This window comes from Narcine bancroftii, unplaced genomic scaffold (genome assembly GCF_036971445.1).
Source record: "Narcine bancroftii isolate sNarBan1 unplaced genomic scaffold, sNarBan1.hap1 Scaffold_160, whole genome shotgun sequence".
NCBI lineage: Eukaryota > Metazoa > Chordata > Chondrichthyes > Torpediniformes > Narcinidae > Narcine > Narcine bancroftii.
Genome location: NW_027211895.1, coordinates 5,819,460 through 6,107,817, shown reverse-complemented (window position 1 = coordinate 6,107,817; position 288,358 = coordinate 5,819,460).

The following is a 288,358-nucleotide window of genomic DNA, read 5'->3' as shown; positions in this document are numbered from 1 at the left end:
GGAAATCAGAGGCGGGGAATCAGATATGGGGAAACAGAGGCGGGGAATCAGAGGTGGGGAAACAGAGGCTGGGAATCAGATATGGGGAATCAGAGGTGGGGAATCAGAGGTTGGGAATCAGAGGCAGGGAATCAGAGGCTTGGAATCAGATGCAGGGAATCAGATGCGGGGATTCAGAGGCGGGGAATCAGAGCTGGGGAATCAGAGGTGGGGAATCAGAGTTGGGGAATCAGAGGCGGGGAATCAGATATGGGGAATCAGAGATGGGGAATCAGAGGCAGGGAATCAGATGTGCGGAATCAGAGATGGGGAATCAAAGGCAGGGAATCAGAATCAGAAGCAGGGAATCAGAGGCCGGGAATCAGAGGCCGGAATCAGATGCCGGGAATAAGAGGCCGGGAATCAGAGGTGGGGAATCAGAGTCCGGGAATCAGAGATCGGGATTCAGAGGCGGGAATGAGATATGGGGAATCAGAGGCGGGGAATCAGAGGCGGGGAAACAGAGGCGGGGAATCAGATATGGGGAATCAGAGGTGGCGAATCAAAGGCGGTGAATCAGAGATGGGGAATCAGAGGCCGGGAATCGGAGGCAGGGAATCAAACACGGGGAATCAGAGGCGGGGAATCAGAGCTGGGGAATCAGAGGCTGGGAATCAAAGTTGGGGATTCAGAGGCAGGGAATCAGATATGGGGAAACAGGGGCGGGGAATCAGAGGTGGGGAAACAGAGGCAGGGAATCAGATATGGGGAATCAGAGGCGGGGAATTAGAGTTGGGGAATCAGAGGCGGGGAATCAGAGGCGGGGAAACTGAGGCGGGGAATCAAACACGGGGAATCAGAGGTGGGGAATCAGAGGTTGGGAATCAGAGGCATGGAATCAGAGGCGGGGAATCAGAGGCGGGGAATCATAGGCAGGGAATCAGATGTGCGGAATCGGAGCTGGGGAATCAGAGGCAGGGAATCAGAGGCGGGGAATCAGAGTCCGGGAATCAGATATGGGGAAACAGAGGCGGGGAATCAGAGGCGGGGAAACAGAGGCTGGGAATCAGATATGGGGAATCAGAGGTGGGGAATCAGAGGTTGGGAATCAGAGGCAGGGAATCAGAGGCTTGGAATCAGATGCAGGGAATCAGATGCAGGGAATCAGAGGCGGGGAATCAGAGTCCGGGAATCAGATATGGGGAAACAGAGGCGGGGAATCAGAGGCGGGGAAACAGAGGCTGGGAATCAGATATGGGGAATCAGAGGTGGGGAATCAGAGGTTGGGAATCAGAGGCAGGGAATCAGAGGCTTGGAATCAGATGCAGGGAATCAGATGCAGGGAATCAGAGGCGGGGAATCAGAGCTGGGGAATCAGAGGTGGGGAATCAGAGTTGGGGAATCAGAGGCGGGGACTTAGATATTGGGAAACAGAGGCGGGGAATCAGAGGCAGGGAAACAGAGGCGGGGAATCAGATATGGGGAATCAGAGATGTGGAATCAGAGGCAGGGAATCAGATGTTCGGAATCAGAGATGGGGAATCAAAGGCAGGGAATCAGAATCAGAAGCAGGGAATCAGAGGCCGGGAATCAGAGGCCGGAATCAGATGCCGGGAATAAGAGGCTGGGAATCAGAGGTGGGGAATCAGAGTCCGGGAATCAGAGATGGGGAATCAGAGGCGGGGAATGAGATATGGGGAATCAGAGGTGGGGAATCAGAGGCGGGGAAACAGAGGCGAGGAATCAGATATGGGGAATCAGAGGTGGCGAATCAAAGGCGGTGAATCAGAGATGGGGAATCAGAGGCGGGGAATCAGAGGCAGGGAATCAAACACGGGGAATCAGAGGCGGGGAATCAGAGCTGGGGAATCAGAGGAGGGGAATCAGAGTTGGGGAATCAGAGGCGGGGAATCAGAGCTTGGGAATCAGAGGTGGGGATCAGAGTCAGGGAATCAGAGGCAGGGAATCAGATGTGCGGAATCCGAGATGGGGAATCAGAGGCAGGGAATCGGATGTGCGGAATCAGAGATGGGGAATCAGAGTTGGGGAATCAGAGGCGGTGAATCTGAGATGGGGAATCAGAGGCGGGGAATCAGAGGCAGGTTATCAGACACGGGGATTCAGAGGCTGGGAGTCAGACGGGGGGAATCAAAGGCGGGTAATGAAGCTGGGGAATCAGAGGCAGGGAATCAGAGTTGGGGATTCAGAGGCGGGTAATCAGATATGGGGAAACAGAGGCGGGGAATCAGAGGCGGGCAAACAGAGGCGGGGAATTAGATATGGGGAATCAGTGGTGGGGAATCAGAGGTGGTGAATCAGAGATGGGGAATCACAGGCGGGGAATCAGAGGCAGGGAATAGAACGCGGGGAATCAGAGGCAGGGAATCAGAGCTGGGGAATAAGAGGCGGGGAATCATAGTTGGGAATCAGAGGCGGGGAATCAGATATGGGGAAACAGAGGCGGGGAATCAGGGGCGGGGAAATAGAGGCGGGGAATCAGATATGGGGAATCGGATGTGGGGAATCAGAGGCTGGGAATCAGAGCTGTGGAATCAGAGGCGGGGAATCAGAGTTGGGGCATCAGAGGTGGGGAATTAGATATGGGGAAACAGAGGCGGGGAATCAGAGGCGTGGAAACAGAGGCGGGGAATCAGATATGGGGAATCAGAGGTGGGGAATCAGAGGCAGGTAATCAGATGTGCGGAATCAGAGATCGGGAATCAGAGGCAGGGAATCAGAATCAGAAGCGGGGAATCAGAGACGGGGAATCAGAGGCGGGGAATCAGAGGCAGGGAATCAGATGTGCGGAATCGGAGATGGGGAATCAGAGGCAGGGAATCAGAGGCGGGGAATCAGAGGCGGGAAATCAGAGGCCGGGTATAAGATATGGGGAAACAGAGGCGGGGAAACAGAGGCTGGGGATCAGATATGGGGAATCAGAGGTGGGGAATCAGAGGTTGGGAATCAGAGGCAGGGAATCAGAGGCTTGGAATCAGATGCAGGGAATCAGATGCGGGGAATCAGAGGCGGGGAATCAGAGCTGGGGAATCAGATGCTGGGAATCAAAGTTGGGGAATCAGAGGCAGGGAATCAGATATGGGGAAACAGGGGCGGGGAATCAGAGGCGGGGAAACAGAGGCGGGGAATCAGATATGGGGAATCAGAGGCGGGGAATTATAGTTGGGGAATCAGAGGCGGGGAATCAGAGGCGGGGAAACAGAGGCGGGGAATCAAACACGGGGAATCAGAGGTGGGGAATCAGAGGTTGGGAATCAGAGGCAGGGAATCAGAGGCGGGGAATCAGAGGCGGGGAATCAGAGGCAGGGAATCAGATGTGCGGAATCGGAGATGGGGAATCAGAGGCAGGGAATCAGAGGCGGGAAATCAGAGGCGGGGAATCAGATATGGGGAAACAGAGGCGGGGAATCAGAGGTGGGGAATCAGAGTCCGGGAATCAGAGATGGGGAATCAGAGGCGGGGAATGAGATATGGGGAATCAGAGGTGGGGAATCAGAGGCGGGGAAACAGAGGCGAGGAATCAGATATGGGGAATCAGAGGTGGCGAATCAAAGGCGGTGAATCAGAGATGGGGAATCAGAGGCGGGGAATCAGAGGCAGGGAATCAAACACGGTGAATCAGAGGCGGGGAATCAGAGCTGGGGAATCAGAGGAGGGGAATCAGAGTTGGGGAATCAGAGGCGGGGAATCAGAGCTTGGGAATCAGAGGTGGGGATCAGAGTCAGGGAATCAGAGGCAGGGAATCAGATGTGCGGAATCCGAGATGGGGAATCAGAGGCAGGGAATCGGATGTGCGGAATCAGAGATGGGGAATCAGAGTTGGGGAATCAGAGGCGGTGAATCTGAGATGGGGAATCAGAGGCGGGGAATCAGAGGCAGGTTATCAGACACGGGGATTCAGAGGCTGGGAATCAGACGGGGGGAATCAAAGGCGGGTAATGAAGCTGGGGAATCAGAGGCAGGGAATCAGAGTTGGGGATTCAGAGGCGGGTAATCAGATATGGGGAAACAGAGGCGGGGAATCAGAGGCGGGCAAACAGAGGCGGGGAATTAGATATGGGGAATCAGTGGTGGGGAATCAGAGGTGGTGAATCAGAGATGGGGAATCACAGGCGGGGAATCAGAGGCAGGGAATAGAACGCGGGGAATCAGAGGCAGGGAATCAGAGCTGGGGAATAAGAGGCGGGGAATCATAGTTGGGAATCAGAGGCGGGGAATCAGATATGGGGAAACAGAGGCGGGGAATCAGGGGCGGGGAAATAGAGGCGGGGAATCAGATATGGGGAATCGGATGTGGGGAATCAGAGGCGGGGAATCAGAGCTGTGGAATCAGAGGCGGGGAATCAGAGTTGGGGCATCAGAGGTGGGGAATTAGATATGGGGAAACAGAGGCGGGGAATCAGAGGCGTGGAAACAGAGGCGGGGAATCAGATATGGGGAATCAGAGGTGGGGAATCAGAGGCAGGTAATCAGATGTGCGGAATCAGAGATCGGGAATCAGAGGCAGGGAATCAGAATCAGAAGCGGGGAATCAGAGGCGGGGAATCAGAGGCGGGGAATCAGAGGCAGGGAATCAGATGTGCGGAATCGGAGATGGGGAATCAGAGGCAGGGAATCAGAGGCGGGGAATCAGAGGCGGGAAATCAGAGGCCGGGAATAAGATATGGGGAAACAGAGGCGGGGAAACAGAGGCTGGGGATCAGATATGGGGAATCAGAGGTGGGGAATCAGAGGTTGGGAATCAGAGGCAGGGAATCAGAGGCTTGGAATCAGATGCAGGGAATCAGATGCGGGGAATCAGAGGCGGGGAATCAGAGCTGGGGAATCAGATGCTGGGAATCAAAGTTGGGGAATCAGAGGCAGGGAATCAGATATGGGGAAACAGGGGCGGGGAATCAGAGGCGGGGAAACAGAGGCGGGGAATCAGATATGGGGAATCAGAGGCGGGGAATTAGAGTTGGGGAATCAGAGGCGGGGAATCAGAGGCGGGGAAACAGAGGCGGGGAATCAAACACGGGGAATCAGAGGTGGGGAATCAGAGGTTGGGAATCAGAGGCAGGGAATCAGAGGCGGGGAATCAGAGGCGGGGAATCAGAGGCAGGGAATCAGATGTGCGGAATCGGAGATGGGGAATCAGAGGCAGGGAATCAGAGGTGGGAAATCAGAGGCGGGGAATCAGATATGGGGAAACAGAGGCGGGGAATCAGAGGTGGGGAAACAGAGGCTGGGAATCAGATATGGGGAATCAGAGGTGGGGAATCAGAGGTTGGGAATCAGAGGCAGGGAATCAGAGGCTTGGAATCAGATGCAGGGAATCAGATGCGGGGATTCAGAGGCGGGGAATCAGAGCTGGGGAATCAGAGGTGGGGAATCAGAGTTGGGGAATCAGAGGCGGGGAATCAGATATGGGGAATCAGAGATGGGGAATCAGAGGCAGGGAATCAGATGTGCGGAATCAGAGATGGGGAATCAAAGGCAGGGAATCAGAATCAGAAGCAGGGAATCAGAGGCCGGGAATCAGAGGCCGGAATCAGATGCCGGGAATAAGAGGCCGGGAATCAGAGGTGGGGAATCAGAGTCCGGGAATCAGAGATCGGGATTCAGAGGTGGGAATGAGATATGGGGAATCAGAGGCGGGGAATCAGAGGCGGGGAAACAGAGGCGGGGAATCAGATATGGGGAATCAGAGGTGGCGAATCAAAGGCGGTGAATCAGAGATGGGGAATCAGAGGCCGGGAATCGGAGGCAGGGAATCAAACACGGGGAATCAGAGGCGGGGAATCAGAGCTGGGGAATCAGAGGCTGGGAATCAAAGTTGGGGATTCAGAGGCAGGGAATCAGATATGGGGAAACAGGGGCGGGGAATCAGAGGCGGGGAAACAGAGGCAGGGAATCAGATATGGGGAATCAGAGGCGGGGAATTAGAGTTGGGGAATCAGAGGCGGGGAATCAGAGGCGGGGAAACTGAGGCGGGGAATCAAACACGGGGAATCAGAGGTGGGGAATCAGAGGTTGGGAATCAGAGGCATGGAATCAGAGGCGGGGAATCAGAGGCGGGGAATCATAGGCAGGGAATCAGATGTGCGGAATCGGAGCTGGGGAATCAGAGGCAGGGAATCAGAGGCGGGGAATCAGAGTCCGGGAATCAGATATGGGGAAACAGAGGCGGGGAATCAGAGGCGGGGAAACAGAGGCTGGGAATCAGATATGGGGAATCAGAGGTGGGGAATCAGAGGTTTGGAATCAGAGGCAGGGAATCAGAGGCTTGGAATCAGATGCAGGGAATCAGATGCAGGGAATCAGAGGCGGGGAATCAGAGCTGGGGAATCAGAGGTGGGGAATCAGAGTTGGGGAATCAGAGGCGGGGACTTAGATATTGGGAAACAGAGGCGGGGAATCAGAGGCAGGGAAACAGAGGCGGGGAATCAGATATGGGGAATCAGAGATGGGGAATCAGAGGCAGGGAATCAGATGTTCGGAATCAGAGATGGGGAATCAAAGGCAGGGAATCAGAATCAGAAGCAGGGAATCAGAGGCCGGGAATCAGAGGCCGGAATCAGATGCCGGGAATAAGAGGCTGGGAATCAGAGGTGGGGAATCAGAGTCCGGGAATCAGAGATGGGGAATCAGAGGCGGGGAATGAGATATGGGGAATCAGAGGTGGGGAATCAGAGGCGGGGAAACAGAGGCGAGGAATCAGATATGGGGAATCAGAGGTGGCGAATCAAAGGCGGTGAATCAGAGATGGGGAATCAGAGGCGGGGAATCAGAGGCAGGGAATCAAACACGGGGAATCAGAGGCGGGGAATCAGAGCTGGGGAATCAGAGGCGGGGAATCAGAGTTGGGGAAACAGATGCTGGGAATCAGATATGGGGAATCAGAGGTGGGGAATCAGAGGTTGGGAATCAGAGGCAGGGAATCAGAGGCTTGGAATCAGATGCAGGGAATCAGATGCAGGGAATCAGAGGCGGGGAATCAGAGCTGGGGAATCAGAGGTGGGGAATTAGAGTTGGGGAATCAGAGGCGGGGACTTAGATATTGGGAAACAGAGGCGGGGAATCAGAGGCGGGGAAACATAGGCGGGGAATCAAACACGGGGAATCAGAGGTGGGGAATCAGAGGTTGGAAATCAGAGGCAGGGAATCAGAGGCGGGGAATCAGAGGCGGGGAATCAGAGGCAGGGAATCACATGTGCGGAATCGGAGATGGGGAATCAGAGGCAGGGAATCAGAGGCGGTGAATCAGAGGCGGGGAATCAGAGGCCGGGAATCAGATATGGGGAAACAGAGGCGGGGAATCAGAGGTGGGGAAACAGAGGCTGGGAATCAGATATGGGGAATCAGAGGTGGGGAATCAGAGGTTGGGAATCAGAGGCAGGGAATCAGAGGCTTGGAATCAGATGCAGGGAATCAGATGCGGGGAATCAGAGGCGGGGAATCAGAGCTGGGGAATCATAGGCTGGGAATCAAAGTTGGGGAATCAGAGGCAGGGAATCAGATATGGGGAAACAGGGGCGGGGAATCAGAGGCGGGGAAACAGAGGCGGGGACTCAGATATGGGGAATCAGAGGCGGGGAATTAGAGTTGGGGATTCAGAGGCGGGGAATCAGAGGCGGGGAAACAGAGGCGGGGAATCAAACACGGGGAATCAGAGGTGGGGAATCAGAGGTTGGGAATCAGAGGCAGGGAATCAGAGGTGGGGAATCAGAGGCGGGGAATGAGAGGCAGGGAATCAGATGTGCGGAATCGGAGATGGGGAATCAGAGGCAGGGAATCAGAGGCGGGGAATCAGAGGCGGGGAATCAGAGGCCGGGAATCAGATATGGGGAAACAGAGGCGGGGAATCAGAGGCGGGGAAACAGAGGCTGGGAATCAGATATGGGGAATCAGAGGTGGGGAATCAGAGGCGGGGAATCAGAGCTGGGGAATCAGAGGTGGGGAATCAAAGTTGGGGAATCAGAGGCGGGGACTTAGATATGGGGAAACAGAGGCGGGGAATCAGATACGGGGAAACAGAGGCGGGGATTCAGATATGGGGAATCAGAGGTGGGGAATCAGAGGCAGGGAATTAGATGTACGGAATCAGAAATGGGGAATCAGAGGCAGGGAATCAGAATCAGAAGCAGGGAATCAGAGGCCGGGAATCAGAGGCCGGAATCAGATGCCGGGAATAAGAGGTCGGGAATCAGAGGTGGGGAATCAGAGTCCGGGAATCAGAGATGGGGAATCAGAGGCGGGGAATGAGATATGGGGAATCAGAGGCGGGGAATCAGAGGCGGGGAAACAGTGGCGAGGAATCAGATATGGGGAATCAGAGGTGGCGAATCAAAGGCGGTGAATCAGAGATGGGGAATCAGAGCTGGGGAATCAGAGGCAGGGGATCAAACACGCGGAATCAGAGGCGGGGAATCAGAGCTGGGGAATCAGAGGCGGGGAATCAGAGTTGGGGAATCAGAGGCGGGGAATCAGAGCTGGGGAATCAGAGGTGGGGAATCAGAGTCGGGGAATCAGAGGCAGGGAATTGGATGTGCGGAATCAGAGATGGGGAATCAGAGTTGGGGAATCAGAGGCGGTGAATCTGAGATGGGGAATCAGAGGCGGGGAATCAGAGGCAGGTTATCAGACACGGGGATTCAGAGGCTGGGAATCAGACGGGGGGAATCAAAGGCGGGGAATGAAGCTGGGGAATCAGAGGCAGGGAATCAGAGTTGGGGATTCAGAGGCGGGGAATCAGATATGGGGAAACAGAGGCGGGGAATCAGAGGCGGGCAAACAGAGGCGGGGAATTAGATATGGGGAATCAGTGGTGGGGAATCAGAGGTGGTGAATCAGAGATGGGGAATCACAGGCGGGGAATAAGAGGCAGGGAATAGAACGCGGGGAATCAGAGGCAGGGAATCAGAGCTGGGGAATAAGAGGCGGGGAATCATAGTTGGGAATCAGAGGCGGGGAATTAGATATGGGGAAACAGAGGTGGGGAATCAGGGGCGGGGAAACAGAGGCGGGGAATCAGATATGGGGAATCGGATGTGGGGAATCAGAGGCGGGGAATCAGAGCTGTGGAATCAGAGGCGGGGAAACAGAGGCGGGGAATCAAACACGGGGAATCAGAGGTGGGGAATCAGAGGTTGGGAATCAGAGGCAGGGAATCAGAGGCGGGGAATCAGAGGCGGGGAATCAGAGGCAGGGAATCAGATGTGCGGAATCGGAGATGAGGAATCAGAGGCAGGGAATCAGAGGCGGGAAATCAGATGCGGGGAATCAGAGGCCGGGAATCAGATATGGGGAAACAGAGGCGGGGAATCAGAGGCGGGGAAACAGAGGCTGGGAATCAGATATGGGGAATCAGAGGTGGGGAATCAGAGGTTGGGAATCAGAGGCAGGGAATCAGAGGCTTGGAATCAGATGCAGGGAATCAGATGCGGGGAATCAGAGGCGGGGAATCAGAGCTGGGGAATCAGAGGCTGGGAATCAAAGTTGGGGAATCAGAGGCAGGGAATCAGATATGGGGAAACAGGGGCGGGGAATCAGAGGCGGGGAAACAGAGGCGGGGAATCAGATATGGGGAATCAGAGGCGGGGAATTAGAGTTGGGGAATCAGAGGAGGGGAATCAGAGGCGGGGATACTGAGGCGGGGAATCAAACACGGGGAATCAGAGGTGGGTAATCAGAGGCAGGGAATCAGATGTGCGGAATCGGAGGTGGGGAATCAGAGGCAGGGAATCAGAGGCGGGGAATCAGAGGCGGGGAACCAGAGGCCGGGAATCAGATATGGGGAAACAGAGGCGGGGAATCAGAGGCGGGGAAACAGATGCTGGGAATCAGATATGGGGAATCAGAGGTGGGGAATCAGAGGCGGGGAAACAGATGCTGGGAATCAGATGTGCGGAATCGGAGATGGGGAATCAGAGGCAGGGAATCAGAGGCGGGGAATCAGAGGCGGGGAACCAGAGGCCGGGAATCAGATATGGGGAAACAGAGGCGGGGAATCAGAGGCGGGGAAACTGATGCTGGGAATCAGATATGGGGAATCAGAGGTGGGGAATCAGAGGTTGGGAATCAGAGGCAGGGAATCAGAGGCTTGGAATCAGATGCAGGGAATCAGATGCAGGGAATCAGAGGCGGGGAATCAGAGCTGGGGAATCGGAGGTGGGGAATTAGAGTTGGGGAATCAGAGGCGGGGACTTAGATATTGGGAAACAGAGGCGGGGAATCAGAGGCGGGGAAACATAGGCGGGGAATCAAACACGGGGAATCAGAGGTGGGGAATCAGAGGTTGGAAATCAGAGGCAGGGAATCAGAGGCGGGGAATCAGAGGCGGGGAATCAGAGGCAGGGGATCAGATGTGCGGAATCGGAGATGGGGAATCAGAGGCAGGGAATCAGAGGCGGGGAATCAGAGGCGGGGAATCAGAGGCCGGGAATCAGATATGGGGAAACAGAGGCGGGGAATCAGAGGCGGGTAACAGAGGCTGGGAATCAGATATGGGGAATCAGAGGTGGGGAATCAGAGGTTGGGAATCAGAGGCAGGGAATCAGAGGCTTGGAATCAGATGCAGGGAATCAGATGCGGGGAATCAGAGGCGGGGAATCAGAGCTGGGGAATCAGAGGCTGGGAATCAAAGTTGGGGAATCAGAGGCAGGGAATCAGATATGGGGAAACAGGGGCGGGGAATCAGAGGCGGGGAAACAGAGGCGGGGAATCAGATATGGGGAATCAGAGGCGGGGAATTAGAGTTGGGGAATCAGAAGCGGGGAATCAGAGGCGGGGAAACAGAGGCGGGGAATCAAACACGGGGAATCAGAGGTGGGGAATCAGAGGTTGGGAATCAGAGGCAGGGAATCAGAGGCGGGGAATCAGAGGCGGGGAATGAGAGGCAGGGAATCAGATGTGCGGAATCGGAGATGGGGAATCAGAGGCAGGGAATCAGAGGCGGGGAATCAGAGGCGGGGAATCAGAGGCCGGGAATCAGATATGGGGAAACAGAGGTGGGGAATCAGAGGCGGGGAAACAGAGGCTGGGAATCAGATATGGGGAATCAGAGGTGGGGAATCAGAGGCGGGGAATCAGAGCTGGGGAATCAGAGGTGGGGAATCAAAGTTGGGGAATCAGAGGCGGGGACTTAGATATGGGGAAACAGAGGCGGGGAATCACAGACGGGGAAACAGAGGCGGGGATTCAGATATGGGGAATCAGAGGTTGGGAATCAGAGGCAGGGAATTAGATGTGCGGAATCAGAACTGGGGAATCAGAGGCAGGGAATCAGAAGCAGAAGCAGGGAATCAGAGGCCGGGAATCAGAGGCCGGAATCAGATGCCGGGAATAAGAGGTCGGGAATCAGAGGTGGGGAATCAGAGTCCGGGAATCAGAGATGGGGAATCAGAGGCGGGGAATGAGATATGGGGAATCAGAGGCGGGGAATCAGAGGCGGGGAAACAGTGGCGAGGAATGAGATATGGGGAATCAGAGGTGGCGAATCAAAGGCGGTGAATCAGAGATGGGGAATCAGAGCTGGGGAATCAGAGGCAGGGGATCAAACACGGGGAATCAGAGGCGGGGAATCAGAGCTGGGGAATCAGAGGCGGGGAATCAGAGTTGGGGAATCAGAGGCGGGGAATCAGAGCTGGGGAATCAGAGGTGGGGAATCAGAGTCGGGGAATCAGAGGCAGGGAATCGGATGTGCGGAATCAGAGATGGGGAATCAGAGTTGGGGAATCAGAGGCGGTGAATCTGAGATGGGGAATCAGAGGCGGGGAATCAGAGACAGGTTATCAGACACGGGGATTCAGAGGCTGGGAATCAGACGGGGGGAATCAAAGGCGGGTAATGAAGCTGGGGAATCAGAGGCAGTGAATCAGAGTTGGGGATTCAGAGGCGGGTAATCAGATATGGGGAAACAGAGGCGGGGAATCAGAGGCGGGCAAACAGAGGCGGGGAATTAGATATGGGGAATCAGTGGTGGGGAATCAGAGGTGGTGAATCAGAGATGGGGAATCACAGGCGGGGAATCATAGGCAGGGAATAGAACGCGGGGAATCAGAGGCAGGGAATCAGATATGGCGAAACAGGGGCGGGGAATCAGAGGCGGGGAAACAGAGGCAGGGAATCAGATATGGGGAATCAGAGGCAGGGATTTAGAGTTGGGGAATCAGAGGGGGGAATCAGAGGCGGGGAAACAGAGGCGGGGAATCAAACACGGGGAATCAGAGGTGGGGAATCAGAGGTTGGGAATCAGATGCAGGGAATCAGAGGCGGGGAATCAGAGGCGGGGAATCAGAGGCAGGGAATCAGATGTGCGGAATCGGAGATGGGGAATCAGAGGCAGGGAATCAGAGGCGGGGAATCAGAGGCGGGGAATCAGAGGCCGGGAATAAGATATGGGGAAACAGAGGCGGGGAAACAGAGGCTGGGGATCAGATATGGGGAATCAGAGGTGGGGAATCAGAGGTTGGGAATCAGAGGCAGGGAATCAGAGGCTTGGAATCAGATGCAGGGAATCAGATGCGGGGAATCAGAGGCGGGGAATCAGAGCTGGGGAATCAGATGCTGGGAATCAAAGTTGGGGAATCAGAGGCGGGGAATCAGAGGCGGGGAATTAGAGTTGGGGAATCAGAGGCGGGGAATCAGAGGCGGGGAAACAGAGGCGGGGAATCAAACACGGGGAATCAGAGGTGGGGAATCAGAGGTTGGGAATCAGAGGCAGGGAATCAGAGGCGGGGAATCAGAGGCGGGGAATCAGAGGCAGGGAATCAGATGTGCGGAATCGGAGATGGGGAATCAGAGGCAGGGAATCAGAGGCGGGAAATCAGAGGCGGGGAATCAGAGGCCGGGAATCAGATATGGGGAAACAGAGGCGGGGAATCAGAGGCGGGGAAACAGAGGCTGGGAATCAGATATGGGGAATCAGAGGTGGGGAATCAGAGGTTGGGAATCAGAGGCAGGGAATCAGAGGCTTGGAATCAGATGCAGGGAATCAGATGCGGGGATTCAGAGGCGGGGAATCAGAGCTGGGGAATCAGAGGTGGGGAATCAGAGTTGGGGAATCAGAGGCGGGGAATCAGATATGGGGAATCAGAGATGGGGAATCAGAGGCAGGGAATCAGATGTGCGGAATCATAGATGGGGAATCAAAGGCAGGGAATAAGAATCAGAAGCAGGGAAACGGAGGCCGGGAATCAGAGGCCGGAATCAGATGCCGGGAATAAGTGGCCGGGAATCAGAGGTGGGGAATCAGAGTCCGGGAATCAGAGATGGGGTTTCAGAGGCGGGGAATGAGATATGGGGAATCAGAGGCGGGGAATCAGAGGCGGTGAAACAGAGGCAGGGAATCAGATGTGCGGAATCGGAGATGAGGAATCAGAGGCAGGGAATCAGAGGCGGGAAATCAGATGCGGGGAATCAGAGGCCGGGAATCAGATATGGGGAAACAGAGGCGGGGAATCAGAGGCGGGGAAACAGAGGCTGGGAATCAGATATGGGGAATCAGAGGTGGGGAATCAGAGGTTGGGAATCAGAGGCAGGGAATCAGAGGCTTGGAATCAGATGCAGGGAATCAGATGCGGGGAATCAGAGGCGGGGAATCAGAGCTGGGGAATCAGAGGCTGGGAATCAAAGTTGGGGAATCAGAGGCAGGGAATCAGATATGGGGAAACAGGGGCGGGGAATCAGAGGCGGGGAAACAGAGGCGGGGAATCAGATATGGGGAATCAGAGGCGGGGAATTAGAGTTGGGGAATCAGAGGAGGGGAATCAGAGGCGGGGATACTGAGGCGGGGAATCAAACACGGGGAATCAGAGGTGGGTAATCAGAGGCAGGGAATCAGATGTGCGGAATCGGAGGTGGGGAATCAGAGGCAGGGAATCAGAGGCGGGGAATCAGAGGCGGGGAACCAGAGGCCGGGAATCAGATATGGGGAAACAGAGGCGGGGAATCAGAGGCGGGGAAACAGATGCTGGGAATCAGATATGGGGAATCAGAGGTGGGGAATCAGAGGCGGGGAAACAGATGCTGGGAATCAGATGTGCGGAATCGGAGATGGGGAATCAGAGGCAGGGAATCAGAGGCGGGGAATCAGAGGCGGGGAACCAGAGGCCGGGAATCAGATATGGGGAAACAGAGGCGGGGAATCAGAGGCGGGGAAACTGATGCTGGGAATCAGATATGGGGAATCAGAGGTGGGGAATCAGAGGTTGGGAATCAGAGGCAGGGAATCAGAGGCTTGGAATCAGATGCAGGGAATCAGATGCAGGGAATCAGAGGCGGGGAATCAGAGCTGGGGAATCGGAGGTGGGGAATTAGAGTTGGGGAATCAGAGGCGGGGACTTAGATATTGGGAAACAGAGGCGGGGAATCAGAGGCGGGGAAACATAGGCGGGGAATCAAACACGGGGAATCAGAGGTGGGGAATCAGAGGTTGGAAATCAGAGGCAGGGAATCAGAGGCGGGGAATCAGAGGCGGGGAATCAGAGGCAGGGGATCAGATGTGCGGAATCGGAGATGGGGAATCAGAGGCAGGGAATCAGAGGCGGGGAATCAGAGGCGGGGAATCAGAGGCCGGGAATCAGATATGGGGAAACAGAGGCGGGGAATCAGAGGCGGGTAACAGAGGCTGGGAATCAGATATGGGGAATCAGAGGTGGGGAATCAGAGGTTGGGAATCAGAGGCAGGGAATCAGAGGCTTGGAATCAGATGCAGGGAATCAGATGCGGGGAATCAGAGGCGGGGAATCAGAGCTGGGGAATCAGAGGCTGGGAATCAAAGTTGGGGAATCAGAGGCAGGGAATCAGATATGGGGAAACAGGGGCGGGGAATCAGAGGCGGGGAAACAGAGGCGGGGAATCAGATATGGGGAATCAGAGGCGGGGAATTAGAGTTGGGGAATCAGAAGCGGGGAATCAGAGGCGGGGAAACAGAGGCGGGGAATCAAACACGGGGAATCAGAGGTGGGGAATCAGAGGTTGGGAATCAGAGGCAGGGAATCAGAGGCGGGGAATCAGAGGCGGGGAATGAGAGGCAGGGAATCAGATGTGCGGAATCGGAGATGGGGAATCAGAGGCAGGGAATCAGAGGCGGGGAATCAGAGGCGGGGAATCAGAGGCCGGGAATCAGATATGGGGAAACAGAGGTGGGGAATCAGAGGCGGGGAAACAGAGGCTGGGAATCAGATATGGGGAATCAGAAGTGGGGAATCAGAGGCGGGGAATCAGAGCTGGGGAATCAGAGGTGGGGAATCAAAGTTGGGGAATCAGAGGCGGGGACTTAGATATGGGGAAACAGAGGCGGGGAATCACAGACGGGGAAACAGAGGCGGGGATTCAGATATGGGGAATCAGAGGTTGGGAATCAGAGGCAGGGAATTAGATGTGCGGAATCAGAACTGGGGAATCAGAGGCAGGGAATCAGAAGCAGAAGCAGGGAATCAGAGGCCGGGAATCAGAGGCCGGAATCAGATGCCGGGAATAAGAGGTCGGGAATCAGAGGTGGGGAATCAGAGTCCGGGAATCAGAGATGGGGAATCAGAGGCGGGGAATGAGATATGGGGAATCAGAGGCGGGGAATCAGAGGCGGGGAAACAGTGGCGAGGAATGAGATATGGGGAATCAGAGGTGGCGAATCAAAGGCGGTGAATCAGAGATGGGGAATCAGAGCTGGGGAATCAGAGGCAGGGGATCAAACACGGGGAATCAGAGGCGGGGAATCAGAGCTGGGGAATCAGAGGCGGGGAATCAGAGTTGGGGAATCAGAGGCGGGGAATCAGAGCTGGGGAATCAGAGGTGGGGAATCAGAGTCGGGGAATCAGAGGCAGGGAATCGGATGTGCGGAATCAGAGATGGGGAATCAGAGTTGGGGAATCAGAGGCGGTGAATCTGAGATGGGGAATCAGAGGCGGGGAATCAGAGACAGGTTATCAGACACGGGGATTCAGAGGCTGGGAATCAGACGGGGGGAATCAAAGGCGGGTAATGAAGCTGGGGAATCAGAGGCAGTGAATCAGAGTTGGGGATTCAGAGGCGGGTAATCAGATATGGGGAAACAGAGGCGGGGAATCAGAGGCGGGCAAACAGAGGCGGGGAATTAGATATGGGGAATCAGTGGTGGGGAATCAGAGGTGGTGAATCAGAGATGGGGAATCACAGGCGGGGAATCATAGGCAGGGAATAGAACGCGGGGAATCAGAGGCAGGGAATCAGATATGGCGAAACAGGGGCGGGGAATCAGAGGCGGGGAAACAGAGGCAGGGAATCAGATATGGGGAATCAGAGGCAGGGAATTAGAGTTGGGGAATCAGAGGGGGGAATCAGAGGCGGGGAAACAGAGGCGGGGAATCAAACACGGGGAATCAGAGGTGGGGAATCAGAGGTTGGGAATCAGATGCAGGGAATCAGAGGCGGGGAATCAGAGGCGGGGAATCAGAGGCAGGGAATCAGATGTGCGGAATCGGAGATGGGGAATCAGAGGCAGGGAATCAGAGGCGGGGAATCAGAGGCGGGGAATCAGAGGCCGGGAATAAGATATGGGGAAACAGAGGCGGGGAAACAGAGGCTGGGGATCAGATATGGGGAATCAGAGGTGGGGAATCAGAGGTTGGGAATCAGAGGCAGGGAATCAGAGGCTTGGAATCAGATGCAGGGAATCAGATGCGGGGAATCAGAGGCGGGGAATCAGAGCTGGGGAATCAGATGCTGGGAATCAAAGTTGGGGAATCAGAGGCGGGGAATCAGAGGCGGGGAATTAGAGTTGGGGAATCAGAGGCGGGGAATCAGAGGCGGGGAAACAGAGGCGGGGAATCAAACACGGGGAATCAGAGGTGGGGAATCAGAGGTTGGGAATCAGAGGCAGGGAATCAGAGGCGGGGAATCAGAGGCGGGGAATCAGAGGCAGGGAATCAGATGTGCGGAATCGGAGATGGGGAATCAGAGGCAGGGAATCAGAGGCGGGAAATCAGAGGCGGGGAATCAGAGGCCGGGAATCAGATATGGGGAAACAGAGGCGGGGAATCAGAGGCGGGGAAACAGAGGCTGGGAATCAGATATGGGGAATCAGAGGTGGGGAATCAGAGGTTGGGAATCAGAGGCAGGGAATCAGAGGCTTGGAATCAGATGCAGGGAATCAGATGCGGGGATTCAGAGGCGGGGAATCAGAGCTGGGGAATCAGAGGTGGGGAATCAGAGTTGGGGAATCAGAGGCGGGGAATCAGATATGGGGAATCAGAGATGGGGAATCAGAGGCAGGGAATCAGATGTGCGGAATCATAGATGGGGAATCAAAGGCAGGGAATAAGAATCAGAAGCAGGGAAACGGAGGCCGGGAATCAGAGGCCGGAATCAGATGCCGGGAATAAGTGGCCGGGAATCAGAGGTGGGGAATCAGAGTCCGGGAATCAGAGATGGGGTTTCAGAGGCGGGGAATGAGATATGGGGAATCAGAGGCGGGGAATCAGAGGCGGTGAAACAGAGGCGGGGAATCAGATATGGGGAATCAGAGGTGGCGAATCAAAGGCGGTGAATCAGAGATGGGGAATCAGAGGCCGGGAATCGGAGGCAGGGAATCAAACACGGGGAATCAGAGGCGGGGAATCAGATATGGGGAAACAGGGGCGGGGAATCAGAGGCGGGGAAACAGAGGCAGGGAATCAGATATGGGGAATCAGAGGCGGTGAATTAGAGTTGGGGAATCAGAGGCGGGGAAACAGAGGCGGGGAATCAAACACGGGGAATCAGAGGTGGGGAATCAGAGGTTGGGAATCAGAGGCATGGAATCAGAGGCGGGGAATCAGAGGCGGGGAATCAGAGGCAGGGAATCAGATGTGCGGAATCGGAGCTGGGGAATCAGAGGCAGGGAATCAGAGGCGGGGAATCAGAGTCCGGGAATCAGATATGGGGAAACAGAGGCGGGGAATCAGAGGCGGGGAAACAGAGGCTGGGAATCAGATATGGGGAATCAGAGGTGGGGAATCAGAGGTTGGGAATCAGAGGCAGGGAATCAGAGGCTTGGAATCAGATGCAGGGAATCAGATGCAGGGAATCAGAGGCGGGGAATCAGAGCTGGGGAATCAGAGGTGGGGAATCAGAGTTGGGGAATCAGAGGCGGGGACTTAGATATTGGGAAACAGAGGCGGGGAATCAGAGGCAGGGAAACAGAGGCGGGGAATCAGATATGGGGAATCAGAGATGGGGAATCAGAGGCAGGGAATCAGATGTTCGGAATCAGAGATGGGGAATCAAAGGCAGGGAATCAGAATCAGAAGCAGGGAATCAGAGGCCGGGAATCAGAGGCCGGAATCAGATGCCGGGAATAAGAGGCTGGGAATCAGAGGTGGGGAATCAGAGTCCGGGAATCAGAGATGGGGAATCAGAGGCGGGGAATGAGATATGGGGAATCAGAGGTGGGGAATCAGAGGCGGGGAAACAGAGGCGAGGAATCAGATATGGGGAATCAGAGGTGGCGAATCAAAGGCGGTGAATCAGAGATGGGGAATCAGAGGCGGGGAATCAGAGGCAGGGAATCAAACACGGGGAATCAGAGGCGGGGTATCAGAGCTGGGGAATCAGAGGAGGGGAATCAGAGTTGGGGAATCAGAGGCGGGGAATCAGAGCTTGGGAATCAGAGGTGGGGATCAGAGTCAGGGAATCAGAGGCAGGGAATCAGATGTGCAGAATCCGAGATGGGGAATCAGAGGCAGGGAATCGGATGTGCGGAATCAGAGATGGGGAATCAGAGTTGGGGAATCAGAGGCGGTGAATCTGAGATGGGGAATCAGAGGCGGGGAATCAGAGGCAGGTTATCAGACACGGGGATTCAGAGGCTGGGAATCAGACGGGGTTAATCAAAGGCGGGTAATGAAGCTGGGGAATCAGAGGCAGGGAATCAGAGTTGGGGATTCAGAGGCGGGTAATCAGATATGGGGAAACAGAGGCGGGGAATCAGAGGCGGGCAAACAGAGGCGGGGAATTAGATATGGGGAATCAGTGGTGGGGAATCAGAGGTGGTGAATCAGAGATGGGGAATCACAGGCGGGGAATCTGAGGCAGGGAATAGAACGCGGGGAATCAGAGGCAGGGAATCAGAGCTGGGGAATAAGAGGCGGGGAATCATAGTTGGGAATCAGAGGCGGGGAATCAGATATGGGGAAACAGAGGCGGGGAATCAGGGGCGGGGAAACAGAGGCGGGGAATCAGATATGGGGAATCGGATGTGGGGAATCAGAGGCGGGGAATCAGAGCTGTGGAATCAGAGGCGGGGAATCAGAGTTGGGGCATCAGAGGTGGGGAATTAGATATGGGGAAACAGAGGCAGGGAATCAGAGGCGTGGAAACAGAGGCGGGGAATCAGATATGGGGAATCAGAGGTGGGGAATCAGAGGCAGGTAATCAGATGTGCGGAATCAGAGATCGGGAATCAGAGGCAGGGAATCAGAATCAGAAGCGGGGAGTCAGAGGCCGGGAATCAGAGGCCTGGAATCAGAGATGGGGAGTCAAAGGCGGGGAATGAGATATGGAGAATCAGAGGCGGGGAATCAGAGGCGGGGAAACAGAGGTGGGGAATCAGATATGGGGAATCAGAGGTGGCGAATCAAAGGCGGTGAATCAGAGATGGGGAATCAGAGGAGGGGAATCAGAGGCAGGGAATCAAACACGGGGAATCAGAGGCGGGGAATCAGAGCTGGGAAATCAGAGGCTGGGAATCAAAGTTGGGGAATCAGAGGCAGGGAATCAGAAATGGCGAAACAGGGGCGGGGAATCAGAGGCGGGGAAACAGAGGCAGGGAATCAGATATGGGGAATCAGAGGCGGGGAATTAGAGTTGGGGAATCAGAGGCGGGGAATCAGAGGCAGGGAAACAGAGGCGGGGAATCAAACACGGGGAATCAGAGGTGGGGAATCAGAGGTTGAGAATCAGATGCAGGGAATCAGAGGCGGGGAATCAGAGGCGGGGAATCAGAGGCAGGGAATCAGATGTGCGGAATCGGAGATGGGGAATCAGAGGCAGGGAATCAGAGGCGGGGAATCAGAGGCGGGAAATCAGAGGCCGGGAATAAGATATGGGGAAACAGAGGCGGGGAAACAGAGGCTGGGGATCAGATATGGGGAATCAGAGGTGGGGAATCAGAGGTTGGGAATCAGAGGCAGGGAATCAGAGGCTTGGAATCAGATGCAGGGAATCAGATGCGGGGAATCAGAGGCGGGGAATCAGAGCTGGGGAATCAGATGCTGGGAATCAAAGTTGGGGAATCAGAGGCAGGGAATCAGATATGGGGAAACAGGGGCGGGGAATCAGAGGCGGGGAAACAGAGGCGGGGAATCAGATATGGGGAATCAGAGGCGGGGAATTAGAGTTGGGGAATCAGAGGCGGGGAATGAGAGGCGGGGAAACAGAGGCGGGGAATCAAACACGGGGAATCAGAGGTGGGGAATCAGAGGTTGGGAATCAGAGGCAGGGAATCAGAGGCGGGGAATCAGAGGCTGGGAATCAGATATGGGGAATCAGAGGTGGGGAATCAGAGGTTGGGAATCAGAGGCAGGGAATCAGAGGCTTGGAATCAGATGCAGGGAATCAGATGCGGGGATTCAGAGGCGGGGAATCAGAGCTGGGGAATCAGAGGTGGGGAATCAGAGTTGGGGAATCAGAGGCGGGGAATCAGATATGGGGAATCAGAGATGGGGAATCAGAGGCAGGGAATCAGATGTGCGGAATCAGAGATGGGGAATCAAAGGCAGGGAATCAGAGATGGGGAATCAGAGGCAGGGAATCAGATGTGCGGAATCAGAGATGGGGAATCAAACGCAGGGAATCAGAGGCGGGAAATCAGATGCGGGGAATCAGAGGCCGGGAATCAGATATGGGGAAACAGAGGCGGGGAATCAGAGGCGGGGAAACAGAGGCTGGGAATCAGATATGGGGAATCAGAGGTGGGGAATCAGAGGTTGGGAATCAGAGGCAGGGAATCAGAGGCTTGGAATCAGATGCAGGGAATCAGATGCGGGGAATCAGAGGCGGGGAATCAGAGCTGGGGAATCAGAGGCTGGGAATCAAAGTTGGGGAATCAGAGGCAGGGAATCAGATATGGGGAAACAGGGGCGGGGAATCAGAGGCGGGGAAACAGAGGCGGGGAATCAGATATGGGGAATCAGAGGCGGGGAATTAGAGTTGGGGAATCAGAGGAGGGGAATCAGAGGCGGGGATACTGAGGCGGGGAATCAAACACGGGGAATCAGAGGTGGGTAATCAGAGGCAGGGAATCAGATGTGCGGAATCGGAGATGGGGAATCAGAGGCAGGGAATCAGAGGCGGGGAATCAGAGGCGGGGAACCAGAGGCCGGGAATCAGATATGGGGAAACAGAGGCGGGGAATCAGAGGCGGGGAAACAGATGCTGGGAATCAGATATGGGGAATCAGAGGTGGGGAATCAGAGGCGGGGAAACAGATGCTGGGAATCAGATGTGCGGAATCGGAGATGGGGAATCAGAGGCAGGGAATCAGAGGCGGGGAATCAGAGGCGGGGAACCAGAGGCCGGGAATCAGATATGGGGAAACAGAGGCGGGGAATCAGAGGCGGGGAAACAGATGCTGGGAATCAGATATGGGGAATCAGAGGTGGGGAATCAGAGGTTGGGAATCAGAGGCAGGGAATCAGAGGCTTGGAATCAGATGCAGGGAATCAGATGCAGGGAATCAGAGGCGGGGAATCAGAGCTGGGGAATCGGAGGTGGGGAATTAGAGTTGGGGAATCAGAGGCGGGGACTTAGATATTGGGAAACAGAGGCGGGGAATCAGAGGCGGGGAAACATAGGCGGGGAATCAAACACGGGGAATCAGAGGTGGGGAATCAGAGGTTGGAAATCAGAGGCAGGGAATCAGAGGCGGGGAATCAGAGGCGGGGAATCAGAGGCAGGGGATCAGATGTGCGGAATCGGAGATGGGGAATCAGAGGCAGGGAATCAGAGGCGGGGAATCAGAGGCGGGGAATCAGAGGCCGGGAATCAGATATGGGGAAACAGAGGCGGGGAATCAGAGGCGGGTAACAGAGGCTGGGAATCAGATATGGGGAATCAGAGGTGGGGAATCAGAGGTTGGGAATCAGAGGCAGGGAATCAGAGGCTTGGAATCAGATGCAGGGAATCAGATGCGGGGATTCAGAGGCGGGGAATCAGAGCTGGGGAATCAGAGGTGGGGAATCAGAGTTGGGGAATCAGAGGCGGGGAATCAGATATGGGGAATCAGAGATGGGGAATCAGAGGCAGGGAATCAGATGTGCGGAATCATAGATGGGGAATCAAAGGCAGGGAATAAGAATCAGAAGCAGGGAATCGGAGGCCGGGAATCAGAGGCCGGAATCAGATGCCGGGAATAAGTGGCCGGGAATCAGAGGTGGGGAATCAGAGTCCGGGAATCAGAGATGGGGTTTCAGAGGCGGGGAATGAGATATGGGGAATCAGAGGCGGGGAATCAGAGGCGGGGAAACAGAGGCGGGGAATCAGATATGGGGAATCAGAGGTGGCGAATCAAAGGCGGTGAATCAGAGATGGGGAATCAGAGGCCGGGAATCGGAGGCAGGGAATCAAACACGGGGAATCAGAGGCGGGGAATCAGAGCTGGGGAATCAGAGGCTGGGAATCAAAGTTGGGGATTCAGAGGCAGGGAATCAGATATGGGGAAACAGGGGCGGGGAATCAGAGGCGGGGAAACAGAGGCAGGGAATCAGATATGGGGAATCAGAGGCGGTGAATTAGAGTTGGGGAATCAGAGGCGGGGAAACAGAGGCGGGGAATCAAACACGGGGAATCAGAGGTGGGGAATCAGAGGTTGGGAATCAGAGGCATGGAATCAGAGGCGGGGAATCAGAGGCGGGGAATCAGAGGCAGGGAATCAGATGTGCGGAATCGGAGCTGGGGAATCAGAGGCAGGGAATCAGAGGCGGGGAATCAGAGTCCGGGAATCAGATATGGGGAAACAGAGGCGGGGAATCAGAGGCGGGGAAACAGAGGCTGGGAATCAGATATGGGGAATCAGAGGTGGGGAATCAGAGGTTGGGAATCAGAGGCAGGGAATCAGAGGCTTGGAATCAGATGCAGGGAATCAGATGCAGGGAATCAGAGGCGGGGAATCAGAGCTGGGGAATCAGAGGTGGGGAATCAGAGTTGGGGAATCAGAGGCGGGGACTTAGATATTGGGAAACAGAGGCGGGGAATCAGAGGCAGGGAAACAGAGGCGGGGAATCAGATATGGGGAATCAGAGATGGGGAATCAGAGGCAGGGAATCAGATGTTCGGAATCAGAGATGGGGAATCAAAGGCAGGGAATCAGAATCAGAAGCAGGGAATCAGAGGCCGGGAATCAGAGGCCGGAATCAGATGCCGGGAATAAGAGGCTGGGAATCAGAGGTGGGGAATCAGAGTCCGGGAATCAGAGATGGTGAATCAGAGGCGGGGAATGAGATATGGGGAATCAGAGGTGGGGAATCAGAGGCGGGGAAACAGAGGCGAGGAATCAGATATGGGGAATCAGAGGTGGCGAATCAAAGGCGGTGAATCAGAGATGGGGAATCAGAGGCGGGGAATCAGAGGCAGGGAATCAAACACGGGGAATCAGGGGCGGGGAATCAGAGCTGGGGAATCAGAGGAGGGGAATCAGAGTTGGGGAATCAGAGGCGGGGAATCAGATGTGCAGAATCCGAGATGGGGAATCAGAGGCAGGGAATCGGATGTGCGGAATCAGAGATGGGTAATCAGAGTTGGGGAATCAGAGGCGGTGAATCTGAGATGGGGAATCAGAGGCGGGGAATCAGAGGCAGGTTATCAGACACGGGGATTCAGAGGCTGGGAATCAGACGGGGTTAATCAAAGGCGGGTAATGAAGCTGGGGAATCAGAGGCAGGGAATCAGATTTGGGGATTCAGAGGCGGGTAATCAGATATGGGGAAACAGAGGCGGGGAATCAGAGGCGGGCAAACAGAGGCGGGGAATTAGATATGGGGAATCAGTGGTGGGGAATCAGAGGTGGTGAATCAGAGATGGGGAATCACAGGCGGGGAATCTGAGGCAGGGAATAGAACGCGGGGAATCAGAGGCAGGGAATCAGAGCTGGGGAATAAGAGGCGGGGAATCATAGTTGGGAATCAGAGGCGGGGAATCAGATATGGGGAAACAGAGGCGGGGAATCAGGGGCGGGGAAACAGAGGCGGGGAATCAGATATGGGGAATCGGATGTGGGGAATCAGAGGCGGGGAATCAGAGCTGTGGAATCAGAGGCGGGGAATCAGAGTTGGGGCATCAGAGGTGGGGAATTAGATATGGGGAAACAGAGGCAGGGAATCAGAGGCGTGGAAACAGAGGCGGGGAATCAGATATGGGGAATCAGAGGTGGGGAATCAGAGGCAGGTAATCAGATGTGCGGAATCAGAGATCGGGAATCAGAGGCAGGGAATCAGAATCAGAAGCGGGGAGTCAGAGGCCGGGAATCAGAGGCCTGGAATCAGATGCTGGGAATAAGAGGCCGGGAATCAGAGGTGGGGAATCAGAGTCCGGGAATCAGAGATGGGGAGTCAAAGGCGGGGAATGAGATATGGAGAATCAGAGGCGGGGAATCAGAGGCGGGGAAACAGAGGTGGGGAATCAGATATGGGGAATCAGAGGTGGCGAATCAAAGGCGGTGAATCAGAGATGGGGAATCAGAGGAGGGGAATCAGAGGCAGGGAATCAAACACGGGGAATCAGAGGCGGGGAATCAGAGCTGGGAAATCAGAGGCTGGGAATCAAAGTTGGGGAATCATAGGCAGGGAATCAGATATGGCGAAACAGGGGCGGGGAATCAGAGGCGGGGAAACAGAGGCAGGGAATCAGATATGGGGAATCAGAGGCGGGGAATTAGAGTTGGAGAATCAGAGGCGGGGAATCAGAGGCGGGGAAACAGAGGCGGGGAATCAAACACGGGGAATCAGAGGTGGGGAATCAGAGGTTGAGAATCAGATGCAGGGAATCAGAGGCGGGGAATCAGAGGCGGGGAATCAGAGGCAGGGAATCAGATGTGCGGAATCGGAGATGGGGAATCAGAGGCAGGGAATCAGAGGCGGGGAATCAGAGGCGGGAAATCAGAGGCCGGGAATAAGATATGGGGAAACAGAGGCGGGGAAACAGAGGCTGGGGATCAGATATGGGGAATCAGAGGTGGGGAATCAGAGGTTGGGAATCAGAGGCAGGGAATCAGAGGCTTGGAATCAGATGCAGGGAATCAGATGCGGGGAATCAGAGGCGGGGAATCAGAGCTGGGGAATCAGATGCTGGGAATCAAAGTTGGGGAATCAGAGGCAGGGAATCAGATATGGGGAAACAGGGGCGGGGAATCAGAGGCGGGGAAACAGAGGCGGGGAATCAGATATGGGGAATCAGAGGCGGGGAATTAGAGTTGGGGAATCAGAGGCGGGGAATCAGAGGCGGGGAAACAGAGGCGGGGAATCAAACACGGGGAATCAGAGGTGGGGAATCAGAGGTTGGGAATCAGAGGCAGGGAATCAGAGGCGGGGAATCAGAGGCGGGGAATCAGAGGCAGGGAATCAGATGTGCGGAATCGGAGATGGGGAATCAGAGGCAGGGAATCAGAGGCGGGAAATCAGAGGCGGGGAATCAGATATGGGGAAACAGAGGCGGGGAATCAGAGGCGGGGAAACAGAGGCTGGGAATCAGATATGGGGAATCAGAGGTGGGGAATCAGAGGTTGGGAATCAGAGGCAGGGAATCAGAGGCTTGGAATCAGATGCAGGGAATCAGATGCGGGGATTCAGAGGCGGGGAATCAGAGCTGGGGAATCAGAGGCAGGGAATCAGATGTGCGGAATCAGAGATGGGGAATCAAACGCAGGGAATCAGAGGCGGGAAATCAGATGCGGGGAATCAGAGGCCGGGAATCAGATATGGGGAAACAGAGGCGGGGAATCAGAGGCGGGGAAACAGAGGCTGGGAATCAGATATGGGGAATCAGAGGTGGGGAATCAGAGGTTGGGAATCAGAGGCAGGGAATCAGAGGCTTGGAATCAGATGCAGGGAATCAGATGCGGGGAATCAGAGGCGGGGAATCAGAGCTGGGGAATCAGAGGCTGGGAATCAAAGTTGGGGAATCAGAGGCAGGGAATCAGATATGGGGAAACAGGGGCGGGGAATCAGAGGCGGGGAAACAGAGGCGGGGAATCAGATATGGGGAATCAGAGGCGGGGAATTAGAGTTGGGGAATCAGAGGAGGGGAATCAGAGGCGGGGATACTGAGGCGGGGAATCAAACACGGGGAATCAGAGGTGGGTAATCAGAGGCAGGGAATCAGATGTGCGGAATCGGAGATGGGGAATCAGAGGCAGGGAATCAGAGGCGGGGAATCAGAGGCGGGGAACCAGAGGCCGGGAATCAGATATGGGGAAACAGAGGCGGGGAATCAGAGGCGGGGAAACAGATGCTGGGAATCAGATATGGGGAATCAGAGGTGGGGAATCAGAGGCGGGGAAACAGATGCTGGGAATCAGATGTGCGGAATCGGAGATGGGGAATCAGAGGCAGGGAATCAGAGGCGGGGAATCAGAGGCGGGGAACCAGAGGCCGGGAATCAGATATGGGGAAACAGAGGCGGGGAATCAGAGGCGGGGAAACAGATGCTGGGAATCAGATATGGGGAATCAGAGGTGGGGAATCAGAGGTTGGGAATCAGAGGCAGGGAATCAGAGGCTTGGAATCAGATGCAGGGAATCAGATGCAGGGAATCAGAGGCGGGGAATCAGAGCTGGGGAATCGGAGGTGGGGAATTAGAGTTGGGGAATCAGAGGCGGGGACTTAGATATTGGGAAACAGAGGCGGGGAATCAGAGGCGGGGAAACATAGGCGGGGAATCAAACACGGGGAATCAGAGGTGGGGAATCAGAGGTTGGAAATCAGAGGCAGGGAATCAGAGGCGGGGAATCAGAGGCGGGGAATCAGAGGCAGGGGATCAGATGTGCGGAATCGGAGATGGGGAATCAGAGGCAGGGAATCAGAGGCGGGGAATCAGAGGCGGGGAATCAGAGGCCGGGAATCAGATATGGGGAAACAGAGGCGGGGAATCAGAGGCGGGTAACAGAGGCTGGGAATCAGATATGGGGAATCAGAGGTGGGGAATCAGAGGTTGGGAATCAGAGGCAGGGAATCAGAGGCTTGGAATCAGATGCAGGGAATCAGATGCGGGGATTCAGAGGCGGGGAATCAGAGCTGGGGAATCAGAGGTGGGGAATCAGAGTTGGGGAATCAGAGGCGGGGAATCAGATATGGGGAATCAGAGATGGGGAATCAGAGGCAGGGAATCAGATGTGCGGAATCATAGATGGGGAATCAAAGGCAGGGAATAAGAATCAGAAGCAGGGAATCGGAGGCCGGGAATCAGAGGCCGGAATCAGATGCCGGGAATAAGTGGCCGGGAATCAGAGGTGGGGAATCAGAGTCCGGGAATCAGAGATGGGGTTTCAGAGGCGGGGAATGAGATATGGGGAATCAGAGGCGGGGAATCAGAGGCGGGGAAACAGAGGCGGGGAATCAGATATGGGGAATCAGAGGTGGCGAATCAAAGGCGGTGAATCAGAGATGGGGAATCAGAGGCCGGGAATCGGAGGCAGGGAATCAAACACGGGGAATCAGAGGCGGGGAATCAGAGCTGGGGAATCAGAGGCTGGGAATCAAAGTTGGGGATTCAGAGGCAGGGAATCAGATATGGGGAAACAGGGGCGGGGAATCAGAGGCGGGGAAACAGAGGCAGGGAATCAGATATGGGGAATCAGAGGCGGTGAATTAGAGTTGGGGAATCAGAGGCGGGGAAACAGAGGCGGGGAATCAAACACGGGGAATCAGAGGTGGGGAATCAGAGGTTGGGAATCAGAGGCATGGAATCAGAGGCGGGGAATCAGAGGCGGGGAATCAGAGGCAGGGAATCAGATGTGCGGAATCGGAGCTGGGGAATCAGAGGCAGGGAATCAGAGGCGGGGAATCAGAGTCCGGGAATCAGATATGGGGAAACAGAGGCGGGGAATCAGAGGCGGGGAAACAGAGGCTGGGAATCAGATATGGGGAATCAGAGGTGGGGAATCAGAGGTTGGGAATCAGAGGCAGGGAATCAGAGGCTTGGAATCAGATGCAGGGAATCAGATGCAGGGAATCAGAGGCGGGGAATCAGAGCTGGGGAATCAGAGGTGGGGAATCAGAGTTGGGGAATCAGAGGCGGGGACTTAGATATTGGGAAACAGAGGCGGGGAATCAGAGGCAGGGAAACAGAGGCGGGGAATCAGATATGGGGAATCAGAGATGGGGAATCAGAGGCAGGGAATCAGATGTTCGGAATCAGAGATGGGGAATCAAAGGCAGGGAATCAGAATCAGAAGCAGGGAATCAGAGGCCGGGAATCAGAGGCCGGAATCAGATGCCGGGAATAAGAGGCTGGGAATCAGAGGTGGGGAATCAGAGTCCGGGAATCAGAGATGGTGAATCAGAGGCGGGGAATGAGATATGGGGAATCAGAGGTGGGGAATCAGAGGCGGGGAAACAGAGGCGAGGAATCAGATATGGGGAATCAGAGGTGGCGAATCAAAGGCGGTGAATCAGAGATGGGGAATCAGAGGCGGGGAATCAGAGGCAGGGAATCAAACACGGGGAATCAGAGGCGGGGAATCAGAGCTGGGGAATCAGAGGAGGGGAATCAGAGTTGGGGAATCAGAGGCGGGGAATCAGATGTGCAGAATCCGAGATGGGGAATCAGAGGCAGGGAATCGGATGTGCGGAATCAGAGATGGGTAATCAGAGTTGGGGAATCAGAGGCGGTGAATCTGAGATGGGGAATCAGAGGCGGGGAATCAGAGGCAGGTTATCAGACACGGGGATTCAGAGGCTGGGAATCAGACGGGGTTAATCAAAGGCGGGTAATGAAGCTGGGGAATCAGAGGCAGGGAATCAGATTTGGGGATTCAGAGGCGGGTAATCAGATATGGGGAAACAGAGGCGGGGAATCAGAGGCGGGCAAACAGAGGCGGGGAATTAGATATGGGGAATCAGTGGTGGGGAATCAGAGGTGGTGAATCAGAGATGGGGAATCACAGGCGGGGAATCTGAGGCAGGGAATAGAACGCGGGGAATCAGAGGCAGGGAATCAGAGCTGGGGAATAAGAGGCGGGGAATCATAGTTGGGAATCAGAGGCGGGGAATCAGATATGGGGAAACAGAGGCGGGGAATCAGGGGCGGGGAAACAGAGGCGGGGAATCAGATATGGGGAATCGGATGTGGGGAATCAGAGGCGGGGAATCAGAGCTGTGGAATCAGAGGCGGGGAATCAGAGTTGGGGCATCAGAGGTGGGGAATTAGATATGGGGAAACAGAGGCAGGGAATCAGAGGCGTGGAAACAGAGGCGGGGAATCAGATATGGGGAATCAGAGGTGGGGAATCAGAGGCAGGTAATCAGATGTGCGGAATCAGAGATCGGGAATCAGAGGCAGGGAATCAGAATCAGAAGCGGGGAGTCAGAGGCCGGGAATCAGAGGCCTGGAATCAGATGCTGGGAATAAGAGGCCGGGAATCAGAGGTGGGGAATCAGAGTCCGGGAATCAGAGATGGGGAGTCAAAGGCGGGGAATGAGATATGGAGAATCAGAGGCGGGGAATCAGAGGCGGGGAAACAGAGGTGGGGAATCAGATATGGGGAATCAGAGGTGGCGAATCAAAGGCGGTGAATCAGAGATGGGGAATCAGAGGAGGGGAATCAGAGGCAGGGAATCAAACACGGGGAATCAGAGGCGGGGAATCAGAGCTGGGAAATCAGAGGCTGGGAATCAAAGTTGGGGAATCATAGGCAGGGAATCAGATATGGCGAAACAGGGGCGGGGAATCAGAGGCGGGGAAACAGAGGCAGGGAATCAGATATGGGGAATCAGAGGCGGGGAATTAGAGTTGGAGAATCAGAGGCGGGGAATCAGAGGCGGGGAAACAGAGGCGGGGAATCAAACACGGGGAATCAGAGGTGGGGAATCAGAGGTTGAGAATCAGATGCAGGGAATCAGAGGCGGGGAATCAGAGGCGGGGAATCAGAGGCAGGGAATCAGATGTGCGGAATCGGAGATGGGGAATCAGAGGCAGGGAATCAGAGGCGGGGAATCAGAGGCGGGAAATCAGAGGCCGGGAATAAGATATGGGGAAACAGAGGCGGGGAAACAGAGGCTGGGGATCAGATATGGGGAATCAGAGGTGGGGAATCAGAGGTTGGGAATCAGAGGCAGGGAATCAGAGGCTTGGAATCAGATGCAGGGAATCAGATGCGGGGAATCAGAGGCGGGGAATCAGAGCTGGGGAATCAGATGCTGGGAATCAAAGTTGGGGAATCAGAGGCAGGGAATCAGATATGGGGAAACAGGGGCGGGGAATCAGAGGCGGGGAAACAGAGGCGGGGAATCAGATATGGGGAATCAGAGGCGGGGAATTAGAGTTGGGGAATCAGAGGCGGGGAATCAGAGGCGGGGAAACAGAGGCGGGGAATCAAACACGGGGAATCAGAGGTGGGGAATCAGAGGTTGGGAATCAGAGGCAGGGAATCAGAGGCGGGGAATCAGAGGCGGGGAATCAGAGGCAGGGAATCAGATGTGCGGAATCGGAGATGGGGAATCAGAGGCAGGGAATCAGAGGCGGGAAATCAGAGGCGGGGAATCAGATATGGGGAAACAGAGGCGGGGAATCAGAGGCGGGGAAACAGAGGCTGGGAATCAGATATGGGGAATCAGAGGTGGGGAATCAGAGGTTGGGAATCAGAGGCAGGGAATCAGAGGCTTGGAATCAGATGCAGGGAATCAGATGCGGGGATTCAGAGGCGGGGAATCAGAGCTGGGGAATCAGAGGTGGGGAATCAGAGTTGGGGAATCAGAGGCGGGGAATCAGATATGGGGAATCAGAGATGGGGAATCAGAGGCAGGGAATCAGATGTGCGGAATCAGAGATGGGGAATCAAAGGCAGGGAATCAGAGGCGGGAAATCAGATGCGGGGAATCAGAGGCCGGGAATCAGATATGGGGAAACAGAGGCTGGGAATCAGAGGCGGGGAAACAGAGGCTGGGAATCAGATATGGGGAATCAGAGGTGGGGAATCAGAGGTTGGGAATCAGAGGCAGGGAATCAGAGGCTTGGAATCAGATGCAGGGAATCAGATGCGGGGAATCAGAGGCGGGGAATCAGAGCTGGGGAATCAGAGGCTGGGAATCAAAGTTGGGGAATCAGAGGCAGGGAATCAGATATGGGGAAACAGGGGCGGGGAATCAGAGGCGGGGAAACAGAGGCGGGGAATCAGATATGGGGAATCAGAGGCGGGGAATTAGAGTTGGGGAATCAGAGGAGGGGAATCAGAGGCGGGGATACTGAGGCGGGGAATCAAACACGGGGAATCAGAGGTGGGTAATCAGAGGCAGGGAATCAGATGTGCGGAATCGGAGATGGGGAATCAGAGGCAGGGAATCAGAGGCGGGGAATCAGAGGCGGGGAACCAGAGGCCGGGAATCAGATATGGGGAAACAGAGGCGGGGAATCAGAGGCGGGGAAACAGATGCTGGGAATCAGATATGGGGAATCAGAGGTGGGGAATCAGAGGCGGGGAAACAGATGCTGGGAATCAGATGTGCGGAATCGGAGATGGGGAATCAGAGGCAGGGAATCAGAGGCGGGGAATCAGAGGCGGGGAACCAGAGGCCGGGAATCAGATATGGGGAAACAGAGGCGGGGAATCAGAGGCGGGGAAGCAGATGCTGGGAATCAGATATGGGGAATCAGAGGTGGGGAATCAGAGTTTGGGAATCAGAGGCAGGGAATCAGAGGCTTGGAATCAGATGCAGGGAATCAGATGCAGGGAATCAGAGGCGGGGAATCAGAGCTGGGGAATCGGAGGTGGGGAATTAGAGTTGGGGAATCAGAGGCGGGGACTTAGATATTGGGAAACAGAGGCGGGGAATCAGAGGCGGGGAAACATAGGCGGGGAATCAAACACGGGGAATCAGAGGTGGGGAATCAGAGGTTGGAAATCAGAGGCAGGGAATCAGAGGCGGGGAATCAGAGGCGGGGAATCAGAGGCAGGGGATCAGATGTGCGGAATCGGAGATGGGGAATCAGAGGCAGGGAATCAGAGGCGGGGAATCAGAGGCGGGGAATCAGAGGCCGGGAATCAGATATGGGGAAACAGAGGCGGGGAATCAGAGGCGGGTAACAGAGGCTGGGAATCAGATATGGGGAATCAGAGGTGGGGAATCAGAGGTTGGGAATCAGAGGCAGGGAATCAGAGGCTTGGAATCAGATGCAGGGAATCAGATGCGGGGAATCAGAGGCGGGGAATCAGAGCTGGGGAATCAGAGGCTGGGAATCAAAGTTGGGGAATCAGAGGCAGGGAATCAGATATGGGGAAACAGGGGCGGGGAATCAGAGGCGGGGAAACAGAGGCGGGGAATCAGATATGGGGAATCAGAGGCGGGGAATTAGAGTTGGGGAATCAGAGGCGGGGAATCAGAGGCGGGGAAACAGAGGCGGGGAATCAAACACGGGGAATCAGAGGTGGGGAATCAGAGGTTGGGAATCAGAGGCAGGGAATCAGAGGCGGGGAATCAGAGGCGGGGAATGAGAGGCAGGGAATCAGATGTGCGGAATCGGAGATGGGGAATCAGAGGCAGGGAATCAGAGGCGGGGAATCAGAGGCGGGGAATCAGAGGCCGGGAATCAGATATGGGGAAACAGAGGTGGGGAATCAGAGGCGGGGAAACAGAGGCTGGGAATCAGATATGGGGAATCAGAGGTGGGGAATCAGAGGCGGGGAATCAGAGCTGGGGAATCAGAGGTGGGGAATCAAAGTTGGGGAATCAGAGGCGGGGACTTAGATATGGGGAAGCAGAGGCGGGGAATCACAGACGGGGAAACAGAGGCGGGGATTCAGATATGGGGAATCAGAGGTTGGGAATCAGAGGCAGGGAATTAGATGTGCGGAATCAGAACTGGGGAATCAGAGGCAGGGAATCAGAAGCAGAAGCAGGGAATCAGAGGCCGGGAATCAGAGGCCGGAATCAGATGCCGGGAATAAGAGGTCGGGAATCAGAGGTGGGGAATCAGAGTCCGGGAATCAGAGATGGGGAATCAGAGGCGGGGAATGAGATATGGGGAATCAGAGGCGGGGAATCAGAGGCGGGGAAACAGTGGCGAGGAATGAGATATGGGGAATCAGAGGTGGCGAATCAAAGGCGGTGAATCAGAGATGGGGAATCAGAGCTGGGGAATCAGAGGCAGGGGATCAAACACGGGGAATCAGAGGCGGGGAATCAGAGCTGGGGAATCAGAGGCGGGGAATCAGAGTTGGGGAATCAGAGGCGGGGAATCAGAGCTGGGGAATCAGAGGTGGGGAATCAGAGTCGGGGAATCAGAGGCAGGGAATCGGATGTGCGGAATCAGAGATGGGGAATCAGAGTTGGGGAATCAGAGGCGGTGAATCTGAGATGGGGAATCAGAGGCGGGGAATCAGAGACAGGTTATCAGACACGGGGATTCAGAGGCTGGGAATCAGACGGGGGGAATCAAAGGCGGGTAATGAAGCTGGGGAATCAGAGGCAGTGAATCAGAGTTTGGGATTCAGAGGCGGGTAATCAGATATGGGGAAACAGAGGCGGGGAATCAGAGGCGGGCAAACAGAGGCGGGGAATTAGATATGGGGAATCAGTGGTGGGGAATCAGAGGTGGTGAATCAGAGATGGGGAATCACAGGCGGGGAATCATAGGCAGGGAATAGAACGCGGGGAATCAGAGGCAGGGAATCAGATATGGCGAAACAGGGGCGGGGAATCAGAGGCGGGGAAACAGAGGCAGGGAATCAGATATGGGGAATCAGAGGCAGGGAATTAGAGTTGGGGAATCAGAGGGGGGAATCAGAGGCGGGGAAACAGAGGCGGGGAATCAAACACGGGGAATCAGAGGTGGGGAATCAGAGGTTGGGAATCAGATGCAGGGAATCAGAGGCGGGGAATCAGAGGCGGGGAATCAGAGGCAGGGAATCAGATGTGCGGAATCGGAGATGGGGAATCAGAGGCAGGGAATCAGAGGCGGGGAATCAGAGGCGGGGAATCAGAGGCCGGGAATAAGATATGGGGAAACAGAGGCGGGGAAACAGAGGCTGGGGATCAGATATGGGGAATCAGAGGTGGGGAATCAGAGGTTGGGAATCAGAGGCAGGGAATCAGAGGCTTGGAATCAGATGCAGGGAATCAGATGCGGGGAATCAGAGGCGGGGAATCAGAGCTGGGGAATCAGATGCTGGGAATCAAAGTTGGGGAATCAGAGGCGGGGAATCAGAGGCGGGGAATTAGAGTTGGGGAATCAGAGGCGGGGAATCAGAGGCGGGGAAACAGAGGCGGGGAATCAAACACGGGGAATCAGAGGTGGGGAATCAGAGGTTGGGAATCAGAGGCAGGGAATCAGAGGCGGGGAATCTGAGGCGGGGAATCAGAGGCAGGGAATCAGATGTGCGGAATCGGAGATGGGGAATCAGAGGCAGGGAATCAGAGGCGGGAAATCAGAGGCGGGGAATCAGAGGCCGGGAATCAGATATGGGGAAACAGAGGCGGGGAATCAGAGGCGGGGAAACAGAGGCTGGGAATCAGATATGGGGAATCAGAGGTGGGGAATCAGAGGTTGGGAATCAGAGGCAGGGAATCAGAGGCTTGGAATCAGATGCAGGGAATCAGATGCGGGGATTCAGAGGCGGGGAATCAGAGCTGGGGAATCAGAGGTGGGGAATCAGAGTTGGGGAATCAGAGGCGGGGAATCAGATATGGGGAATCAGAGATGGGGAATCAGAGGCAGGGAATCAGATGTGCGGAATCATAGATGGGGAATCAAAGGCAGGGAATAAGAATCAGAAGCAGGGAATCAGAGGCCGGGAATCAGAGGCCGGAATCAGATGCCGGGAATAAGTGGCCGGGAATCAGAGGTGGGGAATCAGAGTCCGGGAATCAGAGATGGGGATTCAGAGGCGGGGAATGAGATATGGGGAATCAGAGGCGGGGAATCAGAGGCGGGGAAACAGAGGCGGGGAATCAGATATGGGGAATCAGAGGTGGCGAATCAAAGGCGGTGAATCAGAGATGGGGAATCAGAGGCCGGGAATCGGAGGCAGGGAATCAAACACGGGGAATCAGAGGCGGGGAATCAGAGCTGGGGAATCAAAGGCTGGGAATCAAAGTTGGGGATTCAGAGGCAGGGAATCAGATATGGGGAAACAGGGGCGGGGAATCAGAGGCGGGGAAACAGAGGCAGGGAATCAGATATGGGGAATCAGAGGCGGTGAATTAGAGTTGGGGAATCAGAGGCGGGGAAACAGAGGCGGGGAATCAAACACGGGGAATCAGAGGTGGGGAATCAGAGGTTGGGAATCAGAGGCATGGAATCAGAGGCGGGGAATCAGAGGCGGGGAATCAGAGGCAGGGAATCAGATGTGCGGAATCGGAGCTGGGGAATCAGAGGCAGGGAATCAGAGGCGGGGAATCAGAGTCCGGGAATCAGATATGGGGAAACAGAGGCGGGGAATCAGAGGCGGGGAAACAGAGGCTGGGAATCAGATATGGGGAATCAGAGGTGGGGAATCAGAGGTTGGGAATCAGAGGCAGGGAATCAGAGGCTTGGAATCAGATGCAGGGAATCAGATGCAGGGAATCAGAGGCGGGGAATCAGAGCTGGGGAATCAGAGGTGGGGAATCAGAGTTGGGGAATCAGAGGCGGGGACTTAGATATTGGGAAACAGAGGCGGGGAATCAGAGGCAGGGAAACAGAGGCGGGGAATCAGATATGGGGAATCAGAGATGGGGAATCAGAGGCAGGGAATCAGATGTTCGGAATCAGAGATGGGGAATCAAAGGCAGGGAATCAGAATCAGAAGCAGGGAATCAGAGGCCGGGAATCAGAGGCCGGAATCAGATGCCGGGAATAAGAGGCTGGGAATCAGAGGTGGGGAATCAGAGTCCGGGAATCAGAGATGGGGAATCAGTGGCGGGGAATGAGATATGGGGAATCAGAGGTGGGGAATCAGAGGCGGGGAAACAGAGGCGAGGAATCAGATATGGGGAATCAGAGGTGGCGAATCAAAGGCGGTGAATCAGAGATGGGGAATCAGAGGCGGGGAATCAGAGGCAGGGAATCAAACACGGGGAATCAGAGGCGGGGAATCAGAGCTGGGGAATCAGAGGAGGGGAATCAGAGTTGGGGAATTAGAGGCGGGGAATCAGAGCTTGGGAATCAGAGGTGGGGATCAGAGTCAGGGAATCAGAGGCAGGGAATCAGATGTGCGGAATCCGAGATGGGGAATCAGAGGCAGGGAATCGGATGTGCGGAATCAGAGATGGGGAATCAGAGTTGGGGAATCAGAGGCGGTGAATCTGGGATGGGGAATCAGAGGCGGGGAATCAGAGGCAGGTTATCAGACACGGGGATTCAGAGGCTGGGAATCAGACGGGGTTAATCAAAGGCGGGTAATGAAGCTGGGGAATCAGAGGCAGGGAATCAGAGTTGGGGATTCAGAGGCGGGTAATCAGATATGGGGAAACAGAGGCGGGGAATCAGAGGCGGGCAAACAGAGGCGGGGAATTAGATATGGGGAATCAGTGGTGGGGAATCAGAGGTGGTGAATCAGAGATGGGGAATCACAGGCGGGGAATCTGAGGCAGGGAATAGAACGCGGGGAATCAGAGGCAGGGAATCAGAGCTGGGGAATAAGAGGCGGGGAATCATAGTTGGGAATCAGAGGCGGGGAATCAGATATGGGGAAACAGAGGCGGGGAATCAGGGGCGGGGAAACAGAGGCGGGGAATCAGATATGGGGAATCGGATGTGGGGAATCAGAGGCGGGGAATCAGAGCTGTGGAATCAGAGGCGGGGAATCAGAGTTGGGGCATCAGAGGTGGGGAATTAGATATGGGGAAACAGAGGCAGGGAATCAGAGGCGTGGAAACAGAGGCGGGGAATCAGATATGGGGAATCAGAGGTGGGGAATCAGAGGCAGGTAATCAGATGTGCGGAATTAGAGATCGGGAATCAGAGGCAGGGAATCAGAATCAGAAGCGGGGAGTCAGAGGCCGGGAATCAGAGGCCTGGAATCAGATGCTGGGAATAAGAGGCCGGGAATCAGAGGTGGGGAATCAGAGTCCGGGAATCAGAGATGGGGAGTCAAAGGCGGGGAATGAGATATGGAGAATCAGAGGCGGGGAATCAGAGGCGGGGAAACAGAGGTGGGGAATCAGATATGGGGAATCAGAGGTGGCGAATCAAAGGCGGTGAATCAGAGATGGGGAATCAGAGGAGGGGAATCAGAGGCAGGGAATCAAACACGGGGAATCAGAGGCGGGGAATCAGAGCTGGGAAATCAGAGGCTGGGAATCAAAGTTGGGGAATCAGAGGCAGGGAATCAGATATGGCGAAACAGGGGCGGGGAATCAGAGGCGGGGAAACAGAGGCGGGGAATCAGATATGGGGAATCAGAGGCGGGGAATTAGAGTTGGGGAATCAGAGGAGGGGAATCAGAGGCGGGGATACTGAGGCGGGGAATCAAACACGGGGAATCAGAGGTGGGTAATCAGAGGCAGGGAATCAGATGTGCGGAATCGGAGATTGGGAATCAGAGGCAGGGAATCAGAGGCGGGGAATCAGAGGCGGGGAACCAGAGGCCGGGAATCAGATATGGGGAAACAGAGGCGGGGAATCAGAGGCGGGGAAACAGATGCTGGGAATCAGATATGGGGAATCAGAGGTGGGGAATCAGAGGCGGGGAAACAGATGCTGGGAATCAGATGTGCGGAATCGGAGATGGGGAATCAGAGGCAGGGAATCAGAGGCGGGGAATCAGAGGCGGGGAACCAGAGGCCGGGAATCAGATATGGGGAAACAGAGGCGGGGAATCAGAGGCGGGGAAGCAGATGCTGGGAATCAGATATGGGGAATCAGAGGTGGGGAATCAGAGTTTGGGAATCAGAGGCAGGGAATCAGAGGCTTGGAATCAGATGCAGGGAATCAGATGCAGGGAATCAGAGGCGGGGAATCAGAGCTGGGGAATCGGAGGTGGGGAATTAGAGTTGGGGAATCAGAGGCGGGGACTTAGATATTGGGAAACAGAGGCGGGGAATCAGAGGCGGGGAAACATAGGCGGGGAATCAAACACGGGGAATCAGAGGTGGGGAATCAGAGGTTGGAAATCAGAGGCAGGGAATCAGAGGCGGGGAATCAGAGGCGGGGAATCAGAGGCAGGGGATCAGATGTGCGGAATCGGAGATGGGGAATCAGAGGCAGGGAATCAGAGGCGGGGAATCAGAGGCGGGGAATCAGAGGCCGGGAATCAGATATGGGGAAACAGAGGCGGGGAATCAGAGGCGGGTAACAGAGGCTGGGAATCAGATATGGGGAATCAGAGGTGGGGAATCAGAGGTTGGGAATCAGAGGCAGGGAATCAGAGGCTTGGAATCAGATGCAGGGAATCAGATGCGGGGAATCAGAGGCGGGGAATCAGAGCTGGGGAATCAGAGGCTGGGAATCAAAGTTGGGGAATCAGAGGCAGGGAATCAGATATGGGGAAACAGGGGCGGGGAATCAGAGGCGGGGAAACAGAGGCGGGGAATCAGATATGGGGAATCAGAGGCGGGGAATTAGAGTTGGGGAATCAGAGGCGGGGAATCAGAGGCGGGGAAACAGAGGCGGGGAATCAAACACGGGGAATCAGAGGTGGGGAATCAGAGGTTGGGAATCAGAGGCAGGGAATCAGAGGCGGGGAATCAGAGGCGGGGAATGAGAGGCAGGGAATCAGATGTGCGGAATCGGAGATGGGGAATCAGAGGCAGGGAATCAGAGGCGGGGAATCAGAGGCGGGGAATCAGAGGCCGGGAATCAGATATGGGGAAACAGAGGTGGGGAATCAGAGGCGGGGAAACAGAGGCTGGGAATCAGATATGGGGAATCAGAGGTGGGGAATCAAAGTTGGGGAATCAGAGGCGGGGACTTAGATATGGGGAAGCAGAGGCGGGGAATCACAGACGGGGAAACAGAGGCGGGGATTCAGATATGGGGAATCAGAGGTTGGAAATCAGAGGCAGGGAATTAGATGTGCGGAATCAGAACTGGGGAATCAGAGGCAGGGAATCAGAAGCAGAAGCAGGGAATCAGAGGCCGGGAATCAGAGGCCGGAATCAGATGCCGGGAATAAGAGGTCGGGAATCAGAGGTGGGGAATCAGAGTCCGGGAATCAGAGATGGGGAATCAGAGGCGGGGAATGAGATATGGGGAATCAGAGGCGGGGAATCAGAGGCGGGGAAACAGTGGCGAGGAATGAGATATGGGGAATCAGAGGTGGCGAATCAAAGGCGGTGAATCAGAGATGGGGAATCAGAGCTGGGGAATCAGAGGCAGGGGATCAAACACGGGGAATCAGAGGCGGGGAATCAGAGCTGGGGAATCAGAGGCGGGGAATCAGAGTTGGGGAATCAGAGGCGGGGAATCAGAGCTGGGGAATCAGAGGTGGGGAATCAGAGTCGGGGAATCAGAGGCAGGGAATCGGATGTGCGGAATCAGAGATGGGGAATCAGAGTTGGGGAATCAGAGGCGGTGAATCTGAGATGGGGAATCAGAGGCGGGGAATCAGAGACAGGTTATCAGACACGGGGATTCAGAGGCTGGGAATCAGACGGGGGGAATCAAAGGCGGGTAATGAAGCTGGGGAATCAGAGGCAGTGAATCAGAGTTGGGGATTCAGAGGCGGGTAATCAGATATGGGGAAACAGAGGCGGGGAATCAGAGGCGGGCAAACAGAGGCGGGGAATTAGATATGGGGAATCAGTGGTGGGGAATCAGAGGTGGTGAATCAGAGATGGGGAATCACAGGCGGGGAATCATAGGCAGGGAATAGAACGCGGGGAATCAGAGGCAGGGAATCAGATATGGCGAAACAGGGGCGGGGAATCAGAGGCGGGGAAACAGAGGCAGGGAATCAGATATGGGGAATCAGAGGCAGGGAATTAGAGTTGGGGAATCAGAGGGGGGAATCAGAGGCGGGGAAACAGAGGCGGGGAATCAAACACGGGGAATCAGAGGTGGGGAATCAGAGGTTGGGAATCAGATGCAGGGAATCAGAGGCGGGGAATCAGAGGCGGGGAATCAGAGGCAGGGAATCAGATGTGCGGAATCGGAGATGGGGAATCAGAGGCAGGGAATCAGAGGCGGGGAATCAGAGGCGGGGAATCAGAGGCCGGGAATAAGATATGGGGAAACAGAGGCGGGGAAACAGAGGCTGGGGATCAGATATGGGGAATCAGAGGTGGGGAATCATAGGTTGGGAATCAGAGGCAGGGAATCAGAGGCTTGGAATCAGATGCAGGGAATCAGATGCGGGGAATCAGAGGCGGGGAATCAGAGCTGGGGAATCAGATGCTGGGAATCAAAGTTGGGGAATCAGAGGCGGGGAATCAGAGGCGGGGAATTAGAGTTGGGGAATCAGAGGCGGGGAATCAGAGGCGGGGAAACAGAGGCGGGGAATCAAACACGGGGAATCAGAGGTGGGGAATCAGAGGTTGGGAATCAGAGGCAGGGAATCAGAGGCGGGGAATCAGAGGCGGGGAATCAGAGGCAGGGAATCAGATGTGCGGAATCGGAGATGGGGAATCAGAGACAGGGAATCAGAGGCGGGAAATCAGAGGCGGGGAATCAGAGGCCGGGAATCAGATATGGGGAAACAGAGGCGGGGAATCAGAGGCGGGGAAACAGAGGCTGGGAATCAGATATGGGGAATCAGAGGTGGGGAATCAGAGGTTGGGAATCAGAGGCAGGGAATCAGAGGCTTGGAATCAGATGCAGGGAATCAGATGCGGGGATTCAGAGGCGGGGAATCAGAGCTGGGGAATCAGAGGTGGGGAATCAGAGTTGGGTAATCAGAGGCGGGGAATCAGATATGGGGAATCAGAGATGGGGAATCAGAGGCAGGGAATCAGATGTGCGGAATCATAGATGGGGAATCAAAGGCAGGGAATAAGAATCAGAAGCAGGGAATCAGAGGCCGGGAATCAGAGGCCGGAATCAGATGCCGGGAATAAGTGGCCGGGAATCAGAGGTGGGGAATCAGAGTCCGGGAATCAGAGATGGGGATTCAGAGGCGGGGAATGAGATATGGGGAATCAGAGGCGGGGAATCAGAGGCGGGGAAACAGAGGCGGGGAATCAGATATGGGGAATCAGAGGTGGCGAATCAAAGGCGGTGAATCAGAGATGGGGAATCAGAGGCCGGGAATCGGAGGCAGGGAATCAAACACGGGGAATCAGAGGCGGGGAATCAGAGCTGGGGAATCAAAGGCTGGGAATCAAAGTTGGGGATTCAGAGGCAGGGAATCAGATATGGGGAAACAGGGGCGGGGAATCAGAGGCGGGGAAACAGAGGCAGGGAATCAGATATGGGGAATCAGAGGCGGTGAATTAGAGTTGGGGAATCAGAGGCGGGGAAACAGAGGCGGGGAATCAAACACGGGGAATCAGAGGTGGGGAATCAGAGGTTGGGAATCAGAGGCATGGAATCAGAGGCGGGGAATCAGAGGCGGGGAATCAGAGGCAGGGAATCAGATGTGCGGAATCGGAGCTGGGGAATCAGAGGCAGGGAATCAGAGGCGGGGAATCAGAGTCCGGGAATCAGATATGGGGAAACAGAGGCGGGGAATCAGAGGCGGGGAAACAGAGGCTGGGAATCAGATATGGGGAATCAGAGGTGGGGAATCAGAGGTTGGGAATCAGAGGCAGGGAATCAGAGGCTTGGAATCAGATGCAGGGAATCAGATGCAGGGAATCAGAGGCGGGGAATCAGAGCTGGGGAATCAGAGGTGGGGAATCAGAGTTGGGGAATCAGAGGCGGGGACTTAGATATTGGGAAACAGAGGCGGGGAATCAGAGGCAGGGAAACAGAGGCGGGGAATCAGATATGGGGAATCAGAGATGGGGAATCAGAGGCAGGGAATCAGATGTTCGGAATCAGAGATGGGGAATCAAAGGCAGGGAATCAGAATCAGAAGCAGGGAATCAGAGGCCGGGAATCAGAGGCTGGAATCAGATGCCGGGAATAAGAGGCTGGGAATCAGAGGTGGGGAATCAGAGTCCGGGAATCAGAGATGGGGAATCAGAGGCGGGGAATGAGATATGGGGAATCAGAGGTGGGGAATCAGAGGCGGGGAAACAGAGGCGAGGAATCAGATATGGGGAATCAGAGGTGGCGAATCAAAGGCGGTGAATCAGAGATGGGGAATCAGAGGCGGGGAATCAGAGGCAGGGAATCAAACACGGGGAATCAGAGGCGGGGAATCAGAGCTGGGGAATCAGAGGAGGGGAATCAGAGTTGGGGAATTAGAGGCGGGGAATCAGAGCTTGGGAATCAGAGGTGGGGATCAGAGTCAGGGAATCAGAGGCAGGGAATCAGATGTGCGGAATCCGAGATGGGGAATCAGAGGCAGGGAATCGGATGTGCGGAATCAGAGATGGGGAATCAGAGTTGGGGAATCAGAGGCGGTGAATCTGAGATGGGGAATCAGAGGCGGGGAATCAGAGGCAGGTTATCAGACACGGGGATTCAGAGGCTGGGAATCAGACGGGGTTAATCAAAGGCGGGTAATGAAGCTGGGGAATCAGAGGCAGGGAATCAGAGTTGGGGATTCAGAGGCGGGTAATCAGATATGGGGAAACAGAGGCGGGGAATCAGAGGCGGGCAAACAGAGGCGGGGAATTAGATATGGGGAATCAGTGGTGGGGAATCAGAGGTGGTGAATCAGAGATGGGGAATCACAGGCGGGGAATCTGAGGCAGGGAATAGAACGCGGGGAATCAGAGGCAGGGAATCAGAGCTGGGGAATAAGAGGCGGGGAATCATAGTTGGGAATCAGAGGCGGGGAATCAGATATGGGGAAACAGAGGCGGGGAATCAGGGGCAGGGAAACAGAGGCGGGGAATCAGATATGGGGAATCGGATGTGGGGAATCAGAGGCGGGGAATCAGAGCTGTGGAATCAGAGGCGGGGAATCAGAGTTGGGGCATCAGAGGTGGGGAATTAGATATGGGGAAACAGAGGCAGGGAATCAGAGGCGTGGAAACAGAGGCGGGGAATCAGATATGGGGAATCAGAGGTGGGGAATCAGAGGCAGGTAATCAGATGTGCGGAATCAGAGATCGGGAATCAGAGGCAGGGAATCAGAATCAGAAGCGGGGAGTCAGAGGCCGGGAATCAGAGGCCTGGAATCAGATGCTGGGAATAAGAGGCCGGGAATCAGAGGTGGGGAATCAGAGTCCGGGAATCAGAGATGGGGAGTCAAAGGCGGGGAATGAGATATGGAGAATCAGAGGCGGGGAATCAGAGGCGGGGAAACAGAGGTGGGGAATCAGATATGGGGAATCAGAGGTGGCGAATCAAAGGCGGTGAATCAGAGATGGGGAATCAGAGGAGGGGAATCAGAGGCAGGGAATCAAACACGGGGAATCAGAGGCGGGGAATCAGAGCTGGGAAATCAGAGGCTGGGAATCAAAGTTGGGGAATCAGAGGCAGGGAATCAGATATGGCGAAACAGGGGCGGGGAATCAGAGGCGGGGAAACAGAGGCAGGGAATCAGATATGGGGAATCAGAGGCGGGGAATTAGAGTTGGGGAATCAGAGGCGGGGAATCAGAGGCGGGGAAACAGAGGCGGGGAATCAAACACGGGGAATCAGAGGTGGGGAATCAGAGGTTGAGAATCAGATGCAGGGAATCAGAGGCGGGGAATCAGAGGCGGGGAATCAGAGTCAGGGAATCAGATGTGCGGAATCGGAGATGGGGAATCAGAGGCAGGGAATCAGAGGCGGGGAATCAGAGGCGGGAAATCAGAGGCCGGGAATAAGATATGGGGAAACAGAGGCGGGGAAACAGAGGCTGGGGATCAGATATGGGGAATCAGAGGTGGGGAATCAGAGGTTGGGAATCAGAGGTGGGGATCAGAGGCAGGGAATCAGAGGCTTGGAATCAGAGTTTGGGATTCAGAGGCGGGTAATCAGATATGGGGAAACAGAGGCGGGGAATCAGAGGCGGGCAAACAGAGGCGGGGAATTAGATATGGGGAATCAGTGGTGGGGAATCAGAGGTGGTGAATCAGAGATGGGGAATCACAGGCGGGGAATCATAGGCAGGGAATAGAACGCGGGGAATCAGAGGCAGGGAATCAGATATGGCGAAACAGGGGCGGGGAATCAGAGGCGGGGAAACAGAGGCAGGGAATCAGATATGGGGAATCAGAGGCAGGGAATTAGAGTTGGGGAATCAGAGGGGGGAATCAGAGGCGGGGAAACAGAGGCGGGGAATCAAACACGGGGAATCAGAGGTGGGGAATCAGAGGTTGGGAATCAGATGCAGGGAATCAGAGGCGGGGAATCAGAGGCGGGGAATCAGAGGCAGGGAATCAGATGTGCGGAATCGGAGATGGGGAATCAGAGGCAGGGAATCAGAGGCGGGGAATCAGAGGCGGGGAATCAGAGGCCGGGAATAAGATATGGGGAAACAGAGGCGGGGAAACAGAGGCTGGGGATCAGATATGGGGAATCAGAGGTGGGGAATCAGAGGTTGGGAATCAGAGGCAGGGAATCAGAGGCTTGGAATCAGATGCAGGGAATCAGATGCGGGGAATCAGAGGCGGGGAATCAGAGCTGGGGAATCAGATGCTGGGAATCAAAGTTGGGGAATCAGAGGCGGGGAATCAGAGGCGGGGAATTAGAGTTGGGGAATCAGAGGCGGGGAATCAGAGGCGGGGAAACAGAGGCGGGGAATCAAACACGGGGAATCAGAGGTGGGGAATCAGAGGTTGGGAATCAGAGGCAGGGAATCAGAGGCGGGGAATCTGAGGCGGGGAATCAGAGGCAGGGAATCAGATGTGCGGAATCGGAGATGGGGAATCAGAGGCAGGGAATCAGAGGCGGGAAATCAGAGGCGGGGAATCAGAGGCCGGGAATCAGATATGGGGAAACAGAGGCGGGGAATCAGAGGCGGGGAAACAGAGGCTGGGAATCAGATATGGGGAATCAGAGGTGGGGAATCAGAGGTTGGGAATCAGAGGCAGGGAATCAGAGGCTTGGAATCAGATGCAGGGAATCAGATGCGGGGATTCAGAGGCGGGGAATCAGAGCTGGGGAATCAGAGGTGGGGAATCAGAGTTGGGGAATCAGAGGCGGGGAATCAGATATGGGGAATCAGAGATGGGGAATCAGAGGCAGGGAATCAGATGTGCGGAATCATAGATGGGGAATCAAAGGCAGGGAATAAGAATCAGAAGCAGGGAATCAGAGGCCGGGAATCAGAGGCCGGAATCAGATGCCGGGAATAAGTGGCCGGGAATCAGAGGTGGGGAATCAGAGTCCGGGAATCAGAGATGGGGATTCAGAGGCGGGGAATGAGATATGGGGAATCAGAGGCGGGGAATCAGAGGCGGGGAAACAGAGGCGGGGAATCAGATATGGGGAATCAGAGGTGGCGAATCAAAGGCGGTGAATCAGAGATGGGGAATCAGAGGCCGGGAATCGGAGGCAGGGAATCAAACACGGGGAATCAGAGGCGGGGAATCAGAGCTGGGGAATCAAAGGCTGGGAATCAAAGTTGGGGATTCAGAGGCAGGGAATCAGATATGGGGAAACAGGGGCGGGGAATCAGAGGCGGGGAAACAGAGGCAGGGAATCAGATATGGGGAATCAGAGGCGGTGAATTAGAGTTGGGGAATCAGAGGCGGGGAAACAGAGGCGGGGAATCAAACACGGGGAATCAGAGGTGGGGAATCAGAGGTTGGGAATCAGAGGCATGGAATCAGAGGCGGGGAATCAGAGGCGGGGAATCAGAGGCAGGGAATCAGATGTGCGGAATCGGAGCTGGGGAATCAGAGGCAGGGAATCAGAGGCGGGGAATCAGAGTCCGGGAATCAGATATGGGGAAACAGAGGCGGGGAATCAGAGGCGGGGAAACAGAGGCTGGGAATCAGATATGGGGAATCAGAGGTGGGGAATCAGAGGTTGGGAATCAGAGGCAGGGAATCAGAGGCTTGGAATCAGATGCAGGGAATCAGATGCAGGGAATCAGAGGCGGGGAATCAGAGCTGGGGAATCAGAGGTGGGGAATCAGAGTTGGGGAATCAGAGGCGGGGACTTAGATATTGGGAAACAGAGGCGGGGAATCAGAGGCAGGGAAACAGAGGCGGGGAATCAGATATGGGGAATCAGAGATGGGGAATCAGAGGCAGGGAATCAGATGTTCGGAATCAGAGATGGGGAATCAAAGGCAGGGAATCAGAATCAGAAGCAGGGAATCAGAGGCCGGGAATCAGAGGCCGGAATCAGATGCCGGGAATAAGAGGCTGGGAATCAGAGGTGGGGAATCAGAGTCCGGGAATCAGAGATGGGGAATCAGTGGCGGGGAATGAGATATGGGGAATCAGAGGTGGGGAATCAGAGGCGGGGAAACAGAGGCGAGGAATCAGATATGGGGAATCAGAGGTGGCGAATCAAAGGCGGTGAATCAGAGATGGGGAATCAGAGGCGGGGAATCAGAGGCAGGGAATCAAACACGGGGAATCAGAGGCGGGGAATCAGAGCTGGGGAATCAGAGGAGGGGAATCAGAGTTGGGGAATTAGAGGCGGGGAATCAGAGCTTGGGAATCAGAGGTGGGGATCAGAGTCAGGGAATCAGAGGCAGGGAATCAGATGTGCGGAATCCGAGATGGGGAATCAGAGGCAGGGAATCGGATGTGCGGAATCAGAGATGGGGAATCAGAGTTGGGGAATCAGAGGCGGTGAATCTGAGATGGGGAATCAGAGGCGGGGAATCAGAGGCAGGTTATCAGACACGGGGATTCAGAGGCTGGGAATCAGACGGGGTTAATCAAAGGCGGGTAATGAAGCTGGGGAATCAGAGGCAGGGAATCAGAGTTGGGGATTCAGAGGCGGGTAATCAGATATGGGGAAACAGAGGCGGGGAATCAGAGGCGGGCAAACAGAGGCGGGGAATTAGATATGGGGAATCAGTGGTGGGGAATCAGAGGTGGTGAATCAGAGATGGGGAATCACAGGCGGGGAATCTGAGGCAGGGAATAGAACGCGGGGAATCAGAGGCAGGGAATCAGAGCTGGGGAATAAGAGGCGGGGAATCATAGTTGGGAATCAGAGGCGGGGAATCAGATATGGGGAAACAGAGGCGGGGAATCAGGGGCGGGGAAACAGAGGCGGGGAATCAGATATGGGGAATCGGATGTGGGGAATCAGAGGCGGGGAATCAGAGCTGTGGAATCAGAGGCGGGGAATCAGAGTTGGGGCATCAGAGGTGGGGAATTAGATATGGGGAAACAGAGGCAGGGAATCAGAGGCGTGGAAACAGAGGCGGGGAATCAGATATGGGGAATCAGAGGTGGGGAATCAGAGGCAGGTAATCAGATGTGCGGAATTAGAGATCGGGAATCAGAGGCAGGGAATCAGAATCAGAAGCGGGGAGTCAGAGGCCGGGAATCAGAGGCCTGGAATCAGATGCTGGGAATAAGAGGCCGGGAATCAGAGGTGGGGAATCAGAGTCCGGGAATCAGAGATGGGGAGTCAAAGGCGGGGAATGAGATATGGAGAATCAGAGGCGGGGAATCAGAGGCGGGGAAACAGAGGTGGGGAATCAGATATGGGGAATCAGAGGTGGCGAATCAAAGGCGGTGAATCAGAGATGGGGAATCAGAGGAGGGGAATCAGAGGCAGGGAATCAAACACGGGGAATCAGAGGCGGGGAATCAGAGCTGGGAAATCAGAGGCTGGGAATCAAAGTTGGGGAATCAGAGGCAGGGAATCAGATATGGCGAAACAGGGGCGGGGAATCAGAGGCGGGGAAACAGAGGCGGGGAATCAGATATGGGGAATCAGAGGCGGGGAATTAGAGTTGGGGAATCAGAGGAGGGGAATCAGAGGCGGGGATACTGAGGCGGGGAATCAAACACGGGGAATCAGAGGTGGGTAATCAGAGGCAGGGAATCAGATGTGCGGAATCGGAGATGGGGAATCAGAGGCAGGGAATCAGAGGCGGGGAATCAGAGGCGGGGAACCAGAGGCCGGGAATCAGATATGGGGAAACAGAGGCGGGGAATCAGAGGCGGGGAAACAGATGCTGGGAATCAGATATGGGGAATCAGAGGTGGGGAATCAGAGGCGGGGAAACAGATGCTGGGAATCAGATGTGCGGAATCGGAGATGGGGAATCAGAGGCAGGGAATCAGAGGCGGGGAATCAGAGGCGGGGAACCAGAGGCCGGGAATCAGATATGGGGAAACAGAGGCGGGGAATCAGAGGCGGGGAAGCAGATGCTGGGAATCAGATATGGGGAATCAGAGGTGGGGAATCAGAGTTTGGGAATCAGAGGCAGGGAATCAGAGGCTTGGAATCAGATGCAGGGAATCAGATGCAGGGAATCAGAGGCGGGGAATCAGAGCTGGGGAATCGGAGGTGGGGAATTAGAGTTGGGGAATCAGAGGCGGGGACTTAGATATTGGGAAACAGAGGCGGGGAATCAGAGGCGGGGAAACATAGGCGGGGAATCAAACACGGGGAATCAGAGGTGGGGAATCAGAGGTTGGAAATCAGAGGCAGGGAATCAGAGGCGGGGAATCAGAGGCGGGGAATCAGAGGCAGGGGATCAGATGTGCGGAATCGGAGATGGGGAATCAGAGGCAGGGAATCAGAGGCGGGGAATCAGAGGCGGGGAATCAGAGGCCGGGAATCAGATATGGGGAAACAGAGGCGGGGAATCAGAGGCGGGTAACAGAGGCTGGGAATCAGATATGGGGAATCAGAGGTGGGGAATCAGAGGTTGGGAATCAGAGGCAGGGAATCAGAGGCTTGGAATCAGATGCAGGGAATCAGATGCGGGGAATCAGAGGCGGGGAATCAGAGCTGGGGAATCAGAGGCTGGGAATCAAAGTTGGGGAATCAGAGGCAGGGAATCAGATATGGGGAAACAGGGGCGGGGAATCAGAGGCGGGGAAACAGAGGCGGGGAATCAGATATGGGGAATCAGAGGCGGGGAATTAGAGTTGGGGAATCAGAGGCGGGGAATCAGAGGCGGGGAAACAGAGGCGGGGAATCAAACACGGGGAATCAGAGGTGGGGAATCAGAGGTTGGGAATCAGAGGCAGGGAATCAGAGGCGGGGAATCAGAGGCGGGGAATGAGAGGCAGGGAATCAGATGTGCGGAATCGGAGATGGGGAATCAGAGGCAGGGAATCAGAGGCGGGGAATCAGAGGCGGGGAATCAGAGGCCGGGAATCAGATATGGGGAAACAGAGGTGGGGAATCAGAGGCGGGGAAACAGAGGCTGGGAATCAGATATGGGGAATCAGAGGTGGGGAATCAAAGTTGGGGAATCAGAGGCGGGGACTTAGATATGGGGAAGCAGAGGCGGGGAATCACAGACGGGGAAACAGAGGCGGGGATTCAGATATGGGGAATCAGAGGTTGGAAATCAGAGGCAGGGAATTAGATGTGCGGAATCAGAACTGGGGAATCAGAGGCAGGGAATCAGAAGCAGAAGCAGGGAATCAGAGGCCGGGAATCAGAGGCCGGAATCAGATGCCGGGAATAAGAGGTCGGGAATCAGAGGTGGGGAATCAGAGTCCGGGAATCAGAGATGGGGAATCAGAGGCGGGGAATGAGATATGGGGAATCAGAGGCGGGGAATCAGAGGCGGGGAAACAGTGGCGAGGAATGAGATATGGGGAATCAGAGGTGGCGAATCAAAGGCGGTGAATCAGAGATGGGGAATCAGAGCTGGGGAATCAGAGGCAGGGGATCAAACACGGGGAATCAGAGGCGGGGAATCAGAGCTGGGGAATCAGAGGCGGGGAATCAGAGTTGGGGAATCAGAGGCGGGGAATCAGAGCTGGGGAATCAGAGGTGGGGAATCAGAGTCGGGGAATCAGAGGCAGGGAATCGGATGTGCGGAATCAGAGATGGGGAATCAGAGTTGGGGAATCAGAGGCGGTGAATCTGAGATGGGGAATCAGAGGCGGGGAATCAGAGACAGGTTATCAGACACGGGGATTCAGAGGCTGGGAATCAGACGGGGGGAATCAAAGGCGGGTAATGAAGCTGGGGAATCAGAGGCAGTGAATCAGAGTTGGGGATTCAGAGGCGGGTAATCAGATATGGGGAAACAGAGGCGGGGAATCAGAGGCGGGCAAACAGAGGCGGGGAATTAGATATGGGGAATCAGTGGTGGGGAATCAGAGGTGGTGAATCAGAGATGGGGAATCACAGGCGGGGAATCATAGGCAGGGAATAGAACGCGGGGAATCAGAGGCAGGGAATCAGATATGGCGAAACAGGGGCGGGGAATCAGAGGCGGGGAAACAGAGGCAGGGAATCAGATATGGGGAATCAGAGGCAGGGAATTAGAGTTGGGGAATCAGAGGGGGGAATCAGAGGCGGGGAAACAGAGGCGGGGAATCAAACACGGGGAATCAGAGGTGGGGAATCAGAGGTTGGGAATCAGATGCAGGGAATCAGAGGCGGGGAATCAGAGGCGGGGAATCAGAGGCAGGGAATCAGATGTGCGGAATCGGAGATGGGGAATCAGAGGCAGGGAATCAGAGGCGGGGAATCAGAGGCGGGGAATCAGAGGCCGGGAATAAGATATGGGGAAACAGAGGCGGGGAAACAGAGGCTGGGGATCAGATATGGGGAATCAGAGGTGGGGAATCATAGGTTGGGAATCAGAGGCAGGGAATCAGAGGCTTGGAATCAGATGCAGGGAATCAGATGCGGGGAATCAGAGGCGGGGAATCAGAGCTGGGGAATCAGATGCTGGGAATCAAAGTTGGGGAATCAGAGGCGGGGAATCAGAGGCGGGGAATTAGAGTTGGGGAATCAGAGGCGGGGAATCAGAGGCGGGGAAACAGAGGCGGGGAATCAAACACGGGGAATCAGAGGTGGGGAATCAGAGGTTGGGAATCAGAGGCAGGGAATCAGAGGCGGGGAATCAGAGGCGGGGAATCAGAGGCAGGGAATCAGATGTGCGGAATCGGAGATGGGGAATCAGAGGCAGGGAATCAGAGGCGGGAAATCAGAGGCGGGGAATCAGAGGCCGGGAATCAGATATGGGGAAACAGAGGCGGGGAATCAGAGGCGGGGAAACAGAGGCTGGGAATCAGATATGGGGAATCAGAGGTGGGGAATCAGAGGTTGGGAATCAGAGGCAGGGAATCAGAGGCTTGGAATCAGATGCAGGGAATCAGATGCGGGGATTCAGAGGCGGGGAATCAGAGCTGGGGAATCAGAGGTGGGGAATCAGAGTTGGGTAATCAGAGGCGGGGAATCAGATATGGGGAATCAGAGATGGGGAATCAGAGGCAGGGAATCAGATGTGCGGAATCATAGATGGGGAATCAAAGGCAGGGAATAAGAATCAGAAGCAGGGAATCAGAGGCCGGGAATCAGAGGCCGGAATCAGATGCCGGGAATAAGTGGCCGGGAATCAGAGGTGGGGAATCAGAGTCCGGGAATCAGAGATGGGGATTCAGAGGCGGGGAATGAGATATGGGGAATCAGAGGCGGGGAATCAGAGGCGGGGAAACAGAGGCGGGGAATCAGATATGGGGAATCAGAGGTGGCGAATCAAAGGCGGTGAATCAGAGATGGGGAATCAGAGGCCGGGAATCGGAGGCAGGGAATCAAACACGGGGAATCAGAGGCGGGGAATCAGAGCTGGGGAATCAAAGGCTGGGAATCAAAGTTGGGGATTCAGAGGCAGGGAATCAGATATGGGGAAACAGGGGCGGGGAATCAGAGGCGGGGAAACAGAGGCAGGGAATCAGATATGGGGAATCAGAGGCGGTGAATTAGAGTTGGGGAATCAGAGGCGGGGAAACAGAGGCGGGGAATCAAACACGGGGAATCAGAGGTGGGGAATCAGAGGTTGGGAATCAGAGGCATGGAATCAGAGGCGGGGAATCAGAGGCGGGGAATCAGAGGCAGGGAATCAGATGTGCGGAATCGGAGCTGGGGAATCAGAGGCAGGGAATCAGAGGCGGGGAATCAGAGTCCGGGAATCAGATATGGGGAAACAGAGGCGGGGAATCAGAGGCGGGGAAACAGAGGCTGGGAATCAGATATGGGGAATCAGAGGTGGGGAATCAGAGGTTGGGAATCAGAGGCAGGGAATCAGAGGCTTGGAATCAGATGCAGGGAATCAGATGCAGGGAATCAGAGGCGGGGAATCAGAGCTGGGGAATCAGAGGTGGGGAATCAGAGTTGGGGAATCAGAGGCGGGGACTTAGATATTGGGAAACAGAGGTGGGGAATCAGAGGCAGGGAAACAGAGGCGGGGAATCAGATATGGGGAATCAGAGATGGGGAATCAGAGGCAGGGAATCAGATGTTCGGAATCAGAGATGGGGAATCAAAGGCAGGGAATCAGAATCAGAAGCAGGGAATCAGAGGCCGGGAATCAGAGGCCGGAATCAGATGCCGGGAATAAGAGGCTGGGAATCAGAGGTGGGGAATCAGAGTCCGGGAATCAGAGATGGGGAATCAGAGGCGGGGAATGAGATATGGGGAATCAGAGGTGGGGAATCAGAGGCGGGGAAACAGAGGCGAGGAATCAGATATGGGGAATCAGAGGTGGCGAATCAAAGGCGGTGAATCAGAGATGGGGAATCAGAGGCGGGGAATCAGAGGCAGGGAATCAAACACGGGGAATCAGAGGCGGGGAATCAGAGCTGGGGAATCAGAGGAGGGGAATCAGAGTTGGGGAATTAGAGGCGGGGAATCAGAGCTTGGGAATCAGAGGTGGGGATCAGAGTCAGGGAATCAGAGGCAGGGAATCAGATGTGCGGAATCCGAGATGGGGAATCAGAGGCAGGGAATCGGATGTGCGGAATCAGAGATGGGGAATCAGAGTTGGGGAATCAGAGGCGGTGAATCTGAGATGGGGAATCAGAGGCGGGGAATCAGAGGCAGGTTATCAGACACGGGGATTCAGAGGCTGGGAATCAGACGGGGTTAATCAAAGGCGGGTAATGAAGCTGGGGAATCAGAGGCAGGGAATCAGAGTTGGGGATTCAGAGGCGGGTAATCAGATATGTGGAAACAGAGGCGGGGAATCAGAGGCGCGCAAACAGAGGCGGGGAATTAGATATGGGGAATCAGTGGTGGGGAATCAGAGGTGGTGAATCAGAGATGGGGAATCACAGGCGGGGAATCTGAGGCAGGGAATAGAACGCGGGGAATCAGAGGCAGGGAATCAGAGCTGGGGAATAAGAGGCGGGGAATCATAGTTGGGAATCAGAGGCGGGGAATCAGATATGGGGAAACAGAGGCGGGGAATCAGGGGCGGGGAAACAGAGGCGGGGAATCAGATATGGGGAATCGGATGTGGGGAATCAGAGGCGGGGAATCAGAGCTGTGGAATCAGAGGCGGGGAATCAGAGTTGGGGCATCAGAGGTGGGGAATTAGATATGGGGAAACAGAGGCAGGGAATCAGAGGCGTGGAAACAGAGGCGGGGAATCAGATATGGGGAATCAGAGGTGGGGAATCAGAGGCAGGTAATCAGATGTGCGGAATCAGAGATCGGGAATCAGAGGCAGGGAATCAGAATCAGAAGCGGGGAGTCAGAGGCCGGGAATCAGAGGCCTGGAATCAGATGCTGGGAATAAGAGGCCGGGAATCAGAGGTGGGGAATCAGAGTCCGGGAATCAGAGATGGGGAGTCAAAGGCGGGGAATGAGATATGGAGAATCAGAGGCGGGGAATCAGAGGCGGGGAAACAGAGGTGGGGAATCAGATATGGGGAATCAGAGGTGGCGAATCAAAGGCGGTGAATCAGAGATGGGGAATCAGAGGAGGGGAATCAGAGGCAGGGAATCAAACACGGGGAATCAGAGGCGGGGAATCAGAGCTGGGAAATCAGAGGCTGGGAATCAAAGTTGGGGAATCAGAGGCAGGGAATCAGATATGGCGAAACAGGGGCGGGGAATCAGAGGCGGGGAAACAGAGGCAGGGAATCAGATATGGGGAATCAGAGGCGGGGAATTAGAGTTGGGGAATCAGAGGCGGGGAATCAGAGGCGGGGAAACAGAGGCGGGGAATCAAACACGGGGAATCAGAGGTGGGGAATCAGAGGTTGAGAATCAGATGCAGGGAATCAGAGGCGGGGAATCAGAGGCGGGGAATCAGAGTCAGGGAATCAGATGTGCGGAATCGGAGATGGGGAATCAGAGGCAGGGAATCAGAGGCGGGGAATCAGAGGCGGGAAATCAGAGGCCGGGAATAAGATATGGGGAAACAGAGGCGGGGAAACAGAGGCTGGGGATCAGATATGGGGAATCAGAGGTGGGGAATCAGAGGTTGGGAATCAGAGGCAGGGAATCAGAGGCTTGGAATCAGATGCAGGGAATCAGATGCGGGGAATCAGAGGCGGGGAATCAGAGCTGGGGAATCAGATACTGGGAATCAAAGTTGGGGAATCAGAGGCAGGGAATCAGATATGGGGAAACAGGGGCGGGGAATCAGAGGCGGGGAAACAGAGGCGGGGAATCAGATATGGGGAATCAGAGGCGGGGAATTAGAGTTGGAGAATCAGAGGCGGGGAATCAGAGGCGGGGAAACAGAGGCGGGGAATCAAACACGGGGAATCAGAGGTGGGGAATCAGAGGTTGGGAATCAGAGGCAGGGAATCAGAGGCGGGGAATCAGAGGCGGGGAATCAGAGGCAGGGAATCAGATGTGCGGAATCGGAGATGGGGAATCAGAGGCAGGGAATCAGAGGCGGGAAATCAGAGGCGGGGAATCAGATATGGGGAAACAGAGGCGGGGAATCAGAGGCGGGGAAACAGAGGCTGGGAATCAGATATGGGGAATCAGAGGTGGGGAATCAGAGGTTGGGAATCAGAGGCAGGGAATCAGAGGCTTGGAATCAGATGCAGGGAATCAGATGCGGGGATTCAGAGGCGGGGAATCAGAGCTGGGGAATCAGAGGTGGGGAATCAGAGTTGGGGAATCAGAGGCGGGGAATCAGATATGGGGAATCAGAGATGGGGAATCAGAGGCAGGGAATCAGATGTGCGGAATCAGAGATGGGGAATCAAAGGCAGGGAATCAGAATCAGAAGCAGGGAATCAGAGGCCGGGAATCAGAGGCCAGAATCAGATGCCGGGAATAAGAGGCCGGGAATCAGAGGTGGGGAATCAGAGTCCGGGAATCAGAGATCGGGATTCAGAGGCGGGGAATGAGATATGGGGAATCAGAGGCGGGGAATCAGAGGCGGGGAAACAGAGGCGGGGAATCAGATATGGGGAATCAGAGGTGGCGAATCAAACGCGATGAATCAGAGATGGGGAATCAGAGGCCGGGAATCGGAGGCAGGGAATCAAACACGGGGAATCAGAGGCGGGGAATCAGAGCTGGGGAATCAGAGGCTGGGAATCAAAGTTGGGGATTCAGAGGCAGGGAATCAGATATGGGGAAACAGGGGCGGGGAATCAGAGGCGGGGAAACAGAGGCAGGGAATCAGATATGGGGAATCAGAGGCGGGGAATTAGAGTTGGGGAATCAGAGGCGGGGAATCAGAGGCGGGGAAACTGAGGCGGGGAATCAAACACGGGGAATCAGAGGTGGGGAATCAGAGGTTGGGAATCAGAGGCATGGAATCAGAGGCGGGGAATCAGAGGCGGGGAATCAGAGGCAGGGAATCAGATGTGCGGAATCGGAGCTGGGGAATCAGAGGCAGGGAATCAGAGGCGGGGAATCAGAGTCCGGGAATCAGATATGGGGAAACAGAGGCGGGGAATCAGAGGCGGGGAAACAGAGGCTGGGAATCAGATATGGGGAATCAGAGGTGGGGAATCAGAGGTTGGGAATCAGAGGCAGGGAATCAGAGGCTTGGAATCAGATGCAGGGAATCAGATGCAGGGAATCAGAGGCGGGGAATCAGAGCTGGGGAATCAGAGGTGGGGAATCAGAGTTGGGGAATCAGAGGCGGGGACTTAGATATTGGGAAACAGAGGCGGGGAATCAGAGGCAGGGAAACAGAGGCGGGGAATCAGATATGGGGAATCAGAGATGGGGAATCAGAGGCAGGGAATCAGATGTTCGGAATCAGAGATGGGGAATCAAAGGCAGGGAATCAGAATCAGAAGCAGGGAATCAGAGGCCGGGAATCAGAGGCCGGAATCAGATGCCGGGAATAAGAGGCTGGGAATCAGAGGTGGGGAATCAGAGTCCGGGAATCAGAGATGGGGAATCAGAGGCGGGGAATGAGATATGGGGAATCAGAGGTGGGGAATCAGAGGCGGGGAAACAGAGGCGAGGAATCAGATATGGGGAATCAGAGGTGGTGAATCAAAGGCGGTGAATCAGAGATGGGGAATCAGAGGCGGGGAATCAGAGGCAGGGAATCAAACACGGGGAATCAGAGGCGGGGAATCAGAGCTGGGGAATCAGAGGCGGGGAATCAGAGTTGGGGAATCAGAGGCGGGGAATCAGAGCTTGGGAATCAGAGGTGGGGATCAGAGTCAGGGAATCAGAGGCAGGGAATCAGATGTGCGGAATCTGAGATGGGGAATCAGAGGTGTGGAATCAGAGGCTGTGAATCAGAGATGGGGAATCAGAGGCGGGGAATCAGAGGCAGGAAATCAGACACGGGGATTCAGAGGCTGGGAATCAGACGGGGGGAATCAAAGGCGGGGAATCAGAGCTGGGGAATCAGAGGCAGGGAATCAGAGTTGGGGATTCAGAGGCGGGGAATCAGATATGGGGAAACAGAGGCGGGGATTCAGAGGCGGGCAAACAGAGGCGGGGAATTAGATATGGGGTATCAGAGGTGGGGAATCAGAGGTGGTGAATCAGAGATGGGGAATCACAGGCGGGGAATCAGAGGCAGGGAATAGAAAGCGGGGAATCAGAGGCAGGGAATCAGAGTTGGGGCATCAGAGGTTGGGAATTAGATATGGGGAAACAGAGGCGGGGAATCAGAGGCGGGGAAACAGAGGCGGGAAATCAGATATGGGGAATCAGAGGTGGGGAATCAGAGGCAGGGAATCAGATGTGCGGAATCAGAGATGGGGAATCAGAGGCAGCGAATCAGAATCAGAAGCGGGGAATCAGAGGCCGGGAATCAGAGGCCGGGAATCAGATGCTGGGAATAAGAGGCCGGGAATCAGAGGTGGGGAATCAGAGTCCGGAAATCAGAGATGGGGATTCAGAGGCGGAAAATGAGATATGTAGAATCAGAGGCGGGGAATCAGAGGCGGGGAAACAGAGGTGGGGAATCAGATATGTGGAATCAGAGGTGGCGAATCAAAGGCGGTGAATCAGAGATGGGGAATCAGAGGCGGGGAATCAGAGGCAGGGAATCAAACACGGGAAATCAGGGGCGGGGAATCAGAGCTGGGGAATCAGAGGCGGGGAATCAGAGTTGGGGAATCAGAGGCAGGGAATCAGATATGGGGAAACAAGGGCAGGGAATCAGAGGCGGGGAAACAGAGGCGGGGAATCAGATATGGGGAATCAGAGGTGTGGAATCAGTGGTTGGGAATCAGAGGCAGGGAATCAGAGGCGGCGAAACAGAGGCGGGGAATCAGATATGGGGAATCAGAGGTGGCGAATCAAAGGCGGTGAAACAGAGATGGGGAATCAGGGCAGGGAATCAGAGGCAGGGAATCAAACACGGAGAATCAGAGCTGGGGAATCAGAGGCGGGGAATTAGAGTTGGGGAATCAGAGGAGGGGAATCAGAGGCGGGGAAACAGAGGCGGGGAATCAGATATGGGGAATCAGAGGTGGGGAATCAGAGGTTCGGAATCAGAGGCAGGGAATCAGAGGCGGGGAATCAGAGGCAGGGAATCAGATGTGCGGAATCGGAGATGGGGAATCAGAGGTAGGGAATCAGAGGTGGCGAATCAGAGGCGGGGAATAAGAGGCCGGGAATCAGATATGGGGAAACAGAGGTGGGGAATCAGAGGCGGGGAAACAGAGGCGGGGAATCAGATATGGGGAATCAGAGGTGGGGAATCAGAGGTTGGGAATCAGAGGCAGGGAATCAGAGGCTTGAAATCAGATGCAGGGAATCAGATGCGGGGAATCAGAGGCGGGGAATCAGAGCTCTGGAATCAGAGGTGGGGAATCAGAGTTGGGGAATCAGAGGCGGGGACTTAGATATTGGGAAACAGAGGCGGGGAATCAGAGGCGGGGAAACAGAGGCGGGGAATCAGATATGGGGAATCAGAGGTGGGGAATCAGAGGCAGGGAATCAGATGTGCGGAATCAGAGATGGGGAATCAGAGGCAGGGAATCAGAATCAGAAGCAGGGAATCAGAGGCCGGGAATCAGAGGCCGGAAACAGATGCCGGGAATAAGAGGCCGGGAATCAGAGGTGGGGAATCAGAGTCCGGGAATCAGAGATGGGGATTCAGAGGCGGGGAATGAGATATGGGGAATCAGAGGCGGGGAATCAGATATCGGGAATCAGAGGTGGGGAATCAGAGGTTGGAAATCAGAGGCAGGGAATCAGAGGCGGGGAATCAGAGGCGGGGAATCAGAGGCAGGGAATCAGATGTGCGGAATCGGAGATGGGGAATCAGAGGCAGGGAATCAGAGGCAGGGAATCAGAGGCTTGGAATCAGATGCAGGGAATCAGATGCGGGGAATCAGAGGCGGGGAATCAGAGCTGGGGAATCAGAGGTGGGGAATCAGAGGCGGGGAAACAGAGGGGGGTAATCAGAGGCAGGGAATCAGATGTGCGGAATCAGAGATGGGGAATCAGAGGCAGGGAATCAGAATCAGAAGCAGGGAATCAGAGGCCGGGAATCAGAGGCCGGAATCAGATGCCGGGAATAAGAGGCCGGGAATCAGAGGTGGGGAATCAGAGTCCGGGAATCAGAGATGGGGATTCAGAGGCGGGGAATGAGATATGGGGAATGAGAGGCGGGGAATCAGAGGCGGGGAAACAGAGGCGGGGAATCAGATTTGGGGAATCAGAGGTGGCGAATCAAAGGCGGTGAATCAGACATGGGGAATCAGAGGCCGGGAATCAGAGGCAGGGAATCAAACACGGGGAATCAGAGGCGGGGAATCAGAGCTGGGGAATCAGAGGCGGGGAATCAGAGTTGGGGAATCAGAGGCGGGGAATCAGACGCAGGGAATCAATATAGGAAATCAGAGGTGGGGAATCAGAGGTTGGGAATCAGAGGAAGGGAATCAGAGGCGAGGAATCAGAGCTGGGGAATCAGAGGCGGGGAATCAGAATTGGGGAATCAGAGATGGGGAATCAGAGATGGGGAATCAGAGGCGGGGAATCAGACGCGGGGAATCAGAGGTGGTGAATCAGAGATGTGGAATCAGAGGCGGGGAATCAGAGGCAGGGAATCAGACGCGGGGAATCAGAGGCGGGGAATCATAGCTTGCGAATCAGAGGCGGGGAATCAGAGTTGGGGAATCAGAGGCAAGGAATCAGATATTGGGAATCAGAGGTGGGGAATCAGATGCGGGGAAACAGAGGCGGGAAATCAGATATGGGGAACAGAGGTGGGGAATCAGAGGTTGTGAATCAGAGATGGGGAATCAGAGGCGGGGAATCAGAGGCCGGTAATCAGACGCGGGGAATCAGAGGCGGGGAATCAGACATGGGAAATTAGAGGCAGGGAATCAGAGTTGGGGATTCAGAGGCGGGGAATCAGATATGGGGAAACAGAGGCGGGGAATCAGAGGCGGGCAAATAGAGGGGGGGATCAGATATGGGGAAACAGAGGCGGGGAATCAGAGGCGGGGAAACAGAGGCGGGGAATCAGATATGGGGAATCAGAGGTTGCGAATCAAAGGCAGTGAATCAGAGATGGGGAATCAGAGGCAGGGAATCGGAGGCAGGGAATCAGAGGCAGGGAATCAGATGTGGGGAATCAGAGGCGGGGAATCAGAGCTGGGGAATCAGAGTCGGGGAATCAGAGTTTGGGAATCAGAGGCGGGGAATTAGATATGGGGAAACAGAGGCGGGGAATCAGAGGTGGGGAAACAGAGCTGGGGAATCAGAGGTGTGGAATCAGAGTTGGGGAATCAGAGGCGGGGAATCAGATATGGGGAATCAGAGGCAGGGAATCAGAGGCGCGGAAAGAGAGGCGGGGAATCAGATATGGGGAATCAGAGGTGGGGAATCAGATATGGGGAAACAGAGGCGGGGAATCAGAGGCGGGGTAACAGAGGCTGGGAATCTGATATGGGGAATCAGAGGTGGCGAATGAAAGGCGGTGAATCAGAGATGGGGAATCAGAGGCGGGGAATCAGAATCAGAAGCAGGGAATCAGAGGCCGGGAATCAGAGGCCGGAATCAGATGCCGGGAATAAGAGTCCGGGAATCAGAGATGGGGATTTAGAGGCGGGGAATGACATATGGGGAATCAGAGGCGGGGAATCAGAGGCGGGGAAACAGAGGCGGGGAATCAGATATGGGGAATCAGAGGTTGCGAATCAAAGGCGGTGAATCAGAGATGGGGAATCAGAGGCAGGGAATCGGAGGCAGGGAATCAGAGGCAGGGAATCAGATGTGGGGAATCAGAGGCGGGGAATCAGAGCTGGGGAATCAGAGTCGGGGAATCAGAGTTTGGGAATCAGAGGCGGGGAATTAGATATGGGGAAACAGAGGCGGGGAATCAGAGGTGGGGAAACAGAGCTGGGGAATCAGAGGTGTGGAATCAGAGTTGGGGAATCAGAGGCGGGGAATCAGATATGGGGAATCAGAGGCAGGGAATCAGAGGCGCGGAAAGAGAGGCGGGGAATCAGATATGGGGAATCAGAGGTGGGGAATCAGATATGGGGAAACAGAGGCGGGGAATCAGAGGCGGGGACTTAGATATTGGGAAACAGAGGCGGGGAATCAGAGGCAGGGAAACAGAGGCGGGGAATCATATATGGGGAATCAGAGATGGGGAATCAGAGGCAGGGAATTAGATGTTCGGAATCAGAGATGGGGAATCAAAGGCAGGGAATCAGAATCAGAAGCAGGGAATCAGAGGCCGGGAATCAGAGGCCGGAATCAGATGCCGGGAATAAGAGGCTGGGAATCAGAGGTGGGGAATCAGAGTCCGGGAATCAGAGATGGGGAATCAGAGGCGGGGAATGAGATATGGGGAATCCGAGGTGGGGAATCAGAGGCGGGGAAACAGAGGCGAGGAATCAGATATGGGGAATCAGAGGTGGCGAATCAAAGGCAGTGAATCAGAGATGGGGAATCAGAGGCGGGGAATCAGAGGCAGGGAATCAAACACGGGGAATCAGAGGCGGGGAATCAGAGCTGAGGAATCAGAGGCGGGGAATCAGAGTTGGGGAATCAGAGGCGGGGAATCAGAGCTTGGGAATCAGAGGTGGGGATCAGAGTCAGGGAATCAGAGGCAGGGAATCAGATGTGCGGAATCCGAGATGGGGAATCAGAGGTGGGGAATCAGAGGCTGTGAATCAGAGATGGGGTATCAGAGGCGGGGAATCAGAGGCAGGAAATCAGACACGGGGATTCAGAGGCTGGGAATCAGACGGGGGGAATCAAAGGCGGGGAATCAGAGCTGGGGAATCAGAGGCAGGGAATCAGAGTTGGGGATTCAGAGGCGGGGAATCAGATATGGGGAAACAGAGGCGGGGAATAAGAGGCGGGCAAACAGAGGCGGGGAATTAGATATGGGGTATCAGAGATGGGGAATCAGAGGTGGTGAATCAGAGATGGGGAATCACAGGCGGGGAATCAGAGGCAGGGAATAGAACGCGGGGAATCAGAGGCAGGGAATCAGAGTTGGGGCATCAGAGGTTGGGAATTAGATATGGGGAAACAGAGGCGGGGAATCAGAGGCGGGGAAACAGAGGCGGGAAATCAGATATGGGGAATCAGAGGTGGGGAATCAGAGGCAGGGAATCAGATGTACGGAATCAGAGATGGGGAATCAGAGGCAGCGAATCAGAATCAGAAGCGGGGAATCAGAGGCCGGGAATCAGAGGCCGGGAATCAGATGCTGGGAATAAGAGGCCGGGAATCAGAGGTGGGGAATCAGAGTCCGGGAATCAGAGATGGGGATTCAGAGGCGGAAAATGAGATATGTAGAATCAGAGGCGGGGAATCAGAGGCGGGGAAACAGAGGTGGGGAATCAGATATGTGGAATCAGAGGTGGCGAATCAAAGGCGGTGAATCAGAGATGGGGAATCAGAGGCGGGGAATCAGAGGCAGGGAATCAAACACGGGAAATCAGGGGTGGGGAATCAGAGCTGGGGAATCAGAGGCGGGGAATCAGAGTTGGGGAATCAGAGGCAGGGAATCAGATATGGGGAAACAAGGGCAGGGAATCAGAGGCGGGGAAACAGAGGCGGGGAATCAGATATGGGGAATCAGAGGTGTGGAATCAGAGGTTGGGAATCAGAGGCAGGGAATCAGAGGCGGCGAAACAGAGGCGGGGAATCAGATATGGGGAATCAGAGGTGGCGAATCAAAGGCGGTGAAACAGAGATGGGGAATCAGGGCAGGGAATCAGAGGCAGGGAATCAAACACGGAGAATCAGAGCTGGGGAATCAGAGGCGGGGAATTAGAGTTGGGGAATCAGAGGAGGGGAATCAGAGGCGGGGAAACAGAGGCGGGGAATCAGATATGGGGAATCAGAGGTGGGGAATCAGAGGTTCGGTATCAGAGGCAGGGAATCAGATGTGCGGAATCGGAGATGGGGAATCAGAGGTAGGGAATCAGAGGTGGGGAATCAGAGGCGGGGAATAAGAGGCCGGGAATCAGATATGGGGAATCAGAGGTGGCGAATCAAAGGCAGTGAATCAGAGATGGGGAATCAGAGGCGGGGAATCAGAGGCAGGGAATCAAACACGGGGAATCAGAGGCGGGGAATCAGAGCTGAGGAATCAGAGGCGGGGAATCAGAGTTGGGGAATCAGAGGCGGGGAATCAGAGCTTGGGAATCAGAGGTGGGGATCAGAGTCAGGGAATCAGAGGCAGGGAATCAGATGTGCGGAATCCGAGATGGGGAATCAGAGGTGGGGAATCAGAGGCTGTGAATCAGAGATGGGGTATCAGAGGCGGGGAATCAGAGGCAGGAAATCAGACACGGGGATTCAGAGGCTGGGAATCAGACGGGGGGAATCAAAGGCGGGGAATCAGAGCTGGGGAATCAGAGGCAGGGAATCAGAGTTGGGGATTCAGAGGCGGGGAATCAGATATGGGGAAACAGAGGCGGGGAATCAGAGGCGGGCAAACAGAGGCAGGGAATAGAACGCGGGGAATCAGAGGCAGGGAATCAGAGTTGGGGCATCAGAGGTTGGGAATTAGATATGGGGAAACAGAGGCGGGGAATCAGAGGCGGGGAAACAGAGGCGGGAAATCAGATATGGGGAATCAGAGGTGGGGAATCAGAGGCAGGGAATCAGATGTGCGGAATCAGAGATGGGGAATCAGAGGCAGCGAATCAGAATCAGAAGCGGGGAATCAGAGGCCGGGAATCAGAGGCCGGGAATCAGATGCTGGGAATAAGAGGCCGGGAATCAGAGGTGGGGAATCAGAGTCCGGGAATCAGAGATGGGGATTCAGAGGCGGAAAATGAGATATGTAGAATCAGAGGCGGGGAATCAAAGGCAGTGAATCAGAGATGGGGAATCAGAGGTGGGGAATCAGAGGCAGGGAATCAAACACGGGGAATCAGAGACGGGGAATCAGAGCTGAGGAATCAGAGGCGGGGAATCAGAGTTGGGGAATCAGAGGCGGGGAATCAGAGCTTGGGAATCAGAGGTGGGGATCAGAGTCAGGGAATCAGAGGCAGGGAATCAGATGTGCGGAATCCGAGATGGGGAATCAGAGGTGGGGAATCAGAGGCTGTGAATCAGAGATGGGGTATCAGAGGCGGGGAATCAGAGGCAGGAAATCAGACACGGGGATTCAGAGGCTGGGAATCAGACGGGGGGAATCAAAGGCGGGGAATCAGAGCTGGGGAATCAGAGGCAGGGAATCAGAGTTGGGGATTCAGAGGCGGGGAATCAGATATGGGGAAACAGAGGTGGGGAATCAGAGGCGGGCAAACAGAGGCAGGGAATAGAACGCGGGGAATCAGAGGCAGGGAATCAGAGTTGGGGCATCAGAGGTTGGGAATTAGATATGGGGAAACAGAGGCGGGGAATCAGAGGCGGGGAAACAGAGGCGGGAAATCAGATATGGGGAATCAGAGGTGGGGAATCAGAGGCAGGGAATCAGATGTGCGGAATCAGAGATGGGGAATCAGAGGCAGCGAATCAGAATCAGAAGCGGGGAATCAGAGGCCGGGAATCAGAGGCCGGGAATTAGATGCTGGGAATAAGAGGCCGGGAATCAGAGGTGGGGAATCAGAGTCCGGGAATCAGAGATGGGGATTCAGAGGCGGAAAATGAGATATGTAGAATCAGAGGCGGGGAATCAGAGGCGGGGAAACAGATGTGGGGAATCAGATATGTGGAATCAGAGGTGGCGAATCAAAGGCGGTGAATCAGAGATGGGGAATCAGAGGCGGGGAATCAGAGGCAGGGAATCAAACACGGGAAATCAGGGGCGGGGAATCAGAGCTGGGGAATCAGAGGCGGGGAATCAGAGTTGGGGAATCAGAGGCAGGGAATCAGATATGGGGAAACAAGGGCAGGGAATCAGAGGCGGGGAAACAGAGGCGGGGAATCAGATATGGGGAATCAGAGGTGTGGAATCAGAGGTTGGGAATCAGAGGAAGGGAATCAGAGGCGGCGAAACAGAGGCGGGGAATCAGATATGGGGAATCAGAGGTGGCGAATCAAAGGCGGTGAATCAGAGATGGGGAATCAGAGGCGGGGAATCAGAGGCAGGGAATCAAACACGGGAAATCAGGGGCGGGGAATCAGAGCTGGGGAATCAGAGGCGGGGAATCAGAGTTGGGGAATCAGAGGCAGGGAATCAGATATGGGGAAACAAGGGCAGGGAATCAGAGGCGGGGAAACAGAGGCGGGGAATCAGATATGGGGAATCAGAGGTGTGGAATCAGAGGTTGGGAATCAGAGGCAGGGAATCAGAGGCGGAGAAACAGAGGCGGGGAATCAGATATGGGGAATCAGAGGTGGCGAATCAAAGGCGGTGAAACAGAAATGGGGAATCAGGGCAGGGAATCAGAGGCAGGGAATCAAACACGGAGAATCAGAGCTGGGGAATCAGAGGCGGGGAATTAGAGTTGGGGAATCAGAGGAGGGGAATCAGAGGCGGGGAAACAGAGGCGGGGAATCAGATATGGGGAATCAGAGGTGGGGAATCAGAGGTTCGGTATCAGAGGCAGGGAATCAGATGTGCGGAATCGGAGATGGGGAATCAGAGGTAGGGAATCAGAGGTGGGGAATCAGAGGCGGGGAATAAGAGGCCGGGAATCAGATATGGGGAAACAGAGGTGGGGAATCAGAGGCGGGGAAACAGAGGCGGGGAATCAGATATGGGGAATCAGAGGTGGGGAATCAGAGGTTGGGAATCAGAGGCAGGGAATCAGAGGCTTGGAATCAGATGCAGGGAATCAGATGCGGGGAATCAGAGGCGGGGAATCAGAGCTGGGGAATCAGAGGTGGGGAATCAGAGTTGGGGAATCAGATATTGGGAAACAGAGGCGGGGAATCAGAGGCGGGGAAACAGAGGCGGGGAATCAGATATGGGGAATCAGAGGTGGGGAATCAGAGGCAGGGAATCAGATGTGCGGAATCAGAGATGGGGAATCAGAGGCAGGGAATCAGAATCAGAAGCAGGGAATCAGAGGCCGGGAATCAGAGGCCGGAAACAGATGCCGGGAATAAGAAGCCGGGAATCAGAGGTGGGGAATCAGAGTCCGGGAATCAGAGATGGGGATTCAGAGGCGGGGAATGAGATATGGGGAATCAGAGGCGGGGAATCAGATATGGGGAATCAGAGGTGGGGAATCAGAGGTTGGGAATCAGAGGCAGGGAATCAGAGGCGGGGAATCAGAGGCGGGGAATCAGAGGCAGGAAATCAGATGTGCGGAATCGGAGATGGGGAATCAGAGGCAGGGAATCAGAGGCAGGGAATCAGAGGCTTGGAATCAGATGCAGGGAATCAGATGCGGCGAATCAGAGGCGGGGAATCAGAGCTGGGGAATCAGAGGTGGGGAATCAGAGTTGGGGAATCAGAGGCGGGGACTTAGATATTGGGAAACAGAGGCGGGGAATCAGAGGCGGGGAAACAGAGGGGGGTAATCAGAGGCAGGGAATCAGATGTGCGGAATCAGAGATGGGGAATCAGAGGCAGGGAATCAGAATCAGAAGCAGGGAATCAGAGGCCGGGAATCAGAGGCCGGAATCAGATGCCGGGAATAAGAGGCCGGGAATCAGAGGTGGGGAATCAGAGTCCGGGAATCAGAGATGGGGATTCAGAGGCGGGGAATGAGATATGGGGAATCAGAGGCGGGGAATCAGAGGCGGGGAAACAGAGGCGGGGAATCAGATTTGGGGAATCAGAGGTGGCGAATCAAAGGCGGTGAATCAGACATGGGGAATTAGAGGCCGGGAATCAGAGGCAGGGAATCAAACACGGGGAATCAGAGGCGGGGAATCAGAGCTGGGGAATCAGAGGCGGGGAATCAGAGTTGGGGAATCAGAGGAGGGGAATCAGACGCAGGGAATCAATATAGGAAATCAGAGGTGGAGAATCAGAGGTTGGGAATCAGAGGAAGGGAATCAGAGGCGAGGAATCAGAGCTGGGGAATCAGAGGCGGGGAATCAGAATTGGGGAATCAGAGATGGGGAATCAGAGATGGGGAATCAGAGGCGGGGAATCAGACGCGGGGAATCAGAGGTGGTGAATCAGAGATGTGGAATCAGAGGCGGGGAATCAGAGGCAGGGAATCAGACGCGGGGAATCAGAGGCGGGGAATCATAGCTTGCGAATCAGAGGCGGGGAATCAGAGTTGGGGAATCAGAGGCGGGGAATCAGATATTGGGAATCAGAGGTGGGGAATCAGAGGTTGCGAATCAGAGATGGGGAATCAGAGGCGGGGAATCAGAGGCCGGTAATCAGACGCGGGGAATCAGAGGCGGGGAATCAGACATGGGAAATTAGAGGCAGGGAATCAGAGTTGGGGATTCAGAGGCGGGGAATCAGATATGGGGAAACAGAGGCGGGGAATCAGAGGCGGGCAAATAGAGGGGGGGATCAGATATGGGGAAACAGAGGCGGGGAATCAGAGGCGGGGAATCAGATATGGGGAATCAGAGGTTGCGAATCAAAGGCGGTGAATCAGAGATGGGGAATCAGAGGCAGGGAATCGGAGGCAGGGAATCAGAGATGGGGTATCAGAGGCGGGGAATCAGAGGCAGGAAATCAGACACGGGGATTCAGAGGCTGGGAATCAGACGGGGGGAATCAAAGGCGGGGAATCAGAGCTGGGGAATCAGAGGCAGGGAATCAGAGTTGGGGATTCAGAGGCGGGGAATCAGATATGGGGAAACAGAGGCGGGGAATCAGAGGCGGGCAAACAGAGGCAGGGAATAGAACGCGGGGAATCAGAGGCAGGGAATCAGAGTTGGGGCATCAGAGGTTGGGAATTAGATATGGGGAAACAGAGGCGGGGAATCAGAGGCGGGGAAACAGAGGCGGGAAATCAGATATGGGGAATCAGAGGTGGGGAATCAGAGGCAGGGAATCAGATGTGCGGAATCAGAGATGGGGAATCAGAGGCAGCGAATCAGAATCAGAAGCGGGGAATCAGAGGCCGGGAATCAGAGGCCGGGAATTAGATGCTGGGAATAAGAGGCCGGGAATCAGAGGTGGGGAATCAGAGTCCGGGAATCAGAGATGGGGATTCAGAGGCGGAAAATGAGATATGTAGAATCAGAGGCGGGGAATCAGAGGCGTGGAAACAGAGGTGGGGAATCAGATATGTGGAATCAGAGGTGGCGAATCAAAGGCGGTGAATCAGAGATGGGGAATCAGAGGCGGGGAATCAGAGGCAGGGAATCAAACACGGGAAATCAGGGGCGGGGAATCAGAGCTGGGGAATCAGAGGCGGGGAATCAGAGTTGGGGAATCAGAGGCAGGGAATCAGATATGGGGAAACAAGGGCAGGGAATCAGAGGCGGGGAAACAGAGGCGGGGAATCAGATATGGGGAATCAGAGGTGTGGAATCAGAGGTTGGGAATCAGAGGCAGGGAATCAGAGGCGGCGAAACAGAGGCGGGGAATCAGATATGGGGAATCAGAGGTGGCGAATCAAAGGCGGTGAATCAGAGATGGGGAATCAGAGGCGGGGAATCAGAGGCAGGGAATCAAACACGGGAAATCAGGGGCGGGGAATCAGAGCTGGGGAATCAGAGGCGGGGAATCAGAGTTGGGGAATCAGAGGCAGGGAATCAGATATGGGGAAACAAGGGCAGGGAATCAGAGGCGGGGAAACAGAGGCGGGGAATCAGATATGGGGAATCAGAGGTGTGGAATCAGAGGTTGGGAATCAGAGGCAGGGAATCAGAGGCGGCGAAACAGAGGCGGGGAATCAGATATGGGGAATCAGAGGTGGCGAATCAAAGGCGGTGAAACAGAAATGGGGAATCAGGGCAGGGAATCAGAGGCAGGGAATCAAACACGGAGAATCAGAGCTGGGGAATCAGAGGCGGGGAATTAGAGTTGGGGAATCAGAGGAGGGGAATCAGAGGCGGGGAAACAGAGGCGGGGAATCAGATATGGGGAATCAGAGGTGGGGAATCAGAGGTTCGGTATCAGAGGCAGGGAATCAGATGTGCGGAATCGGAGATGGGGAATCAGAGGTAGGGAATCAGAGGTGGGGAATCAGAGGCGGGGAATAAGAGGCCGGGAATCAGATATGGGGAAACAGAGGTGGGGAATCAGAGGCGGGGAAACAGAGGCGGGGAATCAGATATGGGGAATCAGAGGTGGGGAATCAGAGGTTGGGAATCAGAGGCAGGGAATCAGAGGCTTGGAATCAGATGCAGGGAATCAGATGCGGGGAATCAGAGGCGGGGAATCAGAGCTGGGGAATCAGAGGTGGGGAATCAGAGTTGGGGAATCAGATATTGGGAAACAGAGGCGGGGAATCAGAGGCGGGGAAACAGAGGCGGGGAATCAGATATGGGGAATCAGAGGTGGGGAATCAGTGGCAGGGAATCAGATGTGCGGAATCAGAGATGGGGAATCAGAGGCAGGGAATCAGAATCAGAAGCAGGGAATCAGAGGCCGGGAATCAGAGGCCGGAAACAGATGCCGGGAATAAGAAGCCGGGAATCAGAGGTGTGGAATCAGAGTCCGGGAATCAGAGATGGGGATTCAGAGGCGGGGAATGAGATATGGGGAATCAGAGGCGGGGAATCAGATATGGGGAATCAGAGGTGGGGAATCAGAGGTTGGGAATCAGAGGCAGGGAATCAGAGGCGGGGAATCAGAGGCGGGGAATCAGAGGCAGGGAATCAGATGTGCGGAATCGGAGATGGGGAATCAGAGGCAGGGAATCAGAGGCAGGGAATCAGAGGCTTGGAATCAGATGCAGGGAATCAGATGCGGCGAATCAGAGGCGGGGAATCAGAGCTGGGGAATCAGAGGTGGGGAATCAGAGTTGGGGAATCAGAGGCGGGGACTTAGATATTGGGAAACAGAGGCGGGGAATCAGAGGCGGGGAAACAGAGGGGGGTAATCAGAGGCAGGGAATCAGATGTGCGGAATCAGAGATGGGGAATCAGAGGCAGGGAATCAGAATCAGAAGCAGGGAATCAGAGGCCGGGAATCAGAGGCCGGAATCAGATGCCGGGAATAAGAGGCCGGGAATCAGAGGTGGGGAATCAGAGTCCGGGAATCAGAGATGGGGATTCAGAGGCGGGGAATGAGATATGGGGAATCAGAGGCGGGGAATCAGAGGCGGGGAAACAGAGGCGGGGAATCAGATTTGGGGAATCAGAGGTGGCGAATCAAAGGCGGTGAATCAGACATGGGGAATTAGAGGCCGGGAATCAGAGGCAGGGAATCAAACACGGGGAATCAGAGGCGGGGAATCAGAGCTGGGGAATCAGAGGCGGGGAATCAGAGTTGGGGAATCAGAGGAGGGGAATCAGACGCAGGGAATCAATATAGGAAATCAGAGGTGGGGAATCAGAGGTTGGGAATCAGAGGAAGGGAATCAGAGGCGAGGAATCAGAGCTGGGGAATCAGAGGCGGGGAATCAGAATTGGGGAATCAGAGATGGGGAATCAGAGATGGGGAATCAGAGGCGGGGAATCAGACGCGGGGAATCAGAGGTGGTGAATCAGAGATGTGGAATCAGAGGCGGGGAATCAGAGGCAGGGAATCAGACGCGGGGAATCAGAGGCGGGGAATCATAGCTTGCGAATCAGAGGCGGGGAATCAGAGTTGGGGAATCAGAGGCGGGGAATCAGATATTGGGAATCAGAGGTGGGGAATCAGAGGTTGCGAATCAGAGATGGGGAATCAGAGGCGGGGAATCAGAGGCCGGTAATCAGACGCGGGGAATCAGAGGCGGGGAATCAGACATGGGAAATTAGAGGCAGGGAATCAGAGTTGGGGATTCAGAGGCGGGGAATCAGATATGGGGAAACAGAGGCGGGGAATCAGAGGCGGGCAAATAGAGGGGGGGATCAGATATGGGGAAACAGAGGCGGGGAATCAGAGGCGGGGAATCAGATATGGGGAATCAGAGGTTGCGAATCAAAGGCGGTGAATCAGAGATGGGGAATCAGAGGCAGGGAATCGGAGGCAGGGAATCAGAGGCAGGGAATCAGATGTGGGGAATCAGAGGCGGGGAATCAGAGCTGGGGAATCAGAGTCGGGGAATCAGAGTTTGGGAATCAGAGGTGGGGAATTAGATATGGGGAAACAGAGGCGGGGAATCAGAGGTGGGGAAACAGAGCTGGGGAATCAGAGGTGTGGAATCAGAGTTGGGGAATCAGAGGCGGGGAATCAGATATGGGGAATCAGAGGCAGGGAATCAGAGGCGCGGAAAGAGAGGCGGGGAATCAGATATGGGGAATCAGAGGTGGGGAATCAGATATGGGGAAACAGAGGCGGGGAATCAGAGGCGGGGTAACAGAGGCTGGGAATCTGATATGGGGAATCAGAGGTGGCGAATGAAAGGCGGTGAATCAGAGATGGGGAATCAGAGGTGGGGAATCAGAGGCTGTGAATCAGAGATGGGGAATCAGAGGTGGGGAATCAGAGGAAGGAAATCAGACACGGGGATTCAGAGGCTGGGAATCAGACGGGGGGAATCAAAGGCGGGGAATCAGAGCTGGGGAATCAGAGGCAGGGAATCCGAGTTGGGGATTCAGAGGCGGGGAATCAGATATGGGGAAACAGAGGCGGGGAATCAGAGGCGGGCAAACAGAGGCGGGGAATTAGATATGGGAATCAGAGGTGGGGAATCAGAGGTGGTGAATCAGAGATGGGGATCACAGGCGGGGAATCAGAGGCAGGGAATAGAACGCGGGGAATCAGAGGCAGGGAATCAGAGTTGGGGCATCAGAGGTTGGGAATTAGATATGGGGAAACAGAGGCGGGGAATCAGAGGCAGGGAATCAGATGTGCGGAATCAGAGATGGGGAATCAGAGGTGGGGAATCAGAGGCTGTGAATCAGAGATGGGGAATCAGAGGTGGGGAATCAGAGGCAGGAAATCAGACACGGGGATTCAGAGGCTGGGAATCAGACGGGGGGAATCAAAGGCGGGGAATCAGAGCTGGGGAATCAGAGGCAGGGAATCAGAGTTGGGGATTCAGAGGCAGGGAATCAGATATGGGGAAACAGAGGCGGGGAATCAGAGGCGGGCAAACAGAGGCGGGGAATTAGATATGGGGAATCAGAGGTGGGGAATCAGAGGTGGTGAATCAGAGATGGGGAATCACAGGCGGGGAATCAGAGGCAGGGAATAGAACGCGGGGAATCAGAGGCAGGGAATCAGAGTTGGGGCATCAGAGGTTGGGAATTAGATATGGGGAAACAGAGGCGGGGAATCAGAGGCGGGGAAACAGAGGCGGGAAATCAGATATGGGGAATCAGATGTGGGGAATCAGAGGCAGGGAATCAGATGTGCGGAATCAGAGATGGGGAATCAGAGGCAGGGAATCAGAATCAGAAGCGGGGAATCAGAGGCCGGAAATCAGAGGCCGGGAATCAGATGCTGGGAATGAGAGGCCGGGAATCAGAGGTGGGGAATCAGAGTCCGGGAATCAGAGATGGGGATTCAGAGGCGGGGAATGAGATATGGAGAATCAGAGGCGGGGAATCAGAGGCGGGGAAACAGAGGTGGGGAATCAGATATGTGGAATCAGAGGTGGCGAATCAAAGGCGGTGAATCAGAGATGGGGAATCAGAGGCGGGGAATCAGAGGCAGGGAATCAAACACGGGAAATCAGAGGCGGGGAATTAGAGCTAGGGAATCAGAGGCGGGGAATCTGAGTTGGGGAATCAGAGGCAGGGAATCAGATATGGGGAAACAGGGGCAGGGAATCAGAGGCGGGGAAACAGAGGCGGGGAATCAGATATGGGGAATCAGAGGTGTGGAATCAGAGGTTGGGAATCAGAGGCAGGGAATCAGAGGCGGGGAAACAGAGGCGGGGAATCAGATATGGGGAATCAGAGGTGGCGAATCAAAGGCGGTGAAACAGAGATGGGGAATCAGGGCAGGGAATCAGAGGCAGGGAATCAAACACGGGGAATCAGAGCTGGGGAATCAGAGGCGGGAAATTAGAGTTGGGGAATCAGAGGAGGGGAATCAGAGGCGGGGAAACAGAGGCAGGGAATCAGATGTGCGGAATCGGAGATGGGGAATCAGAGGCAGGGAATCAGAGGCGGGGAATCAGAGGCGGGGAATCAGAGGCCGGGAATCAGATATTGGGAAACAGAGGTGGGGAATCAGAGGCGGGGAAACAGAGGCGGGGAATCAGATATGGGGAATCAGAGGTGGGGAATCAGAGGTTGGGAATCAGAGGCAGGGAATCAGAGGCTTGGAATCAGATGCAGGGAATCAGATGCGGGGAATCAGAGGCGGGGAATCAGAGCTGGGGAATCAGAGGTGGGGAATCAGAGTAGGGGAATCAGAGGCGGCTACTTAGATATTGGGAAACAGAGGCGGGGAATCAGAGGCGGGGAAACAGAGGGGGGTAATCAGAGGCAAGGAATCAGATGTGCGGAATCAGAGATGGGGAATCAGAGGCAGGGAATCAGAATCAGAAGCAGGGAATCAGAGGCCGGGAATCAGAGGCCGGAATCAGATGCCGGGAATAAGAGGCTGGGAATCAGAGGTGGGGAATCAGAGTCCGGGAATCAGAGATGGGGATTCAGAGGCGGGGAATGAGATATGGGGAATCAGAGGCGGGGAATCAGAGGCGGGGAAACAGAGGCGGGGAATCAGATTTGGGGAATCAGAGGTGGCGAATCAAAGGCGGTGAATCAGAGATGGGGAATCAGAGGCCGGGAATCAGAGGCAGGGAATCAAACACGGGGAATCAGAGGCGGGGAATCAGAGCTGGGGAATCAGAGGCGGGGAATCAGAGTTGGGGAATCAGAGGCGGGGAATCAGACGCAGGGAATCAATATTGGAAATCAGAGGTGGGGAATCAGAGGTTGGGAATCAGAGGAAGGGAATCAGAGGCGAGGAATCAGAGCTGGGGAATCAGAGGCGGGGAATCAGAATTGGGGAATCAGAGATGGGGAATCAGAGATGGGGAATCAGAGGCGGGGAATCAGACGCGGGGAATCAGAGGTGGTGAATCAGAGATGTGGAATCAGAGGCGGGGAATCAGAGGCAGGGAATCAGACGCGGGGAATCAGAGGCGGGGAATCATAGCTTGCGAATCAGAGGCGGGGAATCAGAGTTGGGGAATCAGAGGCGGGGAATCAGATATTGGGAATCAGAGGTGGGGAATCAGAGGCGGGGAAACAGAGGCGGGGAATCAGATATGGGGAATCAGAGGTGGGGAATCAGAGGTTGTGAATCAGAGATGGGGAATCAGAGGCGGGGAATCAGAGGACGGTAATCAGACGCGGGGAATCAGAGGCGGGGAATCAGACATGGGAAATTAGAGGCAGGGAATCAGAGTTGGGGATTCAGAGGCGGGGAATCAGATATGGGGAAACAGAGGCGGGGAATCAGAGGCGGGCAAATAGAGGGGGGGATCAGATATGGGGAAACAGAGGCGGGGAATCAGAGGCGGGGAAACAGAGGCGGGGAATCAGATATGGGGAATCAGAGGTGGGGAATCAGAGGTTGGGAATCAGAGATGCGGAATCAGAGGCGGGGAATGAGATATGGGGAATCAGAGGCGGGGAATCAGAGGCGGGGAAACAGAGGCGAGGAATCAGATATGGGGAATCAGAGGTGTGGAATCAGAAGTTGGGAATCAGAGGTTGGGAATCAGAGGCAGGGAATAAGAGGCTTGGAATCAGTTGCAGGCAATCAGATGCGGGGAATCAGAGGCGGGGAATCAGAGCTGGGGAATCAGAGGTGGGGAATAAGAGTTGGGGAATCAGAGGCGGGGACTTAGATATTGGGAAAGAGAGGCGGGGAATCAAAGGTGGGGAAACAGAGGCGGGGAATCAGATATGGGGAATCAGAGGTGGGGAATCAGAGGCAGGGAATCAGATGTGCGGAATCAGAGATGGGGAATCAGAGGCAGGGAATCAGAATCAGAAGCAGGGAATCAGAGGCCGGGAATCAGAGGCCGGAATCAGATGCCGGGAATAAGAGGCCGGGAATCAGAGGTGGGGAATCAGAGTCCGGGAATCAGACATGGGGATTTAGAGGCGGGGAATGAGATATGGGGAATCAGAGGCTGGGAATCAGAGGCGGGGAAACAGAGGCGGGGAATCAGATATGGGGAATCAGAGGTTGCGAATCAAAGGCGGTGAATCAGAGATGGGGAATCAGAGGCCGGGAATCAGAGGCAAGGAATCAAACACGGGGAATCAGATGCGGGGAATCAGAGCTGGGGAATCAGAGGCGGGGAATCAGAGTTGGGGAATCAGAGGCGGGGAATCAGACGCAGGGAATCAATATGGGAAATCAGAGGTGGGGAATCAGACGCAGGGAATCAATATGGGAAATCAGAGGTGGGGAGTCAGAGGTTGGGAATCAGAGGAAGGGAATCAGAGACGAGGAATCAGAGCTGGGGAATCAGAGGCGGGGAATCAGAATTGGGGAATCAGAGATGGGGAATCAGAGATGGGGAATCAGAGGCGGGGAATCAGACGCGTGGAATCAGAGGTGGTGAATCAGAGATGTGGTATCAGAGGCGGGGAATCAGAGGCAGGGAATTAGACGCGGGGAATCAGAGGCGGGGAATCATAGCTGGCGAATCAGAGGCGGGGAATGAGATATGGGGAATCAGAGGCGGGGAATCAGAGGCGGGGAAACAGTGGCGAGGAATCAGATATGGGGAATCAGAGGTGGCGAATCAAAGGCGGTGAATCAGAGATGGGGAATCAGAGGCGGGGAATCAGAGGCAGGGGATCAAACACGGGGAATCAGAGGCGGGGAATCAGAGCTGTGGAATCAGAGGCGGGGAATCAGAGTTGGGGAATCAGAGGCGGGGAATCAGAGCTGGGGAATCAGAGGTGGGGAATCAGAGTCGGGGAATCAGAGGCAGGGAGTCGGATGTGCGGAATCAGAGATGGGGAATCAGAGGTGGGGAATCAGAGGCGGTGAATCTGAGATGGGGAATCAGAGGCGGGGAATCAGAGGCAGGTTATCAGACACGGGGATTCAGAGGCTGGGAATCAGACGGGGGGAATCAAAGGCGGGGAATGAAGCTGGGGAATCAGAGGCAGGGAATCAGAGTTGGGGATTCAGAGGCGGGGAATCAGATATGGGGAAACAGAGGCGGGGAATCAGAGGCGGGCAAACAGAGGCGGGGAATTAGATATGGGGAATCAGTGGTGGGGAATCAGAGGTGGTTTATCAGAGATGGGGAATCACAGGCGGGGAATCAGAGGCAGGGAATAGAACGCGGGGAATCAGAGGCAGGGAATCAGAGCTGGGGAATCAGAGGCGGGGAATCATAGTTGGGAATCAGAGGCGGGGAATCAGATATGGGGAAACAGAGGCGGGGAATCAGATATGGGGAAACAGAGGCGGGGAATCAGGGGCGGGGAAACAGAGGCGGGGAATCAGATATGGGGAATCGGATGCGGGGAATCAGAGGCGGGGAATCAGAGCTGGGGAATCAGATATGGGGAATCAGAGGTGGGGAATCAGAGGCGTGGAAACAGAGGCGGGGAATCAGATATGGGGAATCAGAGGTGGGGAATCAGAGGCAGGTAATCAGATGTGCGGAATCAGAGATGGGGAATCAGAGGCAGGGAATCAGAATCAGAAGCGGGGAGTCAGAGGCCGGGAATCAGAGGCCTGGAATCAGATGCTGGGAATAAGAAGCCGGGAATCAGAGGTGGGGAATCAGAGTCCGGGAATCGGAGATGGGGATTCAGAGGCGGGGAATGAGATATGGAGAATCAGAGGCGGGGAATCAGAGGCGGGAAAACAGAGGTGGGGAATCAGATATGGGGAATCAGAGGTGGCGAATCAGAGTTGGGGAATCAGAGGCCGGGAATCAGAGGCAGGGAATCAAACACGGGGAATCAGAGGCGGGGAATCAGAGCTGGGGAATCAGAGGCGGGGAATCAGAGTTGGGGAATCAGAGGCGGGGAATCAGACGCAGGGAATCAATATGGGAAATCAGAGGTGGGGAATCAGAGGTTGGGAATCAGAGGAAGGGAATCAGAGGCGAGGAATCAGAGCTGGGGAATCAGAGGCGGGGAATCAGAATTGGGGAATCAGAGATGGGGAATCAGAGATGGGGAATCAGAGGCGGGGAATCAGACGCGGGGAATCAGAGGTGGTGAATCAGAGATGTGGAATCAGAGGCGGGGAATCAGAGGCAGGGAATCAGAGGCGGGAATCAGAGGCGGGGAAACAGAGGCGGTGAATCAGATTTGGGGAATCAGAGGTGGCGAATCAAAGGCGGTGAATCAGAGATGGGGAATCAGAGGCCGGGAATCAGAGGCAGGGAATCAAACACGGGGAATCAGAGGCGTGGAATCAGAGCTGGGGAATCAGAGGCGGGGAATCAGAGTTGGGGAATCAGAGGCGGGGAATCAGACGCAGGGAATCAATATGGGAAATCAGAGGTGGGGAATCAGAGGTTGGGAATCAGAGGAAGGGAATCAGAGGCGAGGAATCAGAGCTGGGGAATCAGAGGCGGGGAATCAGAATTGGGGAATCAGAGATGGGGAATCAGAGATGGGGAATCAGAGGCGGGGAATCAGACGCGGGGAATCAGAGGTGGTGAATCAGAGATGTGGAATCAGAGGCGGGGAATCAGAGGCAGGGAATCAGACGCGGGGAATCAGAGGCGGGGAATCATAGCTTGCGAATCAGAGGCGGGGAATCAGAGTTGGGGAATCAGAGGCGGGGAATCAGATATTGGGAATCAGAGGTGGGGAATCAGAGGCGGGGAAACAGAGGCGGGGAATCAGATATGGGGAATCAGAGGTGGGGAATCAGAGGTTGTGAATCAGAGATGGGGAATCAGAGGCGGGGAATCAGAGGCCGGAAATCAGACGCGGGGAATCAGAGGCGGGGAATCAGACATGGGAAATTAGAGGCAGGGAATCAGAGTTGGGGATTCAGAGGCGGGGAATCAGATATGGGGAAACAGAGGCGGGGAATCAGAGGCGGGCAAATAGAGGGGGGGATCAGATATGGGGAAACAGAGGCGGGGAATCAGAGGCGGGGAAACAGAGGCGGGGAATCAGATATGGGGAATCAGAGGTGGGGAATCAGAGGTTGGGAATCAGAGATGCGGAATCAGAGGCGGGGAATGAGATATGGGGAATCAGAGGCGGGGAATCAGAGGCGGGGAAACAGAGGCGAGGAATCAGATATGGGGAATCAGAGGTGTGGAATCAGAGGTTGGGAATCAGAGGTTGGGAATCAGAGGCAGGGAATAAGAGGCTTGGAATCAGTTGCAGGCAATCAGATGCGGGGAATCAGAGGCGGGGAATCAGAGCTGGGGAATCAGAGGTGTGGAATCAGAGTTGGGGAATCAGAGGCGGGGACTTAGATATTGGGAAAGAGAGGCGGGGAATCAAAGGTGGGGAAACAGAGGCGGGGAATCAGATATGGGGAATCAGAGGTGGGGAATCAGAGGCAGGGAATCAGATGTGCGGAATCAGAGATGGGGAATCAGAGGCAGGGAATCAGAATCAGAAGCAGGGAATCAGAGGCCGGGAATCAGAGGCCGGAATCAGATGCCGGGAATAAGAGGCCGGGAATCAGAGGTGGGGAATCAGAGTCCGGGAATCAGACATGGGGATTTAGAGGCGGGGAATGAGATATGGGGAATCAGAGGCGGGGAATCAGAGGCGGGGAAACAGAGGCGGGGAATCAGATATGGGGAATCAGAGGTTGCGAATCAAAGGCGGTGAATCAGAGATGGGGAATCAGAGGCCGGGAATCAGAGGCAGGGAATCAAACACGGGGAATCAGATGCGGGGAATCAGAGCTGGGTAATCAGAGGCGGAGAATCAGAGTTTGGGAATCAGAGGCGGGGAATCAGACGCAGGGAATCAATATGGGAAATCAGAGGTGGGGAATCAGACGCAGGGAATCAATATGGGAAATCAGAGGTGGGGAATCAGAGGTTGGGAATCAGAGGAAGGGAATCAGAGGCGAGGAATCAGAGCTGGGGAATCAGAGTCGGGGAATCAGAATTGGGGAATCAGAGATGGGGAATCAGAGATGGGGAATCAGAGGCGGGGAATCAGACGCGTGGAATCAGAGGTGGTGAATCAGAGATGTGGAATCAGAGGCGGGGAATCAGAGGCAGGGAATCAGACGCGGGGAATCAGAGGCGGGGAATCATAGCTGGCGAATCAGAGGCGGGGAATGAGATATGGGGAATCAGAGGCGGGGAATCAGAGGCGGGGAAACAGTGGCGAGGAATCAGATATGGGGAATCAGAGGTGTCGAATCAAAGGCGGTGAATCAGAGATGGGGAATCAGAGGCGGGGAATCAGAGGCAGGGGATCAAACACGGGGAATCAGAGGCGGGGAATCAGAGCTGTGGAATCAGAGGCGGGGAATCAGAGTTGGGGAATCAGAGGCGGGGAATCAGAGCTGGGGAATCAGAGGTGGGGAATCAGAGGCAGGGAGTCGGATGTGCGGAATCAGAGATGGGGAATCAGAGGTGGGGAATCAGAGGCGGTGAATCTGAGATGGGGAATCAGAGGCGGGGAATCAGAGGCAGGTTATCAGACACGGGGATTCAGAGGCTGGGAATCAGACGGGGGGAATCAAAGGCGGGGAATGAAGCTGGGGAATCAGAGGCAGGGAATCAGAGTTGGGGATTCAGAGGCGGGGAATCAGATATGGGGAAACAGAGGCGGGGAATCAGAGGCGGGCAAACAGAGGCGGGGAATTAGATATGGGGAATCAGTGGTGGGGAATCAGAGGTGGTTTATCAGAGATGGGGAATCACAGGCGGGGAATCAGAGGCAGGGAATAGAACGCGGGGAATCAGAGGCAGGGAATCAGAGCTGGGGAATCAGAGGCGGGGAATCATAGTTGGGAATCAGAGGCGGGGAATCAGATATGGGGAAACAGAGGCGGGGAATCAGATATGGGGAAACAGAGGCGGGGAATCAGGGGCGGGGAAACAGAGGCGGGGAATCAGATATGGGGAATCGGATGTGGGGAATCAGAGGCGGGGAATCAGAGCTGGGGAATCAGATATGGGGAATCAGAGGTGGGGAATCAGAGGCGTGGAAACAGAGGCGGGGAATCAGATATGGGGAATCAGAGGCGTGGAAACAGAGGCGGGGAATCAGATATGGGGAATCAGAGGTGGGGAATCAGAGGCAGGTAATCAGATGTGCGGAATCAGAGATGGGGAATCAGAGGCAGGGAATCAGAATCAGAAGCGGGGAGTCAGAGGCCGGGAATCAGAGGCCTGGAATCAGATGCTGGGAATAAGAGGCCGGGAATCAGAGGTGGGGAATCAGAGTCCGGGAATCGGAGATGGGGATTCAGAGGCGGGGAATGAGATATGGAGAATCAGAGGCGGGGAATCAGAGGCGGGAAAACAGAGGTGGGGAATCAGATATGGGGAATCAGAGGTGGCGAATCAAAGGTGGTGAATCAGAGATGGGGAATCAGAGGCGGGGAATCAGAGGCAGGGAATCAAACACGGGGAATCAGAGGCGGGGAATCAGAGCTGGGGAATCAGAGGCTGGGAATCAAAGTTGGGGAATCAGAGGCAGGGAATCAGATATGGGGAAACAGGGGCGGGGAATCAGAGGCGGGGAAACAGAGGCGGGGAATCAGATATGGGGAATCAGAGGCGGGGAATTAGAGTTGGGGAATCAGAGGCGGGGAATCAGAGGCGGGGAAACAGAGGCGGGGAATCAAACACGGGGAATCAGAGGTGGTGAATCAGAGGTTGGGAATCAGAGGCAGGGAATCAGAGGCGGGGAATCAGAGGCGGGGAATCAGAGGCAGGGAATCAGATGTGCGGAATCGGAGATGGGGAATCAGAGGCAGGGAATCAGAGGCGGGGAATCAGAGGCGGGGAATCAGAGGCCGGGAATCAGATATGGGGAAACGGAGGCTGGGAATCAGAGGCGGGGAAACAGAGGCTGGGAATCAGATATGGGGAATCAGAGGTGGGGAATCAGAGGTTGGGAATCAGAGGCAGGGAATCAGAGGCTTGGAATCAGATGCAGGTAATCAGATGCGGGGAATCAGAGGCGGGGAATCAGAGCTGGGGAATCAGAGGTGGGGAATCAGAGTTGGGGAATCAGAGGCGGGGAATCAGATGTGCGGAATCAGAGATGGGGAATCAAAGGCAGGGAATCAGAATCAGAAGCAGGGAATCAGAGGCCGGGAATCAGAGGCCGGAATCAGATGCCAGGAATAAGAGGCCGGAAATCAGAGGTGGGGAATCAGAGTCCGGGAATCAGAGATGGGGATTCAGAGGCGGGGAATGAGATATGGGGAATCAGAGGCGGGGAATCAGAGGCGGGGAAACAGAGGCGGGGAATCAGATATGGCGAATCAGAGGTGGCGAATCAAAGGCGGTGAATCAGAGATGGGGAATCAGAGGCCGGGAATCAGAGGCAGGGAATCAAACACGGGGAATCAGAGGAGGGGAATCAGAATTGGGGAATCAGAGATGGGGAATCAGAGATGGGGAATCATGAGGCAGGGAATCAGACGCGGGGAATCAGAGGTGGTGAATCAGAGATGTGGAATCAGAGGCGGGGAATCAGAGGCAGGGAATCAGACGCGGGTAATAAGAGGCGGGGAATCATAGCTGGCGAATCAGAGGCGGGGAATCAGAGGTGGGGAATCAGAGGCGGGGAATCAGATATTGGGAATCAGAGGTGGGGAATCAGAGGCGGGGAAACAGAGGCGGGGAATCAGATATGGGGTATCAGAGGTGGGGAATCAGAGGTTGTGAATCAGAGATGGGGAATCAGAGGCGGGGAATCAGAGGCCGGTAATCAGACGCAGGGAATCAGAGGCGGGGAATCAGAGCTGGGAAATTAGAGGCAGGGAATCAGAGTTGGGGATTCAGAGGCGGGGAATCAGATATGGGGAAACAGAGGCGGGGAATCAGAGGCGGGCAAATAGAGGCGGGGATCAGATATGGGGAAACAGAGGCGGGGAATCAGAGGCGGGGAAACAGAGGCGGGGAATCAGATATGGGGATCAGAGGTGGGGAATCAGAGGTTGGGAATCAGAGGCTGGGAATCAGAGGCTGGGAATCAGATGCATGGAATCAGATGCGGGGAATCAGAGGCGGGGACTTAGATATGGGGAAACAGGCGGTGAATCAGAGGCGGGGAAACAGAGGCGGGGAATCAGATATGGGGAATCAGAGGTGGGGAATCAGAGGCAGGGAATTAGATTTGCGGAATCAGAGATGGGGAATCAGAAGCAGGGAATCAGAGGCCGGGAATCAGAGGCCGGAATCAGATGCCGGGAATAAGAGGCCGGGAATCAGAGGTGGGGAATCAGAGTCCGGGAATCAGAGATGGGGAATTAGAGGCGGGGAATGAGATATGGGGAATCAGAGGAGGGGAATCAGAGGCGGGGAAACAGAGGCGAGGAATCAGATATGGGGAATCAGAGGTGGTGAATCAAAGGCGTTGAATCAGAGATGGGGAATCAGAGGCGGGGAATCAGAGGCAGGGAATCAAACACGGGGAATCAGAGGCGGGGAATCAGAGCTGGGGAATCAGAGGCGGGGAATCAGAGTTGGGGAATCAGAGGCGGGGAAACAGAGGCGGGGAATCAGATATGGGGAATCAGAGGTGGGGAATCAGAGTCCGGGAATCAGAGATGCGGAATCAGAGGCGGGGAATGAGATATGGGGAATCAGAGGCGGGGAGTCAGAGGCGGGGAAACAGAGGCGGGGAATCAGATATGGGGAATCAGAGGTGGGGAATCAGAGGTTGGGAATCAGAGGAAGGGAATCAGAGGCGGGGAATCAGAGGCGGGGAATCAGAGGCAGGGAATCAGATGTGCGGAATCGGAGATGGGGAATCAGAGGCAGGGAATCAGAGGCGTGGAATCAGAGGCGGGGAATCAGAGGCCGGGAATCAGATATTGGGAAACAGAGGTGGGGAATCAGAGGCGGGGAAACTGAGGCGGGGAATCAGATATGGGGAATCAGAGGTGAGGAATCAGAGGTTGGGAATCAGAGGCAGGGAATCAGAGGCTTGGAATCAGATGCAGGGAATCAGATGCGGGGAATCAGAGGCGGGGAATCAGAGCTGGGGAATCAGAGGTGGGGAATCAGAGTTGGGGAATCAGAGGCGGGGACTTAGATATTGGGAAACAGAGGCGGGGAATCAGAGTCCGGGAATCAGAGATGGGGATTCAGAGGCGGGGAATGAGATATGGGGAATCAGAGGCGGGGAATCAGAGGCGGGGAAACAGAGGCGGGGAATCAGATTTGGGGAATCAGAGGTGGCGAATCAAAGGCGGTGAATCAGAGATGGGGAATCAGAGGCCGGGAATCAGAGGCAGGGAATCAAACACGGGGAATCAGAGTCGGGGAATCAGAGCTGGGGAATCAGAGGCGGGGAATCAGAGTTGGGGAATCAGAGGCGGGGAATCAGACGCAGGGAATCAATATGGGAAATCAGAGGTGGGGAATCAGAGGTTGGGTATCAGAGGAAGGGAATCAGAGGCGAGGAATCAGAGCTGGGGAATCAGAGGCGGGGAATCAGAATTGGGGAATCAGAGATGGGGAATCAGAGATGGGGAATAAGAGGCGGGGAATCAGACGCGGGGAATCAGAGGTGGTGAATCAGAGATGTGGAATCAGAGGCGGGGAATCAGAGGCAGGGAATCAGACGCGGGGAATCAGAGGCGGGGAATCAAAGCTGGCGAATCAGAGGTGGGGAATCAGAGGTGGGGAATCAGATATGGGGAATCAGAGGTGGGGAATCAGAGGTTGGGAATCAGAGGAAGGGAATCAGAGGCGGGGAATCAGAGGCGGGGAATCAGAGGCAGGGAATCAGATGTGCGGAATCGGAGATGGGGAATCAGAGGCAGGGAATCAGAGGCGGGGAATCAGAGGCGGGGAATCAGAGGCCGGGAATCAGATATTGGGAAACAGAGGTGGGGAATCAGAGGCGGGGAAACAGAGGCGGGGAATCAGATATGGGGAATCAGAGGTGGGGAATCAGAGGTTGGGAATCAGAGGCAGGGAATCAGAGGCTTGGAATCAGATGCAGGGAATCAGATGCGGGGAATCAGAGGCGGGGAATCAGAGCTGGGGAATCAGAGGTGGGGAATCAGAGATGGGGATTCAGAGGCGGGGAATGAGATATGGGGAATCAGAGGCGGGGAATCAGAGGCGGGGAAACAGAGGCGGGGAATCAGATTTGGGGAATCAGAGGTGGCGAATCAAAGGCGGTGAATCAGAGATGGGGAATCAGAGGCCGGGAATCAGAGGCAGGGAATCAAACACGGGGAATCAGAGGCGGGGAATCAGAGCTGGGGAATCAGAGGCGGGGAATCAGAGTTGGGGAATCAGAGGCGGGGAATCAGACGCAGGGAATCAATATGGGAAATCAGAGGTGGGGAATCAGAGGTTGGGTATCAGAGGAAGGGAATCAGAGGCGAGGAATCAGAGCTGGGGAATCAGAGGCGGGGAATCAGAATTGGGGAATCAGAGATGGGGAATCAGAGATGGGGAATCAGAGGCGGGGAATCAGACGCGGGGAATCAGAGGTGGTGAATCAGAGATGTGGAATCAGAGGCGGGGAATCAGAGTCCGGGAATCAGAGATGCGGAATCAGAGGCGGGGAATGAGATATGGGGAATCAGAGGCGGGGAATCAGAGGCGGAGAAACAGAGGCGGGGAATCAGATATGGGGAATCAGAGGTGTGGAATCAGAGGTTGGGAATCAGAGGTTGGGAATCAGAGGCAAGGAATCAGAGGCTTGGAATCAGTTGCAGGGAATCAGATGCGGGGAATCAGAGGCGGGGAATCAGAGCTGGGGAATCAGAGGTGGGGAATCAGAGTTGGGGAATCGGAGGCGGGGACTTAGATATTGGGAAACAGAGGCGGGGAATCAAAGGCGGGAATCAGAGATGGGGATTCAGAGGCGGGGAATGAGATATGGGGAATCAGAGGCGGGGAATCAGAGGCGGGGAAACAGAGGCGGGGAATCAGATTTGGGGAATCAGAGGTGGCGAATCAAAGGCGGTGAATCAGAGATGGGGAATCAGAGGTTGGGAATCAGAGGCTGGGAATCAGAGGCTGGGAATCAGATGCATGGAATCATATGCGGGGAATCAGAGGCGGGGAATCAGAGCTGGGGAATAAGAGGTGGGGAATCAAAGTTGGGGAATCAGAGGCGGGGACTTAGATATGGGGAAACAGAGGCGGGGAATCAGAGACGGGGAAACAGAGGCGGGGAATCAGATATGGGGAATCAGAGGTGGGGAATCAGAGGCAGGGAATTAGATGTGCGGAATCAGAGATGGGGAATCAGAGGCAGGGAATCAGAATCAGAAGCAGGGAATCAGAGGCCGGGAATCAGAGGCCGGAATCAGATGCCTGGAATAAGAGGCCGGGAATCAGAGGTGGGGAATCAGAGTCCGGGAATCAGAGATGCGGAATCAGAGGCGGGGAATGAGATATGGGGAATAAGAGGCGGGGAATCAGAGGCGGCAAACAGAGGCGGGGAATCAGATATGGGGAATCAGAGGTGTGGAATCAGAGGTTGGGAATCAGAGGTTGGGAATCAGAGGCAGGGAATCAGAGGCTTGGAATCAGTTGCAGGGAATCAGATGCGGGGAATCAGAGGCGGGGAATCAGAGCTGGGGAATCAGAGGTGGGGAATCAGAGTTGGGGAATCGGAGGCGGGGACTTAGATATTGGGAAACAGAGGCGGGGAATCAAAGGCGGGGAAACAGAGGCGAGGAATCAGATATGGGGAATCAGAGGTGGGGAATCAGAGGCAGGGAATCAGATGTGCGGAATCAGAGATGGGGAATCAGAGGCAGGGAATCAGAATCAGAAGCAGGGAATCAGAGGCCGGGAATCAAAGGCCGGAATCAGATGCCGGGAATAAGATGCCGGGAATCAGAGGTGGGGAATCAGAATCCGGGAATCAGAGATGGGGATTTAGAGGCGGGGAATGAGATATGGGGAATCAGAGGCGGGGAATCAGAGGCGGGGAAACAGAAGCGGGGAATCAGATATGGGGAATCAGAGGTTGCGAATCAAAGGCGGTGAATCAGAGATGGGGAATCAGAGGCCGGGAATCAGAGGCAGGGAATCAAACACGGGGAATCAGATGCGGGGAATCAGAGCTGGGGAATCAGGGGCGGGGAATCAGAGTTGGGGAATCAGAGGCGGGGAATCAGACGCAGGGAATCAATATGGGAAATCAGAGGTGGGGAATCAGACGCAGGGAATCAATATGGGAAATCAGAGGTGGGGAATCAGAGGTTGGGAAACAGAGGAAGGGAATCAGAGGCGAGGAATCAGAGCTGGGGAATCAGAGGCGGGGAATCAGAATTGGGGAATCAGAGATGGGGAATCAGAGATGGGGAATCAGAGGCGGGGAATCAGACGCGTGGAATCAGAGGTGGTGAATCAGAGATGTGGAATCAGAGGCGGGGAATCAGAGGCAGGGAATCAGACGCGGGGAATCAGAGGCGGGGAATCATAGCTGGCGAATCAGAGGCGGGGAATGAGATATGGGGAATCAGAGGCGGGGAATCAGAGGCAGGGAAACAGTGGCGAGGAATCAGATATGGGGAATCAGAGGTGGCGAATCAAAGGCGATGAATCAGAGATGGGGAATCAGAGGCGGGGAATCAGAAGCAGGGGATCAAAAACGGGGAATCAGAGGCGGGGAATCAGAGCTGTGGAATCAGAGGCGGGAAATCAGAGCTGGGGAATCAGAGGTGGGGAATCAGAGTCGGGGAATCAGAGGCAGGGAATCGGATGTGCGGAATCAGAGATGGGGAATCAGAGGTGGGGAATCAGAGACGGTGAATCTGAGATGGGGAATCAGAGGCGGGGAATCAGAGGCAGGTTATCAGACACGGGGATTCAGAGGCTGGGAATCAGATGGGGGGAATCAAAGGCGGGGAATGAAGCTGGGGAATCAGAGGCAGGGAATCAGAGTTGGGGATTCAGAGGCGGGGAATCAGATATGGGGAAACAGAGGTGGGGAATCAGAGGCGGGCAAACAGAGGCGGGGAATTAGATATGGGGAATCAGTGGTGGGGAATCAGAGGTGGTTTATCAGAGATGGGGAATCACAGGCAGGGAATCAGAGGCAGGGAATAGAACGCGGGGAATCAGAGGCAGGGAATCAGAGCTGGGGAATCAGAGGCGGGGAATCATAGTTGGGAATCAGAGGTGGGGAATCAGATATGGGGAAACAGAGGCGGGGAATCAGGGGCGGGGAAACAGAGGCGGGGAATCAGATATGGGGAATCGGATGCGGGGAATCAGAGGCGGGGAATCAGAGCTGGGGAATCAGATATGGGGAATCAGAGGTGGGGAATCAGAGGCGTGGAAACAGAGGTGGGGAATCAGATATGGGGAATCAGAGGTGGGGAATCAGAGGCAGGTAATCAGATGTGCGGAATCAGAGATGGGGAATCAGAGGCAGGGAATCATAATCAGAAGCGGGGAGTCAGAGGCCGGGAATCAGAGGCCTGGAATCAGATGCTGGGAATAAGAGGCCGGGAATCAGAGGTGGGGAATCAGAGTCCGGGAATCAGAGATGGGGATTCAGAGGCGGGGAATGAGATATGGAGAATCAGAGGCGGGGAATCAGAGGCGGGAAAACAGAGGTGGGGAATCAGATATGGGGAATCAGAGGTGGCGAATCAAAGGTGGTGAATCAGAGATGGGGAATCAGAGGCGGGGAATCAGAGGCAGGGAATCAAACACGGGGAATCAGAGGCGGGGAATCAAAGTTGGGGAGTCAGAGGCAGGGAATCATATATGGGGAAACAGGGGCGGGGAATCAGAGGCGGGGAAACAGAGGCGGGGAATCAGATATGGGGAATCAGAGGCGGGGAATTAGAGTTGGGGAATCAGAGGCGGGGAATCAGAGGCGGGGAAACAGAGGCGGGGAATCAAACACGGGGAATCAGAGGTGGGGAATCAGTGGTTGGGAATCCGAGGCAGGGAATCAGAGGCGGGGAATCAGAGGCGGGGAATCAGATTCAGGGAATCAGATGTGCGGAATCGGAGATGGGGAATCAGAGGCAGGGAATCAGAGGCGGGGAATCAGAGGCGGGGAATCAGAGGCCGGGAATCAGATATGGGGAAACAGAGGTGGGGAATCAGAGGCGGGGAAAAAGAGGCTGGGAATCAGATATGGGGAATCAGAGGTGGGGAATCAGAGGTTGGGAATCAGAGGCAGGGAATCAGAGGCTTGGAATCAGATGCAGGGAATCAGATGCGGGGAATCAGAGGCGGGGAATCAGAGCTGGGGAATCAGAGGTGGGGAATCAGAGTTGGGGAATCAGAGGCGGGGACTTGGATATTGGGAAACAGAGGCGGGGAATCAGAGGCGGGGAATCAGATATGGGGAATCAGAGATGGGGAATCAGAGGCAGGGAATCAGATGTGCGGAATCAGAGATGGGGAATCAAAGGCAGGGAATAAGAATCAGAAGCAGGGAATCAGAGGCCGGGAATCAGAGGCCGGAATCAGATGCCGGGAATAAGAGGCCGGAAATCAGAGGTGGGGAATCAGAGTCCGGGAATCAGAGATGGGGATTCAGAGGCGGGGAATGAGATATGGGGAATCAGAGGCGGGGAATCAGAGGCGGGGAAACAGAGGCGGGGAATCAGAGGCAGGGAATCAAACACGGGGAATCAGAGGAGGGGAATCAGAATTGGGGAATCAGAGATGGGGAATCAGAGATGGGGAATCAGAGGCAGGGAATCAGACGCGGGGAATCAGAGGTGGTGAATCAGAGATGTGGAATCAGAGGCGGGGAATCAGAGGCAGGGAATCAGACGCGGGGAATAAGAGGCGGGGAATGATAGCTGGCGAATCAGAGGCGGGGAATCAGAGGTGGGGTATCAGAGGCGGGGAATCAGATATTGGGAATCAGAGGTGGGGAATCAGAGGCGGGGAAACAGAGGCGGGGAATCAGATATGGGGTATCAGAGGTGGGGAATCAGAGGTTGTGAATCAGAGATGGGGAATCAGAGGCGGGGAATCAGAGGCCGGTAATCAGACGCGGGGAATCAGAGGCGGGGAATCAGAGCTGGGAAATTAGAGGCAGGGAATCAGAGTTGGGGATTCAGAGGCGGGGAATCAGATATGGGGAAACAGAGGTGGGGAATCAGAGGCGGGCAAATAGAGGCGGGGATCAGATATGGGGAAACAGAGGCGGGGAATCAGAGGCGGGGAAACAGAGGCGGGGAATCAGATATGGGGATCAGAGGTGGGGAATCAGAGGTTGGGAATCAGAGTCTGGGAATCAGAGGCTGGGAATCAGATGCATGGAATCAGATGCGGGGAATCAGAGGCGGGGAATCAGAGCTGGGGAATCAGAGGTGGGGAATCAAAGTTGGGGAATCAGAGGCGGGGACTTAGATGTGGGGAAACAGAGGCGGGGAATCAGAGGCAGGGAAACAGAGGCGGGGAATCAGATATGGGGAATCAGTGTGGGGAATCAGAGTCAGGGAATTAGATTTCCGGAATCAGAGATAGGGAATCAGAAGCAGGGAATCAGAGGCCGGGAATCAGAGGCCGGAATCAGATGCTGGGAATAAGAGGCCGGGAATCAGAGGTGGGGAATCAGAGTCCGGGAATCAGAGATAGGGAATCAGAGGCGGGGAATGAGATATGGGGAATCAGAGGAGGGGAATCAGATGCGGGGAAACAGAGGCGAGGAATCAGATATGGGGAATCAGAGGTGGCGAATCAAAGGCGTTGAATCAGAGATGGGGAATCAGAGGCGGGGAATCAGAGGCAGGGAATCCAACACGGGGAATCAGAGGCGGGGAATCAGAGCTGGGGAATCAGAGGCGTGGAATCAGAGTTGGGGAATCAGAGGCGGGGAATCAGAGCTGGGGAATCAGAGGTGGGGATCAGAGTCGGGGAATCAGAGGCAGGGAATCAGATGTGCGGAATCAGAGATGGGGAATCAGAGGTGGGGAATCAGAGGCTGTGAATCAGAGATGGGGAATCAGAGGCGGGGAATCAGAGGCAGGAAATCAGACACGGGGATTCAGAGGCTGGGAATCAGACGGGGGGAATCAAAGGCGGGGAATCAGAGCTGGGGAATAAGAGGCAGGGAATCAGAGTTGGGGATTCAGAGGCGGTGAATCAGATATGGGGAAACAGAGGCGGGGAATCAGAGGCGGGCAAACAGAGGCGGGGAATTAGATATGGGGAATCAGAGGTGGGGAATCAGAGGCAGGGAATCAGATGTGCGGAATCAGAGATGGGGAATCAGAGGCAGGGAATCAGAATCAGAAGCGGGGAATCAGAGGCCGGGAATCAGAGGCCGGGAATCAGATGCTGGGAATAAGAGGCCGGGAATCAGAGGTGGGGAATCAGAGTCCGGGAATCAGAGATGGGGATTCAGAGGCGGGGAATGAGATATGGAGAATCAGAGGCGGGGAATCAGAGGCGGGGAAACAGAGGTGGGGAATCAGATATGTGGAATCAGAGGTGGCGAATCAAAGGCGGTGAATCAGAGATGGGGAATCAGAGGCGGGGAATCAGAGGCAGGGAATCAAACACCGGAAATTAAAGGCGGGGAATCAGAGCTGGGGAATCAGAGGCGGGGAATCAGAGTTGGGGAATCAGAGGCGGGGAATCAGATATGGGGAAACAGGGGCAGGGAATCAGAGGTGGGGAAACAGAGGCGGGGAATCAGATATGGGGAATCAGAGGTGTGGAATCAGAGGTTGGGAATCAGAGGCAGGGAATCAGAGGCGGGGAAACGGAGGCGGGGAATCAGATATGGGGAATCAGAGGTTGCGAATCAAAGGCGGTGAAACAGAGATGGGGAATCAGGGCAGGGAATCAGAGGCAGGGAATCAGAGGTGGGGAATCAGAGGCGGGGAATCAGATATTGGGAATCAGAGGTGGGGAATCAGAGGCGGGGAAACAGAGGCGGGGAATCAGATATGGGGTATCAGAGGTGGGGAATCAGAGGTTGTGAATCAGAGATGGGGAATCAGAGGCGGGGAATCAGAGGCCGGTAATCAGACGCGGGGAATCAGAGGCGGGGAATCAGAGCTGGGAAATTAGAGGCAGGGAATCAGAGTTGGGGATTCAGAGTCGGGGAATCAGATATGGGGAAACAGAGGCGGGGAATCAGAGGCGGGCAAATAGAGGCGGGGAATCAGATATGGGGATCAGAGGTGGGGAATCAGAGGTTGGGAATCAGAGGCTCGGAATCAGAGGCTGGGAATCAGATGCATGGAATCAGATGCGGGGAATCAGAGGCGGGTAATCAGAGCTGGGGAATCAGAGGTGGGGAATCAAAGTTGGCGAATCAGAGGCGGGGACTTAGATATGGGGAAACAGAGGCGGGGAATCAGAGGCGGGGAAACAGAGGCGGGGAATCAGATCTGGGGAATCAGAGGTGGGGAATCAGAGGCAGGGAATTAGATTTGCGGAATCAGAGATGGGGAATCAGAAGCAGGGAATCAGAGGCCGGGAATCAGAGTCCGGAATCAGATGCTGGGAAAAAGAGGCCGGGAATCAGAGGTGGGGAATCAGAGTCCGGGAATCAGAGATGGGGAATCAGAGGCGGGGAATGAGATATGGGGAATCAGAGGAGGGGAATCAGAGGCGGGGAAACAGAGGCGAGGAATCAGATATGGGGAATCAGAGGTGGCGAATCAAAGGCGTTGAATCAGAGATGGTGAATCAGAGGCGGGGAATCAGAGGCAGGGAATCAAACACGGGGAATCAGAGGCGGGGAATCAGAGCTGGGGAATCAGAGGCGGGGAATCAGAGTTGGGGAATCAGAGGCGGGGAATCAGAGCTGGGGAATCAGAGGCAGGGGATCAGATGTGCGGAATCAGAGATGGGGAATCAGAGGTGGGGAATCAGAGGCTGTGAATCAGAGATGGGGAATCAGAGGCGGGGAATCAGAGGCAGGAAATCAGACACGGGGATTCAGAGGCTGGGAATAAGATGGGGGGAATCAAAGGCGGGGAATCAGAGCTGGGGAATCAGAGGCAGGGAATCAGAGTTGGGGATTCAGAGGCGGGGAATCAGATATGGGGAAACAGAGGCGGGGAATCAGAGGCGGGCAAAGAGAGGCGGGGAATTAGATATGGGGAATCAGAGGTGGGGAATAAGAGGTGGTGAATCAGAGATGGGGAATCACAGGCGGGGAATCAGAGGCAGGGAATAGAACGCGGGGAATCAGAGGCAGGGAATCAGAGTTGGGGCATCAGAGGTTGAGAATTAGATATGGGGAAACAGAGGCGGGGAATCAGAGGCGGGGAAACAGAGGCGGGAAATCAGATATGGGGAATCAGAGGTGGGGAATCAGAGGCAGGGAATCAGATGTGCGGAATCAGAGATGGGGAATCAGAGGCAGGGAATCAGAATCAGAAGCGGGGAATCAGAGGCCGGGAATCAGAGGCCGGGAATCAGAGGCTGGGAATAAGAGGCCGGGAATCAGAGGTGGGGAATCAGAGTCCGGGAATCAGAGATGGGGATTCAGAGGCGGGGAATGAGATATGGAGAATCAGAGGCGGGGAATCAGAGGCGGGGAAACAGAGGTGGGGAATCAGATATGTGGAATCAGAGGTGGCGAATCAAAGGCGGTGAATCAGAGATGGGGAATCAGAGGCGGGGAATCAGAGGCAGGGAATCAAACACGGGAAATCAGAGGCGGGGAATCAGAGCTGGGGAATCAGAGGCGGGGAATCAGAGTTGGGGAATCAGAGGCAGGGAATCAGATATGGGGAAACAGAGGTGGCGAATCAAAGGCGGTGAAACAGAGATGGGGAATCAGGGCAGGGAATCAGAGGCAGGGAATCAAACACGGGGAATCAGAGCTGGGGAATCAGAGGCGGGGAATTAGAGTTGGGGAATCAGAGGAGGGGAATCAGAGGCGGGGAAACAGAGGCGGGGAATCAGATATGGGGAATCAGAGTTGGGGAATCAGAGGTTGGGAATCAGAGGCAGGGAATCAGAGGCGGGGAATCAGATGTGCGGAATCGGAGATGGGGAATCAGAGGCAGGGAATCAGAGGCAGGGAATCAGAGGCGGGGAATCAGAGGTGGGGAATCAGAGGTTGGGAATCAGAGTCGGGGAAACAGAGGCGGGGAATCAGATATGGGGAATCAGAGATGGGGAATCAGAGGCAGGGAATCAGATGTGCGGAATCAGAGATGGGGAATCAAAGGCAGGGAATCAGAATTAGAAGCAGGGAATCAGAGGCCGGGAATCAGAGGCCGGAATCAGATGCCGGGAATAAGAGGCCGGGAATCAGAGGTGGGGAATCAGAGTCCGGTAATCAGAGATGGGGATTCAGAGGCGGGGAATGAGATATGGGGAATCAGAGGCGGGGAATCAGAGGTGGGGAAACAGAGGCGGGGAATCAGATATGGGGAATCAGAGGTGGCGAATCAAAGGCGGTGAATAAGAGATGGGGAATCGGAGGCCGGGAATCAGAGGCAGGGAATCAAACACGGGGAATCAGAGGCGGGGAATCAGAATTGGGGAATCAGAGATGGTGAATCAGAGATGTGGAATCAGAGGCGGGGAATCAGAAGCAGGGAATCAGACGCGGGGAATCAGAGGCGGGGAATCATAGCTGGCGAATCAGAGGCGGGGAATCAGAGGTGGGGAATCAGAGGCGGGGAATCAGATATTGGGAATCAGAGGTTGTGAATCAGAGATGGGGAATCAGAGGCGGGGAATCAGAGGCCGGTAATCAGACGCGGGGAATCAGAGGCGGGTAATCAGACATGGAAAATTAGAGGCAGGGAATCAGAGTTGGGGATTCAGAGGCGGGGAATCAGATATGGGGAAACAGAGGCGGGGAATCAGAGGTGGGCAAATAGAGGCGGGGTTCAGATATGGGGAAACAGAGGCGGGGAATAACAGGCGGGGAAACAGAGGCGGGGAATCAGATATGGGGAATCAGAGGTGGGGAATCAGAGGTTGGGAATCAGAGGCTGGGAATCAGAGGCTGGGAATCAGATGCATGGAATCATATGCGGGGAATCAGAGGCGGGGAATCAGAGCTGGGGAATCAGAGGTGGGGAATCAAAGTTGGGGAATCCGAGGCGGGGACTTAGATATGGGGAAACAGAGGCGGGGAATCAGAGGCGGGGAAACAGAGGCGGGGAATCAGATATGGGGAATCAGAGGTGGGGAATCAGAGGCAGGGAATTAGATGTGCGGAATCAGAGATGGGGAATCAGAGGCAGGGAATCAGAATCAGAAGCAGGGAATCAGAGGCCGGGAATCAGAGGCCGGAATCAGATGCCGGGAATAAGAGGCCGGGAATCAGAGGTGGGGAATCAGAGTCCGGGAATCTGAGATGCGGAATCAGAGGCGGGGAATGAGATATGGGGAATCAGAGGCGGGGAGTCAGAGGCGGGGAAACAGAGGCGGGGAATCAGATATGGGGAATCAGAGGTGGGGAATCAGAGGTTGGGAATCAGAGGAAGGGAATCAGAGGCGGGGAATCAGAGGCGGGGAATCAGAGGCAGGGAATCAGATGTGCGGAATCGGAGATGGGGAATCAGAGGCAGGGAATCAGAGGCGTGGAATCAGAGGCGGGGAATCAGAGGCCGGGAATCAGATATTGGGAAACAGAGGTGGGGAATCAGAGGCGGGGAAACTGAGGCGGGGAATCAGATATGGGGAATCAGAGGTGAGGAATCAGAGGTTGGGAATCAGAGGCAGGGAATCAGAGGCTTGGAATCAGATGCAGGGAATCAGATGCGGGGAATCAGAGGCGGGGAATCAGAGCTGGGGAATCAGAGGTGGGGAATCAGAGTTGGGGAATCAGAGGCGGGGACTTAGATATTGGGAAACAGAGGCGGGGAATCAGAGTCCGGGAATCAGAGATGGGGATTCAGAGGCGGGGAATGAGATATGGGGAATCAGAGGCGGGGAATCAGAGGCGGGGAAACAGAGGCGGGGAATCAGATTTGGGGAATCAGAGGTGGCGAATCAAAGGCGGTGAATCAGAGATGGGGAATCAGAGGCCGGGAATCAGAGGCAGGGAATCAAACACGGGGAATCAGAGTCGGGGAATCAGAGCTGGGGAATCAGAGGCGGGGAATCAGAGTTGGGGAATCAGAGGCGGGGAATCAGACGCAGGGAATCAATATGGGAAATCAGAGGTGGGGAATCAGAGGTTGGGTATCAGAGGAAGGGAATCAGAGGCGAGGAATCAGAGCTGGGGAATCAGAGGCGGGGAATCAGAATTGGGGAATCAGAGATGGGGAATCAGAGATGGGGAATAAGAGGCGGGGAATCAGACGCGGGGAATCAGAGGTGGTGAATCAGAGATGTGGAATCAGAGGCGGGGAATCAGAGGCAGGGAATCAGACGCGGGGAATCAGAGGCGGGGAATCAAAGCTGGCGAATCAGAGGTGGGGAATCAGAGGTGGGGAATCAGATATGGGGAATCAGAGGTGGGGAATCAGAGGTTGGGAATCAGAGGAATGGAATCAGAGGCGGGGAATCAGAGGCGGGGAATCAGAGGCAGGGAATCAGATGTGCGGAATCGGAGATGGGGAATCAGAGGCAGGGAATCAGAGGCGGGGAATCAGAGGCGGGGAATCAGAGGCCGGGAATCAGATATTGGGAAACAGAGGTGGGGAATCAGAGGCGGGGAAACAGAGGCGGGGAATCAGATATGGGGAATCAGAGGTGGGGAATCAGAGGTTGGGAATCAGAGGCAGGGAATCAGAGGCTTGGAATCAGATGCAGGGAATCAGATGCGGGGAATCAGAGGCGGGGAATCAGAGCTGGGGAATCAGAGGTGGGGAATCAGAGATGGGGATTCAGAGGCGGGGAATGAGATATGGGGAATCAGAGGCGGGGAATCAGAGGCGGGGAAACAGAGGCGGGGAATCAGATTTGGGGAATCAGAGGTGGCGAATCAAAGGCGGTGAATCAGAGATGGGGAATCAGAGGCCGGGAATCAGAGGCAGGGAATCAAACACGGGGAATCAGAGGCGGGGAATCAGAGCTGGGGAATCAGAGGCGGGGAATCAGAGTTGGGGAATCAGAGGCGGGGAATCAGACGCAGGGAATCAATATGGGAAATCAGAGGTGGGGAATCAGAGGTTGGGTATCAGAGGAAGGGAATCAGAGGCGAGGAATCAGAGCTGGGGAATCAGAGGCGGGGAATCAGAATTGGGGAATCAGAGATGGGGAATCAGAGATGGGGAATCAGAGGCGGGGAATCAGACGCGGGGAATCAGAGGTGGTGAATCAGAGATGTGGAATCAGAGGCGGGGAATCAGAGTCCGGGAATCAGAGATGCGGAATCAGAGGCGGGGAATGAGATATGGGGAATCAGAGGCGGGGAATCAGAGGCGGAGAAACAGAGGCGGGGAATCAGATATGGGGAATCAGAGGTGTGGAATCAGAGGTTGGGAATCAGAGGTTGGGAATCAGAGGCAAGGAATCAGAGGCTTGGAATCAGTTGCAGGGAATCAGATGCGGGGAATCAGAGGCGGGGAATCAGAGCTGGGGAATCAGAGGTGGGGAATCAGAGTTGGGGAATCGGAGGCGGGGACTTAGATATTGGGAAACAGAGGCGGGGAATCAAAGGCGGGAATCAGAGATGGGGATTCAGAGGCGGGGAATGAGATATGGGGAATCAGAGGCGGGGAATCAGAGGCGGGGAAACAGAGGCGGGGAATCAGATTTGGGGAATCAGAGGTGGCGAATCAAAGGCGGTGAATCAGAGATGGGGAATCAGAGGTTGGGAATCAGAGGCTGGGAATCAGAGGCTGGGAATCAGATGCATGGAATCATATGCGGGGAATCAGAGGCGGGGAATCAGAGCTGGGGAATAAGAGGTGGGGAATCAAAGTTGGGGAATCAGAGGCGGGGACTTAGATATGGGGAAACAGAGGCGGGGAATCAGAGACGGGGAAACAGAGGCGGGGAATCAGATATGGGGAATCAGAGGTGGGGAATCAGAGGCAGGGAATTAGATGTGCGGAATCAGAGATGGGGAATCAGAGGCAGGGAATCAGAATCAGAAGCAGGGAATCAGAGGCCGGGAATCAGAGGCCGGAATCAGATGCCTGGAATAAGAGGCCGGGAATCAGAGGTGGGGAATCAGAGTCCGGGAATCAGAGATGCGGAATCAGAGGCGGGGAATGAGATATGGGGAATAAGAGGCGGGGAATCAGAGGCGGCAAACAGAGGCGGGGAATCAGATATGGGGAATCAGAGGTGTGGAATCAGAGGTTGGGAATCAGAGGTTGGGAATCAGAGGCAGGGAATCAGAGGCTTGGAATCAGTTGCAGGGAATCAGATGCGGGGAATCAGAGGCGGGGAATCAGAGCTGGGGAATCAGAGGTGGGGAATCAGAGTTGGGGAATCGGAGGCGGGGACTTAGATATTGGGAAACAGAGGCGGGGAATCAAAGCAGGGAAACAGAGGCGAGGAATCAGATATGGGGAATCAGAGGTGGGGAATCAGAGGCAGGGAATCAGATGTGCGGAATCAGAGATGGGGAATCAGAGGCAGGGAATCAGAATCAGAAGCAGGGAATCAGAGGCCGGGAATCAAAGGCCGGAATCAGATGCCGGGAATAAGATGCCGGGAATCAGAGGTGGGGAATCAGAATCCGGGAATCAGAGATGGGGATTTAGAGGCGGGGAATGAGATATGGGGAATCAGAGGCGGGGAATCAGAGGCGGGGAAACAGAAGCGGGGAATCAGATATGGGGAATCAGAGGTTGCGAATCAAAGGCGGTGAATCAGAGATGGGGAATCAGAGGCCGGGAATCAGAGGCAGGGAATCAAACACGGGGAATCAGATGCGGGGAATCAGAGCTGGGGAATCAGGGGCGGGGAATCAGAGTTGGGGAATCAGAGGCGGGGAATCAGACGCAGGGAATCAATATGGGAAATCAGAGGTGGGGAATCAGACGCAGGGAATCAATATGGGAAATCAGAGGTGGGGAATCAGAGGTTGGGAAACAGAGGAAGGGAATCAGAGGCGAGGAATCAGAGCTGGGGAATCAGAGGCGGGGAATCAGAATTGGGGAATCAGAGATGGGGAATCAGAGATGGGGAATCAGAGGCGGGGAATCAGACGCGTGGAATCAGAGGTGGTGAATCAGAGATGTGGAATCAGAGGCGGGGAATCAGAGGCAGGGAATCAGACGCGGGGAATCAGAGGCGGGGAATCATAGCTGGCGAATCAGAGGCGGGGAATGAGATATGGGGAATCAGAGGCGGGGAATCAGAGGCAGGGAAACAGTGGCGAGGAATCAGATATGGGGAATCAGAGGTGGCGAATCAAAGGCGATGAATCAGAGATGGGGAATCAGAGGCGGGGAATCAGAAGCAGGGGATCAAAAACGGGGAATCAGAGGCGGGGAATCAGAGCTGTGGAATCAGAGGCGGGAAATCAGAGCTGGGGAATCAGAGGTGGGGAATCAGAGTCGGGGAATCAGAGGCAGGGAATCGGATGTGCGGAATCAGAGATGGGGAATCAGAGGTGGGGAATCAGAGACGGTGAATCTGAGATGGGGAATCAGAGGCGGGGAATCAGAGGCAGGTTATCAGACACGGGGATTCAGAGGCTGGGAATCAGATGGGGGGAATCAAAGGCGGGGAATGAAGCTGGGGAATCAGAGGCAGGGAATCAGAGTTGGGGATTCAGAGGCGGGGAATCAGATATGGGGAAACAGAGGTGGGGAATCAGAGGCGGGCAAACAGAGGCGGGGAATTAGATATGGGGAATCAGTGGTGGGGAATCAGAGGTGGTTTATCAGAGATGGGGAATCACAGGCAGGGAATCAGAGGCAGGGAATAGAACGCGGGGAATCAGAGGCAGGGAATCAGAGCTGGGGAATCAGAGGCGGGGAATCATAGTTGGGAATCAGAGGTGGGGAATCAGATATGGGGAAACAGAGGCGGGGAATCAGGGGCGGGGAAACAGAGGCGGGGAATCAGATATGGGGAATCGGATGCGGGGAATCAGAGGCGGGGAATCAGAGCTGGGGAATCAGATATGGGGAATCAGAGGTGGGGAATCAGAGGCGTGGAAACAGAGGTGGGGAATCAGATATGGGGAATCAGAGGTGGGGAATCAGAGGCAGGTAATCAGATGTGCGGAATCAGAGATGGGGAATCAGAGGCAGGGAATCATAATCAGAAGCGGGGAGTCAGAGGCCGGGAATCAGAGGCCTGGAATCAGATGCTGGGAATAAGAGGCCGGGAATCAGAGGTGGGGAATCAGAGTCCGGGAATCAGAGATGGGGATTCAGAGGCGGGGAATGAGATATGGAGAATCAGAGGCGGGGAATCAGAGGCGGGAAAACAGAGGTGGGGAATCAGATATGGGGAATCAGAGGTGGCGAATCAAAGGTGGTGAATCAGAGATGGGGAATCAGAGGCGGGGAATCAGAGGCAGGGAATCAAACACGGGGAATCAGAGGCGGGGAATCAAAGTTGGGGAGTCAGAGGCAGGGAATCATATATGGGGAAACAGGGGCGGGGAATCAGAGGCGGGGAAACAGAGGCGGGGAATCAGATATGGGGAATCAGAGGCGGGGAATTAGAGTTGGGGAATCAGAGGCGGGGAATCAGAGGCGGGGAAACAGAGGCGGGGAATCAAACACGGGGAATCAGAGGTGGGGAATCAGTGGTTGGGAATCCGAGGCAGGGAATCAGAGGCGGGGAATCAGAGGCGGGGAATCAGATTCAGGGAATCAGATGTGCGGAATCGGAGATGGGGAATCAGAGGCAGGGAATCAGAGGCGGGGAATCAGAGGCGGGGAATCAGAGGCCGGGAATCAGATATGGGGAAACAGAGGTGGGGAATCAGAGGCGGGGAAAAAGAGGCTGGGAATCAGATATGGGGAATCAGAGGTGGGGAATCAGAGGTTGGGAATCAGAGGCAGGGAATCAGAGGCTTGGAATCAGATGCAGGGAATCAGATGCGGGGAATCAGAGGCGGGGAATCAGAGCTGGGGAATCAGAGGTGGGGAATCAGAGTTGGGGAATCAGAGGCGGGGACTTGGATATTGGGAAACAGAGGCGGGGAATCAGAGGCGGGGAATCAGATATGGGGAATCAGAGATGGGGAATCAGAGGCAGGGAATCAGATGTGCGGAATCAGAGATGGGGAATCAAAGGCAGGGAATAAGAATCAGAAGCAGGGAATCAGAGGCCGGGAATCAGAGGCCGGAATCAGATGCCGGGAATAAGAGGCCGGAAATCAGAGGTGGGGAATCAGAGTCCGGGAATCAGAGATGGGGATTCAGAGGCGGGGAATGAGATATGGGGAATCAGAGGCGGGGAATCAGAGGCGGGGAAACAGAGGCGGGGAATCAGAGGCAGGGAATCAAACACGGGGAATCAGAGGAGGGGAATCAGAATTGGGGAATCAGAGATGGGGAATCAGAGATGGGGAATCAGAGGCAGGGAATCAGACGCGGGGAATCAGAGGTGGTGAATCAGAGATGTGGAATCAGAGGCGGGGAATCAGAGGCAGGGAATCAGACGCGGGGAATAAGAGGCGGGGAATGATAGCTGGCGAATCAGAGGCGGGGAATCAGAGGTGGGGTATCAGAGGCGGGGAATCAGATATTGGGAATCAGAGGTGGGGAATCAGAGGCGGGGAAACAGAGGCGGGGAATCAGATATGGGGTATCAGAGGTGGGGAATCAGAGGTTGTGAATCAGAGATGGGGAATCAGAGGCGGGGAATCAGAGGCCGGTAATCAGACGCGGGGAATCAGAGGCGGGGAATCAGAGCTGGGAAATTAGAGGCAGGGAATCAGAGTTGGGGATTCAGAGGCGGGGAATCAGATATGGGGAAACAGAGGTGGGGAATCAGAGGCGGGCAAATAGAGGCGGGGATCAGATATGGGGAAACAGAGGCGGGGAATCAGAGGCGGGGAAACAGAGGCGGGGAATCAGATATGGGGATCAGAGGTGGGGAATCAGAGGTTGGGAATCAGAGTCTGGGAATCAGAGGCTGGGAATCAGATGCATGGAATCAGATGCGGGGAATCAGAGGCGGGGAATCAGAGCTGGGGAATCAGAGGTGGGGAATCAAAGTTGGGGAATCAGAGGCGGGGACTTAGATGTGGGGAAACAGAGGCGGGGAATCAGAGGCAGGGAAACAGAGGCGGGGAATCAGATATGGGGAATCAGTGTGGGGAATCAGAGTCAGGGAATTAGATTTCCGGAATCAGAGATAGGGAATCAGAAGCAGGGAATCAGAGGCCGGGAATCAGAGGCCGGAATCAGATGCTGGGAATAAGAGGCCGGGAATCAGAGGTGGGGAATCAGAGTCCGGGAATCAGAGATAGGGAATCAGAGGCGGGGAATGAGATATGGGGAATCAGAGGAGGGGAATCAGATGCGGGGAAACAGAGGCGAGGAATCAGATATGGGGAATCAGAGGTGGCGAATCAAAGGCGTTGAATCAGAGATGGGGAATCAGAGGCGGGGAATCAGAGGCAGGGAATCCAACACGGGGAATCAGAGGCGGGGAATCAGAGCTGGGGAATCAGAGGCGTGGAATCAGAGTTGGGGAATCAGAGGCGGGGAATCAGAGCTGGGGAATCAGAGGTGGGGATCAGAGTCGGGGAATCAGAGGCAGGGAATCAGATGTGCGGAATCAGAGATGGGGAATCAGAGGTGGGGAATCAGAGGCTGTGAATCAGAGATGGGGAATCAGAGGCGGGGAATCAGAGGCAGGAAATCAGACACGGGGATTCAGAGGCTGGGAATCAGACGGGGGGAATCAAAGGCGGGGAATCAGAGCTGGGGAATAAGAGGCAGGGAATCAGAGTTGGGGATTCAGAGGCGGTGAATCAGATATGGGGAAACAGAGGCGGGGAATCAGAGGCGGGCAAACAGAGGCGGGGAATTAGATATGGGGAATCAGAGGTGGGGAATCAGAGGCAGGGAATCAGATGTGCGGAATCAGAGATGGGGAATCAGAGGCAGGGAATCAGAATCAGAAGCGGGGAATCAGAGGCCGGGAATCAGAGGCCGGGAATCAGATGCTGGGAATAAGAGGCCGGGAATCAGAGGTGGGGAATCAGAGTCCGGGAATCAGAGATGGGGATTCAGAGGCGGGGAATGAGATATGGAGAATCAGAGGCGGGGAATCAGAGGCGGGGAAACAGAGGTGGGGAATCAGATATGTGGAATCAGAGGTGGCGAATCAAAGGCGGTGAATCAGAGATGGGGAATCAGAGGCGGGGAATCAGAGGCAGGGAATCAAACACCGGAAATTAAAGGCGGGGAATCAGAGCTGGGGAATCAGAGGCGGGGAATCAGAGTTGGGGAATCAGAGGCGGGGAATCAGATATGGGGAAACAGGGGCAGGGAATCAGAGGTGGGGAAACAGAGGCGGGGAATCAGATATGGGGAATCAGAGGTGTGGAATCAGAGGTTGGGAATCAGAGGCAGGGAATCAGAGGCGGGGAAACGGAGGCGGGGAATCAGATATGGGGAATCAGAGGTTGCGAATCAAAGGCGGTGAAACAGAGATGGGGAATCAGGGCAGGGAATCAGAGGCAGGGAATCAGAGGTGGGGAATCAGAGGCGGGGAATCAGATATTGGGAATCAGAGGTGGGGAATCAGAGGCGGGGAAACAGAGGCGGGGAATCAGATATGGGGTATCAGAGGTGGGGAATCAGAGGTTGTGAATCAGAGATGGGGAATCAGAGGCGGGGAATCAGAGGCCGGTAATCAGACGCGGGGAATCAGAGGCGGGGAATCAGAGCTGGGAAATTAGAGGCAGGGAATCAGAGTTGGGGATTCAGAGTCGGGGAATCAGATATGGGGAAACAGAGGCGGGGAATCAGAGGCGGGCAAATAGAGGCGGGGAATCAGATATGGGGATCAGAGGTGGGGAATCAGAGGTTGGGAATCAGAGGCTCGGAATCAGAGGCTGGGAATCAGATGCATGGAATCAGATGCGGGGAATCAGAGGCGGGTAATCAGAGCTGGGGAATCAGAGGTGGGGAATCAAAGTTGGCGAATCAGAGGCGGGGACTTAGATATGGGGAAACAGAGGCGGGGAATCAGAGGCGGGGAAACAGAGGCGGGGAATCAGATCTGGGGAATCAGAGGTGGGGAATCAGAGGCAGGGAATTAGATTTGCGGAATCAGAGATGGGGAATCAGAAGCAGGGAATCAGAGGCCGGGAATCAGAGTCCGGAATCAGATGCTGGGAAAAAGAGGCCGGGAATCAGAGGTGGGGAATCAGAGTCCGGGAATCAGAGATGGGGAATCAGAGGCGGGGAATGAGATATGGGGAATCAGAGGAGGGGAATCAGAGGCGGGGAAACAGAGGCGAGGAATCAGATATGGGGAATCAGAGGTGGCGAATCAAAGGCGTTGAATCAGAGATGGTGAATCAGAGGCGGGGAATCAGAGGCAGGGAATCAAACACGGGGAATCAGAGGCGGGGAATCAGAGCTGGGGAATCAGAGGCGGGGAATCAGAGTTGGGGAATCAGAGGCGGGGAATCAGAGCTGGGGAATCAGAGGCAGGGGATCAGATGTGCGGAATCAGAGATGGGGAATCAGAGGTGGGGAATCAGAGGCTGTGAATCAGAGATGGGGAATCAGAGGCGGGGAATCAGAGGCAGGAAATCAGACACGGGGATTCAGAGGCTGGGAATAAGATGGGGGGAATCAAAGGCGGGGAATCAGAGCTGGGGAATCAGAGGCAGGGAATCAGAGTTGGGGATTCAGAGGCGGGGAATCAGATATGGGGAAACAGAGGCGGGGAATCAGAGGCGGGCAAAGAGAGGCGGGGAATTAGATATGGGGAATCAGAGGTGGGGAATAAGAGGTGGTGAATCAGAGATGGGGAATCACAGGCGGGGAATCAGAGGCAGGGAATAGAACGCGGGGAATCAGAGGCAGGGAATCAGAGTTGGGGCATCAGAGGTTGAGAATTAGATATGGGGAAACAGAGGCGGGGAATCAGAGGCGGGGAAACAGAGGCGGGAAATCAGATATGGGGAATCAGAGGTGGGGAATCAGAGGCAGGGAATCAGATGTGCGGAATCAGAGATGGGGAATCAGAGGCAGGGAATCAGAATCAGAAGCGGGGAATCAGAGGCCGGGAATCAGAGGCCGGGAATCAGAGGCTGGGAATAAGAGGCCGGGAATCAGAGGTGGGGAATCAGAGTCCGGGAATCAGAGATGGGGATTCAGAGGCGGGGAATGAGATATGGAGAATCAGAGGCGGGGAATCAGAGGCGGGGAAACAGAGGTGGGGAATCAGATATGTGGAATCAGAGGTGGCGAATCAAAGGCGGTGAATCAGAGATGGGGAATCAGAGGCGGGGAATCAGAGGCAGGGAATCAAACACGGGAAATCAGAGGCGGGGAATCAGAGCTGGGGAATCAGAGGCGGGGAATCAGAGTTGGGGAATCAGAGGCAGGGAATCAGATATGGGGAAACAGAGGTGGCGAATCAAAGGCGGTGAAACAGAGATGGGGAATCAGGGCAGGGAATCAGAGGCAGGGAATCAAACACGGGGAATCAGAGCTGGGGAATCAGAGGCGGGGAATTAGAGTTGGGGAATCAGAGGAGGGGAATCAGAGGCGGGGAAACAGAGGCGGGGAATCAGATATGGGGAATCAGAGTTGGGGAATCAGAGGTTGGGAATCAGAGGCAGGGAATCAGAGGCGGGGAATCAGATGTGCGGAATCGGAGATGGGGAATCAGAGGCAGGGAATCAGAGGCAGGGAATCAGAGGCGGGGAATCAGAGGTGGGGAATCAGAGGTTGGGAATCAGAGTCGGGGAAACAGAGGCGGGGAATCAGATATGGGGAATCAGAGATGGGGAATCAGAGGCAGGGAATCAGATGTGCGGAATCAGAGATGGGGAATCAAAGGCAGGGAATCAGAATTAGAAGCAGGGAATCAGAGGCCGGGAATCAGAGGCCGGAATCAGATGCCGGGAATAAGAGGCCGGGAATCAGAGGTGGGGAATCAGAGTCCGGTAATCAGAGATGGGGATTCAGAGGCGGGGAATGAGATATGGGGAATCAGAGGCGGGGAATCAGAGGTGGGGAAACAGAGGCGGGGAATCAGATATGGGGAATCAGAGGTGGCGAATCAAAGGCGGTGAATAAGAGATGGGGAATCGGAGGCCGGGAATCAGAGGCAGGGAATCAAACACGGGGAATCAGAGGCGGGGAATCAGAATTGGGGAATCAGAGATGGTGAATCAGAGATGTGGAATCAGAGGCGGGGAATCAGAAGCAGGGAATCAGACGCGGGGAATCAGAGGCGGGGAATCATAGCTGGCGAATCAGAGGCGGGGAATCAGAGGTGGGGAATCAGAGGCGGGGAATCAGATATTGGGAATCAGAGGTTGTGAATCAGAGATGGGGAATCAGAGGCGGGGAATCAGAGGCCGGTAATCAGACGCGGGGAATCAGAGGCGGGTAATCAGACATGGAAAATTAGAGGCAGGGAATCAGAGTTGGGGATTCAGAGGCGGGGAATCAGATATGGGGAAACAGAGGCGGGGAATCAGAGGTGGGCAAATAGAGGCGGGGTTCAGATATGGGGAAACAGAGGCGGGGAATAACAGGCGGGGAAACAGAGGCGGGGAATCAGATATGGGGAATCAGAGGTGGGGAATCAGAGGTTGGGAATCAGAGGCTGGGAATCAGAGGCTGGGAATCAGATGCATGGAATCATATGCGGGGAATCAGAGGCGGGGAATCAGAGCTGGGGAATCAGAGGTGGGGAATCAAAGTTGGGGAATCCGAGGCGGGGACTTAGATATGGGGAAACAGAGGCGGGGAATCAGAGGCGGGGAAACAGAGGCGGGGAATCAGATATGGGGAATCAGAGGTGGGGAATCAGAGGCAGGGAATTAGATGTGCGGAATCAGAGATGGGGAATCAGAGGCAGGGAATCAGAATCAGAAGCAGGGAATCAGAGGCCGGGAATCAGAGGCCGGAATCAGATGCCGGGAATAAGAGGCCGGGAATCAGAGGTGGGGAATCAGAGTCCGGGAATCTGAGATGCGGAATCAGAGGCGGGGAATGAGATATGGGGAATCAGAGGCGGGGAATAAGAGGAGGGGAAACAGAGGCGGGGAATCAGATATGGGGATCAGAGGTGTGGAATCAGAGGTTGGGAATCAGAGGTTGGGAATCAGAGGCAGGGAATCAGAGGCTCGGAATCAGTTGCAGGGAATCAGATGCGGGGAATCAGAGGCGGGGAATCAGAGCTGGGGAATCAGAGGTGGGGAATCAGAGTTGGGGAATCGGAGGCGGGGACTTAGATATTGGGAAACAGAGGCGGGGAATCAAAGGCGGGGAAACAGAGGCGGGGAATCAGATATGGGGAATCAGAGGTGGGGAATCAGAGGCAGGGAATCAGATGTGTGGAATCAGAGATGGGGAATCAGAGGCAGGGAATCAGAATCAGAAGCAGGGAATCAGAGGCCGGGAATCAGAGGCCGTAATCAGATGCCGGGAATAAGAGGCCGGGAATCAGAGGTGGGGAATCAGAATCCGGGAATCAGAGATGGGGATTTAGAGGCGGGGAATGAGATTTGGGGAATCAGAGGCGGGGAATCAGAGGCGGGGAAACAGAAGCGGGGAATCAGATATGGGGAATCAGAGGTTGCGAATTAAAGGCGGTGAATCAGAGATGGGGAATCAGAGGCCGGGAATCAGAGGCTTGGAATCAGTTGCAGGGAATCAGATGCGGGGAATCAGAGGCGGGGAATCAGAGCTGGGGAATCAGAGGTGGGGAATCAGAGTTGGGGAATCGGAGGCGGGGACTTAGATATTGGGAAACAGAGGCGGGAAATCAAAGGCGGGGAAACAGAGGCGTGGAATCAGATATGGGGAATCAGAGGTGGGGAATCAGAGGCAGGGAATCAGAATCAGAAGCAGGGAATCAGAGGCCGGGAATCAGAGGCCGGAATCAGATTCCGGGAATAAGAGGCCGGGAATCAGAGGTGGGGAATCAGAATCCGGGAATCAGAGATGGGAATTTAGAGGCGGGGAATGAGATATGGGGAATCAGAGGCGGGGAATCAGACGCAGGGAATCAATATGGGAAATCAGAGGTGGGGAATCAGACGCAGGGAATCAATATGGGAAATCAGAGGTGGGGAATCAGAGGTTGGGAAACAGAGGAAGGGAATCAGAGGCGAGGAATCAGAGCTGGGGAATCAGAGGCGGGGAATCAGAATTGGGGAATCAGAGATGGGGAATCAGAGATGGGGAATCAGAGGCGGGGAATCAGACGCGTGGAATCAGAGGTGGTGAATCAGAGATGTGGAATCAGAGGCGGGGAATCAGAGGCAGGGAATCAGACGCGGGGAATCAGAGGCGGGGAATCATAGCTGGCGAATCAGAGGCGGGGAATGAGATATGGGGAATCAGAGGCGGGGAATCAGAGGCGGGGAAACAGTGGCGAGGAATCAGATATGGGGAATCAGAGGTGGCGAATCAAAGGCGGTGAATCAGAGATGGGGAATCAGAGGCGGGGAATCAGAGGCAGGGGATCAAACACGGGGAATCAGAGGCGGGGAATCAGAGCTGTGGAATCAGAGGCGGGGAATCAGAGTTGGGGAATCAGAGGCGGGAAATCAGAGCTGGGGAATCAGAGGTGGGGTATCAGAGTCGGGGAATCAGAGGCTGGGAATCGGATGTGCGGAATCAGAGATGGGGAATCAGAGGTGGGGAATCAGAGGCGGTGAATCTGAGATGGGGAATCAGAGGCGGGGAATCAGAGGCAGGTTATCAGACACGGGGATTCAGAGGCTGGGAATCAGACGGGGGGAATCAAAGGCGGGGAATGAAGCTGGGGAATCAGAGGCAGGGAATCAGAGTTGGGGATTCAGAGGCGGGGAATCAGATATGGGGAAACAGAGGCGGGGAATCAGAGGCGGGCAAACAGAGGTGGGGAATTAGATATGGGGAATCAGTGGTGGGGAATCAGAGGTGGTTTATCAGAGATGGGGAATCACAGGCGGGGAATCAGAGGCAGGGAATAGAACGCGGGGAATCAGAGGCAGGGAATCAGAGCTGGGGAATCAGAGGCGGGGAAACAGAGGCGGGGAATCAGATATGGGGAAACAGAGGCGGGGAATCAGGGGCGGGGAAACAGAGGCGGGGAATCAGATATGGGGAATCGGATGCGGGGAATCAGATGCGGGGAATCAGAGCTGGGGAATCAGATATGGGGAATCAGAGGTGGGGAATCAGAGGCGTGGAAACAGAGGCGGGGAATCAGATATGGGGAATCAGAGGTGGGGAATCAGAGGCAGGTAATCAGATGTGCGGAATCAGAGATGGGGAATCAGAGGCAGGGAATCAGAATCAGAAGCGGGGAGTCAGAGGCCGGGAATCAGAGGCCTGGAATCAGATGCTGGGAATAAGAGGCCGGGAATCAGAGGTGGGGAATCAGAGTCCGGGAATCAGAGATGGGGATTCAGAGGCGGGGAATGAGATATGGAGAATCAGAGGCGGGGAATCAGAGGCGGGAAAACAGAGGTGGGGAATCAGATATGGGGAATCAGAGGTGGCGAATCAAAGGTGGTGAATCAGAGATGGGGAATCAGAGGCGGGGAATCAGAGGCAGGGAATCAAACACGGGGAATCAGAGGCGGGGAATCAGAGCTGGGGAATCAGAGGCTGGGAATCAAAGTTGGGGAATCAGAGGCAGGGAATCAGATATGGGGAAACAGGGGCGGGGAATCAGAGGCGGGGAAACAGAGGCGGGGAATCAGATATGGGGAATCAGAGGCGGGGAATTAGAGTTGGGGAATCAGAGGCGGGGAATCAGAGGCGGGGAAACAGAGGCGGGGAATCAAACACGGGGAATCAGAGGTGGGGAATCAGAGGTTGGGAATCAGAGGCAGGGAATCAGAGGTGGGGAATCAGAGGCGGGGAATCAGAGGCAGGGAATCAGATGTGCGGAATCGGAGATGGGGAATCAGAGGCAGGGAATCAGAGGCGGGGAATCAGAGGCGGGGAATCAGAGGCCGGGGATCAGATATGGGGAAACAGAGGCGGGGAATCAGAGGCGGGGAAACAGAGGCTGGGAATCAGATATGGGGAATCAGAGGTGGGGAATCAGAGGTTGGGAATCAGAGGCAAAGAATCAGAGGCTTGGAATCAGATGCAGGGAATCAGATGCGTGGAATCAGAGGCGGGGAATCAGAGCTGGGGAATCAGAGGTGGGGAATTAGAGTTGGGGAATCAGAGGCGGGGACTTAGATATTGGGAAACAGAGGCGGGGAATCAGAGGCGGGGAATCAGATATGGGGAATCAGAGATGGGGAATCAGAGGCAGGGAATCAGATGTGCGGAATCAGAGATGGGGAATCAAAGGCAGGGAATCAGAATCAGAAGCAGGGAATCAGAGGCCGGGAATCAGAGGCCGGAATCAGATGCCGGGAATAAGAGGCCGGAAATCAGAGGTGGGGAATCAGAGTCCGGGAATCAGAGATGGGGATTCAGAGGCGGGGAATGAGATATGGGGAATCAGAGGCGGGGAATCAGAGGCGGGGAAACAGAGGCGGGGAATCAGATATGGCGAATCAGAGGTGGCGAATCAAAGGCGGTGAAACAGAGATGGGGAATAAGAGGCCGGGAATCAGAGCAGGGAATCAAACACGGGGAATCAGAGGAGGGGAATCAGAATTGGGGAATCAGAGATGGGGAATCAGAGATGGGGAATCAGAGGCAGGGAATCAGACGCGGGGAATCAGAGGTGGTGAATCAGAGATGTGGAATCAGAGGCGGGGAATCAGAGGCAGGGAATCAGACGCGGGGAATAAGAGGCGGGGAATCATAGCTGGCGAATCAGAGGCGGGGAATCAGAGGTGGGGAATCAGAGGCGGGGAATCAGATATTGGGAATCAGAGGTGGGGAATCAGAGGCGGGGAAACAGAGGCGGAGAATCAGATATGGGGTATCAGAGGTGGGGAATCAGAGGTTGTGAATCAGAGATGGGGAATCAGAGGCGGGGAATCAGAGGCCGGTAATCAGACGCGGGGTATCAGAGGCGGGGAATCAGAGCTGGGAAATTAGAGGCAGGGAATCAGAGTTGGGGATTCAGAGGCGGGGAATCAGATATGGGGAAAGAGAGGCGGGGAATCAGAGGCGGGCAAATAGAGGCGGGGATCAGATATGGGGAAACAGAGGTGGGGAATCAGAGGCGGGGAAACAGAGGCGGGGAATCAGATATGGGGATCAGAGGTGGGGAATCAGAGGTTGGGAATCAGAGGCTGGGAATCAGAGGCTGGGAATCAGATGCATGGAATCAGATGCGGGGAATCAGAGGCGGGGAATCAGAGCTGGGGAATCAGAGGTGGGGAATTAAAGTTGGGGAATCAGAGGCGGGGACTTAGATATGTGGAAGCAGAGGCGGGGAATCTGAGGCGGGGATACAGAGGCGGGGAATCAGATATGGGGAATCAGAGGTGGGGAATCAGAGGCAGGGAATTAGATTTGCGGAATCAGAGATGGGGAATCAGAAGCAGGGAATCAGAGGCCGGGAATCAGAGGCCGGAATCAGATGCCGGGAATAAGAGGCCGGTAATCAGAGGTGGGGAATCAGAGTCCGGGAATCAGAGATAGGGAATCAGAGGCGGGGAATGAGATATGGGGAATCAGAGGAGGGGAATCAGAGGCGGGGAAACAGAGGCGAGGAATCAGATATGGGGAATCAGAGGTGGCGAATCAAAGGCGTTGAATCAGAGATGGGGAATCAGAGGCGGGGAATCAGAGGCAGGGAATCAAACACGGGGAATCAGAGGCGGGGAATCAGAGCTGGGGAATCAGAGGCGGGGAATCAGAGTTGGGGAATCAGAGGCGGGGAATCAGAGCTGGGGAATCAGAGGTGGGGATCAGAGTCGGGGAATCAGAGGCAGGGAATCAGATGTGCGGAATCAGAGATGGGGAATCAGAGGTGGGGAATCAGAGGCTGTGAATCAGAGATGGGGAATCAGAGGCGGGGAATCAGAGGCAGGAAATCAGACACGGGGATTCAGCGGCTGGGAATCAGACGGGGGGAATCAAAGGCGGGGAATCAGAGCTGGGGAATCAGAGGCAGGGAATCAGAGTTGGGGATTCAGAGGCGGGGAATCAGATATGGGGAAACAGAGGCGGGGAATCAGAGGCGGGCAAACAGAGGCGGGGAATTAGATATGGGGAATCAGAGGTGGGGAATCAGAGGTGGTGAATCAGAGATGGGGAATCACAGGCGGGGAATCAGAGGTAGGGAATAGAACGCGGGGAATCAGAGGCAGGGAATCAGAGTTGGGGCATCAGAGGTTGGGAATTAGATATGGAGAAACAGAGGCGGGGAATCAGAGGCGGGGAAACAGAGGCGGGAAATCAGATATGGGGAATCAGAGGTGGGGAATCAGAGGCAGGTAATCAGATGTGCGGAATCAGAGATGGGGAATCAGAGGCAGGGAATCAGAATCAGAAGCGGGGAATCAGAGGCCGGGAATCAGAGGCCGGGAATCAGATGCTGGGAATAAGAGGCCGGGAATCAGATGTGGGGAATCAGAGTCCGGGAATCAGAGATGGGGATTCAGAGGCGGGGAATGAGATATGGAGAATCAGAGGCGGGGAATCAGAGGCGGGGAAACAGAGGTGGGGAATCAAATATGTGGAATCAGAGGTGGCGAATCAAAGGCGGTGAATCAGAGATGGGGAATCAGAGGCGGGGAATCAGAGGCAGGGAATCAAACACCGGAAATCAGAGGCGGGGAATCAGAGCTGGGGAATCAGAGGCGGGGAATCAGAGTTGGGGAATCAGAGGTGGCGAATCAAAGGCGGTGAAACAGAGATGGGGAATCAGGGCAGGGAATCAGAGGCAGGGAATCAGAGGTGGGGAATCAGAGGCGGGGAATGAGATATTGGGAATCAGAGGTGTGGAATCAGAGGTTGGGAATCAGAGGCAGGGAATTAGAGGCGGGGAAACAGAGGCGGGGAATCAGATATGGGGAATCAGAGGTGGCGAATCAAAGGCGGTGAAACAGAGATGGGGAATCAGGGCAGGGAATCAGAGGCAGGGAATCAGAGGTGGGGAATCAGATATGGGGAAACAGGGGCAGGGAATCAGAGGCGGGGAAACAGAGGCGGGGAATCAGATATGGGGAATCAGAGGTGTGGAATCAGAGGTTGGAAATCAGAGGCAGGGAATCAGAGGCGGGGAAACAGAGGCGGGGAATCAGATATGGGGAATCAGAGGTGGCGAATCAAAGGCGGTGAAACAGAGATGGGGAATCAGGGCAGGGAATCAGAGGCAGGGAATCAGAGGTGGGGAATCAGAGGCGGGGAATCAGATATTGGGAATCAGAGGTGGGGAATCAGAGGCGGGGAAACAGAGGCGGGGAATCAGAGTTGGGGATTCAGAGGCGGGGAATCAGATATGGGGAAACAGAGGCGGGGATTCAGAGGCTGGCAAATAGAGGCGGGGATCAGATATTGGTAATCAGAGGTGGGGAATCAGAGGCGGGGAAACAGAGGCGGGGAATCAGAGTTGGGGATTCAGAGGCGGGGAATCAGATGCATGGAATCAGATGCGGGGAATCAGAGGCGGGTAATCAGAGCTGGGGAATCAGAGGTGGGGAATCAAAGTTGGCGAATCAGAGGCGGGGACTTAGATATGGGGAAACAGAGGCGGGGAATCAGTGGCGGGGAAACAGAGGCGGGGAATCAGATATGGGGAATCAGAGGTGGGGAATAAGAGGCAGGGAATTAGATTTGCGGAATCAGAGATGGGGAATCAGAAGCAGGGAATCAGAGGCCGGGAATCAGAGGCCGGAATCAGATGCTGGGAATAAGAGGCCGGGAATCAGAGGTGGGGAATCAGAGTCCGGGAATCAGAGATGGGGAATCAGAGGCGGGGAATGAGATATGGGGAATCAGAGGAGGGGAATCAGAGGCGGGGAAACAGAGGCGAGGAATCAGATATGGGGAATCAGAGGTGGCGAATCAAAGGCGTTGAATCAGAGATGGTGAATCAGAGGCGGGGAATCAGAGGCAGGGAATCAAACACGGGGAATCAGAGGCGGGGAATCAGAGCTGGGGAATCAGAGGCGGGGAATCAGAGTTGGGGAATCAGAGGCGGGGAATCTGAGCTGGGGAATCAGAGGCAGGGAATCAGATGTGCGGAATCAGAGATGGGGAATCAGAGGTGGGGAATCAGAGGCTGTGAATCAGAGATGGGGAATCAGAGGCGGGGAATCAGAGGCAGGAAATCAGACACGGGGATTCAGAGGCTGGGAATCAGACGGGGGGAATCAAAGGCGGGGAATCAGAGCTGGGGAATCAGAGGCAGGGAATCAGAGTTGGGGATTCAGAGGCGGGGAATCAGATATGGGGAAACAGAGGCGGGGAATCAGAGGCAGGCAAACAGAGGCGGGGAATTAGATGTGGGGAATCAGAGGTGGGGAATCAGAGGTGGTGAATCAGAGATGGGGAATCACAGGCGGGGAATCAGAGGCAGGGAATAGAACGCGGGGAATCAGAGGCAGGGAATCAGAGTTGGGGCATCAGAGGTTGAGAATTAGATATGGGGAAACAGAGGCGGGGAATCAGAGGCGGGGAAACAGATGCGGGAAATCAGATATGGGGAATCAGAGGTGGGGAATCAGAGGCAGGGAATCAGATGTGCGGAATCAGAGATGCGGAATCAGAGGCAGGGAATCAGAATCAGAAGCGGGGAATCAGAGGCCGGGAATCAGAGGCCGGGAATCAGATGCTGGGAATAAGAGGCCGGGAATCAGAGGTGGGGAATCAGAGTCCGGGAATCAGAGATGGGGATTCAGAGGCGGGGAATGAGATATGGAGAATCAGAGGCGGGGAATCAGAGGCGGGGAAACAGAGGTGGGGAATCAGATATGTGGAATCAGAGGTGGCGAATCAAAGGCGGTGAATCAGAGATGGGGAATCAGAGGTGGGGAATCAGAGGCAGGGAATCTGATGTGCGGAATCAGAGATGGGGAATCAGAGGCAGGGAATCAGAATCAGAAGCGGGGAATCAGAGGCCAGGAATCAGAGGCCGGGAATCAGATGCTGGGAATAAGAGGCCGGGAATCAGAGGTGGGGAATAAGAGGCCGGGAATCAGAGGTGGGGAATCAGAGTCCGGGAATCAGAGATGGGGATTCAGAGGCGGGGAATGAGATATGGAGAATCAGAGGCGGGGAATCAGAGGCGGGGAAACAGAGGTGGGGAATCAGATATGTGGAATCAGAGGTGGCGTATCAAAGGCGGTGAATCAGAGATGGGGAATCAGAGGTGGGGAATCAGAGGCAGGGAATCAAACACGGGAAATCAGAGGCGGGGAATCAGAGCTGGGGAATCAGAGGCGGGGAATCAGAGTTGGGGAATCAGAGGCAGGGAATCAGATATGGGGAAACAGGGGCAGGGAATCAGAGGCGGGGAAACAGAGGCGGGGATTCAGATATGGGGAATCAGAGGTGTGGAATCAGAGGTTGGGAATCAGAGGCAGGGAATCAGAGGCGGGGAAACAGAGGCGGGGAATCAGATATGGGGAATCAGAGGTGGCGAATCAAAGGCGGTGAAACAGAGATGGGGAATCAGGGCAGGGAATCAGAGGCAGGGAATCAGAGGTGGGGAATCAGAGGCGGGGAATTAGATATTGGGAATCAGAGGTGTGGAATCAGAGGTTGGGAATCAGAGGCAGGGAATTAGAGGCGGGGAAACAGAGGCGGGGAATCAGATATGGGGAATCAGAGGTGGCGAATCAAAGGCGGTGAAACAGAGATGGGGAATCAGGGCAGGGAATCAGAGGCAGGGAATCAGAGGTGGGGAATCAGATATGGGGAAACAGGGGCAGGGAATCAGAGGCGGGGAAACAGAGGCGGGGAATCAGATATGGGGAATCAGAGGTGTGGAATCAGAGGTTGGGAATCAGAGGCAGGGAATCAGAGGCGGGGAAACAGAGGCGGGGAATCAGATATGGGGAATCAGAGGTGGCGAATCAAAGGCGGTGAAACAGAGATGGGGAATCAGGGCAGGGAATCAGAGGCAGGGAATCAGAGGTGGGGAATCAGAGGCGGGGAATCAGATATTGGGAATCAGAGGTGGGGAATCAGAGGCGGGGAAACAGAGGCGGGGAATCAGAGTTGGGGATTCAGAGGCGGGGAATCAGATATGGGGAAACAGAGGCGGGGATTCAGAGGCTGGCAAATAGAGGCGGGGATCAGATATTGGTAATCAGAGGTGGGGAATCAGAGGCGGGGAAACAGAGGCGGGGAATCAGAGTTGGGGATTCAGAGGCGGGGAATCAGATGCATGGAATCAGATGCGGGGAATCAGAGGCGGGTAATCAGAGCTGGGGAATCAGAGGTGGGGAATCAAAGTTGGCGAATCAGAGGCGGGGACTTAGATATGGGGAAACAGAGGCGGGGAATCAGTGGCGGGGAAACAGAGGCGGGGAATCAGATATGGGGAATCAGAGGTGGGGAATAAGAGGCAGGGAATTAGATTTGCGGAATCAGAGATGGGGAATCAGAAGCAGGGAATCAGAGGCCGGGAATCAGAGGCCGGAATCAGATGCTGGGAATAAGAGGCCGGGAATCAGAGGTGGGGAATCAGAGTCCGGGAATCAGAGATGGGGAATCAGAGGCGGGGAATGAGATATGGGGAATCAGAGGAGGGGAATCAGAGGCGGGGAAACAGAGGCGAGGAATCAGATATGGGGAATCAGAGGTGGCGAATCAAAGGCGTTGAATCAGAGATGGTGAATCAGAGGCGGGGAATCAGAGGCAGGGAATCAAACACGGGGAATCAGAGGCGGGGAATCAGAGCTGGGGAATCAGAGGCGGGGAATCAGAGTTGGGGAATCAGAGGCGGGGAATCTGAGCTGGGGAATCAGAGGCAGGGAATCAGATGTGCGGAATCAGAGATGGGGAATCAGAGGTGGGGAATCAGAGGCTGTGAATCAGAGATGGGGAATCAGAGGCGGGGAATCAGAGGCAGGAAATCAGACACGGGGATTCAGAGGCTGGGAATCAGACGGGGGGAATCAAAGGCGGGGAATCAGAGCTGGGGAATCAGAGGCAGGGAATCAGAGTTGGGGATTCAGAGGCGGGGAATCAGATATGGGGAAACAGAGGCGGGGAATCAGAGGCAGGCAAACAGAGGCGGGGAATTAGATGTGGGGAATCAGAGGTGGGGAATCAGAGGTGGTGAATCAGAGATGGGGAATCACAGGCGGGGAATCAGAGGCAGGGAATAGAACGCGGGGAATCAGAGGCAGGGAATCAGAGTTGGGGCATCAGAGGTTGAGAATTAGATATGGGGAAACAGAGGCGGGGAATCAGAGGCGGGGAAACAGATGCGGGAAATCAGATATGGGGAATCAGAGGTGGGGAATCAGAGGCAGGGAATCAGATGTGCGGAATCAGAGATGCGGAATCAGAGGCAGGGAATCAGAATCAGAAGCGGGGAATCAGAGGCCGGGAATCAGAGGCCGGGAATCAGATGCTGGGAATAAGAGGCCGGGAATCAGAGGTGGGGAATCAGAGTCCGGGAATCAGAGATGGGGATTCAGAGGCGGGGAATGAGATATGGAGAATCAGAGGCGGGGAATCAGAGGCGGGGAAACAGAGGTGGGGAATCAGATATGTGGAATCAGAGGTGGCGAATCAAAGGCGGTGAATCAGAGATGGGGAATCAGAGGTGGGGAATCAGAGGCAGGGAATCTGATGTGCGGAATCAGAGATGGGGAATCAGAGGCAGGGAATCAGAATCAGAAGCGGGGAATCAGAGGCCAGGAATCAGAGGCCGGGAATCAGATGCTGGGAATAAGAGGCCGGGAATCAGAGGTGGGGAATAAGAGGCCGGGAATCAGAGGTGGGGAACCAGAGTCCGGGAATCAGAGATGGGGATTCAGAGGCGGGGAATGAGATATGGAGAATCAGAGGCGGGGAATCAGAGGCGGGGAAACAGAGGTGGGGAATCAGATATGTGGAATCAGAGGTGGCGAATCAAAGGCGGTGAATCAGAGATGGGGAATCAGAGGTGGGGAATCAGAGGCAGGGAATCAAACACGGGAAATCAGAGGCGGGGAATCAGAGCTGGGGAATCAGAGGCGGGGAATCAGAGTTGGGGAATCAGAGGCAGGGAATCAGATATGGGGAAACAGGGGCAGGGAATCAGAGGCGGGGAAACAGAGGCGGGGATTCAGATATGGGGAATCAGAGGTGTGGAATCAGAGGTTGGGAATCAGAGGCAGGGAATCAGAGGCGGGGAAACAGAGGCGGGGAATCAGATATGGGGAATCAGAGGTGGCGAATCAAAGGCGGTGAAACAGAGATGGGGAATCAGGGCAGGGAATAAGAGGCAGGGAATCAAACACTGGGAATCAGAGCTGGGGAATCAGAGGCGGGGAATTAGAGTTGGGGAATCAGAGGAGGGGAATCAGAGGCGGGGAAACAGAGGCGGGGAATCAGATATGGGGAATCAGAGGTGGGGAATCAGAGGTTGGGAATCAGAGGCAGGGAATCAGAGGCGGGGAATCAGATGTGCGGAATCGGAGATGGGGAATCAGAGGCAGGGAATCAGAGGCAGGGAATCAGAGGCGGAGAATCAGAGGTGGGGAAGCAGAGGTTGGGAATCAGAGGCGGGGAAACAGAGGCGGTGAATCAGATATGGGGAATCAGAGATGGGGAATCAGAGGCAGGGAATCAGATGTGCGGAATAAGAGATGGGGAATCAAAGGCAGGGAATCAGAATTAGAAGCAGGGAATCAGAGGCCGGGAATCAGAGGCCGGAATCAGATGCCGGGAATAAGAGGCCGGGAATCAGAGGTGGGGAATCAGAGTCCGGGAATCAGAGATGGGGATTCAGAGGCGGGGAATGAGAAATGGGGAATCAGAGGCGGGGAATCAGAGGCGGGGAAACAGAGGCGGGGAATCAGATATGGGGAATCAGAGGTGGCGAATCAAAGGCGGTGAATCAGAGATGGGGAATCAGTGGCCGGGAATCAGAGGCAGGGAATCAAACACGGGGAATCAGAGGCGGGGAATCAGAATTGGGGAATCAGAGATGGGGAATCAGAGATGGGGAATCAGAGGCGGGGAATCAGACGCGGGGAATCAGAGGTGGTGAATCAGAGATGTGGAATCAGAGGCGGGGAATCAGAGGCAGGGAATCAGACGCGGGGAATAAGAGGCGGGGAATCATAGCTGGCGAATCAGAGGCGGGGAATCAGAGGCGGGGAATCAGAGGTGGGGAATCAGAGGCGGGGAATCAGATATTGGGAATCAGAGGTGGGGAATCAGAGGCGGGGAAACAGAGGTGGGGAATCAGATATGCGGTATCAGAGGTGGGGAATCAGAGGTTGTGAATCAGAGATGGGGAATCAGAGGCGGGGAATCAGAGGCCGGTAATCAGACGCGGGGAATCAGAGGCGGGGAATCAGAGCTTGGAAATTAGAGGCAGGGAATCAGAGTTGGGGATTCAGAGGCGGGGAATCAGATATGGGGAAACAGAGGCGGGGAATCAGAGGCGGGCAAATAGAGGCGGGGATCAGATATGGGGAAACAGAGGCGGGGAATCAGAGGCGGGGAAACAGAGGCGAGGAATCAGATATGGGGAATCAGAGGTGGGGAATCAGAGGTTGGGAATCAGAGGCTGGGAATCAGAGGCTGGGAATCAGATGCATGGAATCAGATGCGGGGAATCAGAGGCGGGGAATCAGAGCTGGGGAATCAGAGGTGGGGAATCAAAGTTGGGGAATCAGAGGCCGGGACTTAGATATGGGGAAACAGAGGCGGGGAATCAGAGGCGGGGAAACAGAGGCGGGGAATCAGATATGGGGAATCAGAGGTGGGGAATCAGAGGCAGGGAATTAGATTTGCGGAATCAGAGATGGGGAATCAGAAGCAGGGAATCAGAGACCGGGAATCAGAGGCCGGAATCAGATGCCGGGAATAAGAGGCCGGGAATCAGAGGTGGGGAATCAGAGTCCGGGAATCAGAGATGGGAATCAGAGGCGGGGAATGAGATATGGGGAATCAGAGGCGGGGAATCAGAGGCGGGGAAACAGAGGCGAGGAATCAGATATGGGGAATCAGAGGTGGCGAATCAAAGGCGGTGAATCAGAGATGGGGAATCAGAGGCGGGGAATCAGAGGCAGGGAATCAAACACGAGGAATCAGAGGCGGGGAATCAGAGCTGGGGAATCAGAGGCGGGGAATCAGAGTTGGGGAATCAGAGGCGGGGAATCAGAGCTGGGGAATCAGAGGTGGGGATCAGAGTCGGGGAATCAGAGGCAGGGAATCAGATGTGCGTAATCAGTGATGGGGAATCAAAGGTGGGGAATCAGAGGCTGTGAATCAGAGATGGGGAATCAGAGGCGGGGAATCAGAGGCAAGATATCAGACACGGGGTTTCAGAGGCTGGGAATCAGACGGGGGAATCAAAGGCGGGGAATCAGAGCTGGGGAATCAGAGGCAGGGAATCAGAGTTGGGGATTCAGAGGCGGGGAATCAGATATGGGGAAACAGAGGCGGGGAATCAGAGGCGGGCCAACAGAGGCGGGGAATTAGATATGGGGAATCAGAGGTGGGGAATCAGAGGTGGTGAATCAGAGATGGGGAATCACAGGCGGGGAATCAGAGGCAGGGAATAGAACGCGGGGAATCAGAGACAGGGAATCAGAGTTGGGGCATCAGAGGTTGGGAATTAGATATGGGGAAACAGAGGCGGGGAATCAGAGGCGGGGAAACAGAGGCGGGATATCAGATATGGGGAATCAGAGGTGGGGAATCATCGGCAGGGAATCAGATGTGCGGAATCAGAGATGGGGAATCAGAGGCAGGGAATCAGAATCAGAAGCGGGAAATCAGAGGCCGGGAATCAGAGGCCGGGAATCAGATGCTGGGAAAAAGAGGCCGGGAATCAGAGGTGGGGAATCAGAGTCCGGGAATCAGAGATGGGGATTCAGAGGCGGGGAATGAGATATGGAGAATCAGAGGCGGGGAATCAGAGGCGGGGAAACAGAGGTGGGGAATCAGATATGTGGAATCAGAGGTGGCGAATCAAAGGCGGTGAATCAGAGATGGGGAATCAGAGGCCGGGAATCAGAGGCAGGGAATCAAACACGGGAAATCAGAGGCGGGGAATCAGAGCTGGGGAATCAGAGGCGGGGAATCAGAGTTGGGGAATCAGAGGCAGGGAATCAGATATGGGGAAACAGGGGCAGGGAATCAGAGGCGGGGAAACAGAGGTGGGGAATCAGATATGGGGAATCAGAGGTGTGGAATCAGAGGTTGGGAATCAGAGGCAGGGAATCAGAGGCGGGGAAACAGAGGCGGGGAATCAGATATGGGGAATCAGAGGTGGCGAATCAAAGGCGGTGAAAAAGAGATGGGGAATCATGGCAGAGAATCAGAGGCAGGGAATCAAACACGGGGAATCAGAGCTGGGGAATCAGAGGCGGGGAATTAGAGTTGGGGAATCAGAGGAGTGGAATCAGAGGCGGGGAAACAGAGGCGGGGAATCAGATATGGGGAATCAGAGGTGGGGAATCAGAGGTTGGGAATCAGAGTAAGGGAATCAGAGGCGGGGAATCAGAGGCGGGGAATCAGAGGCAGGGAATCAGATGTGCGGAATCGGAGATGGGGAATCAGAGGCAGGGAATCAGAGGCGGGGAATCAGAGGCGGGGAATCAGAGGCCGGGAATCAGATATGGGGAAACAGACGTGGGGAATCAGAGGCGGGGAAACAGAGGCGGGGATTCAGATATGCGGAATCAGAGGTGGGGAATCAGAGGTTGGGAATCAGAGGCAGGGAATCAGAGGCTTGGAATCAGATGCAGGGAATCAGATGCGGGGAATCAGAGGCGGGGAATCAGAGCTGGGGAAACAGAGGTGGGGAATCAGAGTTGGGGAATCAGAGGCGGGGACTTAGATATTGGGAAACAGAGGCGGGGAATCAGAGGCGGGGAAACAGAGGCGGGGAGTCAGATATGGGGAATCAGAGGTGGGGAATCAGAGGCAGGGAATCAGATGTGCGGAATCAGAGATGGGGAATCAGAGGCAGGGAATCAGAATCAGAAGCAGGGAATCAGAGGCCGGGAATCAGAGGCCTGAATCAGATGCCGGGAATAAGAGGCCGGGAATCAGAGGTGGGGAATCAGAGTCCGGGAATCAGAGGCGGGGAAACAGAGGCGGGGAATCAGATATGGGGAATCAGAGGTGGCGAATCAAAGGCGGTGAATCAGAGATGGGGAATCAGAGGCCGGGAATCAGAGGCAGGGAATCAAACACGGGGAATCAGAGGAGGGGCATCAGAGCTGGGGAATCAGAGGCGGGGAATCAGAGTTGGGGAATCAGAGGAGGGGAATCAGAGCTGGGGAATCAGAGTTGGGGAATCAGAGTCGGGGAATCAGAGGCAGGGAATCGGATGTGCGGAATCAGAGATGGGGAATCAGAGGTGGGGAATCAGAGGCAGGTTATCAGACACGGGGATTCAGAGGCTGGGAATCAGACGGGGGGAATCTAAGGCGGGGAATGAAGCTGGGGATTCAGAGGCAGGGAATCAGAGTTGGGGATTCAGAGGCGGGGAATCAGATATGGGGAAACAGAGGCGGGGAATCAGAGGCGGGCAAACAGAGGCGGGGAATTAGATATGGGGAATCAGTGGTGGGGAATCAGAGGTGGTGAATCAGAGATGGGGAATCACAGGCGGGGAATCAGAGGCAGGGAATAGAACGCGGGGAATCAGAGGCAGGGAATCAGAGCTGGGGAATCAGAGGCGGGGAATCATAGTTGGGAATCAGAGGCGGGGAATCAGATATGGGGAAACAGAGGCGGGGAATCAGGGGCGGGGAAACAGAGGCGGGGAATCAGATATGGGGAATCGAATGCGGGGAAGCAGAGGCGGGGAATCAGAGCTGGGGAATCAGAGGCGGGGAATCAGAGTTGGGGCATCAGAGGTTGGGAATTAGATATGGGGTAACAGAGGCGGGGAATCAGAGGCGTGGAAACAGAGGCGGGGAATCAGATATGGGGAATCAGAGGTGGGGAATCAGAGGCAGGTAATCAGATGTGCGGAATCAGAGATGGGGAATCAGAGGCAGGGAATCAGAATCAGAAGCGGGGAGTCAGAGGCCAGGAATCAGAGGCCTGGAATCAGATGCTGGGAATAAGAGGCCGGGAATCAGAGGTGGGGAATCAGAGACCGGGAATCAGAGATGGGGATTCAGAGGCGGGGAATGAGATATGGAGAATCAGAGGCGGGGAATCAGAGGCGGGGAAACAGAGGTGGGGAATTAGATATGGGGAATCAGAGGTGGCGAATCAAAGGCGGTGAATCAGAGATGGGGAATCAGAGGCGGGGAATCAGAGGCAGGGAATCAAACACGGGGAATCAGAGGTGGGGAATCAGAGCTGGGGGAATCAGAGGCTGGGAATCAAAGTTGTGGAATCAGAGGCAGGGAATCAGATATGGGGAAACAGGGGCGGGGAATCAGAGGCGGGGAAACAGAGGCGGGGAATCAGATATGGGGAATCAGAGGCGGGGAATTAGAGTTGGGGAATCAGAGGCGGGGAATCAGAGGTGGGGAAACAGAGGCGGGGAATCAAACACGGGGAATCAGAGGTGGGGAATCAGAGGTTGGGATTCAGAGGCAGGGAATCAGAGGCGGGGAATCAGAGGCGGGGAATCAGAGGCAGGGATTCAGATGTGCGGAATCGGAGATGGGGAATCAGAGGCAGGGAATCAGAGGCGGGGAATCAGAGGCGGGGAATCAGAGGCCGGGAATCAGATATGGGGAAACAGAGGCGGGGAATCAGAGGCGGGGAAACAGAGGCTGGGAATCAGATATGGGGAATCAGAGGTGGGGAATCAGAGGTTGGGAATCAGAGGCAGGGAATCAGAGGCTTGGAATCAGATGCAGGGAATCAGATGCGGGGAATCAGAGGCGGGGAATCAGAGCTGGGGAATCAGAGGTGGGGAATCAGAGTTGGGGAATCAGATGCGGGGACTTAGATATTGGGAAACAGAGGCGTTTAATCAGAGGCGGGGAAACAGAGGCGGGGAATCAGATATGGGGAATCAGAGATGGGGAATCAGAGGCAGGGAATCAGATGTGCGGAATCAGAGATGGGGAATCAAAGGCAGGGAATCAGAATCAGAAGCAGGGAATCAGAGGCCGGGAATCAGAGGCCGGAATCAGATGCCGGGAATAAGAGGCCGGGAATCTGAGGTGGGGAATCAGAGTCCGGGAATCAGAGATGGGGATTCAGAGGCGGGGAATGAGATATGGGGAATCAGAGGCGGGGAATCAGAGGCGGGGAAACAGAGGCGGGGAATCAGATATGGGGAATCAGAGGTGGCGAATCAGAGATGTGGAATCAGAGGCGGGGAATCAGACGCGGGGAAACAGAGGTGGTGAATCAGAGATGTGGAATCAGAGGCGGGGAATCAGAGGCAGGGAATCAGACGCGGGGAATCAGAGGCGGGGAATCATAGCTGGCGAATCAGAGGCGGGGAATGAGATATGTGGAATCAGAGGCGGGGAATCAGAGGCGGGGAAACTGTGGCGAGGAATCAGATAAGGGGAATCAGAGGTGGCGAATCAAAGGCGGTGAATCAGAGATGGGGAATCAGAGGCGGGGAATCAGAGGCAGGGGATCAAACACGGGAATCAGAGGCGGGGAATCAGAGCTGGGGAATCAGAGGCGGGGAATCAGAGTTGGGGAATCAGAGGCGGGGAATCAGAGCTGGGGAATCAGAGGTGGGGAATCAGAGTCGGGGAATCAGAGGCAGGGAATCGGATGTGCGGAATCAGAGATGGGGAATCAGAGGTGGGGAATCAGAGGCAGGTTATCAGACACGGGGATTCAGAGGCTGGGAATCAGACGGGGGGAATCAAAGGCGGGGAATGAAGCTGGGGATTCAGAGGCAGGGAATCAGAGTTGGGGATTCAGAGGCGGGGAATCAGATATGGGGAAACAGAGGCGGGGAATCAGAGGCGGGCAAACAGAGGCGGGGAATTAGATATGGGGAATCAGTGGTGGGGAATCAGAGGTGGTGAATCTGAGATGGGGAATCACAGGCGGGGAATCAGAGGCAGGGAATAGAACGCGGGGAATCAGAGGCAGGGAATCAGAGCTGGGGAATCAGAGGCGGGGAATCATAGTTGGGAATCAGAGGCGGGGAATCAGATATGGGGAAACAGAGGCGGGGAATCAGGGGCGGGGAAACAGAGGCGGGGAATCAGATATGGGGAATCGAATGCGGGGAATCAGAGGCGGGGAATCAGAGCTGGGGAATCAGAGGCGGGGAATCAGAGTTGGGGCATCAGAGGTTGGGAATTAGATATGGGGTAACAGAGGCGGGGAATCAGAGGCGTGGAAACAGAGGCGGGGAATCAGATATGGGGAATCAGAGGTGGAGAATCAGAGGCAGGTAATCAGATGTGCGGAATCAGAGATGGGGAATCAGAGGCAGGGAATCAGAATCAGAAACGGGGAGTCAGAGGCCGGGAATCAGAGGCCTGGAATCAGATGCTGGGAATAAGAGGCCGGGAATCAGAGGTGGGGAATCAGAGTCCGGGAATCAGAGATGGGGATTCAGAGGCGGGGAATGAGATATGGAGAATCAGAGGCGGGGAATCAGAGGCGGGGAAACAGAGGTGGGGAATTAGATATGGGGAATCAGAGGTGGCGAATCAAAGGCGGTGAATCAGAGATGGGGAATCAGAGGCGGGGAATCAGAGGCAGGGAATCAAACACGGGGAATCAGAGGCGGGGAATCAGAGCTGGGGGAATCAGAGGCTGGGAATCAAAGTTGTGGAATCAGAGGCAGGGAATCAGATATGGGGAAACAGGGGCGGGGAATCAGAGGCGGGGAAACAGAGGCGGGGAATCAGATATGGGGAATCAGAGACGGGGAATTAGAGTTGGGGAATCAGAGGCGGGGAATCAGAGGTGGGGAAACAGAGGCGGGGAATCAAACACGGGGAATCAGAGGTGGGGAATCAGAGGTTGGGATTCAGAGGCAGGGAATCAGAGGCGGGGAATCAGAGGCGGGGAATCAGAGGCAGGGAATCAGATGTGCGGAATCGGAGTTGGGGAATCAGAGGCAGGGAATCAGAGGCGGGGAATCAGAGGCGGGGAATCAGAGGCCGGGAATCAGATATGGGGAAACAGAGGCGGGGAATCAGAGGCGGGGAAACAGAGGCTGGGAATCAGATATGGGGTATCAGAGGTGGGGAATCAGAGGTTGGGAATCAGAGGCAGGGAATCAGAGGCTTGGAATCAGATGCAGGGAATCAGATGCGGGGAATCAGAGGCGGGGAATCAGAGCTGGGGAATCAGAGGTGGGGAATCAGAGTTGGGGAATCAGATGCGGGGACTTAGATATTGGGAAACAGAGGCGTTTAATCAGAGGCGGGGAAACAGAGGCGGGGAATCAGATATGGGGAATCAGAGATGGGGAATCAGAGGCAGGGAATCAGATGTGCGGAATCAGAGATGGGGAATCAAAGGCAGGGAATCAGAATCAGAAGCAGGGAATCAGAGGCCGGGAATCAGAGGCCGGAATCAGATGCCGGGAATAAGAGGCCGGGAATCAGAGGTGGGGAATCAGAGTCTGGGAATCAGAGATGGGGATTCAGAGGCGGGGAATGAGATATGGGGAATCAGAGGCGGGGAATCAGAGGTGGGGAAACAGAGGCGGGGAATCAGATATGGGGAATCAGATGTGGCGAATCAAAGGCGGTGAATCAGAGATGGGGAATCAGAGGCCGGGAATCAGAGGCAGGGAATCAAACACGGGGAATCAGAGGCGGGGAATCAGAGCTGGGGAATCAGAGGCTGGGAATCAAAGTTGGGGAATCAGAGGCAGGGAATCAGATATGGGGAAACAGGGGCGGGGAATCAGAGGCGGGGAAACAGAGGCGGGGAATCAGATATGGGGAATCAGAGGCGGGGAATTAGAGTTGGGGAATCAGAGGCGGGGAATCAGAGGCGGGGAAACAGAGGCGGGGAATCAAACACGGGGAATCAGAGGTGGGGAATCAGAGGTTGGGAATCAGAGGCAGGGAATCAGAGGCGGGGAATCAGAGGCGGGGAATCAGAGGCAGGGAATCAGATGTGCGGAATCGGAGATGGGGAATCAGAGGCAGGGAATCAGAGGCGGGGAATCAGAGTCCAGGAATCAGATATGGGGAAACAGAGGCGGGGAATCAGAGGCGGGGAAACAGAGGCTGGGAATCAGATATGGGGAATCAGAGGTGGGGAATCAGAGGTTGGGAATCAGAGGCAGGGAATCAGAGGCTTGGAATCAGATGCAGGGAATCAGATGCAGGGAATCAGAGGCGGGGAATCAGAGCTGGGGAATCAGAGGTGGGGAATCAGAGTTGGGGAATCAGAGGCGGGGACTTAGATATTGGGAAACAGAGGCGGGGAATCAGAGGCGGGGAAACAGAGGCGGGGAATCAGATATGGGGAATCAGAGATGGGGATTCAGAGGCAGGGAATCAGATGTTCGGAATCAGAGATGGGGAATCAAAGGCAGGGAATCAGAATCAGAAGCAGGGAATCAGAGGCCGGGAATCAGAGGCCGGAATCAGATGCCGGGAATAAGAGGCTGGGAATCAGAGGTGGGGAATCAGAGTCCGGGAATCAGAGATGGGGAATCAGAGGCGGGGAATGAGATATGGGGAATCAGAGGCGGGGAATCAGAGGCGGGGAAACAGAGGCGAGGAATCAGATATGGGGAATCAGAGGTGGCGAATCAAAGGCGGTGAATCAGAGATGGGGAATCAGAGGCGGGGAATCAGAGGCAGGGAATCAAACACGGGGAATCAGAGGCGGGGAATCAGAGCTGGGGAATCAGAGGCGGGGAATCAGAGTTGGGGAATCAGAGGCGGGGAATCAGAGCTTGGGAATCAGAGGTGGGGATCAGAGTCGGGGAATCAGAGGCAGGGAATCAGATGTGCGGAATCCGAGATGGGGAATCAGAGGTGGGGAATCAGAGGCTGTGAATCAGAGATGGGGAATCAGAGGCGGGGAATCAGAGGCAGGAAATCAGACACGGGGATCAGAGGCTGGGAATCAGACGGGGGGAATCAAAGGCGGGGAATCAGAGCTGGGGAATCAGAGGCAGGGAATCAGAGTTGGGGATTCAGAGGTGGGGAATCAGATATGGGGAAACAGAGGCGGGGAATCAGAGGTGGGCAAACAGAGGCGGGGAATTAGATATGGGGAATCAGAGGTGGGGAATCAGAGGTGGTGAATCAGAGATGGGGAAACAGAGGCGGGAAATCAGATATGGGGAATCAGAGGTGGGGAATCAGAGGCAGGGAATCAGATGTGCGGAATCAGAGATGGGGAATCAGAGGCAGCGAATCAGAATCAGAAGCGGGGAATCAGAGGCCGGGAATCAGAGGCCGGGAATCAGATGCTGGGAATATGAGGCCGGGAATCAGAGGTGGGGAATCAGAGTCCGGGAATCAGAGATGGGGATTCAGAGGCGGAAAATGAGATATGGAGAATCAGAGGCGGGGAATCAGAGGCGGGGAAAGAGAGGTGGGGAATCAGATATGTGGAATCAGAGGTGGCGAATCAAAGGTGGTGAATCAGAGATGGGGAATCAGAGGCGGGGAATCAGAGGCAGGGAATCAAACACGGGAAATCAGGGGCGGGGAATCAGAGCTGGGGAATCAGAGGCGGGGAATCAGAGTTGGGGAATCAGAGGCAGGGAATCAGATATGGGGAAACAAGGGCAGGGAATCAGAGGCGGGGAAACAGAGGCGAGGAATCAGATATGGGGAATCAGAGGTGTGGAATCAGAGGTTGGGAAACAGAGGCAGCGAATCAGAGGCGGCAAAACAGAGGCGGGGAATCAGATATGGGGAATCAGAGGTGGCGAATCAAAGGCGGTGAAACAGAGATGGGGAATCAGGGCAGGGAATCAGAGGCAGGGAATCAAACACGGGGAATCAGAGCTGGGGAATCAGAGGCGGGGAATTAGAGTTGGGGAATCAGAGGAGGGGAATCAGAGGCGGGGAAACAGAGGCGGGGAATCAGATATGGGGAATCAGAGGTGGGGAATCAGAGGTTCGGAATCAGAGGCAGGGAATCAGAGGTGGGGAATCAGAGGCAGGGAATCAGATGTGCGGAATCGGAGATGGGGAATCAGAGGTAGGGAATCAGAGGTGGGGAATCAGAGGCGGGGAATAAGAGGCCGGGAATCAGATATGGGGAAACAGAGGTGGGGAATCAGAGGCGGGGAAACAGAGGCGGGGAATCAGATATGGAGAATCAGAGGTGGGGAATCAGAGGTTGGGAATCAGAGGCAGGGAATCAGAGGCTTGGAATCAGATGCAGGGAATCAGATGCGGGGAATCAGAGGCGGGGAATCAGAGCTGGGGAATCAGAGGTGGGGAATCAGAGTTGGGGAATCAGAGGAGGGGACTTAGATATTGGGAAACAGAGGCGGGGAATCAGAGGCGGGGAAACAGAGGCGGGGAGTCAGATATGGGGAATCAGAGGTGGGGAATCAGAGGCAGGGAATCAGATGTGCGGAATCAGAGATGGGGAATCAGAGGCAGGGAATCAGAGGCGGGGAATCAGAGGCGGGGAATCAGAGGCCGGGAATCAGATATGGGGAAACAGAGGCGGGGAATCAGAGGCGGGGAAACAGAGGCTGGGAATCAGATATGGGGAATCAGAGGTGGGGAATCAGAGGTTGGGAATCAGAGGCAGGGAATCAGAGGCTTGGAATCAGATGCAGGGAATCAGATGCGGGGAATCAGAGGCGGGGAATCAGAGCTGGGGAATCAGAGGTGGGGAATCAGAGTTGGGGAATCAGATGCGGGGACTTAGATATTGGGAAACAGAGGCGTTTAATCAGAGGCGGGGAAACAGAGGCGGGGAATCAGATATGGGGAATCAGAGATGGGGAATCAGAGGCAGGGAATCAGATGTGCGGAATCAGAGATGGGGAATCAAAGGCAGGGAATCAGAATCAGAAGCAGGGAATCAGAGGCCGGGAATCAGAGGCCGCAATCAGATGCCGGGAATAAGAGGCCGGGAATCTGAGGTGGGGAATCAGAGTCCGGGAATCAGAGATGGGGATTCAGAGGCGGGGAATGAGATATGGGGAATCAGAGGCGGGGAATCAGAGGCGGGGAAACAGAGGCGGGGAATCAGATATGGGGAATCAGAGGTGGCGAATCAGAGATGTGGAATCAGAGGCGGGGAATCAGACGCGGGGAAAGAGAGGTGGTGAATCAGAGATGTGGAATCAGAGGCGGGGAATCAGAGGCAGGGAATCAAACGCGGGGAATCAGAGGCGGGGAATCATAGCTGGCGAATCAGAGGCGGGGAATGAGATATGTGGAATCAGAGGCGGGGAATCAGAGGCGGGGAAACTGTGGCGAGGAATCAGATAAGGGGAATCAGAGGTGGCGAATCAAAGGCGGTGAATCAGAGATGGGGAATCAGAGGCGGGGAATCAGAGGCAGGGGATCAAACACGGGAATCAGAGGCGGGGAATCAGAGCTGGGGAATCAGAGGCGGGGAATCAGAGTTGGGGAATCAGAGGCGGGGAATCAGAGCTGGGGAATCAGAGGTGGGGAATCAGAGTCGGGGAATCAGAGGCAGGGAATCGGATGTGCGGAATCAGAGATGGGGAATCAGAGGTGGGGAATCAGAGGCAGGTTATCAGACACGGGGATTCAGAGGCTGGGAATCAGACGGGGGGAATCAAAGGCGGGGAATGAAGCTGGGGATTCAGAGGCAGGGAATCAGAGTTGGGGATTCAGAGGCGGGGAATCAGATATGGGGAAACAGAGGCGGGGAATCAGAGGCGGGCAAACAGAGGCGGGGAATTAGATGTGGGGAATCAGTGGTGGGGAATCAGAGGTGGTGAATCAGAGATGGGGAATCACAGGCGGGGAATCAGAGGCAGGGAATAGAACGCGGGGAATCAGAGGCAGGGAATCAGAGCTGGGGAATCAGAGGCGGGGAATCATAGTTGGGAATCAGAGGCGGGGAATCAGATATGGGGAAACAGAGGCGGGGAATCAGGGGCGGGGAAACAGAGGCGGGGAATCAGATATGGGGAATCGAATGCGGGGAATCAGAGGCGGGGAATCAGAGCTGGGGAATCAGAGGCGGGGAATCAGAGTTGGGGCATCAGAGGTTGGGAATTAGATATGGGGTAACAGAGGCGGGGAATCAGAGGCGTGGAAACAGAGGCGGGGAATCAGATATGGGGAATCAGAGGTGGGGAATCAGAGGCAGGTAATCAGATGTGCGGAATCAGAGATGGGGAATCAGAGGCAGGGAATCAGAATCAGAAACGGGGAGTCAGAGGCCGGGAATCAGAGGCCTGGAATCAGATGCTGGGAATAAGAGGCCGGGAATCAGAGGTGGGGAATCAGAGTCCGGGAATCAGAGATGGGGATTCAGAGGCGGGGAATGAGATATGGAGAATCAGAGGCGGGGAATCAGAGGCGGGGAAACAGAGGTGGGGAATTAGATATGGGGAATCAGAGGTGGCGAATCAAAGGCGGTGAATCAGAGATGGGGAATCAGAGGCGGGGAATCAGAGGCAGGGAATCAAACACGGGGAATCAGAGGCGGGGAATCAGAGCTGGGGGAATCAGAGGCTGGGAATCAAAGTTGTGGAATCAGAGGCAGGGAATCAGATATGGGGAAACAGGGGCGGGGAATCAGAGGCGGGGAAACAGAGGCGGGGAATCAGATATGGGGAATAAGAGACGGGGAATTAGAGTTGGGGAATCAGAGGCGGGGAATCAGAGGTGGGGAAACAGAGGCGGGGAATCAAACACGGGGAATCAGAGGTGGGGAATCAGAGGTTAGGATTCAGAGGCAGGGAATCAGAGGCGGGGAATCAGAGGCGGGGAATCAGAGGCAGGGAATCAGATGTGCGGAATCGGAGTTGGGGAATCAGAGGCAGGGAATCAGAGGCGGAGAATCAGAGGCGGGGAATCAGAGGCCGGGAATCAGATATGGGGAAACAGAGGCGGGGAATCAGAGGCGGGGAAACAGAGGCTGGGAATCAGATATGGGGAATCAGAGGTGGGGAATCAGAGGTTGGGAATCAGAGGCAGGGAATCAGAGGCTTGGAATCAGATGCAGGGAATCAGATGCGGGGAATCAGAGGCGGGGAATCAGAGCTGGGGAATCAGAGGTGGGGAATCAGAGTTGGGGAATCAGATGCGGGGACTTAGATATTGGGAAACAGAGGCGTTTAATCAGAGGCGGGGAAACAGAGGCGGGGAATCAGATATGGGGAATCAGAGATGGGGAATCAGAGGCAGGGAATCAGATGTGCGGAATCAGAGATGGGGAATCAAAGGCAGGGAATCAGAATCAGAAGCAGGGAATCAGAGGCCGGGAATCAGAGGCCGGAATCAGATGCCGGGAATAAGAGGCCGGGAATCAGAGGTGGGGAATCAGAGTCTGGGAATCAGAGATGGGGATTCAGAGGCGGGGAATGAGATATGGGGAATCAGAGGCGGGGAATCAGAGGCGAGGAAACAGAGGCGGGGAATCAGATATGGGGAATCAGATGTGGCGAATCAAAGGCGGTGAATCAGAGATGGGGAATCAGAGGCCGGGAATCAGAGGCAGGGAATCAAACACGGGGAATCAGAGGCGGGGAATCAGAGCTGGGGAATCAGAGGCTGGGAATCAAAGTTGGGGAATCAGAGGCAGGGAATCAGATATGGGGAAACAGGGGCGGTGAATCAGAGGCGGGGAAACAGAGGCGGGGAATCAGATATGGGGAATCAGAGGCGGGGAATTAGAGTTGGGGAATCAGAGGCGGGGAATCAGAGGCGGGGAAACAGAGGCGGGGAATCAAACACGGGGAATCAGAGGTGGGGAATCAGAGGTTGGGAATCAGAGGCAGGGAATCAGAGGCGGGGAATCAGAGGCGGGGAATCAGAGGCAGGGAATCAGATGTGCGGAATCGGAGATGGGGAATCAGAGGCAGGGAATCAGAGGCGGGGAATCAGAGTCCTGGAATCAGATATGGGGAAACAGAGGCGGGGAATCAGAGGCGGGGAAACAGAGGCTGGGAATCAGATATGGGGAATCAGAGGTGGGGAATCAGAGGTTGGGAATCAGAGGCAGGGAATCAGAGACTTGGAATCAGATGCAGGGAATCATTTGCAGGGAATCAGAGGCGGGGAATCAGAGCTGGGGAATCAGAGGTGGGGAATCAGAGTTGGGGAATCAGAGGCGGGGACTTAGATATTGGGAAACAGAGGCGGGGAATCAGAGGCGGGGAAACAGAGGCGGGGAATCAGATATGGGGAATCAGAGATGGGGATTCAGAGGCAGGGAATCAGATGTTCGGAATCAGAGATGGGGAATCAAAGGCAGGGAATCAGAATCAGAAGCAGGGAATCAGAGGCCGGGAATCAGAGGCCGGAATCAGATGCCGGGAATAAGAGGCTGGGAATCAGAGGTGGGGAATCAGAGTCCGGGAATCAGAGATGGGGAATCAGAGGCGGGGAATGAGATATGGGGAATCAGAGGCGGGGAATCAGAGGCGGGGAAACAGAGGCGAGGAATCAGATATGGGGAATCAGAGGTGGCGAATCAAAGGCGGTGAATCAGAGATGGGGAATCAGAGGCGGGGAATCAGAGGCAGGGAATCAAACACGGGGAATCAGAGGCGGGGAATCAGAGCTGGGGAATCAGAGGCGGGGAATCAGAGTTGGGGAATCAGAGGCGGGGAATCAGAGCTTGGGAATCAGAGGTGGGGATCAGAGTCGGGGAATCAGAGGCAGGGAATCAGATGTGCGGAATCCGAGATGGGGAATCAGAGGTGGGGAATCAGAGGCTGTGAATCAGAGATGGGGAATCAGAGGCGGGGAATCAGAGGCAGGAAATCAGACACGGGGATTCAGAGGCTGGGAATCAGACGGGGGGAATCAAAGGCGGGGATTCAGAGCTGGGGAATCAGAGGCAGGGAATCAGAGTTGGGGATTCAGAGGTGGGGAATCAGATATGGGGAAACAGAGGCGGGGAATCAGAGGTGGGCAAACAGAGGCGGGGAATTAGATATGGGGAATCAGAGGTGGGGAATCAGAGGTGGTGAATCAGAGATGGGGAATCACAGGCGGGGAATCAGAGGCGGGGAATCAGAGGCGGGGAAACAGAGGCGGGAAATCAGATATGGGGAATCAGAGGTGGGGAATCAGAGGCAGGGAATCAGATGTGCGGAATCAGAGATGGGGAATCAGAGGCAGCGAATCAGAATCAGAAGCGGGGAATCAGAGGCCGGGAATCAGAGGCCGGGAATCAGATGCTGGGAATATGAGGCCGGGAATCAGAGGTGGGGAATCAGAGTCTGGGAATCAGAGATGGGGATTCAGAGGCGGAAAATGAGATATGGAGAATCAGAGGCGGGGAATCAGAGGCGGGGAAAGAGAGGTGGGGAATCAGATATGTGGAATCAGAGGTGGCGAATCAAAGGTGGTGAATCAGAGATGGGGAATCAGAGGCGGGGAATCAGAGGCAGGGAATCAAACACGGGAAATCAGGGGCGGGGAATCAGAGCTGGGGAATCAGAGGCGGGGAATCAGGGGCGGGGAAACAGAGGCGGGGAATCAGATATGGGGAATCGAATGCGGGGAATCAGAGGCGGGGAATCAGAGCTGGGGAATCAGAGGCGGGGAATCAGAGTTGGGGCATCAGAGGTTGGGAATTAGATATGGGGTAACAGAGGCGGGGAATCAGAGGCGTGGAAACAGAGGCGGGGAATCAGATATGGGGAATCAGAGGTGGGGAATCAGAGGCAGGTAATCAGATGTGCGGAATCAGAGATGGGGAATCAGAGGCAGGGAATCAGAATCAGAAACGGGGAGTCAGAGGCCGGGAATCAGAGGCCTGGAATCAGATGCTGGGAATAAGAGGCCGGGAATCAGAGGTGGGGAATCAGAGTCCGGGAATCAGAGATGGGGATTCAGAGGCGGGGAATGAGATATGGAGAATCAGAGGCGGGGAATCAGAGGCGGGGAAACAGAGGTGGGGAATTAGATATGGGGAATCAGAGGTGGCGAATCAAAGGCGGTGAATCAGAGATGGGGAATCAGAGGCGGGGAATCAGAGGCAGGGAATCAAACACGGGGAATCAGAGGCGGGGAATCAGAGCTGGGGGAATCAGAGGCTGGGAATCAAAGTTGTGGAATCAGAGGCAGGGAATCAGATATGGGGAAACAGGGGCGGGGAATCAGAGGCGGGGAAACAGAGGCGGGGAATCAGATATGGGGAATAAGAGACGGGGAATTAGAGTTGGGGAATCAGAGGCGGGGAATCAGAGGTGGGGAAACAGAGGCGGGGAATCAAACACGGGGAATCAGAGGTGGGGAATCAGAGGTTAGGATTCAGAGGCAGGGAATCAGAGGCGGGGAATCAGAGGCGGGGAATCAGAGGCAGGGAATCAGATGTGCGGAATCGGAGTTGGGGAATCAGAGGCAGGGAATCAGAGGCGGAGAATCAGAGGCGGGGAATCAGAGGCCGGGAATCAGATATGGGGAAACAGAGGCGGGGAATCAGAGGCGGGGAAACAGAGGCTGGGAATCAGATATGGGGAATCAGAGGTGGGGAATCAGAGGTTGGGAATCAGAGGCAGGGAATCAGAGGCTTGGAATCAGATGCAGGGAATCAGATGCGGGGAATCAGAGGCGGGGAATCAGAGCTGGGGAATCAGAGGTGGGGAATCAGAGTTGGGGAATCAGATGCGGGGACTTAGATATTGGGAAACAGAGGCGTTTAATCAGAGGCGGGGAAACAGAGGCGGGGAATCAGATATGGGGAATCAGAGATGGGGAATCAGAGGCAGGGAATCAGATGTGCGGAATCAGAGATGGGGAATCAAAGGCAGGGAATCAGAATCAGAAGCAGGGAATCAGAGGCCGGGAATCAGAGGCCGGAATCAGATGCCGGGAATAAGAGGCCGGGAATCAGAGGTGGGGAATCAGAGTCTGGGAATCAGAGATGGGGATTCAGAGGCGGGGAATGAGATATGGGGAATCAGAGGCGGGGAATCAGAGGCGAGGAAACAGAGGCGGGGAATCAGATATGGGGAATCAGATGTGGCGAATCAAAGGCGGTGAATCAGAGATGGGGAATCAGAGGCCGGGAATCAGAGGCAGGGAATCAAACACGGGGAATCAGAGGCGGGGAATCAGAGCTGGGGAATCAGAGGCTGGGAATCAAAGTTGGGGAATCAGAGGCAGGGAATCAGATATGGGGAAACAGGGGCGGGGAATCAGAGGCGGGGAAACAGAGGCGGGGAATCAGATATGGGGAATCAGAGGCGGGGAATTAGAGTTGGGGAATCAGAGGCGGGGAATCAGAGGCGGGGAAACAGAGGCGGGGAATCAAACACGGGGAATCAGAGGTGGGGAATCAGAGGTTGGGAATCAGAGGCAGGGAATCAGAGGCGGGGAATCAGAGGCGGGGAATCAGAGGCAGGGAATCAGATGTGCGGAATCGGAGATGGGGAATCAGAGGCAGGGAATCAGAGGCGGGGAATCAGAGTCCAGGAATCAGATATGGGGAAACAGAGGCGGGGAATCAGAGGCGGGGAAACAGAGGCTGGGAATCAGATATGGGGAATCAGAGGTGGGGAATCAGAGGTTGGGAATCAGAGGCAGGGAATCAGAGACTTGGAATCAGATGCAGGGAATCAGATGCAGGGAATCAGAGGCGGGGAATCAGAGCTGGGGAATCAGAGGTGGGGAATCAGAGTTGGGGAATCAGAGGCGGGGACTTAGATATTGGGAAACAGAGGCGGGGAATCAGAGGCGGGGAAACAGAGGCGGGGAATCAGATATGGGGAATCAGAGATGGGGATTCAGAGGCAGGGAATCAGATGTTCGGAATCAGAGATGGGGAATCAAAGGCAGGGAATCAGAATCAGAAGCAGGGAATCAGAGGCCGGGAATCAGAGGCCGGAATCAGATGCCGGGAATAAGAGGCTGGGAATCAGAGGTGGGGAATCAGAGTCCGGGAATCAGAGATGGGGAATCAGAGGCGGGGAATGAGATATGGGGAATCAGAGGCGGGGAATCAGAGGCGGGGAAACAGAGGCGAGGAATCAGATATGGGGAATCAGAGGTGGCGAATCAAAGGCGGTGAATCAGAGATGGGGAATCAGAGGCGGGGAATCAGAGGCAGGGAATCAAACACGGGGAATCAGAGGCGGGGAATCAGAGCTGGGGAATCAGAGGCGGGGAATCAGAGTTGGGGAATCAGAGGCGGGGAATCAGAGCTTGGGAATCAGAGGTGGGGATCAGAGTCGGGGAATCAGAGGCAGGGAATCAGATGTGCGGAATCCGAGATGGGGAATCAGAGGTGGGGAATCAGAGGCTGTGAATCAGAGATGGGGAATCAGAGGCGGGGAATCAGAGGCAGGAAATCAGACACGGGGATTCAGAGGCTGGGAATCAGACGGGGGGAATCAAAGGCGGGGATTCAGAGCTGGGGAATCAGAGGCAGGGAATCAGAGTTGGGGATTCAGAGGTGGGGAATCAGATATGGGGAAACAGAGGCGGGGAATCAGAGGTGGGCAAACAGAGGCGGGGAATTAGATATGGGGAATCAGAGGTGGGGAATCAGAGGTGGTGAATCAGAGATGGGGAATCACAGGCGGGGAATCAGAGGCGGGGAATCAGAGGCGGGGAAACAGAGGCGGGAAATCAGATATGGGGAATCAGAGGTGGGGAATCAGAGGCAGGGAATCAGATGTGCGGAATCAGAGATGGGGAATCAGAGGCAGCGAATCAGAATCAGAAGCGGGGAATCAGAGGCCGGGAATCAGAGGCCGGGAATCAGATGCTGGGAATATGAGGCCGGGAATCAGAGGTGGGGAATCAGAGTCTGGGAATCAGAGATGGGGATTCAGAGGCGGAAAATGAGATATGGAGAATCAGAGGCGGGGAATCAGAGGCGGGGAAAGAGAGGTGGGGAATCAGATATGTGGAATCAGAGGTGGCGAATCAAAGGTGGTGAATCAGAGATGGGGAATCAGAGGCGGGGAATCAGAGGCAGGGAATCAAACACGGGAAATCAGGGGCGGGGAATCAGAGCTGGGGAATCAGAGGCGGGGAATCAGAGTTGGGGAATCAGAGGCAGGGAATCAGATATGGGGAAACAAGGGCAGGGAATCAGAGGCGGGGAAACAGAGGCGGGGAATCAGATATGGGGAATCAGAGGTGTGGAATCAGAGGTTGGGAATCAGAGGCAGCGAATCAGAGGCGGCAAAACAGAGGCGGGGAATCAGATATGGGGAATCAGAGGTGGCGAATCAAAGGCGGTGAAACAGAGATGGGGAATCAGGGCAGGGAATCAGAGGCAGGGAATCAAACACGGGGAATCAGAGCTGGGGAATCAGAGGCGGGGAATTAGAGTTGGGGAATCAGAGGAGGGGAATCAGAGGCGGGGAAACAGAGGCGGGGAATCAGATATGGGGAATCAGAGATGGGGAATCAGAGGTTCGGAATCAGAGGCAGGGAATCAGAGGTGGGGAATCAGAGGCAGGGAATCAGATGTGCGGAATCGGAGATGGGGAATCAGAGGTAGGGAATCAGAGGTGGGGAATCAGAGGCGGGGAATAAGAGGCCGGGAATCAGATATGGGGAAACAGAGGTGGGGAATCAGAGGCGGGGAAACAGAGGCAGGGAATCAGATATGGAGAATCAGAGGTGGGGAATCAGAGGTTGGGAATCAGAGGCAGGGAATCAGAGGCTTGGAATCAGATGCAGGGAATCAGATGCGGGGAATCAGAGGCGGGGAATCAGAGCTGGGGAATCAGAGGTGGGGAATCAGAGTTGGGGAATCAGAGGAGGGGACTTAGATATTGGGAAACAGAGGCGGGGAATCAGAGGCGGGGAAACAGAGGCGGGGAGTCAGATATGGGGAATCAGAGGTGGGGAATCAGAGGCAGGGAATCAGATGTGCGGAATCAGAGATGGGGAATCAGTGGCAGGGAATCAGAATCAGAAGCAGGGAATCAGAGGCCGGGAATCAGAGGCCGGAATCAGATGCCGGGAATAAGAGGCCGGGAATCAGAGGTGGGGAATCAGAGTCGGGGAATCAGAGATGGGGATTCAGAGGCGGGGAATGAGATATGGGGAATCAGAGGCGGGGAATCAGAGGCGGGGAAACAGATGCGGGGAATCAGATATGGGGAATCAGACGTGGCGAATCAAAGGCGGTGAATCAGAGATGGGGAATCAGAGGCCGGGAATCAGAGGCAGGGAATCAAACACGGGGAATCAGAGGCGGGGAATCAGAGCTGGGGAATCAGAGGCGGGGAATCAGAGTTGGGGAATCAGAGGCGGGGAAGCAGAGGCAGGGAATCAGACGCGGGGATTCAGAGGCGGGGAATCATAGTTGGGAATCAGAGGCGGATAATCAGATATGGGGAAACAGAGGCGGGGAATCAGGGGCGGGGAAACAGAGGCGGGGAATCAGATATGGGGAATCGGATGCGGGGAATCAGAGGCGGGGAATCAGAGCTGTGGAATCAGAGGCGGGGAATCAGAGTTGGGGCATCAGAGGTGAGGAATTAGATATGGGGAAACAGAGGCGGGGAATCAGAGGCGTGGAAACAGAGGCAGGGAATCAGATTTGGGGAATCAGACATGGGGAATCAGAGGCAGGTAATCAGATGTGCGGAATCAGAGATGGGGAATCAGAGGCAGGGAATCAGAATCAGAAGCGGGGAGTCAGAGGCCGGGAATCAGAGGCCTGGAATCAGATGCTGGGAATAAGAGGCCGGGAATCAGAGGTGGGGAATCAGAGTCCGGGAATCAGAGATGGGGAGTCAGAGGCGGGGAATGAGATATGGAGAATCAGAGGCGGGGAATCAGAGCTTGGGAATCAGAGGTGGGGATCAGAGTCGGGGAATCAGAGGCAGGGAATCAGATGTGCGGAATCCGAGATGGGGAATCAGAGGTGGGGAATCAGAGGCTGTGAATCAGAGATGGGGAATCAGAGGCGGGGAATCAGAGGCAGGAAATCAGACACGGGGATTCAGAGGCTGGGAATCAGACGGGGGGAATCAAAGGCGGGGAATCAGAGCTGGGGAATCAGAGGCAGGGAATCAGAGTTGGGGATTCAGAGGTGGGGAATCAGATATGGGGAAACAGAGGCGGGGAATCAGAGGTGGGCAAACAGAGGCGGGGAATTAGATATGGGGAATCAGAGGTGGGGAATCAGAGGTGGTGAATCAGAGATGGGGAATCACAGGCGGGGAATCAGAGGCGGGGAATCAGAGGCGGGGAAACAGAGGCGGGAAATCAGATATGGGGAATCAGAGGTGGGGAATCAGAGGCAGGGAATCAGATGTGCGGAATCAGAGATGGGGAATCAGAGGCAGCGAATCAGAATCAGAAGCGGGGAATCAGAGGCCGGGAATCAGAGGCCGGGAATCAGATGCTGGGAATATGAGGCCGGGAATCAGAGGTGGGGAATCAGAGTCCGGGAATCAGAGATGGGGATTCAGAGGCGGAAAATGAGATATGGAGAATCAGAGGCGGGGAATCAGAGGCGGGGAAAGAGAGGTGGGGAATCAGATATGTGGAATCAGAGGTGGCGAATCAAAGGTGGTGAATCAGAGATGGGGAATCAGAGGCGGGGAATCAGAGGCAGGGAATCAAACACGGGAAATCAGGGGCGGGGAATCAGAGCTGGGAATAAGAGGCCGGGAATCAGAGGTGGGGAATCAGAGTCCGGGAATCAGAGATGGGGAGTCAGAGGCGGGGAATGAGATATGGAGAATCAGAGGCGGGGAATCAGAGGCGGGGAAACAGAGGTGGGGAATCAGATATGGGGAATCAGAGGTGGCTAATCAAAGGCGGTGAATCAGAGATGGGGAATCAGAGGCGGGGAATCAGAGGCAGGGAATCAAACACGGGGAATCAGAGGCGGGGAATCAGAGCTGGGGAATCAGAGGCTGGGAATCAAAGTTGGGGAATCAGAGTCAGGGAATCAGATATGGGGAAACAGGGGCGGGGAATCAGAGGCGGGGAAACAGAGGCGGGGAATCAGATATGGGGAATCGGAGGCGGGGAATTAGAGTTGGGGAATCAGAGGCGGGGAATCAGTGGTGGGGAAACAGAGGCGGGGAATCAAACACGGGGAATCAGAGGTGGGGAATCAGAGGTTGGAAATCAGAGGCAGGGAATCAGCGGCGGGGAATCAGAGGCGGGGAATCAGAGGCAGGGAATCAGATGTGCGGAATCGGTGATGGGGAATCAGAGGCAGGGAATCAGAGGCTGGGAATCAGAGGCCGGGAATCAGATATGGGGAAACAGAGGCGGGGAATCAGAGGCGGGGAAACAGAGGCTGGGAATCAGATATGGGGAATCAGAGGTGGGGAATCAGAGGTTGGGAATCAGAGGCAGGGGATCAGAGGCTTGGAATCAGAGGCGGGGAATCAGAGGCGGGGAATGAGAGGCAGGGAATCAGATGTGCGGAATCGGAGATGGGGAATCAGAGGCAGGGAATCAGAGGCGGGGAATCAGAGGCGGGGAATCAGAGGCCGGGAATCAGATATGGGGAAACAGAAGCGGGGAATCAGAGGCGGGGAAACAGAGGCTGGGAATAAGGTATGGGGAATCAGATGTGGGGAATCAGAGGCGGGGAATCAGAGCTGGGGTATCAGAGGTGGGGAATCAAAGTTGGGGAATCAGAGGCGGGGACTTAGATATGGGGAAACAGAGGCGGGGAATCAGAGACGGGGAAACAGAGGCGGGGATTCAGATATGGGGAATCAGAGGCGGGGAATCAGAGGCGGGGAAACAGAGGCGAGGAATCAGATATGGGGAATCAGAGGTGGGGAATCAGAGGTTGGGAATCAGATGCTGGGAATCAGAGGCTGGGAATCAGATGCATTGAATCAGATGCGGGGAATAAGAGGCGGGGAATCAGAGCTGGGAAATCAGAGGTGGGGAATCAAAGTTGGGGAATCAGAGGCCGGGACTTAGATATGGGGAAACAGAGGCGGGGAATCAGAGGCGGGGAAACAGAGGCGGGGAATCAGATATGGGGAATCAGAGGTGGGGAATCAGAGGCAGGGAATTAGATTTGCGGAATCAGAGATGGGGAATCAGAAGCAGGGAATCAGAGACCGGGAATCAGAGGCCGGAATCAGATGCCGGGAATAAGAGGCCGGGAATCAGAGGTGGGGAATCAGAGTCCGGGAATCAGAGATGGGGAATCAGAGGCGGGGAATGAGATATGGGGTATCAGAGGCGGGGAATCAGAGGCGGGGAAACAGAGTCGAGGAATCAGATATGGGGAATCAGAGGTGGCGAATCAAAGGCGGTGAATCAGAGATGGGGAATCAGAGGCGGGGAATCAGAGGCAGGGAATCAAACACGGGGAATCAGAGGCGGGGAATCAGAGCTGGGGAATCAGAGGCGGGGAATCAGAGTTGGGGAATCAGAGGCGGGGAATCAGAGCTGGGGAATCAGAGGTGGGGATCAGAGTCGGGGAATCAGAGGCAGGGAATCAGATGTGCGGAATCAGAGATGGCGAATCAGAGGTGGGGAATCAGAGGCTGTGAATCAGAGATGGGGAATCAGAGGCGGGGAATCAGAGGCAAGAAATCAGACACGGGGTTTCAGAGGCTGGGAATCAGACGGGGGAATCAAAGGCGGGGAATCAGAGCTGGGGAATCAGAGGCAGGGAATCAGAGTTGGGGATTCAGAGGCGGGGAATCAGATATGGGGAAACAGAGGCGGGGAATCAGAGGCGGGCAAACAGAGGCGGGGAATTAGATATGGGGAATCAGAGGTGGGGAATCAGAGGTGGTGAATCAGAGATGGGGAATCACAGGCCAATCAGAGGCAGGGAATAGAACGCGGGGAATCAGAGGCAGGGAATCAGAGTTGGGGCATCAGAGGTTGGGAATTAGATATGGGGAAACAGAGGCGGGGAATCAGAGGCGGGGAAACAGAGGCGGGATATCAGATATGGGGAATCAGAGGTGGGGAATCAGAGGCAGGGAATCAGATGTGCGGAATCAGAGATGGGGAATCAGAGGCAGGGAATAAGAATCAGAAGCGGGGAATCAGAGGCGGGGAAACAGAGGCGGGATATCAGATATGCGGAATCAGAGGTGGGGAATCAGAGGAGGGAATCAGATGTGCGGAATCAGAGATGGGGAATCAGAGGCAGGGAATCAGAATCAGAGGCGGGGAATCAGAGATGGGGAAACAGAGGTGGGGAATCAGATATGTGGAATCAGAGGTGGCGAATCAAAGGCGGTGAATCAGAGATGGGGAATCAGAGGCCGGGAATCAGAGGCAGGGAATCAAATACGGGAAATCAGAGGCGGGGAATCAGAGCTGGGGAATCAGAGGCGGGGAATCAGAGTTGGGGAATCAGAGGCAGGGAATCAGATATGGGGAAACTGGGGCAGGGAATCAGAGGCGGGGAAACAGAGGCGGGGAATCAGATATGGGGAATCAGAGGTGGCGAATCAAAGGCGGTGAAAAAGAGATGGGGAATCAGGGCAGGGAATCAGAGGCAGGGAATCAAACACGGGGAATCAGAGCTGGTGAATCAGAGGCGGGGAATTAGAGTTGGGGAATCAGAGGAGGGGAATCAGAGGCGGGGAAACAGAGGCGGGGAATCAGATATCGGGAATCAGAGGTGGGGAATCAGAGGTTGGGAATCAGAGGCAGGGAATCAGAGGCGGGGAATCAGAGGCGGGGAATCAGAGGCAGGGAATCAGATGTGCGGAATCGGAGATGGGGAATCAGAGGCAGGGAATCAGAGGTGGGGAATCAGAGGCGGGGAATCAGAGGCCGGGAATCAGATATGGGGAAACAGAGGTGGGGAATCAGAGGCGGGGAAACAGAGGCGGGGATTCAGATATGGGGAATCAGAGGTGGTGAATCAGAGGTTGGGAATCAGAGGCAGGGAATCAGAGGCTTGGAATCAGATGCAGGGAATCAGATGCGGGGAATCAGGGGCGGGGAATCAGAGCTGGGGAAACAGAGGTGGGGAATCAGAGGCCGGGAATCAGATGCTGGGAATAAGAGGCCGGGAATCAGAGGTGGGGAATCAGAGTCCGGGAATCAGAGATGGGGATTCAGAGGCGGAAAATGAGATATGGAGAATCAGAGGCGGGGAATCAGAGGCGGGGAAACAGAGGTGGGGAATCTGATATGTGGAATCAGAGGTGGCGAATCAAAGGCGGTGAATCAGAGATGGGGAATCAGAGGCGGGGAATCAGAGGCAGGGAATCAAACACGGGAAATCAGGGGTGGGGAATCAGAGCTGGGGAGTCAGAGGCGGGGAATCAGAGTTGGGGAATCAGAGGCAGGGAATCAGATATGGGGAAACAAGGGCAGGGAATCAGAGGCGGGGAAACAGAGGCGGGGAATCAGATATGGGGAATCAGAGGTGTGGAATCAGAGGTTGGGAATCAGAGGCAGCGAATCAGAGGCGGCGAAACAGAGGCGGGGAATCAGATATGGGGAATCAGAGGTGGCGAATCAAAGGCGGTGAAACAGAGATGGGGAATCAGGGCAGGGAATCAGAGGCAGGGAATCAAACACGGGGAATCAGAGCTGGGGAATCAGAGGCGGGGAATTAGAGTTGGGGAATCAGAGGAGGGGAATCAGAGGCGGGGAAACAGAGGCGGGGAATCAGATATGGGGAATCAGAGGTGGGGAATCAGAGGTTCGGAATCAGAGGCAGGGAATCAGAGGTGGGGAATCAGAGGCAGGGAATCAGATGTGCGGAATCGGAGATGGGGAATCAGTGGTAGGGAATCAGAGGTGGGGAATCAGAGGCGGGGAATAAGAGGCCGGGAATCAGATATGGGGAAACAGAGGTGGGGAATCAGAGGCGGGGAAACAGAGGCGGGGAATCAGATATGGAGAATCAGAGGTGGGGAATCAGAGGTTGGGAATCAGAGGCATGGAATCAGAGGCTTGGAATCAGATGCAGGGAATCAGATGCGGGGAATCAGAGGCGGGGAATCAGAGCTGGGGAATCAGAGGTGGGGAATCAGAGTTGGGGAATCAGAGGAGGGGACTTAGATATTGGGAAACAGAGGCGGGGAATCAGAGGCGGGGAAACAGAGGCGGGGAGTCAGATATGGGGAATCAGAGGTGGGGAATCAGAGGCAGGGAATCAGATGTGCGGAATCAGAGATGGGGAATCAGAGGCAGGGAATCAGAATCAGAAGCAGGGAATCAGAGGCCGGGAATCAGAGGCCGGAATCAGATGCCGGGAATAAGAGGCCGGGAATCAGAGGTGGGGAATCAGAGTCAGGGAATCCGAGATGGGGATTCAGAGGCGGGGAATGAGATATGGGGAATCAGAGGCGGGGAATCAGAGGCGGGGAAACAGATGCGGGGAATCAGATATGGGGAATCAGACGTGGCGAATCAAAGGCGGTGAATCAGAGATGGGGAATCAGAGGCCGGGAATCAGAGGCAGGGAATCAAACACGGGGAATCAGAGGCGGGGAATCAGAGCTGGGGAATCAGATGCGGGGAATCAGAGTTGGGGAATCAGAGGCGGGGAAGCAGAGGCAGGGAATCAGACGCGGGGATTCAGAGGCGGGGAATCATAGTTGGGAATCAGAGGCGGATAATCAGATATGGGGAAACAGAGGCGGGGAATCAGGGGCGGGGAAACAGAGGCGGGGAATCAGATATGGGGAATCGGATGCGGGGAATCAGAGGCGGGGAATCAGAGCTGTGGAATTAGAGGCGGGGAATCAGAGTTGGGGCATCAGAGGTGAGGAATTAGATATGGGGAAACAGAGGCGGGGAATCAGAGGCGTGGAAACAGAGGCAGGGAATCAGATTTGGGGAATCAGACATGGGGAATCAGAGGCAGGTAATCAGATGTGCGGAATCAGAGATGGGGAATCAGAGGCAGGGAATCAGAATCAGAAGCGGGGAGTCAGAGGCCGGGAATCAGAGGCCTGGAATCAGATGCTGGGAATAAGAGGCCGGGAATCAGAGGTGGGGAATCAGAGTCCGGGAATCAGAGATGGGGAGTCAGAGGCGGGGAATGAGATATGGAGAATCAGAGGCGGGGAATCAGAGGCGGGGAAACAGAGGTGGGGAATCTGATATGTGGAATCAGAGGTGGCGAATCAAAGGCGGTGAATCAGAGATGGGGAAACAGAGGCGGGGATTCAGATATGGGGAATCAGAGGCGGGGAATCAGAGGCAGGGAATCAGATGTGCGGAATCGGAGATGGGGAATCAGAGGCAGGGAATCAGAGGCGGGGAATCAGAGGCGGGGAATCAGAGGCCGGGAATCAGATATGGGGAAACAGAAGCGGGGAATCAGAGGCGGGGAAACAGAGGCTGGGAATAAGGTATGGGGAATCAGATGTGGGGAATCAGAGGCGGGGAATCAGAGCTGGGGTATCAGAGGTGGGGAATCAAAGTTGGGGAATCAGAGGCGGGGACTTAGATATGGGGAAACAGAGGCGGGGAATCAGAGACGGGGAAACAGAGGCGGGGATTCAGATATGGGGAATCAGAGGCGGGGAATCAGAGGCGGGGAAACAGAGGCGAGGAATCAGATATGGGGAATCAGAGGTGGGGAATCAGAGGTTGGGAATCAGATGCTGGGAATCAGAGGCTGGGAATCAGATGCATTGAATCAGATGCGGGGAATAAGAGGCGGGGAATCAGAGCTGGGGAATCAGAGGTGGGGAATCAAAGTTGGGGAATCAGAGGCCGGGACTTAGATATGGGGAAACAGAGGCGGGGAATCAGAGGCGGGGAAACAGAGGCGGGGAATCAGATATGGGGAATCAGAGGTGGGGAATCAGAGGCAGGGAATTAGATTTGCGGAATCAGAGATGGGGAATCAGAAGCAGGGAATCAGAGACCGGGAATCAGAGGCCGGAATCAGATGCCGGGAATAAGAGGCCGGGAATCAGAGGTGGGGAATCAGAGTCCGGGAATCAGAGATGGGGAATCAGAGGCGGGGAATGAGATATGGGGTATCAGAGGCGGGGAATCAGAGGCGGGGAAACAGAGGCAAGGAATCAGATATGGGGAATCAGAGGTGGCGAATCAAAGGCGGTGAATCAGAGATGGGGAATCAGAGGCGGGGAATCAGAGGCAGGGAATCAAACACGGGGAATCAGAGGCGGGGAATCAGAGCTGGGGAATCAGAGGCGGGGAATCAGAGTTGGGGAATCAGAGGCGGGGAATCAGAGCTGGGGAATCAGAGGTGGGGATCAGAGTCGGGGAATCAGAGGCAGGGAATCAGATGTGCGGAATCAGAGATGGCGAATCAGAGGTGGGGAATCAGAGGCTGTGAATCAGAGATGGGGAATCAGAGGCGGGGAATCAGAGGCAAGAAATCAGACACGGGGTTTCAGAGGCTGGGAATCAGACGGGGGAATCAAAGGCGGGGAATCAGAGCTGGGGAATCAGAGGCAGGGAATCAGAGTTGGGGATTCAGAGGCGGGGAATCAGATATGGGGAAACAGAGGCGGGGAATCAGAGGCGGGCAAACAGAGGCGGGGAATTAGATATGGGGAATCAGAGGTGGGGAATCAGAGGTGGTGAATCAGAGATGGGGAATCACAGGCCAATCAGAGGCAGGGAATAGAACGCGGGGAATCAGAGGCAGGGAATCAGAGTTGGGGCATCAGAGGTTGGGAATTAGATATGGGGAAACAGAGGCGGGGAATCAGAGGCGGGGAAACAGAGGTGGGATATCAGATATGGGGAATCAGAGGTGGGGAATCAGAGGCAGGGAATCAGATGTGCGGAATCAGAGATGGGGAATCAGAGGCAGGGAATAAGAATCAGAAGCGGGGAATCAGAGGCGGGGAAACAGAGGCGGGATATCAGATATGCGGAATCAGAGGTGGGGAATCAGAGGAGGGAATCAGATGTGCGGAATCAGAGATGGGGAATCAGAGGCAGGGAATCAGAATCAGAGGCGGGGAATCAGAGGTGGGGAAACAGAGGTGGGGAATCAGATATGTGGAATCAGAGGTGGCGAATCAAAGGCGGTGAATCAGAGATGGGGAATCAGAGGCCGGGAATCAGAGGCAGGGAATCAAATACGGGAAATCAGAGGCGGGGAATCAGAGCTGGGGAATCAGAGGCGGGGAATCAGAGTTGGGGAATCAGAGGCAGGGAATCAGATATGGGGAAACTGGGGCAGGGAATCAGAGGCGGGGAAACAGAGGCGGGGAATCAGATATGGGGAATCAGAGGTGGCGAATCAAAGGCGGTGAAAAAGAGATGGGGAATCAGGGCAGGGAATCAGAGGCAGGGAATCAAACACGGGGAATCAGAGCTGGTGAATCAGAGGCGGGGAATTAGAGTTGGGGAATCAGAGGAGGGGAATCAGAGGCGGGGAAACAGAGGCGGGGAATCAGATATCGGGAATCAGAGGTGGGGAATCAGAGGTTGGGAATCAGAGGCAGGGAATCAGAGGCGGGGAATCAGAGGCGGGGAATCAGAGGCAGGGAATCAGATGTGCGGAATCGGAGATGGGGAATCAGAGGCAGGGAATCAGAGGCGGGGAATCAGAGGCGGGGAATCAGAGGCCGGGAATCAGATATGGGGAAACAGAGGTGGGGAATCAGAGGCGGGGAAACAGAGGCGGGGATTCAGATATGGGGAATCAGAGGTGGTGAATCAGAGGTTGGGAATCAGAGGCAGGGAATCAGAGGCTTGGAATCAGATGCAGGGAATCAGATGCGGGGAATCAGGGGCGGGGAATCAGAGCTTGGGAAACAGAGGTGGGGAATCAGAGGCCGGGAATCAGATGCTGGGAATAAGAGGCCGGGAATCAGAGGTGGGGAATCAGAGTCCGGGAATCAGAGATGGGGATTCAGAGGCGGAAAATGAGATATGGAGAATCAGAGGCGGGGAATCAGAGGCGGGGAAACAGAGGTGGGGAATCTGATATGTGGAATCAGAGGTGGCGAATCAAAGGCGGTGAATCAGAGATGGGGAATCAGAGGCGGGGAATCAGAGGCAGGGAATCAAACACGGGAAATCAGGGGTGGGGAATCAGAGCTGGGGAATCAGAGGCGGGGAATCAGAGTTGGGGAATCAGAGGCAGGGAATCAGATATGGGGAAACAAGGGCAGGGAATCAGAGGCGGGGAAACAGAGGCGGGGAATCAGATATGGGGAATCAGAGGTGTGGAATCAGAGGTTGGGAATCAGAGGCAGCGAATCAGAGGCGGCGAAACAGAGGCGGGGAATCAGATATGGGGAATCAGAGGTGGCGAATCAAAGGCGGTGAAACAGAGATGGGGAATCAGGGCAGGGAATCAGAGGCAGGGAATCAAACACGGGGAATCAGAGCTGGGGAATCAGAGGCGGGGAATTAGAGTTGGGGAATCAGAGGAGGGGAATCAGAGGCGGGGAAACAGAGGCGGGGAATCAGATATGGGGAATCAGAGGTGGGGAATCAGAGGTTCGGAATCAGAGGCAGGGAATCAGAGGTGGGGAATCAGAGGCAGGGAATCAGATGTGCGGAATCGGAGATGGGGAATCAGTGGTAGGGAATCAGAGGTGGGGAATCAGAGGCGGGGAATAAGAGGCCGGGAATCAGATATGGGGAAACAGAGGTGGGGAATCAGAGGCGGGGAAACAGAGGCGGGGAATCAGATATGGAGAATCAGAGGTGGGGAATCAGAGGTTGGGAATCAGAGGCATGGAATCAGAGGCTTGGAATCAGATGCAGGGAATCAGATGCGGGGAATCAGAGGCGGGGAATCAGAGCTGGGGAATCAGAGGTGGGGAATCAGAGTTGGGGAATCAGAGGAGGGGACTTAGATATTGGGAAACAGAGGCGGGGAATCAGAGGCGGGGAAACAGAGGCGGGGAGTCAGATATGGGGAATCAGAGGTGGGGAATCAGAGGCAGGGAATCAGATGTGCGGAATCAGAGATGGGGAATCAGAGGCAGGGAATCAGAATCAGAAGCAGGGAATCAGAGGCCGGGAATCAGAGGCCGGAATCAGATGCCGGGAATAAGAGGCCGGGAATCAGAGGTGGGGAATCAGAGTCGGGGAATCAGAGATGGGGATTCAGAGGCGGGGAATGAGATATGGGGAATCAGAGGCGGAGAATCAGAGGCGGGGAAACAGATGCGGGGAATCAGATATGGGGAATCAGAGGTGGCGAATCAAAGGCGGTGAATCAGAGATGGGGAATCAGAGGCCGGGAATCAGAGGCAGGGAATCAAACACGGGGAATCAGATGCGGGGAATCAGAGCTGGGGAATCAGAGGCGGGGAGTCAGAGTTGGGGAATCAGAGGCGGGGAAGCAGAGGCAGGGAATCAGACGCGGGGATTCAGAGGCGGGGAATCATACTTGGGAATCAGAGGCGGATAATCAGATATGGGGAAACAGAGGCGGGGAATCAGGGGCGGGGAAACAGAGGCGGGGAATCAGATATGGGGAATCGGATGCGGGGAATCAGAGGCGGGGAATCAGAGCTGTGGAATCAGAGGCGGGGAATCAGAGTTGGGGCATCAGAGGTGAGGAATTAGATATGGGGAAACAGAGGCGGGGAATCAGAGGCGTGGAAACAGAGGCGGGGAATCAGATTTGGGGAATCAGACATGGGGAATCAGAGGCAGGTAATCAGATGTGCGGAATCAGAGATGGGGAATCAGAGGCAGGGAATCAGAATCAGAAGCGGGGAGTCAGAGGCCGGGAATCAGAGGCCTGGAATCAGATGCTGGGAATAAGAGGCCGGGAATCAGAGGTGGGGAATCAGAGTCCGGGAATCAGAGATGGGGAGTCAGAGGCGGGGAATGAGATATGGAGAATCAGAGGCGGGGAATCAGAGGCGGGGAAACAGAGGTGGGGAATCAGATATGGGGAATCAGAGGTGGCGAATCAAAGGCGGTGAATCAGAGATGGGGAATCAGAGGCGGGGAATCAGAGGCAGGGAATCAAACACGGGGAATCAGAGGCGGGGAATCAGAGCTGGGGAATCAGAGGCTGGGAATCAAAGTTGGGGAATCAGAGTCAGGGAATCAGATATGGGGAAACAGGGGCGGGGAATCAGAGGCGGGGAAACAGAGGCGGGGAATCAGATATGGGGAATCGGAGGCGGGGAATTAGAGTTGGGGAATCAGAGGCGGGGAATCAGTGGTGGGGAAACAGAGGCGGGGAATCAAACACGGGGAATCAGAGGTGGGGAATCAGAGGTTGGAAATCAGAGGCAGGGAATCAGCGGCGGGGAATCAGAGGCGGGGAATCAGAGGCAGGGAATCAGATGTGCGGAATCGGTGATGGGGAATCAGAGGCAGGGAATCAGAGGCGGGGAATCAGAGGCCGGGAATCAGATATGGGGAAACAGAGGCGGGGAATCAGAGGCGGGGAAACAGAGGCTGGGAATCAGATATGGGGAATCAGAGGTGGGGAATCAGAGGTTGGGAATCAGAGGCAGGGGATCAGAGGCTTGGAATCAGAGGCGGGGAATCAGAGGCTGGGAATGAGAGGCAGGGAATCAGATGTGCGGAATCGGAGATGGGGAATCAGAGGCAGGGAATCAGAGGCGGGGAATCAGAGGCGGGGAATCAGAGGCCGGGAATCAGATATGGGGAAACAGAAGCGGGGATTCAGAGGCGGGGAAACAGAGGCTGGGAATAAGGTATGGGGAATCAGATGTGGGGAATCAGAGGCGGGGAATCAGAGCTGGGGAATCAGAGGTGGGGAATCAAAGTTGGGGAATCAGAGGCGGGGACTTAGATATGGGGAAACAGAGGCGGGGAATCAGAGACGGGGAAACAGAGGCGGGGATTCAGATATGGGGAATCAGAGGCGGGGAATCAGAGGCGGGGAAACAGAGGCGAGGAATCAGATATGGGGAATCAGAGGTGGGGAATCAGAGGTTGGGAATCAGATGCTGCGAATCAGAGGCTGGGAATCAGATGCATGGAATCAGATGCGGGGAATAAGAGGCGGGGAATCAGAGCTGGGGAATCAGAGGTGGGGAATCAAAGTTGGGGAATCAGAGGCCGGGACTTAGATATGGGGAAACAGAGGCGGGGAATCAGAGGCGGGGAAACAGAGGTGGGGAATCAGATATGGGGAATCAGAGGTGGGGAATCAGAGGCAGGGAATTAGATTTGCGGAATCAGAGATGGGGAATCAGAAGCAGGGAATCAGAGACCGGGAATCAGAGGCCGGAATCAGATGCCGGGAATAAGAGGCCGGGAATCAGAGGTGGGGAATCAGAGTCCGGGAATCAGAGATGGGGAATCAGAGGCGGGGAATGAGATATGGGGTATCAGAGGCGGGGAATCAGAGGCGGGGAAACAGAGGCGAGGAATCAGATATGGGGAATCAGAGGTGGCGAATCAAAGGCGGTGAATCAGAGATGGGGAATCAGAGGCGGGGAATCAGAGGCAGGGAATCAAACACGGGGAATCAGAGGCGGGGAATCAGAGCTGGGGAATCAGAGGCGGGGAATCAGAGTTGGCGAATCAGAGGCGGGGAATCAGAGCTGGGGAATCAGAGGTGGGGATCAGAGTCGGGGAATCAGAGGCAGGGAATCAGATGTGCGGAATCAGAGATGGCGAATCAGAGGTGGGGAATCAGAGGCTGTGAATCAGAGATGGGGAATCAGAGGCGGGGAATCAGAGGCAAGAAATCAGACACGGGGTTTCAGAGGCTGGGAATCAGACGGGGGAATCAAAGGCGGGGAATCAGAGCTGGGGAATCAGAGGCAGGGAATCAGAGTTGGGGATTCAGAGGCGGGGAATCAGATATGGGGAAACAGAGGCGGGGAATCAGAGGCGGGCAAACAGATGCGGGGAATTAGATATGGGGAATCAGAGGTGGGGAATCAGAGGTGGTGAATCAGAGATGGGGAATCACAGGCCAATCAGAGGCAGGGAATAGAACGCGGGTAATCAGAGGCAGGGAATCAGAGTTGGGGCATCAGAGGTTGGGAATTAGATATGGGGAAACAGAGGCGGGGAATCAGAGGCGGGGAAACAGAGGTGGGATATCAGATATGGGGAATCAGAGGTGGGGAATCAGAGGCAGGGAATCAGATGTGCGGAATCAGAGATGGGGAATCAGAGGCAGGGAATCAGAATCAGAAGCGGGGAATCAGAGGCGGGGAAACAGAGGCGGGATATCAGATATGCGGAATCAGAGGTGGGGAATCAGAGGCAGGGAATCAGATGTGCGGAATCAGAGATGGGGAATCAGAGGCAGGGAATCAGAATCAGAGGCGGGGAATCAGAGGCGGGGAAACAGAGGTGGGGAATCAGATATGTGGAATCAGAGGTGGCGAATCAAAGGCGGTGAATCAGAGATGGGGAATCAGAGGCCGGGAATCAGAGGCAGGGAATCAAATACGGGAAATCAGAGGCGGGGAATCAGAGCTGGGGAATCAGAGGCGGGGAATCAGAGTTGGGGAATCAGAGGCAGGGAATCAGATATGGGGAAACTGGGGCAGGGAATCAGAGGCGGGGAAACAGAGGCGGGGAATCAGATATGGGGAATCAGAGGTGGCGAATCAAAGGCGGTGAAAAAGAGATGGGGAATCAGGGCAGGGAATCAGAGGCAGGGAATCAAACACGGGGAATCAGAGCTGGGGAATCAGAGGCGGGGAATTAGAGTTGGGGAATCAGAGGAGGGGAATCAGAGGCGGGGAAACAGAGGCGGGGAATCAGATATCGTGAATCAGAGGTGGGGAATCAGAGGTTGGGAATCAGAGGCAGGGAATCAGAGGCGGGGAATCAGAGGCGGGGAATCAGAGGCAGGGAATCAGATGTGCGGAATCAGAGATGGGGAATCAGAGGCAGGGAATCAGAGGCGGGGAATCAGAGGCGGGGAATCAGAGGCCGGGAATCAGATATGGGGAAACAGAGGTGGGGAATCAGAGGCGGGGAAACAGAGGCGGGGATTCAGATATGGGGAATCAGAGGTGGTGAATCAGAGGTTGGGAATCAGAAGCAGGGAATCAGAGGCTTGGAATCAGATGCAGGGAATCAGATGCGGGGAATCAGGGGCGGGGAATCAGAGCTGGGGAAACAGAGGTGGGGAATCAGAGTTGGGGAATCAGAGGTGGGGACTTAGATATTGGGAAACAGAGGCGGGGAATCAGAGGCGGGGAAACAGAGGCGGGGAGTCAGATATGGGGAATCAGAGGTGGGGAATCAGAGGCAGGGAATCAGATGTGCGGAATCAGAGATGGGGAATCAGAGGCAGGGAATCAGAATCAGAAGCAGGGAATCAGAGGACGGGAATCAGAGGCCTGAATCAGATGCCGGGAATAAGAGGCCGGGAATCAGAGGTGGGGAAACAGAGGCGGGGAATCAGATATGGGGAATCAGAGGTGGCGAATCAAAGGCGGTGAAAAAGAGATGGGGAATCAGGGCTGGGAATCAGAGGCAGGGAATCAAACACGGGGAATCAGAGCTGGGGAATCAGAGGCGGGGAATTAGAGTTGGGGAATCAGAGGAGGGGAATAAGAGGCGGGGAAACAGAGGCGGGGAATCAAATATCGTGAATCAGAGGTGGGGAATCAGAGGTTGGGAATCAGAGGCAGGGAATCAGAGGCGGGGAATCAGAGGCGGGGAATCAGAGGCAGGGAATCAGATGTGCGGAATCGGAGATGGGGAATCAGAGGCAGGGAATCAGAGGCGGGGAATCAGAGGCGGGGAATCAGAGGCCGGGAATCAGATATGGGGAAACAGAGGTGGGGAATCAGAGGCGGGGAAACAGAGGCGGGGATTCAGATATGGGGAATCAGAGGTGGTGAATCAGAGGTTGGGAATCAGAGGCAGGGAATCAGAGGCTTGGAATCAGATGCAGGGAATCAGATGCGGGGAATCAGGGGCGGGGAATCAGAGCTGGGGAAACAGAGGTGGGGAATCAGAGTTGGGGAATCAGAGGTGGGGACTTAGATATTGGGAAACAGAGGCGGGGAATCAGAGGCGGGGAAACAGAGGCGGGGAGTCAGATATGGGGAATCAGAGGTGGGGAATCAGAGGCAGGGAATCAGATGTGCGGAATCAGAGATGGGGAATCAGAGGCAGGGAATCAGAATCAGAAGCAGGGAATCAGAGGCCGGGAATCAGAGGCCTGAATCAGATGCCGGGAATAAGAGGCCGGGAATCAGAGGTGGGGAATCAGAGTCCGGGAATCAGAGGCGGGGAAACAGAGGCGGGGAATCAGATATGGGGAATCAGAGGTGGCGAATCAAAGGCGGTGAATCAGAGATGGGGAATCAGAGGCCGGGAATCAGAGGCAGGGAATCAAACACGGGGAATCAGAGGAGGGGAATCAGAGCTGGGGAATCAGAGGCGGGGAATCAGAGTTGGGGAATCAGAGGCGGGGAATCAGACGCAGGGAATCAATATGGGAAATCAGAGGTGGGGAATGAGTGGTTGGGAATCAGAGGAAGGGAATCAGAGGCGAGGAATCAGAGCTGGGGAATCAGAGGCGGGGAATCAGAATTGGGGAATCAGAGATGGGGAATCAGAAATGGGGAATCAGAGGCGGGGAATCAGACGCGGGGAAACAGAGGTGGTGAATCAGAGATGTGGAATCAGAGGCGGGGAATCAGAGGCAGGGAATCAGACGCGGGGAATCAGAGGCGGGGAATCATAGCTGGCGAATCAGAGGCGGGGAATGAGATATGGGGAATCAGAGGCGGGGAATCAGAGGCGGGGAAACAGTGGCGAGGAATCAGATAAGGGGAATCAGAGGTGGCGAATCAAAGGCGGTGAATCAGAGATGGGGAATCAGAGGCGGGGAATCAGAGGCAGGGGATCAAACACGGGGAATCAGAGGCGGGGAATCAGAGGTGGGGAATCAGAGGCGGGGAATCAGAGTTGGGGAATCAGAGGCGGGGAATCAGAGCTGGGGAATCAGAGGTGGGGAATCAGAGTCGGGGAATCAGAGGCAGGGAATCGGATGTGCGGAATCAGAGATGGGGAATCAGAGGTGGGGAATCAGAGGCAGGTTATCGGACACGGGGATTCAGAGGCTGGGAATCAGACGGGGGGAATCAAAGGCGGGGAATGAAGCTGGGGATTCAGAGGCAGGGAATCAGAGTTGGGGATTCAGAGGCGGGGAATCAGATATGGGGAAACAGAGGCGGGGAATCAGAGGCGGGCAAACAGAGGCGGGGAATTAGATATGGGGAATCAGTGGTGGGGAATCAGAGGTGGTGAATCAGAGATGGGGAATCACAGGCGGGGAATCAGAGGCAGGGAATAGAACGCGGGGAATCAGAGGCTGGGAATCAGAGCTGGGGAATCAGAGGCGGGGAATCATAGTTGGGAATCAGAGGCGGGGAATCAGGGGCGGGGAAACAGAGGCGGGGAATCAGATATGGGGAATCGAATGCGGGGAATCAGAGGCGGGGAATCAGAGCTGGGGAATCAGAGGCGGGGAATCAGAGTTGGGGCATCAGAGGTGGGGAATTAGATATGGGGAAACAGAGGCGGGGAATCAGAGTTGGGGAATCAGAGGCGGGGAATCAGAGCTGGGGAATCAGAGGTGGGGATCAGAGTCGGGGAATCAGAGGCAGGGAATCAGATGTGCGGAATCAGAGATGGCGAATCAGAGGTGGGGAATCAGAGGCTGTGAATCAGAGATGGGGAATCAGAGGCGGGGAATCAGAGGCAAGAAATCAGCCACGGGGTTTCAGAGGCTGGGAATCAGACGGGGGAATCAAAGGCGGGGAATCAGAGCTGGGGAATCAGAGGCAGGTAATCAGAGTTGGGGATTCAGAGGCGGGGAATCAGATATGGGGAAACAGAGGCGGGGAATCAGAGGCGGGCAAACAGAGGCGGGGAATTAGATATGGGGAATCAGAGGTGGGGAATCAGAGGTGGTGAATCAGAGATGGGGAATCACAGGCCAATCAGAGGCAGGGAATAGAACGCGGGGAATCAGAGGCAGGGAATCAGAGTTGGGGCATCAGAGGTTGGGAATTAGATATGGGGAAACAGAGGCGGGGAATCAGAGGCAGTGAAACAGAGGTGGGATATCAGATATGGGGAATCAGAGGTGGGGAATCAGAGGCAGGGAATCAGATGTGCGGAATCAGAGATGGGGAATCAGAGGCAGGGAATCAGAATCAGAAGCGGGGAATCAGAGGCGGGGAAACAGAGGCGGGATATCAGATATGCGGAATCAGAGGTGGGGAATCAGAGGCAGGGAATCAGATGTGCGGAATCAGAGATGGGGAATCAGAGGCAGGGAATCAGAATCAGAGGCGGGGAATCAGAGGCGGGGAAACAGAGGTGGGGAATCAGATATGTGGAATCAGAGGTGGCGAATCAAAGGCGGTGAATCAGAGATGGGGAATCAGAGGCCGGGAATCAGAGGCAGGGAATCAAATACGGGAAATCAGAGGCGGTGAATCAGAGCTGGGGAATCAGAGGCGGGGAATCAGAGTTGGGGAATCAGAGGCAGGGAATCAGATATGGGGAAACTGGGGCAGGGAATCAGAGGCGGGGAAACAGAGGCGGGGAATCAGATATGGGGAATCAGAGGTGGCGAATCAAAGGCGGTGAAAAAGAGATGGGGAATCAGGGCAGGGAATCAGAGGCAGGGAATCAAACACGGGGAATCAGAGCTGGGGAATCAGAGGCGGGGAATTAGAGTTGGGGAATCAGAGGAGGGGAATCAGAGGCGGGGAAACAGAGGCGGGGAATCAGATATCGTGAATCAGAGGTGGGGAATCAGAGGTTGGGAATCAGAGACAGGGAATCAGAGGCGGGGAATCAGAGGCGGGGAATCAGAGGCAGGGAATCAGATGTGCGGAATCGGAGATGGGGAATCAGAGGCAGGGAATCAGAGGCGGGGAATCAGAGGCGGGGAATCAGAGGCCGGGAATCAGATATGGGGAAACAGAGGTGGGGAATCAGAGGCGGGGAAACAGAGGCGGGGATTCAGATATGGGGAATCAGAGGTGGTGAATCAAAGGTTGGGAATCAGAGGCAGGGAATCAGAGGCTTGGAATCAGATGCAGGGAATCAGATGCGGGGAATCAGGGGCGGGGAATCAGAGCTGGGGAAACAGAGGTGGGGAATCAGAGTTGGGGAATCAGAGGTGGGGACTTAGATATTGGGAAACAGAGGCGGGGAATCAGAGGCGGGGAAACAGAGGCGAGGAGTCAGATATGGGGAATCAGAGGTGGGGAATCAGAGGCAGGGAATCAGATGTGCGGAATCAGAGATGGGGAATCAGAGGCAGGGAATCAGAATCAGAAGCAGGGAATCAGAGGCCGGGAATCAGAGGCCTGAATCAGATGCCGGGAATAAGAGGCCGGGAATCAGAGGTGGGGAATCAGAGTCCGGGAATCAGAGGCGGGGAAACAGAGGCGGGGAATCAGATATGGGGAATCAGAGGTGGCGAATCAAAGGCGGTGAATCAGAGATGGGGAATCAGAGGCCGGGAATCAGAGGCAGGGAATCAAACACGGGGAATCAGAGGAGGGGAATCAGAGCTGGGGAATCAGAGGCGGGGAATCAGAGTTGGGGAATCAGAGGCGGGGAATCAGACGCAGGGAATCAATATGGGAAATCAGAGGTGGGGAATGAGTGGTTGGGAATCAGAGGAAGGGAATCAGAGGCGAGGAATCAGAGCTGGGGAATCAGAGGCGGGGAATCAGAATTGGCGAATCAGAGATGGGGAATCAGAAATGGGGAATCAGAGGCGGGGAATCAGACGCGGGGAAACAGAGGTGGTGAATCAGAGATGTGGAATCAGAGGCGGGGAATCAGAGGCAGGGAATCAGACGCGGGGAATCAGAGGCGGGGAATCATAGCTGGCGAATCAGAGGCGGGGAATGAGATATGGGGAATCAGAGGCGGGGAATCAGAGGCGGGGAAACAGTGGCGAGGAATCAGATAAGGGGAATCAGAGGTGGCGAATCAAAGGCGGTGAATCAGAGATGGGGAATCAGAGGCGGGGAATCAGAGGCAGGGGATCAAACACGGGGAATCAGAGGCGGGGAATCAGAGCTGGGGAATCAGAGGCGGGGAATCAGAGTTGGGGAATCAGAGGCGGGGAATCAGAGCTGGGGAATCAGAGGTGGGGAATCAGAGTCGGGGAATCAGAGGCAGGGAATCGGATGTGCGGAATCAGAGATGGGGAATCAGAGGTGGGGAATCAGAGGCAGGTTATCGGACACGGGGATTCAGAGGCTGGGAATCAGACGGGGGGAATCAAAGGCGGGGAATGAAGCTGGGGATTCAGAGGCAGGGAATCAGAGTTGGGGATTCAGAGGCGGGGAATCAGATATGGGGAAACAGAGGCGGGGAATCAGAGGCGGGCAAACAGAGGCGGGGAATTAGATATGGGGAATCAGTGGTGGGGAATCAGAGGTGGTGAATCAGAGATGGGGAATCACAGGCGGGGAATCAGAGGCAGGGAATAGAACGCGGGGAATCAGAGTCCGGGAGTCAGAGATGGGGATTCAGAGGCGGGGAATGAGATATGGAGAATCAGAGGCGGGGAATCAGAGGCGGGGAAACAGAGGTGGGGAATCAGATATGGGGAATCGGAGGTGGCGAATCAAAGGCGGTGAATCAGAGATGGGGAATCAGAGGCGGGGAATCAGAGGCAGGGAATCAAACACGGGGAATCAGAGGCGGGGAATCAGAGCTGGGGGAATCAGAGGCTGGGAATCAAAGTTGTGGAATCAGAGGCAGGGAATCAGATATGGGGAAACAGGGGCGGGGAATCAGAGGCGGGGAAACAGAGGCGGGGAATCAGATATGGGGAATCAGAGGCGGGGAATTAGAGTTGGGGAATCAGAGGCGGAGAATCAGAGGTGGGGAAACAGAGGCGGGGAATCAAACACGGGGAATCAGAGGTGGGGAATCAGAGGTTGGGAATCAGAGGCAGGGAATCAGAGGCGGGGAATCAGAGGCGGGGAATCAGAGGCAGGGAATCAGATGTGCGGAATCGGAGATGGGGAATCAGAGGCAGGGAATCAGAGGCGGGGAATCAGAGGCGGGGAATCAGAGGCCGGGAATCAGATATGGGGAAACAGAGGCGGGGAATCAGAGGCGGGGAAACAGAGGCTGGGAATCAGATATGGGGAATCAGAGGTGGGGAATCAGAGGTTGGGAATCAGAGGCAGGGAATCAGAGGCTTGGAATCAGATGCAGGGAATCAGATGCGGGGAATCAGAGGCGGGGAATCAGAGCTGGGGAATCAGAGGTGGGGAATCAGAGTTGGGGAATCAGAGGCGTGGACTTAGATATTGGGAAACAGAGGCGTGGAATCAGAGGCGGGGAAACAGATGCGGGGAATCAGATATGGGGAATCAGAGATGGGGAATCAGAGGCAGGGAATCAGATGTGCGGAATCAGAGATGGGGAATCAAAGGCAGGGAATCAGAATCAGAAGCAGGGAATCAGAGGCCGGGAATCAGAGGCAGGGAATCAAACACGGGGAATCAGAGGCGGGGAATCAGAGCTGGGGAATCAGAGGCGGGGAATCAGAGTTGGGGAATCAGAGGCGGGGAAGCAGAGGCAGGGAATCAGACGCGGGGATTCAGAGGCGGGGAATCATAGTTGGGAATCAGAGGCGGATAATCAGATATGGGGAAACAGAGGCGGGGAATCAGGGGCGGGGAAACAGAGGCGGGGAATCAGATATGGGGAATCGGATGCTGGGAATCAGAGCTGTGGAATCAGAGGTGGGGAATCAGAGGTGGTGAATCAGAGATGGGGAATCACAGGCGGGGAATCAGAGGCAGGGAATAGAACGCGGGGAATCAGAGGCAGGGAATCAGAGTTGGGGCATCAGAGGTTAGGAATTAGATATGGGGAAACAGAGGCGGGGAATCAGAGGCGGGGAAACAGAGGCGGGAAATCAGATATGGGGAATCATAGGTGGGGAATCAGAGGCAGGGAATCAGATGTGCGGAATCAGAGATGGGGAATCAGAGGCAGCGAATCAGAATCAGAAGCGGGGAATCAGAGTCCGGGAATCAGAGGCCGGGAATCAGATGCTGGGAATAAGAGGCCGGGAATCAGAGGTGGGGAATCAGAGTCCGGGAATCAGAGATGGGGATTCAGAGGCGGAAAATGAGATATGGAGAATCAGAGGCGGGGAATCAGAGGCGGGGAAACAGAGGTGGGGAATCAGATATGTGGAATCAGAGGTGGCGAATCAAAGGCGGTGAATCAGAGATGGGGAATCAGAGGCGGGGAATCAGAGGCAGGGAATCAAACACGGGAAATCAGGGGCGGGGAATCAGAGCTGGGGAATCAGAGGCGGGGAATCAGAGTTAGGGAATCAGAGGCAGGGAATCAGATATGGGGAAACAAGGGCAGGGAATCAGAGGCGGGGAAACAGAGGCGGGGAATCAGATATGGGGAATCAGAGGTGTGGAATAAGAGGTTGGGAATCAGAGGCAGCGAATCAGAGGCGGCGAAACCGAGGCGGGGAATCAGATATGGGGAATCAGAGGTGGCGAATCAAAGGCGGTGAAACAGAGATGGGGAATCAGGGCAGGGAATCAGAGGCAGGGAATCAAACACGGGGAATCAGAGCTGGGGAATCAGAGGCGGGGAATTAGAGTTGTGGAATCAGAGGAGGGGAATCAGAGGCGGGGAAACAGAGGCGGGGAATCAGATATGGGGAATCAGAGGTGGGGAATCAGAGGTTCGGAATCAGAGGCAGGGAATCAGAGGTGGGGAATCAGAGGCAGGGAATCAGATGTGCGGAATCGGAGATGGGGAATCAGAGGTGGGGAATCAGAGGCGGGGAATAAGAGGCCGGGAATCAGATATGGGGAAACAGAGGTGGGGAATCAGAGGCGGGGAAACAGAGGCGGGGAATCAGATATGGAGAATCAGAGGTGGGGAATCAGAGGTTGGGAATCAGAGGCAGGGAATCAGAGGCTTGGAATCAGATGCAGGGAATCAGATGCGGGGAATCAGAGGCGGGGAATCAGAGCTGGGGAATCAGAGGTGGGGAATCAGACTTGGGGAATCAGAGGAGGGGACTTAGATATTGGGAAAAAGAGGCGGGGAATCAGAGGCGGGGAAACAGAGGCGGGGAGTCAGATATGGGGAATCAGAGGTGGGGAATCAGAGGCAGGGAATCAGATGTGCGGAATCAGAGATGGGGAATCAGAGGCAGGGAATCAGAATCAGAAGCAGGGAATCAGAGGCCGGGAATCAGAGGCCGGAATCAGATGCCGGGAATAAGAGGCCGGGAATCAGAGGTGGGGATTCAGAGTCGGGGAATCAGAGATGGGGATTCAGAGGCGGGGAATGAGATATGGGGAATCAGAGGCGGGGAATCAGAGGCGGGGAAACAGATGCGGGGAATCAGATATGGGGAATCAGAGGTGGCGAATCAAAGGCGGTGAATCAGAGATGCGGAATCAGAGGCCGGGAATCAGAGGCAGGGAAACAAACACGGGGAATCAGAGGCGGGGAATCAGAGCAGGGGAATCAGAGGCGGGGAATCAGAGTTGGGGAATCAGAGGCGGGGAAGCAGAGGCAGGGAATCAGACGCGGGGATTCAGAGGCGGGGAATCATAGTTGGGAATCAGAGGCGGATAATCAGATATGGGGAAACATAGGCGGGGAATCAGGGGCGGGGAAACAGAGGCGGGGAATCAGATATGGGGAATCAGATGCGGGGAATCAGAGGCTGGGAATCAGAGCTGTGGAATCAGAGGCGGGGATTCAGAGTTGGGGCATCAGAGGTGAGGAATTAGATATGGGGAAACAGAGGCGGGGAATCAGAGGCGTGGAAACAGAGGCGGGGAATCAGATTTGGGGAATCAGACGTGGGGAATCAGAGGCAGGTAATCAGATGTGCGGAATCAGAGATGGTGAATCAGAGGCAGGGAATCAGAATCAGAGGCCGGGAATCAGAGGCCTGGAATCAGATGCTGGGAATAAGAGGCCGGGAATCAGAGGTGGGGAATCAGAGTCCGGGAATCAGAGATGGGGAGTCAGAGGCGGGGAATGAGATATGGAGAATCAGAGGCGGGGAATCAGAGGCGGGGAAACAGAGGTGGGGAATCAGATATGGGGAATCAGAGGTGGCGAATCAAAGGCGGTGAATCAGAGATGGGGAATCAGAGGCGGGGAATCAGAGGCAGGGAATCAAACACGGGGAATCAGAGGCGGGGAATCAGAGCTGGGGAATCAGAGGCTGGGAATCAAAGTTGGGGAATCAGAGTCAGGGAATCAGATATGGGGAAACAGGGGCGGGGAATCAGAGGCGGGGAAACAGAGGCGGGGAATCAGATATGGGGAATCGGAGGCGGGGAATTAGAGTTGGGGAATCAGAGGCGGGGAATCAGTGGTGGGGAGACAGAGGCGGGGAATCAAACACGGGGAATCAGAGGTGGGGAATCAGAGGTTGGAAATCAGAGGCAGGGAATCAGCGGCGGGGAATCAGAGGCGGGGAATCAGAGGCAGGGAATCAGATGTGCGGAATCGGTGATGGGGAATCAGAGGCAGGGAATCAGAGGCGGGGAATCAGAGGCCGGGAATCAGATATGGGGAAACAGAGGCGGGGAATCAGAGGCGGGGAAACAGAGGCTGGGAATCAGATATGGGGAATCAGAGGTGGGGAAGCAGAGGTTGGGAATCAGAGGCAGGGGATCAGAGGCTTGGAATCAGATGCAGGGAATCAGATGCGGGGAATCAGAGGTGGGGAATCAGAGCTGGGGAATCAGAGTCTGGGAATCAAAGTTGGGGAATCAGAGGCAGGGAATCAGATATGGGGAAACAGGGGCGGGGAATCAGAGGCGGGGAAACAGAGGCGGGGAATCAGATATGGGGAATCAGAGGTGGGGAATCAGAGCTGGGGAATCAGAGTCTGGGAATCAAAGTTGGGGAATCAGAGGCCGGGACTTAGATATGGGGAAACAGAGGCGGGGAATCAGAGGCGGGGAAACAGAGGCGGGGAATCAGATATGGGGAATCAGAGGTGGGGAATCAGAGGCAGGGAATTAGATTTGCGGAATCAGAGATGGGGAATCAGAAGCAGGGAATCAGAGACCGGGAATCAGAGGCCGGAATCAGATGCCGGGAATAAGAGGCCGGGAATCAGAGGTGGGGAATCAGAGTCCGGGAATCAGAGATGGGGAATCAGAGGCGGGGAATGAGATATGGGGTATCAGAGGCGGGGAATCAGAGGCGGGGAAACAGAGGCGAGGAATCAGATATGGGGAATCAGAGGTGGCGAATCAAAGGCGGTGAATCAGAGATGGGGAATCAGAGGCGGGGAATCAGAGGCAGGGAATCAAACACGGGGAATCAGAGGCGGGGAATCAGAGCTGGGGAATCAGAGGCGGGGAATCAGAGTTGGGGAATCAGAGGCGGGGAATCAGAGCTGGGGAATCAGAGGTGGGGATCAGAGTCGGGGAATCAGAGGCAGGGAATCAGATGTGCGGAATCAGAGATGGCGAATCAGAGGTGGGGAATCAGAGGCTGTGAATCAGAGATGGGGAATCAGAGGCGGGGAATCAGAGGCAAGAAATCAGACACGGGGTTTCAGAGGCTGGGAATCAGACGGGGGAATCAAAGGCGGGGAATCAGAGCTGGGGAATCAGAGGCAGGGAATCAGAGTTGGGGATTCAGAGGCGGGGAATCAGATATGGGGAAACAGAGGCGGGGAATCAGAGGCGGGCAAACAGAGGCGGGGAATTAGATATGGGGAATCAGAGGTGGGGAATCAGAGGTGGTGAATCAGAGATGGGGAATCACAGGCCAATCAGAGGCAGGGAATAGAACGCGGGGAATCAGAGGCAGGGAATCAGAATTGGGGCATCAGAGGTTGGGAATTAGATATGGGGAAACAGAGGCGGGGAATCAGAGGCGGGGAAACAGAGGCGGGATATCAGATATGGGGAATCAGAGGTGGGGAATCAGAGGCAGGGAATCAGATGTGCGGAATCAGAGATGGGGAATCAGAGGCAGGGAATAAGAATCAGAAGCGGGGAATCAGAGGCGGGGAAACAGAGGCGGGATATCAGATATGCGGAATCAGAGGTGGGGAATCAGAGGAGGGAATCAGATGTGCGGAATCAGAGATGGGGAATCAGAGGCAGGGAATCAGAATCAGAGGCGGGGAATCAGAGGTGGGGAAACAGAGGTGGGGAATCAGATATGTGGAATCAGAGGTGGCGAATCAAAGGCGGTGAATCAGAGATGGGGAATCAGAGGCCGGGAATCAGAGGCAGGGAATCAAATACGGGAAATCAGAGGCGGGGAATCAGAGCTGGGGAATCAGAGGCGGGGAATCAGAGTTGGGGAATCAGAGGCAGGGAATCAGATATGGGGAAACTGGGGCAGGGAATCAGAGGCGGGGAAACAGAGGCGGGGAATCAGATATGGGGAATCAGAGGTGGCGAATCAAAGGCGGTGAAAAAGAGATGGGGAATCAGGGCAGGGAATCAGAGGCAGGGAATCAAACACGGGGAATCAGAGCTGGTGAATCAGAGGCGGGGAATTAGAGTTGGGGAATCAGAGGAGGGGAATCAGAGGCGGGGAAACAGAGGCGGGGAATCAGATATCGGGAATCAGAGGTGGGGAATCAGAGGTTGGGAATCAGAGGCAGGGAATCAGAGGCGGGGAATCAGAGGCGGGGAATCAGAGGCAGGGAATCAGATGTGCGGAATCGGAGATGGGGAATCAGAGGCAGGGAATCAGAGGTGGGGAATCAGAGGCGGGGAATCAGAGGCCGGGAATCAGATATGGGGAAACAGAGGTGGGGAATCAGAGGCGGGGAAACAGAGGCGGGGATTCAGATATGGGGAATCAGAGGTGGTGAATCAGAGGTTGGGAATCAGAGGCAGGGAATCAGAGGCTTGGAATCAGATGCAGGGAATCAGATGCGGGGAATCAGGGGCGGGGAATCAGAGCTGGGGAAACAGAGGTGGGGAATCAGAGGCCGGGAATCAGATGCTGGGAATAAGAGGCCGGGAATCAGAGGTGGGGAATCAGAGTCCGGGAATCAGAGATGGGGATTCAGAGGCGGAAAATGAGATATGGAGAATCAGAGGCGGGGAATCAGAGGCGGGGAAACAGAGGTGGGGAATCTGATATGTGGAATCAGAGGTGGCGAATCAAAGGCGGTGAATCAGAGATGGGGAATCAGAGGCGGGGAATCAGAGGCAGGGAATCAAACACGGGAAATCAGGGGTGGGGAATCAGAGCTGGGGAGTCAGAGGCGGGGAATCAGAGTTGGGGAATCAGAGGCAGGGAATCAGATATGGGGAAACAAGGGCAGGGAATCAGAGGCGGGGAAACAGAGGCGGGGAATCAGATATGGGGAATCAGAGGTGTGGAATCAGAGGTTGGGAATCAGAGGCAGCGAATCAGAGGCGGCGAAACAGAGGCGGGGAATCAGATATGGGGAATCAGAGGTGGCGAATCAAAGGCGGTGAAACAGAGATGGGGAATCAGGGCAGGGAATCAGAGGCAGGGAATCAAACACGGGGAATCAGAGCTGGGGAATCAGAGGCGGGGAATTAGAGTTGGGGAATCAGAGGAGGGGAATCAGAGGCGGGGAAACAGAGGCGGGGAATCAGATATGGGGAATCAGAGGTGGGGAATCAGAGGTTCGGAATCAGAGGCAGGGAATCAGAGGTGGGGAATCAGAGGCAGGGAATCAGATGTGCGGAATCGGAGATGGGGAATCAGTGGTAGGGAATCAGAGGTGGGGAATCAGAGGCGGGGAATAAGAGGCCGGGAATCAGATATGGGGAAACAGAGGTGGGGAATCAGAGGCGGGGAAACAGAGGCGGGGAATCAGATATGGAGAATCAGAGGTGGGGAATCAGAGGTTGGGAATCAGAGGCATGGAATCAGAGGCTTGGAATCAGATGCAGGGAATCAGATGCGGGGAATCAGAGGCGGGGAATCAGAGCTGGGGAATCAGAGGTGGGGAATCAGAGTTGGGGAATCAGAGGAGGGGACTTAGATATTGGGAAACAGAGGCGGGGAATCAGAGGCGGGGAAACAGAGGCGGGGAGTCAGATATGGGGAATCAGAGGTGGGGAATCAGAGGCAGGGAATCAGATGTGCGGAATCAGAGATGGGGAATCAGAGGCAGGGAATCAGAATCAGAAGCAGGGAATCAGAGGCCGGGAATCAGAGGCCGGAATCAGATGCCGGGAATAAGAGGCCGGGAATCAGAGGTGGGGAATCAGAGTCAGGGAATCAGAGATGGGGATTCAGAGGCGGGGAATGAGATATGGGGAATCAGAGGCGGGGAATCAGAGGCGGGGAAACAGATGCGGGGAATCAGATATGGGGAATCAGACGTGGCGAATCAAAGGCGGTGAATCAGAGATGGGGAATCAGAGGCCGGGAATCAGAGGCAGGGAATCAAACACGGGGAATCAGAGGCGGGGAATCAGAGCTGGGGAATCAGATGCGGGGAATCAGAGTTGGGGAATCAGAGGCGGGGAAGCAGAGGCAGGGAATCAGACGCGGGGATTCAGAGGCGGGGAATCATAGTTGGGAATCAGAGGCGGATAATCAGATATGGGGAAACAGAGGCGGGGAATCAGGGGCGGGGAAACAGAGGCGGGGAATCAGATATGGGGAATCGGATGCGGGGAATCAGAGGCGGGGAATCAGAGCTGTGGAATTAGAGGCGGGGAATCAGAGTTGGGGCATCAGAGGTGAGGAATTAGATATGGGTAAACAGAGGCGGGGAATCAGAGGCGTGGAAACAGAGGCAGGGAATCAGATTTGGGGAATCAGACATGGGGAATCAGAGGCAGGTAATCAGATGTGCGGAATCAGAGATGGGGAATCAGAGGCAGGGAATCAGAATCAGAAGCGGGGAGTCAGAGGCCGGGAATCAGAGGCCTGGAATCAGATGCTGGGAATAAGAGGCCGGGAATCAGAGGTGGGGAATCAGAGTCCGGGAATCAGAGATGGGGAGTCAGAGGCGGGGAATGAGATATGGAGAATCAGAGGCGGGGAATCAGAGGCGGGGAAACAGAGGTGGGGAATCTGATATGTGGAATCAGAGGTGGCGAATCAAAGGCGGTGAATCAGAGATGGGGAAACAGAGGCGGGGATTCAGATATGGGGAATCAGAGGCGGGGAATCAGAGGCAGGGAATCAGATGTGCGGAATCGGAGATGGGGAATCAGAGGCAGGGAATCAGAGGCGGGGAATCAGAGGCGGGGAATCAGAGGCCGGGAATCAGATATGGGGAAACAGAAGCGGGGAATCAGAGGCGGGGAAACAGAGGCTGGGAATAAGGTATGGGGAATCAGATGTGGGGAATCAGAGGCGGGGAATCAGAGCTGGGGTATCAGAGGTGGGGAATCAAAGTTGGGGAATCAGAGGCGGGGACTTAGATATGGGGAAACAGAGGCGGGGAATCAGAGACGGGGAAACAGAGGCGGGGATTCAGATATGGGGAATCAGAGGCGGGGAATCAGAGGCGGGGAAACAGAGGCGAGGAATCAGATATGGGGAATCAGAGGTGGGGAATCAGAGGTTGGGAATCAGATGCTGGGAATCAGAGGCTGGGAATCAGATGCATTGAATCAGATGCGGGGAATAAGAGGCGGGGAATCAGAGCTGGGGAATCAGAGGTGGGGAATCAAAGTTGGGGAATCAGAGGCCGGGACTTAGATATGGGGAAACAGAGGCGGGGAATCAGAGGCGGGGAAACAGAGGCGGGGAATCAGATATGGGGAATCAGAGGTGGGGAATCAGAGGCAGGGAATTAGATTTGCGGAATCAGAGATGGGGAATCAGAAGCAGGGAATCAGAGACCGGGAATCAGAGGCCGGAATCAGATGCCGGGAATAAGAGGCCGGGAATCAGAGGTGGGGAATCAGAGTCCGGGAATCAGAGATGGGGAATCAGAGGCGGGGAATGAGATATGGGGTATCAGAGGCGGGGAATCAGAGGCGGGGAAACAGAGGCAAGGAATCAGATATGGGGAATCAGAGGTGGCGAATCAAAGGCGGTGAATCAGAGATGGGGAATCAGAGGCGGGGAATCAGAGGCAGGGAATCAAACACGGGGAATCAGAGGCGGGGAATCAGAGCTGGGGAATCAGAGGCGGGGAATCAGAGTTGGGGAATCAGAGGCGGGGAATCAGAGCTGGGGAATCAGAGGTGGGGATCAGAGTCGGGGAATCAGAGGCAGGGAATCAGATGTGCGGAATCAGAGATGGCGAATCAGAGGCGGGGAATCAGAGGCAAGAAATCAGACACGGGGTTTCAGAGGCTGGGAATCAGACGGGGGAATCAAAGGCGGGGAATCAGAGCTGGGGAATCAGAGGCAGGGAATCAGAGTTGGGGATTCAGAGGCGGGGAATCAGATATGGGGAAACAGAGGCGGGGAATCAGAGGCGGGCAAACAGAGGCGGGGAATTAGATATGGGGAATCAGAGGTGGGGAATCAGAGGTGGTGAATCAGAGATGGGGAATCACAGGCCAATCAGAGGCAGGGAATAGAACGCGGGGAATCAGAGGCAGGGAATCAGAGTTGGGGCATCAGAGGTTGGGAATTAGATATGGGGAAACAGAGGCGGGGAATCAGAGGCGGGGAAACAGAGGCGGGATATCAGATATGGGGAATCAGAGGTGGGGAATCAGAGGCAGGGAATCAGATGTGCGGAATCAGAGATGGGGAATCAGAGGCAGGGAATAAGAATCAGAAGCGGGGAATCAGAGGCGGGGAAACAGAGGCGGGATATCAGATATGCGGAATCAGAGGTGGGGAATCAGAGGAGGGAATCAGATGTGCGGAATCAGAGATGGGGAATCAGAGGCAGGGAATCAGAATCAGAGGCGGGGAATCAGAGGTGGGGAAACAGAGGTGGGGAATCAGATATGTGGAATCAGAGGTGGCGAATCAAAGGCGGTGAATCAGAGATGGGGAATCAGAGGCCGGGAATCAGAGGCAGGGAATCAAATACGGGAAATCAGAGGCGGGGAATCAGAGCTGGGGAATCAGAGGCGGGGAATCAGAGTTGGGGAATCAGAGGCAGGGAATCAGATATGGGGAAACTGGGGCAGGGAATCAGAGGCGGGGAAACAGAGGCGGGGAATCAGATATGGGGAATCAGAGGTGGCGAATCAAAGGCGGTGAAAAAGAGATGGGGAATCAGGGCAGGGAATCAGAGGCAGGGAATCAAACACGGGGAATCAGAGCTGGTGAATCAGAGGCGGGGAATTAGAGTTGGGGAATCAGAGGAGGGGAATCAGAGGCGGGGAAACAGAGGCGGGGAATCAGATATCGGGAATCAGAGGTGGGGAATCAGAGGTTGGGAATCAGAGGCAGGGAATCAGAGGCGGGGAATCAGAGGCGGGGAATCAGAGGCAGGGAATCAGATGTGCGGAATCGGAGATGGGGAATCAGAGGCAGGGAATCAGAGGCGGGGAATCAGAGGCGGGGAATCAGAGGCCGGGAATCAGATATGGGGAAACAGAGGTGGGGAATCAGAGGCGGGGAAACAGAGGCGGGGATTCAGATATGGGGAATCAGAGGTGGTGAATCAGAGGTTGGGAATCAGAGGCAGGGAATCAGAGGCTTGGAATCAGATGCAGGGAATCAGATGCGGGGAATCAGGGGCGGGGAATCAGAGCTGGGGAAACAGAGGTGGGGAATCAGAGGCCGGGAATCAGATGCTGGGAATAAGAGGCCGGGAATCAGAGGTGGGGAATCAGAGTCCGGGAATCAGAGATGGGGATTCAGAGGCGGAAAATGAGATATGGAGAATCAGAGGCGGGGAATCAGAGGCGGGGAAACAGAGGTGGGGAATCTGATATGTGGAATCAGAGGTGGCGAATCAAAGGCGGTGAATCAGAGATGGGGAATCAGAGGCGGGGAATCAGAGGCAGGGAATCAAACACGGGAAATCAGGGGTGGGGAATCAGAGCTGGGGAATCAGAGGCGGGGAATCAGAGTTGGGGAATCAGAGGCAGGGAATCAGATATGGGGAAACAAGGGCAGGGAATCAGAGGCGGGGAAACAGAGGCGGGGAATCAGATATGGGGAATCAGAGGTGTGGAATCAGAGGTTGGGAATCAGAGGCAGCGAATCAGAGGCGGCGAAACAGAGGCGGGGAATCAGATATGGGGAATCAGAGGTGGCGAATCAAAGGCGGTGAAACAGAGATGGGGAATCAGGGCAGGGAATCAGAGGCAGGGAATCAAACACGGGGAATCAGAGCTGGGGAATCAGAGGCGGGGAATTAGAGTTGGGGAATCAGAGGAGGGGAATCAGAGGCGGGGAAACAGAGGCGGGGAATCAGATATGGGGAATCAGAGGTGGGGAATCAGAGGTTCGGAATCAGAGGCAGGGAATCAGAGGTGGGGAATCAGAGGCAGGGAATCAGATGTGCGGAATCGGAGATGGGGAATCAGTGGTAGGGAATCAGAGGTGGGGAATCAGAGGCGGGGAATAAGAGGCCGGGAATCAGATATGGGGAAACAGAGGTGGGGAATCAGAGGCGGGGAAACAGAGGCGGGGAATCAGATATGGAGAATCAGAGGTGGGGAATCAGAGGTTGGGAATCAGAGGCATGGAATCAGAGGCTTGGAATCAGATGCAGGGAATCAGATGCGGGGAATCAGAGGCGGGGAATCAGAGCTGGGGAATCAGAGGTGGGGAATCAGAGTTGGGGAATCAGAGGAGGGGACTTAGATATTGGGAAACAGAGGCGGGGAATCAGAGGCGGGGAAACAGAGGCGGGGAGTCAGATATGGGGAATCAGAGGTGGGGAATCAGAGGCAGGGAATCAGATGTGCGGAATCAGAGATGGGGAATCAGAGGCAGGGAATCAGAATCAGAAGCAGGGAATCAGAGGCCGGGAATCAGAGGCCGGAATCAGATGCCGGGAATAAGAGGCCGGGAATCAGAGGTGGGGAATCAGAGTCGGGGAATCAGAGATGGGGATTCAGAGGCGGGGAATGAGATATGGGGAATCAGAGGCGGAGAATCAGAGGCGGGGAAACAGATGCGGGGAATCAGATATGGGGAATCAGAGGTGGCGAATCAAAGGCGGTGAATCAGAGATGGGGAATCAGAGGCCGGGAATCAGAGGCAGGGAATCAAACACGGGGAATCAGATGCGGGGAATCAGAGCTGGGGAATCAGAGGCGGGGAGTCAGAGTTGGGGAATCAGAGGCGGGGAAGCAGAGGCAGGGAATCAGACGCGGGGATTCAGAGGCGGGGAATCATACTTGGGAATCAGAGGCGGATAATCAGATATGGGGAAACAGAGGCGGGGAATCAGGGGCGGGGAAACAGAGGCGGGGAATCAGATATGGGGAATCGGATGCGGGGAATCAGAGGCGGGGAATCAGAGCTGTGGAATCAGAGGCGGGGAATCAGAGTTGGGGCATCAGAGGTGAGGAATTAGATATGGGGAAACAGAGGCGGGGAATCAGAGGCGTGGAAACAGAGGCGGGGAATCAGATTTGGGGAATCAGACATGGGGAATCAGAGGCAGGTAATCAGATGTGCGGAATCAGAGATGGGGAATCAGAGGCAGGGAATCAGAATCAGAAGCGGGGAGTCAGAGGCCGGGAATCAGAGGCCTGGAATCAGATGCTGGGAATAAGAGGCCGGGAATCAGAGGTGGGGAATCAGAGTCCGGGAATCAGAGATGGGGAGTCAGAGGCGGGGAATGAGATATGGAGAATCAGAGGCGGGGAATCAGAGGCGGGGAAACAGAGGTGGGGAATCAGATATGGGGAATCAGAGGTGGCGAATCAAAGGCGGTGAATCAGAGATGGGGAATCAGAGGCGGGGAATCAGAGGCAGGGAATCAAACACGGGGAATCAGAGGCGGGGAATCAGAGCTGGGGAATCAGAGGCTGGGAATCAAAGTTGGGGAATCAGAGTCAGGGAATCAGATATGGGGAAACAGGGGCGGGGAATCAGAGGCGGGGAAACAGAGGCGGGGAATCAGATATGGGGAATCGGAGGCGGGGAATTAGAGTTGGGGAATCAGAGGCGGGGAATCAGTGGTGGGGAAACAGAGGCGGGGAATCAAACACGGGGAATCAGAGGTGGGGAATCAGAGGTTGGAAATCAGAGGCAGGGAATCAGCGGCGGGGAATCAGAGGCGGGGAATCAGAGGCAGGGAATCAGATGTGCGGAATCGGTGATGGGGAATCAGAGGCAGGGAATCAGAGGCGGGGAATCAGAGGCCGGGAATCAGATATGGGGAAACAGAGGCGGGGAATCAGAGGCGGGGAAACAGAGGCTGGGAATCAGATATGGGGAATCAGAGGTGGGGAATCAGAGGTTGGGAATCAGAGGCAGGGGATCAGAGGCTTGGAATCAGAGGCGGGGAATCAGAGGCTGGGAATGAGAGGCAGGGAATCAGATGTGCGGAATCGGAGATGGGGAATCAGAGGCAGGGAATCAGAGGCGGGGAATCAGAGGCGGGGAATCAGAGGCCGGGAATCAGATATGGGGAAACAGAAGCGGGGATTCAGAGGCGGGGAAACAGAGGCTGGGAATAAGGTATGGGGAATCAGATGTGGGGAATCAGAGGCGGGGAATCAGAGCTGGGGAATCAGAGGTGGGGAATCAAAGTTGGGGAATCAGAGGCGGGGACTTAGATATGGGGAAACAGAGGCGGGGAATCAGAGACGGGGAAACAGAGGCGGGGATTCAGATATGGGGAATCAGAGGCGGGGAATCAGAGGCGGGGAAACAGAGGCGAGGAATCAGATATGGGGAATCAGAGGTGGGGAATCAGAGGTTGGGAATCAGATGCTGCGAATCAGAGGCTGGGAATCAGATGCATGGAATCAGATGCGGGGAATAAGAGGCGGGGAATCAGAGCTGGGGAATCAGAGGTGGGGAATCAAAGTTGGGGAATCAGAGGCCGGGACTTAGATATGGGGAAACAGAGGCGGGGAATCAGAGGCGGGGAAACAGAGGTGGGGAATCAGATATGGGGAATCAGAGGTGGGGAATCAGAGGCAGGGAATTAGATTTGCGGAATCAGAGATGGGGAATCAGAAGCAGGGAATCAGAGACCGGGAATCAGAGGCCGGAATCAGATGCCGGGAATAAGAGGCCGGGAATCAGAGGTGGGGAATCAGAGTCCGGGAATCAGAGATGGGGAATCAGAGGCGGGGAATGAGATATGGGGTATCAGAGGCGGGGAATCAGAGGCGGGGAAACAGAGGCGAGGAATCAGATATGGGGAATCAGAGGTGGCGAATCAAAGGCGGTGAATCAGAGATGGGGAATCAGAGGCGGGGAATCAGAGGCAGGGAATCAAACACGGGGAATCAGAGGCGGGGAATCAGAGCTGGGGAATCAGAGGCGGGGAATCAGAGTTGGGGAATCAGAGGCGGGGAATCAGAGCTGGGGAATCAGAGGTGGGGATCAGAGTCGGGGAATCAGAGGCAGGGAATCAGATGTGCGGAATCAGAGATGGCGAATCAGAGGTGGGGAATCAGAGGCTGTGAATCAGAGATGGGGAATCAGAGGCGGGGAATCAGAGGCAAGAAATCAGACACGGGGTTTCAGAGGCTGGGAATCAGACGGGGGAATCAAAGGCGGGGAATCAGAGCTGGGGAATCAGAGGCAGGGAATCAGAGTTGGGGATTCAGAGGCGGGGAATCAGATATGGGGAAACAGAGGCGGGGAATCAGAGGCGGGCAAACAGATGCGGGGAATTAGATATGGGGAATCAGAGGTGGGGAATCAGAGGTGGTGAATCAGAGATGGGGAATCACAGGCCAATCAGAGGCAGGGAATAGAACGCGGGTAATCAGAGGCAGGGAATCAGAGTTGGGGCATCAGAGGTTGGGAATTAGATATGGGGAAACAGAGGCGGGGAATCAGAGGCGGGGAAACAGAGGTGGGATATCAGATATGGGGAATCAGAGGTGGGGAATCAGAGGCAGGGAATCAGATGTGCGGAATCAGAGATGGGGAATCAGAGGCAGGGAATCAGAATCAGAAGCGGGGAATCAGAGGCGGGGAAACAGAGGCGGGATATCAGATATGCGGAATCAGAGGTGGGGAATCAGAGGCAGGGAATCAGATGTGCGGAATCAGAGATGGGGAATCAGAGGCAGGGAATCAGAATCAGAGGCGGGGAATCAGAGGCGGGGAAACAGAGGTGGGGAATCAGATATGTGGAATCAGAGGTGGCGAATCAAAGGCGGTGAATCAGAGATGGGGAATCAGAGGCCGGGAATCAGAGGCAGGGAATCAAATACGGGAAATCAGAGGCGGGGAATCAGAGCTGGGGAATCAGAGGCGGGGAATCAGAGTTGGGGAATCAGAGGCAGGGAATCAGATATGGGGAAACTGGGGCAGGGAATCAGAGGCGGGGAAACAGAGGCGGGGAATCAGATATGGGGAATCAGAGGTGGCGAATCAAAGGCGGTGAAAAAGAGATGGGGAATCAGGGCAGGGAATCAGAGGCAGGGAATCAAACACGGGGAATCAGAGCTGGGGAATCAGAGGCGGGGAATTAGAGTTGGGGAATCAGAGGAGGGGAATCAGAGGCGGGGAAACAGAGGCGGGGAATCAGATATCGTGAATCAGAGGTGGGGAATCAGAGGTTGGGAATCAGAGGCAGGGAATCAGAGGCGGGGAATCAGAGGCGGGGAATCAGAGGCAGGGAATCAGATGTGCGGAATCGGAGATGGGGAATCAGAGGCAGGGAATCAGAGGCGGGGAATCAGAGGCGGGGAATCAGAGGCCGGGAATCAGATATGGGGAAACAGAGGTGGGGAATCAGAGGCGGGGAAACAGAGGCGGGGATTCAGATATGGGGAATCAGAGGTGGTGAATCAGAGGTTGGGAATCAGAGGCAGGGAATCAGAGGCTTGGAATCAGATGCAGGGAATCAGATGCGGGGAATCAGGGGCGGGGAATCAGAGCTGGGGAAACAGAGGTGGGGAATCAGAGTTGGGGAATCAGAGGTGGGGACTTAGATATTGGGAAACAGAGGCGGGGAATCAGAGGCGGGGAAACAGAGGCGGGGAGTCAGATATGGGGAATCAGAGGTGGGGAATCAGAGGCAGGGAATCAGATGTGCGGAATCAGAGATGGGGAATCAGAGGCAGGGAATCAGAATCAGAAGCAGGGAATCAGAGGACGGGAATCAGAGGCCTGAATCAGATGCCGGGAATAAGAGGCCGGGAATCAGAGGTGGGGAAACAGAGGCGGGGAATCAGATATGGGGAATCAGAGGTGGCGAATCAAAGGCGGTGAAAAAGAGATGGGGAATCAGGGCTGGGAATCAGAGGCAGGGAATCAAACACGGGGAATCAGAGCTGGGGAATCAGAGGCGGGGAATTAGAGTTGGGGAATCAGAGGAGGGGAATAAGAGGCGGGGAAACAGAGGCGGGGAATCAAATATCGTGAATCAGAGGTGGGGAATCAGAGGTTGGGAATCAGAGGCAGGGAATCAGAGGCGGGGAATCAGAGGCGGGGAATCAGAGGCAGGGAATCAGATGTGCGGAATCGGAGATGGGGAATCAGAGGCAGGGAATCAGAGGCGGGGAATCAGAGGCGGGGAATCAGAGGCCGGGAATCAGATATGGGGAAACAGAGGTGGGGAATCAGAGGCGGGGAAACAGAGGCGGGGATTCAGATATGGGGAATCAGAGGTGGTGAATCAGAGGTTGGGAATCAGAGGCAGGGAATCAGAGGCTTGGAATCAGATGCAGGGAATCAGATGCGGGGAATCAGGGGCGGGGAATCAGAGCTGGGGAAACAGAGGTGGGGAATCAGAGTTGGGGAATCAGAGGTGGGGACTTAGATATTGGGAAACAGAGGCGGGGAATCAGAGGCGGGGAAACAGAGGCGGGGAGTCAGATATGGGGAATCAGAGGTGGGGAATCAGAGGCAGGGAATCAGATGTGCGGAATCAGAGATGGGGAATCAGAGGCAGGGAATCAGAATCAGAAGCAGGGAATCAGAGGCCGGGAATCAGAGGCCTGAATCAGATGCCGGGAATAAGAGGCCGGGAATCAGAGGTGGGGAATCAGAGTCCGGGAATCAGAGGCGGGGAAACAGAGGCGGGGAATCAGATATGGGGAATCAGAGGTGGCGAATCAAAGGCGGTGAATCAGAGATGGGGAATCAGAGGCCGGGAATCAGAGGCAGGGAATCAAACACGGGGAATCAGAGGAGGGGAATCAGAGCTGGGGAATCAGAGGCGGGGAATCAGAGTTGGGGAATCAGAGGCGGGGAATCAGACGCAGGGAATCAATATGGGAAATCAGAGGTGGGGAATGAGTGGTTGGGAATCAGAGGAAGGGAATCAGAGGCGAGGAATCAGAGCTGGGGAATCAGAGGCGGGGAATCAGAATTGGGGAATCAGAGATGGGGAATCAGAAATGGGGAATCAGAGGCGGGGAATCAGACGCGGGGAAACAGAGGTGGTGAATCAGAGATGTGGAATCAGAGGCGGGGAATCAGAGGCAGGGAATCAGACGCGGGGAATCAGAGGCGGGGAATCATAGCTGGCGAATCAGAGGCGGGGAATGAGATATGGGGAATCAGAGGCGGGGAATCAGAGGCGGGGAAACAGTGGCGAGGAATCAGATAAGGGGAATCAGAGGTGGCGAATCAAAGGCGGTGAATCAGAGATGGGGAATCAGAGGCGGGGAATCAGAGGCAGGGGATCAAACACGGGGAATCAGAGGCGGGGAATCAGAGGTGGGGAATCAGAGGCGGGGAATCAGAGTTGGGGAATCAGAGGCGGGGAATCAGAGCTGGGGAATCAGAGGTGGGGAATCAGAGTCGGGGAATCAGAGGCAGGGAATCGGATGTGCGGAATCAGAGATGGGGAATCAGAGGTGGGGAATCAGAGGCAGGTTATCGGACACGGGGATTCAGAGGCTGGGAATCAGACGGGGGGAATCAAAGGCGGGGAATGAAGCTGGGGATTCAGAGGCAGGGAATCAGAGTTGGGGATTCAGAGGCGGGGAATCAGATATGGGGAAACAGAGGCGGGGAATCAGAGGCGGGCAAACAGAGGCGGGGAATTAGATATGGGGAATCAGTGGTGGGGAATCAGAGGTGGTGAATCAGAGATGGGGAATCACAGGCGGGGAATCAGAGGCAGGGAATAGAACGCGGGGAATCAGAGGCTGGGAATCAGAGCTGGGGAATCAGAGGCGGGGAATCATAGTTGGGAATCAGAGGCGGGGAATCAGGGGCGGGGAAACAGAGGCGGGGAATCAGATATGGGGAATCGAATGCGGGGAATCAGAGGCGGGGAATCAGAGCTGGGGAATCAGAGGCGGGGAATCAGAGTTGGGGCATCAGAGGTGGGGAATTAGATATGGGGAAACAGAGGCGGGGAATCAGAGTTGGGGAATCAGAGGCGGGGAATCAGAGCTGGGGAATCAGAGGTGGGGATCAGAGTCGGGGAATCAGAGGCAGGGAATCAGATGTGCGGAATCAGAGATGGCGAATCAGAGGTGGGGAATCAGAGGCTGTGAATCAGAGATGGGGAATCAGAGGCGGGGAATCAGAGGCAAGAAATCAGCCACGGGGTTTCAGAGGCTGGGAATCAGACGGGGGAATCAAAGGCGGGGAATCAGAGCTGGGGAATCAGAGGCAGGTAATCAGAGTTGGGGATTCAGAGGCGGGGAATCAGATATGGGGAAACAGAGGCGGGGAATCAGAGGCGGGCAAACAGAGGCGGGGAATTAGATATGGGGAATCAGAGGTGGGGAATCAGAGGTGGTGAATCAGAGATGGGGAATCACAGGCCAATCAGAGGCAGGGAATAGAACGCGGGGAATCAGAGGCAGGGAATCAGAGTTGGGGCATCAGAGGTTGGGAATTAGATATGGGGAAACAGAGGCGGGGAATCAGAGGCAGTGAAACAGAGGTGGGATATCAGATATGGGGAATCAGAGGTGGGGAATCAGAGGCAGGGAATCAGATGTGCGGAATCAGAGATGGGGAATCAGAGGCAGGGAATCAGAATCAGAAGCGGGGAATCAGAGGCGGGGAAACAGAGGCGGGATATCAGATATGCGGAATCAGAGGTGGGGAATCAGAGGCAGGGAATCAGATGTGCGGAATCAGAGATGGGGAATCAGAGGCAGGGAATCAGAATCAGAGGCGGGGAATCAGAGGCGGGGAAACAGAGGTGGGGAATCAGATATGTGGAATCAGAGGTGGCGAATCAAAGGCGGTGAATCAGAGATGGGGAATCAGAGGCCGGGAATCAGAGGCAGGGAATCAAATACGGGAAATCAGAGGCGGGGAATCAGAGCTGGGGAATCAGAGGCGGGGAATCAGAGTTGGGGAATCAGAGGCAGGGAATCAGATATGGGGAAACTGGGGCAGGGAATCAGAGGCGGGGAAACAGAGGCGGGGAATCAGATATGGGGAATCAGAGGTGGCGAATCAAAGGCGGTGAAAAAGAGATGGGGAATCAGGGCAGGGAATCAGAGGCAGGGAATCAAACACGGGGAATCAGAGCTGGGGAATCAGAGGCGGGGAATTAGAGTTGGGGAATCAGAGGAGGGGAATCAGAGGCGGGGAAACAGAGGCGGGGAATCAGATATCGTGAATCAGAGGTGGGGAATCAGAGGTTGGGAATCAGAGACAGGGAATCAGAGGCGGGGAATCAGAGGCGGGGAATCAGAGGCAGGGAATCAGATGTGCGGAATCGGAGATGGGGAATCAGAGGCAGGGAATCAGAGGCGGGGAATCAGAGGCGGGGAATCAGAGGCCGGGAATCAGATATGGGGAAACAGAGGTGGGGAATCAGAGGCGGGGAAACAGAGGCGGGGATTCAGATATGGGGAATCAGAGGTGGTGAATCAAAGGTTGGGAATCAGAGGCAGGGAATCAGAGGCTTGGAATCAGATGCAGGGAATCAGATGCGGGGAATCAGGGGCAGGGAATCAGAGCTGGGGAAACAGAGGTGGGGAATCAGAGTTGGGGAATCAGAGGTGGGGACTTAGATATTGGGAAACAGAGGCGGGGAATCAGAGGCGGGGAAACAGAGGCGAGGAGTCAGATATGGGGAATCAGAGGTGGGGAATCAGAGGCAGGGAATCAGATGTGCGGAATCAGAGATGGGGAATCAGAGGCAGGGAATCAGAATCAGAAGCAGGGAATCAGAGGCCGGGAATCAGAGGCCTGAATCAGATGCCGGGAATAAGAGGCCGGGAATCAGAGGTGGGGAATCAGAGTCCGGGAATCAGAGGCGGGGAAACAGAGGCGGGGAATCAGATATGGGGAATCAGAGGTGGCGAATAAAAGGCGGTGAATCAGAGATGGGGAATCAGAGGCCGGGAATCAGAGGCAGGGAATCAAACACGGGGAATCAGAGGAGGGGAATCAGAGCTGGGGAATCAGAGGCGGGGAATCAGAGTTGGGGAATCAGAGGCGAGGAATCAGACGCAGGGAATCAATATGGGAAATCAGAGGTGGGGAATGAGTGGTTGGGAATCAGAGGAAGGGAATCAGAGGCGAGGAATCAGAGCTGGGGAATCAGAGGCGGGGAATCAGAATTGGCGAATCAGAGATGGGGAATCAGAAATGGGGAATCAGAGGCGGGGAATCAGACGCGGGGAAACAGAGGTGGTGAATCAGAGATGTGGAATCAGAGGCGGGGAATCAGAGGCAGGGAATCAGACGCGGGGAATCAGAGGCGGGGAATCATAGCTGGCGAATCAGAGGCGGGGAATGAGATATGGGGAATCAGAGGCGGGGAATCAGAGGCGGGGAAACAGTGGCGAGGAATCAGATAAGGGGAATCAGAGGTGGCGAATCAAAGGCGGTGAATCAGAGATGGGGAATCAGAGGCGGGGAATCAGAGGCAGGGGATCAAACACGGGGAATCAGAGGCGGGGAATCAGAGCTGGGGAATCAGAGGCGGGGAATCAGAGTTGGGGAATCAGAGGCGGGGAATCAGAGCTGGGGAATCAGAGGTGGGGAATCAGAGTCGGGGAATCAGAGGCAGGGAATCGGATGTGCGGAATCAGAGATGGGGAATCAGAGGTGGGGAATCAGAGGCAGGTTATCGGACACGGGGATTCAGAGGCTGGGAATCAGACGGGGGGAATCAAAGGCGGGGAATGAAGCTGGGGATTCAGAGGCAGGGAATCAGAGTTGGGGATTCAGACGCGGGGAATCAGATATGGGGAAACAGAGGCGGGGAATCAGAGGCGGGCAAACAGAGGCGGGGAATTAGATATGGGGAATCAGTGGTGGGGAATCAGAGGTGGTGAATCAGAGATGGGGAATCACAGGCGGGGAATCAGAGGCAGGGAATAGAACGCGGGGAATCAGAGGCTGGGAATCAGAGCTGGGGAATCAGAGGCGGGGAATCATAGTTGGGAATCAGAGGCGGGGAATCAGGGGCGGGGAAACAGAGGCGGGGAATCAGATATGGGGAATCGAATGCGGGGAATCAGAGGCGGGGAATCAGAGCTGGGGAATCAGAGGCGGGGAATCAGAGTTGGGGCATCAGAGGTGGGGAATTAGATATGGGGAAACAGAGGCGGGGAATCAGAGGCGAGGAAACAGAGGCGGGGAATCAGATATGGGGAATCAGAGGTGTGGAATCAGAGGCAGGTAATCAGATGTGCGGAATCAGAGATGGGGAATCAGAGGCAGGGAATCAGAATCAGAAGCGGGGAGTCAGAGGCCGGGAATCAGAGGCCTGGAATCAGATGCTGGGAATAAGAGGCCGGGAATCAGAGGTGGGGAATCAGAGTCCGGGAGTCAGAGATGGGGATTCAGAGGCGGGGAATGAGATATGGAGAATCAGAGGCGGGGAATCAGAGGCGGGGAAACAGAGGTGGGGAATCAGATATGGGGAATCGGAGGTGGCGAATCAAAGGCGGTGAATCAGAGATGGGGAATCAGAGGCGGGGAATCAGAGGCAGGGAATCAAACACGGGGAATCAGAGGCGGGGAATCAGAGCTGGGGGAATCAGAGGCTGGGAATCAAAGTTGTGGAATCAGAGGCAGGGAATCAGATATGGGGAAACAGGGGCGGGGAATCAGAGGCGGGGAAACAGAGGCGGGGAATCAGATATGGGGAATCAGAGGCGGGGAATTAGAGTTGGGGAATCAGAGGCGGAGAATCAGAGGTGGGGAAACAGAGGCGGGGAATCAAACACGGGGAATCAGAGGTGGGGAATCAGAGGTTGGGAATCAGAGGCAGGGAATCAGAGGCGGGGAATCAGAGGCGGGGAATCAGAGGCAGGGAATCAGATGTGCGGAATCGGAGATGGGGAATCAGAGGCAGGGAATCAGAGGCGGGGAATCAGAGGCGGGGAATCAGAGGCCGGGAATCAGATATGGGGAAACAGAGGCGGGGAATCAGAGGCGGGGAAACAGAGGCTGGGAATCAGATATGGGGAATCAGAGGTGGGGAATCAGAGGTTGGGAATCAGAGGCAGGGAATCAGAGGCTTGGAATCAGATGCAGGGAATCAGATGCGGGGAATCAGAGGCGGGGAATCAGAGCTGGGGAATCAGAGGTGGGGAATCAGAGTTGGGGAATCAGAGGCGTGGACTTAGATATTGGGAAACAGAGGCGTGGAATCAGAGGCGGGGAAACAGATGCGGGGAATCAGATATGGGGAATCAGAGATGGGGAATCAGAGGCAGGGAATCAGATGTGCGGAATCAGAGATGGGGAATCAAAGGCAGGGAATCAGAATCAGAAGCAGGGAATCAGAGGCCGGGAATCAGAGGCAGGGAATCAAACACGGGGAATCAGAGGCGGGGAATCAGAGCTGGGGAATCAGAGGCGGGGAATCAGAGTTGGGGAATCAGAGGCGGGGAAGCAGAGGCAGGGAATCAGACGCGGGGATTCAGAGGCGGGGAATCATAGTTGGGAATCAGAGGCGGATAATCAGATTTGGGGAAACAGAGGCGGGGAATCAGGGGCGGGGAAACAGAGGCGGGGAATCAGATATGGGGAATCGGATGCGGGGAATCAGAGCTGTGGAATCAGAGGTGGGGAATCAGAGGTGGTGAATCAGAGATGGGGAATCACAGGCGGGGAATCAGAGGCAGGGAATAGAACGCGGGGAATCAGAGGCAGGGAATCAGAGTTGGGGCATCAGAGGTTAGGAATTAGATATGGGGAAACAGAGGCGGGGAATCAGAGGCGGGGAAACAGAGGCGGGAAATCAGATATGGGGAATCATAGGTGGGGAATCAGAGGCAGGGAATCAGATGTGCGGAATCAGAGATGGGGAATCAGAGGCAGCGAATCAGAATCAGAAGCGGGGAATCAGAGTCCGGGAATCAGAGGCCGGGAATCAGATGCTGGGAATAAGAGGCCGGGAATCAGAGGTGGGGAATCAGAGTCCGGGAATCAGAGATGGGGATTCAGAGGCGGAAAATGAGATATGGAGAATCAGAGGCGGGGAATCAGAGGCGGGGAAACAGAGGTGGGGAATCAGATATGTGGAATCAGAGGTGGCGAATCAAAGGCGGTGAATCAGAGATGGGGAATCAGAGGCGGGGAATCAGAGGCAGGGAATCAAACACGGGAAATCAGGGGCGGGGAATCAGAGCTGGGGAATCAGAGGCGGGGAATCAGAGTTAGGGAATCAGAGGCAGGGAATCAGATATGGGGAAACAAGGGCAGGGAATCAGAGGCGGGGAAACAGAGGCGGGGAATCAGATATGGGGAATCAGAGGTGTGGAATAAGAGGTTGGGAATCAGAGGCAGCGAATCAGAGGCGGCGAAACAGAGGCGGGGAATCAGATATGGGGAATCAGAGGTGGCGAATCAAAGGCGGTGAAACAGAGATGGGGAATCAGGGCAGGGAATCAGAGGCAGGGAATCAAACACGGGGAATCAGAGCTGGGGAATCAGAGGCGGGGAATTAGATTTGTGGAATCAGAGGAGGGGAATCAGAGGCGGGGAAACAGAGGCGGGGAATCAGATATGGGGAATCAGAGGTGGGGAATCAGAGGTTCGGAATCAGAGGCAGGGAATCAGAGGTGGGGAATCAGAGGCAGGGAATCAGATGTGCGGAATCGGAGATGGGGAATCAGAGGTGGGGAATCAGAGGCGGGGAATAAGAGGCCGGGAATCAGATATGGGGAAACAGAGGTGGGGAATCAGAGGCGGGGAAACAGAGGCGGGGAATCAGATATGGAGAATCAGAGGTGGGGAATCAGAGGTTGGGAATCAGAGGCAGGGAATCAGAGGCTTGGAATCAGATGCAGGGAATCAGATGCGGGGAATCAGAGGCGGGGAATCAGAGCTGGGGAATCAGAGGTGGGGAATCAGACTTGGGGAATCAGAGGAGGGGACTTAGATATTGGGAAAAAGAGGCGGGGAATCAGAGGCGGGGAAACAGAGGCGGGGAGTCAGATATGGGGAATCAGAGGTGGGGAATCAGAGGCAGGGAATCAGATGTGCGGAATCAGAGATGGGGAATCAGAGGCAGGGAATCAGAATCAGAAGCAGGGAATCAGAGGCCGGGAATCAGAGGCCGGAATCAGATGCCGGGAATAAGAGGCCGGGAATCAGAGGTGGGGATTCAGAGTCGGGGAATCAGAGATGGGGATTCAGAGGCGGGGAATGAGATATGGGGAATCAGAGGCGGGGAATCAGAGGCGGGGAAACAGATGCGGGGAATCAGATATGGGGAATCAGAGGTGGCGAATCAAAGGCGGTGAATCAGAGATGCGGAATCAGAGGCCGGGAATCAGAGGCAGGGAAACAAACACGGGGAATCAGAGGCGGGGAATCAGAGCAGGGGAATCAGAGGCGGGGAATCAGAGTTGGGGAATCAGAGGCGGGGAAGCAGAGGCAGGGAATCAGACGCGGGGATTCAGAGGCGGGGAATCATAGTTGGGAATCAGAGGCGGATAATCAGATATGGGGAAACATAGGCGGGGAATCAGGGGCGGGGAAACAGAGGCGGGGAATCAGATATGGGGAATCAGATGCGGGGAATCAGAGGCTGGGAATCAGAGCTGTGGAATCAGAGGCGGGGATTCAGAGTTGGGGCATCAGAGGTGAGGAATTAGATATGGGGAAACAGAGGCGGGGAATCAGAGGCGTGGAAACAGAGGCGGGGAATCAGATTTGGGGAATCAGACGTGGGGAATCAGAGGCAGGTAATCAGATGTGCGGAATCAGAGATGGTGAATCAGAGGCAGGGAATCAGAATCAGAGGCCGGGAATCAGAGGCCTGGAATCAGATGCTGGGAATAAGAGGCCGGGAATCAGAGGTGGGGAATCAGAGTCCGGGAATCAGAGATGGGGAGTCAGAGGCGGGGAATGAGATATGGAGAATCAGAGGCGGGGAATCAGAGGCGGGGAAACAGAGGTGGGGAATCAGATATGGGGAATCAGAGGTGGCGAATCAAAGGCGGTGAATCAGAGATGGGGAATCAGAGGCGGGGAATCAGAGGCAGGGAATCAAACACGGGGAATCAGAGGCGGGGAATCAGAGCTGGGGAATCAGAGGCTGGGAATCAAAGTTGGGGAATCAGAGTCAGGGAATCAGATATGGGGAAACAGGGGCGGGGAATCAGAGGCGGGGAAACAGAGGCGGGGAATCAGATATGGGGAATCGGAGGCGGGGAATTAGAGTTGGGGAATCAGAGGCGGGGAATCAGTGGTGGGGAGACAGAGGCGGGGAATCAAACACGGGGAATCAGAGGTGGGGAATCAGAGGTTGGAAATCAGAGGCAGGGAATCAGCGGCGGGGAATCAGAGGCGGGGAATCAGAGGCAGGGAATCAGATGTGCGGAATCGGTGATGGGGAATCAGAGGCAGGGAATCAGAGGCGGGGAATCAGAGGCCGGGAATCAGATATGGGGAAACAGAGGCGGGGAATCAGAGGCGGGGAAACAGAGGCTGGGAATCAGATATGGGGAATCAGAGGTGGGGAAGCAGAGGTTGGGAATCAGAGGCAGGGGATCAGAGGCTTGGAATCAGATGCAGGGAATCAGATGCGGGGAATCAGAGGTGGGGAATCAGAGCTGGGGAATCAGAGTCTGGGAATCAAAGTTGGGGAATCAGAGGCAGGGAATCAGATATGGGGAAACAGGGGCGGGGAATCAGAGGCGGGGAAACAGAGGCGGGGAATCAGATATGGGGAATCAGAGGCGGGGAATTAGAGTTGGGGAATCAGAGGCGGGGAATCAGAGGCGGGGAAACAGAGGCGGGGAATCAAACACGGGGAATCAGAGGTGGGGAATCAGAGGTTGGGAATCAGAGGCAGGGAATCAGAGGCGGGGAATCAGAGGCGGGGAATGAGAGGCAGGGAATCAGATGTGCGGAATCGGAGATGGGGAATCAGAGGCAGGGAATCAGAGGCGGGGAATCAGAGGCGGGGAATCAGAGGCCGGGAATCAGATATGGGGAAACAGAAGCGGGGAATCAGAGGCGGGGAAACAGAGGCTGGGAATCAGGTATGGGGAATCAGATGTGGGGAATCAGAGGCGGGGAATCAGAGCTGGGGAATCAGAGGTGGGGAATCAAAGTTGGGGAATCAGAGGCGGGGACTTAGATATGGGGAAACAGAGGCGGGGAATCAGAGACGGGGAAACAGAGGCGGGGATTCAGATATGGGGAATCAGAGGCGGGGAATCAGAGGCGGGGAAACAGAGGCGAGGAATCAGATATGGGGAATCAGAGGTTGGGAATCAGAGGTTGGGAATGAGAGGCTGGGAATCAGAGGCTGGGAATCAGATGCATGGAATCAGATGCGGGGAATCAGAGGCGGGGAATCAGAGCTGGGGAATCAGAGGTGGGGAATCAAAGTTGGGGAATCAGAGGCCGGGACTTAGATATGGGGAAACAGAGGCGGGGAATCAGAGGCGGGGAATCAGAGGCAGGGAATTAGATTTGCGGAATCAGAGATGGGGAATCAGAAGCAGGGAATCAGAGACCGGGAATCAGAGGCCGGAATCAGATGCCGGGAATAAGAGGCCGGGAATCAGAGGTGGGGAATCAGAGTCCGGAAATCAGAGATGGGGAATCAGAGGCGGGGAATGAGATATGGGGAATCAGAGGCGGGGAATCAGAGGCGGGGAAACAGAGGCGAGGAATCAGATATGGGGAATCAGAGGTGGCGAATCAAAGGCGGTGAATCAGAGATGGGGAATCAGAGGCGGGGAATCAGAGGCAGGGAATCAAACACGGGGAATCAGAGGCGGGGAATCAGAGCTGGGGAATCAGAGGCGGGGAATCAGAGTTGGGGAATCAGAGGCGGGGAATCAGAGCTGGGGAATCAGAGGTGGGGATCAGAGTCGGGGAATCAGAGGCAGGGAATCAGATGTGCGGAATCAGAGATGGCGAATCAGAGGTGGGGAATCAGAGGCTGTGAATCAGAGATGGGGAATCAGAGGCGGGGAATCAGAGGCAAGAAATCAGACACGGGGTTTCAGAGGCTGGGAATCAGACGGGGGAATCAAAGGCGGGGAATCAGAGCTGGGGAATCAGAGGCAGGGAATCAGAGTTGGGGATTCAGAGGCGGGGAATCAGATATGGGGAAACAGAGGCGGGGAATCAGAGGCGGGCAAACAGAGGCGGGGAATTAGATATGGGGAATCAGAGGTGGGGAATCAGAGGTGGTGAATCAGAGATGGGGAATCACTGGCCAATCAGAGGCAGGGAATAGAACGCGGGGAATCAGAGGCAGGGAATCAGAGTTGGGGCATCAGAGGTTGGGAATTAGATATGGGGAAACAGAGGCGGGGAATCAGAGGCGGGGAAACAGAGGCGGGATATCAGATATGGGGAATCAGAGGTGGGGAATCAGAGGCAGGGAATCAGATGTGCGGAATCAGAGATGGGGAATCAGAGGCAGGGAATCAGAATCAGAAGCGGGGAATCAGAGGCGGGGAAACAGAGGCGGGATATCAGATATGGGGAATCAGAGGTGGGGAATCAGAGGCAGGGAATCAGATGTGCGGAATCAGAGATGGGGAATCAGAGGCAGGGAATCAGAATCAGAGGCGGGGAATCAGAGGCGGGGAAACAGAGGTGGGGAATCAGATATGTGGAATCAGAGGTGGCGAATCAAAGGCGGTGAATCAGAGATGGGGAATCAGAGGCCGGGAATCAGAGGCAGGGAATCAAACACGGGAAATCAGAGGCGGGGATTCAGAGCTGGGGAATCAGAGGCGGGGAATCAGAGTTGGGGAATCAGAGGCAGGGAATCAGATATGGGGAAACTGGGGCAGGGAATCAGAGGCGGGGAAACAGAGGCGGGGAATCAGATATGGGGAATCAGAGGTGTGGAATCAGAGGTTGGGAATCAGAGGCAGGGAATCAGAGGCGGGGAAACAGAGGCGGGGAATCAGATATGGGGAATCAGAGGTGGCGAATCAAAGGCGGTGAAAAAGAGATGGGGAATCAGGGCAGGGAATCAGAGGCAGGGAATCAAACACGGGGAATCAGAGCTGGGGAATCAGAGGCAGGGAATCAGAGGCGGGGAATCAGAGGCGGGGAATCAGAGGCAGGGAATCAGATGTGCGGAATCGGAGATGGGGAATCAGAGGCAGGGAATCAGAGGCGGGGAATCAGAGGCGGGGAATCAGAGGCCGGGAATCAGATATGGGGAAACAGAGGTGGGGAATCAGAGGCGGGGAAACAGAGGCGGGGATTCAGATATGGGGAATCAGAGGTGGTGAATCAGAGGTTGGGAATCAGAGGCAGGGAATCAGAGGCTTGGAATCAGATGCAGGGAATCAGATGCGGGGAATCAGGGGCGGGGAATCAGAGCTGGGGAAACAGAGGTGGGGAATCAGAGTTGGGGAATCAGAGGCGGGGACTTAGATATTGGGAAACAGAGGCGGGGAATCAGAGGCGGGGAAACAGAGGCGGGGAGTCAGATATGGGGAATCAGAGGTGGGGAATCAGAGGCAGGGAATCAGATGTGCGGAATCAGAGATGGGGAATCAGAGGCAGGGAATCAGAATCAGAAGCAGGGAATCAGAGGCCGGGAATCAGAGGCCTGAATCAGATGCCGGGAATAAGAGGCCGGGAATCAGAGGTGGGGAATCAGAGTCCGGGAATCAGAGGCGGGGAAACAGAGGCGGGGAATCAGATATGGGGAATCAGAGGTGGCGAATCAAAGGCGGTGAATCAGAGATGGGGAATCAGAGGCCAGGAATCCCAGGCAGGGAATCAAACACGGGGAATCAGAGGAGGGGAATCAGAGCTGGGGAATCAGAGGCGGGGAATCAGAGTTGGGGAATCAGAGGCGGGGAATCAGACGCAGGGAATCAATATGGGAAATCAGAGGTGGGGAATGAGTGGTTGGGAATCAGAGGAAGGGAATCAGAGGCGAGGAATCAGAGCTGGGGAATCAGAGGCGGGGAATGAGATATGGAGAATCAGAGGCGGGGAATCAGAGGCGGGGAAACAGAGGTGGGGAATCAGATATGGGGAATCAGAGGTGGCGAATCAAAGGCGGTGAATCAGAGATGGGGAATCAGAGGCGGGGAATCAGAGGCAGGGAATCAAACACGGGGAATCAGAGGCGGGGAATCAGAGCTGGGGAATCAGAGGCTGGGAATCAAAGTTGGGGAATCAGAGTCAGGGAATCAGATATGGGGAAACAGGGGCGGGGAATCAGAGGCGGGGAAACAGAGGCGGGGAATCAGATATGGGGAATCGGAGGCGGGGAATTAGAGTTGGGGAATCAGAGGCGGGGAATCAGTGGTGGGGAGACAGAGGCGGGGAATCAAACACGGGGAATCAGAGGTGGGGAATCAGAGGATGGAAATCAGAGGCAGGGAATCAGCGGCGGGGAATCAGAGGCGGGGAATCAGAGGCAGGGAATCAGATGTGCGGAATCGGTGATGGGGAATCAGAGGCAGGGAATCAGAGGCGGGGACTTAGATATTGGGAAACAGAGGCGGGGAATCAGAGGCGGGGAAACAGAGGCGGGGAGTCAGATATGGGGAATCAGAGGTGGGGAATCAGAGGCAGGGAATCAGATGTGCGGAATCAGAGATGGGGAATCAGAGGCAGGGAATCAGAATCAGAAGCAGGGAATCAGAGGCCGGGAATCAGAGGCCTGAATCAGATGCCGGGAATAAGAGGCCGGGAATCAGAGGTGGGGAATCAGAGTCCGGGAATCAGAGGCGGGGAAACAGAGGCGGGGAATCAGATATGGGGAATCAGAGGTGGCGAATCAAAGGCGGTGAATCAGAGATGGGGAATCAGAGGCCAGGAATCCCAGGCAGGGAATCAAACACGGGGAATCAGAGGAGGGGAATCAGAGCTGGGGAATCAGAGGCGGGGAATCAGAGTTGGGGAATCAGAGGCGGGGAATCAGACGCAGGGAATCAATATGGGAAATCAGAGGTGGGGAATGAGTGGTTGGGAATCAGAGGAAGGGAATCAGAGGCGAGGAATCAGAGCTGGGGAATCAGAGGCGGGGAATGAGATATGGAGAATCAGAGGCGGGGAATCAGAGGCGGGGAAACAGAGGTGGGGAATCAGATATGGGGAATCAGAGGTGGCGAATCAAAGGCGGTGAATCAGAGATGGGGAATCAGAGGCGGGGAATCAGAGGCAGGGAATCAAACACGGGGAATCAGAGGCGGGGAATCAGAGCTGGGGAATCAGAGGCTGGGAATCAAAGTTGGGGAATCAGAGTCAGGGAATCAGATATGGGGAAACAGGGGCGGGGAATCAGAGGCGGGGAAACAGAGGCGGGGAATCAGATATGGGGAATCGGAGGCGGGGAATTAGAGTTGGGGAATCAGAGGCGGGGAATCAGTGGTGGGGAGACAGAGGCGGGGAATCAAACACGGGGAATCAGAGGTGGGGAATCAGAGGATGGAAATCAGAGGCAGGGAATCAGCGGCGGGGAATCAGAGGCGGGGAATCAGAGGCAGGGAATCAGATGTGCGGAATCGGTGATGGGGAATCAGAGGCAGGGAATCAGAGGCGGGGAATCAGAGGCCGGGAATCAGATATGGGGAAATAGAGGCGGGGAATCAGAGGCGGGGAAACAGAGGCTGGGAATCAGATATGGGGAATCAGAGGTGGGGAAGCAGAGGTTGGGAATCAGAGGCAGGGGATCAGAGGCTTGGAATCAGATGCAGGGAATCAGATGCGGGGAATCAGAGGTGGGGAATCAGAGCTGGGGAATCAGAGTCTGGGAATCAAAGTTGGGGAATCAGAGGCAGGGAATCAGATATGGGGAAACAGGGGCGGGGAATCAGAGGCGGGGAAACAGAGGCGGGGAATCAGATATGGGGAATCAGAGGCGGGGAATTAGAGTTGGGGAATCAGAAGCGGGGAATCAGAGGCGGGGAAACAGAGGCGGGGAATCAAACACGGGGAATCAGAGGTGGGGAATCAGAGGTTGGGAATCAGAGGCAGAGAATCAGAGGAGGGGAATCAGAGGCGGGGAATGAGAGGCAGGGAATCAGATGTGCGGAATCGGAGATGGGGAATCCGAGGCAGGGAATCAGAGGCGGGGAATCAGAGGCGGGGATCAGAGGCCGGGAATCAGATATGGGGAAACAGAAGCGGGGAATCAGAGGCGGGGATACAGAGGCTGGGAATCAGGTATGGGGAATCAGATGTGGGGAATCAGAGGCGGGGAATCAGAGCTGGGGAATCAGAGGTGGGGAATCAAAGTTGGGGAATCAGAGGCGGGGACTTAGATATGGGGAAACAGAGGCGGGGAATCAGAGACGGGGAAACAGAGGCGGGGATTCAGATATGGGGAATCAGAGGCGGGGAATCAGAGGCGGGGAAACAGAGGCGAGGAATCAGATATGGGGAATCAGAGGTTGGGAATCAGAGGTTGGGAATGAGAGGCTGGGAATCAGAGGCTGGGAATCAGATGCATGGAATCAGATGCGGGGAATCAGAGGCGGGGAATCAGAGCTGGGGAATCAGAGGTGGGGAATCAAAGTTGGGGAATCAGAGGCCGGGACTTAGATATGGGGAAACAGAGGCGGGGAATCAGAGGCGGGGAATCAGAGGCAGGGAATTAGATTTGCGGAATCAGAGATGGGGAATCAGAAGCAGGGAATCAGAGACCGGGAATCAGAGGCCGGAATCAGATGCCGGGAATAAGAGGCCGGGAATCAGAGGTGGGGAATCAGAGTCCGGGAATCAGAGATGGGGAATCAGAGGCGGGGAATGAGATATGGGGAATCAGAGGCGGGGAATCAGAGGCGGGGAAACAGAGGCGAGGGATCAGATATGGGGAATCAGAGGTGGCGAATCAAAGGCGGTGAATCAGAGATGGGGAATCAGAGGCGGGGAATCAGAGGCAGGGAATCAAACACGGGGAATCAGAGGCGGGGAATCAGAGCTGGGGAATCAGAGGCGGGGAATCAGAGTTGGGGAATCAGAGGCGGGGAATCAGAGTTGGGGAATCAGAGGCGGGGAATCAGAAGCAGGGAATCAGAGGCCGGGAATCAGAGGCCTGAATCAGATGCCGGGAATAAGAGGCCGGGAATCAGAGGTGGGGAATCAGAGTCCGGGAATCAGAGGCGGGGAAACAGAGGCGGGGAATCAGATATGGGGAATCAGAGGTGGCGAATCAAAGGCGTTGAATCAGAGATGGGGAATCAGAGGCCGGGAATCAGAGGCAGGGAATCAAACACGGGGAATCAGAGGAGGGGAATCAGAGCTGGGGAATAAGAGCCGGGGAATCAGAGTTGGGGAATCAGAGGCGGGGAATCAGACGCAGGGAATCAATATGGGAAATCAGAGGTGGGGAATGAGTGGTTGGGAATCAGAGGAAGGGAATCAGAGGCGAGGAATCAGAGCTGGGGAATCAGAGGCGGGGAATCAGAATTGGGGAATCAGAGATGGGGAATCAGAGATGGGGAATCAGAGGCGGGGAATCAGACGCGGGGAAACAGAGGTGGTGAATCAGAGATGTGGAATCAGAGGCGGGGAATCAGAGGCAGGGAATCAGACGCGGGGAATCAGAGGCGGGGAATCATAGCTGGCGAATCAGAGGCGGGGAATGAGATATGGGGAATCAGAGGCGGGGAATCAGAGGCGGGGAAACAGTGGCGAGGAATCAGATAAGGGGAATCAGAGGTGGCGAATCAAAGGCTGTGAATCAGAGATGGGGAATCAGAGGCGGGGAATCAGAGGCAGGGGATCAAACACGGGGAATCAGAGGCGGGAAATCAGAGCTGGGGAATCAGAGGCGGGGTATCAGAGTTGGGGAATCAGAGGCGGGGAATCAGAGCTGGGGAATCAGAGGTGGGGAATCAGAGTCGGGGAATCAGAGGCAGGGAATCGGATGTGCGGAATCAGAGATGGGGAATCAGAGGTGGGGAATCAGAGGCAGGTTATCAGACACGGGGATTCAGAGGCTGGGAATCAGACGGGGGGAATCAAAGGCGAGGAATGAAGCTGGGGATTCAGAGGCAGGGAATCAGAGTTGGGGATTCAGAGGCGGGGAATCAGATATGGGGAAACAGAGGCGGGGAATCAGAGGCGGGCAAACAGAGGCGGGGAATTAGATATGGGGAATCAGTGGTGTGGAATCAGAGGTTGTGAATCAGAGATGGGGAATCACAGGCGGGGAATCAGAGGCAGGGAATAGAACGCGGGGAATCAGAGGCAGGGAATCAGAGCTGGGGAATCAGAGGCGGGGAATCATAGTTGGGAATCAGTGGCGGGGAATCAGATATGGCGAAACAGAGGCGGGGAATCAGGGGCGGGGAAACAGAGTCGGGGAATCAGATATGGGGAATCGAATGCGGGGAATCAGAGGCGGGGAATCAGAGCTGGGGAATCAGAGGCGGGGAATCAGAGTTGGGGCATCAGAGGCGGGGAATGAGATATGGAGAATCAGAGGCGGGGAATCAGAGGCGGGGAATCAAAGGCGGTGAATCAGAGATGGGGAATCAGAGGCGGGGAATCAGAGGCAGGGAATCAAACACGGGGAATCAGAGGCGGGGAATCAGAGCTGGGGGAATCAGAGGCTGGGAATCAAAGTTGTGGAATCAGAGGCAGGGAATCAGATATGGGGAAACAGGGGCGGGGAATCAGAGGCGGGGAAACAGAGGCGGGGAATCAGATATGGGGAATCAGAGGCGGGGAATTAGAGTTGGGGAATCAGAGGCGGGGAATCAGAGGTGGGGAAACAGAGGCGGGGAATCAAACACGGGGAATTAGAGGTGGGGAATCAGAGGTTTGGGAATCAGAGGCAGGGAATCAGAGGTGGGGAATCAGAGGCGGGGAATGAGAGGCAGGGAATCAGAAGTGCGGAATCGGAGATGGGGAATCAGAGGCAGGGAATCAGAGTCGGGGAATCAGAGGCGGGGAATCAGAGGCCGGGAATCAGATATGGGGAAACAGAGGCGGGGAATCAGAGGCGGGGAAACAGAGGCTGGGAATCAGATATGGGGAATCAGAGGTGGGGAATCAGAGGTTGGGAATCAGAGGCAGGGAATCAGAGGCTTGGAATCAGATGCAGGGAATCAGATGCGGGGAATCAGAGGCGGGGAATCAGAGCTGGGGAATCAGAGGTGGGGAATCAGAGTTGGGGAATCAGAGGCGGGGACTTAGATATTGGGAAACAGAGGCGTGGAATCAGAGGCGGGGAAACAGATGCGGGGAATCAGATATGGGGAATCAGAGATGGGGAATCAGAGGCAGGGAATCAGATGTGCGGAATCAGAGATGGGGAATCAAAGGCAGGGAATCAGAATCAGAAGCAGGGAATCAGAGGCCGGGAATCAGAGGCCGGAATCAGATGCCGGGAATAAGAGGCCGGGAATCAGAGGTGGGGATTCAGAGGCGGGGAATGAGATATGGGGAATCAGAGGCGGGGAATCAGAGGCGGGGAAACAGAGGCGGGGAATCAGATATGGGGAATCAGAGGTGGCGAATCAAAGGCGGTGATTCAGAGATGGGGAATCAGAGGCCGGGAATCAGAGGCAGGGAATCAAACACGGGGAATCAGAGGCGGGGAATCAGAGCTGGGGAATCAGAGGCTGGGAATCAAAGTTGGGGAATCAGAGGCAGGGAATCAGATATGGGGAAACAGGGGCTGGGAATCAGAGGCGGGGAAACAGAGGCGGGGAATCAGATATGGGGAATCAGAGGCGGGGAATTAGAGCTGGGGAATCAGAGGCGGGGAATCAGAGGCGGGGAAACAGAGACGGGGAATCAAACACGGGGAATCAGAGGTGGGGAATCAGAGGTTGGGAATCAGAGGCAGGGAATCAGAGGCGGGGAATCAGAGGCGGGGAATCAGAGGCAGGGAATCAGATGTGCGGAATCGGAGATGGGGAATCAGAGGCAGGGAATCAGAGGCGGGGAATCAGAGTCCGGGAATCAGATATGGGGAAACAGAGGCGGGGAATCAGAGGCGGGGAAACAGAGGCTGGGAATCAGATATGGGGATTCAGAGGTGGGGAATCAGAGGTTGGGAATCAGAGGCGGGGAATCAGAGCTGGGGAATCAGAGGTGGGGAATCAGAGTTGGGGAATCAGAGGCGGGGACTTAGATATTGGGAAACAGAGGCGGGGAATCAGAGGCGGGGAAACAGAGGCGGGGAATCAGATATGGGGAATCAGAGATGGGGAATCAGAGGCAGGGAATCAGATGTTCGGAATCAGAGATGGGGAATCAAAGGCAGGGAATCAGAATCAGAAGCAGGGAATCAGAGGCCGGGAATCAGAGGCCGGAATCAGATGCCGGGAATAAGAGGCTGGGAATCAGAGGTGGGGAATCAGAGTCCGGGAATCAGAGATGGGGAATCAGAGGCGGGGAATGAGATATGGGGAATCAGAGGCGGGGAATCAGAGGCGGGGAAACAGAGGCGAGGAATCAGATATGGGGAATCAGAGGTGGCGAATCAAAGGCGGTGAATCAGAGATGGGGAATCAGAGGCGGGGAATCAGAGGCAGGGAATCAAACACGGGGAATCAGAGGCGGGGAATCAGAGCTGGGGAATCAGAGGCGGGGAATCAGAGTTGGGGAATCAGAGGCGGGGAATCAGAGCTTGGGAATCAGAGGTGGGGATCAGAGTCAGGGAATCAGAGGCAGGGAATCAGATGTGCGGAATCCGAGATGGGGAATCAGAGGTGGGGAATCAGAGGCTGTGTATCAGAGAATGGGAATCAGAGGCGGGGAATCAGAGGCAGGAAATCAGACACGGGGATTCAGAGGCTGGGAATCAGACGGGGGGAATCAAAGGCGGGGAATCAGAGCTGGGGAATCAGAGGCAGGGAATCTGAGTTGGGGATTCAGAGGCGGGGAATCAGATATGGGGAAACAGAGGCGGGGAATCAGAGGCGGGCAAACAGAGGCGGGGAATTAGATATGGGGAATCAGAGGTGGGGAATTAGAGTTGGGGAATCAGAGGAGGGGAATCAGAGGCGGGGAAACAGAGGCGGGGAATCAGATATGGGGAATCAGAGGTGGGGAATCAGAGGTTCGGAATCAGAGGCAGGGAATCAGAGGCGGGGAATCAGAGGCAGGGAATCAGATGTGCGGAATCGGAGATGGGGAATCAGACGTAGGGAATCAAAGGTGGTGAATCAGAGGCGGGGAATAAGAGGCCGGGAATCAGATATGGGGAAACAGAGGTGGGGAATCAGAGGCGGGGAAACAGAGGCGGGGAATCAGATATGGGGATTCAGAGGTGGGGAATCAGAGGTTGGGAATCAGAGGCAGGGAATCAGAGGCTTGGAATCAGATGCAGGGAATCAGATGCGGGGAATCAGAGGCGGGGAATCAGAGCTGGGGAATCAGAGGTGGGGAATCAGAGTTGGGGAATCAGAGGCGGGGACTTAGATATTGGGAAACAGAGGCGGGGAATCAGAGGCGGGGAAACAGAGGCGGGGAATCAGATATGGGGAATCAGAGGTGGGGAATCAGAGGCAGGGAATCAGATGTGCGGAATCAGAGATGGGGAATCAGAGGCAGGGAATCAGAATCAGAAGCAGGGAATCAGAGGCCGGGAATCAGAGGCCGGAATCAGATGCCGGGAATAAGAGGCCGGGAATCAGAGGTGGGGAATCAGAGTCCGGGAATCAGAGATGGGGATTCAGAGGCGGGGAATGAGATATGGGGAATCAGAGGCGGGGAATCAGAGGCGGGGAAACAGATGTGGGGAATCAGATATGGGGAATCAGAGGTGGCGAATCAAAGGCGGTGAATCAGAGATGCGGAATCAGAGGCCGGGAATCAGAGGCAGGGAATCAAACACGGGGAACCAGAGGCGGGGAATCAGAGCTGGGGAATCAGAGGCGGGGAATCAGAGTTGGGGAATCAGAGGCGGGGAAGCAGAGGCGGGGAATCAGACGCGGGGATTCAGAGGCGGGGAATCATAGTTGGGAATCAGAGGCGGATAATCAGATATGGGGAAACAGAGGCGGGGAATCAGGGGCGGGGAAACAGAGGCGGGGAATCAGATATGGCGAATCGGATGCGGGGAATCAGAGGCGGGGAATCAGAGCTGTGGAATCAGAGGCGGGGAATCAGAGTTGGGGCATCAGAGGTGGGGAATTAGATATGGGGAAACAGAGGCGGGGAATCAGAGGCGTGGAAACAGAGGCGGGGAATCAGATATGGGGAATCAGACGTGGGGAATCAGAGGCAGGTATTCAGATGTGCGGAATCAGAGGTGGGGAATCAAAGGCGGTGAATCAGAGATGGGGAATCAGAGGCGGGGAATCAGAGGCAGGGAATCAAACACGGGGAATCAGAGGCGGGGAATCAGAGCTGGGGAATCAGAGGCTGGGAATCAGAGTTGGGGAATCAGAGGCGGGGAATCAGAGTTGGGGAATCAGAGGCGGGGAATCAGACGCAGGGAATCAATATGGGAAATCAGAGGTGGGGAATGAGTGGTTGGGAATCAGAGGAAGGGAATCAGAGGCGAGGAATCAGAGCTGGGGAATCAGAGGCGGGAAATCAGAATTGGCGAATCAGAGATGGGGAATCAGAAATGGGGAATCAGAGGCGGGGAATCAGACGCGGGGAAACAGAGGTGGTGAATCAGAGATGTGGAATCAGAGGCGGGGAATCAGAGGCAGGGAATCAGACGCGGGGAATCAGAGGCGGGGAATCATAGCTGGCGAATCAGAGGCGGGGAATGAGATATGGGGAATCAGAGGCGGGGAATCAGAGGCGGGGAAACAGTGGCGAGGAATCAGATAAGGGGAATCAGAGGTGGCGAATCAAAGGCGGTGAATCAGAGATGGGGAATCAGAGGCGGGGAATCAGAGGCAGGGGATCAAACACGGGGAATCAGATGCGGGGAATCAGAGCTGGGGAATCAGAGGCGGGGAATCAGAGTTGGGGAATCAGAGGCGGGGAATCAGTGCTGGGGAATCAGAGGTGGGGAATCAGAGTCGGGGAATCAGAGGCAGGGAATCGGATGTGCAGAATCAGAGATGGGGAATCAGAGGTGGGGAATCAGAGGCGGGGAATGAAGCTGGGGATTCAGAGGCAGGGAATCAGAGTTGGGGATTCAGAGGCGGGGAATCAGATATGGGGAAACAGAGGCGGGGAATCAGAGGCGGGCAAACAGAGGCGGGGAATTAGATATGGGGAATCAGTGGTGGGGAATCAGAGGTGGTGAATCAGAGATGGGGAATCACAGGCGGGGAATCAGAGGCAGGGAATAGAACGCGGGGAATCAGAGGCTGGGAATCAGAGCTGGGGAATCAGAGGCGGGGAATCATAGTTGGGAATCAGAGGCGGGGAATCAGGGGCGGGGAAACAGAGGCGGGGAATCAGATATGGGGAATCGAATGCGGGGAATCAGAGGCGGGGAATCAGAGCTGGGGAATCAGAGGCGGGGAATCAGAGTTGGGGCATCAGAGGTGGGGAATTAGATATGGGGAAACAGAGGCGGGGAATCAGAGGCGAGGAAACAGAGGCGGGGAATCAGATATGGGGAATCAGAGGTGGGGAATCAGAGGCAGGTAATCAGATGTGCGGAATCAGAGATGGGGAATCAGAGGCAGGGAATCAGAATCAGAAGCGTGGAGTCAGAGGCCGGGAATCAGAGGCCTGGAATCAGATGCTGGGAATAAGAGGCCGGGAATCAGAGGTGGGGAATCAGAGTCCGGGAGTCAGAGATGGGGATTCAGAGGCGGGGAATGAGATATGGAGAATCAGAGGCGGGGAATCAGAGGCGGGGAAACAGAGGTGGTGAATCAGATATGGGGAATCAGAGGTGGCGAATCAAAGGCGGTGAATCAGAGATGGGGAATCAGAGGCGGGGAATCAGAGGCAGGGAATCAAACACGGGGAATCAGAGGCGGGGAATCAGATATGGGGAATCAGAGGTGGGGAATCAGAGGTTGGGAATCAGAGGCAGGGAATCAGAGGCTTGGAATCAGATGCAGGGAATCAGATGCGGGGAATCAGAGGCGGGGAATTAGAGCTGGGGAATCAGAGGTGGGGAATCAGAGGTTGGGAATCAGAGGCAGGGAATCAGAGGCGGGGAATCAGAGGCGGGGAATCAGAGGCAGGGAATCAGATGTGCGGAATCGGAGATGGGGAATCAGAGGCAGGGAATCAGAGGCGGGGAATCAGAGGCGGGGAATCAGAGGCCGGGAATCAGATATGGGGAAACAGAGGCGGGGAATCAGAGGCGGGGAAACAGAGGCTGGGAATCAGATATGGGGAATCAGAGGTGGGGAATCAGAGGTTGGGAATCAGAGGCAGGGAATCAGAGGCTTGGAATCAGATGCAGGGAATCAGATGCGGAGAATCAGAGGCGGGGAATCAGAGCTGGGGAATCAGAGGTGGGGAATCAGAGTTGGGGAATCAGAGGCGGGGACTTAGATATTGGGAAACAGAGGCGTGGAATCAGAGGCGGGGAAACAGATGCGGGGAATCAGATATGGGGAATCATAGATGGGGAATCAGAGGCAGGGAATCAGATGTGCGGAATCAGAGATGGGGAATCAAAGGCAGGGAATCAGAATCAGAAGCAGGGAATCAGAGGCCGGGAATCAGAGGCAGGGAATCAAACACGGGGAATCAGAGGCGGGGAATCAGAGCTGGGGAATCAGAGGCGGGGAATCAGAGTTGGGGAATCAGAGGCGGGGAAGCAGAGGCAGGGAATCAGACGCGGGGATTCAGAGGCGGGGAATCATAGTTGGGAATCAGAGGCGGATAATCAGATTTGGGGAAACAGAGGCGGGGAATCAGGGGCGGGGAAACAGAGGCGGGGAATCAGATATGGGGAATCGGATGCGGGGAATCAGAGCTGTGGAATCAGAGGTGGGGAATCAGAGGTGGTGAATCAGAGATGGGGAATCACAGGCGGGGAATCAGAGGCAGGGAATAGAACGCGGGGAATCAGAGGCAGGGAATCAGAGTTGGGGCATCAGAGGTTGGGAATTAGATATGGGGAAACAGAGGCGGGGAATCAGAGGCGGGGAAACAGAGGCGGGAAATCAGATATGGGGAATCAGAGGTGGGGAATCAGAGGCAGGGAATCAGATGTGCGGAATCAGAGATGGGGAATCAGAGGCAGCGAATCAGAATCAGAAGCGGGGAATCAGAGGCCGGGAATCAGAGGCCGGGAATCAGATGCTGGGAATAAGAGGCCGGGAATCAGAGGTGGGGAATCAGAGTCCGGGAATCAGAGATGGGGATTCAGAGGCGGAAAATGAGATATGGAGAATCAGAGGCGGGGAATCAGAGGCGGGGAAACAGAGGTGGGGAATCAGATATGTGGAATCAGAGGTGGCGAATCTAAGGCGGTGAATCAGAGATGGGGAATCAGAGGCGGGGAATCAGAGGCAGGGAATCAAACACGGGAAATCAGGGGCGGGGAATCAGAGCTGGGGAATCAGAGGCGGGCAATCAGAGTTAGGGAATCAGAGGCAGGGAATCAGATATGGGGAAACAAGGGCAGGGAATCAGAGGCGGGGAAACAGAGGCGGGGAATCAGATATGGGGAATCAGAGGTGTGGAATAAGAGGTTGGGAATCAGAGGCAGCGAATCAGAGGCGGCGAAACAGAGGCGGGGAATCAGATATGGGGAATCAGAGGTGGCGAATCAAAGGCGGTGAAACAGAGATGGGGAATCAGGGCAGGGAATCAGAGGCAGGGAATCAAACACGGGTAATCAGAGCTGGGGAATCAGAGGCGGGGAATTAGAGTTGTGGAATCAGAGGAGGGGAATCAGAGGCGGGGAAACAGAGGCGGGGAATCAGATATGGGGAATCAGAGGTGGGGAATCAGAGGTTCGGAATCAGAGGCAGGGAATCAGAGGTGGGGAATCAGAGGCAGGGAATCAGATGTGCGGAATCGGAGATGGGGAATCAGAGGTAGGGAATCAGAGGTGGGGAATCAGAGGCTGGGAATAAGAGGCCGGGAATCAGATATGGGGAAACAGAGGCGGGGAATCAGAGGCGGGGAAACAGAGGCGGGGAATCAGATATGGAGAATCAGAGGTGGGGAATCAGAGGTTGGGAATCAGAGGCAGGGAATCAGAGGCTTGGAATCAGATGCAGGGAATCAGATGCGGGGAATCAGAGGCGGGGAATCAGAGCTGGGGAATCAGAGGTGGGGAATCAGACTTGGGGAATCAGAGGAGGGGACTTAGATATTGGGAAAAAGAGGCGGGGAATCAGAGGCGGGGAAACAGAGGCGGGGAGTCAGATATGGGGAATCAGAGGTGGGGAATCAGAGGCAGGGAATCAGATGTGCGGAATCAGAGATGGGGAATCAGAGGCAGGGAATCAGAATCAGAAGCAGGGAATCAGAGGCCGGGAATCAGAGGCCGGAATCAGATGCCGGGAATAAGAGGCCGGGAATCAGAGGTGGGGATTCAGAGTCGGGGAATCAGAGATGGGGATTCAGAGGCGGGGAATGAGATATGGGGAATCAGAGGCGGGGAATCAGAGGCGGGGAAACAGATGCGGGGAATCAGATATGGGGAATCAGAGGTTGCGAATCAAAGGCGGTGAATCAGAGATGCGGAATCAGAGGCCGGGAATCAGAGGCAGGGAATCAAACACGGGGAATCAGAGGCGGGGAATCAGAGCTGGGGAATCAGAGGTGGGGAATCAGAGTTGGGGAATCAGAGGCGGGGAAGCAGAGGCAGGGAATCAGACGCGGGGATTCAGAGGCGGGGAATCATAGTTGGGAATCAGAGGCGGATAATCAGATATGGGGAAACATAGGCGGGGAATCAGGGGCGGGGAAAAAGAGGCGGGGAATCAGATATGGGGAATCAGATGCGGGGAATCAGAGGCGGGGAATCAGAGCTGTGGAATCAGAGGCGGGGATTCAGAGTTGGGGCATCAGAGGTGAGGAATTAGATATGGGGAAACAGAGGCGGGGAATCAGAGGCGTGGAAACAGAGGCGGGGAATCAGATTTGGGGAATCAGACGTGGGGAATCAGAGGCAGGTAATCAGATGTGCGGAATCAGAGATGGTGAATCAGAGGCAGCGAATCAGAATCAGAGGCCGGGAATCAGAGGCCTGGAATCAGATGCTGGGAATAAGAGGCCGGGAATCAGAGGTGGGGAATCAGAGTCCGGGAATCAGAGATGGGGAGTCAGAGGCGGGGAATGAGATATGGAGAATCAGAGGCGGGGAATCAGAGGCGGGGAAACAGAGGTGGGGAATCAGATATGGGGAATCAGAGGTGGCGAATCAAAGGCGGTGAATCAGAGATGGGGAATCAGAGGCGGGGAATCAGAGGCAGGGAATCAAACACGGGGAATCAGAGGCGGGGAATCAGAGCTGGGGAATCAGAGGCTGGGAATCAAAGTTGGGGAATCAGAGTCAGGGAATCAGATATGGGGAAACAGGGGAGGGGAATCAGAGGCGGGGAAACAGAGGCGGGGAATCAGATATGGGGAATCGGAGGCGGGGAATTAGAGTTGGGGAATCAGAGGCGGGGAATCAGTGGTGGGGAGACAGAGGCGGGGAATCAAACACGGGGAATCAGAGGTGGGGAATCAGAGGTTGGAAATCAGAGGCAGGGAATCAGCGGCGGGGAATCAGAGGCGGGGAATCAGAGGCAGGGAATCAGATGTGCGGAATCGGTGATGGGGAATCAGAGGCAGGGACTCAGAGGCGGGGAATCAGAGGCCGGGAATCAGATATGGGGAAACAGAGGCGGGGAATCAGAGGCGGGGAAACAGAGGCTGGGAATCAGATATGGGGAATCAGAGGTGGGGAAGCAGAGGTTGGGAATCAGAGGCAGGGGATCAGAGGCTTGGAATCAGATGCAGGGAATCAGATGCGGGGAATCAGAGGTGGGGAATCAGAGCTGGGGAATCAGAGTCTGGGAATCAAAGTTGGGGAATCAGAGGCAGGGAATCAGATATGGGGAAACAGGGGCGGGGAATCAGAGGCGGGGAAACAGAGGCGGGGAATCAGATATGGGGAATCAGAGGCGGGGAATTAGAGTTGGGGAATCAGAGGCGGGGAATCAGAGGCGGGGAAACAGAGGCGGGGAATCAAACACGGGGAATCAGAGGTGGGGAATCAGAGGTTGGGAATCAGAGGCAGGGAATCAGAGGCGGGGAATCAGAGGCGGGGAATGAGAGGCAGGGAATCAGATGTGCGGAATCGGAGATGGAGAATCAGAGGCAGGGAATCAGAGGCGGGGAATCAGAGGCGGGGAATCAGAGGCCGGGAATCAGATATGGGGAAACAGAAGCGGGGAATCAGAGGCGGGGAAACAGAGGCTGGGAATCAGGTATGGGGAATCAGATGTGGGGAATCAGAGGCGGGGAATCAGAGCTGGGGAATCAGAGGTGGGGAATCAAAGTTGGGGAATCAGAGGCGGGGACTTAGATATGGGGAAACAGAGGCGGGGAATCAGAGACGGGGAAACAGAGGCGGGGATTCAGATATGGGGAATCAGAGGCGGGGAATCAGAGGCGGGGAAACAGAGGCGAGGAATCAGATATGGGGAATCAGAGGTTGTGAATCAGAGGTTGGGAATGAGAGGCTGGGAATCAGAGGCTGGGAATCAGATGCATGGAATCAGATGCGGGGAATCAGAGGCGGGGAATCAGAGCTGGGGAATCAGAGGTGGGGAATCAAAGTTGGGCAATCAGAGGCCGGGACTTAGATATGGGGAAACAGAGGCGGGGAATCAGAGGCGGGGAATCAGAGGCAGGGAATTAGATTTGCGGAATCAGAGATGGGGAATCAGAAGCAGGGAATCAGAGACCGGGAATCAGAGGCCGGAATCAGATGCCGGGAATAAGAGGCCGGGAATCAGAGGTGGGGAATCAGAGTCCGGGAATCAGAGATGGGGAATCAGAGGCGGGGAATGAGATATGGGGAATCAGAGGCGGGGAATCAGAGGCGGGGAAACAGAGGCGAGGAATCAGATATGGGGAATCAGAGGTGGCGAATCAAAGGCGGTGAATCAGAGATGGGGAATCAGAGGCGGGGAATCAGAGGCAGGGAATCAAACACGGGGAATCAGAGGCGGGGAATCAGAGCTGGGGAATCAGAGGCGGGGAATCAGAGTTGGGGAATCAGAGGCGGGGAATCAGAGCTGGGGAATCAGAGGTGGGGATCAGAGTCGGGGAATCAGAGGCAGGGAATCAGATGTGCGGAATCAGAGATGGCGAATCAGAGGTGGGGAATCAGAGGCTGTGAATCAGAGATGGGGAATCAGAGGCGGGGAATCAGAGGCAAGAAATCAGACACGGGGTTTCAGAGGCTGGGAATCAGACGGGGGAAACAGAGGCGGGGAATCAGATTTGGGGAATCAGACGTGGGGAATCAGAGGCAGGTAATCAGATGTGCGGAATCAGAGATGGTGAATCAGAGGCAGCGAATCAGAATCAGAGGCCGGGAATCAGAGGCCTGGAATCAGATGCTGGGAATAAGAGGCCGGGAATCAGAGGTGGGGAATCAGAGTCCGGGAATCAGAGATGGGGAGTCAGAGGCGGGGAATGAGATATGGAGAATCAGAGGCGGGGAATCAGAGGCGGGGAAACAGAGGTGGGGAATCAGATATGGGGAATCAGAGGTGGCGAATCAAAGGCGGTGAATCAGAGATGGGGAATCAGAGGCGGGGAATCAGAGGCAGGGAATCAAACACGGGGAATCAGAGGCGGGGAATCAGAGCTGGGGAATCAGAGGCTGGGAATCAAAGTTGGGGAATCAGAGTCAGGGAATCAGATATGGGGAAACAGGGGAGGGGAATCAGAGGCGGGGAAACAGAGGCGGGGAATCAGATATGGGGAATCGGAGGCGGGGAATTAGAGTTGGGGAATCAGAGGCGGGGAATCAGTGGTGGGGAGACAGAGGCGGGGAATCAAACACGGGGAATCAGAGGTGGGGAATCAGAGGTTGGAAATCAGAGGCAGGGAATCAGCGGCGGGGAATCAGAGGCGGGGAATCAGAGGCAGGGAATCAGATGTGCGGAATCGGTGATGGGGAATCAGAGGCAGGGACTCAGAGGCGGGGAATCAGAGGCCGGGAATCAGATATGGGGAAACAGAGGCGGGGAATCAGAGGCGGGGAAACAGAGGCTGGGAATCAGATATGGGGAATCAGAGGTGGGGAAGCAGAGGTTGGGAATCAGAGGCAGGGGATCAGAGGCTTGGAATCAGATGCAGGGAATCAGATGCGGGGAATCAGAGGTGGGGAATCAGAGCTGGGGAATCAGAGTCTGGGAATCAAAGTTGGGGAATCAGAGGCAGGGAATCAGATATGGGGAAACAGGGGCGGGGAATCAGAGGCGGGGAAACAGAGGCGGGGAATCAGATATGGGGAATCAGAGGCGGGGAATTAGAGTTGGGGAATCAGAGGCGGGGAATCAGAGGCGGGGAAACAGAGGCGGGGAATCAAACACGGGGAATCAGAGGTGGGGAATCAGAGGTTGGGAATCAGAGGCAGGGAATCAGAGGCGGGGAATCAGAGGCGGGGAATGAGAGGCAGGGAATCAGATGTGCGGAATCGGAGATGGAGAATCAGAGGCAGGGAATCAGAGGCGGGGAATCAGAGGCGGGGAATCAGAGGCCGGGAATCAGATATGGGGAAACAGAAGCGGGGAATCAGAGGCGGGGAAACAGAGGCTGGGAATCAGGTATGGGGAATCAGATGTGGGGAATCAGAGGCGGGGAATCAGAGCTGGGGAATCAGAGGTGGGGAATCAAAGTTGGGGAATCAGAGGCGGGGACTTAGATATGGGGAAACAGAGGCGGGGAATCAGAGACGGGGAAACAGAGGCGGGGATTCAGATATGGGGAATCAGAGGCGGGGAATCAGAGGCGGGGAAACAGAGGCGAGGAATCAGATATGGGGAATCAGAGGTTGTGAATCAGAGGTTGGGAATGAGAGGCTGGGAATCAGAGGCTGGGAATCAGATGCATGGAATCAGATGCGGGGAATCAGAGGCGGGGAATCAGAGCTGGGGAATCAGAGGTGGGGAATCAAAGTTGGGCAATCAGAGGCCGGGACTTAGATATGGGGAAACAGAGGCGGGGAATCAGAGGCGGGGAATCAGAGGCAGGGAATTAGATTTGCGGAATCAGAGATGGGGAATCAGAAGCAGGGAATCAGAGACCGGGAATCAGAGGCCGGAATCAGATGCCGGGAATAAGAGGCCGGGAATCAGAGGTGGGGAATCAGAGTCCGGGAATCAGAGATGGGGAATCAGAGGCGGGGAATGAGATATGGGGAATCAGAGGCGGGGAATCAGAGGCGGGGAAACAGAGGCGAGGAATCAGATATGGGGAATCAGAGGTGGCGAATCAAAGGCGGTGAATCAGAGATGGGGAATCAGAGGCGGGGAATCAGAGGCAGGGAATCAAACACGGGGAATCAGAGGCGGGGAATCAGAGCTGGGGAATCAGAGGCGGGGAATCAGAGTTGGGGAATCAGAGGCGGGGAATCAGAGCTGGGGAATCAGAGGTGGGGATCAGAGTCGGGGAATCAGAGGCAGGGAATCAGATGTGCGGAATCAGAGATGGCGAATCAGAGGTGGGGAATCAGAGGCTGTGAATCAGAGATGGGGAATCAGAGGCGGGGAATCAGAGGCAAGAAATCAGACACGGGGTTTCAGAGGCTGGGAATCAGACGGGGGAATCAAAGGCGGGGAATCAGAGCTGGGGAATCAGAGGCAGGGAATCAGAGTTGGGGATTCAGAGGCGGGGAATCAGATATGGGGAAACAGAGGCGGGGAATCAGAGGCGGGCAAACAGAGGCGGGGAATTAGATATGGGGAATCAGAGGTGGGGAATCAGAGGTGGTGAATCAGAGATGGGGAATCACTGGCCAATCAGAGGCAGGGAATAGAACGCGGGGAATCAGAGGCAGGGAATCAGAGTTGGGGCATCAGAGGTTGGGAATTAGATATGGGGAAACAGAGGCGGGGAATCAGAGGCGGGGAAACAGAGGCGGGATATCAGATATGGGGAATCAGAGGTGGGGAATCAGAGGCAGGGAATCAGATGTGCGGAATCAGAGATGGGGAATCAGAGGCAGGGAATCAGAATCAGAAGCGGGGAATCAGAGGCGGGGAAACAGAGGCGGGATATCAGATATGGGGAATCAGAGGTGGGGAATCAGAGGCAGGGAATCAGATGTGCGGAATCAGAGATGGGGAATCAGAGGCAGGGAATCAGAATCAGAGGCGGGGAATCAGAGGCGGGGAAACAGAGGTGGGGAATCAGATATGTGGAATCAGAGGTGGCGAATCAAAGGCGGTGAATCAGAGATGGGGAATCAGAGGCCGGGAATCAGAGGCAGGGAATCAAACACGGGAAATCAGAGGCGGGGATTCAGAGCTGGGGAATCAGAGGCGGGGAATCAGAGCTGGGGAATCAGAGGCTGGGAATCAAAGTTGGGGAATCAGAGTCAGGGAATCAGATATGGGGAAACAGGGGAGGGGAATCAGAGGCGGGGAAACAGAGGCGGGGAATCAGATATGGGGAATCGGAGGCGGGGAATTAGAGTTGGGGAATCAGAGGCGGGGAATCAGTGGTGGGGAGACAGAGGCGGGGAATCAAACACGGGGAATCAGAGGTGGGGAATCAGAGGTTGGAAATCAGAGGCAGGGAATCAGCGGCGGGGAATCAGAGGCGGGGAATCAGAGGCAGGGAATCAGATGTGCGGAATCGGTGATGGGGAATCAGAGGCAGGGACTCAGAGGCGGGGAATCAGAGGCCGGGAATCAGATATGGGGAAACAGAGGCGGGGAATCAGAGGCGGGGAAACAGAGGCTGGGAATCAGATATGGGGAATCAGAGGTGGGGAAGCAGAGGTTGGGAATCAGAGGCAGGGGATCAGAGGCTTGGAATCAGATGCAGGGAATCAGATGCGGGGAATCAGAGGTGGGGAATCAGAGCTGGGGAATCAGAGTCTGGGAATCAAAGTTGGGGAATCAGAGGCAGGGAATCAGATATGGGGAAACAGGGGCGGGGAATCAGAGGCGGGGAAACAGAGGCGGGGAATCAGATATGGGGAATCAGAGGCGGGGAATTAGAGTTGGGGAATCAGAGGCGGGGAATCAGAGGCGGGGAAACAGAGGCGGGGAATCAAACACGGGGAATCAGAGGTGGGGAATCAGAGGTTGGGAATCAGAGGCAGGGAATCAGAGGCGGGGAATCAGAGGCGGGGAATGAGAGGCAGGGAATCAGATGTGCGGAATCGGAGATGGAGAATCAGAGGCAGGGAATCAGAGGCGGGGAATCAGAGGCGGGGAATCAGAGGCCGGGAATCAGATATGGGGAAACAGAAGCGGGGAATCAGAGGCGGGGAAACAGAGGCTGGGAATCAGGTATGGGGAATCAGATGTGGGGAATCAGAGGCGGGGAATCAGAGCTGGGGAATCAGAGGTGGGGAATCAAAGTTGGGGAATCAGAGGCGGGGACTTAGATATGGGGAAACAGAGGCGGGGAATCAGAGACGGGGAAACAGAGGCGGGGATTCAGATATGGGGAATCAGAGGCGGGGAATCAGAGGCGGGGAAACAGAGGCGAGGAATCAGATATGGGGAATCAGAGGTTGTGAATCAGAGGTTGGGAATGAGAGGCTGGGAATCAGAGGCTGGGAATCAGATGCATGGAATCAGATGCGGGGAATCAGAGGCGGGGAATCAGAGCTGGGGAATCAGAGGTGGGGAATCAAAGTTGGGCAATCAGAGGCCGGGACTTAGATATGGGGAAACAGAGGCGGGGAATCAGAGGCGGGGAATCAGAGGCAGGGAATTAGATTTGCGGAATCAGAGATGGGGAATCAGAAGCAGGGAATCAGAGACCGGGAATCAGAGGCCGGAATCAGATGCCGGGAATAAGAGGCCGGGAATCAGAGGTGGGGAATCAGAGTCCGGGAATCAGAGATGGGGAATCAGAGGCGGGGAATGAGATATGGGGAATCAGAGGCGGGGAATCAGAGGCGGGGAAACAGAGGCGAGGAATCAGATATGGGGAATCAGAGGTGGCGAATCAAAGGCGGTGAATCAGAGATGGGGAATCAGAGGCGGGGAATCAGAGGCAGGGAATCAAACACGGGGAATCAGAGGCGGGGAATCAGAGCTGGGGAATCAGAGGCGGGGAATCAGAGTTGGGGAATCAGAGGCGGGGAATCAGAGCTGGGGAATCAGAGGTGGGGATCAGAGTCGGGGAATCAGAGGCAGGGAATCAGATGTGCGGAATCAGAGATGGCGAATCAGAGGTGGGGAATCAGAGGCTGTGAATCAGAGATGGGGAATCAGAGGCGGGGAATCAGAGGCAAGAAATCAGACACGGGGTTTCAGAGGCTGGGAATCAGACGGGGGAATCAAAGGCGGGGAATCAGAGCTGGGGAATCAGAGGCAGGGAATCAGAGTTGGGGATTCAGAGGCGGGGAATCAGATATGGGGAAACAGAGGCGGGGAATCAGAGGCGGGCAAACAGAGGCGGGGAATTAGATATGGGGAATCAGAGGTGGGGAATCAGAGGTGGTGAATCAGAGATGGGGAATCACTGGCCAATCAGAGGCAGGGAATAGAACGCGGGGAATCAGAGGCAGGGAATCAGAGTTGGGGCATCAGAGGTTGGGAATTAGATATGGGGAAACAGAGGCGGGGAATCAGAGGCGGGGAAACAGAGGCGGGATATCAGATATGGGGAATCAGAGGTGGGGAATCAGAGGCAGGGAATCAGATGTGCGGAATCAGAGATGGGGAATCAGAGGCAGGGAATCAGAATCAGAAGCGGGGAATCAGAGGCGGGGAAACAGAGGCGGGATATCAGATATGGGGAATCAGAGGTGGGGAATCAGAGGCAGGGAATCAGATGTGCGGAATCAGAGATGGGGAATCAGAGGCAGGGAATCAGAATCAGAGGCGGGGAATCAGAGGCGGGGAAACAGAGGTGGGGAATCAGATATGTGGAATCAGAGGTGGCGAATCAAAGGCGGTGAATCAGAGATGGGGAATCAGAGGCCGGGAATCAGAGGCAGGGAATCAAACACGGGAAATCAGAGGCGGGGATTCAGAGCTGGGGAATCAGAGGCGGGGAATCAGAGTTGGGGAATCAGAGGCAGGGAATCAGATATGGGGAAACTGGGGCAGGGAATCAGAGGCGGGGAAACAGAGGCGGGGAATCAGATATGGGGAATCAGAGGTGTGGAATCAGAGGTTGGGAATCAGAGGCAGGGAATCAGAGGCGGGGAAACAGAGGCGGGGAATCAGATATGGGGAATCAGAGGTGGCGAATCAAAGGCGGTGAAAAAGAGATGGGGAATCAGGGCAGGGAATCAGAGGCAGGGAATCAAACACGGGGAATCAGAGCTGGGGAATCAGAGGCGGGGAATTAGAGTTGGGGAATCAGAGGAGGGGAATCAGAGGCGGGGAAACAGAGGCGGGGAATCAGATATGGGGAATCAGAGGTGGGGAATCAGAGGTTGGGAATCAGAGGCAGGGAATCAGAGGCGGGGAATCAGAGGCGGGGAATCAGAGGCAGGGAATCAGATGTGCGGAATCGGAGATGGGGAATCAGAGGCAGGGAATCAGAGGCGGGGAATCAGAGGCGGGGAATCAGAGGCCGGGAATCAGATATGGGGAAACAGAGGTGGGGAATCAGAGGCGGGGAAACAGAGGCGGGGATTCAGATATGGGGAATCAGAGGTGGTGAATCAGAGGTTGGGAATCAGAGGCAGGGAATCAGAGGCTTGGAATCAGATGCAGGGAATCAGATGCGGGGAATCAGGGGCGGGGAATCAGAGCTGGGGAAACAGAGGTGGGGAATCAGAGTTGGGGAATCAGAGGCGGGGACTTAGATATTGGGAAACAGAGGCGGGGAATCAGAGGCGGGGAAACAGAGGCGGGGAGTCAGATATGGGGAATCAGAGGTGGGGAATCAGAGGCAGGGAATCAGATGTGCGGAATCAGAGATGGGGAATCAGAGGCAGGGAATCAGAATCAGAAGCAGGGAATCAGAGGCCGGGAATCAGAGGCCTGAATCAGATGCCGGGAATAAGAGGCCGGGAATCAGAGGTGGGGAATCAGAGTCCGGGAATCAGAGGCGGGGAAACAGAGGCGGGGAATCAGATATGGGGAATCAGAGGTGGCGAATCAAAGGCGGTGAATCAGAGATGGGGAATCAGAGGCCGGGAATCAGAGGCAGGGAATCAAACACGGGGAATCAGAGGAGGGGAATCAGAGCTGGGGAATCAGAGGCGGGGAATCAGAGTTGGGGAATCAGAGGCAGGGAATCAGACGCAGGGAATCAATATGGGAAATCAGAGGTGGGGAATGAGTGGTTGGGAATCTGAGGAAGGGAATCAGAGGCGAGGAATCAGAGCTGGGGAATCAGAGGCGGGGAATCAGAATTGGGGAATCAGAGATGGGGAATCAGAGATGGGGAATCAGAGGCGGGGAATCAGAGGCAGGGGATCAAACACGGGGAATCAGAGGCGGGAAATCAGAGCTGGGGAATCAGAGGCGGGGTATCAGAGTTGGGGAATCAGAGGCGGGGAATAAGAGCTGGGGAATCAGAGGTGGGGAATCAGAGGCAGGGAATCGGATGTGCGGAATCAGAGATGGGGAATCAGAGGTGGGGAATCAGAGGCAGGTTATCAGACACGGGGATTCAGAGGCTGGGAATCAGACGGGGGGAATCAAAGGCGAGGAATGAAGCTGGGGATTCAGAGGCAGGGAATCAGAGTTGGGGATTCAGAGGCGGGGAATCAGATATGGGGAAACAGAGGCGGGGAATCAGAGGCGGGCAAACAGAGGCGGGGAATTAGATATGGGGAATCAGTGGTGGGGAATCAGAGGTTGTGAATCAGAGATGGGGAATCACAGGCGGGGAATCAGAGGCAGGGAATAGAACGCGGGGAATCAGAGGCAGGGAATCAGAGCTGGGGAATCAGAGGCGGGGAATCATAGTTGGGAATCAGTGGCGGGGAATCAGATATGGCGAAACAGAGGCGGGGAATCAGGGGCGGGGAAACAGAGTCGGGGAATCAGATATGGGGAATCGAATGCGGGGAATCAGAGGCGGGGAATCAGAGCTGGGGAATCAGAGGCGGGGAATCAGAGTTGGGGCATCAGAGGCGGGGAATGAGATATGGAGAATCAGAGGCGGGGAATCAGAGGCGGGGAATCAAAGGCGGTGAATCAGAGATGGGGAATCAGAGGCGGGGAATCAGAGGCAGGGAATCAAACACGGGGAATCAGAGGCGGGGAATCAGAGCTGGGGGAATCAGAGGCTGGGAATCAAAGTTGTGGAATCAGAGGCAGGGAATCAGATATGGGGAAACAGGGGCGGGGAATCAGAGGCGGGGAAACAGAGGCGGGGAATCAGATATGGGGAATCAGAGGCGGGGAATTAGAGTTGGGGAATCAGAGGCGGGGAATCAGAGGTGGGGAAACAGAGGCGGGGAATCAAACACGGGGAATTAGAGGTGGGGAATCAGAGGTTGGGAATCAGAGGCAGGGAATCAGAGGCGGGGAATCAGAGGCGGGGAATGAGAGGCAGGGAATCAGATGTGCGGAATCGGAGATGGGGAATCAGAGGCAGGGAATCAGAGTCGGGGAATCAGAGGCGGGGAATCAGAGGCCGGGAATCAGATATGGGGAAACAGAGGCGGGGAATCAGAGGCGGGGAAACAGAGGCTGGGAATCAGATATGGGGAATCAGAGGTGGGGAATCAGAGGTTGGGAATCAGAGGCAGGGAATCAGAGGCTTGGAATCAGATGCAGGGAATCAGATGCGGGGAATCAGAGGCGGGGAATCAGAGCTGGGGAATCAGAGGTGGGGAATCAGAGTTGGGGAATCAGAGGCGGGGACTTAGATATTGGGAAACAGAGGCGTGGAATCAGAGGCGGGGAAACAGATGCGGGGAATCAGATATGGGGAATCAGAGATGGGGAATCAGAGGCAGGGAATCAGATGTGCGGAATCAGAGATGGGGAATCAAAGGCAGGGAATCAGAATCAGAAGCAGGGAATCAGAGGCCGGGAATCAGAGGCCGGAATCAGATGCCGGGAATAAGAGGCCGGGAATCAGAGGTGGGGATTCAGAGGCGGGGAATGAGATATGGGGAATCAGAGGCGGGGAATCAGAGGCGGGGAAACAGAGGCGGGGAATCAGATATGGGGAATCAGAGGTGGCGAATCAAAGGCGGTGATTCAGAGATGGGGAATCAGAGGCCGGGAATCAGAGGCAGGGAATCAAACACGGGGAATCAGAGGCGGGGAATCAGAGCTGGGGAATCAGAGGCTGGGAATCAAAGTTGGGGAATCAGAGGCAGGGAATCAGATATGGGGAAACAGGGGCGGGGAATCAGAGGCGGGGAAACAGAGGCGGGGAATCAGATATGGGGAATCAGAGGCGGGGAATTAGAGCTGGGGAATCAGAGGCGGGGAATCAGAGGCGGGGAAACAGAGACGGGGAATCAAACACGGGGAATCAGAGGTGGGGAATCAGAGGTTGGGAATCAGAGGCAGGGAATCAGAGGCGGGGAATCAGAGGCGGGGAATCAGAGGCAGGGAATCAGATGTGCGGAATCGGAGATGGGGAATCAGAGGCAGGGAATCAGAGGCGGGGAATCAGAGTCCGGGAATCAGATATGGGGAAACAGAGGCGGGGAATCAGAGGCGGGGAAACAGAGGCTGGGAATCAGATATGGGGATTCAGAGGTGGGGAATCAGAGGTTGGGAATCAGAGGCGGGGAATCAGAGCTGGGGAATCAGAGGTGGGGAATCAGAGTTGGGGAATCAGAGGCGGGGACTTAGATATTGGGAAACAGAGGCGGGGAATCAGAGGCGGGGAAACAGAGGCGGGGAATCAGATATGGGGAATCAGAGATGGGGAATCAGAGGCAGGGAATCAGATGTTCGGAATCAGAGATGGGGAATCAAAGGCAGGGAATCAGAATCAGAAGCAGGGAATCAGAGGCCGGGAATCAGAGGCCGGAATCAGATGCCGGGAATAAGAGGCTGGGAATCAGAGGTGGGGAATCAGAGTCCGGGAATCAGAGATGGGGAATCAGAGGCGGGGAATGAGATATGGGGAATCAGAGGCGGGGTATCAGAGGCGGGGAAACAGAGGCGAGGAATCAGATATGGGGAATCAGAGGTGGCGAATCAAAGGCGGTGAATCAGAGATGGGGAATCAGAGGCGGGGAATCAGAGGCAGGGAATCAAACACGGGGAATCAGAGGCGGGGAATCAGAGCTGGGGAATCAGAGGCGGGGAATCAGAGTTGGGGAATCAGAGGCGGGGAATCAGAGCTTGGGAATCAGAGGTGGGGATCAGAGTCAGGGAATCAGAGGCAGGGAATCAGATGTGCGGAATCCGAGATGGGGAATCAGAGGTGGGGAATCAGAGGCTGTGAATCAGAGATTGGGAATCAGAGGCGGGGAATCAGAGGCAGGAAATCAGACACGGGGATTCAGAGGCTGGGAATCAGACGGGGGAATCAAAGGCGGGGAATCAGAGCTGGGGAATCAGAGGCAGGGAATCTGAGTTGGGGATTCAGAGGCGGGGAATCAGATATGGGGAAACAGAGGCGGGGAATCAGAGGCGGGCAAACAGAGGCGGGGAATTAGATATGGGGAATCAGAGGCGGGGAATTGGAGTTGGGGAATCAGAGGAGGGGAATCAGAGGCGGGGAAACAGAGGCGGGGAATCAGATATGGGGAATCAGAGGTGGGGAATCAGAGGTTCGGAATCAGAGGCAGGGAATCAGAGGCGGGGAATCAGAGGCAGGGAATCAGATGTGCGGAATCGGAGATGGGGAATCAGAGGTAGGGAATCAAAGGTGGGGAATCAGAGGCGGGGAATAAGAGGCCGGGAATCAGATATGGGGAAACAGAGGTGGGGAATCAGAGGCGGGGAAACAGAGGCGGGGAATCAGATATGGGGAATCAGAGGTGGGGAATCAGAGGTTGGGAATCAGAGGCAGGGAATCAGAGGCTTGGAATCAGATGCAGGGAATCAGAGGCGGGGAATCAGAGGTGGGGAATCAGAGCTGGGGAATCAGAGGTGGGGAATCAGAGTTGGGGAATCAGAGGCGGGGACTTAGATATTGGGAAACAGAGGCGGGGAATCAGAGGCGGGGAAACAGAGGCGGGGAATCAGATATGGGGAATCAGAGGTGGGGAATCAGAGGCAGGGAATCAGATGTGCGGAATCAGAGATGGGGAATCAGAGGCAGGGAATCAGAATCAGAAGCAGGGAATCAGAGGCCGGGAATCAGAGGCCGGAATTAGATGCCGGGAATAAGAGGCCGGGAATCAGAGGTGGGGAATCAGAGTCCGGGAATCAGAGATGGGGATTCAGAGGCGGGGAATGAGATATGGGGAATCAGAGGCGGGGAATCAGAGGCGGGGAAACAGATGCGGGGAATCAGATATGGGGAATCAGAGGTGGCGAATCAAAGGCGGTGAATCAGAGATGCGGAATCAGAGGCCGGGAATCAGAGGCAGGGAATCAAACATGGGGAACCAGAGGCGGGGAATCAGAGCTGGGGTATCAGAGGCGGGGAATCAGAGTTGGGGAATCAGAGGCGGGGAAGCCGAGGCAGGGAATCAGACGCGGGGATTCAGAGGCGGGGAATCATAGTTGGGAATCAGAGGCGGATAATCAGATATGGGGAAACAGAGGCGGGGAATCAGGGGCGGGGAAACAGAGGCGGGGAATCAGATATGGGGAATCGGATGCGGGGAATCAGAGCTGTGGAATCAGAGGTGGGGAATCAGAGGTGGTGAATCAGAGATGGGGAATCACAGGCGGGGAATCAGAGGCAGGGAATACAACGCGGGGAATCAGAGGCAGGGAATCAGAGTTGGGGCATCAGAGGTTGGGAATTAGATATGGGGAAACAGAGGCGGGGAATCAGAGGCGGGGAAACAGAGGCGGGAAATCAGATATGGGGAATCAGAGGTGGGGAATCAGAGGCAGGGAATCAGATGTGCGGAATCAGAGATGGGGAATCAGAGGCAGCGAATCAGAATCAGAAGCGGGGAATCAGAGGCCGGGAATCAGAGGCCGGGAATCAGATGCTGGGAATAAGAGGCCGGGAATCAGAGGTGGGGTATCAGAGTCCGGGAATCAGAGATGGGGATTCAGAGGCGGAAAATGAGATATGGAGAATCAGAGGCGGGGAATCAGAGGCGGGGAAACAGAGGTGGGGAATCAGATATGTGGAATCAGAGGTGGCGAATCAAAGGCGGTGAATCAGAGATGGGGAATCAGAGGCGGGGAATCAGAGGCAGGGAATCAAACACGGGAAATCAGGGGCGGGGAATCAGAGCTGGGGAATCAGAGGCGGGCAATCAGAGTTAGGGAATCAGAGGCAGGGAATCAGATATGGGGAAACAAGGGCAGGGAATCAGAGGCGGGGAAACAGAGGCGGGGAATCAGATATGGGGAATCAGAGGTGTGGAATAAGAGGTTGGGAATCAGAGGCAGCGAATCAGAGGCGGCGAAACAGAGGCGGGGAATCAGATATGGGGAATCAGAGGTGGCGAATCAAAGGCGGTGAAACAGAGATGGGGAATCAGGGCAGGGAATCAGAGGCAGGGAATCAAACACGGGTAATCAGAGCTGGGGAATCAGAGGCGGGGAATTAGAGTTGTGGAATCAGAGGAGGGGAATCAGAGGCGGGGAAACAGAGGCGGGGAATCAGATATGGGGAATCAGAGGTGGGGAATCAGAGGTTCGGAATCAGAGGCAGGGAATCAGAGGTGGGGAATCAGAGGCAGGGAATCAGATGTGCGGAATCGGAGATGGGGAATCAGAGGTAGGGAATCAGAGGTGGGGAATCAGAGGCTGGGAATAAGAGGCCGGGAATCAGATATGGGGAAACAGAGGCGGGGAATCAGAGGCGGGGAAACAGAGGCGGGGAATCAGATATGGAGAATCAGAGGTGGGGAATCAGAGGTTGGGAATCAGAGGCAGGGAATCAGAGGCTTGGAATCAGATGCAGGGAATCAGATGCGGGGAATAAGAGGCGGGGAATCAGAGCTGGGGAATCAGAGGTGGGGAATCAGACTTGGGGAATCAGAGGAGGGGACTTAGATATTGGGAAAAAGAGGCGGGGAATCAGAGGCGGGGAAACAGAGGCGGGGAGTCAGATATGGGGAATCAGAGGTGGGGAATCAGAGGCAGGGAATCAGATGTGCGGAATCAGAGATGGGGAATCAGAGGCAGGGAATCAGAATCAGAAGCAGGGAATCAGAGGCCGGGAATCAGAGGCCGGAATCAGATGCCGGGAATAAGAGGCCGGGAATCAGAGGTGGGGATTCAGAGTCGGGGAATCAGAGATGGGGATTCAGAGGCGGGGAATGAGATATGGGGAATCAGAGGCGGGGAATCAGAGGCGGGGAAACAGATGCGGGGAATCAGATATGGGGAATCAGAGGTGGCGAATCAAAGGCGGTGAATCAGAGATGCGGAATCAGAGGCCGGGAATCAGAGGCAGGGAATCAAACACGGGGAATCAGAGGCGGGGAATCAGAGCTGGGGAATCAGAGGCGGGGAATCAGAGTTGGGGAATCAGAGGCGGGGAAGCAGAGGCAGGGAATCAGACGCGGGGATTCAGAGGCGGGGAATCATAGTTGGGAATCAGAGGCGGATAATCAGATATGGGGAAACATAGGCGGGGAATCAGGGGCGGGGAAAAAGAGGCGGGGAATCAGATATGGGGAATCAGATGCGGGGAATCAGAGGCGGGGAATCAGAGCTGTGGAATCAGAGGCGGGGATTCAGAGTTGGGGCATCAGAGGTGAGGAATTAGATATGGGGAAACAGAGGCGGGGAATCAGAGGCGTGGAAACAGAGGAGGGGAATCAGATTTGGGGAATCAGACGTGGGGAATCAGAGGCAGGTAATCAGATGTGCGGAATCAGAGATGGTGAATCAGAGGCAGGGAATCAGAATCAGAGACCGGGAATCAGAGGCCTGGAATCAGATGCTGGGAATAAGAGGCCGGGAATCAGAGGTGGGGAATCAGAGTCCGGGAATCAGAGATGGGGAGTCAGAGGCGGGGAATGAGATATGGAGAATCAGAGGCGGGGAATCAGAGGCGGGGAAACAGAGGTGGGGAATCAGATATGGGGAATCAGAGGTGGCGAATCAAAGGCGGTGAATCAGAGATGGGGAATCAGAGGCGGGGAATCAGAGGCAGGGAATCAAACACGGGGAATCAGAGGCGGGGAATCAGAGCTGGGGAATCAGAGGCTGGGAATCAAAGTTGGGGAATCAGAGTCAGGGAATCAGATATGGGGAAACAGGGGAGGGGAATCAGAGGCGGGGAAACAGAGGCGGGGAATCAGATATGGGGAATCGGAGGCGGGGAATTAGAGTTGGGGAATCAGAGGCGGGGAATCAGTGGTGGGGAGACAGAGGCGGGGAATCAAACACGGGGAATCAGAGGTGGGGAATCAGAGGTTGGAAATCAGAGGCAGGGAATCAGCGGCGGGGAATCAGAGGCGGGGAATCAGAGGCAGGGAATCAGATGTGCGGAATCGGTGATGGGGAATCAGAGGCAGGGACTCAGAGGCGGGGAATCAGAGGCCGGGAATCAGATATGGGGAAACAGAGGCGGGGAATCAGAGGCGGGGAAACAGAGGCTGGGAATCAGATATGGGGAATCAGAGGTGGGGAAGCAGAGGTTGGGAATCAGAGGCAGGGGATCAGAGGCTTGGAATCAGATGCAGGGAATCAGATGCGGGGAATCAGAGGTGGGGAATCAGAGCTGGGGAATCAGAGTCTGGGAATCAAAGTTGGGGAATCAGAGGCAGGGAATCAGATATGGGGAAACAGGGGCGGGGAATCAGAGGCGGGGAAACAGAGGCGGGGAATCAGATATGGGGAATCAGAGGCGGGGAATTAGAGTTGGGGAATCAGAGGCGGGGAATCAGAGGCGGGGAAACAGAGGCGGGGAATCAAACACGGGGAATCAGAGGTGGGGAATCAGAGGTTGGGAATCAGAGGCAGGGAATCAGAGGCGGGGAATCAGAGGCGGGGAATGAGAGGCAGGGAATCAGATGTGCGGAATCGGAGATGGGGAATCAGAGGCAGGGAATCAGAGGCGGGGAATCAGAGGCGGGGAATCAGAGGCCGGGAATCAGATATGGGGAAACCGAAGCGGGGAATCAGAGGCGGGGAAACAGAGGCTGGGAATCAGGTATGGGGAATCAGATGTGGGGAATCAGAGGCGGGGAATCAGAGCTGGGGAATCAGAGGTGGGGAATCAAAGTTGGGGAATCAGAGGCGGGGACTTAGATATGGGGAAACAGAGGCGGGGAATCAGAGACGGGGAAACAGAGGCGGGGATTCAGATATGGGGAATCAGAGGCGGGGAATCAGAGGCGGGGAAACAGAGGCGAGGAATCAGATATGGGGAATCAGAGGTTGTGAATCAGAGGTTGGGAATGAGAGGCTGGGAATCAGAGGCTGGGAATCAGATGCATGGAATCAGATGCGGGGAATCAGAGGCGGGGAATCAGAGCTGGGGAATCAGAGGTGGGGAATCAAAGTTGGGCAATCAGAGGCCGGGACTTAGATATGGGGAAACAGAGGCGGGGAATCAGAGGCGGGGAATCAGAGGCAGGGAATTAGATTTGCGGAATCAGAGATGGGGAATCAGAAGCAGGGAATCAGAGACCGGGAATCAGAGGCCGGAATCAGATGCCGGGAATAAGAGGCCGGGAATCAGAGGTGGGGAATCAGAGTCCGGGAATCAGAGATGGGGAATCAGAGGCGGGGAATGAGATATGGGGAATCAGAGGCGGGGAATCAGAGGCGGGGAAACAGAGGCGAGGAATCAGATATGGGGAATCAGAGGTGGCGAATCAAAGGCGGTGAATCAGAGATGGGGAATCAGAGGCGGGGAATCAGAGGCAGGGAATCAAACACGGGGAATCAGAGGCGGGGAATCAGAGCTGGGGAATCAGAGGCGGGGAATCAGAGTTGGGGAATCAGAGGCGGGGAATCAGAGCTGGGGAATCAGAGGTGGGGATCAGAGTCGGGGAATCAGAGGCAGGGAATCAGATGTGCGGAATCAGAGATGGCGAATCAGAGGTGGGGAATCAGAGGCTGTGAATCAGAGATGGGGAATCAGAGGCGGGGAATCAGAGGCAAGAAATCAGACACGGGGTTTCAGAGGCTGGGAATCAGACGGGGGAATCAAAGGCGGGGAATCAGAGCTGGGGAATCAGAGGCAGGGAATCAGAGTTGGGGATTCAGAGGCGGGGAATCAGATATGGGGAAACAGAGGCGGGGAATCAGAGGCGGGCAAACAGAGGCGGGGAATTAGATATGGGGAATCAGAGGTGGGGAATCAGAGGTGGTGAATCAGAGATGGGGAATCACTGGCCAATCAGAGGCAGGGAATAGAACGCGGGGAATCAGTTGCAGGAAATCAGAGTTGGGGCATCAGAGGTTGGGAATTAGATATGGGGAAACAGAGGCGGGGAATCAGAGGCGGGGAAACAGAGGCGGGATATCAGATATGGGGAATCAGAGGTGGGGAATCAGAGGCAGGGAATCAGATGTGCGGAATCAGAGATGGGGAATCAGAGGCAGGGAATCAGAATCAGAAGCGGGGAATCAGAGGCGGGGAAACAGAGGCGGGATATCAGATATGGGGAATCAGAGGTGGGGAATCAGAGGCAGGGAATCAGATGTGCGGAATCAGAGATGGGGAATCAGAGGCAGGGAATCAGAATCAGAGGCGGGGAATCAGAGGCGGGGAAACAGAGGTGGGGAATCAGATATGTGGAATCAGAGGTGGCGAATCAAAGGCGGTGAATCAGAGATGGGGAATCAGAGGCCGGGAATCAGAGGCAGGGAATCAAACACGGGAAATCAGAGGCGGGGATTCAGAGCTGGGGAATCAGAGGCGGGGAATCAGAGTTGGGGAATCAGAGGCAGGGAATCAGATATGGGGAAACTGGGGCAGGGAATCAGAGGCGGGGAAACAGAGGCGGGGAATCAGATATGGGGAATCAGAGGTGTGGAATCAGAGGTTGGGAATCAGAGGCAGGGAATCAGAGGCGGGGAAACAGAGGCGGGGAATCAGATATGGGGAATCAGAGGTGGCGAATCAAAGGCGGTGAAAAAGAGATGGGGAATCAGGGCAGGGAATCAGAGGCAGGGAATCAAACACGGGGAATCAGAGCTGGGGAATCAGAGGCGGGGAATTAGAGTTGGGGAATCAGAGGAGGGGAATCAGAGGCGGGGAAACAGAGGCGGGGAATCAGATATGGGGAATCAGAGGTGGGGAATCAGAGGTTGGGAATCAGAGGCAGGGAATCAGAGGCGGGGAATCAGAGGCGGGGAATCAGAGGCAGGGAATCAGATGTGCGGAATCGGAGATGGGGAATCAGAGGCAGGGAATCAGAGGCGGGGAATCAGAGGCGGGGAATCAGAGGCCGGGAATCAGATATGGGGAAACAGAGGTGGGGAATCAGAGGCGGGGAAACAGAGGCGGGGATTCAGATATGGGGAATCAGAGGTGGTGAATCAGAGGTTGGGAATCAGAGGCAGGGAATCAGAGGCTTGGAATCAGATGCAGGGAATCAGATGCGGGGAATCAGGGGCGGGGAATCAGAGCTGGGGAAACAGAGGTGGGGAATCAGAGTTGGGGAATCAGAGGCGGGGACTTAGATATTGGGAAACAGAGGTGGGGAATCAGAGGCGGGGAAACAGAGGCGGGGAGTCAGATATGGGGAATCAGAGGTGGGGAATCAGAGGCAGGGAATCAGATGTGCGGAATCAGAGATGGGGAATCAGAGGCAGGGAATCAGAATCAGAAGCAGGGAATCAGAGGCCGGGAATCAGAGGCCTGAATCAGATGCCGGGAATAAGAGGCCGGGAATCAGAGGTGGGGAATCAGAGTCCGGGAATCAGAGGCGGGGAAACAGAGGCGGGGAATCAGATATGGGGAATCAGAGGTGGCGAATCAAAGGCGGTGAATCAGAGATGGGGAATCAGAGGCCGGGAATCAGAGGCAGGGAATCAAACACGGGGAATCAGAGGAGGGGAATCAGAGCTGGGGAATCAGAGGCGGGGAATCAGAGTTGGGGAATCAGAGGCAGGGAATCAGACGCAGGGAATCAATATGGGAAATCAGAGGTGGGGAATGAGTGGTTGGGAATCAGAGGAAGGGAATCAGAGGCGAGGAATCAGAGCTGGGGAATCAGAGGCGGGGAATCAGAATTGGGGAATCAGAGATGGGGAATCAGAGATGGGGAATCAGAGGCGGGGAATCAGACGCGGGGAAACAGAGGTGGTGAATCAGAGATGTGGAATCAGAGGCGGGGAATCAGAGGCAGGGAATCAGACGCGGGGAATCAGAGGCGGGGAATCATAGCTGGCGAATCAGAGGCGGGGAATGAGATATGGGGAATCAGAGGCGGGGAATCAGAGGCGGGGAAACAGTGGCGAGGAATCAGATAAGGGGAATCAGAGGTGGCGAATCAAAGGCTGTGAATCAGAGATGGGGAATCAGAGGCGGGGAATCAGAGGCAGGGGATCAAACACGGGGAATCAGAGGCGGGAAATCAGAGCTGGGGAATCAGAGGCGGGGTATCAGAGTTGGGGAATCAGAGGCGGGGAATCAGAGCTGGGGAATCAGAGGTGGGGAATCAGAGTCGGGGAATCAGAGGCAGGGAATCGGATGTGCGGAATCAGAGATGGGGAATCAGAGGTGGGGAATCAGAGGCAGGTTATCAGACACGGGGATTCAGAGGCTCGGAATCAGACGGGGGGAATCAAAGGCGAGGAATGAAGCTGGGGATTCAGAGGCAGGGAATCAGAGTTGGGGATTCAGAGGCGGGGAATCAGATATGGGGAAACAGAGGCGGGGAATCAGAGGCGGGCAAACAGAGGCGGGGAATTAGATATGGGGAATCAGTGGTGGGGAATCAGAGGTTGTGAATCAGAGATGGGGAATCACAGGCGGGGAATCAGAGGCAGGGAATAGAACGCGGGGAATCAGAGGCAGGGAATCAGAGCTGGGGAATCAGAGGCGGGGAATCATAGTTGGGAATCAGTGGCGGGGAATCAGATATGGCGAAACAGAGGCGGGGAATCAGGGGCGGGGAAACAGAGTCGGGGAATCAGATATGGGGAATCGAATGCGGGGAATCAGAGGCGGGGAATCAGAGCTGGGGAATCAGAGGCGGGGAATCAGAGTTGGGGCATCAGAGGCGGGGAATGAGATATGGAGAATCAGAGGCGGGGAATCAGAGGCGGGGAATCAAAGGCGGTGAATCAGAGATGGGGAATCAGAGGCGGGGAATCAGAGGCAGGGAATCAAACACGGGGAATCAGAGGCGGGGAATCAGAGCTGGGGGAATCAGAGGCTGGGAATCAAAGTTGTGGAATCAGAGGCAGGGAATCAGATATGGGGAAACAGGGGCGGGGAATCAGAGGCGGGGAAACAGAGGCGGGGAATCAGATATGGGGAATCAGAGGCGGGGAATTAGAGTTGGGGAATCAGAGGCGGGGAATCAGAGGTGGGGAAACAGAGGCGGGGAATCAAACACGGGGAATTAGAGGTGGGGAATCAGAGGTTGGGAATCAGAGGCAGGGAATCAGAGGCGGGGAATCAGAGGCGGGGAATGAGAGGCAGGGAATCAGATGTGCGGAATCGGAGATGGGGAATCAGAGGCAGGGAATCAGAGTCGGGGAATCAGAGGCGGGGAATCAGAGGCCGGGAATCAGATATAGGGAAACAGAGGCGGGGAATCAGAGGCGGGGAAACAGAGGCTGGGAATCAGATATGGGGAATCAGAGGTGGGGAATCAGAGGTTGGGAATCAGAGGCAGGGAATCAGAGGCTTGGAATCAGATGCAGGGAATCAGATGCGGGGAATCAGAGGCGGGGAATCAGAGCTGGGGAATCAGAGGTGGGGAATCAGAGTTGGGGAATCAGAGGCGGGGACTTAGATATTGGGAAACAGAGGCGTGGAATCAGAGGCGGGGAAACAGATGCGGGGAATCAGATATGGGGAATCAGAGATGGGGAATCAGAGGCAGGGAATCAGATGTGCGGAATCAGAGATGGGGAATCAAAGGCAGGGAATCAGAATCAGAAGCAGGGAATCAGAGGCCGGGAATCAGAGGCCGGAATCAGATGCCGGGAATAAGAGGCCGGGAATCAGAGGTGGGGATTCAGAGGCGGGGAATGAGATATGGGGAACCAGAGGCGGGGAATCAGAGGCGGGGAAACAGAGGCGGGGAATCAGATATGGGGAATCAGAGGTGGCGAATCAAAGGCGGTGATTCAGAGATGTGGAATCAGAGGCCGGGAATCAGAGGCAGGGAATCAAACACGGGGAATCAGAGGCGGGGAATCAGAGCTGGGGAATCAGAGGCTGGGAATCAAAGTTGGGGAATCAGAGGCAGGGAATCAGATATGGGGAAACAGGGGCGGGGAATCAGAGGCGGGGAAACAGAGGCGGGGAATCAGATATGGGGAATCAGAGGCGGGGAATTAGAGCTGGGGAATCAGAGGCGGGGAATCAGAGGCGGGGAAACAGAGACGGGGAATCAAACACGGGGAATCAGAGGTGGGGAATCAGAGGTTGGGAATCAGAGGCAGGGAATCAGAGGCGGGGAATCAGAGGCGGGGAATCAGAGGCAGGGAATCAGATGTGCGGAATCGGAGATGGGGAATCAGAGGCAGGGAATCAAACACGGGGAATCAGAGGCGGGGAATCAGAGCTGGGGAATCAGAGGCGGGGAATCAGAGTCCGGGAATCAGAGATGGGGAATCAGAGGCGGGGAATGAGATATGGGGAATCAGAGGCGGGGTATCAAAGGCGGGGAAACAGAGGCGAGGAATCAGATATGGGGAATCAGAGGTGGCGAATCAAAGGCGGTGAATCAGAGATGGGGAATCAGAGGCGGGGAATCAGAGGCAGGGAATCAAACAAGGGGAATCAGAGGCGGGGAATCAGAGCTGGGGAATCAGAGGCGGGGAATCAGAGTTGGGGAATCAGAGGCGGGGAATCAGAGCTTGGGAATCAGAGGTGGGGATCAGAGTCAGGGAATCAGAGGCAGGGAATCAGATGTGCGGAATCCGAGATGGGGAATCAGAGGTGGGGAATCAGAGGCTGTGAATCAGAGATTGGGAATCAGAGGCGGGGAATCAGAGGCAGGAAATCAGACACGGGGATTCAGAGGCTGGGAATCAGACGGGGGGAATCAAAGGCGGGGAATCAGAGCTGGGGAATCAGAGGCAGGGAATCTGAGTTGGGGATTCAGAGGCGGGGAATCAGATATGGGGAAACAGAGGCGGGGAATCAGAGGCGGGCAAACAGAGGCGGGGAATTAGATATGGGGAATCAGAGGCGGGGAATTGGAGTTGGGGAATCAGAGGAGGGGAATCAGAGGCGGGGAAACAGAGGCGGGGAATCAGATATGGGGAATCAGAGGTGGGGAATCAGAGGTTCGGAATCAGAGGCAGGGAATCAGAGGCGGGGAATCAGAGGCAGGGAATCAGATGTGCGGAATCGGAGATGGGGAATCAGAGGTAGGGAATCAAAGGTGGGGAATCAGAGGCGGGGAATAAGAGGCCGGGAATCAGATATGGGGAAACAGAGGTGGGGAATCAGAGGCGGGGAAACAGAGGCGGGGAATCAGATATGGGGAATCAGAGGTGGGGAATCAGAGGTTGGGAATCAGAGGCAGGGAATCAGAGGCTTGGAATCAGATGCAGGGAATCAGATGCGGGGAATCAGAGGTGGGGAATCAGAGCTGGGGAATCAGAGGTGGGGAATCAGAGTTGGGGAATCAGAGGCGGGGACTTAGATATTGGGAAACAGAGGCGGGGAATCAGAGGCGGGGAAACAGAGGCGGGGAATCAGATATGGGGAATCAGAGGTGGGGAATCAGAGGCAGGGAATCAGATGTGCGGAATCAGAGATGGGGAATCAGAGGCAGGGAATCAGAATCAGAAGCAGGGAATCAGAGGCCGGGAATCAGAGGCCGGAATCAGATGCCGGGAATAAGAGGCCGGGAATCAGAGGTGGGGAATCAGAGTCCGGGAATCAGAGATGGGGATTCAGAGGCGGGGAATGAGATATGGGGAATCAGAGGCGGGGAATCAGAGGCGGGGAAACAGATGCGGGGAATCAGATATGGGGAATCAGAGGTGGCGAATCAAAGGCGGTGAATCAGAGATGCGGAATCAGAGGCCGGGAATCAGAGGCAGGGAATCAAACACGGGGAACCAGAGGCGGGGAATCAGAGCTGGGGTATCAGAGGCGGGGAATCAGAGTTGGGGAATCAGAGGCGGGGAAGCCGAGGCAGGGAATCAGACGCGGGGATTCAGAGGCGGGGAATCATAGTTGGGAATCAGAGGCGGATAATCAGATATGGGGAAACAGAGGCGGGGAATCAGGGGCGGGGAAACAGAGGCGGGGAATCAGATATGGCGAATCGGATGCGGGGAATCAGAGGCGGGGAATCAGAGCTGTGGAATCAGAGGCGGGGAATCAGAGTTGGGGCATCAGAGGTGGGGAATTAGATATGGGGAAACAGAGGCGGGGAATCAGAGGCGTGGAAACAGAGGCGGGGAATCAGATATGGGGAATCAGACGTGGGGAATCAGAGGCAGGTAATCAGATGTGCGGAATCAGAGGTTGCGAATCAAAGGCGGTGAATCAGAGATGGGGAATCAGAGGCGGGGAATCAGAGGCAGGGAATCAAACACGGGGAATCAGAGGCGGGGAATCAGAGGTTGGGAATCAGAGGCAGGGGATCAGAGGCTTGGAATCAGATGCAGGGAATCAGATGCCGGGAATCAGAGGCGGGGAATCAGAGCTGGGGAATCAGAGTCTGGGAATCAAAGTTGGGGAATCAGAGGCAGGGAATCAGATATGGGGAAACAGGGGCGGGGAATCAGAGGCGGGGAAACAGAGGCGGGGAATCAGATATGGGTAATCAGAGGCGGGGAATTAGAGTTGGGGAATCAGAGGCGGTGAATCAGAGGCGGGGAAACAGAGGCGGGGAATCAAACACGGGGAATCAGAGGTGGGGAATCAGAGGTTGGGAATCAGAGGCAGGGAATCAGAGGCGGGGAATCAGAGGCGGGGAATGAGAGGCAGGGAATCAGATGTGCGGAATCGGAGATGGGGAATCAGAGGCAGGGAATCAGAGGCGGGGAATCAGAGGCGGGGAATCAGAGGCCGGGAATCAGATATGGGGAAACAGAAGCGGGGAATCAGAGGTGGGGAAACAGAGGCTGGGAATCAGGTATGGGGAATCAGATGTGGGGAATCAGAGGCGGGGAATCAGAGCTGGGGAATCAGAGGTGGGGAATCAAAGTTGGGGAATCAGAGGCGGGGACTTAGATATGGGGAAACAGAGGCGGGGAATCAGAGACGGGGATTCAGATATGGGGAATCAGAGGTGGGGAATCAGAGGCAGGGAATTAGATGTGCGGAATCAGAAATGGGGAATCAGAGGCAGGGAATCAGAATCAGAAGCAGGGAATCAGAGGCCGGGAATCAGAGGCCGGAATCAGATGCCGGGAATAAGAGGTCGGGAATCAGAGGTGGGGAATCAGAGTCCGGGAATCAGAGATGGGGAATCAGAGGCGGGGAATGAGATATGGGGAATCAGAGGCGGGGAATCAGAGGCGGGGAAACAGTGGCGAGGAATCAGATATGGGGAATCAGAGGTGGCGAATCAAAGGCGGTGAATCAGAGATGGGGAATCAGAGCTGGGGAATCAGAGGCAGGGGATCAAACACGGGGAATCAGAGGCGGGGAATCAGAGCTGGGGAATCAGAGGCGGGGAATCAGAGTTGGGGAATCAGAGGCGGGGAATCAGAGCTGGGGAATCAGAGGTGGGGAATCAGAGTCGGGGAATCAGAGGCAGGGAATCGGATGTGCGGAATCAGAGATGGGGAATCAGAGGTGGGGAATCAGAGGCGGTGAATCTGAGATGGGGAATCAGAGGCGGGGAATCAGAGGCAGGTTATCAGACACGGGGATTCAGAGGCTGGGAATCAGACGGGGGAATCAAAGTCGGGGAATGAAGCTGGGGAATCAGAGGCAGGGAATCAGAGTTGGGGATTCAGAGGCGGGGAATCAGATATGGGGAAACAGAGGCGGGGAATCAGAGGCGGGGAAACAGAGGCTGGGAATCAGATATGGGGAATCAGAGGTGGGGAATCAGAGGTTGGGAATCAGAGGCAGGGAATCAGAGGCTTGGAATCAGATGCAGGGAATCAGATGCGGGGAATCAGAGGCGGGGAATCAGAGCTGGGGAATCAGAGGTGGGGAATCAGAGTTGGGGAATCAGAGGCGGGGACTTAGATGTTGGGAAACAGAGGCGTGGAATCAGAGGCGGGGAAACAGATGCGGGGAATCAGATATGGGGAATCAGAGATGGGGAATCAGAGGCAGGGAATCAGATGTGCGGAATCAGAGATGGGGAATCAAAGGCAGGGAATCAGAATCAGAAGCAGGGAATCAGAGGCCGGGAATCAGAGGCCGGAATCAGATGCCGGGAATAAGAGGCCAGGAATCAGAGGTGGGGAATCAGAGTCCGGGAATCAGAGATGGGGATTCAGAGGCGGGGAATGAGATATGGGGAATCAGAGGCGGGGAATCAGAGGCGGGGAAACAGAGGCGGGGAATCAGATATGGGGAATCAGAGGTGGCGAATCAAAGGCGGTGAATCAGAGATGGGGAATCAGAGGTCGGGAATCAGAGGCAGGGAATCAAACACGGGGAATCAGAGGCGGGGAATCAGAGCTGGGGAATCAGAGGCTGGGAATCAAAGTTGGGGAATCAGTGGCAGGGAATCAGATATGGGGAAACAGGGGCGGGGAATCAGAGGCGGGGAAACAGAGGCGGGGAATCAGATATGGGGAATCAGAGGCGGGGAATTAGAGTTGGGGAATCAGAGGCGGGGAATCAGAGGCGGGGAAACAGAGGCGGGGAATCAAACACGGGGAATCAGAGGTGGGGAATCAGAGGTTTGGAATCAGAGGCAGGGAATCAGAGGCGGGGAATCAGAGGCGGGGAATCAGAGGCAGGGAATCAGATGTGCGGAATCGGAGATGGGGAATCAGAGGCAGGGAAACAGAGGCTGGGAATCAGATATGGGGAATCAGAGGTGGGGAATCAGAGGTTGTGAATCAGAGGCAGGGAATCAGAGGCTGGGAATCAGATATGGGGAATCAGAGGTGGGGAATCAGAGGTTGTGAATCAGAGGCAGGGAATCAGAGGCTTGGAATCAGATGCAGGGAATCAGATGCAGGGAATCAGAGGCGGGGAATCAGAGCTGGGGAATCAGAGGTGGGGAATCAGAGTTGGGGAATCAGAGGCGGGGACTTAGATATTGGGAAACAGAGGCGGGGAATCAGAGGCGGGGAAACAGAGGCGGGGAATCAGATATGGGGAATCAGAGATGGGGAATCAGAGGCAGGGAATCAGATGTTCGGAATCAGAGATGGGGAATCAAAGGCAGGGAATCAGAATCAGAAGCAGGGAATCAGAGGCCGGGAATCAGAGGCCGGAATCAGATGCCGGGAATAAGAGGCTGGGAATCAGAGGTGGGGAATCAGAGTCCGGGAATCAGAGATGGGGAATCAGAGGCGGGGAATGAAATATGGGGAATCAGAGGCGGGGAATCAGAGGCGGGGAAACAGAGGCGAGGAATCAGATATGGGGAATCAGAGGTGGCGAATCAAAGGCGGTGAATCAGAGATGGGGAATCAGAGGCGGGGAATCAGAGGCAGGGAATCAAACACGGGGAATCAGAGGCGGGGAATCAGAGCTGGGGAATCAGAGGCGGGGAATCAGAGTTGGGGAAACAGAGGCGGGGAATCAGATATGGGGAATCAGAGGTGGGGGATCAGAGTCAGGGAATCAGAGGCAGGGAATCAGAGGCGGGGAATCAGAGGCAGGGAATCAGATGTGCGGAATCGGAGATGGGGAATCAGAGGTAGGGAATCAGATATGGGGAATCAGAGGCGGGGAATTAGAGTTGGGGAATCGGAGGCGGGGAATCAGAGGCGGGGAAACAGAGGCGGGGAATCAAACACGGGGAATCAGAGGTGGGGAATCAGAGGTTGGGAATCAGAGGCAGGGAATCAGAGGCGGGGAATCAGAGGCGGGGAATCAGAGGCAGGGAATCAGATGTGCGGAATCGGAGATGGGGAATCAGAGGCAGGGAAACAGAGGCTGGGAATCAGATATGGGGAATCAGAGGTGGGGAATCAGAGGTTGTGAATCAGAGGCAGGGAATCAGAGGCTGGGAATCAGATATGGGGAATCAGAGGTGGGGAATCAGAGGTTGTGAATCAGAGGCAGGGAATCAGAGGCTTGGAATCAGATGCAGGGAATCAGATGCAGGGAATCAGGGGCGGGGAATCAGAGCTGGGGAATCAGAGGTGGGGAATCAGAGTTGGGGAATCAGAGGCGGGGACTTAGATATTGGGAAACAGAGGCGGGGAATCAGAGGCGGGGAAACAGAGGCGGGGAATCAGATATGGGGAATCAGAGATGGGGAATCAGAGGCAGGGAATCAGATGTTCGGAATCAGAGATGGGGAATCAAAGGCAGGGAATCAGAATCAGAAGCAGGGAATCAGAGGCCGGGAATCAGAGGCCGGGATCAGATGCCGGGAATAAGAGGCTGGGAATCAGAGGTGGGGAATCAGAGTCCGGGAATCAGAGATGGGGAATCAGAGGCGGGGAATGAGATATGGGGAATCAGAGGCGGGGAATCAGAGGCGGGGAAACAGAGGCGAGGAATCAGATATGGGGAATCAGAGGTGGCGAATCAAAGGCGGTGAATCAGAGATGGGGAATCAGAGGCGGGGAATCAGAGGCAGGGAATCAAACACGGGGAATCAGAGGCGGGGAATGAGAGCTGGGGAATCAGAGGCGGGGAATCAGAGTTGGGGAATCAGAGGCGGGGAATCAGAGCTTGGGAATCAGAGGTGGGGATCAGAGTCAGGGAATCAGAGGCAGGGAATCAGATGTGCGGAATCCGAGATGGGGAATCAGAGGTGGGGAATCAGAGGCTGTGAATCAGAGATGGGGAATCAGAGGCGGGGAATCAGAGGCAGGAAATCAGACACGGGGATTCAGAGGCTGGGAATCAGACGGGGGGAATCAAAGGCGGGGAATCAGAGCTGGGGAATCAGAGGCAGGGAATCAGAGTTGGGGATTCAGAGGCGGGGAATCAGATATGGGGAAACAGAGGCGGGGAATCAGAATCAGAAGCAGGGAATCAGAGGCCGGGAATCAGAGGCCGGAATCAGATGCCGGGAATAAGAGGCCAGGAATCAGAGGTGGGGAATCAGAGTCCGGGAATCAGAGATGGGGATTCAGAGGCGGGGAATGAGATATGGGGAATCAGAGGCGGGGAATCAGAGGCGGGGAAACAGAGGCGGGGAATCAGATATGGGGAATCAGAGGTGGCGAATCAAAGGCGGTGAATCAGAGATGGGGAATCAGAGGCCGGGAATCAGAGGCAGGGAATCAAACACGGGGAATCAGAGGCGGGGAATCAGAGCTGGGGAATCAGAGGCTGGGAATCAAAGTTGGGGAATCAGTGGCAGGGAATCAGATATGGGGAAACAGGGGCGGGGAATCAGAGGCGGGGAAACAGAGGCGGGGAATCAGATATGGGGAATCAGAGGCGGGGAATTAGAGTTGGGGAATCAGAGGCGGGGAATCAGAGGCGGGGAAACAGAGGCGGGGAATCAAACACGGGGAATCAGAGGTGGGGAATCAGAGGTTTGGAATCAGAGGCAGGGAATCAGAGGCGGGGAATCAGAGGCGGGGAATCAGAGGCAGGGAATCAGATGTGCGGAATCGGAGATGGGGAATCAGAGGCAGGGAAACAGAGGCTGGGAATCAGATATGGGGAATCAGAGGTGGGGAATCAGAGGTTGTGAATCAGAGGCAGGGAATCAGAGGCTGGGAATCAGATATGGGGAATCAGAGGTGGGGAATCAGAGGTTGTGAATCAGAGGCAGGGAATCAGAGGCTTGGAATCAGATGCAGGGAATCAGATGCAGGGAATCAGAGGCGGGGAATCAGAGCTGGGGAATCAGAGGTGGGGAATCAGAGTTGGGGAATCAGAGGCGGGGACTTAGATATTGGGAAACAGAGGCGGGGAATCAGAGGCGGGGAAACAGAGGCGGGGAATCAGATATGGGGAATCAGAGATGGGGAATCAGAGGCAGGGAATCAGATGTTCGGAATCAGAGATGGGGAATCAAAGGCAGGGAATCAGAATCAGAAGCAGGGAATCAGAGGCCGGGAATCAGAGGCCGGAATCAGATGCCGGGAATAAGAGGCTGGGAATCAGAGGTGGGGAATCAGAGTCCGGGAATCAGAGATGGGGAATCAGAGGCGGGGAATGAAATATGGGGAATCAGAGGCGGGGAATCAGAGGCGGGGAAACAGAGGCGAGGAATCAGATATGGGGAATCAGAGGTGGCGAATCAAAGGCGGTGAATCAGAGATGGGGAATCAGAGGCGGGGAATCAGAGGCAGGGAATCAAACACGGGGAATCAGAGGCGGGGAATCAGAGCTGGGGAATCAGAGGCGGGGAATCAGAGTTGGGGAAACAGAGGCGGGGAATCAGATATGGGGAATCAGAGGTGGGGGATCAGAGTCAGGGAATCAGAGGCAGGGAATCAGAGGCGGGGAATCAGAGGCAGGGAATCAGATGTGCGGAATCGGAGATGGGGAATCAGAGGTAGGGAATCAGATATGGGGAATCAGAGGCGGGGAATTAGAGTTGGGGAATCGGAGGCGGGGAATCAGAGGCGGGGAAACAGAGGCGGGGAATCAAACACGGGGAATCAGAGGTGGGGAATCAGAGGTTGGGAATCAGAGGCAGGGAATCAGAGGCGGGGAATCAGAGGCGGGGAATCAGAGGCAGGGAATCAGATGTGCGGAATCGGAGATGGGGAATCAGAGGCAGGGAAACAGAGGCTGGGAATCAGATATGGGGAATCAGAGGTGGGGAATCAGAGGTTGTGAATCAGAGGCAGGGAATCAGAGGCTGGGAATCAGATATGGGGAATCAGAGGTGGGGAATCAGAGGTTGTGAATCAGAGGCAGGGAATCAGAGGCTTGGAATCAGATGCAGGGAATCAGATGCAGGGAATCAGGGGCGGGGAATCAGAGCTGGGGAATCAGAGGTGGGGAATCAGAGTTGGGGAATCAGAGGCGGGGACTTAGATATTGGGAAACAGAGGCGGGGAATCAGAGGCGGGGAAACAGAGGCGGGGAATCAGATATGGGGAATCAGAGATGGGGAATCAGAAGCAGGGAATCAGATGTTCGGAATCAGAGATGGGGAATCAAAGGCAGGGAATCAGAATCAGAAGCAGGGAATCAGAGGCCGGGAATCAGAGGCCGGAATCAGATGCCGGGAATAAGAGGCTGGGAATCAGAGGTGGGGAATCAGAGTCCGGGAATCAGAGATGGGGAATCAGAGGCGGGGAATGAGATATGGGGAATCAGAGGCGGGGAATCAGAGGCGGGGAAACAGAGGCGAGGAATCAGATATGGGGAATCAGAGGTGGCGAATCAAAGGCGGTGAATCAGAGATGGGGAATCAGAGGCGGGGAATCAGAGGCAGGGAATCAAACACGGGGAATCAGAGGCGGGGAATGAGAGCTGGGGAATCAGAGGCGGGGAATCAGAGTTGGGGAATCAGAGGCGGGGAATCAGAGCTTGGGAATCAGAGGTGGGGATCAGAGTCAGGGAATCAGAGGCAGGGAATCAGATGTGCGGAATCCGAGATGGGGAATCAGAGGTGGGGAATCAGAGGCTGTGAATCAGAGATGGGGAATCAGAGGCGGGGAATCAGAGGCAGGAAATCAGACACGGGGATTCAGAGGCTGGGAATCAGACGGGGGGAATCAAAGGCGGGGAATCAGAGCTGGGGAATCAGAGGCAGGGAATCAGAGTTGGGGATTCAGAGGCGGGGAATCAGATATGGGGAAACAGAGGCGGGGAATCAGAGGCGGGCAAACAGAGGCGGGGAATTAGATATGGGGAATCAGAGGTGGGGAATCAGAGGTGGTGAATCAGAGATGGGGAATCACAGGCGGGGAATCAGAGGCAGGGAATAGAACGCGGGGAATCAGAGGCAGGGAATCAGAGTTGGGGCATCAGAGGTTGGGAATTAGATATGGGGAAACAGAGGCGGGGAATCAGAGGCGGGGAAACAGAGGCGGGAAATCAGATATGGGGAATCAGAGGTGGGGAATCAGAGGCAGGGAATCAGATGTGCGGAATCAGAGATGGGGAATCAGAGGCAGCGAATCAGAATCAGAAGCGGGGAATCAGAGGCCGGGAATCAGAGGCCGGGAATCAGATGCTGGGAATAAGAGGCCGGGAATCAGAGGTGGGGAATCAGAGTCCGGGAATCAGAGATGGGGATTCAGAGGCGGAAAATGAGATATGTAGAATCAGAGGCGGGGAATCAGAGGCGGGGAAACAGAGGTGGGGAATCAGATATGTGGAATCAGAGGTGGCGAATCAAAGGCGGTGAATCAGAGATGGGGAATCAGAGGCGGGGAATCAGAGGCAGGGAATCAAACACGGGAAATCAGGGGCGGGGAATCAGAGCTGGGGAATCAGAGGCGGGGAATCAGAGTTGGGGAATCAGAGGCAGGGAATCAGATATGGGGAAACAAGGGCAGGGAATCAGAGGCGGGGAAACAGAGGCGGGGAATCAGATATGGGGAATCAGAGGTGTGGAATCAGAGGTTGGGAATCAGAGGCAGGGAATCAGAGGCGGCGAAACAGAGGCGGGGAATCAGATATGGGGAATCAGAGGTGGCGAATCAAAGGCGGTGAAACAGAGATGGGGAATCAGGGCAGGAAATCAGAGGCAGGGAATCAAACACGGGGAATCAGAGCTGGGGAATCAGAGGCGGGGAATTAGAGTTGGGGAATCAGAGGAGGGGAATCAGAGGCGGGGAAACAGAGGCGGGGAATCAGATATGGGGAATCAGAGGTGGGGAATCAGAGGTTCGGAATCAGAGGCAGGGAATCAGAGGCGGGGAATCAGAGGCAGGGAATCAGATGTGCGGAATCGGAGATGGGGAATCAGAGGTAGGGAATCAGAGGTGGGGAATCAGAGGCGGGGAATAAGAGGCCGGGAATCAGATATGGGGAAACAGAGGTGGGGAATCAGAGGCGGGGAAACAGAGGCGGGGAATCAGATATGGGGAATCAGAGGTGGGGAATCAGAGGTTGGGAATCAGAGGCAGGGAATCAGAGGCTTGGAATCAGATGCAGGGAATCAGATGCGGGGAATCAGAGGCGGGGAATCAGAGCTGGGGAATCAGAGGTGGGGAATCAGAGTTGGGGAATCAGATGCGGGGACTTAGATATTGGGAAACAGAGGCGGGAAATCAGAGGCGGGGAAACAGAGGCGGGGAATCAGATATGGGGAATCAGAGGTGGGGAATCAGAGGCAGGGAATCAGATGTGCGGAATCAGAGATGGGGAATCAGAGGCAGGGAATCAGAATCAGAAGCAGGGATTCAGAGGCCGGGAATCAGAGGCCGGAATCAGATGCCGGGAATAAGAGGCCGGGAATCAGAGATGGGGATTCAGAGGCGGGGAATGAGATATGGGGAATCAGAGGCGGGGAATCAGAGGCGGGGAATCAGAGGCGGGGAAACAGATGCGGGGAATCAGATATGGGGAATCAGAGGTGGCGAATCAAAGGCGGTGAATCAGAGATGCGGAATCAGAGGCCGGCAATCAGAGGCAGGGAATCAAACACGGGGAATCAGAGGCGGGGAATCAGAGCTGGGGAATCAGAGGCGGGGAATCAGAGTTGGGGAATCAGAGGCGGGGAAGCAGAGGCAGGGAATCAGACGCGGGGATTCAGAGGCGGGGAATCATAGTTGGGAATCAGAGGCGGATAATCAGATATGGGGAAACAGAGGCGGGGAATCAGGGGCGGGGAAACAGAGGCGGGGAATCAGATATGGGGAATCGGATGCGGGGAATCAGAGGCGGGGAATCAGAGCTGTGGAATCAGAGGCGGGGAATCAGAGTTGGGGCATCAGAGGTGGGGAATTAGATATGGGGAAACAGAGGCGGGGAATCAGATATGGGGAATCAGACGTGGGGAATCAGAGGCAGGTAATCAGATGTGCGGAATCAGAGATGGGGAATCAGAGGCAGGGAATCAGAATCAGAAGCGGGGAGTCAGAGGCCGGGAATCAGAGGCCGGGAATCAGATGCTGGGAATAAGAGGCCGGGAATCAGAGGTGGGGAATCAGAGTCCGGGAATCAGAGATGGGGATTCAGAGGCGGAAAATGAGATATGGAGAATCAGAGGCGGGGAATCAGAGGCGGGGAAACAGAGGTGGGGAATCAGATATGTGGAATCAGAGGTGGCGAATCAAAGGCGGTGAATCAGAGATGGGGAATCAGAGGCGGGGAATCAGAGGCAGGGAATCAAACACGGGATATCAGGGGCGGGGAATCAGAGCTGGGGAATCAGAGGCGGGGAATCAGAGTTAGGGAATCAGAGGCAGGGAATCAGATATGGGGAAACAAGGGCAGGGAATCAGAGGCGGGGAAACAGAGGCGGGGAATCAGATATGGGGAATCAGAGGTGTGGAATAAGAGGTTGGGAATCAGAGGCAGCGAATCAGAGGCGGCGAAACAGAGGCGGGGAATCAGATATGGGGAATCAGAGGTGGCGAATCAAAGGCGGTGAAACAGAGATGGGGAATCAGGGCAGGGAATCAGAGGCAGGGAATCAAACACGGGGAATCAGAGCTGGGGAATCAGAGGCGGGGAATTAGAGTTGTAGAATCAGAGGAGGGGAATCAGAGGCGGGGAAACAGAGGCGGGGAATCAGATATGGGGAATCAGAGGTGGGGAATCAGAGGTTCGGAATCAGAGGCAGGGAATCAGAGGTGGGGAATCAGAGGCAGGGAATCAGATGTGCGGAATCGGAGATGGGGAATCAGAGGTAGGGAATCAGAGGTGGGGAATCAGAGGCTGGGAATAAGAGGCCGGGAATCAGATATGGGGAAACAGAGGTGGGGAATCAGAGGCGGGGAAACAGAGGCGGGGAATCAGATATGGAGAATCAGAGGTGGGGAATCAGAGGTTGGGAATCAGAGGCAGGGAATCAGAGGCTTGGAATCAGATGCAGTGAATCGGATGCGGGGAATCAGAGGCGGGGAATCAGAGCTGGGGAATCAGAGGTGGGGAATCAGACTTGGGGAATCAGAGGAGGGGACTTAGATATTGGGAAAAAGAGGCGGGGAATCAGAGGCGGGGAAACAGAGGCGGGGAGTCAGATATGGGGAATCAGAGGTGGGGAATCAGAGGCAGGGAATCAGATGTGCGGAATCAGAGATGGGGAATCAGAGGCAGGGAATCAGAATCAGAAGCAGGGAATCAGAGGCCGGGAATCAGAGGCCGGAATTAGATGCCGGGAATAAGAGGCCGGGAATCAGAGGTGGGGAATCAGAGTCCGGGAATCAGAGATGGGGATTCAGAGGCGGGGAATGAGATATGGGGAATCAGAGGCGGGGAATCAGAGGCGGGGAAACAGATGCGGGGAATCAGATATGGGGAATCAGAGGTGGCGAATCAAAGGCGGTGAATCAGAGATGCGGAATCAGAGGCCGGGAATCAGAGGCAGGGAATCAAACACGGGGAACCAGAGGCGGGGAATCAGAGCTGGGGTATCAGAGGCGGGGAATCAGAGTTGGGGAATCAGAGGCGGGGAAGCCGAGGCAGGGAATCAGACGCGGGGATTCAGAGGCGGGGAATCATAGTTGGGAATCAGAGGCGGATAATCAGATATGGGGAAACAGAGGCGGGGAATCAGGGGCGGGGAAACAGAGGCGGGGAATCAGATATGGGGAATCGGATGCGGGGAATCAGAGCTGTGGAATCAGAGGTGGGGAATCAGAGGTGGTGAATCAGAGATGGGGAATCACAGGCGGGGAATCAGAGGCAGGGAATACAACGCGGGGAATCAGAGGCAGGGAATCAGAGTTGGGGCATCAGAGGTTGGGAATTAGATATGGGGAAACAGAGGCGGGGAATCAGAGGCGGGGAAACAGAGGCGGGAAATCAGATATGGGGAATCAGAGGTGGGGAATCAGAGGCAGGGAATCAGATGTGCGGAATCAGAGATGGGGAATCAGAGGCAGCGAATCAGAATCAGAAGCGGGGAATCAGAGGCCGGGAATCAGAGGCCGGGAATCAGATGCTGGGAATAAGAGGCCGGGAATCAGAGGTGGGGTATCAGAGTCCGGGAATCAGAGATGGGGATTCAGAGGCGGAAAATGAGATATGGAGAATCAGAGGCGGGGAATCAGAGGCGGGGAAACAGAGGTGGGGAATCAGATATGTGGAATCAGAGGTGGCGAATCAAAGGCGGTGAATCAGAGATGGGGAATCAGAGGCGGGGAATCAGAGGCAGGGAATCAAACACGGGAAATCAGGGGCGGGGAATCAGAGCTGGGGAATCAGAGGCGGGCAATCAGAGTTAGGGAATCAGAGGCAGGGAATCAGATATGGGGAAACAAGGGCAGGGAATCAGAGGCGGGGAAACAGAGGCGGGGAATCAGATATGGGGAATCAGAGGTGTGGAATAAGAGGTTGGGAATAAGAGGCAGCGAATCAGAGGCGGCGAAACAGAGGCGGGGAATCAGATATGGGGAATCAGAGGTGGCGAATCAAAGGCGGTGAAACAGAGATGGGGAATCAGGGCAGGGAATCAGAGGCAGGGAATCAAACACGGGTAATCAGAGCTGGGGAATCAGAGGCGGGGAATTAGAGTTGTGGAATCAGAGGAGGGGAATCAGAGGCGGGGAAACAGAGGCGGGGAATCAGATATGGGGAATCAGAGGTGGGGAATCAGAGGTTCGGAATCAGAGGCAGGGAATCAGAGGTGGGGAATCAGAGGCAGGGAATCAGATGTGCGGAATCGGAGATGGGGAATCAGAGGTAGGGAATCAGAGGTGGGGAATCAGAGGCTGGGAATAAGAGGCCGGGAATCAGATATGGGGTAACAGAGGCGGGGAATCAGAGGCGGGGAAACAGAGGCGGGGAATCAGATATGGAGAATCAGAGGTGGGGAATCAGAGGTTGGGAATCAGAGGCAGGGAATCAGAGGCTTGGAATCAGATGCAGGGAATCAGATGCGGGGAATAAGAGGCGGGGAATGAGAGCTGGGGAATCAGAGGTGGGGAATCAGACTTGGGGAATCAGAGGAGGGGACTTAGATATTGGGAAAAAGAGGCGGGGAATCAGAGGCGGGGAAACAGAGGCGGGGAGTCAGATATGGGGAATCAGAGGTGGGGAATCAGAGGCAGGGAATCAGATGTGCGGAATCAGAGATGGGGAATCAGAGGCAGGGAATCAGAATCAGAAGCAGGGAATCAGAGGCCGGGAATCAGAGGCCGGAATCAGATGCCGGGAATAAGAGGCCGGGAATCAGAGGTGGGGATTCAGAGTCGGGGAATCAGAGATGGGGATTCAGAGGCGGGGAATGAGATATGGGGAATCAGAGGCGGGGAATCAGAGGCGGGGAAACAGATGCGGGGAATCAGATATGGGGAATCAGAGGTGGCGAATCAAAGGCGGTGAATCAGAGATGCGGAATCAGAGGCCGGGAATCAGAGGCAGGGAATCAAACACGGGGAATCAGAGGCGGGGAATCAGAGCTGGGGAATCAGAGGCGGGGAATCAGAGTTGGGGAATCAGAGGCGGGGAAGCAGAGGCAGGGAATCAGACGCGGGGATTCAGAGGCGGGGAATCATAGTTGGGAATCAGAGGCGGATAATCAGATATGGGGAAACATAGGCGGGGAATCAGGGGCGGGGAAAAAGAGGCGGGGAATCAGATATGGGGAATCAGATGCGGGGAATCAGAGGCGGGGAATCAGAGCTGTGGAATCAGAGGCGGGGATTCAGAGTTGGGGCATCAGAGGTGAGGAATTAGATATGGGGAAACAGAGGCGGGGAATCAGAGGCGTGGAAACAGAGGAGGGGAATCAGATTTGGGGAATCAGACGTGGGGAATCAGAGGCAGGTAATCAGATGTGCGGAATCAGAGATGGTGAATCAGAGGCAGGGAATCAGAATCAGAGACCGGGAATCAGAGGCCTGGAATCAGATGCTGGGAATAAGAGGCCGGGAATCAGAGGTGGGGAATCAGAGTCCGGGAATCAGAGATGGGGAGTCAGAGGCGGGGAATGAGATATGGAGAATCAGAGGCGGGGAATCAGAGGCGGGGAAACAGAGGTGGGGAATCAGATATGGGGAATCAGAGGTGGCGAATCAAAGGCGGTGAATCAGAGATGGGGAATCAGAGGCGGGGAATCAGAGGCAGGGAATCAAACACGGGGAATCAGAGGCGGGGAATCAGAGCTGGGGAATCAGAGGCTGGGAATCAAAGTTGGGGAATCAGAGTCAGGGAATCAGATATGGGGAAACAGGGGAGGGGAATCAGAGGCGGGGAAACAGAGGCGGGGAATCAGATATGGGGAATCGGAGGCGGGGAATTAGAGTTGGGGAATCAGAGGCGGGGAATCAGTGGTGGGGAGACAGAGGCGGGGAATCAAACACGGGGAATCAGAGGTGGGGAATCAGAGGTTGGAAATCAGAGGCAGGGAATCAGCGGCGGGGAATCAGAGGCGGGGAATCAGAGGCAGGGAATCAGATGTGCGGAATCGGTGATGGGGAATCAGAGGCAGGGACTCAGAGGCGGGGAATCAGAGGCCGGGAATCAGATATGGGGAAACAGAGGCGGGGAATCAGAGGCGGGGAAACAGAGGCTGGGAATCAGATATGGGGAATCAGAGGTGGGGAAGCAGAGGTTGGGAATCAGAGGCAGGGGATCAGAGGCTTGGAATCAGATGCAGGGAATCAGATGCGGGGAATCAGAGGTGGGGAATCAGAGCTGGGGAATCAGAGTCTGGGAATCAAAGTTGGGGAATCAGAGGCAGGGAATCAGATATGGGGAAACAGGGGCGGGGAATCAGAGGCGGGGAAACAGAGGCGGGGAATCAGATATGGGGAATCAGAGGCGGGGAATTAGAGTTGGGGAATCAGAGGCGGGGAATCAGAGGCGGGGAAACAGAGGCGGGGAATCAAACACGGGGAATCAGAGGTGGGGAATCAGAGGTTGGGAATCAGAGGCAGGGAATCAGAGGCGGGGAATCAGAGGCGGGGAATGAGAGGCAGGGAATCAGATGTGCGGAATCGGAGATGGGGAATCAGAGGCAGGGAATCAGAGGCGGGGAATCAGAGGCGGGGAATCAGAGGCCGGGAATCAGATATGGGGAAACAGAAGCGGGGAATCAGAGGCGGGGAAACAGAGGCTGGGAATCAGGTATGGGGAATCAGATGTGGGGAATCAGAGGCGGGGAATCAGAGCTGGGGAATCAGAGGTGGGGAATCAAAGTTGGGGAATCAGAGGCGGGGACTTAGATATGGGGAAACAGAGGCGGGGAATCAGAGACGGGGAAACAGAGGCGGGGATTCAGATATGGGGAATCAGAGGCGGGGAATCAGAGGCGGGGAAACTGAGGCGAGGAATCAGATATGGGGAATCAGAGGTTGTGAATCAGAGGTTGGGAATGAGAGGCTGGGAATCAGAGGCTGGGAATCAGATGCATGGAATCAGATGCGGGGAATCAGAGGCGGGGAATCAGAGCTGGGGAATCAGAGGTGGGGAATCAAAGTTGGGCAATCAGAGGCCGGGACTTAGATATGGGGAAACAGAGGCGGGGAATCAGAGGCGGGGAATCAGAGGCAGGGAATTAGATTTGCGGAATCAGAGATGGGGAATCAGAAGCAGGGAATCAGAGACCGGGAATCAGAGGCCGGAATCAGATGCCGGGAATAAGAGGCCGGGAATCAGAGGTGGGGAATCAGAGTCCGGGAATCAGAGATGGGGAATCAGAGGCGGGGAATGAGATATGGGGAATCAGAGGCGGGGAATCAGAGGCGGGGAAACAGAGGCGAGGAATCAGATATGGGGAATCAGAGGTGGCGAATCAAAGGCGGTGAATCAGAGATGGGGAATCAGAGGCGGGGAATCAGAGGCAGGGAATCAAACACGGGGAATCAGAGGCGGGGAATCAGAGCTGGGGAATCAGAGGCGGGGAATCAGAGTTGGGGAATCAGAGGCGGGGAATCAGAGCTGGGGAATCAGAGGTGGGGATCAGAGTCGGGGAATCAGATGTGCGGAATCAGAGATGGCGAATCAGAGGTGGGGAATCAGAGGCTGTGAATCAGAGATGGGGAATCAGAGGCGGGGAATCAGAGGCAAGAAATCAGACACGGGGTTTCAGAGGCTGGGAATCAGACGGGGGAATCAAAGGCGGGGAATCAGAGCTGGGGAATCAGAGGCAGGGAATCAGAGTTGGGGATTCAGAGGCGGGGAATCAGATATGGGGAAACAGAGGCGGGGAATCAGAGGCGGGCAAACAGAGGCGGGGAATTAGATATGGGGAATCAGAGGTGGGGAATCAGAGGTGGTGAATCAGAGATGGGGAATCACTGGCCAATCAGAGGCAGGGAATAGAACGCGGGGAATCAGTTGCAGGGAATCAGAGTTGGGGCATCAGAGGTTGGGAATTAGATATGGGGAAACAGAGGCGGGGAATCAGAGGCGGGGAAACAGAGGCGGGATATCAGATATGGGGAATCAGAGGTGGGGAATCAGAGGCAGGGAATCAGAGGCAGGGAATCAGCGGCGGGGAATCAGAGGCGGGGAATCAGAGGCAGGGAATCAGATGTGCGGAATCGGTGATGGGGAATCAGAGGCAGGGACTCAGAGGCGGGGAATCAGAGGCCGGGAATCAGATATGGGGAAACAGAGGCGGGGAATCAGAGGCGGGGAAACAGAGGCTGGGAATCAGATATGGGGAATCAGAGGTGGGGAAGCAGAGGTTGGGAATCAGAGGCAGGGGATCAGAGGCTTGGAATCAGATGCAGGGAATCAGATGCGGGGAATCAGAGGTGGGGAATCAGAGCTGGGGAATCAGAGTCTGGGAATCAAAGTTGGGGAATCAGAGGCAGGGAATCAGATATGGGGAAACAGGGGCGGGGAATCAGAGGCGGGGAAACAGAGGCGGGGAATCAGATATGGGGAATCAGAGGCGGGGAATTAGAGTTGGGGAATCAGAGGCGGGGAATCAGAGGCGGGGAAACAGAGGCGGGGAATCAAACACGGGGAATCAGAGGTGGGGAATCAGAGGTTGGGAATCAGAGGCAGGGAATCAGAGGCGGGGAATCAGAGGCGGGGAATGAGAGGCAGGGAATCAGATGTGCGGAATCGGAGATGGGGAATCAGAGGCAGGGAATCAGAGGCGGGGAATCAGAGGCGGGGAATCAGAGGCCGGGAATCAGATATGGGGAAACAGAAGCGGGGAATCAGAGGCGGGGAAACAGAGGCTGGGAATCAGGTATGGGGAATCAGATGTGGGGAATCAGAGGCGGGGAATCAGAGCTGGGGAATCAGAGGTGGGGAATCAAAGTTGGGGAATCAGAGGCGGGGACTTAGATATGGGGAAACAGAGGCGGGGAATCAGAGACGGGGAAACAGAGGCGGGGATTCAGATATGGGGAATCAGAGGCGGGGAATCAGAGGCGGGGAAACTGAGGCGAGGAATCAGATATGGGGAATCAGAGGTTGTGAATCAGAGGTTGGGAATGAGAGGCTGGGAATCAGAGGCTGGGAATCAGATGCATGGAATCAGATGCGGGGAATCAGAGGCGGGGAATCAGAGCTGGGGAATCAGAGGTGGGGAATCAAAGTTGGGCAATCAGAGGCCGGGACTTAGATATGGGGAAACAGAGGCGGGGAATCAGAGGCGGGGAATCAGAGGCAGGGAATTAGATTTGCGGAATCAGAGATGGGGAATCAGAAGCAGGGAATCAGAGACCGGGAATCAGAGGCCGGAATCAGATGCCGGGAATAAGAGGCCGGGAATCAGAGGTGGGGAATCAGAGTCCGGGAATCAGAGATGGGGAATCAGAGGCGGGGAATGAGATATGGGGAATCAGAGGCGGGGAATCAGAGGCGGGGAAACAGAGGCGAGGAATCAGATATGGGGAATCAGAGGTGGCGAATCAAAGGCGGTGAATCAGAGATGGGGAATCAGAGGCGGGGAATCAGAGGCAGGGAATCAAACACGGGGAATCAGAGGCGGGGAATCAGAGCTGGGGAATCAGAGGCGGGGAATCAGAGTTGGGGAATCAGAGGCGGGGAATCAGAGCTGGGGAATCAGAGGTGGGGATCAGAGTCGGGGAATCAGATGTGCGGAATCAGAGATGGCGAATCAGAGGTGGGGAATCAGAGGCTGTGAATCAGAGATGGGGAATCAGAGGCGGGGAATCAGAGGCAAGAAATCAGACACGGGGTTTCAGAGGCTGGGAATCAGACGGGGGAATCAAAGGCGGGGAATCAGAGCTGGGGAATCAGAGGCAGGGAATCAGAGTTGGGGATTCAGAGGCGGGGAATCAGATATGGGGAAACAGAGGCGGGGAATCAGAGGCGGGCAAACAGAGGCGGGGAATTAGATATGGGGAATCAGAGGTGGGGAATCAGAGGTGGTGAATCAGAGATGGGGAATCACTGGCCAATCAGAGGCAGGGAATAGAACGCGGGGAATCAGTTGCAGGGAATCAGAGTTGGGGCATCAGAGGTTGGGAATTAGATATGGGGAAACAGAGGCGGGGAATCAGAGGCGGGGAAACAGAGGCGGGATATCAGATATGGGGAATCAGAGGTGGGGAATCAGAGGCAGGGAATCAGATGTGCGGAATCAGAGATGGGGAATCAGAGGCAGGGAATCAGAATCAGAAGCGGGGAATCAGAGGCGGGGAAACAGAGGCGGGATATCAGATATGGGGAATCAGAGGTGGGGAATCAGAGGCAGGGAATCAGATGTGCGGAATCAGAGATGGGGAATCAGAGGCAGGGAATCAGAATCAGAGGCGGGGAATCAGAGGCGGGGAAACAGAGGTGGGGAATCAGATATGTGGAATCAGAGGTGGCGAATCAAAGGCGGTGAATCAGAGATGGGGAATCAGAGGCCGGGAATCAGAGGCAGGGAATCAAACACGGGAAATCAGAGGCGGGGATTCAGAGCTGGGGAATCAGAGGCGGGGATTCAGAGTTGGGGAATCAGAGGCAGGGAATCAGATATGGGGAAACTGGGGCAGGGAATCAGAGGCGGGGAAACAGAGGCGGGGAATCAGATATGGGGAATCAGAGGTGTGGAATCAGAGGTTGGGAATCAGAGGCAGGGAATCAGAGGCGGGGAAACAGAGGCGGGGAATCAGATATGGGGAATCAGAGGTGGCGAATCAAAGGCGGTGAAAAAGAGATGGGGAATCAGGGCAGGGAATCAGAGGCAGGGAATCAAACACGGGGAATCAGAGCTGGGGAATCAGAGGCGGGGAATTAGAGTTGGGGAATCAGAGGAGGGGAATCAGAGGCGGGGAAACAGAGGCGGGGAATCAGATATGGGGAATCAGAGGTGGGGAATCAGAGGTTGGGAATCAGAGGCAGGGAATCAGAGGCGGGGAATCAGAGGCGGGGAATCAGAGGCAGGGAATCAGATGTGCGGAATCGGAGATGGGGAATCAGAGGCAGGGAATCAGAGGCGGGGAATCAGAGGCGGGGAATCAGAGGCCGGGAATCAGATATGGGGAAACAGAGGTGGGGAATCAGAGGCGGGGAAACAGAGGCGGGGATTCAGATATGGGGAATCAGAGGTGGTGAATCAGAGGTTGGGAATCAGAGGCAGGGAATCAGAGGCTTGGAATCAGATGCAGGGAATCAGATGCGGGGAATCAGGGGCGGGGAATCAGAGCTGGGGAAACAGAGGTGGGGAATCAGAGTTGGGGAATCAGAGGCGGGGACTTAGATATTGGGAAACAGAGGTGGGGAATCAGAGGCGGGGAAACAGAGGCGGGGAGTCAGATATGGGGAATCAGAGGTGGGGAATCAGAGGCAGGGAATCAGATGTGCGGAATCAGAGATGGGGAATCAGAGGCAGGGAATCAGAATCAGAAGCAGGGAATCAGAGGCCGGGAATCAGAGGCCTGAATCAGATGCCGGGAATAAGAGGCCGGGAATCAGAGGTGGGGAATCAGAGTCCGGGAATCAGAGGCGGGGAAACAGAGGCGGGGAATCAGATATGGGGAATCAGAGGTGGCGAATCAAAGGCGGTGAATCAGAGATGGGGAATCAGAGGCCGGGAATCAGAGGCAGGGAATCAAACACGGGGAATCAGAGGAGGGGAATCAGAGCTGGGGAATCAGAGGCGGGGAATCAGAGTTGGGGAATCAGAGGCAGGGAATCAGACGCAGGGAATCAATATGGGAAATCAGAGGTGGGGAATGAGTGGTTGGGAATCAGAGGAAGGGAATCAGAGGCGAGGAATCAGAGCTGGGGAATCAGAGGCGGGGAATCAGAATTGGGGAATCAGAGATGGGGAATCAGAGATGGGGAATCAGAGGCGGGGAATCAGACGCGGGGAAACAGAGGTGGTGAATCAGAGATGTGGAATCAGAGGCGGGGAATCAGAGGCAGGGAATCAGACGCGGGGAATCAGAGGCGGGGAATCATAGCTGGCGAATCAGTGGCGGGGAATGAGATATGGGGAATCAGAGGCGGGGAATCAGAGGCGGGGAAACAGTGGCGAGGAATCAGATAAGGGGAATCAGAGGTGGCGAATCAAAGGCTGTGAATCAGAGATGGGGAATCAGAGGCGGGGAATCAGAGGCAGGGGATCAAACACGGGGAATCAGAGGCGGGAAATCAGAGCTGGGGAATCAGAGGCGGGGTATCAGAGTTGGGGAATCAGAGGCGGGGAATCAGAGCTGGGGAATCAGAGGTGGGGAATCAGAGTCGGGGAATCAGAGGCAGGGAATCGGATGTGCGGAATCAGAGATGGGGAATCAGAGGTGGGGAATCAGAGGCAGGTTATCAGACACGGGGATTCAGAGGCTCGGAATCAGACGGGGGGAATCAAAGGCGAGGAATGAAGCTGGGGATTCAGAGGCAGGGAATCAGAGTTGGGGATTCAGAGGCGGGGAATCAGATATGGGGAAACAGAGGCGGGGAATCAGAGGCGGGCAAACAGAGGCGGGGAATTAGATATGGGGAATCAGTGGTGGGGAATCAGAGGTTGTGAATCAGAGATGGGGAATCACAGGCGGGGAATCAGAGGCAGGGAATAGAACGCGGGGAATCAGAGGCAGGGAATCAGAGCTGGGGAATCAGAGGCGGGGAATCATAGTTGGGAATCAGTGGCGGGGAATCAGATATGGCGAAACAGAGGCGGGGAATCAGGGGCGGGGAAACAGAGTCGGGGAATCAGATATGGGGAATCGAATGCGGGGAATCAGAGGCGGGGAATCAGAGCTGGGGAATCAGAGGCGGGGAATCAGAGTTGGGGCATCAGAGGCGGGGAATGAGATATGGAGAATCAGAGGCGGGGAATCAGAGGCGGGGAATCAAAGGCGGTGAATCAGAGATGGGGAATCAGAGGCGGGGAATCAGAGGCAGGGAATCAAACACGGGGAATCAGAGGCGGGGAATCAGAGCTGGGGGAATCAGAGGCTGGGAATCAAAGTTGTGGAATCAGAGGCAGGGAATCAGATATGGGGAAACAGGGGCGGGGAATCAGAGGCGGGGAAACAGAGGCGGGGAATCAGATATGGGGAATCAGAGGCGGGGAATTAGAGTTGGGGAATCAGAGGCGGGGAATCAGAGGTGGGGAAACAGAGGCGGGGAATCAAACACGGGGAATTAGAGGTGGGGAATCAGAGGTTGGGAATCAGAGGCAGGGAATCAGAGGCGGGGAATCAGAGGCGGGGAATGAGAGGCAGGGAATCAGATGTGCGGAATCGGAGATGGGGAATCAGAGGCAGGGAATCAGAGTCGGGGAATCAGAGGCGGGGAATCAGAGGCCGGGAATCAGATATAGGGAAACAGAGGCGGGGAATCAGAGGCGGGGAAACAGAGGCTGGGAATCAGATATGGGGAATCAGAGGTGGGGAATCAGAGGTTGGGAATCAGAGGCAGGGAATCAGAGGCTTGGAATCAGATGCAGGGAATCAGATGCGGGGAATCAGAGGCGGGGAATCAGAGCTGGGGAATCAGAGGTGGGGAATCAGAGTTGGGGAATCAGAGGCGGGGACTTAGATATTGGGAAACAGAGGCGTGGAATCAGAGGCGGGGAAACAGATGCGGGGAATCAGATATGGGGAATCAGAGATGGGGAATCAGAGGCAGGGAATCAGATGTGCGGAATCAGAGATGGGGAATCAAAGGCAGGGAATCAGAATCAGAAGCAGGGAATCAGAGGCCGGGAATCAGAGGCCGGAATCAGATGCCGGGAATAAGAGGCCGGGAATCAGAGGTGGGGATTCAGAGGCGGGGAATGAGATATGGGGAATCAGAGGCGGGGAATCAGAGGCGGGGAAACAGAGGCGGGGAATCAGATATGGGGAATCAGAGGTGGCGAATCAAAGGCGGTGATTCAGAGATGTGGAATCAGAGGCCGGGAATCAGAGGCAGGGAATCAAACACGGGGAATCAGAGGCGGGGAATCAGAGCTGGGGAATCAGAGGCTGGGAATCAAAGTTGGGGAATCAGAGGCAGGGAATCAGATATGGGGAAACAGGGGCGGGGAATCAGAGGCGGGGAAACAGAGGCGGGGAATCAGATATGGGGAATCAGAGGCCGGGAATTAGAGCTGGGGAATCAGAGGCGGGGAATCAGAGGCGGGGAAACAGAGACGGGGAATCAAACACGGGGAATCAGAGGTGGGGAATCAGAGGTTGGGAATCAGAGGCAGGGAATCAGAGGCGGGGAATCAGAGGCGGGGAATCAGAGGCAGGGAATCAGATGTGCGGAATCGGAGATGGGGAATCAGAGGCAGGGAATCAAACACGGGGAATCAGAGGTGGGGAATCAGAGCTGGGGAATCAGAGGCGGGGAATCAGAGTCCGGGAATCAGAGATGGGGAATCAGAGGCGGGGAATGAGATATGGGGAATCAGAGGCGGGGTATCAAAGGCGGGGAAACAGAGGCGAGGAATCAGATATGGGGAATCAGAGGTGGCGAATCAAAGGCGGTGAATCAGAGATGGGGAATCAGAGGCGGGGAATCAGAGGCAGGGAATCAAACAAGGGGAATCAGAGGCGGGGAATCAGAGCTGGGGAATCAGAGGCGGGGAATCAGAGTTGGGGAATCAGAGGCGGGGAATCAGAGCTTGGGAATCAGAGGTGGGGATCAGAGTCAGGGAATCAGAGGCAGGGAATCAGATGTGCGGAATCCGAGATGGGGAATCAGAGGTGGGGAATCAGAGGCTGTGAATCAGAGATTGGGAATCAGAGGCGGGGAATCAGAGGCAGGAAATCAGACACGGGGATTCAGAGGCTGGGAATCAGACGGGGGGAATCAAAGGCGGGGAATCAGAGCTGGGGAATCAGAGGCAGGGAATCTGAGTTGGGGATTCAGAGGCGGGGAATCAGATATGGGGAAACAGAGGCGGGGAATCAGAGGCGGGCAAACAGAGGCGGGGAATTAGATATGGGGAATCAGAGGCGGGGAATTGGAGTTGGGGAATCAGAGGAGGGGAATCAGAGGCGGGGAAACAGAGGCGGGGAATCAGATATGGGGAATCAGAGGTGGGGAATCAGAGGTTCGGAATCAGAGGCAGGGAATCAGAGGCGGGGAATCAGAGGCAGGGAATCAGATGTGCGGAATCGGAGATGGGGAATCAGAGGTAGGGAATCAAAGGTGGGGAATCAGAGGCGGGGAATAAGAGGCCGGGAATCAGATATGGGGAAACAGAGGTGGGGAATCAGAGGCGGGGAAACAGAGGCGGGGAATCAGATATGGGGAATCAGAGGTGGGGAATCAGAGGTTGGGAATCAGAGGCAGGGAATCAGAGGCTTGGAATCAGATGCAGGGAATCAGATGCGGGGAATCAGAGGTGGGGAATCAGAGCTGGGGAATCAGAGGTGGGGAATCAGAGTTGGGGAATCAGAGGCGGGGACTTAGATATTGGGAAACAGAGGCGGGGAATCAGAGGCGGGGAAACAGAGGCGGGGAATCAGATATGGGGAATCAGAGGTGGGGAATCAGAGGCAGGGAATCAGATGTGCGGAATCAGAGATGGGGAATCAGAGGCAGGGAATCAGAATCAGAAGCAGGGAATCAGAGGCCGGGAATCAGAGGCCGGAATCAGATGCCGGGAATAAGAGGCCGGGAATCAGAGGTGGGGAATCAGAGTCCGGGAATCAGAGATGGGGATTCAGAGGCGGGGAATGAGATATGGGGAATCAGAGGCGGGGAATCAGAGGCGGGGAAACAGATGCGGGGAATCAGATATGGGGAATCAGAGGTGGCGAATCAAAGGCGGTGAATCAGAGATGCGGAATCAGAGGCCGGGAATCAGAGGCAGGGAATCAAACACGGGGAACCAGAGGCGGGGAATCAGAGCTGGGGTATCAGAGGCGGGGAATCAGAGTTGGGGAATCAGAGGCGGGGAAGCCGAGGCAGGGAATCAGACGCGGGGATTCAGAGGCGGGGAATCATAGTTGGGAATCAGAGGCGGATAATCAGATATGGGGAAACAGAGGCGGGGAATCAGGGGCGGGGAAACAGAGGCGGGGAATCAGATATGGCGAATCGGATGCGGGGAATCAGAGGCGGGGAATCAGAGCTGTGGAATCAGAGGCGGGGAATCAGAGTTGGGGCATCAGAGGTGGGGAATTAGATATGGGGAAACAGAGGCGGGGAATCAGAGGCGTGGAAACAGAGGCGGGGAATCAGATATGGGGAATCAGACGTGGGGAATCAGAGGCAGGTAATCAGATGTGCGGAATCAGAGGTGGCGAATCAAAGGCGGTGAATCAGAGATGGGGAATCAGAGGCGGGGAATCAGAGGCAGGGAATCAAACACGGGGAATCAGAGGCGGGGAATCAGAGGTTGGGAATCAGAGGCAGGGGATCAGAGGCTTGGAATCAGATGCAGGGAATCAGATGCCGGGAATCAGAGGCGGGGAATCAGAGCTGGGGAATCAGAGTCTGGGAATCAAAGTTGGGGAATCAGAGGCAGGGAATCAGATATGGGGAAACAGGGGCGGGGAATCAGAGGCGGGGAAACAGAGGCGGGGAATCAGATATGGGTAATCAGAGGCGGGGAATTAGAGTTGGGGAATCAGAGGCGGCGAATCAGAGGCGGGGAAACAGAGGCGGGGAATCAAACACGGGGAATCAGAGGTGGGGAATCAGAGGTTGGGAATCAGAGGCAGGGAATCAGAGGCGGGGAATCAGAGGCGGGGAATGAGAGGCAGGGAATCAGATGTGCGGAATCGGAGATGGGGAATCAGAGGCAGGGAATCAGAGGCGGGGAATCAGAGGCGGGGAATCAGAGGCCGGGAATCAGATATGGGGAAACAGAAGCGGGGAATCAGAGGTGGGGAAACAGAGGCTGGGAATCAGGTATGGGGAATCAGATGTGGGGAATCAGAGGCGGGGAATCAGAGCTGGGGAATCAGAGGTGGGGAATCAAAGTTGGGGAATCAGAGGCGGGGACTTAGATATGGGGAAACAGAGGCGGGGAATCAGAGACGGGGATTCAGATATGGGGAATCAGAGGTGGGGAATCAGAGGCAGGGAATTAGATGTGCGGAATCAGAAATGGGGAATCAGAGGCAGGGAATCAGAATCAGAAGCAGGGAATCAGAGGCCGGGAATCAGAGGCCGGAATCAGATGCCGGGAATAAGAGGTCGGGAATCAGAGGTGGGGAATCAGAGTCCGGGAATCAGAGATGGGGAATCAGAGGCGGGGAATGAGATATGGGGAATCAGAGGCGGGGAATCAGAGGCGGGGAAACAGTGGCGAGGAATCAGATATGGGGAATCAGAGGTGGCGAATCAAAGGCGGTGAATCAGAGATTGGGAATCAGAGCTGGGGAATCAGAGGCAGGGGATCAAACACGGGGAATCAGAGGCGGGGAATCAGAGCTGGGGAATCAGAGGCGGGGAATCAGAGTTGGGGAATCAGAGGCGGGGAATCAGAGCTGGGGAATCAGAGGTGGGGAATCAGAGTCGGGGAATCAGAGGCAGGGAATCGGATGTGCGGAATCAGAGATGGGGAATCAGAGGTGGGGAATCAGAGGCGGTGAATCTGAGATGGGGAATCAGAGGCGGGGAATCAGAGGCAGGTTATCAGACACGGGGATTCAGAGGCTGGGAATCAGACGGGGGGAATCAAAGTCGGGGAATGAAGCTGGGGAATCAGAGGCAGGGAATCAGAGTTGGGGATTCAGAGGCGGGGAATCAGATATGGGGAAACAGAGGCGGGGAATCAGAGGCGGGGAAACAGAGGCTGGGAATCAGATATGGGGAATCAGAGGTGGGGAATCAGAGGTTGGGAATCAGAGGCAGGGAATCAGAGGCTTGGAATCAGATGCAGGGAATCAGATGCGGGGAATCAGAGGCGGGGAATCAGAGCTGGGGAATCAGAGGTGGGGAATCAGAGTTGGGGAATCAGAGGCGGGGACTTAGATGTTGGGAAACAGAGGCGTGGAATCAGAGGCGGGGAAACAGAGGCGGGGAATCAGATATGGGGAATCAGAGATGGGGAATCAGAGGCAGGGAATCAGATGTGCGGAATCAGAGATGGGGAATCAAAGGCAGGGAATCAGAATCAGAAGCAGGGAATCAGAGGCCGGGAATCAGAGGCCTGAATCAGATGCCGGGAATAAGAGGCCGGGAATCAGAGGTGGGGAATCAGAGTCCGGGAATCAGAGATGGGGATTCAGAGGCGGGGAATGAGATATGGGGAATCAGAGGCGGGGAATCAGAGGCGGGGAAACAGAGGCGGGGAATCAGATATGGGGAATCAGAGGTGGCGAATCAAAGGCGGTGAATCAGAGATGGGGAATCAGAGGCCGGGAATCAGAGGCAGGGAATCAAACACGGGGAATCAGAGGCGGGGAATCAGAGCTGGGGAATCAGAGGCTGGGAATCAAAGTTGGGGAATCAGTGGCAGGGAATCAGATATGGGGAAACAGGGGCGGGGAATCAGAGGCGGGGAAACAGAGGCGGGGAATCAGATATGGGGAATCAGAGGCGGGGAATTAGAGTTGGGGAATCAGAGGCGGGGAATCAGAGGCGGGGAAACAGAGGCGGGGAATCAAACACGGGGAATCAGAGGTGGGGAATCAGAGGTTTGGAATCAGAGGCAGGGAATCAGAGGCGGGGAATCAGAGGCGGGGAATCAGAGGCAGGGAATCAGATGTGCGGAATCGGAGATGGGGAATCAGAGGCAGGGAAACAGAGGCTGGGAATCAGATATGGGGAATCAGAGGTGGGGAATCAGAGGTTGTGAATCAGAGGCAGGGAATCAGAGGCTGGGAATCAGATATGGGGAATCAGAGGTGGGGAATCAGAGGTTGTGAATCAGAGGCAGGGAATCAGAGGCTTGGAATCAGATGCAGGGAATCAGATGCAGGGAATCAGAGGCGGGGAATCAGAGCTGGGGAATCAGAGGTGGGGAATCAGAGTTGGGGAATCAGAGGCGGGGACTTAGATATTGGGAAACAGAGGCGGGGAATCAGAGGCGGGGAAACAGAGGCGGGGAATCAGATATGGGGAATCAGAGATGGGGAATCAGAGGCAGGGAATCAGATGTTCGGAATCAGAGATGGGGAATCAAAGGCAGGGAATCAGAATCAGAAGCAGGGAATCAGAGGCCGGGAATCAGAGGCCGGAATCAGATGCCGGGAATAAGAGGCTGGGAATCAGAGGTGGGGAATCAGAGTCCGGGAATCAGAGATGGGGAATCAGAGGCGGGGAATGAAATATGGGGAATCAGAGGCGGGGAATCAGAGGCGGGGAAACAGAGGCGAGGAATCAGATATGGGGAATCAGAGGTGGCGAATCAAAGGCGGTGAATCAGAGATGGGGAATCAGAGGCGGGGAATCAGAGGCAGGGAATCAAACACGGGGAATCAGAGGCGGGGAATCAGAGCTGGGGAATCAGAGGCGGGGAATCAGAGTTGGGGAAACAGAGGCGGGGAATCAGATATGGGGAATCAGAGGTGGGGGATCAGAGTCAGGGAATCAGAGGCAGGGAATCAGAGGCGGGGAATCAGAGGCAGGGAATCAGATGTGCGGAATCGGAGATGGGGAATCAGAGGTAGGGAATCAGATATGGGGAATCAGAGGCGGGGAATTAGAGTTGGGGAATCGGAGGCGGGGAATCAGAGGCGGGGAAACAGAGGCGGGGAATCAAACACGGGGAATCAGAGGTGGGGAATCAGAGGTTGGGAATCAGAGGCAGGGAATCAGAGGCGGGGAATCAGAGGCGGGGAATCAGAGGCAGGGAATCAGATGTGCGGAATCGGAGATGGGGAATCAGAGGCAGGGAAACAGAGGCTGGGAATCAGATATGGGGAATCAGAGGTGGGGAATCAGAGGTTGTGAATCAGAGGCAGGGAATCAGAGGCTGGGAATCAGATATGGGGAATCAGAGGTGGGGAATCAGAGGTTGTGAATCAGAGGCAGGGAATCAGAGGCTTGGAATCAGATGCAGGGAATCAGATGCAGGGAATCAGGGGCGGGGAATCAGAGCTGGGGAATCAGAGGTGGGGAATCAGAGTTGGGGAATCAGAGGCGGGGACTTAGATATTGGGAAACAGAGGCGGGGAATCAGAGGCGGGGAAACAGAGGCGGGGAATCAGATATGGGGAATCAGAGATGGGGAATCAGAGGCAGGGAATCAGATGTTCGGAATCAGAGATGGGGAATCAAAGGCAGGGAATCAGAATCAGAAGCAGGGAATCAGAGGCCGGGAATCAGAGGCCGGAATCAGATGCCGGGAATAAGAGGCTGGGAATCAGAGGTGGGGAATCAGAGTCCGGGAATCAGAGATGGGGAATCAGAGGCGGGGAATGAGATATGGGGAATCAGAGGCGGGGAATCAGAGGCGGGGAAACAGAGGCGAGGAATCAGATATGGGGAATCAGAGGTGGCGAATCAAAGGCGGTGAATCAGAGATGGGGAATCAGAGGCGGGGAATCAGAGGCAGGGAATCAAACACGGGGAATCAGAGGCGGGGAATCAGAGCTGGGGAATCAGAGGCGGGGAATCAGAGTTGGGGAATCAGAGGCGGGGAATCAGAGCTTGGGAATCAGAGGTGGGGATCAGAGTCAGGGAATCAGAGGCAGGGAATCAGATGTGCGGAATCCGAGATGGGGAATCAGAGGTGGGGAATCAGAGGCTGTGAATCAGAGATTGGGAATCAGAGGCGGGGAATCAGAGGCAGGAAATCAGACACGGGGATTCAGAGGCTGGGAATCAGACGGGGGGAATCAAAGGCGGGGAATCAGAGCTGGGGAATCAGAGGCAGGGAATCTGAGTTGGGGATTCAGAGGCGGGGAATCAGATATGGGGAAACAGAGGCGGGGAATCAGAGGCGGGCAAACAGAGGCGGGGAATTAGATATGGGGAATCAGAGGCGGGGAATTGGAGTTGGGGAATCAGAGGAGGGGAATCAGAGGCGGGGAAACAGAGGCGGGGAATCAGATATGGGGAATCAGAGGTGGGGAATCAGAGGTTCGGAATCAGAGGCAGGGAATCAGAGGCGGGGAATAAGAGGCCGGGAATCAGATATGGGGAAACAGAGGTGGGGAATCAGAGGCGGGGAAACAGAGGCGGGGAATCAGATATGGGGAATCAGAGGTGGGGAATCAGAGGTTGGGAATCAGAGGCAGGGAATCAGAGGCTTGGAATCAGATGCAGGGAATCAGATGCGGGGAATCAGAGGTGGGGAATCAGAGCTGGGGAATCAGAGGTGGGGAATCAGAGTTGGGGAATCAGAGGCGGGGACTTAGATATTGGGAAACAGAGGCGGGGAATCAGAGGCGGGGAAACAGAGGCGGGGAATCAGATATGGGGAATCAGAGGTGGGGAATCAGAGGCAGGGAATCAGATGTGCGGAATCAGAGATGGGGAATCAGAGGCAGGGAATCAGAATCAGAAGCAGGGAATCAGAGGCCGGGAATCAGAGGCCGGAATCAGATGCCGGGAATAAGAGGCCGGGAATCAGAGGTGGGGAATCAGAGTCCGGGAATCAGAGATGGGGATTCAGAGGCGGGGAATGAGATATGGGGAATCAGAGGCGGGGAATCAGAGGCGGGGAAACAGATGCGGGGAATCAGATATGGGGAATCAGAGGTGGCGAATCAAAGGCGGTGAATCAGAGATGCGGAATCAGAGGCCGGGAATCAGAGGCAGGGAATCAAACACGGGGAACCAGAGGCGGGGAATCAGAGCTGGGGAATCAGAGGCGGGGAATCAGAGTTGGGGAATCAGAGGCGGGGAAGCCGAGGCAGGGAATCAGACGCGGGGATTCAGAGGCGGGGAATCATAGTTGGGAATCAGAGGCGGATAATCAGATATGGGGAAACAGAGGCGGGGAATCAGGGGCGGGGAAACAGAGGCGGGGAATCAGATATGGCGAATCGGATGCGGGGAATCAGAGGCGGGGAATCAGAGCTGTGGAATCAGAGGCGGGGAATCAGAGTTGGGGCATCAGAGGTGGGGAATTAGATATGGGGAAACAGAGGCGGGGAATCAGAGGCGTGGAAACAGAGGCGGGGAATCAGATATGGGGAATCGGACGTGGGGAATCAGAGGCAGGTAATCAGATGTGCGGAATCAGAGGTGGCGAATCAAAGGCGGTGAATCAGAGATGGGGAATCAGACGCGGGGAATCAGAGGCAGGGAATCAAACACGGGGAATCAGAGGCGGGGAATCAGAGCTGGGGAATCAGAGGCTGGGAATCAAAGTTGGGGAATCAGAGTCAGGGAATCAGATATGGGGAAACAGGGGCGGGGAATCAGAGGCGGGGAAACAGAGGCGGGGAATCAGATATGGGGAATCAGAGGCGGGGAATTAGAGTTGGGGAATCAGATGCGGGGTATCAGTGGTGGGGAAACAGAGGCGGGGAATCAAACACGGGGAATCAGAGGTGGGGAATCAGAGGTTGGAAATCAGAGGCAGGGAATCAGCGGCGGGGAATCAGAGGCGGGGAATCAGAGGCAGGGAATCAGATGTGCGGAATCGGTGATGGGGAATCAGAGGCAGGGAATCAGAGGCGGGGAATCAGAGGCCGGGAATCAGATATGGGGAAACAGAGGCGGGGAATCAGAGGCGGGGAAACAGAGGCTGGGAATCAGATATGGGGAATCAGAGGTGGGGAATCAGAGGTTGGGAATCAGAGGCAGGGGATCAGAGGCTTGGAATCAGATGCAGGGAATCAGATGCCGGGAATCAGAGGCGGGGAATCAGAGCTGGGGAATCAGAGTCTGGGAATCAAAGTTGGGGAATCAGAGGCAGGGAATCAGATATGGGGAAACAGGGGCGGGGAATCAGAGGCGGGGAAACAGAGGCGGGGAATCAGATATGGGTAATCAGATGCGGGGAATTAGAGTTGGGGAATCAGAGGCGGCGAATCAGAGGCGGGGAAACAGAGGCGGGGAATCAAACACGGGGAATCAGAGGTGGGGAATCAGAGGTTGGGAATCAGAGGCAGGGAATCAGAGGCGGGGAATCAGAGGCGGGGAATGAGAGGCAGGGAATCAGATGTGCGGAATCGGAGATGGGGAATCAGAGGCAGGGAATCAGAGGCGGGGAATCAGAGGCGGGGAATCAGAGGCCGGGAATCAGATATGGGGAAACAGAAGCGGGGAATCAGAGGTGGGGAAACAGAGGCTGGGAATCAGGTATGGGGAATCAGATGTGGGGAATCAGAGGCGGGGAATCAGAGCTGGGGAATCAGAGGTGGGGAATCAAAGTTGGGGTATCAGAGGCGGGGACTTAGATATGGGGAAACAGAGGCGGGGAATCAGAGACGGGGATTCAGATATGGGGAATCAGAGGTGGGGAATCAGAGGCAGGGAATTAGATGTGCGGAATCAGAAATGGGGAATCAGAGGCAGGGAATCAGAATCAGAAGCAGGGAATCAGAGGCCGGGAATCAGAGGCCGGAATCAGATGCCGGGAATAAGAGGTCGGGAATCAGAGGTGGGGAATCAGAGTCCGGGAATCAGAGATGGGGAATCAGAGGCGGGGAATGAGATATGGGGAATCAGAGGCGGGGAATCAGAGGCGGGGAAACAGTGGCGAGGAATCAGATATAGGGAATCAGAGGTGGCGAATCAAAGGCGGTGAATCAGAGATGGGGAATCAGAGCTGGGGAATCAGAGGCAGGGGATCAAACACGGGGAATCAGAGGCGGGGAATCAGAGCTGGGGAATCAGAGGCGGGGAATCAGAGTTGGGGAATCAGAGGCGGGGAATCAGAGCTGGGGAATCAGAGGTGGGGAATCAGAGTCGGGGAATCAGAGGCAGGGAATCGGATGTGCGGAATCAGAGATGGGGAATCAGAGGTGGGGAATCAGAGGCGGTGAATCTGAGATGGGGAATCAGAGGCGGGGAATCAGAGGCAGGTTATCAGACACGGGGATTCAGAGGCTGGGAATCAGACGGGGGGAATCAAAGGCGGGGAATGAAGCTGGGGAATCAGAGGCAGGGAATCAGAGTTGGGGATTCAGAGGCGGGGAATCAGATATGGGGAAACAGAGGCGGGGAATCAGAGGCGGGGAAACAGAGGCTGGGAATCAGATATGGGGAATCAGAGGTGGGGAATCAGAGGTTGGGAATCAGAGGCAGGGAATAAGAGGCTTGGAATCAGATGAAGGGAATCAGATGCGGGGAATCAGAGGCGGGGAATCAGAGCTGGGGAATCAGAGGTGGGGAATCAGAGTTGGGGAATCAGAGGCGGGGACTTAGATGTTGGGAAACAGAGGCGTGGAATCAGAGGCGGGGAAACAGAGGCGGGGAATCAGATATGGGGAATCAGAGATGGGGAATCAGAGGCAGGGAATCAGATGTGCGGAATCAGAGATGGGGAATCAAAGGCAGGGAATCAGAATCAGAAGCAGGGAATCAGAGGCCGGGAATCAGAGGCCGGAATCAGATGCCGGGAATAAGAGGCCGGGAATCAGAGGTGGGGAATCAGAGTCCGGGAATCAGAGATGGGGATTCAGAGGCGGGGAATGAGATATGGGGAATCAGAGGCGGGGAATCAGAGGCGGGGAAACAGAGGCGGGGAATCAGATATGGGGAATCAGAGGTGGCGAATCAAAGGCGGTGAATCAGAGATGGGGAATCAGAGGCCGGGAATCAGAGGCAGGGAATCAAACACGGGGAATCAGAGGCGGGGAATCAGAGCTGGGGAATCAGAGGCTGGGAATCAAAGTTGGGGAATAAGAGGCAGGGAATCAGATATGGGGAAACAGCGGCGGGGAATCAGAGGCGGGGAAACAGAGGCGGGGAATCAGATATGGGGAATCAGAGGCGGGGAATTAGAGTTGGGGAATCAGAGGCGGGGAATCAGAGGCGGGGAAACAGAGGCGGGGAATCAAACACGGGGAATCAGAGGTGGGGAATCAGAGGTTGGGAATCAGAGGCAGGGAATCAGAGGCGGGGAATCAGAGGCGGGGAATCAGAGGCAGGGAATCAGATGTGCGGAATCGGAGATGGGGAATCAGAGGCAGGGAAACAGAGGCTGGGAATCAGATATGGGGAATCAGAGGTGGGGAATCAGAGGTTGTGAATCAGAGGCAGGGAATCAGAGGCTTGGAATCAGATATGGGGAATCAGAGGTGGGGAATCAGAGGTTGTGAATCAGAGGCAGGGAATCAGAGGCTTGGAATCAGATGCAGGGAATCAGATGCAGGGAATCAGAGGCGGGGAATCAGAGCTGGGGAATCAGAGGTGGGGAATCAGAGTTGGGGAATCAGAGGCGGGGACTTAGATATTGGGAAACAGAGGCGGGGAATCAGAGGCGGGGAAACAGAGGCGGGGAATCAGATATGGGGAATCAGAGATGGGGAATCAGAGGCAGGGAATCAGATGTTCGGAATCGGAGATGGGGAATCAAAGGCAGGGAATCAGAATCAGAAGCAGGGAATCAGAGGCCGGGAATCAGAGGCCGGAATCAGATGCCGGGAATAAGAGGCTGGGAATCAGAGGTGGGGAATCAGAGTCCGGGAATCAGAGATGGGGAATCAGAGGCGGGGAATGAGATATGGGGAATCAGAGGCGGGGAATCAGAGGCGGGGAAACAGAGGCGAGGAATCAGATATGGGGAATCAGAGGTGGCGAATCAAAGGCGGTGAATCAGAGATGGGGAATCAGAGGCGGGGAATCAGAGGCAGGGAATCAAACACGGGGAATCAGAGGCGGGGAATCAGAGCTGGGGAATCAGAGGCGGGGAATCAGAGTTGGGGAAACAGAGGCGGGGAATCAGATATGGGGAATCAGAGGTGGGGGATCAGAGTCAGGGAATCAGAGGCAGGGAATCAGAGGCGGGGAATCAGAGGCAGGGAATCAGATGTGCGGAATCGGAGATGGGGAATCAGAGGTAGGGAATCAGATATGGGGAATCAGAGGCGGGGAATTAGAGTTGGGGAATCAGAGGCGGGGAATCAGAGGCGGGGAAACAGAGGCGGGGAATCAAACACGGGGAATCAGAGGTGGGGAATCAGAGGTTGGGAATCAGAGGCAGGGAATCAGAGGCGGGGAATCAGAGGCGGGGAATCAGAGGCAGGGAATCAGATGTGCGGAATCGGAGATGGGGAATCAGAGGCAGGGAAACAGAGGCTGGGAATCAGATATGGGGAATCAGAGGTGGGGAATCAGAGGTTGTGAATCAGAGGCAGGGAATCAGAGGCTGGGAATCAGAGGCTGGGAATCAGAGGTGGGGAATCAGAGGTTGTGAATCGGAGGCAGGGAATCAGAGGCTTGGAATCAGATGCAGGGAATCAGATGCAGGGAATCAGAGGCGGGGAATCAGAGCTGGGGAATCAGAGGTGGGGAATCAGAGTTGGGGAATCAGAGGCGGGGACTTAGATATTGGGAAACAGAGGCGGGGAATCAGAGGCGGGGAAACAGAGGCGGGGAATCAGATATGGGGAATCAGAGATGGGGAATCAGAGGCAGGGAATCAGATGTTCGGAATCAGAGATGGGGAATCAAAGGCAGGGAATCAGAATCAGAAGCAGGGAATCAGAGGCCGGGAATCAGAGGCCGGAATCAGATGCCGGGAATAAGAGGCTGGGAATCAGAGGTGGGGAATCAGAGTCCGGGAATCAGAGATGGGGAATCAGAGGCGGGGAATGAGATATGGGGAATCAGAGGCGGGGAATCAGAGGCGGGGAAACAGAGGCGAGGAATCAGATATGGGGAATCAGAGGTGGCGAATCAAAGGCGGTGAATCAGAGATGGGGAATCAGAGGCGGGGAATCAGAGGCAGGGAATCAAACACGGGGAATCAGAGGCGGGGAATCAGAGCTGGGGAATCAGAGGCGGGGAATCAGAGTTGGGGAATCAGAGGCGGGGAATCAGAGCTTGGGAATCAGAGGTGGGGATCAGAGTCAGGGAATCAGAGGCAGGGAATCAGATGTGCGGAATCCGAGATGGGGAATCAGAGGTGGGGAATCAGAGGCTGTGAATCAGAGATGGGGAATCAGAGGCTGGGAATCAGAGGCAGGAAATCAGACACGGGGATTCAGAGGCTGGGAATCAGACGGGGGGAATCAAAGGCGGGGAATCAGAGCTGGGGAATCAGAGGCAGGGAATCAGAGTTGGGGATTCAGAGGCGGGGAATCAGATATGGGGAAACAGAGGCGGGGAATCAGAGGCGGGCAAACAGAGGCGGGGAATTAGATATGGGGAATCAGAGGTGGGGAATCAGAGGTGGTGAATCAGAGATGGGGAATCACAGGCGGGGAATCAGAGGCAGGGAATAGAACGCGGGGAATCAGAGGCAGGGAATCAGAGTTGGGGCATCAGAGGTTGGGAATTAGATATGGGGAAACAGAGGCGGGGAATCAGAGGCGGGGAAACAGAGGCGGGAAATCAGATATGGGGAATCAGAGGTGGGGAATCAGAGGCAGGGAATCAGATGTGCGGAATCAGAGATGGGGAATCAGAGGCAGCGAATCAGAATCAGAAGCGGGGAATCAGAGGCCGGGAATCAGAGGCCGGGAATCAGATGCTGGGAATAAGAGGCCGGGAATCAGAGGTGGGGAATCAGAGTCCGGGAATCAGAGATGGGGATTCAGAGGCGGAAAATGAGATATGTAGAATCAGAGGCGGGGAATCAGAGGCGGGGAAACAGAGGTGGGGAATCAGATATGTGGAATCAGAGGTGGCGAATCAAAGGCGGTGAATCAGAGATGGGGAATCAGAGGCGGGGAATCAGAGGCAGGGAATCAAACACGGGAAATCAGGGGCGGGGAATCAGAGCTGGGGAATCAGAGGCGGGGAATCAGAGTTGGGGAATCAGAGGCAGGGAATCAGATATGGGGAAACAAGGGCAGGGAATCAGAGGCGGGGAAACAGAGGCGGGGAATCAGATATGGGGAATCAGAGGTGTGGAATCAGAGGTTGGGAATCAGAGGCAGGGAATCAGAGGCGGCGAAACAGAGGCGGGGAATCAGATATGGGGAATCAGAGGTGGCGAATCAAAGGCGGTGAAACAGAGATGGGGAATCAGGGCAGGAAATCAGAGGCAGGGAATCAAACACGGGGAATCAGAGCTGGGGAATCAGAGGCGGGGAATTAGAGTTGGGGAATCAGAGGAGGGGAATCAGAGGCGGGGAAACAGAGGCGGGGAATCAGATATGGGGAATCAGAGGTGGGGAATCAGAGGTTCGGAATCAGAGGCAGGGAATCAGAGGCGGGGAATCAGAGGCAGGGAATCAGATGTGCGGAATCGGAGATGGGGAATCAGAGGTAGGGAATCAGAGGTGGGGAATCAGAGGCGGGGAATAAGAGGCCGGGAATCAGATATGGGGAAACAGAGGTGGGGAATCAGAGGCGGGGAAACAGAGGCGGGGAATCAGATATGGGGAATCAGAGGTGGGGAATCAGAGGTTGGGAATCAGAGGCAGGGAATCAGAGGCTTGGAATCAGATGCAGGGAATCAGATGCGGGGAATCAGAGGCGGGGAATCAGAGCTGGGGAATCAGAGGTGGGGAATCAGAGTTGGGGAATCAGAGGCGGGGACTTAGATATTGGGAAACAGAGGCGGGAAATCAGAGGCGGGGAAACAGAGGCGGGGAATCAGATATGGGGAATCAGAGGTGGGGAATCAGAGGCAGGGAATCAGATGTGCGGAATCAGAGATGGGGAATCAGAGGCAGGGAATCAGAATCAGAAGCAGGGATTCAGAGGCCGGGAATCAGAGGCCGGAATCAGATGCCGGGAATAAGAGGCCGGGAATCAGAGATGGGGATTCAGAGGCGGGGAATGAGATATGGGGAATCAGAGGCGGGGAATCAGAGGCGGGGAATCAGAGGCGGGGAAACAGATGCGGGGAATCAGATATGGGGAATCAGAGGTGGCGAATCAAAGGCGGTGAATTAGAGATGCGGAATCAGAGGCCGGGAATCAGAGGCAGGGAATCAAACACGGGGAATCAGAGGCGGGGAATCAGAGCTGGGGAATCAGAGGCGGGGAATCAGAGTTGGGGAATCAGAGGCGGGGAAGCAGAGGCAGGGAATCAGACGCGGGGATTCAGAGGCGGGGAATCATAGTTGGGAATCAGAGGCGGATAATCAGATATGGGGAAACAGAGGCGGGGAATCAGGGGCGGGGAAACAGAGGCGCGGAATCAGATATGGGGAATCGGATGCGGGGAATCAGAGGCGGGGAATCAGAGCTGTGGAATCAGAGGCGGGGAATCAGAGTTGGGGCATCAGAGGTGGGGAATTAGATATGGGGAAACAGAGGCGGGGAATCAGAGGCGTGGAAACAGAGGCGGGGAATCAGATATGGGGAATCAGACGTGGGGAATCAGAGGCAGGTAATCAGATGTGCGGAATCAGAGATGGGGAATCAGAGGCAGGGAATCAGAATCAGAAGCGGGGAGTCAGAGGCCGGGAATCAGAGGCCTGGAATCAGATGCTGGGAATAAGAGGCCGGGAATCAGAGGTGTGGAATCAGAGTCAGGGAATCAGAGATGGGGAGTCAGAGGCGGGGAATGAGATATGGAGAATCAGAGGCGGGGAATCAGAGGCGGGGAAACAGAGGTGGGGAATCAGATATGGGGAATCAGAGGTGGCGAATCAAAGGCGGTGAATCAGAGATGGGGAATCAGAGGCGGGGAATCAGAGGCAGGGAATCAAACACGGGGAATCAGAGGCGGGGAATCAGAGCTGGGGAATCAGAGGCTGGGAATCAAAGTTGGGGAATCAGAGTCAGGGAATCAGATATGGGGAAACGGGGCGGGGAATCAGAGGCGGGGAAACAGAGGCGGGGAATCAGATATGGGGAATCAGAGGCGGGGAATTAGAGTTGGGGAATCAGAGGCGGGGAATCAGTGGTGGGGAATCAGAGGCGGGGAATCAAACACGGGGAATCAGAGGTGGGGAATCAGAGGTTGGGAATCAGAGGCAGGGAATCAGAGGCGGGGAATCAGAGGCGGGGAATGAGAGGCAGGGAATCAGATGTGCGGAATCGGAGATGGGGAATCAGAGGCAGGGAATCAGAGGCGGGGAATCAGAGGCGGGGAATCAGAGGCCGGGAATCAGATATGGGGAAACAGAAGCGGGGAATCAGAGGCGGGGAAACAGAGGCTGGGAATCAGGTATGGGGAATCAGATGTGGGGAATCAGAGGGGGGGAATCAGAGCTGGGGAATCAGAGGTGGGGAATCAAAGTTGGGGAATCAGAGGCGGGGACTTAGATATGGGGAAACAGAGGCGGGGAATCAGAGACGGGGAAACAGAGGCGGGGATTCAGATATGGGGAATCAGAGGTGGGGAATCAGAGGCAGGGAATTAGATGTGCGGAATCAGAAATGGGGAATCAGAGGCAGGGAATCAGAATCAGAAGCAGGGAATCAGAGGCCGGGAATCAGAGGCCGGAATCAGATGCCGGGAATAAGAGGTCGGGAATCAGAGGTGGGGAATCAGAGTCCGGGAATCAGAGATGGGGAATCAGAGGCGGGGAATGAGATATGGGGAATCAGAGGCGGGGAATCAGAGGCGGGGAAACAGTGGCGAGGAATCAGATATGGGGAATCAGAGGTGGCGAATCAAAGGCGGTGAATCAGAGATGGGGAATCAGAGCTGGGGAATCAGAGGCAGGGGATCAAACACGGGGAATCAGAGGCGGGGAATCAGAGCTGGGGAATCAGAGGCGGGGAATCAGAGTTGGGGAATCAGAGGCGGGGAATCAGAGCTGGGGAATCAGAGGTGGGGAATCAGAGTCGGGGAATCAGAGGCAGGGAATCGGATGTGCGGAATCAGAGATGGGGAATCAGAGGTGGGGAATCAGAGGCGGTGAATCTGAGATGGGGAATCAGAGGCGGGGAATCAGAGGCAGGTTATCAGACACGGGGATTCAGAGGCTGGGAATCAGACGGGGGGAATCAAAGGCGGGGAATGAAGCTGGGGAATCAGAGGCAGGGAATCAGAGTTGGGGATTCAGAGGCGGGGAATCAGATATGGGGAAACAGAGGCGGGGAATCAGAGGCGGGGAAACAGAGGCTGGGAATCAGATATGGGGAATCAGAGGTGGGGAATCAGAGGTTGGGAATCAGAGGCAGGGAATCAGAGGCTTGGAATCAGATGCAGGGAATCAGATGCGGGGAATCAGAGGCGGGGAATCAGAGCTGGGGAATCAGAGCTGGGGAATCAGAGTTGGGGAATCAGAGGCGGGGACTTAGATGTTGGGAAACAGAGGCGGGGAATCAGAGGCGGGGAAACAGAGGCGGGGAATCAGATATGGGGAATCAGAGATGGGGAATCAGAGGCAGGGAATCAGATGTGCGGAATCAGAGATGGGGAATCAAAGGCAGGGAATCAGAATCAGAAGCAGGGAATCAGAGGCCGGGAATCAGAGGCCGGAATCAGATGCCGGGAATAAGAGGCCGGGAATCAGAGGTGGGGAATCAGAGTCCGGGAATCAGAGATGGGGATTCAGAGGCGGGGAATGAGATATGGGGAATCAGAGGCGGGGAATCAGAGGCGGGGAAACAGAGGCGGGGAATCTGACATGGGGAATCAGAGGTGGCGAATCAAAGGCGGTGAATCAGAGATGGGGAATCAGAGGCCGGGAATCAGAGGCAGGGAATCAAACACGGGGTATCAGAGGCGTGGAATCAGAGCTGGGGAATCAGAGGCGGGGAAACAGAGGTGGGGAATCAGATATGTGGAATCAGAGGTGGCGAATCAAAGGCGGTGAATCAGAGATGGGGAATCAGAGGCGGGGAATCAGAGGCAGGGAATCAAACACGGGAAATCAGGGGCGGGGAATCAGAGCTGGGGAATCAGAGGCGGGGAATCAGAGTTGGGGAATCAGAGGCAGGGAATCAGATATGGGGAAACAAGGGCAGGGAATCAGAGGCGGGGAAACAGAGGCGGGGAATCAGATATGGGGAATCAGAGGTGTGGAATCAGAGGTTGGGAATCAGAGGCAGGGAATCAGAGGCGGCGAAACAGAGGCGGGGAATCAGATATGGGGAATCAGAGGTGGCGAATCAAAGGCGGTGAAACAGAGATGGGGAATCAGGGCAGGAAATCAGAGGCAGGGAATCAAACACGGGGAATCAGAGCTGGGGAATCAGAGGCGGGGAATTAGAGTTGGGGAATCAGAGGAGGGGAATCAGAGGCGGGGAAACAGAGGCGGGGAATCAGATATGGGGAATCAGAGGTGGGGAATCAGAGGTTCGGAATCAGAGGCAGGGAATCAGAGGCGGGGAATCAGAGGCAGGGAATCAGATGTGCGGAATCGGAGATGGGGAATCAGAGGTAGGGAATCAGAGGTGGGGAATCAGAGGCGGGGAATAAGAGGCCGGGAATCAGATATGGGGAAACAGAGGTGGGGAATCAGAGGCGGGGAAACAGAGGCGGGGAATCAGATATGGGGAATCAGAGGTGGGGAATCAGAGGTTGGGAATCAGAGGCAGGGAATCAGAGGCTTGGAATCAGATGCAGGGAATCAGATGCGGGGAATCAGAGGCGGGGAATCAGAGCTGGGGAATCAGAGGTGGGGAATCAGAGTTGGGGAATCAGATGCGGGGACTTAGATATTGGGAAACAGAGGCGGGAAATCAGAGGCGGGGAAACAGAGGCGGGGAATCAGATATGGGGAATCAGAGGTGGGGAATCAGAGGCAGGGAATCAGATGTGCGGAATCAGAGATGGGGAATCAGAGGCAGGGAATCAGAATCAGAAGCAGGGATTCAGAGGCCGGGAATCAGAGGCCGGAATCAGATGCCGGGAATAAGAGGCCGGGAATCAGAGATGGGGATTCAGAGGCGGGGAATGAGATATGGGGAATCAGAGGCGGGGAATCAGAGGCGGGGAATCAGAGGCGGGGAAACAGATGCGGGGAATCAGATATGGGGAATCAGAGGTGGCGAATCAAAGGCGGTGAATCAGAGATGCGGAATCAGAGGCCGGCAATCAGAGGCAGGGAATCAAACACGGGGAATCAGAGGCGGGGAATCAGAGCTGGGGAATCAGAGGCGGGGAATCAGAGTTGGGGAATCAGAGGCGGGGAAGCAGAGGCAGGGAATCAGACGCGGGGATTCAGAGGCGGGGAATCATAGTTGGGAATCAGAGGCGGATAATCAGATATGGGGAAACAGAGGCGGGGAATCAGGGGCGGGGAAACAGAGGCGGGGAATCAGATATGGGGAATCGGATGCGGGGAATCAGAGGCGGGGAATCAGAGCTGTGGAATCAGAGGCGGGGAATCAGAGTTGGGGCATCAGAGGTGGGGATTAGATATGGGGAAACAGAGGCGGGGAATCAGAGGCGTGGAAACAGAGGCGGGGAATCAGATATGGGGAATCAGACGTGGGGAATCAGAGGCAGGTAATCAGATGTGCGGAATCAGAGATGGGGAATCAGAGGCAGGGAATCAGAATCAGAAGCGGGGAGTCAGAGGCCGGGAATCAGAGGCCGGGAATCAGATGCTGGGAATAAGAGGCCGGGAATCAGAGGTGGGGAATCAGAGTCCGGGAATCAGAGATGGGGATTCAGAGGCGGAAAATGAGATATGGAGAATCAGAGGCGGGGAATCAGAGGCGGGGAAACAGAGGTGGGGAATCAGATATGTGGAATCAGAGGTGGCGAATCAAAGGCGGTGAATCAGAGATGGGGAATCAGAGGCGGGGAATCAGAGGCAGGGAATCAAACACGGGATATCAGGGGCGGGGAATCAGAGCTGGGGAATCAGAGGCGGGGAATCAGAGTTAGGGAATCAGAGGCAGGGAATCAGATATGGGGAAACAAGGGCAGGGAATCAGAGGCGGGGAAACAGAGGCGGGGAATCAGATATGGGGAATCAGAGGTGTGGAATAAGAGGTTGGGAATCAGAGGCAGCGAATCAGAGGCGGCGAAACAGAGGCGGGGAATCAGATATGGGGAATCAGAGGTGGCGAATCAAAGGCGGTGAAACAGAGATGGGGAATCAGGGCAGGGAATCAGAGGCAGGGAATCAAACACGGGGAATCAGAGCTGGGGAATCAGAGGCGGGGAATTAGAGTTGTAGAATCAGAGGAGGGGAATCAGAGGCGGGGAAACAGAGGCGGGGAATCAGATATGGGGAATCAGAGGTGGGGAATCAGAGGTTCGGAATCAGAGGCAGGGAATCAGAGGTGGGGAATCAGAGGCAGGGAATCAGATGTGCGGAATCGGAGATGGGGAATCAGAGGTAGGGAATCAGAGGTGGGGAATCAGAGGCTGGGAATAAGAGGCCGGGAATCAGATATGGGGAAACAGAGGTGGGGAATCAGAGGCGGGGAAACAGAGGCGGGGAATCAGATATGGAGAATCAGAGGTGGGGAATCAGAGGTTGGGAATCAGAGGCAGGGAATCAGAGGCTTGGAATCAGATGCAGTGAATCGGATGCGGGGAATCAGAGGCGGGGAATCAGAGCTGGGGAATCAGAGGTGGGGAATCAGACTTGGGGAATCAGAGGAGGGGACTTAGATATTGGGAAAAAGAGGCGGGGAATCAGAGGCGGGGAAACAGAGGCGGGGAGTCAGATATGGGGAATCAGAGGTGGGGAATCAGAGGCAGGGAATCAGATGTGCGGAATCAGAGATGGGGAATCAGAGGCAGGGAATCAGAATCAGAAGCAGGGAATCAGAGGCCGGGAATCAGAGGCCGGAATTAGATGCCGGGAATAAGAGGCCGGGAATCAGAGGTGGGGAATCAGAGTCCGGGAATCAGAGATGGGGATTCAGAGGCGGGGAATGAGATATGGGGAATCAGAGGCGGGGAATCAGAGGCGGGGAAACAGATGCGGGGAATCAGATATGGGGAATCAGAGGTGGCGAATCAAAGGCGGTGAATCAGAGATGCGGAATCAGAGGCCGGGAATCAGAGGCAGGGAATCAAACACGGGGAACCAGAGGCGGGGAATCAGAGCTGGGGTATCAGAGGCGGGGAATCAGAGTTGGGGAATCAGAGGCGGGGAAGCCGAGGCAGGGAATCAGACGCGGGGATTCAGAGGCGGGGAATCATAGTTGGGAATCAGAGGCGGATAATCAGATATGGGGAAACAGAGGCGGGGAATCAGGGGCGGGGAAACAGAGGCGGGGAATCAGATATGGGGAATCGGATGCGGGGAATCAGAGCTGTGGAATCAGAGGTGGGGAATCAGAGGTGGTGAATCAGAGATGGGGAATCACAGGCGGGGAATCAGAGGCAGGGAATACAACGCGGGGAATCAGAGGCAGGGAATCAGAGTTGGGGCATCAGAGGTTGGGAATTAGATATGGGGAAACAGAGGCGGGGAATCAGAGGCGGGGAAACAGAGGCGGGAAATCAGATATGGGGAATCAGAGGTGGGGAATCAGAGGCAGGGAATCAGATGTGCGGAATCAGAGATGGGGAATCAGAGGCAGCGAATCAGAATCAGAAGCGGGGAATCAGAGGCCGGGAATCAGAGGCCGGGAATCAGATGCTGGGAATAAGAGGCCGGGAATCAGAGGTGGGGTATCAGAGTCCGGGAATCAGAGATGGGGATTCAGAGGCGGAAAATGAGATATGGAGAATCAGAGGCGGGGAATCAGAGGCGGGGAAACAGAGGTGGGGAATCAGATATGTGGAATCAGAGGTGGCGAATCAAAGGCGGTGAATCAGAGATGGGGAATCAGAGGCGGGGAATCAGAGGCAGGGAATCAAACACGGGAAATCAGGGGCGGGGAATCAGAGCTGGGGAATCAGAGGCGGGCAATCAGAGTTAGGGAATCAGAGGCAGGGAATCAGATATGGGGAAACAAGGGCAGGGAATCAGAGGCGGGGAAACAGAGGCGGGGAATCAGATATGGGGAATCAGAGGTGTGGAATAAGAGGTTGGGAATAAGAGGCAGCGAATCAGAGGCGGCGAAACAGAGGCGGGGAATCAGATATGGGGAATCAGAGGTGGCGAATCAAAGGCGGTGAAACAGAGATGGGGAATCAGGGCAGGGAATCAGAGGCAGGGAATCAAACACGGGTAATCAGAGCTGGGGAATCAGAGGCGGGGAATTAGAGTTGTGGAATCAGAGGAGGGGAATCAGAGGCGGGGAAACAGAGGCGGGGAATCAGATATGGGGAATCAGAGGTGGGGAATCAGAGGTTCGGAATCAGAGGCAGGGAATCAGAGGTGGGGAATCAGAGGCAGGGAATCAGATGTGCGGAATCGGAGATGGGGAATCAGAGGTAGGGAATCAGAGGTGGGGAATCAGAGGCTGGGAATAAGAGGCCGGGAATCAGATATGGGGTAACAGAGGCGGGGAATCAGAGGCGGGGAAACAGAGGCGGGGAATCAGATATGGAGAATCAGAGGTGGGGAATCAGAGGTTGGGAATCAGAGGCAGGGAATCAGAGGCTTGGAATCAGATGCAGGGAATCAGATGCGGGGAATAAGAGGCGGGGAATGAGAGCTGGGGAATCAGAGGTGGGGAATCAGACTTGGGGAATCAGAGGAGGGGACTTAGATATTGGGAAAAAGAGGCGGGGAATCAGAGGCGGGGAAACAGAGGCGGGGAGTCAGATATGGGGAATCAGAGGTGGGGAATCAGAGGCAGGGAATCAGATGTGCGGAATCAGAGATGGGGAATCAGAGGCAGGGAATCAGAATCAGAAGCAGGGAATCAGAGGCCGGGAATCAGAGGCCGGAATCAGATGCCGGGAATAAGAGGCCGGGAATCAGAGGTGGGGATTCAGAGTCGGGGAATCAGAGATGGGGATTCAGAGGCGGGGAATGAGATATGGGGAATCAGAGGCGGGGAATCAGAGGCGGGGAAACAGATGCGGGGAATCAGATATGGGGAATCAGAGGTGGCGAATCAAAGGCGGTGAATCAGAGATGCGGAATCAGAGGCCGGGAATCAGAGGCAGGGAATCAAACACGGGGAATCAGAGGCGGGGAATCAGAGCTGGGGAATCAGAGGCGGGGAATCAGAGTTGGGGAATCAGAGGCGGGGAAGCAGAGGCAGGGAATCAGACGCGGGGATTCAGAGGCGGGGAATCATAGTTGGGAATCAGAGGCGGATAATCAGATATGGGGAAACATAGGCGGGGAATCAGGGGCGGGGAAAAAGAGGCGGGGAATCAGATATGGGGAATCAGATGCGGGGAATCAGAGGCGGGGAATCAGAGCTGTGGAATCAGAGGCGGGGATTCAGAGTTGGGGCATCAGAGGTGAGGAATTAGATATGGGGAAACAGAGGCGGGGAATCAGAGGCGTGGAAACAGAGGAGGGGAATCAGATTTGGGGAATCAGACGTGGGGAATCAGAGGCAGGTAATCAGATGTGCGGAATCAGAGATGGTGAATCAGAGGCAGGGAATCAGAATCAGAGACCGGGAATCAGAGGCCTGGAATCAGATGCTGGGAATAAGAGGCCGGGAATCAGAGGTGGGGAATCAGAGTCCGGGAATCAGAGATGGGGAGTCAGAGGCGGGGAATGAGATATGGAGAATCAGAGGCGGGGAATCAGAGGCGGGGAAACAGAGGTGGGGAATCAGATATGGGGAATCAGAGGTGGCGAATCAAAGGCGGTGAATCAGAGATGGGGAATCAGAGGCGGGGAATCAGAGGCGGGGAATCAAACACGGGGAATCAGAGGCGGGGAATCAGAGCTGGGGAATCAGAGGCTGGGAATCAAAGTTGGGGAATCAGAGTCAGGGAATCAGATATGGGGAAACAGGGGAGGGGAATCAGAGGCGGGGAAACAGAGGCGGGGAATCAGATATGGGGAATCGGAGGCGGGGAATTAGAGTTGGGGAATCAGAGGCGGGGAATCAGTGGTGGGGAGACAGAGGCGGGGAATCAAACACGGGGAATCAGAGGTGGGGAATCAGAGGTTGGAAATCAGAGGCAGGGAATCAGCGGCGGGGAATCAGAGGCGGGGAATCAGAGGCAGGGAATCAGATGTGCGGAATCGGTGATGGGGAATCAGAGGCAGGGACTCAGAGGCGGGGAATCAGAGGCCGGGAATCAGATATGGGGAAACAGAGGCGGGGAATCAGAGGCGGGGAAACAGAGGCTGGGAATCAGATATGGGGAATCAGAGGTGGGGAAGCAGAGGTTGGGAATCAGAGGCAGGGGATCAGAGGCTTGGAATCAGATGCAGGGAATCAGATGCGGGGAATCAGAGGTGGGGAATCAGAGCTGGGGAATCAGAGTCTGGGAATCAAAGTTGGGGAATCAGAGGCAGGGAATCAGATATGGGGAAACAGGGGCGGGGAATCAGAGGCGGGGAAACAGAGGCGGGGAATCAGATATGGGGAATCAGAGGCGGGGAATTAGAGTTGGGGAATCAGAGGCGGGGAATCAGAGGCGGGGAAACAGAGGCGGGGAATCAAACACGGGGAATCAGAGGTGGGGAATCAGAGGTTGGGAATCAGAGGCAGGGAATCAGAGGCGGGGAATCAGAGGCGGGGAATGAGAGGCAGGGAATCAGATGTGCGGAATCGGAGATGGGGAATCAGAGGCAGGGAATCAGAGGCGGGGAATCAGAGGCGGGGAATCAGAGGCCGGGAATCAGATATGGGGAAACAGAAGCGGGGAATCAGAGGCGGGGAAACAGAGGCTGGGAATCAGGTATGGGGAATCAGATGTGGGGAATCAGAGGCGGGGAATCAGAGCTGGGGAATCAGAGGTGGGGAATCAAAGTTGGGGAATCAGAGGCGGGGACTTAGATATGGGGAAACAGAGGCGGGGAATCAGAGACGGGGAAACAGAGGCGGGGATTCAGATATGGGGAATCAGAGGCGGGGAATCAGAGGCGGGGAAACTGAGGCGAGGAATCAGATATGGGGAATCAGAGGTTGTGAATCAGAGGTTGGGAATGAGAGGCTGGGAATCAGAGGCTGGGAATCAGATGCATGGAATCAGATGCGGGGAATCAGAGGCGGGGAATCAGAGCTGGGGAATCAGAGGTGGGGAATCAAAGTTGGGCAATCAGAGGCCGGGACTTAGATATGGGGAAACAGAGGCGGGGAATCAGAGGCGGGGAATCAGAGGCAGGGAATTAGATTTGCGGAATCAGAGATGGGGAATCAGAAGCAGGGAATCAGAGACCGGGAATCAGAGGCCGGAATCAGATGCCGGGAATAAGAGGCCGGGAATCAGAGGTGGGGAATCAGAGTCCGGGAATCAGAGATGGGGAATCAGAGGCGGGGAATGAGATATGGGGAATCAGAGGCGGGGAATCAGAGGCGGGGAAACAGAGGCGAGGAATCAGATATGGGGAATCAGAGGTGGCGAATCAAAGGCGGTGAATCAGAGATGGGGAATCAGAGGCGGGGAATCAGAGGCAGGGAATCAAACACGGGGAATCAGAGGCGGGGAATCAGAGCTGGGGAATCAGAGGCGGGGAATCAGAGTTGGGGAATCAGAGGCGGGGAATCAGAGCTGGGGAATCAGAGGTGGGGATCAGAGTCGGGGAATCAGATGTGCGGAATCAGAGATGGCGAATCAGAGGTGGGGAATCAGAGGCTGTGAATCAGAGATGGGGAATCAGAGGCGGGGAATCAGAGGCAAGAAATCAGACACGGGGTTTCAGAGGCTGGGAATCAGACGGGGGAATCAAAGGCGGGGAATCAGAGCTGGGGAATCAGAGGCAGGGAATCAGAGTTGGGGATTCAGAGGCGGGGAATCAGATATGGGGAAACAGAGGCGGGGAATCAGAGGCGGGCAAACAGAGGCGGGGAATTAGATATGGGGAATCAGAGGTGGGGAATCAGAGGTGGTGAATCAGAGATGGGGAATCACTGGCCAATCAGAGGCAGGGAATAGAACGCGGGGAATCAGTTGCAGGGAATCAGAGTTGGGGCATCAGAGGTTGGGAATTAGATATGGGGAAACAGAGGCGGGGAATCAGAGGCGGGGAAACAGAGGCGGGATATCAGATATGGGGAATCAGAGGTGGGGAATCAGAGGCAGGGAATCAGATGTGCGGAATCAGAGATGGGGAATCAGAGGCAGGGAATCAGAATCAGAAGCGGGGAATCAGAGGCGGGGAAACAGAGGCGGGATATCAGATATGGGGAATCAGAGGTGGGGAATCAGAGGCAGGGAATCAGATGTGCGGAATCAGAGATGGGGAATCAGAGGCAGGGAATCAGAATCAGAGGCGGGGAATCAGAGGCGGGGAAACAGAGGTGGGGAATCAGATATGTGGAATCAGAGGTGGCGAATCAAAGGCGGTGAATCAGAGATGGGGAATCAGAGGCCGGGAATCAGAGGCAGGGAATCAAACACGGGAAATCAGAGGCGGGGATTCAGAGCTGGGGAATCAGAGGCGGGGATTCAGAGTTGGGGAATCAGAGGCAGGGAATCAGATATGGGGAAACTGGGGCAGGGAATCAGAGGCGGGGAAACAGAGGCGGGGAATCAGATATGGGGAATCAGAGGTGTGGAATCAGAGGTTGGGAATCAGAGGCAGGGAATCAGAGGCGGGGAAACAGAGGCGGGGAATCAGATATGGGGAATCAGAGGTGGCGAATCAAAGGCGGTGAAAAAGAGATGGGGAATCAGGGCAGGGAATCAGAGGCAGGGAATCAAACACGGGGAATCAGAGCTGGGGAATCAGAGGCGGGGAATTAGAGTTGGGGAATCAGAGGAGGGGAATCAGAGGCGGGGAAACAGAGGCGGGGAATCAGATATGGGGAATCAGAGGTGGGGAATCAGAGGTTGGGAATCAGAGGCAGGGAATCAGAGGCGGGGAATCAGAGGCGGGGAATCAGAGGCAGGGAATCAGATGTGCGGAATCGGAGATGGGGAATCAGAGGCAGGGAATCAGAGGCGGGGAATCAGAGGCGGGGAATCAGAGGCCGGGAATCAGATATGGGGAAACAGAGGTGGGGAATCAGAGGCGGGGAAACAGAGGCGGGGATTCAGATATGGGGAATCAGAGGTGGTGAATCAGAGGTTGGGAATCAGAGGCAGGGAATCAGAGGCTTGGAATCAGATGCAGGGAATCAGATGCGGGGAATCAGGGGCGGGGAATCAGAGCTGGGGAAACAGAGGTGGGGAATCAGAGTTGGGGAATCAGAGGCGGGGACTTAGATATTGGGAAACAGAGGTGGGGAATCAGAGGCGGGGAAACAGAGGCGGGGAGTCAGATATGGGGAATCAGAGGTGGGGAATCAGAGGCAGGGAATCAGATGTGCGGAATCAGAGATGGGGAATCAGAGGCAGGGAATCAGAATCAGAAGCAGGGAATCAGAGGCCGGGAATCAGAGGCCTGAATCAGATGCCGGGAATAAGAGGCCGGGAATCAGAGGTGGGGAATCAGAGTCCGGGAATCAGAGGCGGGGAAACAGAGGCGGGGAATCAGATATGGGGAATCAGAGGTGGCGAATCAAAGGCGGTGAATCAGAGATGGGGAATCAGAGGCCGGGAATCAGAGGCAGGGAATCAAACACGGGGAATCAGAGGAGGGGAATCAGAGCTGGGGAATCAGAGGCGGGGAATCAGAGTTGGGGAATCAGAGGCAGGGAATCAGACGCAGGGAATCAATATGGGAAATCAGAGGTGGGGAATGAGTGGTTGGGAATCAGAGGAAGGGAATCAGAGGCGAGGAATCAGAGCTGGGGAATCAGAGGCGGGGAATCAGAATTGGGGAATCAGAGATGGGGAATCAGAGATGGGGAATCAGAGGCGGGGAATCAGACGCGGGGAAACAGAGGTGGTGAATCAGAGATGTGGAATCAGAGGCGGGGAATCAGAGGCAGGGAATCAGACGCGGGGAATCAGAGGCGGGGAATCATAGCTGGCGAATCAGTGGCGGGGAATGAGATATGGGGAATCAGAGGCGGGGAATCAGAGGCGGGGAAACAGTGGCGAGGAATCAGATAAGGGGAATCAGAGGTGGCGAATCAAAGGCTGTGAATCAGAGATGGGGAATCAGAGGCGGGGAATCAGAGGCAGGGGATCAAACACGGGGAATCAGAGGCGGGAAATCAGAGCTGGGGAATCAGAGGCGGGGTATCAGAGTTGGGGAATCAGAGGCGGGGAATCAGAGCTGGGGAATCAGAGGTGGGGAATCAGAGTCGGGGAATCAGAGGCAGGGAATCGGATGTGCGGAATCAGAGATGGGGAATCAGAGGTGGGGAATCAGAGGCAGGTTATCAGACACGGGGATTCAGAGGCTCGGAATCAGACGGGGGGAATCAAAGGCGAGGAATGAAGCTGGGGATTCAGAGGCAGGGAATCAGAGTTGGGGATTCAGAGGCGGGGAATCAGATATGGGGAAACAGAGGCGGGGAATCAGAGGCGGGCAAACAGAGGCGGGGAATTAGATATGGGGAATCAGTGGTGGGGAATCAGAGGTTGTGAATCAGAGATGGGGAATCACAGGCGGGGAATCAGAGGCAGGGAATAGAACGCGGGGAATCAGAGGCAGGGAATCAGAGCTGGGGAATCAGAGGCGGGGAATCATAGTTGGGAATCAGTGGCGGGGAATCAGATATGGCGAAACAGAGGCGGGGAATCAGGGGCGGGGAAACAGAGTCGGGGAATCAGATATGGGGAATCGAATGCGGGGAATCAGAGGCGGGGAATCAGAGCTGGGGAATCAGAGGCGGGGAATCAGAGTTGGGGCATCAGAGGCGGGGAATGAGATATGGAGAATCAGAGGCGGGGAATCAGAGGCGGGGAATCAAAGGCGGTGAATCAGAGATGGGGAATCAGAGGCGGGGAATCAGAGGCAGGGAATCAAACACGGGGAATCAGAGGCGGGGAATCAGAGCTGGGGGAATCAGAGGCTGGGAATCAAAGTTGTGGAATCAGAGGCAGGGAATCAGATATGGGGAAACAGGGGCGGGGAATCAGAGGCGGGGAAACAGAGGCGGGGAATCAGATATGGGGAATCAGAGGCGGGGAATTAGAGTTGGGGAATCAGAGGCGGGGAATCAGAGGTGGGGAAACAGAGGCGGGGAATCAAACACGGGGAATTAGAGGTGGGGAATCAGAGGTTGGGAATCAGAGGCAGGGAATCAGAGGCGGGGAATCAGAGGCGGGGAATGAGAGGCAGGGAATCAGATGTGCGGAATCGGAGATGGGGAATCAGAGGCAGGGAATCAGAGTCGGGGAATCAGAGGCGGGGAATCAGAGGCCGGGAATCAGATATAGGGAAACAGAGGCGGGGAATCAGAGGCGGGGAAACAGAGGCTGGGAATCAGATATGGGGAATCAGAGGTGGGGAATCAGAGGTTGGGAATCAGAGGCAGGGAATCAGAGGCTTGGAATCAGATGCAGGGAATCAGATGCGGGGAATCAGAGGCGGGGAATCAGAGCTGGGGAATCAGAGGTGGGGAATCAGAGTTGGGGAATCAGAGGCGGGGACTTAGATATTGGGAAACAGAGGCGTGGAATCAGAGGCGGGGAAACAGATGCGGGGAATCAGATATGGGGAATCAGAGATGGGGAATCAGAGGCAGGGAATCAGATGTGCGGAATCAGAGATGGGGAATCAAAGGCAGGGAATCAGAATCAGAAGCAGGGAATCAGAGGCCGGGAATCAGAGGCCGGAATCAGATGCCGGGAATAAGAGGCCGGGAATCAGAGGTGGGGATTCAGAGGCGGGGAATGAGATATGGGGAATCAGAGGCGGGGAATCAGAGGCGGGGAAACAGAGGCGGGGAATCAGATATGGGGAATCAGAGGTGGCGAATCAAAGGCGGTGATTCAGAGATGTGGAATCAGAGGCCGGGAATCAGAGGCAGGGAATCAAACACGGGGAATCAGAGGCGGGGAATCAGAGCTGGGGAATCAGAGGCTGGGAATCAAAGTTGGGGAATCAGAGGCAGGGAATCAGATATGGGGAAACAGGGGCGGGGAATCAGAGGCGGGGAAACAGAGGCGGGGAATCAGATATGGGGAATCAGAGGCCGGGAATTAGAGCTGGGGAATCAGAGGCGGGGAATCAGAGGCGGGGAAACAGAGACGGGGAATCAAACACGGGGAATCAGAGGTGGGGAATCAGAGGTTGGGAATCAGAGGCAGGGAATCAGAGGCGGGGAATCAGAGGCGGGGAATCAGAGGCAGGGAATCAGATGTGCGGAATCGGAGATGGGGAATCAGAGGCAGGGAATCAAACACGGGGAATCAGAGGTGGGGAATCAGAGCTGGGGAATCAGAGGCGGGGAATCAGAGTCCGGGAATCAGAGATGGGGAATCAGAGGCGGGGAATGAGATATGGGGAATCAGAGGCGGGGTATCAAAGGCGGGGAAACAGAGGCGAGGAATCAGATATGGGGAATCAGAGGTGGCGAATCAAAGGCGGTGAATCAGAGATGGGGAATCAGAGGCGGGGAATCAGAGGCAGGGAATCAAACAAGGGGAATCAGAGGCGGGGAATCAGAGCTGGGGAATCAGAGGCGGGGAATCAGAGTTGGGGAATCAGAGGCGGGGAATCAGAGCTTGGGAATCAGAGGTGGGGATCAGAGTCAGGGAATCAGAGGCAGGGAATCAGATGTGCGGAATCCGAGATGGGGAATCAGAGGTGGGGAATCAGAGGCTGTGAATCAGAGATTGGGAATCAGAGGCGGGGAATCAGAGGCAGGAAATCAGACACGGGGATTCAGAGGCTGGGAATCAGACGGGGGGAATCAAAGGCGGGGAATCAGAGCTGGGGAATCAGAGGCAGGGAATCTGAGTTGGGGATTCAGAGGCGGGGAATCAGATATGGGGAAACAGAGGCGGGGAATCAGAGGCGGGCAAACAGAGGCGGGGAATTAGATATGGGGAATCAGAGGCGGGGAATTGGAGTTGGGGAATCAGAGGAGGGGAATCAGAGGCGGGGAAACAGAGGCGGGGAATCAGATATGGGGAATCAGAGGTGGGGAATCAGAGGTTCGGAATCAGAGGCAGGGAATCAGAGGCGGGGAATCAGAGGCAGGGAATCAGATGTGCGGAATCGGAGATGGGGAATCAGAGGTAGGGAATCAAAGGTGGGGAATCAGAGGCGGGGAATAAGAGGCCGGGAATCAGATATGGGGAAACAGAGGTGGGGAATCAGAGGCGGGGAAACAGAGGCGGGGAATCAGATATGGGGAATCAGAGGTGGGGAATCAGAGGTTGGGAATCAGAGGCAGGGAATCAGAGGCTTGGAATCAGATGCAGGGAATCAGATGCGGGGAATCAGAGGTGGGGAATCAGAGCTGGGGAATCAGAGGTGGGGAATCAGAGTTGGGGAATCAGAGGCGGGGACTTAGATATTGGGAAACAGAGGCGGGGAATCAGAGGCGGGGAAACAGAGGCGGGGAATCAGATATGGGGAATCAGAGGTGGGGAATCAGAGGCAGGGAATCAGATGTGCGGAATCAGAGATGGGGAATCAGAGGCAGGGAATCAGAATCAGAAGCAGGGAATCAGAGGCCGGGAATCAGAGGCCGGAATCAGATGCCGGGAATAAGAGGCCGGGAATCAGAGGTGGGGAATCAGAGTCCGGGAATCAGAGATGGGGATTCAGAGGCGGGGAATGAGATATGGGGAATCAGAGGCGGGGAATCAGAGGCGGGGAAACAGATGCGGGGAATCAGATATGGGGAATCAGAGGTGGCGAATCAAAGGCGGTGAATCAGAGATGCGGAATCAGAGGCCGGGAATCAGAGGCAGGGAATCAAACACGGGGAACCAGAGGCGGGGAATCAGAGCTGGGGTATCAGAGGCGGGGAATCAGAGTTGGGGAATCAGAGGCGGGGAAGCCGAGGCAGGGAATCAGACGCGGGGATTCAGAGGCGGGGAATCATAGTTGGGAATCAGAGGCGGATAATCAGATATGGGGAAACAGAGGCGGGGAATCAGGGGCGGGGAAACAGAGGCGGGGAATCAGATATGGCGAATCGGATGCGGGGAATCAGAGGCGGGGAATCAGAGCTGTGGAATCAGAGGCGGGGAATCAGAGTTGGGGCATCAGAGGTGGGGAATTAGATATGGGGAAACAGAGGCGGGGAATCAGAGGCGTGGAAACAGAGGCGGGGAATCAGATATGGGGAATCAGACGTGGGGAATCAGAGGCAGGTAATCAGATGTGCGGAATCAGAGGTGGCGAATCAAAGGCGGTGAATCAGAGATGGGGAATCAGAGGCGGGGAATCAGAGGCAGGGAATCAAACACGGGGAATCAGAGGCGGGGAATCAGAGGTTGGGAATCAGAGGCAGGGGATCAGAGGCTTGGAATCAGATGCAGGGAATCAGATGCCGGGAATCAGAGGCGGGGAATCAGAGCTGGGGAATCAGAGTCTGGGAATCAAAGTTGGGGAATCAGAGGCAGGGAATCAGATATGGGGAAACAGGGGCGGGGAATCAGAGGCGGGGAAACAGAGGCGGGGAATCAGATATGGGTAATCAGAGGCGGGGAATTAGAGTTGGGGAATCAGAGGCGGCGAATCAGAGGCGGGGAAACAGAGGCGGGGAATCAAACACGGGGAATCAGAGGTGGGGAATCAGAGGTTGGGAATCAGAGGCAGGGAATCAGAGGCGGGGAATCAGAGGCGGGGAATGAGAGGCAGGGAATCAGATGTGCGGAATCGGAGATGGGGAATCAGAGGCAGGGAATCAGAGGCGGGGAATCAGAGGCGGGGAATCAGAGGCCGGGAATCAGATATGGGGAAACAGAAGCGGGGAATCAGAGGTGGGGAAACAGAGGCTGGGAATCAGGTATGGGGAATCAGATGTGGGGAATCAGAGGCGGGGAATCAGAGCTGGGGAATCAGAGGTGGGGAATCAAAGTTGGGGAATCAGAGGCGGGGACTTAGATATGGGGAAACAGAGGCGGGGAATCAGAGACGGGGATTCAGATATGGGGAATCAGAGGTGGGGAATCAGAGGCAGGGAATTAGATGTGCGGAATCAGAAATGGGGAATCAGAGGCAGGGAATCAGAATCAGAAGCAGGGAATCAGAGGCCGGGAATCAGAGGCCGGAATCAGATGCCGGGAATAAGAGGTCGGGAATCAGAGGTGGGGAATCAGAGTCCGGGAATCAGAGATGGGGAATCAGAGGCGGGGAATGAGATATGGGGAATCAGAGGCGGGGAATCAGAGGCGGGGAAACAGTGGCGAGGAATCAGATATGGGGAATCAGAGGTGGCGAATCAAAGGCGGTGAATCAGAGATTGGGAATCAGAGCTGGGGAATCAGAGGCAGGGGATCAAACACGGGGAATCAGAGGCGGGGAATCAGAGCTGGGGAATCAGAGGCGGGGAATCAGAGTTGGGGAATCAGAGGCGGGGAATCAGAGCTGGGGAATCAGAGGTGGGGAATCAGAGTCGGGGAATCAGAGGCAGGGAATCGGATGTGCGGAATCAGAGATGGGGAATCAGAGGTGGGGAATCAGAGGCGGTGAATCTGAGATGGGGAATCAGAGGCGGGGAATCAGAGGCAGGTTATCAGACACGGGGATTCAGAGGCTGGGAATCAGACGGGGGGAATCAAAGTCGGGGAATGAAGCTGGGGAATCAGAGGCAGGGAATCAGAGTTGGGGATTCAGAGGCGGGGAATCAGATATGGGGAAACAGAGGCGGGGAATCAGAGGCGGGGAAACAGAGGCTGGGAATCAGATATGGGGAATCAGAGGTGGGGAATCAGAGGTTGGGAATCAGAGGCAGGGAATCAGAGGCTTGGAATCAGATGCAGGGAATCAGATGCGGGGAATCAGAGGCGGGGAATCAGAGCTGGGGAATCAGAGGTGGGGAATCAGAGTTGGGGAATCAGAGGCGGGGACTTAGATGTTGGGAAACAGAGGCGTGGAATCAGAGGCGGGGAAACAGAGGCGGGGAATCAGATATGGGGAATCAGAGATGGGGAATCAGAGGCAGGGAATCAGATGTGCGGAATCAGAGATGGGGAATCAAAGGCAGGGAATCAGAATCAGAAGCAGGGAATCAGAGGCCGGGAATCAGAGGCCTGAATCAGATGCCGGGAATAAGAGGCCGGGAATCAGAGGTGGGGAATCAGAGTCCGGGAATCAGAGATGGGGATTCAGAGGCGGGGAATGAGATATGGGGAATCAGAGGCGGGGAATCAGAGGCGGGGAAACAGAGGCGGGGAATCAGATATGGGGAATCAGAGGTGGCGAATCAAAGGCGGTGAATCAGAGATGGGGAATCAGAGGCCGGGAATCAGAGGCAGGGAATCAAACACGGGGAATCAGAGGCGGGGAATCAGAGCTGGGGAATCAGAGGCTGGGAATCAAAGTTGGGGAATCAGTGGCAGGGAATCAGATATGGGGAAACAGGGGCGGGGAATCAGAGGCGGGGAAACAGAGGCGGGGAATCAGATATGGGGAATCAGAGGCGGGGAATTAGAGTTGGGGAATCAGAGGCGGGGAATCAGAGGCGGGGAAACAGAGGCGGGGAATCAAACACGGGGAATCAGAGGTGGGGAATCAGAGGTTTGGAATCAGAGGCAGGGAATCAGAGGCGGGGAATCAGAGGCGGGGAATCAGAGGCAGGGAATCAGATGTGCGGAATCGGAGATGGGGAATCAGAGGCAGGGAAACAGAGGCTGGGAATCAGATATGGGGAATCAGAGGTGGGGAATCAGAGGTTGTGAATCAGAGGCAGGGAATCAGAGGCTGGGAATCAGATATGGGGAATCAGAGGTGGGGAATCAGAGGTTGTGAATCAGAGGCAGGGAATCAGAGGCTTGGAATCAGATGCAGGGAATCAGATGCAGGGAATCAGAGGCGGGGAATCAGAGCTGGGGAATCAGAGGTGGGGAATCAGAGTTGGGGAATCAGAGGCGGGGACTTAGATATTGGGAAACAGAGGCGGGGAATCAGAGGCGGGGAAACAGAGGCGGGGAATCAGATATGGGGAATCAGAGATGGGGAATCAGAGGCAGGGAATCAGATGTTCGGAATCAGAGATGGGGAATCAAAGGCAGGGAATCAGAATCAGAAGCAGGGAATCAGAGGCCGGGAATCAGAGGCCGGAATCAGATGCCGGGAATAAGAGGCTGGGAATCAGAGGTGGGGAATCAGAGTCCGGGAATCAGAGATGGGGAATCAGAGGCGGGGAATGAAATATGGGGAATCAGAGGCGGGGAATCAGAGGCGGGGAAACAGAGGCGAGGAATCAGATATGGGGAATCAGAGGTGGCGAATCAAAGGCGGTGAATCAGAGATGGGGAATCAGAGGCGGGGAATCAGAGGCAGGGAATCAAACACGGGGAATCAGAGGCGGGGAATCAGAGCTGGGGAATCAGAGGCGGGGAATCAGAGTTGGGGAAACAGAGGCGGGGAATCAGATATGGGGAATCAGAGGTGGGGGATCAGAGTCAGGGAATCAGAGGCAGGGAATCAGAGGCGGGGAATCAGAGGCAGGGAATCAGATGTGCGGAATCGGAGATGGGGAATCAGAGGTAGGGAATCAGATATGGGGAATCAGAGGCGGGGAATTAGAGTTGGGGAATCGGAGGCGGGGAATCAGAGGCGGGGAAACAGAGGCGGGGAATCAAACACGGGGAATCAGAGGTGGGGAATCAGAGGTTGGGAATCAGAGGCAGGGAATCAGAGGCGGGGAATCAGAGGCGGGGAATCAGAGGCAGGGAATCAGATGTGCGGAATCGGAGATGGGGAATCAGAGGCAGGGAAACAGAGGCTGGGAATCAGATATGGGGAATCAGAGGTGGGGAATCAGAGGTTGTGAATCAGAGGCAGGGAATCAGAGGCTGGGAATCAGATATGGGGAATCAGAGGTGGGGAATCAGAGGTTGTGAATCAGAGGCAGGGAATCAGAGGCTTGGAATCAGATGCAGGGAATCAGATGCAGGGAATCAGGGGCGGGGAATCAGAGCTGGGGAATCAGAGGTGGGGAATCAGAGTTGGGGAATCAGAGGCGGGGACTTAGATATTGGGAAACAGAGGCGGGGAATCAGAGGCGGGGAAACAGAGGCGGGGAATCAGATATGGGGAATCAGAGATGGGGAATCAGAGGCAGGGAATCAGATGTTCGGAATCAGAGATGGGGAATCAAAGGCAGGGAATCAGAATCAGAAGCAGGGAATCAGAGGCCGGGAATCAGAGGCCGGAATCAGATGCCGGGAATAAGAGGCTGGGAATCAGAGGTGGGGAATCAGAGTCCGGGAATCAGAGATGGGGAATCAGAGGCGGGGAATGAGATATGGGGAATCAGAGGCGGGGAATCAGAGGCGGGGAAACAGAGGCGAGGAATCAGATATGGGGAATCAGAGGTGGCGAATCAAAGGCGGTGAATCAGAGATGGGGAATCAGAGGCGGGGAATCAGAGGCAGGGAATCAAACACGGGGAATCAGAGGCGGGGAATCAGAGCTGGGGAATCAGAGGCGGGGAATCAGAGTTGGGGAATCAGAGGCGGGGAATCAGAGCTTGGGAATCAGAGGTGGGGATCAGAGTCAGGGAATCAGAGGCAGGGAATCAGATGTGCGGAATCCGAGATGGGGAATCAGAGGTGGGGAATCAGAGGCTGTGAATCAGAGATTGGGAATCAGAGGCGGGGAATCAGAGGCAGGAAATCAGACACGGGGATTCAGAGGCTGGGAATCAGACGGGGGGAATCAAAGGCGGGGAATCAGAGCTGGGGAATCAGAGGCAGGGAATCTGAGTTGGGGATTCAGAGGCGGGGAATCAGATATGGGGAAACAGAGGCGGGGAATCAGAGGCGGGCAAACAGAGGCGGGGAATTAGATATGGGGAATCAGAGGCGGGGAATTGGAGTTGGGGAATCAGAGGAGGGGAATCAGAGGCGGGGAAACAGAGGCGGGGAATCAGATATGGGGAATCAGAGGTGGGGAATCAGAGGTTCGGAATCAGAGGCAGGGAATCAGAGGCGGGGAATAAGAGGCCGGGAATCAGATATGGGGAAACAGAGGTGGGGAATCAGAGGCGGGGAAACAGAGGCGGGGAATCAGATATGGGGAATCAGAGGTGGGGAATCAGAGGTTGGGAATCAGAGGCAGGGAATCAGAGGCTTGGAATCAGATGCAGGGAATCAGATGCGGGGAATCAGAGGTGGGGAATCAGAGCTGGGGAATCAGAGGTGGGGAATCAGAGTTGGGGAATCAGAGGCGGGGACTTAGATATTGGGAAACAGAGGCGGGGAATCAGAGGCGGGGAAACAGAGGCGGGGAATCAGATATGGGGAATCAGAGGTGGGGAATCAGAGGCAGGGAATCAGATGTGCGGAATCAGAGATGGGGAATCAGAGGCAGGGAATCAGAATCAGAAGCAGGGAATCAGAGGCCGGGAATCAGAGGCCGGAATCAGATGCCGGGAATAAGAGGCCGGGAATCAGAGGTGGGGAATCAGAGTCCGGGAATCAGAGATGGGGATTCAGAGGCGGGGAATGAGATATGGGGAATCAGAGGCGGGGAATCAGAGGCGGGGAAACAGATGCGGGGAATCAGATATGGGGAATCAGAGGTGGCGAATCAAAGGCGGTGAATCAGAGATGCGGAATCAGAGGCCGGGAATCAGAGGCAGGGAATCAAACACGGGGAACCAGAGGCGGGGAATCAGAGCTGGGGAATCAGAGGCGGGGAATCAGAGTTGGGGAATCAGAGGCGGGGAAGCCGAGGCAGGGAATCAGACGCGGGGATTCAGAGGCGGGGAATCATAGTTGGGAATCAGAGGCGGATAATCAGATATGGGGAAACAGAGGCGGGGAATCAGGGGCGGGGAAACAGAGGCGGGGAATCAGATATGGCGAATCGGATGCGGGGAATCAGAGGCGGGGAATCAGAGCTGTGGAATCAGAGGCGGGGAATCAGAGTTGGGGCATCAGAGGTGGGGAATTAGATATGGGGAAACAGAGGCGGGGAATCAGAGGCGTGGAAACAGAGGCGGGGAATCAGATATGGGGAATCGGACGTGGGGAATCAGAGGCAGGTAATCAGATGTGCGGAATCAGAGGTGGCGAATCAAAGGCGGTGAATCAGAGATGGGGAATCAGACGCGGGGAATCAGAGGCAGGGAATCAAACACGGGGAATCAGAGGCGGGGAATCAGAGCTGGGGAATCAGAGGCTGGGAATCAAAGTTGGGGAATCAGAGTCAGGGAATCAGATATGGGGAAACAGGGGCGGGGAATCAGAGGCGGGGAAACAGAGGCGGGGAATCAGATATGGGGAATCAGAGGCGGGGAATTAGAGTTGGGGAATCAGATGCGGGGTATCAGTGGTGGGGAAACAGAGGCGGGGAATCAAACACGGGGAATCAGAGGTGGGGAATCAGAGGTTGGAAATCAGAGGCAGGGAATCAGCGGCGGGGAATCAGAGGCGGGGAATCAGAGGCAGGGAATCAGATGTGCGGAATCGGTGATGGGGAATCAGAGGCAGGGAATCAGAGGCGGGGAATCAGAGGCCGGGAATCAGATATGGGGAAACAGAGGCGGGGAATCAGAGGCGGGGAAACAGAGGCTGGGAATCAGATATGGGGAATCAGAGGTGGGGAATCAGAGGTTGGGAATCAGAGGCAGGGGATCAGAGGCTTGGAATCAGATGCAGGGAATCAGATGCCGGGAATCAGAGGCGGGGAATCAGAGCTGGGGAATCAGAGTCTGGGAATCAAAGTTGGGGAATCAGAGGCAGGGAATCAGATATGGGGAAACAGGGGCGGGGAATCAGAGGCGGGGAAACAGAGGCGGGGAATCAGATATGGGTAATCAGATGCGGGGAATTAGAGTTGGGGAATCAGAGGCGGCGAATCAGAGGCGGGGAAACAGAGGCGGGGAATCAAACACGGGGAATCAGAGGTGGGGAATCAGAGGTTGGGAATCAGAGGCAGGGAATCAGAGGCGGGGAATCAGAGGCGGGGAATGAGAGGCAGGGAATCAGATGTGCGGAATCGGAGATGGGGAATCAGAGGCAGGGAATCAGAGGCGGGGAATCAGAGGCGGGGAATCAGAGGCCGGGAATCAGATATGGGGAAACAGAAGCGGGGAATCAGAGGTGGGGAAACAGAGGCTGGGAATCAGGTATGGGGAATCAGATGTGGGGAATCAGAGGCGGGGAATCAGAGCTGGGGAATCAGAGGTGGGGAATCAAAGTTGGGGTATCAGAGGCGGGGACTTAGATATGGGGAAACAGAGGCGGGGAATCAGAGACGGGGATTCAGATATGGGGAATCAGAGGTGGGGAATCAGAGGCAGGGAATTAGATGTGCGGAATCAGAAATGGGGAATCAGAGGCAGGGAATCAGAATCAGAAGCAGGGAATCAGAGGCCGGGAATCAGAGGCCGGAATCAGATGCCGGGAATAAGAGGTCGGGAATCAGAGGTGGGGAATCAGAGTCCGGGAATCAGAGATGGGGAATCAGAGGCGGGGAATGAGATATGGGGAATCAGAGGCGGGGAATCAGAGGCGGGGAAACAGTGGCGAGGAATCAGATATAGGGAATCAGAGGTGGCGAATCAAAGGCGGTGAATCAGAGATGGGGAATCAGAGCTGGGGAATCAGAGGCAGGGGATCAAACACGGGGAATCAGAGGCGGGGAATCAGAGCTGGGGAATCAGAGGCGGGGAATCAGAGTTGGGGAATCAGAGGCGGGGAATCAGAGCTGGGGAATCAGAGGTGGGGAATCAGAGTCGGGGAATCAGAGGCAGGGAATCGGATGTGCGGAATCAGAGATGGGGAATCAGAGGTGGGGAATCAGAGGCGGTGAATCTGAGATGGGGAATCAGAGGCGGGGAATCAGAGGCAGGTTATCAGACACGGGGATTCAGAGGCTGGGAATCAGACGGGGGGAATCAAAGGCGGGGAATGAAGCTGGGGAATCAGAGGCAGGGAATCAGAGTTGGGGATTCAGAGGCGGGGAATCAGATATGGGGAAACAGAGGCGGGGAATCAGAGGCGGGGAAACAGAGGCTGGGAATCAGATATGGGGAATCAGAGGTGGGGAATCAGAGGTTGGGAATCAGAGGCAGGGAATAAGAGGCTTGGAATCAGATGAAGGGAATCAGATGCGGGGAATCAGAGGCGGGGAATCAGAGCTGGGGAATCAGAGGTGGGGAATCAGAGTTGGGGAATCAGAGGCGGGGACTTAGATGTTGGGAAACAGAGGCGTGGAATCAGAGGCGGGGAAACAGAGGCGGGGAATCAGATATGGGGAATCAGAGATGGGGAATCAGAGGCAGGGAATCAGATGTGCGGAATCAGAGATGGGGAATCAAAGGCAGGGAATCAGAATCAGAAGCAGGGAATCAGAGGCCGGGAATCAGAGGCCGGAATCAGATGCCGGGAATAAGAGGCCGGGAATCAGAGGTGGGGAATCAGAGTCCGGGAATCAGAGATGGGGATTCAGAGGCGGGGAATGAGATATGGGGAATCAGAGGCGGGGAATCAGAGGCGGGGAAACAGAGGCGGGGAATCAGATATGGGGAATCAGAGGTGGCGAATCAAAGGCGGTGAATCAGAGATGGGGAATCAGAGGCCGGGAATCAGAGGCAGGGAATCAAACACGGGGAATCAGAGGCGGGGAATCAGAGCTGGGGAATCAGAGGCTGGGAATCAAAGTTGGGGAATAAGAGGCAGGGAATCAGATATGGGGAAACAGCGGCGGGGAATCAGAGGCGGGGAAACAGAGGCGGGGAATCAGATATGGGGAATCAGAGGCGGGGAATTAGAGTTGGGGAATCAGAGGCGGGGAATCAGAGGCGGGGAAACAGAGGCGGGGAATCAAAC